Below are 286,683 nucleotides of genomic sequence, written 5' to 3' on the forward strand. Positions count from 1 at the left end.
AAATTAACATCCTTATAAGACCCTCAAGCCATTCAAAAAGCTTTTAATAAACCTGGTTTGGGTTTACAGACCACATCAGGCCACGTCTCGGCATCCCTGGCAGAGTCAGCTCCAGCAAGTCGGCCAGTGCACGTGCACGTGCCCGGACCGGCACATGCGTTGGACGGGGGTTCATTCTGGGGTGGCATCTTTCGGATGAGACACTGTTGTGACTGGAGTGCAGCGAGCAGACGGCAGAGAACACAGAGTCTCTCAGACCTCCACTGGCCTGCGGATCATCACATCAGCAGCTGCATTTTTAACATTTAAGTCATTTTACAAAGCTAATTTTACACTGTAAAGCATTTGATGAAATACATTTCTTGTTTCTGTTTTTTCCTCTATGCACTACACAGTGCGGCCCTCTGTCCAGGTCAGTGATACAGGACACCGTGTGCTGTCTCACTCCCTCTGCCACTCTTTTCCTTTTTAATCTCCCCGAGGCTCCTTTTTCATTAGGATTTACCGAAAGCTGCTTATCTCTGAATTGCTGTTTGTTTTCCTGTTTACTTTTTCCCCACAGGGGTTGTGATATTTTTGCCTTGTGACTGTGGCGTCTGTGATGTCATTGGTTTAAAAATGTCTCTGCAAAGTGGAAGTCTACCGACTGCAGTGTTTCTAAAAAAATAATAATGAACCTTCAATCGAACTGAACGCACATAATGATAATGATAAAGCATAGAACATATAGATACTGACATCAAGAGGATATTATCTTAATATTATAAACAGATAACTTCCCCCCAGTTGTTGTTCAACGTGACCAGTACGGCTGATGTTGGCTAATGTCCAAAATCATTTTGATTTGTCAGGTATCTAAACCAACATCTCATCAGTGCTGCTCTGGCTGCAACACGTTCCCACAATGGACATGTGGGCCGTGATACTGTAAAACCGCAGCCTGAGAATGTTGTTTTAACTCCCTGCATGGTTTTGATAGGCACTTTTCTATTTGCTGAGCTGCAGATTCAGAGCGGCAGAGAGAGTGAGCTGCTGATTTCCTGTCTGTAATAGCTTGGGGAATGCCGCTTTGAATACCAGTGGCTGTGGCACAGATCACTGGTTTCAGACGGCCGACTGTCAGGCAGATGGTGCTTCATACTTTGTATGCTTCGTCTGCTTGCTTATGTTTGTTGCCTACCGGGCGATATTTAGATTTCATAAGGTATTCACACATCCGAACCATTGTTTTTAAAGGGACGGAGCCTTTGGTCCCCTTTTAAAATTCATACTTGTTTCTGTGCAGCATCTATCTATCTATCTATCTATCTATCTATCTATCTATCTATCTATCTATCTATCTATCTGTCTGTCTGTCTGTCTGTCTGTCTGTCTGTCTGTCTCCCACATCTCTGCAGTGCAGGCGACCTCTGTGGCGCTGAGTTTGAAGACATTTGACCCCGAGAGTGTCAGAGGATGGAAGTGGATCACCTTTCGCAGCCGTTTGTCATTGTCAGGCTACGGCACCTGGTTGTTTCCACGTCAGTCCGTCCCCCAAGGTAGAAGTAAACAAGGTCTTATGTCAGTTGGGGCATGTGGCTGTTGAGGAGGGGTTTGAGGTTTCCTCCCCCCTATAAGTCAGTGTTGTTAGTCAAAGTGACCAGTTCATCAATAGTTCCAAAATTCAAAATCCTTTTGATTTGTCTCATGCACGTATCAATCAGGGGAAGGATGCCATTGTGGGTTTGGAAGGTAGCTGGATGAACCCTCTAACACATTCCCATCGACCAAAGAGGTATTTTTTTTTTTAAGCAAAAAGACATCGCTGCCTTTGACGCTGTTCTTTCATTTGTCGTGAAAATGTCAACTGGTTTTCGCTCAACGGTCTCCACGCTGGAGTTCCTGTACTTGTTCCTCAACTTCTCTCCTCTGTGTCAGGTAATACCGGTAAAATGGATGAGTGGAGACCAGAAGTGTTACTGAGAACTTTGCTTTCCCCTTTATTTAATTCGTACATGAGCATCAGACAACGCTGAACTCGACTAGTTTGTCAATTTCGTTTGGTTTCTCCTTCACCAGGTTGAGGAATTTGAACCAATAACGTCACATTCCTGTGCAGGAAAGACAAGTTGCCCCTGGGTTAGGCGCTCACAGAAGACCTTTCGTGGTTGAGGGAGCCGCGGGCTGCTTCAACACACAACACACACACACCTCTGTTTGAGTGCGTTGTCCCTCAAAGTCATGCTTGCATTTCCACAGAATTCCTTTTTAAAGCTGACTCATCCAGAAACATGTTGTACCCTGACAGTAAGGATGACTCAAGTCTTGTTTGCAGCCACACTCACACACACTTCGACCGTGTCACCATGAACCCACCCACTGCTCTATCTGCAGCCCCTGTCCCTATTTTACAACTCCATATAAATCATCCCACGCCTGATAAAGTTACACTTGGACAAGATGCTGCTGCTCCAGATAGCAGCCAATGTTGCTGCTCTGTGGAGAATGTGGCGCTGTCACTGTCTAATCCCCCCCCCCGTGTCATCCCTCCAGCCTCCATCCATCTAATCTTCCTTCTGGCACCAGCAACGCTTTCCATCCTTGGTGCAGCAGGTCTGTAGGGTGGAGGAAGACAGTTGTGGGCAATAATCAGAGATTGTTTTCGGCTTCACAGGTCAAACTATTCAGGTATGCTCACTGCGCATCCATGAATTGGACCCCCAGGGCATTTACTGCCTTGCTAGCAAAGCATGCTAGTAAACCTAGCCTGGGCCGTATCAATATATTGATGTCAGAGCAGGAAAAGAATGTCCGGCAGGACCAGTTGATGCTGTGAAAGGCAGGGATTGGATGCTGCTGTGGTCACTTGACCCTGTTGCATAACAAGAATTATGGCTTTGACATGTAACCCCCCCGACCCTGCCAAGCAGTGCTGTCTCAACACATGACCGTATGAACATGTGAGTGCAAGAGAGTACAAATACATAAATTACAGAGTGACTGAGTGGGTGGTGTGTGGATACCTTTGAAAAAAAAAAACTAAAATGTGCAGACAGGTGGCTGTTTGGTCGGCTTCCTCTGGTTTTCTTTGTCACTGAGGATACTTGGTTAGTTTTTCTTGATAAATAAGTCGAGTGAACAGGAGTCACAAAAGCAACCTGGAGTCGTTTCAGTGAGAACAAAGAGGTTTTTTCCAAAACCTGCGCAGGATCACCTGCAGGCATGAGAGCAGAGCGTCCATACAACCGTCTGTGTCACACTTTGTTTCAAACGGCCGTCAAACGATCTCGATGCACTTTCACGTGGACTCTCTTTAGCTTAACGTCCTTCATTGCTCCGATGGCATGATTGAAGTTCTGACCAGGAATCCAACGTGTCACCGAACCCCTGCATGCCTTCGTGTGTGAGCTCTTCCTGCTTGTTGTGGACCACAGATTCCTGTCGAGCGAAACGGCGAGGCCTGTCGTGGGGGAGAGACAAAAACGCCTGCGGCCGTGCAATAAAAACCTGGTTGGAACCGCCCAGCAGCCGGTTTGAGCAGGTTGGGAAAAGGAGACAAGGGCCAGCAAACACAAACATGCATGGGTTTAAGGAAGGGGGCGTCGAGACTTGGAGGGTTGCCTCCCAAAAAGCGAGCACGCTGGCATCCAGATGTGCGGTCAGTTGCATAACGGGGTACGTCATGCAATAACGTGTAAGGAAAAGACGAAACAAAACAAACTTTTCTGCTGGTTTGACTAAGCTGTCCTCCACTGGTCGGCTGTCGTCCTCCTCCTACAGTTGTCACAGAGCAAATTGGTCACTTCCATCCAGTCCCCTGTAGGAACGCCGGGGACTATTTGCTGAGACAATACTCATTTTGAAAAGACACCCTGTGTGAGAGATGAGCCTCGGTTTGTTTGCGTGTGTGCGTGTCAAAAGACAAGTAGGTAGAAACAAGGAATGTCATCAAAGCACTTGAATAAACTTTGGGATTCTGGAGTTGCATCACAGAGAAAATCAATTAATTACAATTAACATCAAAAAATGTGCTGCGTTGCTCCACATACACACAACGTCTGTCATCTAAAATGGAACCGGAAATCTCTGAAGGTCAAAGTAAAAAGTCTATTAAACTGATCACCTGTTGTGTGAAAACAGAGAATAATGCCAGGAAGGGGAAAAATAGTAAAATATTGTTTGGGTCGTCATGCAAGGGGAGCTGATGTAATTTATTGTGGCTTACACAACGGTTGGCATTTTAGGAAGCGCCAGCCATGAAGCCCACACGAATGCACGGCCTCGTAAAACAGGAGCAGAACTAAGATAAATATGCCTTGTGTGCAACACGTGAGACACCGCGTTGCGCAATGGAGAAAGACACGCAAACATACGTGGTGGCATGCCACATGTCCCTCAAGGGGGTTTGGAGGAATTCCTTGTGCTTTTTATCCCACCAGAGTGTGGAGAAAAACTCCACGATTGAGGCTTTGATTGTATGGGAAGATCACCACAGCAGTTTGCATCAAGTCCTGGGCATCATTCGCCTCAACTAAACACAACGCACGGCTTTAAGAAACAGCAGATAAGACACAAGTCTTGCATTACAAAGTAAGTCAATGGAAAGCAGTGGACGTCCTTTGACAGACAAAAGAAGGTGATAAAAAAAGAGGTGAAGAAGTAAATGTGCCTTTTGCAGGCGGAGTGTTAAACACAGTGATATAGCATGACTCGTTGTCTTTGTGCTGATTATGTGTCATGCCCTACTGAGGTTGAGGTCTTGTGCATTAGATGCAGGTCATCTTTCATGAGCTATTGGCCCAAGTTCCCTCTGTTTCCAACCTACTGCTGCAACGCTGGCTTTCAGCTTCCTGTTTGTTGGACTTTCCACATGTTTGGATGGGGAAAAAAAACAGGTGGTCTCAGAGGACGGAGCCAGCGCCTGGCTGGGGGTGTTTCACTAGCCTGTGGGGGGGGGGGGGGGGGGTATCAGTGCCCTTTGTGACCTCACAAAAGGCTGTTTTACAGAAGCACTTGTTTTAGCACGCGCGCTGTGAAAAGAGGAAGCGAAAGGAGGAGGAGATAGAAAAAGCTGTGCCAACTGGTGAAGGCACAGCTGAGCACAGAGTTCCCAACTTAGGGTTGTAATAGCAAAGATGACGATAAAACAAAAAGCCGCCTGAAATATGTCAGCTGAAAAGTAACTCAGATTACTCTCCGCCTTAGTCCAGTTTATTTTGACACGATCCCACATGTTAAGAAACAAGCTTTGCCCCCCCCACCCTCTCTCTCTCTCACTGACCTGCACAATGACCTTTTCTGTGCAACCAAAAAAATAAATAAATGAAAACAACAGTCTCTACAGTCAGTGGATGTTAAATTTTGAGTGGACTCACCACGGCTTAAAGTGGAGCAAAGTTCACCTGGCTCCACACTAACGCCACTATAGTGTGTTGCCATTCAGCACGCGGTGTACCAGGCTCATCTTTACATGGCTCCAACTTTGCATTCAGCTCTATGTTTGGACGGGGATGCTTTCGCACGTATATCATCTCATAGTTCACAGCTGCACACCGACACACACACCGACACACACACCGACACACACACACACACACACACACACACACACACACACACTGGTGGGATTTCACTGTCCCATCCAAGAAACTGCAGGGGGCGTAACAACAGGCTCCTAAATAGACGCCAGTTAAGCGGACATGAGCAGATGAATGCATGCGTGTGAGTGTATGTGTGTGTGTGTGTGCGTGCACAGGGCTTGGGGAGGGGGAGAAAGGGTCAGGGGGTGGTGGGCACAGGCAGGAAAATGGCATTTGAGGTATTTCGCCCGGCAACACGAAGCCGTTTACGCACCTGCAAATATATCTTGAGAGAAGTGGATTGCAAGCGACCAGTACAGCCATAAAACTCTCCCTGAACCAATATATTGATGATAAAAGTCCCCCACAAATGAGATAAAGACCCAGTTGTAAATTATTGGCCATGATCATGCACATCTTGCTGTGATTTGGGCCAAAACAACAGCAGCATCCTACCAGTTATTAATAGTATGCAGGAGAAATCAAAGGCCGCATGCGTGACTTGGCATTAAATGCGGATTAAGTGCTGATGATTCTCTCTGTTTAACCTCTTCATCACTTTGGTTGCGTAATGTGTCCACAGCATATAGCTGCATCTGGTCAACTGCTCATCCTCTCCATCATCCTCTTCATTCACCTACAGCATGCCGTTGAGTTCTTTGAGTTCTACCTTTAAAAGACCTGAAGAAGATCTCCACTGAACAACACATTTTTTTCGTTTTATACATTTAAATCAAACATTCTGACTGAAATTGAGTCTTGAATCTCTTCTGGCAGTGATCCGGGTCGCCGTCTTGAGAGGGTGATGAGTTTGCGTGTTTGCTTCACGTGACAGCGATCTGTCTTATGACCTTGTGCCAGTCTGCTGTTTTCACACCAAATCACGTGCGCATCGCGCAGACACTGGACTGATGCTTGAGTAGGTCGTGTTCTGTACATTGTGTTCTAAAGCTCACAACGGGGACAGTGTGGCACGGGATTGCATCACAGTCGCCCCCTGATGGCGGAGAGCAACGCGACCCCCAGAATTGAGTTTATTGTCCTGTTGGCTGCTGTTGGAATAGGAAACATCATCTCTGCCGTTTGCAGTTCTTATTTTAATTGATTTCATATAATAAATAAATAAATAAATGACTAAATATAAAGAAAGTCAAAGTTAAATTCTGAGCCACATTGAAATTGAATCCAGCATTTCCTGCGCATTCCAAGATCGTGCAAAGTTAAATAAATAAATAAATAAATAAATACATTTTTACCAATGTGGAAACGATCTGGGTTCTGACCCCATTTCTAGAGTAAAGTACGATGACGTTAACCTTTAAAGAAGAGACAGCTTTATTTTCTGACCGTGTCCATGTAGTTGACTCTTGAGCCCTCTGTTGGTTTCAACCTGAAACTACAGCCTTCGCAACGTTCCTCATTGTTCCAATTACACCTGGAGGCAACTGTCAATCAAAGGTTCCAAGTTATAAATTGGACAAGAAAGATTGTAAAGAAAGTGCTACAAGGTAATTGTTATTTATGGTGATAAAGTATCATTATCCTATTGTTTGTTTTGTTTTTGTTTGTTTAAGATCGTTTTTAAAGTCCAAAGCAAAACCAGCATGGAGTACTGCATGGGTATTGGTCGGTCTTTCTTCCTTACTTCTGGTGCTCATCAGTGTCTGTATCCAAGTCCTAGTTGCTTGTAGGAACTGAGTAGGCCAGAGATTAAAAAGCCTTTATTCAAGCATGGCCAAACAAGTTAAAAACTAGCCGATGCACTGTGGCCTGTGGGCCCTCATCAGGGCTGATGTAAGGTGGCCGTTCATACGCATCTGCCAAACATATAGGAGGAGAGATAACAAGGCTGGTCGGACTTTGAAGACAAACATGACAGAATTCACAAATTTGGACAAAACAAGCGTAGCAATACATAGTGTGCAAGCAAACAACAATGTATGACACTGTGAGTCAACACGTTAGATAGAAGACATCAGGGCAATAAGTCAGGGAGCCAAGGGAGGGCCAAAAAGATGAGATCCCACCTCAGTCAGCCCTGGGTACTGTATGGCTTTCAGAGTGTATCCCCAGAAGGACTCACTTTTTAAACCTGTGTCCTCCCCTTGCTGAACTGGCTACATGCTCTATACCAGAGATCCTCAAGGTACTGCAGCCGCTGCGGTCGTTTTTTAAGTCCTTGGAATTGTTGTTCGACTTTGAACAAGAAAATAGACACGGTGACAACTGACACACGATGTGAATGTAGAGATGCACACGTGATGCACATCGAGCGTATCTGCTGCACATTGTATGACAATAGCAGAAGATTCATCTCATTCATTCAAGTGATTATGGGAATTAATTGGCCGCAGCATGTACTTTTCAATTACACCTACGTATTAAACAATATGCACTGATCACCGGTCACCGGAGAAGCCCCACCCACTGAGCATTCCTCCACCTCGGTGTGAATTCCTGGGCGTGTCCTGAAACACGAGGCGAGCCAGCGAGGCCGCAACTTCTTCAAGTAACCAGCAACCTCGCTGTGTACGTGTGCGCGCGAGCGCACGTCGTGCACGGGGCTGCATTCATAATTCACGCGGCTCGTATTGTTGCGTCCTTCCTGAACGACTTCACGAGTATTCCACTGTGTGGATGGTAATCAGAGGCAGGAAGCAGGAGGAGCCTCAGGATCAAATGTCACCACGTCTACGATCGAGACTGTTATCAATGTCTGCGCCGGATAGAATCCACTCTCTCACGCACACACACACACACACACACACACACACACACACACACACACACACACACACACTCTTCCAATAGGGGGACAGTCACATTAATTATTACGGTATTAAAGGTCATGATCAGAGCCTGCGTCCCAGACGTCCGTGTTGAAGAATGATGAGAAAACCTAGGTGTTTTTTTTTTTTGTTTTTTTTGACTGTTAGCGGATGAAATGTGTATATCATTAGCTGCATAGTGAAACCTGATCCACCATCAAAGCTTTATATGCCATCTCCTCATCTGCACAAACACTCTCTGCTCCTCTCAGGTTTCCCCAGGTTCCCCTCCTCTGCTAGTTTTGCCATTGACATCGACAGGCTAGTGGTGCCAATGAGAGCAACTAGCATGGGTGAGATGGAAAAAACGAATAATAATACTTTAAAAGAAAAGGGTGATTGAATCTATTGAAATGTTTAAATAATAAATGGATTTAATGCACATACGTAATTGCCAAAAAAATTGAATTAAGACTAAAATAGGACTAATAACATCCATTGCAGCAACTTTAATTGGTCAGAACTGTTCAAAACTATGCGTGTGTGTGTGTGTGTGTATCAGGTCTTGCAGGATCCAGTCGACCAACCCCACCTGACAAAAGAGCTCTGGTTCAAGCAGAGAGAACCTTTGAAATATACATGAGGAACCCTACACCTGTTACCAGGTAACCAAGGTAGGGATTCTGAACCGTGACGCTGAATCCATGTGTGTGCGTGTGTGTGTTTGTGTGTTTGCACCTGCGTGGACTCGTGCACAGACAGCAGCAGCCTCCCAGTTTTCTCCCAGTTCTCTGCTGGGACGAAGGCAGCCGTCAACGCCACTGTCCCGACCAGACGCCCGTCAGTCCGACAGTCCGGAGGAAGGAGATGAAACAGTGGGAAAGGTTCCCTGTGCTGCCGCAGAGTCCCTGAGAAGCTCATGCATGGGAGAACGGGTGGAAAGTGTGCCAGCCTAGACTCATCTGACGCCGGAAGTGGAGAATTTGTGCAGGGAAGAAAACGTCTTTCTTCACAGCTCCGGGCCCGAGTGTTGAACATCTGCCCCTGCAAGCATGAACCCGATGTGGAAGATTTACAAGGGCAAAGTGCTGAAGACCTTCAACCCCGAGTATGAGGAGGACATGGCAGAGGAGGTAGAGAACTTTTAAACTTGGTGAGGTTGAGGTCGTTGTTGGGGTTAAAAGTTTATTTGTAGTTCATCAGAAGGTCGGACGACCGTGCGGCCTAAACTGAACCTCCTCCTGTGGGTTTCATCATGCTGCAAATACAAGGCAGCCATCCAGTGCCTTTAATGGTTAAGATGATGTGATTCCTCTGGTTACGGCAACAGAGGTGAAATAAGGTGGCAGATAGAGCTGATAGGCACATATTTCAAATTGAAACATCAAACTTTGACTTAAACTCTATAAAATGGAGTCACCAATACTGTAATGCACATTATCGTAACAAAAAGATTCCATATTTTTTGTCCACTACTGCTCTGGTACAAATTCTATGGATTAGTTAGAGGCCCACAGGTTGATGTGCTTTTAAATTTTATCATGTTTTTCCTTTTTCCTCTTTCCCACCTTTGTAATTCTTCTTTTCTTCTTCTTCTTCTTCTTCTGCAATAAACAACAACAACAACAACACCATTGACAATAATTTAGGTTGTGTAAATGCTTTACATGCAGATTTTCTGACTACTATTACAGAACGAATATGATCTGCTATTGCTTTTATTTTACATGTACATTTAATTCTGTCACTATAACGACTATCTAACGTGATCACAATTCTGCTGGTGGTGGTCATGGCTCCATCACCAGCGATGGAACCTGGTCGTGTGTTAGCGGTTCGGAAACACACGGTGTTGCACTGACCCACATCTGTGCACCGCCAGGAGGAAACCTGATCCCGGACCGGAGCTGAACAAACGGATTAGTTAGCATTCCGCTGAGTGACGGACACACAGGCCAGGACAGATAGTTGGGGATCCTGTGTGTGTGTGTGTGTGTGTGTGTGTGTGTGTGTGTGTGTCAGGATCAGACCGTGGAATCTCTGGCACATCCAGAGAAACAGATGAGGTGATCAAAGGGACATTTTTCCATTGAAAGTGAAGTACGGAGCTTGCTCATTGACGTCCCTTCAGTCAGTCACGGCTGGGACACGCTTCAGTGCATCTGCGACATGGCTAACACTAAATAAATTAATAGTTTAAATAAACAAAAAGAGTTTTTTGTTTCTCCCCCTCACTGTTGCAGTATCCACAGCATCCTCTAGATGGCAGCACAGCTTCCCGCAGATCGTGACTCCACATAAAACGGGGATTAATTTGGCAATTTCTGGCACGTCCACGTTTTCTGCTCTCTGCAGGTCACAGAGGTGGAGAACAATGTGATGAGTCCAGTGCAGGAGGATGAAGGACCCAACGCCGTCTCACAGCTGGCGAGAAAAGTAAACAAACTCTGTCCGCCACCACAGCGTCTCACTCCTTCCAAAAATAAGCATTTCCACACACGGGAGATTTACAAAATGGCTTCCTATATTGACCTTTGACCCCGTGTCCAGATGCAGGGTGCCGGGACCAGAAGCTGGCACAGGCTGTCGGCGCTGTTCAACAAGGACGATGAACACCAGCTTCTGGAGGAGACGGAGGGGCCGCCGGTTGCTGACCAGTGAGTGGACGAATTGATGACTTTCTATTATCATCATTTCCGAAAGTGTTTACGGCTCAAGCGTACTATTCACCAACCGAGCACCTCCTCTTCTCCCCCCTCCTCCTCCTCCTCACAACAACTCTCCCTGCAATGTCAGCCCACTTGCAGCGAAACCAGAGGAGCCTCCACGGCACTCCAAACGCTCGGGGTTCTGGGACGCCTTCGCCACCAACTGGGCCGCCAAGAAGCAGGCGGAGGCTGCGGCGGCAGCGGCAGCAGCAAATGAGGCTGCGGTGGCGGGCGAGGGAGGGGAGCAGGAGGTGGAGGAGGCCGCGGCGGCCGGCGGAGAGGAGGTCCAGGAAGGCCGGATGACGGAGGGCGAGGAGGTCGAGGACGTCGAGGGGGAAGGCGGAGGACAGAGCGGCAACAACAGCTTCTCCAAGTACATCTCGCTGGGGGGCCGCAGCGAGGAGGTGTCGCTCAAGTGGAACTTTGTCACCAGCAAGCTGGCGGAGATGAAGGCCAAGTCAAACTAGCTGGCCGGCCGGCGGTGAGGGAAGTGCAGGGGAGCGCAGACAATGTGTCGGAGGTTTAGGAGGAGGTTTTACACAGGATTTCCTGTAACTATGGAGCTACTGTAAAAGTCCCCTATACTGTACTGTGTTTTTTTGGTGACCAAAGACCTTGCACTGTCTTCTATAAATAGCATTTTAAAGCTTCACCCCCCCAAAAAAAACAAAACAACAATTGCAACTATTATTTATGAGGGTCTTTCCCCCAAGATTTATTTTAGCCATGATGGCCACAACATATTATTTAAACTCAAATATAGAAAGATTGGAAAGTTCATCACATAATTCACCTAACAATTAGCTTAACTTAACACACTTCAATTGATGTAAACACAAAAACTGCAATTTAATGCAGGGAATTAAAATGAAACAAGAGTTTGATATTCAAGGTGCAAAATGAAACAAAATTGACTTGACATGATACCAGTTTTCCAACAAGTGTGCCTCTAGCCACTCAGTGAACTCGAAGACAACTCGAGAAAAGTCCATCCCGGACATCAAAAGACATCCGGCCTTAGTGATGTCAAAAAAGGGCACCAGCGCTGCACCCCTGGCAGTGTGAAGCTCTAACAAAGCTGCAGTGTTAGCAGAACACTAAAATCCAGCATTTCAGCAGCAGGCTGCAAACAGAGGGTTCAATATGCTGTTTCTGTTCTGCTGGGGATCTATGAATTTCCGTGATAAATCATTGAGTGACGGTCCTCCGGCTCCGCTGGACTCCAGGGTGAAAAACAGCTGTGTGAGACTGGAGCACTGGAGGGACTTGTAATATGTAACACACAGCCAGTCGTAGATAAAGAGCTCAGCGTGTTAAAGGTTAAAGCAACAACAGATCTTTCCCCAATATTTCTCCCAAGGGGTTCTTTCAACCTCAGAGGAAAGGTCCTCAGCCCTGTCGACAAGCCTGGTCTAATCTTCAATTCAACATAAACTGGATTAGGAGATTAGAGTCAGCGATAGCCAGATTAGTTGCGGATTATCTCACTTCACCTGTTTGGAGGGCTAGCGATCACACTCGGCTTTGCAAGGCAGTGATTCCAGCAGCGTTTTTAAAAGAGGAGAGAAGGTGAAATGCAGGGTCATATAAAAGTGTAAAATAGAATGTGTGTGTGTGTGTGTGTGTGTGTGTGTGAGTGTGTGTGTGCGTGTGTGGTGAGATGACTTCAGAGGGACTGACATGAATTGGATTGTCGGGGGCAACTGGTGACTTCACACACAGCACCAATGTTGTGATGGTGAAAACAAATTATATATCTTTTTTTTTTTTTCTTGATTTCACCTCTGTATTTGTTTGTTTGTTTGTTTGTTTCAGATTGTGTTTTTTTTTCTGGATTGATATAATAAAAACTACTGCACAAAAAAACCAAAAAACAACCCAAAACCAAAAACACGTATTTGTGCTATTATCACTCTGCAAAACACTGGGAAATAGAAAGTTTCTTGGAAGATGACGTCGAATCTCAGAGGCTTTGGCGGAACCACTTTGTTTCTTCAGCTTCTTTGTATGTAGTTCCTCCGACCAGCAGGGGGCTCCCTTTACCTTGTCACTAGAAAGTGTCGGTCTGCTGTCCGACCTGCCTCAAACCATTATTTTTGGAGCTAAATCAACGTAATCATTTTTTTTTGCTTTTATCGCATTTTAGCGACTAAGTTAAAAAGTAAAATTCAATTTTAGTAATCACTTAAATTTCCCTCTCTGCCCCTTTCGCCCTCCACACCCCACACAATCTCTTTAATTTCCTGTTTTTCTTCACCCACTTCCTCTTCTCCTATGCCATACTTCCTCATATACAACACCATTTCCTGGGCACATTTTCAGATCTTTGTTGAAGTTTCCATATTTTAATTGGCCAACAATACAACCCGAAAGTCCACTTCATGTTGCTTCTGCTTCCCAGTGACGCCCACGTTTCCAGCAGTACATCATGGATCCACACCGGTGAGTGTCAGGAGTGTCAGAACTGAACTATTTCCTGCGCTTTTACACACCCTGGTAAAGTCCAGTTTCAGTAACTGTGGAAAGAAAAAAGATTTCAGCACAACATTTTGACCCTAAAAGTGTCTTTTTCTGGAGGAGCTCTGGGGGTGACAGTAGTAGTAGCTTTTCCATTACTCCTAGAACTGCCTAGATATTGCAATAAAGAAAAACTGGTAATGGAAACACTTAGAAAAACCTCTCAAATATCGCTGAAAAGTTTTCACGCTCTCACAAGGGGTTTTTGTTCAGATGTATTGATATAGAGCTATATTGCAAAAGTGTCACGAAACACTTTTTTTTTTGCATTTTTACGTCACCGTACGGCATCACGTGAGCCGGTCACATAGAGTGAAAATAGCTTGTTATGTTTGGATGGAGGAGGAGAGGAGACAATATATATATATATATGTATATATATATATATATATATATATATATATATATATATATATATATATATATATATATAGCAAACATAATTCTCGTAAAATCTTCAGGGACAAGATTTTATGAGAATTACGCCTTATGCGCTTCACACCATTTGGAATGAACTTTCTTTCGACTGATCAGGTTAAACGACTCAGGTTTTGTCTTTTCCCACTGGGTTGACATCAACGTGGCTGAATTAATCAGCTCTGATGGCATGTTTACTGATGTTCCTGTTGACTTAGGGGATGGAAAGCTATTTGTAAGGCCAAAAAGCTTTTTTTTTTTTTTTTTTTTTTTTTTTCTAATTTCACCCCCACAGGTATTTCCATTTTCTCAGTCTGACCCGATCTAATCCCAGGTCTTTACGAGGGTCTGATTAGCATCACAACCACACCAAAGACTTGCCCATAAAAATCAGATGGTGCCGGGTGGCCACAGGCTGGCCGGACAGAACACAAAACAAAAGAAAGCAAAACAAAAACAGTGTGTATGTCGTGTTGTGAGGCTCAACAAGGCTCCAGAACTGTTCAGTTTTTAATAGGAAACGTCTCAATTTTGTGGATTTTTCTTTTTCGCGCACGCAGAATAAACACATAAAAGTTCCCTCGCAAACATTTAAACAATGCTAACAGTTTCCGCTCTCTGGAATTAAAGAAGTCATTTGGCAGCCAGATGTGGTTCACAGGTTCCACGTAGCAGAAGCCTCGACTCACACAGAGCCTGAAACCCTCACATGTAGTAAGTCTCCATAATATCATAGTGCAGGTTAACAAAACCGTATGCAGGGGTGGAATGTATCCTGGAGAAGAAGGGAGTCAGGTTTGGGTTTTTTGGGTTACCTTTTTGTAAATGTACATTTTTTTTTAGTTTTTTTTTAGACCTTTTTTCCAGACCTTTTTAGACCTTTATTCTTTCGCACTAATTATTTTTGGGGTGCACTGTTCCACTTATTCTACTTGCAAATATAGACCGCCACAGTTACCAATAAAGCTGTGTTGGTTTTAAGTCGGCTTTTTCCCGCTATTCGTCCTCCGTGCGAAGCTGCGAATTTGCCTTTTGAGGAGGGAGAGCAGCGCCCCCACATGGAACTTTATTAACATTGAACATCAAGTCGGAAACTCTGCATGCAATGGACTCATAAAATCACATAAAACCTATTACTGCTTTTGCTTTTTAGTGTTCACACACACACACACACACACACACACACACACTGACCCCAGAATAGTTCACCCTCCATTAATAGTTGTCGTCTCTTTTCCAGCTGGTGTGTGTGTGTCTCCCGGTGGCATTTTGCCATTTGGCTCGCGCTCAGTTGTCGGAGGTGACAACAAAACTCCTCCCCGACCCCCTGTTTGCATTCAAACCACCATGAAGACCTTAAAGAGCTTTCTTTAAAACTGCTCTCTCTCTCTCTCGCCTGCTCCTCCACTCACTGTCATTACGCGGCAACACAGTTCATCTTTGCCGATAAACTGATAAGACTGAGTTTTTAGGTCTTTGGAGATTGGCAAGATGAAGATTTGAGGGTAGAAACCTGAGCGATCCAGCTGCTGCTGTGCAACAGGTCGACGCGATAAGAAAGATGTTGCGGCTCCGACTCGTGTAACGCTGTTTTTGTCCCATGTGTTTTTCTGTTGTTTTTTTTTTTATGTAAAAAGAATTGCATTGCACTTCGGACAGTCTCGATCGAGTGAGCACAAGAAAAGTGTTGTGTTGCCCTTCCAGTAAAATGCTCTGTTTTCAGCCTCCTCGGCCACCGGGAGACATAAATTGTGCGCCCAGAGTAATTGTACTGTAGCAGTGAAATTACAGCATAAGACCTCGAATTTGTTGAGATTTTAGAGAGCCTGCGTTCCGGCCCCCTCCTCCTCGCTGGAGCTCCGGCTTGTTTTGTCTGTGAAAGTCTGACGTCACGAGTCGGTCTGGGAGATTTACAGGTGAAATTACGGCGCAGCAGCGGCTGTCAAAGGCCGACGTTTGACGACTTTCAACCCCACACTTTGTATTTTCTCCCCGCCAGACAGACATGTCTGGCAGCACTCAGGTATGACGACGCTGTGGCCAGCGTGTCATCAGACGCCGTGACTCACACACACACACACACACACGCACGCGCGCGCGCACACACACAAAAGCACACGCGGTGCAGCGGCGCCATCTGGAAACCAACCTGCGGGTGCTAAGATGGACACACAAAAAACGCAGACACAAACACACACACACACACACACACACACAGACACACACACACACACACAGACACTGCTGTCTCTGGCTGGCAGTGCAACAGCCACACCTGCATGAGGCAGCAGGAATGTCGCAAGCAGTCGGAATACAGCACCACCTGGAAAAAGGGAAAGAGAAATAAACTATTTTTGGCTGTACAGCAAGTTTGATTTGAGGACTCTGCAAACAGCGTCTTCGATTTTACTGCTGTCCGTCTTCTGTACTGGTCGACGTCTCCACATCCACTGCGAAAGCAACGAAGAAACCTAAAAAGTCACGTTAGCAAGTTTGTCAGTTGAACTCTTCAGAAATGAGAAAAAACAGAGAGTGTGTTTCATGCTGTCCTGGAAACTGGCCCTTTGTGATGTCACAAAGGTCACCCCTGATCACCACTTCTCTTCTGTTCCGTCTTGCTACACACTGTCACTCTTTCTTAACAAAAGAAAAAAAAAAAAAAAAAAAAAAAACATGGCTAGGATTTGCGGTCGCTTTGCACCAGACGGCACACAGATAGTTTTATCAGCCTCCCCGACGAGCGTGCAGCCCAACACGGCCCACTTTGCTAATCTCTAGTGTTTGCAGCGCGCCTGCAGAGATAGGAGTCGGGGCCAAGGTGCAGCTTGAGTTTCTTGAAGTTTTTTTTGGGGTTAGCGCAACCTCAGTCTCCCAATCCGACGTTGTGCTAATCCGTCCAGCGATTACGAGAAATTTACCAGAAAATAACTGAAGTCTCGCTTCAAACTCGGCGGCGGGATTGTTAATCCCAGAGATGTGAAGAAGACGTCTTGGTCTTGACATGAATACCCTTTTTTTTTTTTAGCATTTTCTTAAATCACAAAACCTTCCCATTGGCGCATAAAGTAACGTTAGCATGCTGCACCCCCTGGCTGTCTACACTAAATTCTTGCTTAGCAAGTTGAGAGTGAAGTGAAATCTCCTCCGCACTGATTTGTAGCTTTTCTTCACCCTCTTCTCGCCGTCCATTTACCATAACAGCGATGATTCATTTCTAAGTGCTAAACTATTTAGCGTTAGCTGGGCTCACGGTCACTTCCTGTGTCTCCTCGTCCTTGTGTGTCTTCGCTTGACGCCCTCGGGACAGCCTGCGACCGGCCTCTGATGATGTTTTATAGAAACTGAAGGCTGACAAATGAGCCAAGTGCGTTTTCACCATCATGAGTTTATCAAGCCACTCAAACTTTCTCAGCCCGCCGAGGGTTTAACTGAGTCGAGCTCTTCAAAGGGCCGCAGCCTCCCTTCTCCCACCTCTTGTTGGTGTTTCTCACGAGACGCTTCATCCTTCTATAATCTAAGGGCTCAATCTAAAGTTTTTGCAGCCCGCTACCCCGCACCCCAGAAAAAGCAAACCTGCCCCTGTTGCCCCCCCCCCACTGCTCCTCGGCAGCGGCGGGATAATCTCCCTGCTGAGCCAGGCCGCCGCCCCCCCGGGCACAGCGCACCCAAAAACCTAAATACACTCACACGCAAACACGCACACACACACACACACACACACACACACACACACACACACACACACACACACACACACACACGTCCCAACACCCGTCATTTATCTCCGTCTCTGAAAAGCCACCACCCGACTCCCAAATGTAGGTCTGCCGGCTGCCTGATGGATTTTTCTGCCTTATTGATGGTCGGGGCTGAAAACGAGAGCGCCAGCGCCATCATCACGGGTCAGTGGCGGCGCCCGCTCCACTCGTGTGTATTTTTACTTGATTCGTGTTAGTTTGTGTCCGTCCATCCAGGCTTATTGTTTCCTGCACAACAGGGCCCACCTACAGAGTGGCCCCTGCGTGGCACGGAGAGCCAAGCTGGCCGAGAACGTGGAGATGTTTCTTAAGTGATAGTTTGTGGTGTTATTTTGGAGTGTGAGGTCGGCCGCCAGTTTACAGCCCCTCGTCAATCACAGCGGCAGGACCGTCGTCTTGTTGATCTGGAACGCCGGCTGCGGACAGTAGAAGCTTGTGTGTGTGTGTGTGTGTGTGTGTGTGTGTGTGTGTGTGTGTGTGTGTGTGTGTGTGTGTGTGTGTGTGTGAGAGATATCTTTAGGTTGCATATCTGTATTGTGTCTTTAGGAATGCTAATCGATTCCTCGGCCCTCTGTTGTTGTCGTGTGTGTGTGTGTGTGTGTGTGTGTGTGTGTGTGTGTGTGTGTGTGTGTGTGTGTGTGTGTGTGTGTGTGTGTGTGTGTGTGCGTGTAAACTGCGGGTCAGGGTCGGGTTACTGTTGCTGCAGCTGTTTGGGGGTTTGTTGCTCTTTGCTTTTCGTGGGCGACCTGCAGCTACAACCTTTAAGCCTAAACACACACGCACGCGCACGCACACACACACACACACACACACACACACACACACACACACACACACACACACACAGTGCTCAGCGTGAGAACTGACTGACTGATTCCAGTGAAAAGGCAGCAGGACGTTCTAACAGAACTGATTAAATAAAAGAAAAGAAAACTAAATTTTCCTTTTTTTTATAAAATTGTTTTAATCTCAGCTATTGTTTAGTCAATTGTTGTGGTGTCTCCCAAACACCAACGATATATATCTGTGACTCCCTGCTCCTAACAGCTCCCAGTGACCTGGGGGTGTTGGAGCCCAGTTCAGGGGGAAACGGTCTCCGCCGTTGCTGTGACATGCACATACGGTGTTTGAGGTGCACAACGGTATTCATTTTTGACATATCCATTTGCTGAAAGTGATGTAAGCAAACAATGAAGAATGCAAGTACCGCTGCCAGGAGCAACCACTCATGTCGTGCTGCGGCATGTAGACCAGAGGACAAATCGACACCAATGCAAATTGTACTGGCTATGATGCAGAACATTTTGGAACAAAAATGTGCAAAAAAAAAAATCCCCAAATTTTTCTGTTAAATTTGAAAACGTTTCAAACTCGAAGTCCACTCCGGGAAAAAGAGGACACCGCTGCTGGGGGTCTTGCACTGCGGATGGACAGACGGACGGACGGTGCACCTGGGTCCGGACTGATCCAGGCTGCGGGACACGGCGGTGCGTGACACAACAGACCCCAGGCGGGGGGGAAAACAGCACGCTGATGCCCGGCAGGAGACTTCACTGCTCTGGTTTCCCATCATGTCCGATGAGCGCAGGTATGGAGGCGTGCTGAGTCGGGAGCGTGACTGGGCGGGGAGGAGGTGAAGGTGCTTGGGTTCTTCTTCTATTCACAGCCGCGCAAACGTGCGCGGCTCCTCTTACAGCTTGCTCTGCCCGGCTGGCCGGCCGGCCGGCCTGTCAGCAGGATGTCATTAGGGAGCCGGCCGACTGAGATTCCTGCCCTCCGTCACACACTGATTCCCTTTGGAGTCTGTCTCTATTTCTGACATTGAGGAATTCAGGGTGCAGACGTGGGAATCGGGGGTGTAGCAGCGCTGCCAGCCAGCCAGCCAGCCAGGTGGTGGCTGATGGCTGGAAGAGATGCTTGGAAGAGGAGGAGGAGGAGGAGGAGGAGGAGGAGGACACGGCGTCACGGGACGAGGGGTCGACGGAGGCTGTCAGGAGGAAGAGCCGTTGTGGGACAAAAAGAAAAAAAAAAAAAAAAAGCTGCCAGAAGGATTTGGAGCATTTGAGTTGACCCGGAGAGGCAGATGGAGATGGTTGGAGGGGCTGAAATCCCACTCATCCGTCTGAGTCATACAGAGTGGCCCCCGAAAAAATCACAAAGGAAGATGAAGATGGAGGAACTAAAAAGAAGAAGTGACGCTGCAAAATGTCACAAACCCGAAAGGAATTCTTGATGTTATTCCATGAAATGAAAAGTTGCAAAGTTAAGTCAAACGACTGAGCTTGATGAGACTGTAACTGCACTGCTGCCAATGTCCCAGCCCCCCTGCAGGTGCTGGTGTGTGGGTGTGAATCATTTCATCAATCGCAGATACAAGGGATCACAACATTGCAAGTCTGTGAAAAGACTTGAGTCGGTGAGGCAGGATAAAGTGAAATGCAAGCCCTTGTTATCCAATCTGACAGGAGAAGAAGAAACACGTTTCCATTGAATATGTACGGTTTGTTCTCTCCTCCACTTCCTCTTCCTCCCGCCACCGAAGAGCAAATCGCCCCAGATTTGCAACCTCGCTCTTTACGTAACTTAACATTTGCGCGTCACAGGGCTGCGAGACTTCCCTGCGCTGTCATCCAGCATCTCGGCCGGCCGGCCGGACGAATGTAATTAGAGGAATCAGACTCGAAGTCTGAGCTGCGGCCAGTGCGCAGCAGCCGTGTCATTTGTTGGCAGATAATTTGTACTCCTCTGTCGGCGGTGATCATCATTCTGGACACTTATTATTTCCTGTGGCTTTTTATTTCTTGCATTTATCGCTTCTCTGTAATTTAAGCAGGGGAAGAAGTGGGAAGTCCTTTTTTTGGGGGGTGGGGGGAAGGGTTGCTCATGTACTTTTTAATGTATTAAAGGTCCGTGCCAAATTCACACCCAATCAGAGTAATTAAAATCCAATGAAACAAATGTCAAAGGAATAACTACAGGAATACCACAAATCAATGTTTTTAGCTTTTTTTTTCACATTTTCAGCAAATTCAGCCTGCAAATTGCCACATCTTCCTCAACAACAACAACAACACGCTTGCTGTGATTGGTTTTGGTTCAAACATTTCACAGCCATCTCGCATTTTCAAGTATTTTAATTCCTTCACATCCGGACGGCTCAGACCAGGTTCGAGAAAAGAATGCTGTGTCCCATGACCGACTGGTTTCCTGGAGGACACGCCGCCCTCGTCAGGTGGGACTGCTCTGTGGCTTACGAGGACTATCATTGGCTAAGTCCTCCTGGGAGCCGCTGGCCCAGCGCGGTGCCCCTAGAGGTGGACCGTCCCTGCTCCCCGGCAGCCAGTCTGGGGTTAAATTAGGAGCTGCGGTGGGAGACGAGGGCGAGGTCAAACGCTCTGGTCTGCTTTGATGATGCTGCTGGAGGTTGTAGGGAGCAGCAGGCGGACACTCCTCCAGCAGGAGCCCGACTGTTCCACAGCGGTCAGTAATCCTGCTGCTGTCGAACACGGAGCTAATTCGTGAGCGTGAAGCCTGTTTCTTCCGAAGAATCTGCTCTTTTTTTTAACCGTGCCTGTGTGTGTATGCGTTTGTGAGTGTGTGTGTGTGTGTGTGTGTGTCCTCAGCCTGCACACCCTGAAGGGAGCCGTCTAAGCCTGGAATCAGTCAGTCTGCGGTGAAGACAAACAATTCATTTGCTGAGCCAACCAGATTTCCGTGCTGTCCCGCTTCGGGCTTGAAGGTTTGGGTCTAAAGAGAAACAACCATGTGTAAAAAAAAAAACCAAAAACCAAAAGATCTTTTCACATCCTGAACATCTGAACAGACAAACAACAAAGGACTCCAGTGACTCCCACTCCATGACATTGTTGTTCTGTTTGTGATTTTTCAATGAACTGTCTTCTATTACTTAAAGGAGTCTGATGTGTGGAAGCATTTGCACCTAAATACCCTCAACGAATCACTTATCATTTATTTATTGATCAATTAAACCGGCATTAGCCCAATTGCTAACGTTAGCGCCCTCTTGCTAGCTAACGTGTAGCTTGAGCACCGTATTTGGGTGAGTCTAACCGGGTGAAAGATCTTCAAAAGTACTTCAGCCATTCTTTTGAATTTCATGATTCCAGGCTACACAAAAGCATTGACAGGAAGTGAGTGCGAGCCTTGCTGAGGCTAAATAGATTAGCATGGCAGTTTCATCAGGACTGGAAGGCCTTTTAACATTAAAATGAGAGCAAATAAGACATACTGCAGCTTTCCTGTCTTGCTTCTTTTTTTGTTTTGTTTTCAGATGGTTTAAGATGGCGTTCAAGAGTATATGTCAAGTGCAGCCTGTCGCCTGTCGAGAGCTTGGCTGGCTGTTAAGAGATCAATTGCTGGCAAAAATGATTTATCTTTTCCACTGCCATTTCTCTGAAATGGTGTAAAAAAAAGAAGAAAAAAGAAAACGACTTCAACCCCTCATCCCATGAAAGTTTCCATCAAGTCTGATAAAATGTGCCTTTAAGTTTGGAGTTTTTGTCACTTTGGGACTTTTGGTACATCGGCAGCGTCTCAGTGTAGACGATGATGTTTTCACGGCCGCAGAGGGCCGACTGTCACTCCGATGTTTCAACGTTCCCACCGGGGCTGTGAATAGATCCGACTGTGTGATTTGGCTTCCCTCTCAGTGGCTGCTGACCTAAAATGTGTTACGAGGAGACTCATATTGCTGCAGAATGTTCCTGCGGGGCACCAAAAAAAAAAAAAGAAAAAAAAAGCAACACCCAGACAGAACACCCTGCCTGAGTGCTGAATCAAACACGTGTCTTACCCTAAAAAGTTGTTCTACAGTTAAAGAAAGTTCCAGGCAAGTTTAAGGGACCACTGCTTCCAGTGGAGCCCAGCTCTTTTCGGGAATATAAATTAGAGGAGGTCACAAGGTCGGTGCGAACAGCTCTGAAAACCTCTGCAGTGTACGTCAGGGCTTCAACACTACAAGCCTGCAAACTATCCGCCTACAAAGTCGGCTCGTGATCAACGCACTCAAACAATGTTTTGTCTCAAACTGCGAGCAAACATGGCGCAATGCCATCGATGGCTGGCGGGATGATGATCATAAAACGATTTTGTAATCTGTTGTGTTGACATCAGTTGTCATGTCAGAACAAAGGAAAATGTTCAGCGCTCTCAGACTCAGGGTTTTCCGTCAAAAGGAATCTCTAAGATTTGCCGAATCCAAACAAACTCCTAAATTCGATCGGTTCCCCTCCTCGTTTCATGTTTCCTGCTTTGAAAGCTTGAAGCCTAAAAAACCCCCAGATCATCTAGATTTGACAGTATTTATGACGGATTAGGGCTGCTGATGTGGCTGCTGAGGGAATTACAGATTATTTCTGGCAGGTTTAGTCCTCCAGTCTGAGAAGAAGCAGATTCTTTTTTTCTTCCTACACTTATTGCAACGTGTTAGCGGGGAGATTAGCAGGATGTGGACAGCTTGACTGACAGTGGGCCGATGCATCACGAGCACGGAGCCTCATTTATGGCTTCACTCTGCCACAGCAGCAAAAAAAAAAAAAAACATAATCAAAGTTTGCAGGTTGTTGAGTTAATTGCAATTTAAAGCTGGTGAGTCACTTTTTGCAACACATCTTGGCAAAGGAAGAAGGGAAATCTTCAATTGACTCAAATTTCAAGGTCAGGGTCTACAGCAGGTGACCGATGGAAGGAATTCTCATCTCAACTGCAGAAAAAAATAGAAAAAGGGAAAAAAATCACAGGGGTCAAACTTTTGTTGGCAACATCCCTGTCAGACGTATGTTTTGATGAGGCGCCCAATGAGGATGTTTTTAATCATTGGGCGGCAACCTGTTGCCGCCCATCCCCCCCCTCGACTGAAACCCATTAACCATCGCAACACCCAAACCAGGAAACCGTCTGGAGGCTCCGACACTCCCCGAACAAAAACACGGCGGCCGACCCATCTGTATCCGCTTTCACTTCAGCCCAGCTGCCCTCCTTTGACAATGAGGGTCACCTGACCTGAACCCTAAAAGAAGAAGAAGAAGAAGAAGAAGAAGAAGAAGAAGAAGAGGGGGAAAAAAAATCACACGAAACTCCTGTTGGATTCAGTGAGTGAGGAGGGTGGTGGGGGCGGAGGTTGCAGGGTCCTGACGCTGCAGAGATATTTAGAGGCTTCCAGGTCAGGTTTCCCACAGGTTCAGCCCATATCTCCCCCATGAGAAGGTGGGGCTGAGTGGAAGGGGGAGGGGGGAAGGGGGGGTCGGTCACGCATGAGAGGATTGAAAAGGGCCATTCCTCTGATTTATGAGCTGACGTGGCTACAGGATACCTCCAGCTCTGGGATGGGTTTTTGTTTCAGGGGCTCCCAGTTTCCCTCAGCGCCTCCTGCTGCCACCGTCGGGGTTTTAGGTTTCAGCCATTAAGGAGGCAGCAGAAACTCCACAACCTAAACACGTAGCAATTTGATTTCGGCTCGCTGATTGGCTTTCAGGTTTCATTCCCAGATTTACCCACAGCTGCCGGGTTCTGGAATCGGTCGGAACCAACGGGGCCGCTGTTGTTTTCGGCAGCTCCAGTTGTTTCCCAGCAATAAACAAACTTGTCGCAGTTTTTTTTTTTATTATTATCATATATTATAATCAGTTAGTTTTCTTGACTAAAGTCATGTCTGGTCAGGTTGCGACACTTTACCATTTATTGGATAACTCATCCTCCCTGTTCTGCTCCACTGCGGCCTGGGATGAAAAATCTGCTCATGTGTACGGTGCGACCTTGTTGAGTACGTCTAATATTCATATATTCAAACATGACAGTGCAAACTGGGGCATCTTCCCACCCTGCGTGCAGCATCCTCCCACTCCTGCCTCTGCTGAAGCGACCTGGCTTGTAATTTTTTGACGTATGTGGCACAGCGCCGGTGAGACTTGAGCTTGGTAACAGCCGCTAATTGGCTAGCTTGTGTTGTGGCGTCCATGAGTGTGTGTGTGTGTGTGTGTGTGTGTGTGTGTGTGTGTGTGTGTGTGTGTGTGTGTTCGCCCTCTTTCTGCCCGTCCGTCCCTGAGTCAGGGACCGAGCGTCTCTCAAGCGTGGACGTCCGCAGTCTGCTGAAGCTGGCGGGCGCGCAAGAACTAGGCCAGATTTGACACACTTCACCAGGCCATGCTAACCCTGACACAAATCATTGTTTCTCCGAGCAGAGAGATGAAAAAAAAAAACATCTCGGTTGGAGTCGGAGAATGTCGGAGAATGTCATCGTGACGTGCGGACAGCAGCTGGACAGCAGGTCGTTACGGCAGAACTAGTTTGTTTTCTGCAGCCGATAGCGAGAGAAACGTGTTGCAGTGGTTGTCAGGGAAGAGTTTGGCACTTCAAGGCCAAGAGGAAATCAGATTTTTTTTTTTTCCCCCCCGCCCCCTTCCACCACTTGATGGCCTAGAAATGAGTCCGTGAAGATGCTTCGGGGCAGAACTCCTCAAAAGTTAACTGCTTATATTAATAATAAAATCCTTCTTTATTAATTCAAGTTTTTGGGGGCCGTTCAGTTTGCTCAGATAAAAAAAACTCAAGTTTTGCTCGAGTCCTAATTGGGTCAGAACTTTGCTGGACAGGTTTCGCCGATGGGCAATAGTGGAAGCGGGTGAGTCTCGCAAACCTCCCACCGTGTGTTTTCTAAAGGGAGCATCAAAGCCGCTTTCACATCCGTGTTTTTATTTTCCCTTCGTCTTTTTCATATTCAAAATATATCGCCGCCGTCGCTTCTTTTCACAACCCCGTGCACCAACGAAGCGCCCTCTGAAGACACAGCTGTTGATTTCCAGGCTGGCTAGGGAGCAAAAAAAAAAAGCCCCATCCCCAAAACATGACCATATGTTTAAACCTTGTCCCGTGAACCCAAAACAGGATGTCGCAGCAGGCCCTCCGGTCAGGCTGACTGACACAGACGCACAGGAGGCCCATTGTTTGCCTCTGATTTAGGACAGGAGGCTCGTCGGGCTCGGGGCAGGAGGAAGTGCGCTACACGTATGAAACTGCAATGTGTGGGTGTGCTGATGTTTGTTGTTGTTGCGTTGCTGCGTGTGTGATGCTGTAACGAAGCGAAAGAGCCGAGGGGCTGAGTTTGAAAACTGTTAGCTTGCAAAAAAAAAAGAAGCTTTTTGAGCAGAGTCTGGGGACTCTGCCAGACTGTCTGGGCATATTTTTTTTTTTAAAGTATCTCTTGCTCACTGTTAGGAAAGAAGGGGGCAAAACTTGTGGAATGTGATCGGATGTGTCATCACGTTGGCTGCTGCTGATTTACCCGGGAAATGTTGAGCTCAAGGATTCGTACGAGTGCAAAAGCAGCCACGATGTGCCGAAGTGTGCAACAAAACCCTGATTAAACCCTGTCACAAGGAAGAATTAGAACGCGTTGTCCAAAACCAATGCAATAAGAAAGTAGGAGGATTCTTCAGACAGGTTGGAGGATGTGCAGACGGTTCAGACAGGGGGGGCCTTGCACACAGAGGCCTCCTTGTCTGCAAACACAACCTGCCGCCGCTGTCCTCACAGCCCGGCGTGTCGGGAATGCTGAAAGGATTAGTGCACTTCAGATAATGTGAAAAATGAGACTTGATGGTCGCGGGGAGTCAAGGATGAGACGTTGTCGCCCCACTGAGCGAGGCCACCGTTTCTCTCTCTGACAGGAAGAGAGGAACATTCATGTCTTTCTCTTTTTTTTTTTTTTTTTTTTAGTTAGAATTTCAATCAAGGCTAAAGACTTTTCTTTTTACAACTGCCTTTTATTAAATCAAATTTATGTTACACTGTGCTTTTTTCTTGTTCTATTACTATTTTGATAACTTTGTTATTATTTCTGTTCTTAATGATTCTGTTATTAAACCCTCCGGTCATATATATATATATGTGTATATATGTATGTGTATATATATATATATATATATATATATATATGTATATATATATATATATATATATATATATATATATATATATATACATGTATATATATATATACATGTATATACATATGCATGTGTATGTATATATATTTTTTTTTAATGTTTTACCTCCTAACATATATCAGAAAATGTAGATTTAAATACAGACAATAACACAAAAAAGACAATCACAAGAGCTGCTTCTTTCTTTTCTTATTTTATTGGTGTGTACATCATACACAAAGTTCTTTGGAATAAAAAGTAATAAATCTCTCTTATAAATCAAATAAAAAGGAAGCTTTTGAAGTGAGCGGAGCCACTTTGTCAACGTGCAGCTGAATGGATTACGAGGTGGGAGGGGGGGGGGGCGGTGAACCACCCTGTCAGTATTCAGTCCTCTGTTTTTCTTGTTTACAGATCAAATGTAACAGGCATGCGATCCCTGCAGGCCCCGCCGGACCTCCGGGTCGTACCCATCCCTGCAGGCTGCGCAGCAGAAGTGACCTTTGGGGCGGAGATAAGGTGCGGATGATTGACCGGAGGATGGATGAAGTGCGGCGGGGAATCGCTGCTTTATCGCAGGGCGGCCTGCAGCCTCCCCCTGCTGCGGTTCCCTGACCTGGCTGAGCCGTCTGGGGAGGCGGAACATCCCTGGAGCTGACAGATGGCCGCAGTGACATCCCACAGCGAACCAGCAACTCCATTGCCCAAACTTTGTGGAGGTGAGGAGTGAAACCTTTCCATTTATCTTCTCAAAGGAATCACTGCTCATTGAATTTGTTTACTTTCTTTCTTTCTTTCTTTGTATCACCTCTGAATGCACTCAGATCCTATGCTGCGCTGGCAGTGATAATCGGTAATCGGTCGACGCTGTTTAACGCAGAAGAATCAACCCCCCCCCCTCCCCCACCCCGATGGGGAAAACAATGAAAAGCGTGGACAAGCTCAGCCCTCCTGCTCTCCTTCCAAATCCGACATCAGTGTTTTTTAACCTTATGTGAGATGAATCCCTGCAAAGAGAGAGAGGGAGAGAACTATGGGGCCTGTCTTTCATTTCCTCTCCCTCCCTGTGTGTCCAGTTCAGTGCACTTTTACAACCCCACAGGGGCGCCTCGCATGTTAGTTAATTCCAACGCCTGCGTTTTAAGGAGTATAAAATAGGAAGAGAAAAAAAGAAAAACAAACACACACAACAACAACAACAACAGCGACAGCGACAAGAACGCACGCACACTAAACTGGGACAGAATCGAATGAGGTATCACGGTTCATTTCACACACGCGTGCCAGTTTTCCAGTTGAATGGGGTGGGGGTGGGGGTGGGGGGGGGGGACAAAACAACAAGACGGTTTAGTGGTTCTTTTTAGTCGAGTCATTGAGGGAGGGGTGTCTGGTGAGGGTGGGGGCTGGCATGTTCACTGTGTCCGTACTGTACGTCTATGTGTTTGGTCTGAGGGTGGAGGGGGTGGGGGTGGGGGTGGGGTTCACAATTTAGTCAACTGAATAAAAACCAAACGAAAACAGGAAGAGTCCAGCAATACAGTAAACACACAACACCGACAACCGGTCATTCTGTCATATTTCTACACCCTGTCAACGCTTCCATAGGATTCATAAATATATAATATCAGCTTGACAAGGAGCGAGCCACTTGTGTTGGTCAAAGTCTCTTTGGAGGCGGTGAGTGTGGGGGAAAGAAAGTGATCTCACCCCGAGTACAGACGGGATGGTGGCTGAAAAAAAGTAACCCGCAGCCGACAATCAATTTCACTGTCCAACCAAGCCCCCTTTCTGCGGTACCCAAACGTAATACTGCTTGTGTTCCAGTGAGATTTCAAGTTCCCTTCCCTCCCATCCCTCAGTTTTGCTCCAGCAGCAAACGTCTGAACTTGGGGGTGAAACCGCGGGAACCCCAATACCATACCAGGCCATTTCAGTGTCTTTTCTTTGGGTGAGCTTGTACAGAAACCTGTTGCTTTTCATCAACCAAAGTCTCAGACTCGTTGCACTCCATGGCAACGTGCGTTTTGTGTTTGCGTGTCCATGTGTGTGTGTTTCTCTTTGTCCCCTTTCATCAAACGGTCGACTCTTTGGGTCCCTCTCGCGCGGCGTTCTTGCACCCGTACAGCCACTTGATGACCCGGGCGTTCCTCTCGATGATCGACACTCCGGTGGGAAGCTGCTCGGCCAGCTCCTCCTCGAACAGGCCGTCCCCCGAGTGCCGAGAGAACTCACTGGGCTCCGAGCCACCGCCGCCACCACCACCACCACCACCACCGCCGTCGGCGTCTCCACCCACGCTGCGCAGCGCCAGTGAAAGTGTGTCTATAGAGCTGGCGCCCGAGAGGAAATTCTCACGCCCCAGCCGCTCTATCATCTCGCCGTCCAGTCCGCAGAAGTCAAAGAAGTGCTCTTGTTCTGATAAGGCCACCGAGCAGCGGAGGCGTAAATCAGACTTGGAGCGCTGCAACTCCCCGAACTGCCGCCGTCTGGGCGCTACCGGCGGTGGTGATGCTCGCTTCCACGGGTCGTTCTCATCGTCGTGGTTGCTCATGTGGTTTCCGTTATTGATGCTGTCGCTTGCGCCACCGGCTGTACCCGCTGATAGACCGTTCTTAGTCCGTTCAAGAGTAGCACTCACCCCCGGGCTCGAGATGGAACCTGGGCTCGGGATAGACTCCGGGCTTTGGTCTTGGTCGGTCTTGCTGGACCTCCGGCTGCCCGGCCCGCCATCTGTAGCATCTTTGTCGTTGGTCCAAGACATACGCGAGTCTCCGTCTCGCGATTGTGCCTTCTCTTCGCTGATGACCATCTTCAGGATCCTGGGCTCGCCGCCGCTGCCCTTCTCCCTCATGGACCCTTGGAAGAGGCGTCGCACAAAACTGTACCCCTTGACCTCCGCGTTGTTGTTGTCCCCCACGGCCGCACAACCGCTGCCGGGACTCTTACACTCCTTCTTCTGCCTGTAGATGACGAGAGAGTCCGGCCTCAGCATCCGCTTGCCGGAGCTTCTCCGCAGCACGGGGGCGCTGTGCGGTGCCACCAGGCACTGCTTCCCGGGAGTCCTGGGATTGGGAGGCAATGTTCTGCTCACATTGCTCCTGTTCTGCGCCTCCACATCCACGGAGGTGCGCCTGTTCTCCTTGCGAGAGTCATCATTTTCGTTCTCATCCCTGGAGGTGAAGGAGAGCGTAGAGAAGGGCGTGTTGGACGAATGCCTCGGCGACGTGTGAGGCGTCAGGCTCCCGGGGGTGGAGAAACCTCGGCGGGGCTGCGGCGGCGGCGTGGCACAGGGCACCAGCACGGGCTCCTGCTTGGTGTTGATCACCTGCTGGCTCTTGACGTACTTGGCTTTATCTGCCTCCAGCCTCTCCACGGCACTGACAGAGCGGCCCTGGCCACCGCCATCTATCTGCCGGCGGAGGTAGTCGGGACCTTTGTTGAGGAGCCTCAAGGGAGACGGGGATCCGATTGGTGTCAAGGGCTTCATCTTGGTTCCCTAAAACAATAACACTGAGCAGCTTCTAAATTTAGGCACAAGGGCTCCTACAGTATGTGGCAGCAGGCATTCCTGATCGCGGAGCTCTTCAACTTTTTTGATGCATAGCTAGCTAGCAATCCAGGGGACCACAGAACCCAAGTATTCTATAGATAGCCCTGAGTTTCTTTCTTGGGAAGCGTTTAAATTGCGGATAAATTGATGTATCTGTCCGGTATTTACACAGGCATTTGAAGGAGCAGGCAGGGCGCAGGGAGGTCCTTTCCTTTCCTTGTCAGCCCGAGGCACTCCCCAAAAAGAGACGCTCCCTGCCCACAGCGCAGCAGAAAATAGCAGGCTGGGTTGTCGACGTAGCTCTTTCCTGCTTCTCCTCCTCTGCTTTCCAGTGACACTAGCCTTCGCGGCTCAGAATGAGACGTAATGGCTTCAAATATTTGCTTTGCGCCGGGTCAAGACTTCTGACTGTTTGCCGCCCGTCGTAGCTAAATTGACTGAGGGGGGGCCCGGCGCCGTTGCACTTTTCTTTTCCTTTGCCGGACGGATGAGTTGTCCTTGTCCTCGGCTCACCTGCACAGACTCCCTGGAGACAGACAGAGAGAGAGAAAGAAAAGGGTGGTTAGGGGATAAGTTGTTTTTCATGGCAAGCAGCAGAGACCAGATGGCCTACAGAAGAGCAGAGCTCAGCTCAGCCTTTTGATTATTTGACGTCTGGCAGTAATTCAAAATTGGCACTCTCCCTTTGCCTTTACCGCATCAAGGCTAAACCGCTTTTTGACACATAGGCACTTTCACCCAAGGAGCAAAACGGTCCATGAACAAACAGATAAGTCTGGCGCGAGTTGTGATAACACAGCCGAGTCGGGGGGGGGGGGTGATATCAGAAGGACGGAACACTGCAGTGAAAAAAACACTTAATCACGATGCGTGGCTGCTAAATCCAAGCAGGTAGAAAAACCAATCTCTCACTCAACGTTCCTGTTTCGCACTGTTCCTTCTCACTCTGGTGTCGGTGGAAGCTCGGGTGACAATTTGTCATTTGCATAATCATTTCTGAAGCATATTTCCTCCCGGTGCATGAAAAGTGAAAGTATGATGACGTGAGCAAAAAGAGAGTATGTCTTCATTTTGCTCATGTCATGTCATGGAAAGTGTTTGGAATGCTTGGGAGTCCAATTTGTCTTAAACCTGTGATGGTGAAACCCTGCTTGGATTAGAAAATGAAATACTGGACTGGACTGAACACACGGATGACGCCGCAGGAGCAGTTTGGAGGAGTATCGTGTTGTTGCCTTCGGTGTTTGGTCCACAATGGGGACTTACCGGCCACAATAGGCCCGTGGAATTCTGTATTTCTGTGAAAGTCAAGAATGGTCACGAGGATTAGAAAATCGTCACCCGAGCCTCGGTCGGAGGCATCGGAGGGGTGGGATTTCAAATCTAGGGGCGAACTAGACCTTTAAGTTGGAGGATGGCTGGGTTCCATACACGTCGAAGACCTTCTTTGTGGCACCGCAGGGCGAATTAAAGCGTGACTAAATCTGTCAAGCTCGAAACTGACAACACATTCTGACATAAGCAGTAGTAAGGATGGTAAAAATGTGCAGCTTTGCCGCGGTCAAACCAGGGCTCTTGTGAAGTCATAACTTTTTTTCACAGCCGCAGTAAAACAACTCGTTGTGTACATTGACAAGCCCCCTCCAACCCACTTAAAAATGGCCAGACAGACACGTAAATGCAACCGCAAGACACCGTTCTGCGAAAAGAGTTCCAGGAGTACCGTGTCCCTGGCAGTGTCGCTCCCTTTTTTACACATGAATTTTTTCCGGAGGCTCGCCGGCTGCACGTGCCTATAATGGGAGAGGCTCCACCCGATGGGTATTTTTGGCACGGAAAAAAACATCCAAGCATAGTTATCATATGTCCGCGTATGAGCGCCTGCATGTTGCGTGCGGTCATGGATTTATTTGTGTGTGTCAGTGCTAGTTTTGTGCCCGAGGGGCCACGAGTGATTTCCCTGTCCACCAAATCAGGTTAGATCCTCCACCGCCAGGGCTGCGGATTGCGGAGCCTCTGTGTCGTTCTGGCAGACCTGAGAGAACAGTGAACACATCTCCAGACTCCGTCTGGAGAAAAGAATGCCCCTTGTTGGCGGGAAGGTGTTTTATATGGCCACGCTTATTGTTCCCAACGGTCTGCCTCAAGTGTTATCGCTCGCTATTTTAGCTTTTCCGTCACCTGAGACCAAACAATGAGCAGGAAAAGCAGGGGGGGCAGGGGGGGGGCGCGAGCCACGGTCACAACGCTGATAGTGGCAGATAGTCGACGAGCGCTAAAGTCAAGGTCTCCTGATGTTTCTGACGCACTTTCAGAGGAAAACCTTCAACTTTATGATCCTTGCCCCCCCCCCATAGAGAGTGTACAAAACTGTTAAACTACAAAAAATGTTTTTTTTCAAAAGAAAAAAGGTTTCTTGTCCCACCACTGCAGACTAAAGTCGACCAACACTGACATACGAGAAGGCTGCATATCAGGTTAGCGTAACCTCCAAAACCTTTCTGCAGACTCACTGCTGTAAATCTACTTGGAAGGGGGAGGGGTTGATGGTTGGGGGGATGGGAGGAGGGGCGCGGGAGGTACACAACTGGATGGATAGGTGTTTTTTTTTTCTTTCTTCCAGATGGTTTGGCTGTCAAGAGTGTGCGGGAAAGAAGAAGTCGGCGGTTGTTTATGTAGCGTTCCAGGAAATAATGTCCCGCGACAGGTGTGCGAGAGTCAGACAGGCATAAAACGCGAGGGGTAGAAAAAATATGGGGGAGACAAAGGAGGCCGGAAGCTGGAACAGGGGAGGTTAGGGGTGTGTGTGTGTGGGGGCGGGGGGGACAATGAGGGTATTTATTGGAATACCTATTTCCAGTCAATCTGTTCCCTTTGCCGTCAGAGCGTTAAAGCAGATTAGCGCCGCAGGAGTCTAAACAAAGTCATTAATCCTGACGCTGGCTTTTCCGTTCGTGGCAGGGGGTGAGGTGGGACGGGGGCTGGGGGAAGGTTAAAGAATGTCAAATTAAAGGCACGGAACACGGGTTAATCACCGCGGTCGACTGCTGCCGGCGTTCATCAGTACAGGGCCGAGCAGTTGTGACCCTGAGATCCACAAGTTGCCGGGCAGAAACCTCAATTCTGCTGCCGTGCTCCTTCCTCCCTGCGTCTTTTGTTTGGCCCTCAGATCTGTCACGACAGTCACGTTCAGAGGTTATCTCCTCCTGCTCCTCCTCCTCCTCCTCCTCCTCCTCCTCCTCCTCCTCCGACCGTCCCGACATGCGACCAAAACTAGAGTCACGATGCTGAGAGAATTCTAACGAATTTGGAACGTTGGCTAAATATACAAGTGATGACGTTATGAGTTAGTTATTATTAAGGAGGGCGTGTTAAAAACAGAGTGTGGTGGCAGAAGAAGCTCACGTGATTTACAAGCAACTCTGACTGACAGGCAAAGAGAGAGAGAGAGAGCGACAGAGACAAAAGATGCCATTAGCTTGATTAGCTGTAATGAGCTAAATGAGTAGCCGGCGCCTCCTGTGATCTGCAGGTTTGTGAGTGTCTCTCGGGTTACACAAGCTCTATTGTCTCTCACCGTAGGTTGTCATTAGCCGCGACCCTGCCGCTCTGTCTCTATCCTTATCTCTCTCCATAGCCTCCCCCCTTTTTTCTCCATTTTTCTCTCCACTTCCTGATTCTAACCGTGTCCATTAATTCCCCGCATGCACACACGCACCTTCTGGATTTGCCACAGGGCTCCACTGCCCTGTCATTTCCCATCCCACTCTCTCTCCCCCTCCCCTATCTGCCTGTCTCTTCCTTTTTCTTACTCCTTGCTGCACTTTCATCCATCAGTGAGTGCGTTTTTCCCCATTGATGTGGTATTTTAATTATTTTTCGAATTATTTCTTCGGCCAGATCAAAGAAATCACAAATCACTGACAAAACAGCACAAATCACAAAGACAAATCTGGGTTTTGTTGTTTCTTGAAAAATAAAATTGAGTTTGTGTTGTCAGAAACATGCAGTTCTCGTGATGGTGATTGATCCCAAGCGAGGCGCAGATGAGAGGGAAGACAACAGGTTGTGGAACGCGCTGACCCGAAAGCCAAACGTTTTAAACAAATCTGTTTGTTTTCACTCAGTCGTAGGAAATCGGAAGATATACAATGCAGAAACCATCCAAATACTAGTTTATAGTGTTTAAAAATATATCTGAAGGTCCCAGTTGGAATGAAAATCACAAACCGCCCGCTCTCGGACATTATTTACATCACTGTAATTAGTCATGCTTTCAGCCGCCTTTAAAAAAAAACAAAAAAAAACAAAAAAAAAACAACGCACGTGTGAAAGCTCCATAAACTTTCCCTTTCCAGATTTGACGTTTCAAACTGTCACCATTTATTTATACCAAACAGCTCCAGAGGTTTCATCTCTGGCAAGACAATCACTTGGTCGAGAGACTAAACAATGAGAGCCAGTGGAAAACTACTGGCAGCAGAGGGAGGACGAAGCCTCCCGACAGACCAGGGAACAACCTGCAGAGGAATCTCAGTCCGAGCGGATCCGAGGGGACGGACAATGGAACAAAAGGAGAGAAAAAAAAAAGAAAAAAAATTCTCAATCCTGGCTCGCAGGAGGGTTTTTTTTCTAAAATTTTCTTTAGGTTAAGTATGTGGCCGCGGCCTTAACGCCTTAATCTCGGGGCCTGTTTGCCCTCTCCCATCCCTCTCCTCCCTCGCAGGAGGCTCCTCTCTGAGAAACGGATGGTCTGTCCTGCAGGGGAGGCTTAAACCGAGTGCCCCATGCAGCTTAAAGAGGAACCAGATGTTTGCTGTCACGCTTCATAAAGATGCTGCGACTGGGGGAGACCTGTCATGGGAAGGAGGCCCGTCTCCGTCCCAATTAACATCGCGTTGAGCCAGAGGGTCCGGCCCCGTTGAGAGCGGGGACATCATCAACCCTCGTCACCCTCCAGAAGCTCCTTAAAACCAATGAAGTTGCTGCAGAAGCTCACAGATGAGTAACTCCTAAAGCGAAGCAGCTGGCCTGGAGGTCAGGGGGTCAAAGGAAATGGCTCTGTGAATTATGTATTCCGCCAGGTAAACACAAGATAAGGACTTCGGTCCATTGGCAAGGACCACCTTTGAAGCCCCTTGGGGTTAGTGGGGGTAAATCTTGGAACAGATGAGCAGCATCTGCAGCCGGCTGCCGACCAACTGGCCTCCTCTGATCTTCCTCCTCTCCATCACTGTCCTGTTTCTCACCTCCTTTTATGCCGACACCTGGCCCCAGCTGAGCTCACTGCCCGATTGGACTTCATTTTTCTGAACGTTAAGCAAAGACGGCGGCATCTGCGCCTGTCGTTGGCTCCCCACGGTGCGGGCATAGAGATGAGGCTAATGGCTAAATGAGCCGAGGCTTGCCGCTTCGCTGCTGAGCGAGGCGGCAGACGCCAGAGGTCAAGAAGTGTGCGACAAAGGAAAAGGAGGCGTCGACTTTTATCCTCCAAACAAAGAGATGGAACCGTGGCCTTGTTTGCATTATTAATGGATCAAAAACAAAAGGTTGCTCCTGTGGGTCTGCAGAGAGCCTCCTGGCCCGCTTGTGCCGCGCGCCTCATTAGTCAGGGAAGGAGGGGAAAGGGGCCGACCATAAAACGTACAGCGGGACGCTGAAAAACAAAGCTAGCCGGCCAATTGTAAATCCCATCAGCGGCGCGGAGCCTTGAGTGCCATTTGCCGCTTGATCTACGATTACAGGCTACGGCAAGGGGCTTTCTCCACATTCATTCAGGCCACCTGGGACGGCTTAAGGGACCCCAGCCCGAATAGACCCCCCTCGCATGTCGTAAAAAAAAGGGAGAAAAAAAAGACAACAAGATGGGCTCTTTGCTAACTGCTGAGGCTCTTTTGTCATTCGAAGTGAACCGTCAGAGAGACGAGGTGCCGAGGCGTGGAGCCACAGAGCAAAGACGGCAGGTCTGCGCACACACTGAGATGACAGAGATAACGTGTGTGTCAATCTATGCTAAAGAGCTATGCTAGCAGGCACAGCCAATCATTCAAATAGACGTCAGCACCTGCTGCTATAAAACTGCTACATAAACAGGGAAGAGGGAAATCAAGGTAAAGATTTAAAGGTTGGTAATTCCCAAACTAAAATCTTTTTTTTTTTTTTTTTTTTTTTTAGCCCCGCCAGGCAGTTTGACTGAGCAGATAAAATGAAAGTAACAAAACCCAAGAGTATCAAAGTTTCACAACACGCAATAAGTTGGCTAGAAGTCTTGAGCTGAGGGCCAGATTATTTTTAAAACGGCAGATGCAGCTAATTTTCTGCATTCGCCTTTTCTGTGCGTTTAGATTTAAGTTGTTCTTCTCGCTGCTTTGGCAAACAGTTTGGCGACCTCACCGACATGAAGTTGCTAAAGTCAACAGACGACAGCAGTCACGCTGTCGAGCCAAGGCCTCCGCTGAGTGTGCAGAGATAACAAACACAGGCGACGTCCACACGTCCGCATTTCATTCCCTCGTTTGTCGACACCCACCGGCCCCAGAACGAGCGCTTGCGGCCACTGTTGATAATTAAACAGCTCGGGCCGATAAAGTCCTGACATCGTGTTTGCTGTTCCACCCGCCTCTCCTGACTTTCGCCTTCTGATGCTGGACACCTTGGGCCAAACTCGACCCCTATTCTCTTCCCTGGTACGTGGCTTTAAACTCTTCTGTTCTCTTGCATTCCTGCACAAGGTGCAAACCTAATGACGTAACACCCGAGGCCACGCTGAAACTATGGGAATGTTAAAGCTTGGTTTCCAATACACCTGATCATACATAAATCAGAAGTCAAACTACAAGTGGATGGAGTGCTGCTGGCTGTGGGAAACAAAAAGATTGTTGCTGGTGCTCTTCGGCATGGGGGTGGGTGGGGGGGGAATCAAAAAGACTGAAAAAACTACTTTTAAGAAAGCGTAGGTCGGCCTTTTTCAAGGCAGATAACAGACGCCTTTCTTTGACCTCTGCCTTGCAGGAGGCCTACATGGCTGAAACATGTTGGCGTTGTTAACTTTTCCAAAGCCATGATCAAATTTAATATTTTCCAATCGTCTTGAGTCCCTCTCTTTTTTAAAAAAAAATGTTTTTCATGTATAAATGAGCTTTTAGAATTTTCCGTGGCTTTTTGAGCAACGCAACCAAGATCATGGCCCAAAACCACTGAGCTCTCGTGTTAGTGTTGGAGCCGACAGTAGCAGAAGGGCGTGCGCTGCCCCCGCTGGAATTTCATATATCAAGCGGCCAGATCTGGGGTGACGTCAGGTAGGACATCCCGACTCTGGCCGCCATTGTTTGGCACCTTCCAAAAAAAGCCGCCGCCTTTTCCCGTCATGTGCCAGCCTGCATCAGCTTAGCACACGCACGCAAAAAGAAATCTGGGCAACATCCCTCAATCTCCCACAGTCTTGAATTCACAAAGGCCCGTTCCCACACTGCGAACCCTCATTAAGCTCTCAGCTGGTGAGAAGGCTGCTGAGAGACGGCGCCGCTTGGCCCGCTGCCAGATGTTTTATTTCAACCAAGTTGGCACATTTTTCCCCCGCTCGGCTCGTGCGGCCGTGCGGCGGCGCTGACAAAGTGCTAAAAGACGCCTCAGCGGCTCATCAGAGTCGGAGAGCCGCGGCCGCTAGCGCACCTGTGACCGAAGACGCACCGCCAGTCCCATGAGCAAAAACACTTCCAGTGAGTCAAAACGCAGACTCAACCTGTGAGACTAAAACAGGAGGAAAATTAACATCTGCGCCGCCGTGTCTCACTTTCACACAAAGACCACGAACAACAGGCGTCGCCAACACGAGCGGGGAGAAAGGTTATCGCTAACTTGTGAGGACTTGTGAAAAAGGAGGCGGGGGGTGGGGTGTGGGGCTGAGAGGCTTAAAGCCTCTCCAGCTGTGCTGTGTCCCCCAACACTGGGTCATCCGCGTTGAAAACAAACCGCCACAACTCCCTTTCACCCGGCCGCCCGCCGACACTGGTAGAGTGCCAACATCGATTTGTTGCCTCCACAGCTGAGCACAGTCGGGTCAGGTCGGGTCCGTCCAGCGACCGCGGCCCTGGCCGGAAGGTGCTTGGCTTCTTCTTTGATCAACGGGACGGGTGGAGGTTGTTCTGACGCGAGATCCGGGGTTTTTTTTCTCCCGGATTTGCCGGAAAAACACGACTGTGATTGTCGAGGAAACAGTCGACCCGTCCCACGTCGGCGTGGCTTTGTTGAGGCCCCATAAGTCAGCAAAACTTGTCCCCCCCCCCCCCCCCCCCACACACACACACACACACACACAAAACCAAAACAAAACTTCCGACTCCCAGTCTGGGAATCTGACAGGAGCATCTCGGACAGAACCGCCTCAGCCGGGCTCCTCTCTTCCTCCCCTCGCTGCCATCCACACTCAGCCGTTAACCTCCGCTGAACCTGCCAGCTGTCGGCTCCCGTTACCGATCAACCGACCTGCTTCCTCGCAAATGTGCCCCCCGCTTCACCCTCCAAACCCGCTGCTCCCGCCTCCCCCCCACCCCCCCCCTCCCCGGCAGCGCCACCGATAAAGAGACCCCCTCCGCTTTTGGTCCAGCTTTCTCCCCCGCCAGCTCTGCTGTCACTATCAGAAAACATCTGGATGAGCCTGGAGAGGGTTTTTCTTTCTCTCCCCCTTTGTTTTTGACGTGTGTGTGTGTGTGTGTGTGTGTGTGTGTGTGTGTGTGTGTGTGTGGAGCTGCGTCAATGGTCCCCCTCCTGCGTCCAGGGGTCTTGTGTCGCCTCCCCTCACGGCTGAGCGGACTCGGCCGCTTGAGCCTGACGGGATGTGGCAGTGGAGGCGTGCGGCCGCGGTGGCGGCGAACAATTAGGAGGATGTGAGAGCGGCGGCGAGACGGGCCCTGGCTCTCACAGCTGTCAGCTCCGCGAGGGGGGTGGGCAGTGTGAGCCCCCGATTAACCCGTGCGACCCCCTGAAAGACTCGAAGCTAAATTTTAAGGTGGTCTCATAATTTTTCAAAAAGCTGAACAAAATATCTATGTACATTATTGTCACTATTGGTCACTAAGATAAATGATAATTAAGATCACCCTGTCTAATTTTTTTAATATATATATTATTCACAGAAGGGAAAGGGGGAGCTGGTTTGCACCTTGCACTGAATCAAAGGTGATGCTACCAGCTCTATTGTACGGTTATTATAGGTCTCCTGCATGTTAAGGAATTTCCCTCGGGATAATAAAAGTATATCTAGCTATCTCTATTGGTCTTGAGTAACAATCAGGAGGATGGGTGGGGGTGGGGGGGACCGTCAGGAGACTGAGACCTGTCAGATCACGTTTGCCGACTTCATTGGCCGCGATGAATTATGGATTGACTGGCAAGTGACGGTAGGAGCACTCAGCGACTTCAGAGAGGAGCGGCGCTCGTTAACGCGCGACGCCGGTCGCATCAGCCGCGGTCAGAGAGAAAAAGAGGCTGAAAGAGCCGCGGGGACGTTTCTGTAGCAGAGCTGCAATCACACAAACTCTCGGGAGGGGAATCCGCAAATTGAAGGTTTTCTATCGCGGCGAGGTAACGAAAACGATTTGTGTTGCCGCCTCCAGAGATGATCGCTGTGCATTTTTCATGTTTACAAAGCAGAACTCGATTGTGGCTGGCGTCGCCTAAATCTCATTAAAATGCAGGGAAAGTCAATTGAGACGGTGCATAAAATAGTCATTTGGAAATGCCAGTCCCCGGAGAGTCTCTGGAGCTCATAATTGGGCCGAGACGTTATATACGATGCATAAATGACATACACAGTCATAATTATGGTGCTGGAGTTAAACTCAACTCCAAAAAATATACAGAAATCTGCTCTGAAGAGCCAGAAGGTGCAATGCGGTGCCATGCAGAAAAAAAAGAAGAAGCTGTATATGAATTAATTAAATGTTTATATTTGAAGCAGGAGAGGCTGTTTATAATTTTATTAAATTCCACAGCCGTGGAGAGTTTTAGGATTGAACAGATTGTGGCAGCGTTTGTTGTGGCCTCGGGCACAGATCTCAGAAAACAAAGATTGCAGCAACTGTTGCAGCTTGCGCGCAACCTGAGAAAAGGCGGCTCACTTCCTCTTTTTCTTTAAACGGCGCTTCCTGTAAAAAAAAACTTTTTTTTTCTCGCAAGTTCCCGACGACCGTTTGGCACAATAGGCCCTGAAACAAAGCAAGAAGCATCAATAAAAGCTAAATTATAAGCTGACAGTTGTGACCGTTTCAAGTCTCACTCTGCTGTAAACGCCGGGCGTCTGAAAAACCAGCTGCTGTGGGCCTGAGGCATCATTGGGGGAGGGAGGGGGGGGGAGCGATGACATCATTAACAGGGTACCTTTCCCCCCTCTAATTAGAAACTCAAGCTACCCCGACAACCCGGGGGTCGTCTTCACATGCAAGAAAAAAGAAAAAGCACAAATCAAACAGCAGAACCAAAGAAACGCTCAGCGTCCTTCTCCAAATGCGACCGAATGCCCCCACCAGCAAATCCAAACCATGCCTCGAGTGCGGCAGCAGAACTTTGTACACTTGGGGGAGAAACCTCAAGAGTGGCCCATTGTGAAGCGAAACCATGAAATGTCCCGCGGCTGCACTCTGGAGCCACTGATGTGGCACCGGCTAATCAGATTACACACTCGCCGAGCCTCAAAGATTGTGTCAAGGGGGGAGACAGCGGTGGCCTGTGTGGTCGGCGGTGCTTGGGGTTTGCCTAGCCTAGCGTAGCATAGCTTAGCGAAAGGTTGCTTGTAGCAGAAGTAGAATCTGGAGGTGTTGGAGGTGAATTTGAGTGCAAGTTTTCCAGCTAGCACGGTGGATGTGGGCCAGGTTCTAAAGTTGCTGTGCAGAAACTCAGAAACAACTTGACTTGACCTGTGTCTTCTGGTTTGTGGCCTTTATCGGGGTCATCGCGGTGTTGACTAACAGTGACCGCTTTAGCAGCTCATTCAAGGTGCAAAATGCTGTCACCGGCCTCGTTAGCAAAACATATGGCACGCGACCGCTCACGTGTCAGACAGTGGGATGACAACGAGCCCACAGGTGAAAGTTGTGTCTCTTCTCACCGCTGTGACACAAAAGTAAAGAGCAGGTAGCCAAGAGCCGTATTGGATTACTAGCTTGTAGCAGCTACGAGCGCCTGAGCTGTGAACACACAAAAACAACTTTTTGTGTGTTTCCCCCCCCCCCTCTGCAACGTTTGACATGCGTTGAACAACCCCCATCGACATCATTAAAGATGCATTTAGCATCCACATGACACGATCAGCCGACGTAAATTGTGTTTCATTTAGTCATCAGCATGATGTCACATCCCCTGTCAGCACCCCAGACGGGGAATGTGGCAATCACGGCCGGCGCTGCGCGGCCTTCGGGGATCTGGCCGTCTGTAATCATCAGGAGCGCTCTGCTCCTCTATCAGCTCCAGCAGAGGAGGCTGGGTGGGGCGGGGCGGGAGAGGGGGTTCAGGCTGGGACGCAGCTGCAGCCGCGTTACAGCTGGAAAAAACTAGCGCAGCAGCGCCTCGCGCAATTCGGGGGGAGGGGGGGGGATGTTTACGATGTTTCCACGCTGTAATTTTCGCAGGTAGGGACCCGGAGATGCTTTGTGTCATGTGTTTTTTTTAACCCCCTCCGTCCCCTGCGAGAAGCCACGAAGCGGCGGCGCGGCGTGCGGTGCGGTGAGGTGTTTATGATGGGTGAGTCACCGCGCTGTTTGAGGCGTGGAGGATGTCCTCCGGTTATGATTTGTCAGCCGTTTGAGGGAAACGAAGCTCGAGCCAAAGAATTCACTCCTCGTCATTCACAGCGCGCATTAAGTCTAACCGGCGCCTGGAGGTTGATTACACCTAAGCGAGGCAATGTTGGATGAGATGCTACACCTCAGGAACAACAACAACAAAAGAAAGGCTCAGAATGCTTTGATTTGTGGGGCTTAAAGCAGGCAACACACTGCTCCTCTGCAGCGTTTCATCTCCGCCAGGTTATAATGAAGGCCCCTCCGGCTCGCAGGGCTGCGAAGCGGCACGCGCTCACCTCCTCGTCTCGGGGTGACTGTGTTTACAGGACACGTGTGGTCTGTTTAGTCTGACTCCAGGCCTGTTTACGCCTCCCGACCCCACGCTGATCGAGCTCGGGACGTCCCAGCCTGAAACTTATCAGCCGGGGAGGGGAGAGGGGAGGAGGTTTTGGGGGGGGGGGGTGACTGAGGTGGGGGGCGGAGCTGACCCCCAGGGCATCTCTGCAGAGGAGAAGTGTCTTTGGGAGCATAGCGACCCTGCAGCCTCCCCCCCTCCCCATCACTTTGATGATTGCTTTTGAAAGTTTGCAGGTTTGCAGTGTTCCGGATTTTTTTTTTTTTTTTTTTAAAGGTCCCACAGTGCAGACCTGTTTAGTTTTCATCCCACCAAAAACACTCTTTAGAATACTGATTTCAGACTCTAAACACATGATGAGGGGGGGGGGGGGGGGGGGGGGGGAAGGAGGTGTTTTCACCAACCTGGGAAAGGTATTGGCGCACTTTGTGGCATCAGCTTCACGCGACTTGCTAGCTAAATAAATTGCATAGATCAGATTGAGATTTATTGTCATTGTCAGAGAAACAACGAGATTACGTTTAGAGCATCGTCACTGCATGGTTAATTAAACGTAAAGTGCCACAGGTGCAACCCCCCCCCCCCCCCCCCCAAAAAAAACAAACAAAACAAACAAAACCCAAACCCCCAAAACAATAAATAAAGTGCAGGGCAGGAACAGACTGTCAGATACATTGACAATAATGGCTAATGTGGAAACAATAAAAAAAAGAAAGAAAAAAAAAGTGTATTTTAGCCCTCTGTTTGTAGCCTCCGGCTAAAGTATAACTACTAATCTGAGACAGGTATCAGAGCCCTTTGTGACATCATAAAGCGCTGCAGCTTCAGGTGAATTGCTGGCTAACTGAATGGCAAAGGCCTGAGCCCTCTATTTACAGCCTCCTGCACCAAAGCAACTATCAATAATCAGAGGGAAGTGCAGGAGACATATGTGACGTCACAGAGGCCCGATTTCTAAATCTGCTCACATTCTCGCTCTGTCATGAAAGTATGCGCGCGTGCGGGTCAGCGTTGACTCGCGCGCGCCCCCGGATGAGGTGATCGGTAACGAAATGCTTAATTTAGTGCGGGATCGCCAAACTTTCCCTCACTGATTAGATGTTTGCGAGCCAGCGGCGCGCGCAGGAGCCCGTCGGCCCTGATTCCCTCCAGATGTGGACGCTCAGCGCTGAGATGGCACAGAGCTGCAGCGGCAGCAGCTCATCGCTCTCTCTCTCTCTCTCTCTCTCTCTCTCTCTCTCTCTCTCTCTCTCCGGACTCACTCGTGCGCAGCCTTTACGACTCAAGGTTCGACCACATGCGGAGTTCACATGACAGAAGACGGATGGCTGCGTTTGACCATTTGCTAAAAACAAAACAAAACAAAACAAAACAAAAAAACACCGTTTCTTAAGGAGGGGTGAGGGGTCTCTTCTTCTTCTCCTTCTGCGGGATACAGGACCGAACACATCCATCACAGAGCGGACCGGACCGGACAGTGTCCGTGAACACAGCGTCACCGCAAAATCCTGCGCTCAACTTTTAGGCTGCGCGAGGGTGCTGTGCGCTGGGAAGGTGGATTCAGGTGGAATGAGTGAATAAGTCATTAACTCATTCCGACACCCACATCCAGAAGTGACAGGGCTACGTGCGCGTGCTGTCGGTCAGGTTGCGGATGCCCGCCCCCCCACCACCCATTGCACGCGTTCCATTTCTCTTGCAACTCTTTACGTTTTACACCGAGCCGCCCGGATCGCTGCCATTCAAAACACAAACAGAATACACAACATAAACAATTCAAAGCAAAGGTTCCCGACTCACTCCCACCGGGACCGGATCCGTAAGAATTCCCTTTGGCAGATTTGAACGAGTCAACCTGTCCTCCAAACTCACCTTGGCCGCGAAACTTTATCCACTCTTGCAGAAATTCCAGTGTCGGTTGGGCTCGTGACTGCGGGACGGTACTCGCTGCTCCAGCGTGGCGCTGCGCTCTGCGCGGACTGACTGAAGCACCGCCGTTCGGCAGCAGCGCGTTAAAGGGGGAGAGCCGCGCCTCCCTGCAGCTGGGAGGAGGGAGAGGAGGGAGGGAGAGGAGAGGAGGGGGTTGGGAGAGGAGGGGAGGGGGCTGGAGAGGAGAGGGGGCAGGTACGAGGTACGTGGAAACCGAGTCCTGTAGTTCTTCACTTCCAAATTAGGGCAACGTCACAATTTCGGTTCGTAAATATTATGATAACAGCAGCAGCAGGAGAAGCCAGGTAGTTTACATGCATGTGCAAACTACGTGTTTGTTCTTCTTAAATGTCAAAGGCTCCGTTGTAGAGCCATTTTTTTTTTTTTTAGATCTTCATTTGTCATTCTGCAGCCCAAGTGCAGAATGAGGAGATTTATTATCCCAAAGCGCAGAAGACAAAACCTTAGAAGAAAAAAAGAATAATATGAGACTGAGCCCTGTGTTTACAGCTTCCTTCTAAAACTGTTGCTTTGTTAGAAAGCGGCTGGGTGTGTCGTCACCAAGTTGGCAGAGAGAGAGAGAGAGAGAGTTCTTTGTGACATCACAGAGGGCTTTGGATTTCGGCAGGCACTTTCTAAGAAGGAAAGCGGTACTTTGGTCCATCTGGGGAGTTGTTTGACAGTTGTTTTTTTTTATTTTTTTTTTTAAGCAAACAACATTTGCATCACATGGGCCCTTTACATTTCAAACAAACATAAAGCAACAGACAGTGGATGAACAGGCTCTGACTGGCGTCACTAATATTCCACCTTCAACGGTAGGGATTCAGGATGGCGTCCAGGTGTGTGTGTGTGTGTGTGTGTGTGTGTGTGTGTGTGTGTGAGAGAGAGAGAGAAAGGGAATACCGTCATTAAGGGGCAGGTGAATGACGTTATTCAGACCTGCTGCTACAGGATCTAAACTAGCACAGGGAAAAGTTGACGTCACGCAAACGTTGCCAAATGATACACGATGCCGTCGTCATCAGCGTGTAGCAAATCAAGAAGTCTGAGTTCCGTGAGTGATTGCATTGTGGCTACTTTATCTTTTCACAAAAGTGAGAGCAGAGACAGTTTATTGGATTTTGGATTGGCCAATTTGCTGAATGTTTGTGTGTGATAAGTGTTTTAAGGCTGAAGCATCTCTTTGCGTTGCAGTTTGAACCTATAATTCCCCTGATTGCAGGATTCTCCATCTATTGGTGTCTATTGATTAGTTGATGAGCCTTTGATCACTGACCTATTGTTGCGCTCAAATTGATTAACGCTTCGCACATTATCTCAAAGTAGACTTTTGGCTCTGATGTCACATGATTTGAGTGTATTCAGAAAGATGCTGACTGTCTCAAAGTACAATGTTGCAGCAAAATGGATTGATTAATCCCTCAATAGTTAATCCAGGACGCAACACATCTAGTCAGATTTGTTTTTTCATTTTATTTTCTTAGAAAAAGGAATATTTTTGTAAAAGAGATAATATACGGGGGATCATTTCACATTAAAATCCCTTCCCTGTGTTTTCTCAGCTCGACCTTCTTGCTTCGTCCCATCTATCGTAAAAAAAAACAAAAACACTGCCCCAAAGAGGTGGTGGTGGTGGTGGTGGTTGAGGAGGAGCGTGAGGTCCATATATCTCTCACACACCTGTTTCTCATTCCCTGGCTCATCACTCCTGACAGGGCACGCAGGGGAAGTGAAGACGTGCAGCCACATATAGAGCTGCAGCAAAAAAAACAGAGCCGGGCTGAGTGTCACAAGATCCACTCAGATTGGGTGGATTTTTTTCTTCTCACATTCGGCAGTGAAACAGCAATCCTAAGTGTTACAGCACTGTTTTTATTTGTTTTGCAAAATTAAAATCTTGTGAAGCTCCAAAATAGCAGCAGGAGAGGCTGGTGTGACTTCATCAGAGGGAAAGAAGGCATCAAGGGGGAGCTCGTGCGGGCGCCCGTCGACGGCATTTCTGCAAAAATAGAAGTTGCAGAGCCGGCCGTCACGCTTCATTTGGGGGCCGCCTCCAGACTGGAGCCACGGCCGTCGTCAGTCACATCTGGGTGCAGTAACACGATCCTCGCCGGCTACCCGATTTCTTGACCTCCGACCTCTACGGCCGCGGCTGAGCGGAAGCCGGGCTTCCTGCTGAGCGACGACGCGGGCGAGTGTGGCTGGCGACCTGGGCGTGTTTGCTCGGCGCTTACCAGCACGCGGGTACCGGAGAATCCCTGTTCTGCTGCTCCGCCGCGGCGCTGCGGCAGGTGGCGAGTGCGGAGTGCAGTTCTTGGGGCCGCTCAGCTGTTTAAAGAGCCTGTTAACTCGAGGCGATAATCCGGTAAAAGCTGCGAAAGATCACGTACAGCGCGGTCGAAAGAGACAACGGGGTTACATCCAAGACCCTGACAGGGTGTGTAAATATTTACCAGGACAGAGGGCGTATAGGGAGTATGGACCGCCAGTTGTTTTATGGACCTAAAGTTTAGGGTTGAACTGTTTTCAGAAAGGTCAGTGATAACTACTTTTCAACTAACTCCAGTACCTGCCAACTTCTAAACCATGGAGACTGGGTTTAGTTTGTCGCTATCAATAAGTAATGATAAAAAAAACATATTGTCGCTGCAGATATAAATGAGGTATTTCAGATTGAATGAACACGTTTCCGTCATGATCTTCACCTGGCAGGCACTTATCATGTCAGACTTGTTTTCCCAGCAAAAGTATGAAGGAATTCCACAGCATTGCATAATATTTGGAAATGCCGGTAAAACACAAGTGGGACAGAACGGCATCACGGCTAATCGAAAGCAACGCAGGTTGCTGGAAAGGCCACGTAGGAGTGATTTCAGGGGGAGTGTGAGTCACAGAGAGACTTCAAGAGTTACACAGAGACTTTGGCACAAGCAACTCACCACCTCTTGAACCTGCCGCATCACTCTGCTGAGAACCAATTGACAAACATCATTTGATCTGCAATGGTAGAAAAAAGTCTATTGCAACTCTTTGAAATGCGCCTTTATTGGATTTCATTTTTTTGCATTTCAATTCGACCAATTACCTCTTGCAAGAATACATTTAACATTAACAGGAGAAATGCACCAGAAACCCACAGATTAACGGAACTTCAAAGGCAGGAAATCCAACTTTTGGTCAGCCTCCTGCACTTTTTTGGCTCCTTGCCAGCGTTTCTACCTCTGAGTGGCGGCCTCACCGACCATGTGGAGGCTATTTGGAGGTGCTGAGGTCATCACTGAAGGTACCTGCCAATGCAATAACTGCAGTCTGTACTCAAAAGGTCATGTTCAAGAAGAAGAAGAAGAAGAAGAAGAAGAAGAAGAAGAAGTGGCCTGAGGGATCACAACCAGTTGTTATGTTTCAAGGACTTGATGAATGCCAATTTGCTCTGGAATGCAAAATGCTTCATGGCTGATTGCAAGAGGGGGGAGATGGAAGTTCATGAAGGTATTCCTCCTTGTATTTTGGAGGTACTGGTGGATTTTGTGCTTGGCCTGTGTTGGTTTCAGAGCATTAGACAAGAGTAGGGCCATCAAAATGCTCATTTTTAACACGATCACATTTGCCTCTGCCTGTCCAGGGTCCGTTTGTAAAGGCAGGAGTATTACAGGCGTTCTGTACCTCTTGGTAGACTTTTGATTTAGTGCCATTACAACCCAGGCTGTAGCTTCTTGGGTTCAGAAAGACGGACAGCAGTTCAGCAGCAACTCTCTGATTTAATGCAGTGGAGGTTTGAAGCCACAGAACTTGAAAAGGTCTTTACTCTGAGCATGGCTGCTCAGAGTAAAGCCTTCTTACTTTTAAAAGGCAAAGATGATGTAAGGTTTCCCTCACTAATGTCATCTCTACATGCTTTTATCTGCTCTATCTATTTTTCTTGCACTTCTTTTCACCTCTCCTCCTCTCAGTTCACCACGCCAGACTCAGGCCTGGTGGCTAATCAAAACACGCTTGCACCACCGCTGCGTGCCCTCCCCTGTTTATCTTATACCCTGAGTTCTGACCTTTCCCCCCTGCTCCCCACGGCCACTCCCGCTGGTTACGACACCTTTTGTTTGCAGTTTCGCATGTGGTGGATGAGTTGCAGGCCCCAGTGTTGTTTTATTTTAGTGGTCATGTAGTGGACATGCTTGCGAGAATTATTGGGAGATTGGGGGATATTTCTTGAATGCTCCAGAGAGGTTGACTGGGAGAATTGTTTTGGTGATACCATAGCTGCGATGGCATGGTCTCATTGCAGTAAGTATAATGGGAATTAAAAATCTACAAAAAGGTAGGTTTTTTTTTGGGGGGGGGGGGGGCTGTCTGAGAATAGTTCACAATAAAAAGCAGCTGATCTCCCCCTCAAAATAGGCAGATGCTCTCTGGGTATTTCAACTTGGCCTGAGGTTTTTATAGCCCTTGGCAGAACATCTTTCCTGCACTGAAACAATACCAGACATTCAGGGTCTGCAGACAGATTCTGTCTGCAGACCCTGAACCATTAGGTCAGAGAACCACTAGGTCTCCTCATAAACAAACCAAACCTGCCATCTCAAGGCTTTCGAGGATTGCAAAGTTTGACACTCTTCTTTATAAGTTTGTCATTGTCCGATGGCCGGAGGAAGTGCAAGTCATAGGACAAACAAAGAAGTTCCTAGATCCACACATAAAATAATCCCATAGTTCTTATTTGATGTTTCATATAGTTTAAAACTGTGGTCTATAATTTATCCAAACTCTCTCTAGAGACCTGCCCAGAACCTCAGACTGAGCTGCGTTGTATTTACATCATCAGGTATAAAAAAAAACAACTGAAGGATGACTCTGTGCAGTCAGCACTTCCTGGAAGCAACATAGACTTCAAAGGTCTACATCGCTGAGGGAGAGTCTTCCCGTGCGCTCCATGGGAATGTGCAAAACAGGTGCCATATAGACGTCGGATCACGACCCGTGCTAATCGCTTCAGCCTTCTTCTGGAGACGCGGTAGCTTAGCTTGGTAAAAATCTGGGGTCTTTGTTCTGCATCTACAGCCCCAATTAGTGTCGTGACTGAGCGGCCCCCGGTCCTGCTTTAACTGTACCCTGACAGCGAAGGAACCAGGTGACATCCAAATGGTTTCCACATGTACCCTTGTTGCTCCGGTGATGTATGGCTCCTGTACGGCAGCTAATGAGCTGCGCCGAGCATTACGATCATCCGTGTGAGATGGTTTGCAGGTTTGAGCTTAAACAACCCCCTCCCACACACCATCAAGCTAAACAAACCGCCCCCACCCCTATGAGAGTCATGCACCACCGGCTTTTCCTGTTGTAATTCACTCCAACAAGAGAACGACTGAAAGGAGCGTCCCCCATCCATCCCGTGGTCCGGTAGCCCCCTCCGATTCATCCTCCGGCAGGGAAAACAGACCTCTCATCATCACCTGTCCTTGGGGCGGAGGCGTTGAGCAGGTTAAGTGGCCCCGGTTGTCGCCCTCAGGGGAATTGGACGCTGGGGCCTCCTTTGTGAGTGTCGCTCAACAGGAAGCGCACTCACACACACACACCTTTTACCTTGTAGTGGTCCAGAGCCTGCGGAGGCTTGCACGGGTTCACATTTGTCTCGCATCCAAGCTTTTTGAACTGTGGGGTGGTCGGATGTGGGTGAACCGGCCACTTGTCAACGCTTACCTTGTCCCAAAACATGGAACTAAGTGGATGTGTCGTGTAGGGCAGCGGATCTCTAATAGTGGTGATGGTGGTGTAGTTAGCAAGATGGAGAGGGTGATCCATGGGTCTTGGCATCGAGTTTGGATACCATGAATGGAGAAAGTCCAGTCTCTCTTCATTAATTGCTTTCTTATTCATCAGAGTTGTATAGTAACCTGGCATGCTGGAGATGTGGCTTACCCAAATCAATTTGACGTATCGCACATATCCATGAGGAAAACAGCCCATGGAGAGCACCCACATAGTGGAGGCTTTTTTTTAAAATACACCAATCAGATTTATTTTGCTATGTTGCAAGAAGGAAAATAGCTGTGCACCATTGCCACAATGCATCGTGGTCTTTGATTAAACTTTTCAGCTTTTTTTTTCTAACAAAAGTGCCACTGCTAGAACATCTGTTTGTCTTTTTTAGTGTTAACTAGGCACACAGTCACTTCCTGTAATTTTACGAATTATTTCTAAGCTGTTTGGATGCAGCTAGCTGCAGTTGCCTTCTGTCTTTTCTCTCAACTAAAACAATGTTGAGTGAGGTGAAAAAAAAAACTCTATTTGAAGCTTGCAAAGCTTCTATGAATGATGTTTGAAACTCTGAATATTAGTTCAAAAGGGGGCGACTGTTTAGGTCGGCCATATGTTCACCAAACAGCGCAGTGTCAGTTCAGTGCGAGGGTTCCACAGCTTGCAGCCAGGCCAAAGGCTTCATTAACACTTGGGTGTCAAAGTGTTTATTTAAGTGCAACCAGCACTCGTGCCAAAATGTGAGTTGTCTTTAACCCCGTGTTCAAACAACCATAAAACACACCAAGTGAGCAGTTATGAAACACCTTCGTGTTGAGCGAGGCTTGAAGATGGATGATTTATTAATTTGCACCCAATGTGAACTCAATGTGAACCCAATCCAAAACTGTGATGGTATTACTGCGACTGAATGATTTGGGGGAACATCAATGAAACAATTAAAGTTATGTCGACACTCAGGAGAAGCATTAGAACAGCCAAAGAAAAGTGGACATTGACCCCAGTTTGATATCACATTGCCAGACAGCTCATGCTGACAATTGAGTTCCAATGTCTTACAGTCACTTTGGTGGTCCGAGCATCAGCCCGGAGAAAACAGGCTTTCCCAGTGCCGTCAGCCTTGATCCCAGTCACATTGTCTCCAGCCACTGGCCCATGGTGAGGCTTGCAGGCTAATCCTGAACTAAACTTTGCTTCGCCCGGCTCCTTGGATTGAGTTGCCCACCGCTCTCGACCTCTTTGATCTTCCAGAGATCCTGTGAGGAAGCCTGGGCGCCACCCACCTAATCGGTTTGTGGCCCTGTCTGAGGTCCCCTTAGGGCTGCATCAGGAAGACTGACCCGCAGTGTAAAATATGAAGGGGGGGGGGAGACAAGGCCAGATTGGCAGACACAGAGTCTGGCTCCAGCCATAGATAACCCCAGGCTTCTCCCAAGCCTAATGTTACACGCCCGTTAAAATTAAGGGGCCTCCAATAAACGAGACACAACTTCTTTGGATGCCAAGGTTTGGCACACTGACACCCTTTCTGGGAAAATTCTTGAGATAAAGTCTGACTGTGTCTATTTCAGCTTGACTGTTAGCTTAATTGGCTTGCTGTTAAGTGTATAATGGAATCATTTCTGGTTTGGAATCATTGGTCTGTCCAGGACAGGTGGGATAAATTGGATTTGGTCTTTTTTGTGTCTCTATCCCAGATGGTATTGCTCTTACAATAACTGAAGGCACACATTATTGTGATTATACGCATTAAAACATATGAACAAAATCAGAAAAAACATCTTATGACTGCATGTATGGGCAGCGAGTCACATCTCCTTCCTACTTATATGCACAAGAATGATGTGATTACATTACAGCAGATGGGATGTGTGTGTGTGTGTGTGTGTGTGTGTGTGTGTGTGTGTGTGTGTGTGTGTGTGAAGTGGCGCGTGGTGCCTCCCACCCAGGTCTTCTTGGTCAGAGACTCTGCCTCAGGACAGTGTCAAATGGAGCTTGACCTGCATCTCAGCCTTTTGCCTCCGACCTCCCACTGACAGATTGTTTGCAAAAGGTCAACGGTCTGCTTTGGTCAGTATCCGCTGTCATTCCGTGTGTGTGTGTGTGTGTGTGTGTGTGTGTGTGTGTGTGAGTGAGAGAGTGTGGGGGTGGGGGAAGGATTTGCCCTAATTGACCATTTATGGATCACAGAGGATGTCCTTTGTGCTTGTTGCACATGCATTTGTTTGTGGTGAAGTTTCACAGCACCACTGGCCTTAATATCGGAGTGGAAGTGCGCATGGTTTTTGTCACAAAACTGCTTTTCATGTTGCCCTTTTGCACCATTAGCCTTAAATGTCTCATAATAATGACCTCATTTCACTTACATTCCATCACAACCTGTGAAGGTCTCACGGAACGGAGCCCGGGGAGTGTGGTCACCAACCTGTAAGGGGCATCAGTGAATGGTGTGTTTTAACCACGCACTTGCTGAAAAATGGAACAAGCCAGAGAGGTAAATGGATGGACTTCTGGCAGGCGGATAGAGTTGCTTTGAGTTTTACGCGATATGGGACCTTCATGCAAATTCAAAGTCCACACTTGGTAAAGAAGTATTCCAGGTGGACCAGAGAGTCGGTAGCCACGTAACAGCTTGTATACAGATAGCGCAACAAGATTACAGCTATTCCTGATAGCTGGAGATTAGCCACTTGGCAAAAAACAAAACCCAAACTTCTCTGTCTTCTCGTTAGCTTCTGCTTGGCTTCAACCAGCGGCACGCCACGATCGGCAAACAGAGAGCATCTCCGGTTTCACGTCGTCGCTCCCAGGAAAAGAGGAACCTGTTCCAGTGAGTGACGCAAACCAGAACACACACACAGACGCACACACATAAACAAACACAGAGTCCACAGCTTCTCCCGGGTGCCAGTCTTTATTTACCTACTTGACACCTCAGGCCTCCCACTTGTCAGTGCAGCGAGTGGAAATGTACCACACGCTCTGACCCCCCGACTTCAATCCGGCCTGGAAATATCCAGGAGTTAATCTCCCTGTTTGCCACATGGCCAGGATGATGGTTGCTAACGTGAGCTAACACTGACTGGAAGTCAGTGGGGATACACAGAAACATGAAAGGGGAGATTTTTTTTTTTTTTTGTTCAATCTTTTTTCCAGTAGTCTTATGATTGGTGAATGTGGGGAACTTTTGTGTTGTCATTAGTTGACTTCCTTTCAGACTGCCCACGGGTTGTTCTCTTTGTGTTCTCTGGACACAAAGTCTCGGTTGGAAGAACAATAACCTGTGTCTGAACACCACCTGTGAGTCAGTGAAAAACATTTCCTTCATTCCTAACCCAGACGATAGATTTGTTTTCATTTTTTATTTAAACCCTGCGATTCTAGGAGGCCCTCTCTCGGACGCCGATAACGGCTGTTTTCTTTGAAAAGTCAAATTTCCCCCTGGTACGATGATAGCGGCCAGCAGCCGGCTGAATCCTCGCTGGCCGTGCAGAGGAATTTCTCTCCCCTCTGGCAGCTGCGGGCCTGGAGAGACACACACCCACATACAGATGAGGATCCTCCGAGTGGGAGTTCGACCTGACGGCGCTCGCAGCTGCGTCAGCAGGAGTTGAAAGTGTCCAAAATAAATAAGTGAAATTTTTTTTTTTTAAAAGGCAGGGGGAGATAAGCAGGACAGGGGATGAAAGACGATAACGCAAGGAAGGGTTGAAAATGAGCTCCTTCTTGCTTCTTCCCTGAAGTTTCACTTTACATACTTTTAGTGAAATGCAGTGTGTTCAGTGTGTGTGTACCCACAGAGTGTGGGTCTGATCCGGCTAATGTGACCGACAGTGCGGGCCGATGAAGTGACAGTTCTCTCCTGGGATGATGAGGGCTCTCAGGCGTCACTGAGGAAGAGTGGAACGATGTGATGAGTCATAACTCTGCTGCCTGGGTGACGTGAAGGCAGAAAGTCCAGCGTTTCTCTATCTGTTCCTTTGCCTTTTTAAATGTGAAAGTTTCATAGATTTCTATGAAAGTTTCATAGATTTCTAAATCGTCCAACTCTCGTTCTATCATATTCACACAGACCAGTTAGATCATTATTAATCATAGTGAGGATTTCCTCCTGTTTTTCTTTTTCTGTCGTGCAGAAAAACCATCCGGTTCAGACGACACTGCGGCTACTGCGGCTGCTGAAGCTTCCTGTGTGCTTCGTCCTCTTCCAGGGCTTTTACAGGCAGCCTGCAGCAGTCACTTCCTGCTTTTGTCACAACAACAAGGAAGCCGATTGGCTCCGGAATCCAAAGTAATAACATGCTTTAAACTGCCCCGGTTTTCTAGAACCTTTTTTGGTCACTGAATTTCCGACGTCACAATTTGTTTTCGGTCTTTGATCTCAATCGATATTCTCATTCCACAACGATTCAACTGCATTTGATTGAATATGTCATTGTTTTGTTCTGGATCAGTAGCGTCTGTGTCTTCATAGAATAGAACGCGTTTGGCCTTTTTCAGTCGGAATCAGTCACAGTTTGCCTTCCGCGTTTTTCATGATACCCAACAAATATAGACGGCTGAATACAAAATCTGTGCTCCTATTTTGGGCCCACTGCAGTGGCCTGTCATGTCACGTGAGGGGGATGAGCAGGCAAAAAGTGCTTTGATGTCAGGTTCCGTTCCGACTGAGCCACTTCTCAGGGCTGATTTTGCACCTAACTGAGGCCTGCGTGACGTCCGCAGAGTCGGGGGGGGGAGGGGGGGGGGTATTCGGCTGTCCTCGAATAAACTCTGCATGCGGGCCTCAGCGGGAGAACTGTGTCGAGGGTCACTGCGACACTGTGTATGTCGAGGCTCAACAATCCCCTCCGCCGAACCGTGTTAATGTTTAAAATTCAAAATTATGTCAACAATCCTGACAGAAGCTGCGTTAAAACATCAAGCGCCACTTTATGAGCTAACGCAGTGTGGTGAACCCCCCAATAAAGTGGTCGGTGAGATTTTATTTTATTATATTTTTTAAACTGTCAGGATATTTTTCCAGTGTGCAAACTCTGTTTAATTTGCATCTCTCTCTCTCTCTCTCTCTCTCTCTCTCTCTCTCTCTCTCTCTCTCTCTCTCTCTCTCTCTGTTCGTGTGTGTTTGGTATGCCTTGAGCGCCTGCCTCTAAAATAAATAATCGTGCAGAGAGCTTCAATTATAGCTGGAGTTCAGCATACACACCACATATGTGGTGGTGCAAAATTAAAAAGCAGCCGAACCCTCCTGAATTGGGGGGGGGGGGGGGGGGGGGTGATATAAAGATGCGCATTCTTGCATTTTTTTTTTTTTTTGTCTCGTTCATTCTCATTTGTCACGTCAGCATTGTTTTACGTGCCGCTTTGATTAAATCTGCTGTAAAAGTGGCTTCGATGGCGTCACTGTCCTTTTGGGAACGCAATTAAAATAAACAGGAGGGCGTTGAAATGAGAAGCTGTTGTCGCTGTTGTTGTGCCACGTTTATTACACACACGCACACACACACACACACACACACACACACACACACGCATAAATAGACGCAGACACATGTGACATCAGATATCAGGCGACAGACCCCGCCACATCACACAGTCGCGCACTGAGACCCTCCCACCAGCGTTTAAGGAGCAAACATCACGACACGACGCTTTGTCTTTCTTTCAGCCTCCTTCTTCCTTGTTTTTTTTTTCCTCCTTATGATCGCTGACGTAGAGAAACTCAACAATCGCTCTGTTTTTTTTCCTCTCCAAAAATGACACCATTGTTTTGTTTTTTTTCCTTCATAACTTTCTTTCTGTCTGCCATCTTTTACTGCTGTATCTCTTGCGATAGGACAATAGTCGATTCAGAGAGGGTTTGACCGAGTCTGTGTTCTCACCCGAGCTGCTCCCGCTGCATACAAAAAAAAACAACAATCTGTTAATGACGTTATAATTTAAAATGGTATTTCTTGTTTCATCAAATCACTTGTCTGTTGCCGCAGTTTTATTTGGGTTTTTTTTGGACTGGTTTGAATTTAAACCAGTCATTCACCAAAAAGAGTTTTGAGTCATTTGAGTTACTAACTACAGTGTCTGTTATTGATGCTTACCGTTAAAATCACTCTAGTTGGAAGCGGAAGGAATATCAGTTTCATCAAGGTACAAGACAAGTAAATGTCGACAGTTTTAAAAGGGGGAGAAATGTATTTTTCTCTCTATCTCAAGTGAGTGATTTATTCATTTTGTAAGTAGGGTTTGACTCATTGGTTCGTTTGTGCACAAGGACGTAAACTGGGAACAAGAAACCAGAGTTTTCCCACAGGGCCACTACGGCTGCTAAGTCTGTTCTTTGCCGCTAGCTTGCTAGCACTAGCAGGGACAAGTCAGAGTTGAGGAACCGGGACTCACGAGTCAGTAAAACGACTCTTTGGTTTTGATCGATTCGTTCAGGGACTGTTCACTCCCTTGTAGCTTATTTGGCTGCTTTGTTCAGGCACCGGCTCACCGCTCGCCCGCTCGCTCTGCCCGGACCGACTCACGTGCAGCCGCTACAGCGGCAATCCCGCCAGTCCCGCCTCTAAACCGGCTTTTCTCTTTTTTTTTCCCGCCATGCTGAGTTCCTGTCAGCGCTCTGTTGTGTCCCTGGCGGGCTCTGAACCGGCGGGATGACGTCTTCATGTGGAATCCGTCAGTGGGCCGGGCTGATCACAGAGCCCCGATTGTCTGTTGCATTGTTCCCCCCGACACGTCTGCCGTGGCAGCGGCCATTGTCAGTGGCTGTGACTCAAAACGAACACGAGCGCACTCCAACACACAGTGTTGTTGTTTTAAAAGACGCAACAAAAAAAAAAAGAGAAAGAGCTGCCCGCGCTGCGTTTTACAGTGCCTGTTGTGCTTGGTGGCGGCTTTCAACTCGTGTTTTGTGGCCCTTTCTTTTCACGTACAGTCAGATTGTGAGCTGAGCTGAACAGATGTTATTCCTGCAGCTCTCTTTTCACTCCCCCCAAAGCTGCTCAACTCATTTCACAGTTTCCTTCTGGGAGAAACATTGTGGACATACATTGGAAGGATTTGTTTTTAATTTTCATTTTGCACAAATTCGATCCATTCCAAATTTGATTCAGGGTCTTATTTTGTATGTTTTTGTGTTGTTTCCCTCAGGAACCTGTTTCCAGTTTTATTTTTGCTGATTGTTATCGCTGCTCTGCAGTCCTGCAGAGTTCAGCTCAGCCCCTGCAACTCTGTGCTGCTCTCACCGTCCCTCACACACACACACACACACACACACAGAGGCACACACGGGGCTTTGTGGTTTTGGGTTTGGTCCAGAACACAACTCTGTGGTCAGCAGCCACTTGGCCCGGCTCAGTTCGCTGCTCCCCTCACATGTCATCACATTCACACAAACACTCACTCAACACACGTCAGCAAATTAGCACCCAACCAAGAAAATCCCCAAAGGTGCCACGTGATGCACGGGCTTCCTTTACCGGTCGTTTCTAACAATACTCTGTTGAAGAGAAAACAAGCCAAGTCCATCCTTTACTGAAAGCTAAGGTAAAACAGCCCTTCGTGACATCACACGGTGGCCACTGTTCCTTTTGTTTGTTGGCGTCATGCTTTTTTTGTCCCCATTAAAACAAGTGGAAGGTGCAACAAAGCAATAGTTTTAGCAGGGAGCCTTTTTTTTTTTTTTTTACAGGAGGGTTTAAACAGAGGGCTAAAAATGTTGCTTGTATGAACATTTATAGATTTTTTTGGATAGATATTTGTGCGAGGCAGCTCCAAAATTAAAATGAAATAACTGAGCCGAATACGAAATCATAAAATAACTTTTTTTTGCATCTGGGGCGAAGCTACTTTTTTGCTGTTTCTACTTGAGAGCTAAATTTCCAAAATGTAGCGAAAGAACAAAGAGCCGCAAGTAGTTTTTTCCTTCCGCCAACCTTAAGGTGACCTAAATATTCACTTTTCTCTAGATCTATAGAGCTTTTTGGCTAACTTATGACTAATTTCACATAAAACTGCTCTGATATTAATAAGGTCTGATTACGGCTTGATACCAGCCTTAATATGACACCAAGGAAGGAGCTCCAGTTCCACGAGCTCCACAGTTCTCAGGTCAGCTGAGGCTGAGGATGTCTGCTGAATTCCCCCACAATAAGGTTCAAGGATTGGGCCGCCGCTCCAACACACCCTGGGGGTCTTTGGTGGTGGTGGTGGTGGTGGGAGGGGCCAGACAGCCCCCGCGCTCTAATGCAATATTCAAATCCAGCCTGATGCTGCGGCGTGCCCCCTCCGCTGTAACGCTGTCCTGTCTCATCACCGTCCACACTGAATCACGCTCTGTGCGGCGCTGCGGCCGCCTCCACAGCCTCCCGACATTATGCCCCCCGCACTGTCTGAGGGCCGCAGGGAGGTTCACACACACACACACACACACACACACACACTGGGCAGGACGTGCTCCCCGCACATGTGCACAAAGCATATCTTGCACAATCTGGCACGTTAGCGTTGACTTTTTTTTTTTTATTATTATATTCAGATTCATGGAAATTTCAAAATGTCTAGTTTTATTGAGGGACAGAGCTGCATCCAGTGGAAGCCTGTTGTCTGCTGGCCTGGAGAAAACAGGAAGGAAAGCATCCCATCTTCACACGGCTCACGTGGTGTCATCCAGTTGTCCAGAATCTTCTGGAAGAAGACGCTTTGCAGCTCATTTTGATTAAGAAAAGGTGGCAAGTTCCTGCAGTGTGTATACTGCACTTGCCATACTGCTGGCCCAGTGTTATTTTGTTGTGCTTTTAAAAGCCTTTTTTTGTTGTTTTTCCGACATTCTTCCAGATGAACATAAGCTGCACGGAGACGAGAGATGATTTTCTTTACTTGCCTCCATGCAGATTAAGTGATTTGTCAACTAAAATTTTGAGTGAACTGTCACTCACACAACAATTAACTTGTGCTGTTTAACTCTTGGACCTTGAATCTGTTCATATCTATGTTAATGTTCTTGATCTGGTAAAATTGTCTATGTTTATGTAATAATTGGCATAATAATAAAAATAATACTAGTAATGATATTTGATTAAATAAGTACAATTAGTGGAGTCGTGGAGTGGTGACACTAAAAACTAAACTGGGGCAAAAGTTGTACAACTGGGGAGGAAATGAGCAGATAATTAATGAACGTTGCTGTTGGTTTCTCTTAAATGTGACTTGACTTGATGTGTTGTAATGAGTTTCCCTTTCCTGTTCCAGTCCCGCAGCTTTCATCTGCGTGTGTGTGTGTGTGTGTGTAGAGTCTGGACTCAAATTCTCTCTAGTGCACACACATATATATATATGTATATATGTGTTTAAAAAAAACAACAACAAGCCATCATGTTGTAAGTATGAATGTATAAACCAGTTTTAGCCGTGCCCCAGTGGGACGCGGCTCCATTTGGCTGCGGCGTCTCCGTCTCCCAGAAATAGCGTCTCTGCATGTTTTATGCCAACCTGTATTTTTGTCGTTCCTCCACTGAAAGTGGAGGGGCCGCGGAGCACGGCGTGGTTGTGGTTTTCTTCCTCTGCGACGACGCGCTGCTCTTTTTTTAGAACTCCGGCGGCCGCCGTGTTTCTCTACTGTGGCTTCTGCCAGGAGGCACGCCGGCGGCGGCGCCACCGAGCTCTGGGCTTGACCCGTCACCCCGAGCTGACACCGCGAGCTGCCAGAGTGATTAAAGATTCTGAGGCGGAACGGCGACACGTTTAGCTAAAAGAAGAGAGGGGGCGGAGTCAGCGGAAGTTCACTTAGCAATGGCGCGTCTTGGGGAGACGAGTCTGGCATCAATTCTGTGACTTGTCTGTGCAAATTGCAGCTTTTGCTGGCCAGCCAGAGAACATCTCACACTGGCAGGGACAGAAATGATTTGGCGCTAGGAACAAATTGACAAGCAAACATTGTTTTAGGATTTAGACCCAAGTTTACAGGGCAAAATCATCAATGTCTATCTCTTTTAAAAAGCAGTTATTTCAGCTTAATTTCTCATTGATTTTAAAGCACCGTCTTTCACCGTTTAGATAAATAAGTGTGATCTGTAGCTATGGTTGTCTGTCATTGGCCTCATTGTTTTCTCTGTGGTTCCAACCCTATGACCCCTCCTCCCATCCCTCGCATTTCAGTCTGTTTTTCCACACTTGTTTTTTTTTGTTTGTTTGTTTTTCATTTTTGCAACAGACAGCAGACAGACAGAGTTAGCAGCCGTTTGGCAAACAAAGTTATTTTGTCGCAGCCAGGATGGAGACACTAAGACAGACAGTGTGTGTGTGTGTGTGTGTGTGTGTGTGTGTGTGTGTGTGTGTGTGTGTGTGTGTGTGTGTGTTGTGAAAGATGAAACAAAATGCTCCTTGCATTTGACCAATGTTCATTGCTAAAGGGTTTGGCGCCTGTGTGATAGATCACACCACAGTCATTTATTTAATAAAGGAGGATTCTTTTTCAAATGGAACGCAACTTTGCTGGTTTTAATGAACAATGTGTAAACCTCTTCAGGCGTATAAACAACAGATGTTCACTTTCATCATGAGGCAGGTGTCCACACACCAAAACTGTTACATGAATGAAAAATTCATGACACTTAACACAAAACAAACAAGTCGTCTGTGTTTCCAAGTTTCCAGTCAGCGCAGATCAGCTCTGATCGTCCTGCACTGTGTGGCTGTTCCATTCCGGCTTGCAGGCCACTCCAATGAAAAAAAAAAAAAAATAAATAAAAAAATCACACAGTGGAATATCTTTTTTTAAAGCAGCACTAAATATTAGATGAAAGGTGTGGAGCGAATGAGCGGCAGAGGCGCCGTGTCCAGGTACTTGTTGGAACATCTCCTCCCCGGGCCGTCTGCGTGATTTGCTGCTCCGAGTCGCGGTTGGTTGAGTCAGAGCACTTTGGTTGAGAGAGTGTGCGTGGGTGTGTGTGTGTGTGTGTGTGGGTGTGTGTGTGTGTGTGTGTGTGTGTGGGTGTGAGGGTGGAGCACGGACCTGCAAAGTGTGACGAGAGTGTGTGCATGTGTTCAGGGAGGAGAGAGAACCGACGCTCCAGTCGTCTTCCTCCCAGGCCGGGCTGATATATGGCTCCGGCGGCGCACGTCCTCGATGAGCGTAGCCTTGGGCGAGCTGCTTAACTCTCTCTCTCATCCTTGGCCTTGAATGAATTGAAGTCATCATTTCAGCAGCTGTTCTCTCAGGCTGTTAACAGGCCCGACCTGATGGTGATGTGCCAATCCAGACTGAGCTGGGGGCGCGGCGTGGTGGCATTTGCAAAGACATCGAGTCTGAGTTCAGGCACATCCGCCTTAAAAAGCTCCAGTATGAACTACTTTTCAAAACAAGAGTTGCACATGTACCCTTACAGGGAAGCAAATTAAAACTGCAGCGTACCACAGCAGGATACAAATTAAAACTCTGAACTCAAGCCAAGTCAGCCTTGGCGCTAGCTCTGTGACACTTGCTATATTGTCGTGTGTATGACTGTGTGTGTGTGTGTCCATGAAAATGCGGGGAAAATCGCAAAAAGTCCACTTTTACCGACTGCTTTGAAGTTCAAAGTGGCTCCAACCGAGCCCCTCCTCGCTCCCGCTTCCCGCCACCCCACCTGCGCGTTGCCAGATGTGACCTGGGCACAATCGCTGAGTGAGCCGCACCTCTCATGTTAATGAGCTGAGAGCGAGGGTTCGACTTCCCTCCTCCCCCGGGGCCTAAAGGTCTCGCTGGAACACGGAGAGGAGAAACACCTCGGAAACCTCGAGCCGACAGCACGGAGTGGAGCTCTGCCAGAGACTTTTATTAAAGCAGTGTGTGTGTGTGTGTGTGTGTGTCTCAGGAGAGCGTGCGATTGTACGTAGAGGCGCATGGATTCCATCTGAGTTTGATTTACACAAACTCGTGTACAAAGTGCACCAGAGATTCTGGCCTGTGTTCACTTTTGGAATTTAAGCTTATTATGTCAAACCACAGCATTAAACAATAACTATTGTCGCTTTTTTATATACTGAACTCACACTGTCTTTCCTCTTTCCCTTTAGTGTTGTTACAGATATGGTGGGGAGCAGGAGGGTTGACAGTATATAAATGCAGGGACGTTTCCCACTAAACTGGCATTGTATGGTTGTGATAACAAGTCCTTCAGTTTTATTTCCAACTCGCTGCCTCATTTCCTCACTTAATAAGATAAGGCCATGGATTTCCAAGAGGCAGTGCCTTGCAGATAATAATAATTAAAAAAAAAAAAAGGCAATGAAATAATGCTCAAAAAAGGTATAGTGTTTGTATTTGAAAGAGTCCTGCAACAGAAACTGTGTTCTGGAAATTTGACCTTTGTGATGTCACAATGGGCCCTGATATCTTCCTCAGTTTACTGACAAAACCCCCCCAGCCAGGTGTTGACTACGCCCTCTGACAACACCGCCTCATGTTTGCCTACTTCCAAACATGTGGAAGGTCCAACAAAGTATCATTTTTTTTTTTTTTTTAGCAAGAGGCTGTAAACAGAGTGCTAAAACACGCTGCTTTCTCAGAGGGGCATGTTGCGCTCTTGGATAATCAATCATGCAAAGCTGCTCCACTGGCACCTGAGATGAAAACATGGGCGAGCCAATAACACACTAGCAGACGATGAACAGGAAGTTGGTGGCGTGATCCACCGCTCTGCTGCGAGTGAGAACACCACCGCCTCCAGCGGCAGCATTCAGCACTTCAACAGTGACGCCCGAGCTGTGCGGCTGGGTACTTTACAAGATTATGGCGCCATCTTCAGGCCGACACCGGTAGGCGCACCTTCATCGTCGCAGCAAATGGTGGCAGGTTAACTTGTCTCGGAGGACAGTGAGAGAAGTGAGAGAAGCCGCCGAGGAGGGGCACGAAGGAGAGCCGTCACCAGTGGAGGCACCTGCCCCGACATCACGTCTATCAACTGCGTGGTAGTGCAACTTCCATGTTTCTTAACCAACTGTCCTGCTTGACATCAATTGCCTTTCTTACTCAACAATTTCGCAGCACATTTCATCACCTTTGAGGAGAATTGTTCCTTTGTGGGTGTGAAATTTACCAGTAAAAAAAAAAAAAAAAAAAACCTGATTGCCTGAAAGATTCTAGAGAAACACTTCCTCTTTCCTGCTGTGACTAAATACTAGTCCATTGATTCAAAGTTAAAAAAAACAAACAAATTTTTTTTTTCTTTTACACACATGGCCTCACGTGTTAACCGCTGTGAAATGTGATATATTGTTAACAGAAAATCGAGGAGAAGGAAAACACTCCAAATTTTCCACGGCACACGAAGCAGCCCTATGTTTATCTTAAAATCGTCTCTATTTTCTATAATAATACGACACACAGCGAGGAGTTAGGTGACGTAACGTGTAAATTATAGCCAATTGTGTAGAATGAGCCCCTTCCTGTTTAGAAATGGTTTAAAAAAAAAAAAAAAAGCGGGTTAAAAAAAAAAACTAATTAGGCAGGCCAGTGGGATATAATGCTAGCTGCGGCTAATCCGGCCTCTGACAGAGCTGCTTAGCTCACTGCCTTTGAAGTCCACGCTGTCATTTTCAAATTTGTCGCCATAAATTGCTGTGTTTGTTACATCATGCCGCGCTTTCTAAAAACTGATAACAAAATCTGGTCTAGTTATGACGTAAAATAAACAACTTCTACTGCTGCAGCTGAGAAATACCTTTCCAGATGGTGTGCGATCGCTAAGTGGAGTCAAGTCTCTCCCATCGTCCTTATCGGGGATTATGATTTGCACCAGCTAGCCGTGTGCACTCATCTACGGTAAAATAACTGGAAAAATTGATGTCACAGAGCGTGCCGTGAAACACATGGCCGTAATTACAAAAAAAAAGAGGGCGTAAATGATACCCCAAGGAGGCTTGGTGGCCGGAAGGAAGACGCTGTGTGGTTAATGAGCAAGATCTGATACGGCATCGGTTAAAGCAGCGATATTTGCAGTGGCTTACAAAATAAATGGGGGTTCGGCAGAGGTCTGCGGCAGTGGTGGGGGGGTAGATGGAGCCGACGACCAGAGACGCCTCGGTGCCGTGCGTCACGGGTGACAGAGTCCTCCTCGCAAATCCCCAAATAGGCACCTCTGCCCCACCACAGCGTGCCATTAAGGCCGTCAAAATATTTTTGCCACCGACCGACAGACGCGCTGTCAGAACTGGTCACCGAACGTTTGTCTCATCCCTGACTCCTGCCGCGCCCTCATCGCCTGTCCGCAGGGGTGACGCAGCGGGAGTCGGGACTCTGTGGCAGGGTCGTTGAAGGGAGTGGAGGAGGCTGCTCTATGTACATAGACGTTAATGTGTTGCATATGTGTTTAAAAGCTGGATTCGAAGGCTCCGTTTGGCCAGATGCTTCCAGTTTGTACTTCTGGTGTAAGTTTGTGCAAAAAGCCAGGCTTTCCCTCGCAACAATTGATTTATTTTGCTCGACGTCGTGTTGGCGAAGGCGCAGAGCGACAGTCTCGGCGCAGATAAAAACATAGAAACAAACTGCAGGGGCCATCTGTGAAGTTTCTACGATCCCCAGTGTTATTGCGCCGCCGTTCCGAGGGGGAAATGGATTCCTGAGAGTGAGGCTCTTCTTTTTGTTTATCCAATGGGCTCTGAAAAGAAGACAAAGAAGAGTAGATCAGCTTTGCACTGCGGGCCCGGTCACTCGGATAGTGAAACTTTGCTATGGGGTCTTTTGAGCGTGAAAAGAAAGTAGCTCCAAGCTTATCTATTCTTTTTTTTTTTCTTCTTCTTTCTTTTGCATTGATGCTTATCTTTGATTATGTTCATCACTGAGGCCACAGGACTTGTGGTTTCCTGTGGCTCCAGAGTACAAATGGCATTTTGTTTTTTGGGTTTGAGTGGCTCTGATATGCATTTTGTTTGGTCCCCAGTGACCACAGTGGTGGGCAAACGACATTTTAAGAGAGACTCGTGAAGCTTTTGAATGCGGGGGGAAGAAAACCACAGACTTCTTTGACCATGTGAGTCGGTGGTATTGACGGCAACTTCATTTGGGAGGTCGTGCACATGTGGAATGTTCCACACAAGAGTCTGAGTAAAATCTGCATGAGACAAAGCACTTTTCAAAGACAGAGGCAATTTCAATTACATTACATATAAAATTAAAATGAAAGAAACTACACTGAGACACAAACAATAAAACTTGAGCGGATTAAAAACTTTGAGACCTCCTAACAAGAAGCAGCTGCAGCACAAACTGTTTCGACTTCTATTTTACAGAGCCAGCTCTTTGACAAAACTCCAGGTTATTGATTCCGAGGTACAGCGCATTAAAAACGTTAATGTTTTAGTCTGACTTTGGGAACTGACAGTAGACTAAGCAAACTGGTCCTAGAGGATCTAAGATATATTTTTGTCCCTGAGCCCTGTAGCTATTTATTGCTTTGTAAACAATAAAGCCGTATTATATAAGTTTCCATGTTAGGTCAGAATGTGGGTTGTTCTCTGCCTTTCTGTGAACTCGACAGAAACCGGAAAAGATTGTTCTTCTTTTGTTTGTAAAGACCGGGTACTGGTTCGTCACCCTCAGCCAGGTGTTGGTTTCACCTTCACTTTGTCCCCTTTTGCATCTGTGGAAGGTGAAGAAAACAAAGTTAAAACCCAGCGCTAGGGCGGAATATGCTGCTGTATGTATTATCTGGGGATCTGTGGTGTGTTTTTGTGTGCATTTGAATAAATATTGATGTGAAGTTGCACCATTGGAGTCTGGTATGAAAGAAAGGCCTAAAAATGGGTTGACGTGGAGCCTTTTAAAAGAAAGCAACCCTGAAATAGTTGTTCTGCCACAGAGACTTTGGACATCCATCCATTATTAATGCCTTATCTCGGACGGACTAAATGCAAACACAAGCACAACAGACGTGCATGCCAAAGCCCACATAACAAATTAGCATTTGAGGGGACATAATCTGATTCACTATTTATTAACAAATAGCTGCCAGTAACCCCCCACACAGGACAAGTGAAAACCAAGGCGGACCGCCTCCTTGCAGTCTAGTCAGGATCCTGGAGATCTAATCGTGTCGGGGAAACGTCAAGACATAACTTTTGTGAACCCTGATTTAATAGGCTCCTCTGGCAAAAGAACAAAAAAAAATACAGAAAAAAAAAACATGCACACCCAAGAGTTCAGTAGGATGGGTGCTGGGTCCAAAGAGGAGAATCAAAAGGCAAAAAACACACCAAAGGAACTTTTATTTGTGTGTGTAACATTTCAAAACTTTTTTTTTTTTTTTTAAGTTGAGTGAACAGCAATAAAGATTTTATCTCCAGGAGACAATTAAAGAGACAAAAAAAACAAACAACTAAATTAATAAAAACAAAACAAAATATCTGAAAGCCAGTTCAACAGGGGGATCCGCCCAACAAGATTCACGAGGTGTTTCCTCTACGCTGTTATTACCTTGATGGCAGATACATTATCTTAACCTCAGCATGAGGTTGTAAAATATAATAACACATTAAAAACCTGAAAGTGCGATAAGGACAGTGAGTGAAACTAATGATCAATGACACAGACACTTTGTCGCCAGGACCCTGCCTGTGGTGTGGCGCACACTGTTATCATCGCCACTGCCCATACCTTATTAACGCTGCACCTGGGGTCATGCTGACAGACTAGGCATGATCTATTTTTGTGCTTTGCCTCAGGACAAACTAATGTCTTTGTTTTGTCATATGTGGCCAAACTCCTGTTTCAAACGTGCAAAAGACAGATATTTAAAGATATTCAAGCTGAAAGCAATAATCAGATCAGTTGTTGGACTGTGTGCATTCTGGCTGTCAGAGGCCTTAACTCTTATGTCGCTGATTCAAACAACCGGCTGGGAGTTGTTTGGAAAGGTTTTTTTTGTTTTGTTTTTTTACAAATCAACATTAAAGCCCCTTTTATTCACTTTGTGCGACTCAAAGGTCAGCCAAGGGTAAAAACATACTTGTTCAGAAAGCCTTTATTGACATTCTAACCCTCGTAAAACAGCAGAGCTGCCTGTAGACACTGCTTCAGTTATTGGACGGATTGTGTGTCACTAACCCTGGAAGGTGCATTTGCATGTTGAGTCATATTTTTGAACTAGCAAAGCCGGTAGTGAACCACTCCCTCAGCTACAGCTGTAGCTGTAAAGATAAGCCATTGACCATGCATTCATTTTTTTTTTATCTGATCATGTTCTATTCCATGCATGATACCAAATGATGATTTTTGAATTTTTTTCATTTAATTTTTTTTTTTAGCAGTATATTTAGTCCTAGACTGAACAGGACACGACTAAAACAAACCGCCAGTCTCTAGGACAAACATGTTGTTTGTCGTTGCCGTTTCATTATATCTCATTAAGACGTCTGCAAGCGTCCTGCTTGTGGTGCTAGGTCACATCAAGCCTCATCGGTATTCAGATCACGGATCAAACTGCCGTCCTCGAGCATTATTTCCTCATGCTCCAATTAAGGGACATTCTCATAATTGTCTTTGCGGAATGTGGGCCGGCTATGGGGCTTGCTGGCTAGCGTAGGTCCCCATAAAGGCAGTCACATGACATTTGTGCCAGAGATTGAAGGGTGGAGCGGTGATTGAGGAAGAGACAATATTGCTGCCGCCGCTGCAAATGTCCTTGAAGACAAAGCACTCAATGACCGGGAGTGTGATCCGGGGGGAAAAGACGGCACACCCACTTTTGCAGCGGCCCACCCAACACAATTTCTGCCTACGCCACTGCTCTAATGCAAGGAGGGCGTTTGTGTCACAAGTTATTGACTTCCCTTTTCCCGTGAGACGTCTTGCACCTCCATTCCTATAGGTGTCACTGTAGTGCCTACATAGTCTACTCCTCCTTTTTCTCCTCCTCCTCCTCCTCCTCAGCCAAAGGGTGTGCGTTTTGAAGGTTGAATGAAGCTAAACACTACGGCGCAGAGGAGCTGTCGCCACTCGGCTTGACAACACCGGGCACCAAAAACCAAAAAGAATCCGGCAACCGGGGAGCGAAGTGCTCTTCGGAGTCTCGAGACCTCGAGCGCACCTTCGCAGCCTCTCCCGTGAGCCCTCCGACCAAGGTCTTCTCCTCCCGGGGCGCACATTCAGTGTCAGATGGGAGAGGGGGGGGAGAAAAAGGAAAAAAAGTTGAGATAATTATACGCGAGGTATAAGGACAACATGCAATGTGGCTGCTGCGTGGCTCATCGTCAAGGTCAGTGTCTGGACGAATCCGCCGCACGGACGACTTTTCCGGGGCAGACGGAGTGAGGGAGAGGAGGCTCGGAGCGGGGATGCAGTTGTGTGTCCAGCAGCATCAGCAGTGACAGCTCGGAAGCGAAGGAGGGGGGGGGACACAGACACTTCCAGACGGCCACACAAGCGGTTAAGTAAAACCGCAAACAAGTCTAACGGGACACACTGGAGCAGTTTCAACATCGTTTTGTTTTTTTTGTTTTTTGTTTTTTTTAAAGTAGCGTAGTCGCCGCCGCTGCCTCGCAGCATCCTGACATTTCCTGCTTCCATCGGCCTGCGTTGCTGCCGCCGAGTACCTGTGACGGGAGGCGCTCACTTCGAGTCAAGCTAGCTGCCTGTTTGGGACAGAATGCGTTCTAATTTCGCCCCAAGTCCGAACTGACCGCGAAAGTCGCGGGAACGGAGAACGTCACCACGAGCGGCTCGCGGAATGGTTCCACGAGCGTAACGTCACCGAGCTGTCTCCAACTTCCTAGAACTTGCCCAGACTTTTTGCTTTCAAACTAATTATTATTAATTTTTTTTTTTAAGGGGAGGACAACTTTATCTCACCGTCACCGTCTTCCTCGCTCCCCCCCTCTTCTTCTCCTTTTTGTTTGATTGGTCAAAATGCCTTTGAAGATCGGCCAGTTTCTACCGGAGCCTGGGCTGCTTCTCCTGCTACTTCTCGCCTTCCTAGGGGGCTCCGTGCTGACCCACGGAGCTGCCAGCTCTCCGGATATCACCCACCAGCCCACGTCCGCCGCCCATTCGGAGAAAGGCGCCGGCCACAACGTGACCAAGAAGCCGTTCCCGGTGCTGAGCCTCGACTACCCCCACATCCAGACCCCCTTCGAGATCTCACTATGGGTGCTGCTCGCCTCGCTGATGAAATTAGGTGAGCGGTCGACGTCACGTACGCGCTGAAACCGGGCATGTTTTAGCTGTCAGTGTTGGCGTTTACCTCCTCTCAGGTAATGCTAAGCTAATTGGAGGCTGCGGCTACAGGTGTAGTCTGCGCAGGTAAGCTAGCACGGTCGGCCCGCTCACTGTGCAAGCCGGCGTTTCCGGAGAAATCGCCAGGCTTGTTTACCACGGCTGAGTTTTACCACTCTTATTCTTATCACACGAAATAGCATGTTTCAGCAAATGCTTCTTCACTCTCAGCTGTGCCTTAGAGGTGACAAGGTAATCTGGAAGACCCCCCCCCCCTTCTTCTTCTTCTTCTTCTTCTTCTTCTTCTTCTTCTTCTTCTTCTTCTTCCATTAAACAATCTCACTGGTTATCAGTCACATGATGATCTCTGACCACCAGGCCCCCCTTGCCGAGCAAGCTAATTTAAAGATGCCACTGGTGCTGACACGGCAGGTTTGACCAGAGTAAATCCATAATGCTGCTGGTCATGCTGGTTACTCATCAGCCCAGTTTCTGGTTTTTTATTTACTTATTTATTTATTTTTACGTTCTATCTCTCCTGTGCTGCACTCATCCCTTGCCCACAGTGATGACTAAGCAGCTTGATGCAGCAATTTTGGTAGTGGATGGCATAGCGCTGGCAAGCTTTCAACACAAAGGAACTCCTTGTTACCCTATAGTGAGGGCAAAGCTTTGTGCCCAGAGGAATGTCAATAATGATAAGGAAATGAATAATGTATTTAGCTTCTATGCAGCTATCTGCATGGGCTGGATTGTTTTGTTTTGTTTCCTTTTATTCCTTCGCCTGCTGTTGTTGTCCCTGGCATTCCCTCTGTCGTCCATCCCCCCTGAAGTTTTGACTTTATGCAGAAGTGTTATCTTTTCTCCAGAGAGCCAGAAGCTTGTCAGGTGCAGCAGTCTGTAGCTCGAGCACAATAATTCCCCACTGTCTGGGCGAGAAGCCCAGTGTCTCCAGGGGGGAGGAGGACAGCCGCAGAGGGACGGTTCGAGCCCCTCACGGCCGTCTGCTCGGACCAAACTCAAGGGCAGGGAGTAAACACGAGGAATGAGGATTAGTGGGATGGTTCGAGGAGTGGAAGGGCAATAAATTAGCCCAGATGTCCGTGTGGGCTTGACGGCAGCAGCCACTGGTGGCCTTTAAGCCTCCGATTATCACACGGTCGGGAGAAAAAAAGGGACAAGGGTTTGTTCTGTGTGGCCGTGACACTACTCGGCCTCTACCCAGCATGTGGGTCCTGTCCATTGAGCTCAAGTCATACCAGTATAAAAGCACGGTGCTGTCCGTTTGTCTCTTAAGCCACATCGACTGCATTGCGAGGTGCCTCATAGTCATGTTTTTCAACTTCAGTGGTTTTCTTGAATTGCTAAAGATTTTGCAGTTAGTGAGTTTCAGTTGTATTTCTTTCATTAAGATTGGAAATCCCGCTGCAGACCTGTAGTGCGTTCTACTGAAAGTTCACTCTGCAGTTGGGAAATCATCTGTTGTGTTTATTTCTTTTTTTGGTCCCTCTCATCCTCTTGTTGAACTGAAGGGATTATTTGTCTGTATCTGCTTGATAACAATCAGTGACAACTATGATAAGGAGCTTCTATCTGCCAGACACAGTGCTGTCATCACCGCGTGAATGTAATGTTCAACGAGACACTCAGCATGTAGACTTTACCTGGCACCATAAAGACTATAGGTGCATTGTAGAAGGGTGTGATGCTTGAAGAGGGGTTTACAGCTTTATCTTATAGGTTTGCCCAGTTGTGGCATTGACCTCTTGAGTCAGATCTGATAATATTATTCAGTATATTCTGAGTTGCAGTGAGGACACACCTTGTGGCCATTACTCTTTATGTCTGACAAGGCCTCTCAGTCTCAAGCTGGAGCTTGACCGTCCGTCATGAGTCAAAGCGCTCTGCTGTGGCTGGATGAGAGCTGCGCTCCATCACATGCAGTTTTGTGGTGTGATCTGGCAGTAGCTGAGTGACACTATGAATCTTTACTAATGATCTACACTGTTTGCACTTTTGTCCATTTGTGTGTTTACTTCTCAGGCCTTATCTCTCTCGTTGCTTACTTCCTTTTGCAAACATCAGTTGCTGCAATAAGTGTTAAGCCGTCAGCAAGTGAGTCTCACGCTGACATTTGTGTGCCTGTCTGAACTGTATTGCATTGAGAGTGCAAAATGTGCTTGTTTCGTTTTAATAGGAATTGCTCCACCCTAAACACCGAACCTTCTTCTAGTTCCTCATGTACGCCGACGGTATTGTGTTGTAGATTTGGTGCCAGGTATCACATGGGAACCTTTGTACCCTTAGCAAAAAGGCAGCTATTAATAATTTAAACAAACACTTAATGACCACGTGAAACATGAGTTGAATGATGATTTGAGTTTATTAAACAATGGCAGCAAAAGGCTCGTCTCAGTGTTGCGTGGCAGGAAAAGCTGCGGCCAACGGTTTCCTCCCGACCTCCTGGTGAACCTCGCCGCCTCGTGTTGTTGCAGAGCAAAGAGAATAAATCAATATGTAATCAATCGTCATATGTCAAAAGCAGCTATAGAAATATTTTTCTCTGTCTTTTGTGCTCGCTCGGTGTGACAGAGCTGGTTGCCAACGGTGCACGGTGAGTCACCTGGCAACAGGACGCGGTTCTCTTTAAGGTGACGGTGTGTGTCACCGACGCTGGATACACACAGACACAGGCAGGGAAGTGTTCCCACTGAAGCGAGTCTAAACATCCCCTCGGCGCATAAAGAACCTCAGAAGGAAGGCAGCCAAATAAAATACCACCCAGCTTGAATGACAGAGCTCGAGGACTAACAAGCGGAACGCTCTTATTGTTTTGTTTCAATATACAACTGGCCCACTAAGGGCTTACCTCCGCCATGCATGTCCTGATAGCACTGTACTTTGCTGCCTCCATTTCCCCATTTGAAGTTCACTGTTGGACGTTCCTCGACGTTATCTCCTTCCCTTCAAGAGCACCGAGGCTCATAATTGGAGTCAGAGAGGACAGATGTAATTGTCATCGCCTCCCTCTGCTGGGTGTGCCCAGAGTATTTGTCTTTTCCGAGGTTCAGTATCGATTCTCAAATGGCTTCTTGTCTTATTGGATTTTTTTATGCCTGTCTGTCCCTGCCATCCATGAATGATAATCATTCCCTCAGGGATCAAGTTGGTCCACTGCAGAGGGAACAACTGCTTGAGGGGCTGCACTAATATGTGCCGGCCAGTCTTCCAGCAGTTTGCCCTCTCTGCAAGAAATACAGTACTTTGAGTGACCTTTGTTGTCGCTGCTTTGTGAGTCACTCTTTTACACATTTTTTGTTGACTCCTTTTACTGCGGTGTTGCAAAGGTGATGTTAAGGGCCCTCGGTGCACATGATTCCACAGTTCCAGCCAAAGAACAGCAACATTGCGTCATATTATCCCCCAAAACATTCATGTTTTACCATATGCAGATGTTGCATTTCAATAAAATCTTCTCTAATCTTCACTCGCGGTACCAAAAGACTGACTGTGAATTATGAAGCATGGCTATAATTTTGATTGATACAGAAGTTGGGATGTAATCAACCTGCATTCAAGATTCAGTGTTTCTGTTTTTTCAGGCCAGTGTTAAAAGGAATTTATCTTGATCTGTCCCTTGACTGACATAAAAGAGGCGGGCAAATTAAAAACAACAACAACAAATTAGAGAAGTTAATTGTGATGAGGTTTGTTCCAAATAATAGTGGCGTAATCTCTCAGTTTTAGGTAGATGGTTGACCTAAAATGTGTTGCTGCAATCCCAACACACTGGCACACCAACGACGCAAGTGTGCCAAGTTTACCCTCGCTGAAGTTCATTACCGAAAGTCACTCACAAGAACACTTGACACAATCTATTATAAGGCCTCTTGTCCTCTAATAATAACCTGGCATGGTTCGTCAGAGCAGCCTCCACACATCAACTCCAATTGGTCTTAAGTTACATTTGCTTACTGTTCACGCGTGCAACATTGGCAGACCCCAAACCTTCCTGAAGTGTTTCCCTTGAGATCCTATCTCTTCAAAGTTTACTCGCGAGTTGTGTGTCCACAAATCTGTTTAAAGTGGAAAAATCTGAATAGGAGTTCCTGCGCGTGCAAAACCCTGAGCCTTCAAACGCCTCCATGAGCCAGCGGCACGATACCATCACCTGTTATCAGTCAACCGCTTTACCTCGGAGGTTTTACAGTGAGGACTTTTTTTTTCTTTTTTCCCGCAGCTTGACACAATGTTACAATTTCCCTGCAGTGCCTCTCCTGCGTAATACCTCTTCAAAACGTTCAAATAATGGGCAAATACATGAAGCTAATTAATGCAACTACTGATATATTGTTCTTTGGCAAATTGTGTCCAAACATTTGGCAAAAAGAATGTTCCAAAAAAAAAATTTGGCCTGATATTTATGAAACCAAGTGTGGGACCTGGTTGTTTCCTCAGTAAGATGAGCCTCAGAAAACCTGAGCTACTAAAGCCGCTAAAGCTGCTAGCAGCGCAGGAGGTTTGTAAAAGTAGGCCTCTCCCAGGCGGCTCCTTGCGGACGCTCTCTAATCATAAGTCTTTCCTCAAGTTGCTTGTTTGAACCGGTCAGGAAGAAGAGCTTTACATTTTCTTCTGTTTGTTTCCTCCCTCCCCGTGCGCATGTGGGCGTTGATTCCTGTGTTTTTTGGCGCTCTCAGCCTCTGGCGCAGAAGTCCTCCAGACAGCCTGATGTATCAACGCAATGTGTTTGCAACGTCGGTTTGCCGGCCCCTGACTTTGTGTAGTAAACACTTGAAAGGCTGTCGTGCTGGTCTTTACTATTGCAATTCGTTTTCAGATACCAGCTAATTAATCGGTGGAGACTTGACGGCCGTCCTGCGTGCGTTGGTGTCTCTGCCCACACTGCAAAATGGAGCTTCTTATTTATCCAACGGTGGCCCTTCGGGGGTTCGTGGTGGGCTGAACGTTTTTTTTGCCTGTTAAATAATATTATGCAGATGTGGACCAACATGTTGATGCTTCATTCTGAAGGAACGATTTTGCACAATTCAGCCTTTGTTCTTTTGGTTTTGTTGCTGCGCTGCTTATTTTTTTTTTTCCAGCTTTACTTTTTTATTATTGTTTTGTTCCACTTTTGGATATCCTGCCTCTGTTCCTTTTGTCATGCTGAATATTCATGCCAGACTATGTCAAGCTATGTGTGTTTCTGCTGGTTTATTAGTGTTAATGGGCATGACCTTTGTTTTTTTTCTTCTTGTTTTCCGTTCATTACAACTCCAACTTGTTGTCCCGGGTCTGTATGCTTTGGGGGGGCAGAGGTGTCGATGTTAATAACTAAAACCAACAGGTTGCTGCCTCTCTCTGAGGAGGGCATGTCACTGCGTGTTGTCTCTTCACTGCAACACAAGCCAGTTGGCGGATCAAACACATGGTTCCTGTTTATTGTGACTCATGGCTGTTACAGTCGGAGCGTGTATGTCCTTCTACCCAGGCTGCATGTCAGTCAGATGAAACAGCCACCCTGGGGAAATCAACATTGTTTTCCGCTCAGAGCTCATTTTTCAAAGAGAAAGTGTCGCTGCTTTAGCTCCGCCTCAGTTCTATTGACCAGGTCGGTGGCATTTCTTTGTGACCTGCAAGCCGAGGTAATTAAATTATGAGCTGACTATTGATTGGCTGCTCCTTTCCCCTCATCGTGCGGCTGTAAGCGGACGGCAGCAGACCTGAGCTTTGCCCCTCTTTGCATAGGGTGGGATGCACCCTGCGGCTAAAGTGTTCGAGGGGCACTCTGTAATGTGTAATATTTGGGGATTATGGGAGGAAAAAACGACATCAAGTGGTTACATTTTAGATTGCAGTGCTATTTCACTCACTTCCCTCTCCCAAGCTTGCTAGCGAACTACAGCGGCCTGTGTGTGTGGACAAACCTGGGTACCTCGTCCACCTTCTTCTTCGTTGCTTTATTTAAGAACGCGAACGCGAGGTTTATTGTACTGTGAGTACACGCCCTCATTAAAAAGTTTTATGGGCAGCATGTTAAGCTTTTACCAAATTAAAATCATAAATCAGACCAAACTCTACACCACACTGGACCTTTACCATCATTGCTTCAGTTTTTTTTCCTTTTAAGTCTTTTCAGCCTCTTTGTGCTGGCAGAAATGAACAGAGGAGTGTTGACCGGGGTGGGGTTGGGGGTTAATGGAAGGGGGGTGGGGGGTTGCTGTGCTGTTGACGTCACACCGCTTACACATCGGCCTCTCTGTTTTTGCCTCCACAGCCACTTCCACTCACATGTATAGTATCATTGTGTGTAATTTTGGCCTTTCCACACACACATGCACACATGCAAACAGCTATTAAGGGAGCAAATGGCAAATGACAACGGTAATTTCACGCCACGGTGTGATGTCACTGTTTTGTTTTGAACGTGACGCATCAGAATTACTTTGTTATTTTTGCAGTTCAACATAGCACTTCTATTTTCTATTTGTTTATTTAGTTTTTTGGCCAATACCAAATAAGTATATTCCGGTTTTTCTTCCCCGTCTTCCTGATCCTGGAGGTGAGCGTGTAGCACCATTTGGTAATTGTTTCACGTATGTTTGTGGGCGTCGCTCCAGGTGCCATCGGCAACTGTCAGCGCTGCTGCGGTGCTGCTTCCAGTGAACGTGCTGCACCTCTCCAACCATCTGCTTTCTCGCCTTCGCTTTGTCGAAATGCACTCGCTAATTTACGCTACGTGGCCCCGGCCAGCGTGGTCAGCGTCGCCGCGGTTGGATTCTTATGTAGGGTCACCCCGTTAGGATTTGAAATGTCAGCCTTTGAAAGTCAAAGCAGCTGCTGCCTTTTTTTTTTTTTTTTTTTTAATTCCCAGGCTTCTGTCTGCTCTTGTGCAAGCAAAGGCCTGAGCGGCAACAGCCGAGGGACTTCCTGGGAAGCTGCCTGCGCTGCCTCGTGATTCGCAGAGCCTGCAGAACTTCCAGATTATTGTCTCCAAAACCGGATTAAAGTTTATATAGGAAAATGCGAAGTTGTGGAAACAACAGATAAACCATCCTGCCCGTGTAGTGACTTGCTTAATGATTGTGTCCATGTTGGATGGAAACTTTCAGCGGCGAAGGAAACTTGTTAAGACACGTGTTGTTTTTTCTGTCATGTTGGCACTGTGACCCGGCCTCTGTGGCAAAGTGTTATAAGTATTTCATCTATAATATATCTATAGATTATCTATACCTTTGATTGGAGAAACACAAGATTGTTACCTTTTTTTTCTTTTTCTTTACCTGTTTATTGTCGGTATTAGTATGTCGCCGGTCTGCAGGGTCTTTTCACGATGACCGACCAGCTACTTTTATATGGCTGACATGATTTTATTTGATGCTTTCTCTCGTCGTTTCCGGATCCTCGTGTTTGCTCTTTAACTGCCAACCAACCTGATGCAATATTTCCTTAACCGGCCGCGTTTATTTCATGCGTCTGTGCGAAGACCTCTTCGCCGCTGCAAGGCCCGCCGTGGCTTTCTGCATTCGCTCTGGACGGAGGCTGCCTGGTTTAATCGATGGTCTGACCTGCTGGAGAGTCGAGACTCTTTAGGCAGGCTGACCGTGCAGACTTGCAGCGATCCGTGTGGCACTTCAAGGTTGGGAAACGAGGCCAGCGGGTTGCGGCGTTCCTTCATGAAGGCTGCGGGATCGTTTCCTGCCGAAGAAACACCTTCAGAGCTTATCAGTGACGTGGCTTTTATTGCCACCGACCTTCCCAACTGGATTGTTTTATTGCAGAGCCACTAATCTCGGTCAAGAGCCCACTGGCCCCCCTTTTTTTTTTGAATGCGTGTACATTTCTGACACAACTGGTTGAACTGTGCGGTGACATCAATGCACAGTAAATATTTTGCCTGCTGTCTTTTTGGATCGGATGCTCGCGCTGCTAGAAATATGCTACTGGCGGCACTCCAGTAAAGTGACATACGCAGTGGATCGGGCCCTCGTCAAAACATCTCGACCATTTTAAAATGGTTTGACGTTGAAGACACAACAACATCTATTGATATACATATTTGAATTATTTATTCTTATATGTCCACATCTATATTGTGCGAGCTTTGCTGTTAACCCTGCAACTCACTCTGGCCTGTCTGCCACTCTGGCTACTCTCTCTCTCTCTCTCTCTCTCTCTCTCTCTCTCTCTCTCTCTCTCTCTCTCTCTCTCTCTCTCTCTCTCTGTACATCTTTTGTATTTCCTTTCCACCCTAACTGGTCATAAGCAGCAGAGCGCCCTCTGGAGTCTGGATCTGCTCTGGGTTTCTTCACACAGAGGAGTTTTTCCTGGCCACTCTTGCACTTTGCTTGCTCTGGGGTCCCAGTTGGTTTCTTCTCTGATTGAGCAAAGAGCTTTGAGATGCCTTTGTATGTGATTTAGCGCTGTGCAAATAAAAGTTGACTGATCGATTGATCTCGGCCTCTCTCCAGGAGAAATACCTGTGGTTCCTTTCCCCACATTAATTCCACCCCTGCTCTCGCACCCTGTCCAGGTTTCCACCTGGTCCCCCGGCTGTCCAACATCGTGCCGGAGAGCTGCCTGCTGATCACGGTGGGCCTGCTGGTGGGCGGCCTCATCGAACTGGCCGGAGAGACGGTCCCGCCCGTGCTGGACTCGCAGCTCTTCTTCCTCTGCCTGCTGCCTCCCATCATCCTGGATGCCGGCTACTTCCTGCCCATCCGGCCCTTCATGGAGAACCTGGGCACCATCCTCATGTTCGCCGTGGTGGGAACCCTGTGGAACTCCTTCTTCGTCGGCGGCCTGCTCTACGCCGTGTGCCAGATCCAGCAGGGCGACGAGGCGGGCCTGTCCCAGCTGGACCTGCTCTCCTGCCTGCTGTTCGGCTCCATCATCTCGGCGGTGGACCCCGTGGCCGTGCTCGCCGTCTTTGAGGAGATCCACATCAACGAGCTGCTGCACATTATCGTGTTCGGCGAGTCGCTGCTCAACGACGCCGTCACTGTGGTGAGACAACTTGAACATTTGGCCTCTCGTCCGTGCACGATTATAGCAGATTAGAGTGAGCGTCAACCCTGAAACATCATTATTTTTCTGGAGAACATCTTGATACACTGACTAGACTCTATTCAGTCATGAGAGCCAATAATGTGTCATTTCCAGGTCCTATTATCAGCTCCCTATTTCAACCTCACAACACACCCAATGCAATGTCTCCATAATTTGCTGTTTATGTGTCCGTCTGGGAAGGAAACGCATAGAAAATGGCTCAAACCCCGTTAGATTTGAAACTGGACCAATCGGATATTTTATGAAGCTCATTAGAGCAACTGCGTAAACACTTTCAGCAGCAGCACAGCTCACATCACTCTATTCAGTCACAAAGCTAGGATGAGCGCTAACAACAGCCGCTGGATTTCCACTCCCTGCCCTCCTCCCCAGGTGTTGTACCACCTCTTCGAGGAGTTTGCGGGCGCCGGCACGGTGACGGTGATGGACGCCTTCCTGGGGATCATCTCCTTCCTGGTGGTGGCGCTGGGCGGCGTATTGGTGGGAGCCATCTACGGGATCCTGGCGGCCTTCACCTCCCGCTTCACCTCCCACACCCGCGTCATCGAGCCCCTCTTCGTCTTTGTGTACAGCTACATGGCCTACCTGTCGTCCGAGATGTTCCACCTCTCTGGCATCATGGCGTAAGTGGTCCACCCATGTTTAGATCCGTGTTTTTATTTTATTTTTTTAATTATTATTCCTGCCGAGCAGTTGTGTGTGATTGTTCATCGAAAACACTTTGGACAGTGGAAGTTTTAGCCCTCTGTTTGCAGTTTCCTGCTAATGATAATCGTTAGTTGATTGAACTTATCGATCGATTAACGATTAATTGATTAGCTGCGATTTTTCCAAAGAACCTAAATTTCACAATGGAAAATGTGTAAGAAACATATTATTTAACCCTATTTATAAATGACGTTGACATTTTTACATTAGAGAACAGTAAAAACACCCTAAATATTTATGCACTGACTTTAAGTTGACTTCTGATGCGTCACATTTCAACTTTAAAAAAAAAAAAAGTTGTAAGGGGGCAACAGGACCCCTAACTCAGTGCGTGAAGTAAGGCTTTGTGCAGAATGCATCGCTGTGTATATTTGTATGAGGTGTCTGCCGTCTGCGGCACTCCGGCTGTTTTCTGGGATGTCCCAGCCGTATCGCATGTGTGTGATCTATGCTTCTCTGTCAGTCATGTCATGTCGCCTTATATTTTTATATACTGCAGTCTATTTCTGTCTGCGACCACCCCTCCCCCTCCCCCTCCCCCGCTCCCATGACAATAACTCAGCTCCACCCCGTCCCTCTCCGTCACCTGTGGTGATTTAGCGGCACCTCGGCCAAGGCTGAATTCATCGGCATCGGCTCTCATCGGCTCGCCCTCTGTGTATCGGCCTGTTTTCCACCGCAAGGCATTATTGATCTCGACTGTATTGAATCCCAGGGCCAAAGGGTTTGCAGCTAGCAGGCGTCCCCCCACAGCCCATATCGGAATGGAATTTTTTCCACCTGTTCTCTCATCAAAAGAAAGGCTGAAGCTAAACAAGTTCTTGTTGTATATTCGCCACAAGGGTCTCTGTGTTTTGAGAAAGCTTTGAAAGCTGGACCGGTGGTGGTGAGCTGCGAGCAGCTGCGGGGATGAATTCGGGGCAGCCGTTTGTTAAGAGCTGGAATTCCTTCACCTCCGGCCTACAAAGTAAACATAGAAACACGGTGTGGCAGCGGGACGGAACAGACAGCAGGTCAGCGGGCAGGTATGGAGATCATGTTTCACCGTCGCCGTGGAACCAAAGCCTGCTTTGGAGGGGAGGCGGGGGGAGGAGGGGCCTCTGATGTCACCGACAGCAACAAGTCAAGTGCAGCCATCGCAGTGCTTTTTAAAGATTCATACGAGCTGTCGTTTGCTGTCTTTGTCTTAGAATCAATCAAACTTCATTTATAGAGCAATTTTTATGCAAGTACTCCCCATTTATAAATCACGCACACACACACACACACACACACACACGGACCGACTCACGTGTGTTCCCCTCTCCTGTCAACCCGCAGGTTGATATCGTGCGGGGCCGTGATGCGGCCCTACGTGGAAGCCAACATATCCCACAAGTCTCACACCACCATCAAGTACTTCCTGAAGATGTGGAGCAGCGTCAGCGAGACCCTCATCTTCATCTTCTTGGGCGTGTCCACGGTCGGGGGCAAACACGACTGGAACTGGACCTTCGTGTCCGTCACCGTCATCCTGTGTCTGGTGGCGCGAGTCATAGGTGAGACTCTCTTGCAGCCGCATCCTCAGACGAGCGCAAGAGTTGAGGTTACCGAGTCACGACGGCAACGAAACAAAGAATTCTATCGTCAGGTTTTAGACATTATTTCAGTATTGATCAACCTGCTTTTTTCATAAATCTTTGCCTGAGACGGACAGATTTTTTCTTTCGGAGGTGTCTGATGCAGCCCAGCTGATGCAGCCGACCTCAGTCCTCAGAGAGTCATTGATTTTTCCGACACTAGAGAGCCCGAGCGGCAAATGAAGAACTGCGACGCTGTCCTTCTGCCAGAGGAAGTTGATTGACGGCCGTCACGAGTCCCGCTGTTGGAGCGCGTTTGTGTTTGCTGACGGCCATGCTCTGCTCAAACTGTCACGAGTTCTGGGTTTGCAAACTTGCAACTCGGCATGTTGACTGACACCGTGCAAATCGCTTCCACTAGATCTTTTTTTTCGAAGTCTGAGCTGAAGCCAGTTTCATCATATTCTAATAGTTCATGCAGCGAGTCCGGTAAAAGTTCTGCCCGTCTCTTTTTCCCCCAGGTGTTGTCGGCCTGACCTTCTTTATCAACAAGTTCCGCATCGTCAAGCTGACCACCAAAGACCAGTTCATCATTGCGTATGGCGGCCTGCGCGGCGCCATCGCCTTCTCGCTGGGCTTCCTGCTGAAGGTGGAGCACTTTCCCAAGAGGGAGATGTTCCTCACCGCCATCATCACCGTCGTCTTCTTCACCGTCTTCGTTCAGGTGGGGCATAGTCTGGTGAAAATGCTTGTGCCCGTTCTCTAAAGCTTCTCTCTTGGCCTTTTTGAGCTCTGGGTTTTTTTGTTTTTTTTGCCCCTGTTGTTACTGTTGCTGTCAAACTCAGGCTCCTTAAAATGTAATTCTAGTGGCTTTGAAGTTCACAGACACAGACAGGTGAGCTCATTTATGGCCATGCCATGTTTCCTGCTAAAACTGATCTGTTGTTGGACGGTCCAACAACAGATCAGCCAACACTTGGCTTAGAGGTGTTGTCACTCTCCTGAGGGAGCTATCAGTGTCTTTTTTTATTTTTATTTTTTACCTCACTCACTCACTCACTCACTCACTGTTTTTCTCTGGGGAGTTCATTTGCTCCAGTGGAAATCATGAGGCCATATGTTGACCCGTGTGCATCAGGTGATCTGTCTGTGGTCCGACTGGTCCATCGTGTGTCAGTTGCAAATGTGCATGAAGCCTAAGCAGCCACTGTCTTTAGGTGAAATTAGTCCAACCCCCCCCCCTCAGAATTCCAATAAATCTAATCCTGCTATAACTTACATCAAGCAACAGATGGATTTCCTGCTAGAACCTGAGCTCAGGATGGAGACAAACAGGCCGTTATTGCTCGGCGCAGTGTGTCCATGTGAAACTCTGCGAGCTCCACTCAGAATGGAAACGGCTAAAATAAAACCCAAGACCTGCAACCCCCCCCAACCCCCTCCCTCACTCACCACCTCCTCGGGGTTACATCATAACATCCTTTATTCATGCGCCTGCCTGGCATGAGGTGGATGGAGGCCTGCAGGGAGGAAAATCTTTCACCTTCAGATGGAACTTAATTAAATCAGGGAGCAACTCGTGTGTGTTTAAAAAGATGCTCCCCTTTTTTTTTTTTTTTTTTTTGAAGTTGCCTTGATGCTGCTGCTGCTTTTTCTACCATCCAAATGACAAAAAACAAAACAAAAGTCAAACCAGAAGTCATTTATATCATATTTATTTTATATGTTGGACTCATTCATTCATCTTCCTGAGCTCAGGGTGGCAGGGGTCTGCTGGAGCCTCTCCCAGCTGTCGTAGGGCGAAGGCAGGGTGAATCTTACTCTCTCACAAATAAATGTAGGCAATGCAAAACAACCACCTCTAACTACCTTCTAATTTAATTTTGTTTTTTCTCTAATGAGACTTTAATTGCAGACAATAAAGTTAGAGTTAGTTTATTTTGTCATTTGTAATGAGTCCAGATTAGCCCAAAATTGCACCAAACTCTCAGTATGAAGCAAAAAAAAGAAAAGAAAAGAAAAAAAGTCATTCAATATTTTTGATTCGCCCTTCTGCACTGAAATGAATGTGTTGATTTGAATGGGAGCCTGACGGTGGAACTATTTTTTATTAACGGCCAATAATCTTCTGTCATCCTGCCGGTTAACCAGATGGCCAACTTTAATCTCTTTACTGATACACTCGGAGCTTTTTGGATGCAGACAGACGCAGACTGCTGATCAAATTCCAGCCATCAGTCTCATGACATTCTCGGGCCATTCTCGTAGCAGATTCTTTTTTATTTTTTTTTCTGAATCTTGTTGGCAGCCAACCAGAAAATGATCAGAATGAGTTCAGCTCCATTTTGAAGGTGCGATATTTCCAAACACTTGAGCTCAGCTCATTCGTTCTCAGCTCAGGATTTCTCTTTAGATGAACTTGTTCTTGCGGCGCTAATCTATCTTTTGCCTGACTTAACCTTTTATCAGTGTTTATGCTTAATTAACAATTTTGCCATCGGAGAGATAAGGAAAACGCAAATTGTTATTGCCTTTATTTTTTTGTTTTTATTTCTATTTCATTCCCAAATACGCTGTTCCCATTTTGCTTCTAAAATTATTTTTCTTAATGAAATATTAAATCTGCAAGGCAGCGGTGCCTTGTCTGCAGTGGTGAGACACCGACTTGCACGACACCCCGCTGGCTCGTCTCAGCGGCTGTTGCAAAAGTGGAAACATTTGGACGGAGAAGTGCGACTCTACAGAGCTGATGCTTTCTTTCTCGCTCCCTCCGCGCACCGGGGATATTTTAATTACAGAGCTTGAGTTTTCAATCACTGAGCGGGCAGCTCGCCGAGTCATCGTCTCGTCGTATTTTGGTACCTCTGAATAAACGTCGCTCTCTATTCTTGTCCTGTCTGCAGGGGATGACCATCAAACCTCTGGTGGAGCTGCTGGCAGTGAAGAAGAAACAGGAGGCCAGGAGAACCATCAATGAGGAGATCCACACGCAGGTTCCTGCTTTTTACACAGACATTCCACAAACAGTTGATTTTTTCATGGCATGCAAAGGGTCCTGAAACCTTCGGTGTGCAGTTATCATGGCCAGTGGTTCTCTGATCAAACCCGGCAGTTTTTACCAGCAGTTGGGCGATGACGGAGCTTCCTCAAGACTTTGCTAACTTCAGTGAGAGACACGTGAGACTGAGCAGAGTCAAAATGATTGATGTTTTTTTATAACATGCATTTATTTGTTTATTTTTTGAACGAAAACATAAAGCAAGGCCTCAGGGGCCACGCAGCAACAATCTTTGACTGCTGCTTCCGCCTAGTGGCTGTATGTTGGTACTTCAACACAAATTTCATACGAGCGAAGCAGCTCCTGAGAGACGTGCAGTGGAGGCAACAGAATGTGTTTCTTAAAGAGCACAAGCGTGGCAGATACTGTTGCAGTCCCTGAGTCTCCACTCACACACACACACACCAAGTCAAAGCTCGACTGTTGGAAGCGTGACTTTCTGCCGCCACTGCGTTTCTGCGTTCTCGCTCCGTTTATTTTACAGAAACTTTTCGCTGCTCTCGCTGCTTTTTCTCCCACCGCTCCCCTGGGACTCTGCTTCCGCCTTCTCAAATCATCATCGGCTACGCTAGGCGGCGATGGTTCTCATGGCAACGGCACAGACTGCCCGACTCTAATAATCGGCAGCATGAGCTCGGGTCAGTGGAGGAAGCGGGGGGACCGTGACCTGCCGGGCCGCTGCAGCCAGAACCGCAGGAGGCGGCGAGACTCGGCCGTTAACGGCCTCAAGAGCCGCCAGTCACCTGGTCTCTGCCGCCGAACACACACACACACACACTCACACGTACACACACATCGTTAGAGCTCGCCACCTGCTGTCAGCAGCCACAGTGTTAACGATGTTGGGGTTTCACTGTGGCCGGCGGCAGCTGGAGAATGCGGCTGCAACACGATGACCGCTGCTTTCTAAACACTTGAGTTTGGTTTTGGCCTTTAATTGGCCTTCAAGTGGGAGGAAAAAAATCTGTCACCTGCTGCGAGCTATTAAAACTGAAACTGAAACTCGGTTTCCGTTACCCCAATAAGACCTCAGTGTTTAAGACTGCGGTGCGTATCGGGTGGAGTTTTGAATGAGCGAACGAGTCATAACCGGATCTCTGATTCTCTTTTTGTACGCAGTTCCTCGACCACCTGCTGACTGGGATTGAAGACATTTGTGGACATTATGGGCATCACCACTGGAAAGACAAGTATGTAGTGAACGTCATGTGTTTGCAGTCAAACACTACCCATGATGCGCCAAACACGGTGTCGTCAACAACTCTGCGCTAAATGAGAGACTCTCAAAATGGAAGCAATTTCAGGCTTTGGAGCCTCGACAAACTGCTATTTGCATGAAAAGCAAAAACATTTCGAGAAGCTGACGAGTCGTTTCGCACCGAATGCAGAAATATCAGCCTGCGTAAACACAACGGCCTTTTTGTTTGTCTGATTGATGGCGATTTTCACATCCAGCTCCCACAGCAGCGTCGGCGACTGACAGACTTGTTACTTTTTTTTTTTTGTCCTCCTGCGCCAAATGTTTGACAAAAGATGCAAAAATGAAAGTTTTAAAAACCTGTTGCCATTCTGCAGGGCCGGCTGTTACCATGATGTTACATTTCATCCTTTTCAACCTTTTGTAAAACTCATTCTGACTCGGGAAGATTTTCCCACTTGCTTTGAGAGGACTCGTCGTCTCACTCGCCCACTCGTCCGTCTCGCCTCGGCTGTCCCTCGGTGTCTTCATTTTCTCCTCTCCTTCCTCCCCGCAGACTGAACCGCTTCAACAAGAAGTACGTGAAGAAGTGCCTGATTGCGGGCGAGCGCTCCAAGGAGCCGCAGCTCATTGCCTTCTACCACAAGATGGAGATGAAACAGGCCATCGAGCTGGTGGAGAGCGGGGGCGGAGTCAAGCTGCCCTCTGCGATGCCTTCTACTGTTTCCATGCAGTGAGTAATACACACAGCAAGGCTTCTCAGTTGTCTTTATGATGTCGGAATGCAACACATGGTTTTGTTTTTTGCCAGCGTCCCAATATTTAAGAACTTCTTGGCCTGTCACTTTTTCTTCAGACCGAATCAGAGTCGTCATGAATCCTCCTCTGCCATCAAGTTATAACACAATATTATTGCGCTGAGTCTCGATGCTGCTGCATTTCTGCACAGGCACTCACAAAATGCAAAACTTTGCATTCATCACTCGTGCAAATGCAAAATACACCTTTAACTATTAAAAACTTTTACTATATAAAATTGCATCCTCTGGCTTGGATGTTTCATTCAGGAAACTGCAGCCTTTTGTTGTTATCATTTAATTGCAGTGGCTGACATCATTTTTTTTATTTTTTTTATCAGATAATTCATTTTCAAGCAGATATTGTTGGATGTCGCTAATATCTGGTCTCACGGCTCAGTGCGAGGGGTTGCAGATGTTCAGAGGTCTGAACCCTGCGTGTGTGTGTGTTGTGCCTGTCAGGAACATTCAGCCCAAGAAGCCTCCTCCCGCCAAGCCTGCGGAGCGAGCCCTGCCCCAGCTGTCCAAAGGCCGCGAGGAGGAGATCAGGAAGATCCTCCGCGGTAACCTGCAGAGGACACGGCAGCGGGTGAGCGCCGCATGAATAATACACACCCGAGCTGTCGCACATTCAGCCCTTACTGATGCTCCAGACTGACGTCTTTCAAGGTCAAACCTTCACGAAGCACCTTAGTCAGAGAGTCGCGATACACACAGACAACCGCCGACGCTAAAGTTCCAGAAAATAATTCACAGTATTTTCTGCATTTTATTTTACAAAGTCAGAAATCGGCCCTTTGTGATGTCACAAAGGGCACCAATGGCCGAATCCTGGCCTTGTTTTTGTCCCTCCCACGTATGTGGAAGGTTTGGGTGAGTATCAGTTTTAGCAGGAAGCTAGAAAACAACTCTCTTATCACAGGAGGCTGTAAACAGAGGGTTAACTACTGTATGCTGTTTCTTTTTTCTTTTTTTTTATGGAAATATATTTTTGTTGAATCTGCACCATTACAACCAAAAATGAAAAATGAATATAAAGACCTGAAAAAGGCAAAAATGTGCAACCTTTGATTTGTGACCTCTCTAATAATAATAGACCACCTCTCTTCTGCTGTTCTGCCTTCTATTGGAGTGTCATTCCTATCTGACTGTAACCGCAATGAAAAACCATCATGTTGACACAGAGGGACAGCTTCTGCCTTATTCACGTCATTGGAGTGGATGGAGTGCGGAGCGCAGGAGACGTGACCCTGTGCTCTCGGTGTCTCTCTCTTCCAGATGCGCTCCTACAACAGACACACCCTGGTGGCCGACCCGTACGAGGACGGCTTTGGCGACTTCCTGCTCAAGAAGCAGAAGATAATCCAGCTGGAGAAGAAGGTGGGGGAAGTCTCGGTGGCGAGTTACAGTTCATGTGATGCTAAATATTGCTGACAGGAAGCAGCGTTGTGGCTTCTGTGAAGTTAATCCAGTGTTTTCCTCCGCTGTCCTCAGAAGTCTCTTTTTTTTTTTATCTATTCATTTATTTTGGTTCCCATAACGACGGGATAAATGATGCTCTTATTTGTTTGTCTATTCATGTCGCACGGTTGGCTGGCCGCCTCGCAGCCGCTCGTCTCGTAACCACACTCTCTTATCTGGGCTCGATGAGACGGCATAATTCATATTAGTGCGCGTTCTTTTAATTAGAAAAATCATTGACCCATTTGTTTTCTTATCGTGCATCGTTTTTTTGTTTGTTTTTTGTTTGTTTTTTTAATTTCCACGGCCTCGTCCATTGAGGATCCATCTGTGTGTGAATGTTTATGTAACGTCTGATGTTTGCTAATGTGCGGCTTGTTAAACCAAGAACAGACAGACGACGATGATGACGCTGCGATGGCTGCTGGGTTGTTGTTTTTTCCCCTCTCTCTGCAGCTGAAAGACATGGACAACTACCTGACTGTGCCGGCTGCTCCTCCAGACTCCCCGACCATGTGCAGATCCAGACTGGCCTCGGGTAAACGCACACACACACACACACACACACACACACACACACACACACACACACACACACACGCTCAGTCATCCCTCACACATTGTCAGACTCACGAGGCAAAAGCACAAACAGCTTCAGGAAGAGCGGCGTCACTCTGGGCAGCAGAAGCTGCGCCACGTGTTTCCTTCACACCAACACAAATGTGTTGCACTTGCAGCAGCAGCAGCAGCAGCAGCAGCAGCATCAGCGTTCAACCAGGCTGTGGTTCTTATTGTAGGCAGGGAGAATGATTACAAGCCTGCTCGGCGGCGCAAAGCGAAGTCGGTCTTTGCAGGTAAGGTGGCGAGCGGAGCAGAACGGGAGAGTCACTGTGCAGCGGCAATGCTAACGTGCTTGCATCACTCACTTGGGGGTGTAACGGCATCGTCGGTTTCGCCACATCGAAGTGTAACCGCACGAATTTCAAACCACACGCGAGGAAGCGTTTTGCACCTGAAAGCAGCGTGCAGGCACTGCGGCGCCTGGAACCGCTGCTGCATTTGCATGGAGTCAGACTGACGCTTGACGCAGAAACTGCAGGGTTTTTATTTTTATTTATTTATTTTATTTATTTATTTTTTAGTATTTTAGACCTATTTTAAAGCTAAATCAAGGTGCTGAGGCTACGACTGGATGCAACAAGAGAAAAGTTGTTGTTGTTCTCATGAATCATCCTGACATGATGAAACATGAACATCCTGTATGAAACGGACAGCTCTATTTTCACACGCGTCTGATTCCATGTGAATGCAGCTCAGTGCACACGTGTGTGCCACTTTGTCGCACCTGTTGCAACCTTCATGGCTTCTCTGCGGTTTTCGGTTTGACCTTTTCACACCACACTAACTGCCGGAGCCGTTCCAGTTGAAGAGATTCTGGTAATTGTTGCATCCCTGAGAAGCAGAGATCACAGTTGATGCATGCTTGTGGGTTTATGATTTGAAATGTATCACAGCCGATGGTGTCGCTTATTAATAACTTAACTTACCCCGCATCCGACAACAACAAAATTCTGTTGTCAGAAAGCCACTGACGCCTGCAGTTTGTTTCGGCACCCCCACCCCCCTGCTTGCACCCCTGCCATTGGACAGCAGGTTACCCATCACCGCTGGTTTTGTCCTTTCAGACCCGCAGGCCTACAGCATGAAGCCCGACTCGGACAGCGTGCCCACCATCCAGGTGGACCTGGCCTCGCCTCAGTCTCCGGACTCCGTCAACATGATGGACGAGTTTGCGCGTGGCGCCCGCGGCGGCGCCAACGCGCAGCAGGATGAGGAGGGGGCGGGTCTGATGATGAAGCCCCCGGCGGCGGCGGCGGGTGAAGCCGATAGATCCCGGGATCAGCAGAAGCTGATGAGGTGCCTGAGCGACCCGGGTCCCAGTGCGGACGAGGACGAGGACGAGCCCTTCCTGCCCTGAGCGGGGGGGGGGGCGGACGGGAGGCGGAGTCAGAAGTCCGGGAAGGAACGCAGCAGCAGCAGCGGCGCCGGCTTCAGAACGCCGCTGAAACAACCGCCGCGGTTCCGAAATCAAACATGCCAAAACTGTTTAAAAAAAAAACAACAACAACAAAAAAACCAAAAGAAAACAGCAACAAGGTAACACTGATTTCGAAGCCGTCAGTTTATCATCATCGCTCTTTATTTTTTTAAGCCGGGAGTCGCTGCTCTTGCAGGGTTTGTGGCCCATTCAGGAGAGAACTATGCATCAACCAAAGGTTTGGACTGTTTTAAAAAAAATTATTATTTTAATCACAGACTGTTGTCGTTATTTCAGGTGAAGTCAGTGGTTCTAGTCCAGAGCAGCTCGAGTGCTGATTGGCGTTCTGGGGTTCTGGGTGGACGACGTCTGCGTTCGGTCCAGTCACGTCCAGCGAATCCGTGTGCGGGAGAGTTCAATGTTCACGGCCGATCAGTTTTATCCACCGTCTGGTTTTTGCGGCCTCCTCGTTTGCACGCGCTCTGCTGCGACGCCAGGCTCGAACTGCAGGGGGCAGCATTTGCTGTAGAATCACCGACTTCACTTCCAACAGTTGGTTTATCGGATTTGTTTTGGTTTTTTTGATCCTGATGTCACGTTCAGCCTTTCTCTCTTTAAATCACCTCTCTTTATAATTTTTTTTAAACAGAACACACACTCGCACTCACACACTCACACACTCACACACTCACACACGCACACACGCACACCCACAATCCAGTTTCCACTCAAACAAGTTTTTATGCCGTTTTTCACACTCCCTCGCTTGAAATTGCTGGATGTTCACAGGTTCGACGTGTAGCTCGTTTCTGATAATTTGCCTTATTTTGTGGAAACCTTTTCACTCAGTGCATTGCTTTTGGTTTGTTTCTTTTTAATTTCAAGGGTACTGTAGTTGCGGGGTTCAGGGGTGGGGGTGGGGGGGGTTGAGCCGAGCTTTTGGGGAAGACGTGGCGACGCAGCACGGATGTCCTGATGTCAGCGATTTGGCTCAAAAGACTTTTCCACACCTCGTCTGTCATGTCTGTGTCTGTGCCGCCGTGTGTTTTGCCCCTTGGACCTTTTTGGCCTCGTCCGCACTGAGCCGTTGTGGGTGTGTTTTTATATACATAAAGACTTTTTCTGGCATTGCTTTATGAATAGGAGTCCCTCCACACTCTAGCTTGACTTGAAAACAGTCTTGTGTGAGGCCTGCGAGGCGCTGTCGTCCCTAACAGGGGGAGATGTCAGTTGAAATGGGACGTGACAGGAAGTGGCTTCAACCGCAGGCTGCATGCAATGCAGAAGCGTCCCAGGTCGGACGAGGCCTCGGAACGCCCCTTTAAAACTCGCTGGAGCCGAGGCCGCGCTGTGGCTTCACCCCTTGGTGTGTCATCCGGTCGTGCCCATCCAAAAGTCGGCTTCACCCAATGAGACAATCCCCCCTCCACCCCACCCCCCCCCTCCCCATTTCATCCGCTGTTTACCTCCATGGAAACAGCGGATGTTTGTCTGCTGGAACCTTGGAGGCTTCAAGCAGCGCTCGTGTTCCACGTCACTGTGATCACAGGACTCGACAATTAGAGGTTTTGCTTTTGCAGCCATACACCCACTTTTCAAAACCGTAAGCATGTGACAGCAAAAACAAAAACTCTCACTCTCTCTCTCTCTACACATACATACATACATATATATATATATATATATATATATATATATGTATATTTAATTCTATGCATTTTTCACATGTATGTAAAATATGTAAAATAATTCTAATCCTATATTTACGAAAAACCCTTTAAAAGTAAATGAAGTCTTATAATCTTTAAACATGCAAAACATTTAAATAAGCAAAAAGATTAAAGAAGAAGATTAAAATCAAACACTTAAGTCAGATAGGCGTAAAAATAAACAGGCCAAAACTAGACTAGAGTTTATTTTGTTGTGATTTCTTTGTTGTTGATTTCGTTTTACACCTTGGACTGAAAGGGTGAACCGGTGACCCTACGATGGTTTGCCGCGCTCCTCACTTTACGACAGAAAGCTGCACTCTTTGCACGATGGCGACGGCGGATAAGGAAGCCTTGCAAAACGCCCTCTAACGCCCTTTAGCAGAACAGCAGCGCAGCCCCCACCCCCTCCTGATTGTCGTCTTCTTCTTTTCAGCAGCGGCAAAAAGAAAAATCTCTTTTTTTTGTTTAGTGCTGCTGTTGAGGTTTCTGATGCCCCTCCCCTTTGGCCTCTGCTGCGTCCGCTGCCTCCAGATCGTCCAGACCGTCCGCTGCGGCCACGGGGATGATCTTTTTTCCCCTTCCTTCTTCTCCTTTCTAAATGTCACCGGGTGTTTGATGGAGTTTCAGAGGCAGGGAGGCATTCTGGAAATGTCAACAAGGAAGGACAGCAGCCGTGGGGTGGGGTGGTGGTGGGGTGGGGGAGCGGGGGGTGGGGGGTGGAGAACAGACCAATCAGAAATATCACTGTTGTGTCCCTGCCATCGTATCGTTGCCTTGAGCCGTCATTTTAAAGGCCCGGGAGTAACATCATGGATCTACTGGCATTGTTTGAGGTTGAAAAATACTTAGCATGGGCGTGGCTACAGTCACCTGATTTCCAGCAGCTGGATTACATTACATTACATTACCAGCCAGCCAATCTGATTACAGTTTATTCTGAAATTGCTAAGCCATAAATTGGGCAGATGGCTGGGCACGTTAAATAAAAAGTATGTTTATGATGCACTTTCCTGCCACTAGAGGCTGCCAGATCTTACTCACCGGGCCCTTAAATAATACATTTTATGCAACAAATACTTCACCTTGCTGGTTTCACTTGCGTTCGTGTTGGCGTCACACTGGAATGAAAGAAAAGGAAAGAAACCTGTAGTGTCTCACGGGCACAGTGTGCATCATGAACCGCACAAATGTATTTTTTTTTATTTTTTTTCGTCAGACGTTCACTCGTGTCACTGTAACTGCATCCGCGATTGTTTCACATTATTCCAAAGAAAAAAAAACATTTTTTTTTCTTACTTCCTTTTTCTCGCTGTGTCGAACGCATCTCACCTTGACAAACATCCGTGGGAGATGTTTGGTGGGGGGGCGGGGGTGCAGAAAACCTTTATCTGAAGCAAGCCATACAGCCTTTAAAAGAACATGTGAGACCGCCTGTATCGTCAAGTCGCTGGGCTTCAAGCTTGATGTTTTATTTCATTTTATTTCCCAGTCAGCACTGAATCGCTCCTCTCATCAGCAGTGAATGTGTTGGACTGAATCACGATGCTGTTGCCTCGCCAAAGTTTTTTTTTTTTTCTTTCTTTACATCCTGCTTTACTTATTTGTTTGTTCCGTCGTTGTTTCATCTCCCCCAAAGACTTTTGAACAGCTTTACATGAAATGCGTTGTCGTTGCTCTTGTTGTTGTGTTTTTTTTTATTTGATATCATCGGCTGCGTGCAGACATCATGTGCTCTTACAGTCGCTTTCAGAAATCCATTTCAGGTTTCTTTCCTGCGTTTACCTTTAGGAAAAAGACTCACCAGAGCCACTTTGTTTTTTTCTTTCTCACCAGAGCTTTAAAAGTGTGGCGTTCAGGTTCAGGAAGGAGCTGATTGTACACATACAAACTATGATCTGAGGTGCTTGTGAGCTTTATATCCCGTGTTCACCTTTTACCTGTGGGCGAAAAGAAGGTGATTGTATCGAAGTGGCTCTCGATAGAGACTTAAAGGTCCGATGTTGTGAAAAAAAAGTCCATTTACGTGTTTCTCTGTTTGTCATCTGCTCACTGAACTCTCCAGAAAGGAGGAATCTGCGGGCTGCCATCACAGGGCAACATATTCTCTTTCCTGGAGAGTTTTCCATAATTGATATTGTGAGGCCTCTTGACTGCTGGAGTCCAGGATGAAAAAAAAAAAAAAACAGATTTGAAAACGTGCGTTATGAAGGACCTTGTGAGCGAAGATTGGAAATGTTGCTTCTTTGTCAGGGAATTTTACTGTATTTTAACAATCAAAACAAATCTGCCATGCAATCCACCTCATAAGAACGGCTTATAAAAAGTCACCGAGCGTAAATTTTTCCTGTTTGCTAACACACCCGCTAATGTTCAGAGTCTGCAGGAATGTAAATACGCAGACGTTTCCTCAAAGTGCAATGAAAGAGGCCTCAGCCCAGCTGGCTCCCATCGGGCGACCGTCGCGTCCCTTCACACGATTCCCAGCACTTTACCCGTCGGAACACCGAGTTTACTCACAGCAATAAGAGATTTGAACGCGGCCGCTCACACACAGAAGGGGAATGTACTTCCCGACGGGCCTTAGGAACCAGAGAGGGGCTGATGTTTCTGCTCTCAGAGCAAAGAGGAGCTCAGACACTACCACTTGATGAAAGATAATGACAATATTTTATTTTTATTCTCTCTTCTTTTTTTTTTTCATGTGTTTGATGAATTTATGTGAGTCAAATCATTGCAAATGTAAATGTTGCAATAATTATGAGGTTTATTTTATTTTATACAAACTAGAATGATAACTTAAAATAATCAATAAAATGTACGGTAACTGTATTATTCTGTATGAGTCAGATTCTGAAACGTAGAAAAGCCTTTGTTTTTGTTTTTTTGTTTTTTTTTAGATATTTCTGTAGCTCCAGCATTCCATTCCTGTAATTAAAGAGTAAAACTAACACACTGAAATAAAACTATGTCAGATGATATATCAAATTAAAGTTCTACTTTCTAGGAATACACTGTCCTCATCTCGTGATTTCATGGGTGGTGTTGTTGTTATTATTATTATTATTATTATTATTATTATTATTATTATTATAACAAGTCTTTCTGCTACGTCAATGATACTCCTGCATTACCGTTTGTTGACCAGCAGGGGGGAGTCGTTCGTAGTTTATATCTGAGGGATTTCAGATATTTATCATCGTTGCGCATCAATTCAGTAGCTCTCGTATTTATTTATTTCTTAATTAATGAATTCATTCATAGAGAAGCTGCAGGATTCTGCTCCACTTCCGTTCCAGTGAAATGGAGAGTGGACTCTGTTAAGCAGCCTGGCCCTGAACAAACACCCCCCCCCTCCCAGGATGGATATGCTCAATTTAAAACTTGAAAAAGAAAAGAAAAAAATGTTCCCCCATATTTATTTGTTGGCTCCTGTTGTGCTGCGGCGTGTTCCAGCGGAGCTGCTCAGTGGCCAAGTTCATTTCACATCTGAGGAGTCTAATTTTCAGACTCTTAATTGCAGCAGTGTCTGGCTGCAGGATCCTCTCCGCCTGCTTCGCCGTACAGAGGAATTAAGTGCTTGCAAAAATACAACAAACAAGTTGCGTTTTGAGAGGTTTGTCCTTTCTCTCTCTCTCTCTCTGTTTTTTGTTTGTTTTTTTGTTTTCTTGGACGGTGCTGGAGGCCCATGCAGCATCACGAGGCTCAGCTGGATCGTCTTTAACAATGAAGGCCTTGTCCTGAAAATACAAATCAGGTTTGTGCCACGGATAAGTTAATGTCTCTGATTTGCAGCATTTTGGCGAAGTTTTCTATCCAGTTTGAACCCCAGACTGAAACAACGGTTACAATAATGACGAATGGCTCTACATTGCTTTACCAATGTTGTCAGCCGTGTCCGTGAGGTCCCTGAGGTCATACATTTATTAGCCTCCCATTCCTCTGTTAAGCCGCACACGCTTGCGTTAAAATGAGCCTGAAAGCTTTTCTAATGGACCTGTCTGAGTGTTTGTTTAATCCCGTTTATCCTTCATCAACTCCTGTCTGCCCCGGGATATTGGAGCGGTCTGACTGTTTGAAATGTTAGGGAAGGGAGTGGGGGTTTGTTGCTGCATTATAATACAAATGACAAGAGTGGTGAAATCGGAGGCCGGGGCTCCCTGGGATCTGATTGGATGGAAATAAATCAGAAAAACTGAAATGTTTTGTTTGGCACAAGTGCAACACTGATAAATGATTGATGTGTTTTCATTCGCTCGTGACACAAGCGATTCTTCGGCAATGAAATTGCAGCGCAAACGACTGCTGCAGTGGACACAAGGAAACAGCAGGGGGCACTGTGCCACAGCAAAACCAACGCATCTGGCACGGTATAGCAGTGTTCGGCGTACTGAGAGGATACTGACATCAGAGAGCCGTGCATGTGCGCGCGGCCCCCCACTCCCATCAACATAATGTTGCCGTTCCCCTTTGCTGTTAACGCTCACATTAATGTCTGGGCTAATTGTTGTGTTTTTACACGCTGAGTTACAGCGGATTGAGTACCTGAGCTGCTTGATATTTATCACTGGTGAACGTGCGTCGACGGACGCCCTCTGAAAGTATTTGGTTTGACAGCCGAGAGCTGTTTTTCACCGGGAGGGTCACCGGGAGGCCCGTGCACGCTCCAACACGCCGTTTGTCTTGTCTATAAAAAGGATCAGACAAATATAACTTTGCCGCTTCGGAGCAATAACAGCGAGCTTGATTGTCCCACTGATGCTGTTTTGATCTGAGCCGTGTTCTATTTCCGTTGACGAGGAGGATGTGGCCGGCCCCGACCCCGGGTCCACTCACGTCGTTATGCAAACGGGTAAAAAGCAAAGCGCCGCACCTGCAGCAGCCGTCGGAAAGCACCGCGATTACCGCTGACTAATTCCTGCCGATGAATCGGCTTCCTCTCTGCGCTCCTCGGGGCCACTGCGTGTGTCCTTGTGTTTGTGCGCCATGAGTGAATCCAAAGCCTAGATTTTGCACAGTGTATGTGATAGTGTGCATTCATCAAAACCCTGCATGACAACCGTTGAGAAACGAGAGCCATGGCAGGAGGCTAGCTGCTAGCTTGTAGACGTTAGCGGCTACTGGGCACAACACATAGGAGAGCGAGGATGGGTCTTCTCTAGCGGCTGACTGGCAAGCTTGTGTTGCGATTGTGTTTTGTGTTGTGATTGTGTGATTGTGGTGATCAGTGATTGATCGCAAAGCATCGCTGTGAAACTTCACCTGCGTCCATCCTGCGTGTGCACCTCAGAAGTTTTCCAAATTCGAAATCTCCTGATTTTGTCTTCTGAGAGCCTCAGTTCCACTCCACCCCATTGCAGGATCTAAACTGTCTGTGGGTTTGCACCAGTGTGACATCGATGATGCTTCATCGTAAATGTGTCCACCGCCCCTGTTGAAAACTCCTCCTCCTGATATTTACGGCTGCCAGTGTCACGGGCGGAGGTTGAGGTGGAGGTTGAGGTGGAGGTGGAGTTTTGCAGCAGTTTCTCAGTCAAACAAATTGCACGGCACGGTGACATTATTAATCTAGACGTGGCAGCGAGGGCCAATGCGTCTCTGCCTACCTCTTGACGTATCGGATCGAGCTGAAATAACAGCCGTGGACTTTTTTTCTTCTCTTTTTTTCCCCTCTTCCTTTCCGTTGGCGTCTCCTTTGATGAATAAAACATCGGCAGCGGGGCCCCGCAGATTGAATGTTTGAAGAAAGGGGGGGGGAGGAGTACGGATCATGGGACACATTAGACTCAGTGACCCCCTACCCCTCCCACCGCCACTACCCGCGCCCCCCCCCAACTGCAGGAAAAAATGCGGACACTGTTTAACAATCGGCGGCGAGAGGAGCTTGTTTTAGTATGGCGGCGACTGCGGACCGCGTGGCGGTAAACATCGCAGCCTTCCGCCCGCTGGTGGGTTTTATATGCCGAGATGCGTCCCAGCCGCTGGCAGGAGGCGTCGCGATGAACCAGATGCAAACATGTGCAAGAGCCCCCACCCCCACTCCCACCCCGCTCCTCTGCATGCAGGATGACTGTACATCAAGATCTGAGCTGATGAGGAATGCGGTGCGTGAGGCGGGTGCATATGGCGGGACGTGTGAACCCGCCCGCCGTCAGCGACGGATCATCGGGAGCAGTTGGCACAAATGGCACTCGTGCCGTGGGGCATCTGGAGTTTCCGGGGGGTGTTTCTGCTTTTCTTTTTCGCGGGAACGAAAGGCAAAAGTTTGCGACGTGAGGAATGGCCTCCGCCGCAGCTATTTACTCATTGCAACGACATTTACTTTAGGGGTGGGGTGGGGGGGTTGAAAAATATCTGCGGCTGGATCGTGCAGCCCTGCCTCTGTGAGACTGAGCTCGTCTGTCGCATGACAGAGTGGGTCTGTCACTGGCAGCCACGGCTTCATGCAAGAGCCCGAGAGCAAGCTTGACCTTTGGAGGGACACACGCTTGATATGGCTATTAGCTTGCTTACACACACACACACACACATATAAATATATAAATATATATATATATATATATATATATGTACTGTATATATATGTATATACATACACAGACATATATACTTAATGTACATAAACACCACTTTAAAGGAGTCCTACTATGAAAAACTGACTTTCGTAAACACCAAGTATGATAAATGGCAACCTACAAGTTTCTTGATGGCTTGGCTTTTTTCCGTCTGACTGTGCTGAAAAAGCTGCTCAAAGTTTTGTGTGGCTTTCTGCATCATAAACCAACCAAATTATCAGTCAGGCATTCACTGCTAAGTGCTAGTCCCGCTAGTCCACTCCCTGGCTAGAGTTTAGACTTAGAGTTAAGAGTTTCTTACTGAACATGTAGGCAGATCAAACGTAACAACATTATCAGCAATACAATACAAACAAATCACAATAAAAAAGTGCTTCTGCCTGAAATCACTTTGTGATTATGATTTTAAGTCCATTGTAGGATTTTTAAGTCCTTGTAATTGACTACAAGGCTGCGGGAATAGCGGGAGTGCCGGGCAGGCGACCAAATGTAATCCAGCTGGGGGCGCTGTACCAATCAGGGAAAGTTGTAGTTCGCCCAGTAACGAGTGAGTGAGAAAAATATTTTGACACTTTTATTTTAATGTGGAAAAACTACAGTGTTGCTTTAAACATCCAGTAAGAGTGCGATGGTCACTTGGCTACTTGTCAAGTGTACTTTCTACCGCCTTCTGTCTGCTACCTTTATGTTTTGCTCAATGCCGAGGCCAGCGAATGCACTCGAGCACAACGCATCGTATGCATAACGATGTTTTTGTGTAGGTGTATCAAATAAAGTGGCCCCTGGGTGAGTGTTGTCTTTGCACGCAAGCTATAAAAGGCGATGCGACTCAAACCTCATTATACACGAGCGTTTGGTCACAAAGCTCCTCTCGCCGACGACCAAAACTCTCTTGTCGTCCCAACACTGGAAACGCCGGCTTTTATATAAAAAAAAAAAAAACGAAAAAAAAAACAAAACACTCTCAGATCACAGAATAAAAGGAGCCAATTCAACAGCGGTACCGTCGTCTTTCCACCAACCTTCTGTTCTGTAAATTACAGAAACAGCCAGTCGGACACAATTAGGGCAGCAGAGGGAGACGGCTCGGCTGTGAAAATTTCGGGTCAAACGCAAAACAAATTACCTCAAAATAAGCTAATTTTCGCACCAGGGGGAATGACTGCAGAGAGAAACGGGAGCTGTTCTTTTATTTATTTATTTTTTTTTAAATGCATCAGATCTTAATGAAAGCCTGGGATATACGGCAAAAATCTGAACATCTTTGTTTTTTTTTTGCAAGGCAGTGGCTGTAAAAAAACCACCTGCCTTTTTTTTTTTTTTTTTTTACCGCAGTGATTAATCATGACAACAGGGGGCGGAGTCAGCGGGACAGGAGAGAGGAAGTGCGACGACGCTACAAGTTTATTAGGAGCTCATCAAACGCCACGGACGCCGTCAGGAATGCCGAGGACTCGGACGCTGGAGCGTTGACTTCTGAGGTCACACACTGAGCAAACTTTTCCGAAGGCCAATAAGCCCCCCCACCCCACACACACACCCCCGTCCCCATGGGAGGTTACCTGCCTAGTAATTAAAGACCAATATTGGAACTGCTCGCACCTTCGTCTTCTCATCTTCTACTTTTAAGTGCTTTTTGTGGAATAGTGCTGCGCAGGCTCGCCGGTAATGGCCCCCCTCTTATGGGCCAATCTATCTTATTTAATCTGGAGAAAACATGGTGTTTACCATCGAGCGCCCAGTCTTTGCTTATATCAACATTATGCAAACGCATCCCTGGGAAAATAGCAGCGCGCCGACACCGGAGGCCGGCAATTACGCGACACAAAACCGTGACGCATGGCGGCAATTTGCAAGGGGGGGGCCTTCAGGAGCGAGCGTGAAAATGGCGGCGCTCATGGGAACTGACCCAGTAACGGGCAAAGCATGGAGAGCATGCGACCACCAGATAAACAAGAGGCTCCGAGCTCGTGGAGAGCCTCTCTGAGTCACCGTTGACCTGTCCACTCTGTGGCTTTTCTGCATTTGTCATCGTGATGCCGCGTGCGGGCGCGCATGAGTCACCGCCGTCAGACCGCCGCGTGGAGACGTTAGAAACCGCATTGGGGTCTCAGTCCGTCCGATGCCTCGGACCAAACCGATGGAGTAAAAATGCAAAAATGCAGAATGCAAAGCTCCCCCTGCCCCCCCCCCCCCCTCCCCACCCCCCCGACAACGGATCAGCCACAGATAACATTAATACTGTGTGCATTGTGGCGTCGGTTGAGCGACACATTCATCATCCTCGGCTGCGCTCTACAGGCACTTTGTGCCACTCATCAATCATCTCTGCATTTTCATAAAATGAACCCCCAACCCCCCCCCCTCCTCCTCCAGAGAAACCAAAAACTTTACCAAGCTGACCATGTGTGTTTCCAACAGGTGTTCTAGATCATTAAAAAAAAAAAAACTAAACAAAACAAAAAAAACCATCAAAAACAGACCAATCGACAGAGGCCACTCTGGTGATATGGATGAAAAGAAAGTGTGGTCATGCATCGCTATAATGTGCCCACGAGACAATGAACACTGGGTCACGAGATGGTGAATGGGTGCCCGCGCGTGTAATTCATTCCTCCACTCAAATAAAATCAAATGAATTCAAATTAAATTATATTTCGATTAAAGTAACAACGAGCGATCTGTGTGGGAATAGCAACAATCCTTACCTCACGGCCACGCGTTTGTCGTCTCGTGTGGTCACGCGATAGTAACGCGTGACCACACCGTTATTATTTTTTTTCTTCGTAACCAATCCGCAATTTCCCCAAGAACCTTAAATGCCATTTTACATTTCAGCAAACCTGGCGCGAGAGTGGAAGAGCGACAGAGAACGACGACGCCTAGTGGGCGGGAGGTATAACTGCCAACACTTTGATATTAACCCCCCCCCCCCCCAACCACCACCTCCCTCCCTGTAGCTGTTTGTTCCCTCGGCATACACAGAGCCATTCACCGCTCTCTGTCCTTTTGTCCGAGCGGCTTAGCAGTGTTTGGATAAGCCGCTGTGAATATCCATCAAGAAACCCGAGCAGCCCCGCTGGATTGTGGGGCAACGGACCGTTTCGTCTCTCTTTCCAACCTCCCCACCTCCTCCTCCTCCTCCTCCTCCTCTCCCTCCCTGCCCGCACTGGGCTATATGTTGCATTTCCATCCCTCCTCCTCCTCCTCCTCCTCCTCCTCCTCCTCCTGCTCCGATTCTCCACGGCGCGGCGACACAAGTGCGCGCTACAGTCGAAGAGGAGGCGGCGGCGGAGGGAAGAGCCGGGAGTGCGCGCGCTCTCTCTCACACACGCACACACATACACACACACAGGGACGGACGGCGGCGACCGGAGCGGCAGAGGCGACGAGCGGCGTGTCCGCCTTTGTTGTTCGGCGGACGGCGACCGGTGGACTGGACTCTCGGATGTTGTGGATATTTCTTCCCCCCCCTCCGCCCCCCCACCCACCCTGCGTGTTGTGGATGTTCCCCCTGTGAGTCTCGGAGGACGGAGGCGGATCAACAGCCAGGATAACTTCTCACGGGACAAAACCCGCCTTCCTTCGCCCACCCCTCCTCGGGGCTTTTCTTCCTCTCCCTTCTCTTCCTTGATGCCAACCAACGGTTCGTGTCGAGCAGCGTGTTGACGCCGCCGGAGAGAGGAGCGACCCGGAGCCTCCTTATTTCTTACACACACATACCCACCAGAGCAGGAAGGAGGATAGAGGGGAAGGAGGTGGCTGACAGACAGACAGACAGACGGGGGCGACATGAACACACACGCCAGCTAGATGCATATGCGCGACGTGCTGAATTCCTCTCGTGCAGCTCCGTGATGCAGCAGCAGCAACGCCGGTCGCCAGACGCGGAGTCGACGGGGAGATGATGCTCTGCTGCTGCCGCCGCCGCTGCTGCCGCCGCCGCTCCTGCACGCCGGAGGTTCGGCACCGTAGGGCAGCGTGTTATTGAGAATTTAATTTTCTATTATTATTATTATTATTATTATCATCATTTTTTATTATTATTATTATTATTTTTTAGCAAGGCGTGCAAACCGGTGCATCGGGGCGCAACTTACGCACTCAGAGACATCTAGGCCATCTCTTCCTGTTTATATTTTTCACGTTGATTCCTGTTGTTAAAAAAAAAAAAAAAAAAAAAAAAAAAGGGGGAGGTGTTTGTAATTTCCGCTACGGCGAACCGCTGCTTTTCTTGAACACAGCCTGCCTGCAACGAAGAGTGCAACGTTTCTCACCCCCGGAGCCGAGCTGCGCGCTGCTTTATGATCCACCTTTCTAAACCCCCTTTCGACCGTTGATGCCACCGTTGCGTTGTTGTGGATTTTTAAGACCCAGAGCCAGCCGGTGGGGGGTGGTGGTGGTGGGGGGGGAAAGAAAGAAAACAACCAGCCCAAGTTGCTTGGCTCGGTCGCTCGGGTGGACGCTGTGTTGTAGGCCGACCTGAACATCTCTGTCATGCTCGGATCCGGTCGGCAGTGAGACACTAGACAGCTCCGGGGAAGTGTCACACACACACACAGACACAGACACGCGCACACACACGGGCGAGGGGTGTGTTTTCAATCTTCCCATATCTGCTTTATACACATGACCCACCGCCACACACTCGCAGCTCAGTAGAGCCGAGGCTCGTCAGAGGGAGTGGAGGGGGCTGCGCAGTTGAACAACAAACACACACACACATACAAAAAAAAAAAAAAAACCCCAGAAACACCACCACTCAGGCTTTCAGCTTCGCCGACAGAGTGAGGGAGAAAAAAAAAAAAAAAAAGTTTCAATGGTGTTCCGAAAGTTGCCCGGCGTGTCCGCCTCGGGCATGGGCCTGCGCCTGTCCCAGAAGTTCGTCTTTCTGCTCTTCCTCTCCGGTCTGGTCACGCTGTGTTTCGGGGCTCTCTTCTTCCTGCCGGACTCGGTGCGGCTCAAGCGCATTTTCCTCTCCAAGACCGAGACCCAGCCGGTGACGGTGGGCTCCGGCTCCGAGAACGATGTCCGGGAGCACCTGAAGAGGCCCCGGGAGCCGGAGCAGCACCCGCGGGGCTTCACCTCCGCCAAGGGGGCGAGCAGCAGCAGCAGCAGCAGCAGCAGCGGAGGCGGCGGCGGCGGCGGCAGCAGCAGCAGCAAGCTGAAGGGCTCCAACCGCAAGCCGCCGCCGCCTGCGTCCCGGGAGGCCGCCCCGCCGGCGGCGGCAGCCGAGGAGGAGCGGCTGTCCGGGGGCAAAGCCCAGGAGGATTTGACCCTGTCCAGGAGCAGGACGGACACCGTCTCGCAGAGGGCGACCGCGTCCGACCAAGGCAGCCACTCGGATACTTTCAGTTACAGCGGATTCACGGCGTGTCTGCTCAAGGCGCCGCTGGGCAGAGACTACGGCAAGCCGGGTGACCAGAACACCGAGCAGCGGCGGGAGAAAGTCAAAGAGGTGAGGCTTGCGTGGTGGTCGGTGGTCCTGGAACTTGGCTGATTGCTTCTTTGCCCTCAACTGCTTGGGTTGACGAAGCCCTTTGAGCTTGTGTGCAACAGTGACGGTCAAGCGTTTACAGACGAAAATGCAACGCAAATGATGGAGTGCTTTATTTTGTATATTTATATGTGTGTGTGTGTGTGTGTGTGTGTGTGTGTGCGCGCGCATATAAAGGGAGAAGTGAGTTGTGGGTGAATCCAGAACAGACAGCTGCGTGCAATATGACTCATGCACTCTTCCACAACTTTGATCAGCCATTAAGCCGGCCTCCTGCCTCCTGCCTCCTGCCTCCTGCTTCTGCTTCGGCCTCAGCGTTGGTGCAGTTCTTCTCTATCAGAGAGCCACGGCGGCGGCTGATTTTGATCTCTCCGCTGGTGTTTTCCACGCTGTCACAGCACAGCGGTCGCACCAGCCCACGCCGTATTCACATCCACATCCACTTTTGTTATATATTTATATCTCCCAATTGATTTGTCTGACAACACAGTACTCCCTTCTCAATGGAGCCGGCGGGATAGTTCATTTCCTCTCTTACGAGCCTAATCCTCCTTTTTGTACTCGTAGATCTGTTGTCTGAGTTGTCTGAGTTTCCCCGGCCGCCTTAGAAAACAAGAAAGGTGCCAGGACTCAGGATGTCTTAATCGTCGTCGTGGTTTTTGGCTCAGGATGCTGTAATATTCTACAAGCGGCAAAATAGGTGCTCAGGTACTTGAGACGGCAGTAAAAATGTTATGTGCTCCCCCCTTAAAAAGAAAAGAGAAGCGCTGTTTGTGTGTACGGTAATCACTTTGGAATGACTTCTGCTTGTTTGCCTTCTCTCTCGCACGCACCCCTGGGTGGGGGGGGGTTCGGGGGGGGGAACTGTAGCTGTGTTTCCATTTCCCCTAGAATTGTGCAAAATGTAAATATCGCAATAAAATAAAACTGATAATGGAAACGCCTACATTTTGAAAAACCTCTCAAATATCGCAAAAATGTTTTTGCGCTCTCATGAGGTGGTTTTTCAGACGTATCCATATCGCTAAAGTGTCATGGAAACACTTTTTTTCGCATTTACGCGTCATCGGACGTGACATACGGGGTCACGTGACCAGTTCACTTCAAGTGAAAATGGCGCGTTAAGTTTGGACGGAGGAGGAAACTGAATATTTCTTACAAGTCATTAAAGAGAAAAAAAATATAACAACCATTCTTGACAGCAAACAAACGCAAATGTGATTCTCGTAAATCTCGAATTGCGTCCCACGAAACAAGATTTTACAAGAATTACGGCTTATGGGCTTCACACCATTCAATGGAAACACCAACCGAAATGTCGCTTTTATTTTGCGAAAAAACTGGAACGGAAACGCCGCTAGTGTCAGTGCCTCCCAGCGATGTAGCGACGTAGCGACGTAGCCCACTGGGGCTCCAACAAAAGCCTCCCAATAGTGTCGAGCTGAGTCGAGCCTGTGGTACGCACATCTGTACCCACTCAAGGCAAGCTGGGCTGGGGGAGGAAGAGGAGGAGGAGGAAGAGGAGGGTGGTGGGGTGGTGATCTGGCTGATCGTTGGCCGGCGTGTGCAGATGGTTTCCAGCCTTGCCATGTGACTGCGATAAGTCCTGTTGTCGCTCTCACTTCCAGCCTGCTGTCAGCCTCTTGTGCCTTTCATACCCAGAGGTGGCGCGCTGCATGACAACTGTGAGGCGCCAGAAACACGGACAGAGAGAGGGAGACGGGGTGTGTGTGTGTGTGTGTGTGTGTGTGTGTGTGTGTGTGTGTGTGTGTGTGTGTGTGTGTGTGTGTGTGTGTGTGTGGGTGGGTGGGGGGTGGGGGGGCGGTGGGGGGCTGAGGAGGGGTTCCTGGTACTCTGATCTTCTGCTGACTCATAGTTTCTCCTTTGACTGTCCTTTTTTTTTTTTTTTTTTAACAAATGCCATCAGCCTGGCTTTTCCATTTGAATACAAAGTGAATCTTTTTTTCTAAAGCTGACCGAAAACAAGAACAAAAAGAGAGGAAGAGTGTGTGTGTGTGTGTGTGTGTGTGTGTGTGTGTGTGTGTGTGTGTGTGTGTGTGTGTGTGTGTGTGTGTGTGTGTGTGTCGAATGGCACCTGCAAACATTGTGTGTCAGTGTTTGATTCAGAGCTCAGAGAGGGTCGAGTTGTTCTGAAATGTTCTCCCGGTGGACTTCTCTCTGGGTTCTCCCGGACTTCCTCCCCACAGTACAAAGATTTGCACGCTGGCGGCTCTGGATTGTTTGTGGCTGTGAAGCGGAGACGGTCGTTTGTCTCCGTGCGTTGACCTCGACACCCAAAGGCGGCGCATCTGATTCCTGTACGCAGGCGGACGTCCACAAAACACAACGCTGTTTTTTTTTTTCTTTTCCTTTTGCGAGACGCCGGCAGTACGTGCATTGGAGCCATAATGTTGCTGCGATAAAACGATGATGGAGGTGAAAGAAAGTAGTCGCTAGTTGGCAAGTTGATGTGAAGTTTTGGATGTAACTTTTGGTATTTGGGACCAAAGACTCTTCTTCTGGTTCCCCAAACATTTGTTGCTGGAGTTGTTCGAATAAAACTGGAAAAGCCGCCGGTCAGTGCGAAGGTCACAATTGACGTGGCAATAAACGTTCCCATGCCCGATTTTGCTTGCTAATGTTTTTTTTTTTTTTTTTTCATGTGCGCGCAGGAAAGAAAAAAAGCAAAAAAAAAAAAAAAAAGGCAGTCGAGCGAGTCCGGTGTTGCGTGGAAACAGGCTGACGGAAACCCAGCTGTTGTGACTTTGCGTGCCCGCCTCCGTTCAGCTGAGCTCGGCACAGTTTGTGCCTGGAGGTCATGTTGTGACCTGATGAAAAGTTGTCTTTTTTTCACCCATGCAAAAAAGTATCTGAGTATCACACTGGCTCTCTCTTGAGACCTCATCATGTGACCGTCCTGATGAACAGATCCGCCTTTTCTCCCATCGCACTCCTCCTCTTCTTCTCCATTTCTCCATGTTCTCCTTCTTGTCCTTCTCCTCGGGCTGTGTTCACGTCCCAGGGTGTGTGTTTGTGTGTGTGTGTTTTTGTGTGCTATTGTTGCTGCTCGAGTTTCCATTGTCTCCAGTTCTCCTGGCAGCCTTCCAGGCGGCCTCTCTTGTTCTCGGAGGCTCACGTTCACGCCGCCCGCCGACGCCGACTCCGGCTGACACTCCGCGCTTTGACCACTTTTGCAGAAGAAAGAAAATAAATCGGAGAGTAGCTGCGAGAGTAAAGCGGTGATATGCGGTAGATGCGGATGGAGCCGTTCCCATTCACGGTGAGGGGCTGCAGAAAAACGAGGGAGTCCCCCTGTCCCCTCCCCCCCCGTTCGGGGAGGTTCAACAAAAGGTTCCCGACCCCCGCCCAGGCCGCCCGGTGCCCAAACGGAGCAACGCTGGTTGTTTTTTCTGAGCTGCCAGCAGCTCCGACGCCGACTCCCCACCTCCACCCTCTGTTTGCGCCGCCGTGCAGCGACTGCCAAGCGAAGCGGGTGAGGCCAGCAGGGACAATGGCGGTTGTGATCACACAATTCACGACTATGAAGTCTCGCCTGCCTGCCAGCCTGCTTGAGCCCCCCCCCCCCCCCCCCACCCCCCAGCCCCCTCCCGGGATGCTGGAAATGGTTGCCAGACTCGCCGAGGTGCTGTTTGCCCGCCGAGGCCGGCGAAGCGTGTTGGCCGTTGGCTCTCCTCTGAAATTCCTCGGCAGGATGACGGAGATTAGGATCATTTTCAGACAGGCCTCCTGTTTGTGGTTCTCTGCTGAGTCGCCTCGGCCACCTCAGGGGGCTGAATAGCCAGGAAAATAATTTTTTGGGGTCGATGCCGTTTTTCACATCGTTTAATTGCACTTTCAGATCCCACATTAGGCAAAAAAAAAAAAAATCTTTGTACAAATGTTTTATAACGATTTAAAAAGGATCTCTTGGCAATGAGCTAATCCCCAGCAAGGTAGAACAGGTGGATTTTCTTTTTTTGCTTGTTCCACTTAAAACACATGATGTCACAAAGGGCGAGGTAGGCCTGGCAACATCTCCAGCCAGCCTTGACTTTGAGTGGTCCAACAAAGGTGTAAAGGAATGTTGAAACCCGGCAATTTCTTTTGCAGCCGGCTGTAAACAGACGGCTAAGCGATGCTGTTTTCTGGAGTTGTTTTGGACAATTAACCAGGAGCCGTGCCCACTGCAGCCTGGCAGCGTGAGCCTGTGAGCCTGTGCTGAGGGGAAAGGAATGTCCAAGTTTCAGACAACTTTACTTCTGCACATTTGCAGACCTGCAGCAGAAGTGTAGCAAAAAGTCACGAGTGAAAAGAGTTGACGGACGTTGGCTTTACACATTTGCAGGTATACGTACACTTACAGATCTTTGCACATATTTGCAATTCGCTTTCACACGCAAGTCTGATTCCACACACAGAGATGTGAACACGCCCGCTCAGATCTCATTGCAGTCACGCTGATATGAACACGCACGCATGGATCTTGATTACACACACACACACACACACACACACACAGATAGAGAGATATGCATTTGCAAATAGTATTGCTAGAGTAATCCACCCCCCCCCACCCCCCCGCACTCCCTCATACTGTGCAAACTGGCAACTGCGTGAGAGGAATTTGTTCGTTTGCCTCGTGGTTGTGCAGCAAGACAACGTGTTGTGAGGTTAGTTACCGCCGGCTGACAGCGATGTTTGTGGGTTTGCGCTGATGACACTGGACCGGTTGATCTCGGGAGGTTGGCTACTAGAAAAGTAGATCTTGGGTCAAAAACAGTTGGATGGAAGTGGGGAAGCGAAGGGGGCGGATCCCTCTGCGTGCCGAGCGGGTCACATGCTTTGCATCATCGTAATGTGGCATGACGACGGGCGCCGCAAAGCCCCGAAGATTTGCTATTTGCTGTCGCCGGCCAGATTTGATACGCCGCCGCCAAGCGAGTGTGTTTTTCCTTGAGGGGACGTGATGATACATGGCGGCCTGCAGCAGGAGGAGGCGGAGCCGACGGCGCGTGGAGAGTCCTTCAGTGGGGTGGCGAAGGTCTTTGGGTTCTCCTTCACCCCGTGTGTGTGTGTGTGTGTGTGTGTGTGTGTGTGTGTGTGTGTGAGTGTGTGAGTGTGCAAGCCTTATGGCTCATATGGACAATTACTGAGGGAATGAGATTGGAATTTGATAGCTGCAGTTGGAGGGCTTATCATTGTGTTTGTCCACCTGCATCCATGTGGAAGCCAACAACAGTTGGATGAGCAACGTCTGTCCCTTTTCCATTTTCAAGTGTGTGTGTGTGTGTGTGTGTGTGTGTGTGTGTGTGTGTGTGTGTGTGTGTGTGTGTGTGTGTGGGCGCAAACCGTCATGCCATGTCGTCCGCTCACTGTCTGTGATAAATAACTATGGATCATTTTCTCGTGGATAATGCAGACCTCCTGGAGAACCTGCAGCTTCTTTGCTTAAGACTCAACTCTGGGCTCTGCCAACAGTTGGATGGAAGTCTACCAACTCCATGGGAAGAAAAATAGCTTTTAAAAAGACGGCACGTTATTTCGGGCGGTTTTGGTTCCGCTTCCACTGGAAAGGAAACTAAGACTGTTGACAGTCAGTTGGCAGCTGTTGAAGGTGAAGGGATCTTGCATTACAATAATATAATATTTCGTTTTAAACATTTACTCATTAGAAACAATGTTCTGGTTCAGTTGCGAATATGAAATACGACCACGATGACGGAGAAGAAGTGTGTCACGGCGGTTCGACCATAGCTGAACCCACACGCACTCGCACCCCCCCCCCCACACACACACACACACACACACACACACACACACGCCGACAAACTCCAGGCAAAGTCATCCAGTCCGACTTGAAATCCCCTTACGGCAGTAATGACCACTGAGCTCGCTGTCTGTCTGAATAAAAAAGCCGCCGCTAAGCCGCCTCCCGCCTCCCCCTCCCCCCTCCCCCCACCCTCCCTCCTGGGCTGCTCTCAGCACCTCAACCCCTCCACCACCACCACCCGCCACCCCTAAACTCGCTCCCGCTACGAACCAGGAGCACTGAACGACCAGCAACCTTTAAGGGTTGAACGTGAAACAGATGGCGGCTGACACAGCCACTTGTTGCCGGAGGAAGGAGAAACTTCAGAGATGTTTTTTCACTGACCTCTTGTTGACACTAACTGCGTTTCCATTACCCAGAGAATTGCGCAAAACCTAAATATCGCAATAAAAAACTGGCAATGGAAACACTTACATTTTGAAAGACCTCAAATATCGCCAAGAGGTTTTTACGGTCTAATGAGGTGGTTTTTCAGATGTATTGATATCGAGGTATATCGCAAAAGTGTCATGGAAACACTTTAGTCGCAATAACGTCACGTCGGCGGACGTGACGTACGGGGTCACGTGACCAGTTCACGTCAAGTGAAAATGGCGCGTTATGTTTTCAGAGAGAAAAATATAACAACCATTCTTGACAGCAAGCAAACGTGAACAAACGAAAGCAAGCGTGATTCTCGTAAATCTCGCGGGATGACATTTTACGAGGGTACAATGGGAAAATTTCCATTCACACCATTCAATTGAAACACCTGCAAATGGCAATTGTACTTGTGTCGAGATTCCTTGAAATATTGCTTTCATTTTGTGAAAAACTGTAATGGAAACGCAGCTAGTAGCAGCAGTTAGCCTGGTGCCCGCGAGGTGAGGCTGACGGTCGTGGGGGAGCTGCTGTCCTGGAATACAGTGAGTCAGGGATGAGTGCAGTGCGTCGTGGTACTTCCACAGCAGAGTTCATGCGTCACGCCGGCTGATGGTGTCGGTAGATCCGATGCCTTCTGCCCCCTTCAATTCATGCTTTTGGGTTTCGCGTCGCGTTTCGACGAGGACTCGTTGATGCCGCACGTTTGATTTGGAGAGCAAAGGTTTGCTGGCTCTGCTTTGCTGGCGCTGCTGTGCTGCTCTTGCCGAAACGTCAAATATTTGTTTTGGTAAAAATCCGGATGTCGCTCGTCTACTTTCAGTTCGCGGTGCGAATGACTGTACCGCCTCCAGGGCTGAAAAGCAGCTGCACAATGATTATTCAGAGCGTTACGCAAGTTTTATTTATTTTACGTTTTTTTTTTTTTTTTTTTAAACCTGCACTTCACGTATTCTGCCATGTCGGAAGGGCATCTCGTTCCCGCCCCTCGTCAGGATAGAGAAATACTTTGGAACGACGGTAAACACGCTGATGGCGAGCGCCCACGCACCGCCGCACATCCACCGCTAATGCTGTTTACGGCCGTTTGTGTAGTTGTGCGTTTTCATTTTCAACCCCCCCCCCCCCCTCACAGGCGTCGCATTTAAAAGCCTATACAGCGCCGGTCATTATCGTAATTGCGGGTAAAAACTGTTTGCCCATGCGCGGCGCCACCATCTGACACAGTTTCCTGAAAACTTTTCCGCCTCTTTGCAAAGTTGAAAGCCCCGCGAGGACTTTGGGGAGGCCGGAAAGTCCTGCGCCCTCGTTGCTGCTGCTCCGCTGCAGGATCTGGAGTTGCTGACCTGGTGTTGACCGATGGGGAGCGGAGCAAAAAAAAAACCAAAAAACCACAAAACCCCTAGAAAATCTTGCTTACGAGTGCACACTTACAATATGGATCGGTCCATCGTAGCCATCCACCGCCTCCCCCCCGTCCTCGCCGACCTCTTTTGGCCCGCGACCAAACCGAGCTCTACGGCACCGCCCTGCAGTCTTTATCAATTACAGACGACACACAAAAGTCGGAGAAGGAAACAAACGAAAAAAAAAAAAACCCTATCAGAACCAGGCAGAGTGTGTGTGTGTTTTTTTCTTGCCCACCATTATCTTGTAAAAGCTGATGAAGCTAAACGATGCCGGGTCGTTTCCTGCGGGTAATCGGCGAAGGAAGCGAGGAGTCGCGTGAGACCAAGCAGGGGGAATAAAGGGGCAGAGGATGTGATAAAACGTGGCCAGAGACGTCAACGAACATCCTTTCTGCACGCATGGCAGTTTTTTTTTTTTTTCCTCTCGACCGGCCACTCTCTCTCTCTCTCTGTCTGTCTGTCTGTCTGTCTGTCTGTCTGTCTGTCTCTCTCTCTATCTCTATCTCTGTCTCTGTCTCTGTCTCTCTCTGTCTCTCTCTCTCTCTGTCTGTCTGTCTCTCTCTGTCTGTCTGTCTGTCTCTCTCTGTCTCTCTCTGTCTCTCTCTCTCTCTCTCTGTCTCTCTCTCTCTGTCTCTCTCTCTGTCTCTCTGTCTCTCTCTCTCTGTCTCTCTCTCTCTCTCTCTCTCTCTCTCCCTGCCTGTGCCAGTTGCACTGTAGCCCGGGGGCGAGTCTTTCTGTTGAGACAGGCTCTTTCGGGGAGGCGTGACCTCCTCTCATGCAGCTCTTGTGCAATTCGCCTCCTTCTTTTTTCCCGGTCATCGCTCCCTGGTAAACAGGGTTGCGCGGCGCACACGCAGGTCCGCCCAGCGGTGGAGCTGCGTCGGGTTGCGCGATGCGTGCGGTGGGCGGTGCCGGGTGGTGACGGCGGCGCCGGGCCGATTTGCGCCTCTCTCTCTCTGTCTCTCTCTCTCCCTCCCTCCCTCTCTCTCTCTCTCTCTCTCTCTCTCTCTCACTCTCTCTCCCTCTCTCTCTCTCATCTCGCGCGTGTTTGGAGTTCAGTGCAGCTGAGGAACGTTTCCAGAGCTCCTTTTAAACGTTCCTCAGCTGTCGTAAACTCTTCGGCCTCTTAAAAGCTTTTTTTTTTTTCCTCTCCCCCCTCACCTCCGCCCCCACCCCTCCCCCTCCCCCCACCTCCTCCTGATTACGTGGCACCGTCAACACATTGCAGATGTTTTTTTTTCTCCCCGTTCCGCCGCCAAGCTTTTCCCTGAAACTGTTCCCCGCTTCTGCGACCCCACTGTTTGCACACTGTGTTTATTTGCTGTGCCTCCCCGAACACCCCCCCCCCCCCCTCCTCTGTATTTGCTATAGGCAGACGGCTCTTGCGTCACTTCACAGGAAAAAAAAAAAAAAAAAGAAGTCTCGGGTCACTTTGGTTTTGATCGTCTGTAAAACAGCGAGCTGCACCGGGGCCTTTGGCTCAAGCTGCTGTGCTCTTGGCGGAGGTTGTGTGTCTTCTTTTTTTTCTCCACTCGAATAAAGTAAATTTCTGCTTGTCTCACATTTCATCAGGGACTCTGTGAGAGGACTTTTTTTTTCTTACGCCGTCAATCCCGCTTTTTTTCCCTCCGTGCAATTCCTTGGAAGCACATTTATCTTAAGTTAACGGCGTTGCTGACATAATGGGGTCAGTGTGTGTGTGTGTACCTCTTAATGTCGGCTTCTAAAGCCCTATAACAGACACACACACACACACATACGCACGCGCTGGTAATTTGTCACCGGTTGCTGTTCCTTTTTGGGAAATTACTTTGGACTCGGGGAGATCTGACAAAAAAATTTCCTGCGTAGTTTGCCGGGCCGATGAGGAAGCCTTGCAGAATTACCTCATGAAAATGAAAGCTGTGTAAAACACGGACCGTGACAGGAACTGAGCCTGATTTGTGTTCTATTTCCAAAGCGGAACATTTTTTCGTCCGGGGTGGACATTCCCGGAAAGGTTTGATCGTCAGTGGCTAAAAAAAACAACCAACGTCAACACGTGGAAGTAGCTGCCGACTCTGCAAAACAGAAAGAGAGCCGAGCAGGAGTTCCCTGCTCAGGTGGTCATCCGGGTTTCGCAAATTCAGAACAGGCGGGAGTGGTTTTCAAAAAGAAAGACACAATTCCGATGAATTAAAACAGAAAGATGGAAAGCAGAATTTGAGGCGAAGGATGGAACAGATTTCCGGGTTTTGTCCACCGCGTGCCGCCAGGTGCGTTTTCATCCAGCACCATCCAGGAAGAGGAAGCGGCCCACTTCTCTCTGGGCTTCACTGCTGAGCTGTTGTCAGCTTGCAGCCATGTTTTAGTTTGTGTGTGTGTGTGGTGTGCATGTGCGCGTGCACGTGCGTATGTTTTCTGCAGATAGACGAGGTGGAGGGGATCAAAGGTCCAGAGATGGCCTTGTTTGCTGCCGGCTTTACTCCACAGAATTACCACACACCTCCCCCACTCACCCCCACCTCTCTAACCACCACCATGCCCACCACCCGGGCCCACCCGCCTCCACCCCCCACCACTCAACCGCCTCGGCTCCTTTGGCCTTGGCTCCCCGGCCAACAGATAAGAGGCGGCGGGGGAGCAAAAACGAGCGGCAGCAGCAGCAGTAGAAGAAGAAGAAGAAGAAGAAGAAGAAGAAGAAGAAGAAGAAGAAGAAGACGATGCACAGCGACAGTGGCCTAGATGTTGGCGGCAGGCGACGCCAGCCCCTCCTCCCTCCCTCCCCCCCGCCGGGTCCCTGCCTTTATGCCTGCTTAATTGGTCAGAAACAACACGCGTGGTTGTGCTGGCTGGGTAATGGCGGGACATTAGCGCGGGCCGGGGGGGAACCTGGCTGACCCGCACCGATCCCAGAGAGCGGCCGACCCCCTCTGTGTCGCTGGGCCCTCCTCCCCTTTTATCTCCTCCTCTGGTCTGCTGCTGCTGCCCCCCCCCCCCCCCATTCCCCTCCCCTCTTCTCCTCCCCCAACCGTCGCCGATGCTTCGCCCCTGCGGCTCGTTTCGCTGCCTCCTCGACGGCGGCGCTCCAGCCCCCCCCCCCCCCCCCGGCCCTTATTGTGTTATGACACGGCTGCAGCCTCCTTCGCAACATGGCAACACAATGAGCTTTTGACCCTCAATTAAAGCGCGGCTTTCACTGACTGACGACTCCGTATCTGTTGTGACGTCGCCCCCCCCACCTTCGACCCGTGGGCCAAGGTCTGCTTCCGCTCGCTTTGCCGCCGTTTTCACTGCCGGGTGCAATGATGCGGATGTGAATTCTAGGGTGTCTCAGTCAGGATTTGATCAGATTCCAATTCTTAAGGTGGTGATTTCATTCAAAGTCGATTCACGCTTGAAAGGATTTTAAATTCAAATCGTTCTCGATTCAAAGGTTCATTGTGTTAATAATCCGGCAAATTATGGCCCCCAAAAGAATACCGTGAGACAAATAGGGAACGTTTGGAAAAAAAATGTTACATAAATAAAATCACACAAAATGAAACCTTGGGATCGCTGCCCCTTTCTCTCTTTTCAGTATACGGAAGCCTGTTAGGGTACGCAGAGGGTTTTCGAACTTTATGAATCAAACCAGAATTGGAGAGAATAGGAATCGTGGAACTTAAATGAACAGATTTTGTTCCCCCTCACCACTATTCCCTAACCAACTTAATCAACAGATACTGCCAAGCAACTCTGTCCAAAGTGTTTGGCGTGAACTCCGGGAGGGTGCTAGGAGCTGTAAACAGCCGCTGTTGCCATGGAAACTAGTGCAGATGCTGTAACAGCTGCAGTCACGGTAAAAAAAAAATCTAAATTCCAGCATCAGACGAATAACATGGAAATGGCTTCTCTCGGTGCATGGTGGTTGTTCGTTCCTCTTTAGAACTGGATGCTAACATAGCCGCGGCATACGGCTAGTTCTTGCTCGCCGGCAAACCTGGACGTGATCGTTTTCCCCGAGTTCCCTCCCTATTCTCCATTTCCAAACGCTTTCTGTGGGCTCTTTCTATGGATAAAATCCGGAGGATTAAGGAAAACGTTCCATCTGGCGTTCCCGGGTTACGCCCCCTCCCCCTTCTCCCGCCACCCAACAGACCTCCTGCCACATAATGAGGACAGGAGCTCATTACGGAAAAAAAAAGAAAAAAAGCCAGGCAGACTAGCTTTCATGGTCAGCGCGGCCGCTGTCTGTCCCGGCCGTGGGCTGAGAGGGAAAATGTTTCTCCCGAGCGATTTCCTCCTTCATCCCGCATCAGTGGGCAAATAGCCATTAATTAGCCCGGTGCTTACGAGAGCGTTCCGTGCAAGAAGCGGGTGTATTTTTTCATTATTATCACAATTAGGTCCCTAATCAAATGGCAGCGGCGGCGCTCAGTGCTCATTAGGGAGCCATATAGATTTCTCCTCTTTCCATCAGCGTCCGGATGATGGGCTGGCCGGATAATTGCAATTTTCATCCGCCCATAGTGGGAAGCAACGGCGGGCAAAGCAAGAAACAAACAAATGTTGATGGTGGGCTAATGAGTGCGCGTCGGGAGCGACCAGCCGGCCCTTCGTTAATTGGCTGAGAAGTGTCACCCTGTCGGCCTCTTGGTCACGTTTCCCTCTGCAGCTGATATTACACGGAGAGGATCCAGCGAGATGTAGGTTTTGTACTTGGGCCCCCCCCACGCCCCCCCTCCACAAACCCTTCAAAAACTCTTGGATAATTAATTTGACCAGAGGGAACCGGTCCAAAATGAACTGTCAGTCCTGTGAAAAATGACTCTCAAATTCTCCGTATTCAGGAAAGCAGCTGTCAGCCTGCCGAAGATTTAAGAGCTTTTTCTTCCACAGCACCGACAGCGAGCAACGTGCCTGAGAACTGCAACCAGGTCCCGCACAGTGTATAGTGATAGAAATCTCATACAGAAAAGATACTTCGCCGCTTTCTTTTTACTTATGAATGTCGAGTCTCTTTTGGTTTTTTTTTCGAGTTCACTTCGACAAGAGTGACGCTCCGAAGGTCTCTGGAACAGGAAATGGGTGGCAGCCCCCGGTTTCAGAAGCGACTTTGCGGGTGAAGGTATTTTTTTTGTTGTAGAAAACCAACTGTGAAGTTTGCCAGTTGGCGGACGCTGCAGGATGCGGAGGCGAAACCTCACCTGCTGGCTGCTTTCATCCAGTTCAAGTTGTGCACATTATTACGTTTATTAGTATTTATTCAGTCTGCAGCCTTTGTGCTGGGTGTAGACTGGTGGGACGTTACGGCAAGCTGCAGCCGCCTGTCCGCCAATCGTTCCTGGTCCTCCGTCCTCATCTCCATTCTCCCTTTTTGTCCGTCTGAGTCATGCAAGCGATGTCATTAGGACTTTTTATTTATTTTTTATTTTACTGCGCTAAACTGCGGCACAAGGCCGATCTATCTCGGAGCTCATTTGGTTCGTCCGCCGCAGCCAAAATGGAATCCCGCCGCTCGGCCATCAGCGTCTCTTTCACATTGACTCCTGGACACAATAGTAGCGATGCGGTGAGCGATATTCCTGCCCGTTGTAATCACAGTCCCAGCGTTGAGGGGCTGCGTGTGGTCTTCATCTGCAGGAAAATAATCACGGCCGCATCGCATCGCTCGCGGTTTGCTGCTATTCAAGATGCGTCATAAAGAAAGTTATAAACTGTGTGTGTGTGTGTGTGTGTGTGATAAAAAAGACGAATGCTCGTCTTCTTCTTCTTCTCGGATGTGACAATGATAGCAGCAGGTTTTTGAATAAGAATCCATTTAACCGCGAGGAAGCAAAAACCACTTATTGATATTTCCTCCCTGTGGCGACACAAAAAGATTCAACGCCTTCTGAGTTCCTTTCAGAGTTTATAAACATCCATCCATCCATTTTCCATACCCGCTTAGTCCCGAGCTCAGGGTCACGGGGGTCTGCTGGAGCCTCTCCCAGCTGTCTTAGGGCGAAGTCAGAGTGACACCCTGGACAAGTCGCCAGTTCATCGCAGGGCCACATAGACACAGACAACCATTCACACTGACATGCACACCTACGGACAATTTAGAGTCTTCAATTGACCTCAGATGCATGTTTTTGGAGTGTGGGAGGAAGCCGGAGAACCTGGAGAGAACCCACGCAGACACAGGGAGAACATGCAAACTCCACACAGAAAGGTCTCAGGTCCGGGCCCCGGAATCGAACCCATGACCTTCTTGCTGTGAGGCGGCAGCGCTGCTAACCACTGCGCCACCGTGTCGCCCAGTTTATAAAAAAAAAGAAAAAAAAAAGTTTATAAACAAAAGTAAAAAAAAAAATCAGTATCAGCCATGATGATCTCGCCAATGTTGGCGTCCTCTCTGCTATGATATTTCCCAGCGTTCTTTTTCCTTCTCCCCCCCCCATCCCAGCATCGCACGCCCACCTGAGCTCGCCGAGCCTAAACACAGGCCGGTAGCTTAGCAACAGCCCAGTTTATCTTCATTTATTTGGCTCATCTTCGCTGTCAGAGCGCTCGACATGCCTCTCACACACCTCCCACTGTATGTAATCTGCCGCGTGCCTTGAACCCTGACACCTGCGGTAATGTGCATCCTCAGAGTAATCTGCCCCCAAACAGCACGAGACAAGAAATACAGCTGGCTTGCCGCTGCCGCTGCCCTTGGTACCGTGAGAGGATGATGGAGCGACCGGCTCTTGGTATTGATTTTTCTCGGGAAGACAGATTAGCAGTGAGTCCAAACCAGAAAAGGGCTTTATGTGTTATGAAGTTTATGTGTTCCTCTTGCAGCAAACTTTGCAGATTACACATTTTTTTTTTTCAATGTGCTGATCAAGGCTGTGCTTCAGTAAAGGGCCTTCATATTTTGGAAAAGGTAAAACTGAGGCTGAATGCCTCAGACGTTGTCCTACGTTTTGCGACGGTTTAACTGGGCAACACCAGTTGACTAAGTTACTTGTTGAGTGAGGACCGGGAAAATCATGTGTTTTGATCAGCAACAGTAAAGTTGCGTCTTCCACTCCAAAGAGCCTTCCTTCAACTAATGAGGAAACGGTTGGGCGCTAAGTAACATCGACTGGGCCGGCGATCCGAGGGGGATCGTTGGAAGTGTTTGCATTGACCACTGTTTCTCTGTCCATTGATGGAGGCGACATCCCAAAATTCTACGACTCCAGTGTTGTTCAAGCAGATTTCTAGAAGGCGTGTCCAAACTTCTGACTACTACTATACTACTAGCTAAGTATAAGCCAAACGATAGAAGGTGATTCTTCCAACTTCTGGAGTCTAAAGCTAATGGACCCCCCCCCCCTCCAATAACAAACAAACAAACAAAAACAAACAAAAAAAAAAACATGCGTAATTTGTTTTTCACAGTTTTTTTTCCTTCCTGTTCTCACTGAGTGCAGAAAGAAATTAATTTTATTTTATGTCCCCACCTGAGGCCACTGCTCTGCTTTTCCTTTTTTTTCAAGCGTCACTGATTCGGGAAGAAGCAGATTTTTTCGAATTCACTTCAGTGTTTTTCAGTGTTGATAGAAAAAAAAAGTCTTGCGTATAAGAGCCGGTTGCAGCAGTGAAGCCTGAACAAAGGGATGTTTATAAGACGCTAGGCTTCCTTTCATGTCCGAATCGAAGTATCCTATTCTGTTCGTCCCGTCGGCTTTGCAGGCTTTGTCTCTGAATCCAGCGGATGAATCCTGTTTCTGTCACTTGGACACGATGGACTGACAGGGGTTCTAGGAACCCTCGTGAATCCCCCCCCTCCCCCCCATCACTGAGCCCCCGCCGCAACCTTGTGCCCTCAGAGGAAAATGTGCTTCCGTGACGGCGCTGTAGAGTTAAAACATTTTTAGGAAAATTGACTTTCGGATCCTCCGAACGTGACCCCCTTGTGCTCGCGGGTTGCATGCTGTGCTCTTTATGTTGACACAATTCATTAGGCTGAAAGGATTAGCCGGCTGGATGTCACTGGCGGGTTTAGCCGGCAATTCATGAAGAGAGGCCAAAAAAAACAAAAGCACTCTGAGCCCCAGAAGAAGAAGAAGAAGGAGAAGAAGAAGAAGAAGGAGAAGCAGCAGTGCTAATTTTCCACAACTCGTGACCTACATCTCGCATCCAACGCTGGTACATCTGTGCACTCTTGTCACTCGCGGCCACGTGGGAACGGTCCATTTTTGGAGCTCATCCTGGGACGGCGGCCGGGAGACTCATCCAGCCCTCGATGCGTCGTGAACTCATTTGTTCATCGCCTGCATGAATAATTTACCTCGAGCGCGAAACCAGAAGCGGCCCGGGCTTCCTGTTTCTGGTCTCCTCCCCCTACTCCTCCTTCTCCTCCTCCTCCTCCTCCTCCTCCTCCACTACCATGGCACGGCTTTCTCTCCACCTCTTCCTCGTTCCTTTTCATCCCGGTCCAGCCTCTGCTGGAGATACTTTCCGACATTCCCCCCCAAAAATTAATTCATTTTTTCTAAAATAAGTCCTGACGACTCTTATCATCCCTGCTCACCGAAACAGACGGAGCCGCTAGCAAGACGCGGAGTTTAGCGTTGGTGGTTGGAGGTCACGGTGATTCAGTTTGTGCACGAGCACGTGCGCGTACGGACCTGTATCGCAGAGTGAGGCGACCCTCTGGAAGGTCTGGCAGGCGGCGATCGAGTGCATCGAGACGTGGTGCCACGAAGAGACTGAAGGCGGAAAGGGTGGAGCCGGCGACGGCGGCGGCGGCTGAATCACTGGCAGCGGTTGAGTCACCGAGGCAGGTGACGCGCTTCAGTTCACCGAGGTTGAGTTAGTGCGTCTCCCGTCTCCTAACGAGCTCGGACAGCGCGGTCCGCGGCTGTCAACGCCGGAGTTAAAAGCAAAAAACATTGCGCTCCGCGGTACGGAGGCGGCCGGTGGGGAAGGCGTGATGTCGTTATTAGGCTTCATGCCATCAGGACTAATTGAGCGTGGAGGCCGCAAACATGAAAGCAATTAGAAGAAAATGAGATTCAGTTCCAGTGAAAATTTATCGCGTTTGTGAGAGAGAGGGAGAGAGAGAGGGGAGAGAGAGAGGGAGAGAGAGAGAGAGGGAGAGAGAGAGAGGGAGAGAGAGAGAGAGAGAGAGAGAGAGAGAGAGAGAGAGAGAGAAGAGAGAGAGAGAGGGAGAGAGAGAGAGAGAGAGAGAGAGGGAGAGAGAGAGAGAGAGAGAGAGAGAGAGAGAGATTTGTGTGTGAGTGAGTGTGTCATTGTGAGTACAGGACAAACATGGTGCACTCAGGGAAATTACCTCCGGCACGACGTCCCTCCGCATTTTGTGTTTTTTTTATTTTTTTATTTTGAATTTATTGTCACGCCGATGTCACTACAGGAGCAGAATTTTTCCTTCCAAATCCTGAAAAATGTTTTACCTGCGGAAGCAGACGGCTGAAATGTGAGCCTGCAAGGGCACTTATCAGTTTCTGGCCATCAGCTTTATTTTTTTTTAGTTGACAGAAAAAACGAGAAAAACACATCAGAACATTTTCTGTTCTTCCACCCGATCCTTTAAAAGCTGCAAACCGTGTTTCTATTCACATGTAAATAATATTGCGACGCCACCCACAGACCCAGTTGTGTTATCAGTCCTAAATGCCTCTAAAGTGTAATTGGAAGTCTGTGAAGCTCGGTATTATTGCTGTCGGAGTTGACTTGCCTCATTGTTTCGCCGCCAGCTCGACTTTTTTGATGTCAAATACGACGAAATGCACCTGGTTGTTGTTTATTATTTCCAAAACCCTCAATTCAATCACTTAAATGAAAATAACCAGCTAAGCCTCGGGCGTCGTCGTTCTTTTTTTATTTACATGTGTGTCCCACTCTCATTTTAACATCAATGCCCGTCTATCCCGCTACCAAATTACTCTTTCGCCGCCGGCGTAGCGAGACACCCCCCCCCCCCCCCCCCCCGATCCAGAATTCATAAATCCAGCCTCTGTGCCTAATCCTGTTCCTGTGCGTAGGAAGGCCGCGTACAACGGCTCCGGAGAGGTTTGCTGGCGGCTGATTAAAACGCTGCTCCCACTCCCACGCTGTTGGACACGACAACACTCTACGGCGCTGGCCGCGGTGGTTGCGTCGCTGTGGGGGCCTTTGCAGGCAAGGCAGCCTCCGTCTTCTAATCCGGCCATCCCAATCCTTCGCCCTGAGGCCGTTTTCTCTCCGTGCAGGAGAGAAACCCCCCACCCCCCCCCGTCCCCCCACCGCGGTGACGCTCCACTTTAGGCCAGCGTCGCCCCGTCACACTACACGCCTGACGCAAAGCGATGCTAAAAGGTTAAGTGTGCCTGGGGGCGGCGGGTTCTCTGTGATGCGGACGCACCTCCGAGCCTCCAGGGGGCCTCGTGCTGAAGCTGAAGTTGAAATGGGGCTGTGTGTGTGTGTGCGTGTGTGTGTGTGTGTGTGTGTGTGTGTGTGTGTTTGTTTGTCTTTTTTGTCGATGTTGATTTATTGCTTCATTTGACTGCGGCCTTGCTGAGTAATAAGCACGACTGCATGTGGGAGTGCTGTTTTTTTTTTTTGTTTTTGTTTTACAGTCCTGAGAGAGTGTTTTAACGGAGCCGCAGGCAGCATGACGCTTGTTATACTTGAGGAAAAACAAACTCTGCTCTGTGTAGAATAATTAGTGTCATCTAGAGAGAGGCGTCACAGCGCCCCCTGTGTTATATACACATGCTCACTGGCAACAGACGGGATTGCGATTCAGAAGAAACACAAACTCGAACCCTTGTTAGCTCAGTTGCGGTCCAGCGTTGCTGCTGCAGCAGAAGCTGCTGAGTTCCTGCAGGGAGCCGGTTTGTTCTGGCGAACATGCACTGCAGAACTATGACACCCAGAGGTTCAATCGGTTTAAATAGAAACTGTCTGTTAAAGTGCAACTAGGCTTGTTCCAAATTCATTGTTAAAAAAAATAAAAAAAATAATAAAAATGTTAGCATGCTAGCATTATGGACTACCGTGCTAACTTCGCCCTCTCTTGGATGACATTTGCAATAACCCTGGTTTGCAAATGAAAAGACAAATGCAAGTTTTTTTTTTTTTTTGTGACATCCAGCATCGCGTCGTTACTTCATGCACCTGCAATCTGGGCCACCGGCGGCGGCTGAGTGGGCAGATAACCAGGTCAGCTGATGTTGGTAGATTCTGCTCGCGGGTCGACGGTGTATCCACAGTGTTATTGTGGATTAGCCTGAACTCCTGGAGGAGGAGGGAGGAGAGTCGCCTCACCCTCACCGCCTCCCCCACAGACCTCAGCTGCCTCCTTCATTCCTCCACTGCTGCTGTGTCCCGTCTTGTCTCGCCAGGTCTCGCCAGGCCTCGCCAGGCCTCGCCAGGCCCCGCACCCTCTGGTAACACAACTGCTGAGTCGGCTACACTTTTCTTTTCTGTTCTTTTGCTTTTTTTTTCTTTGCCATTTAACTTTGGACGTCGGCGTCGATGACTCCGTTGCTCGCAGGAGCTGCAGGATTTCGACATTTGTATGTAGAGCGTTGCTCCAGAAGGCCTGTGTGACTGTGGGATGTGGATGTATTTTTATTTTTTGGCATGCGTGCGAGAGCCATGGCTAATTATTTTTGAATGCTTTGGTTGTCTAATGGGCGGATTATGTTGCTAATAAACAGGCCTCGCTGCTCATGCATGAGTGGAGAGTCTCCTCTGTAGCAAATGCTCTCTTTTCCTGCTGTCCTGAGTCTTTTACACCGCCGGTCATTTATCGTCCAGCTAACTCATGTTTCCACTGGGTTCTGCAGGACAGTCTCGTCATTATTGTCCATATTTTGAAGGCCTTCCTTTCCTCACCTTGCGTTGAGTTCAATGCCCCTGGAGCTTCTTGCCGACGTCACCTGTTCTCGAGGTGTTGGGTTTCCATTAATACCAACTGAGTTCCGAGAGGAAGTCTGGTATGGATTTGTGCCTTTAGGTGGAGAAAGTGTGTGTGGGAGAGGAGTCCACCCGACCGGTGTCTCATTTCAGGTCCGATCTGATTCGTAGAGGAAGTCTCTGTCTCTCTTCAGCAGCTTTGATGGACTGCTGAGTGGCACGTCACAATAGAAACCACTGGATCTTCTGCTGCTGCTCAAACAAACAGGAAGCAGGAAGTTGACTCTGCTGCAGCTATTTTCTTTTCCAGCAGGAATCAGTGTTATCTGAAGTCGGCGGCCTCGGGCCGTTGCTGAGGTGAAAGGTCGCAACGCACTCATCCTCTTCAACTGAGCAAAAAATAGAAAGAAAAAAACAGCACAGAAATTAGCGGGAAGAAACTTCCTGCCGCCCGTTATTGACTGCAGCTCTGAAAAGTTGCCCGCTCAGCACTTTACTGTTGCGCCCCAGCGCCCCCTCCTGCTCGGGAGTAATGCTCCTGTTTACAGGAAAACAATTAAGTTTTACGAGTCACGTGTCTGCAAGCACAAACACGAGCGAGGCCTTCCTGCCCGCGGGTCGCCGCTCCTTCGCCGCATCACCCCCCCCCCCCCCCCTTCCCCCGTCAGCTCGGAATCCTGCAGCTTTTCTCCGACACTCTCGTCTGGAGGATCCTTTCCTTTGAGTCTTGCTCTTCACTGACAACTGATCAGATGTTTGTGTAGACAGGAAACTGGACGCTGATTAAGTGGCCACTAACAATATGAAATAACATTAAAAACAAGGGCGAGTCTGAGGTATTTTTTTTTTTTTTAAAAGTCCCCCTCGTCTGATGCGTGAAGGCATTTTTTTCTTTCAGGCGGCCTGATTCAGTTTCTCTGGAGCTGTGCTGGGGATTCTGATGAGTGCCAACTCAAGAATGCTGCGAGAGAGAGAGAGGAAAAAAAAAGGTGCAGGGACGGTAAGCTCAGCTCAGCCTTGGAGGAGGAGAAGAAGAAGAAGAAGAAGAAGAAGGAGAGGGAATAGAAGCAGATCTGTCTGTCTGTCTGTCTGTCTGTCTGCTGCTCCTGCTGATAAAGTTTATTTCAGAGCTCCTCCGTCGCCGCCACGCTGGTGGTTTATAGGCTGGAACTCGACGCTGCCTGAATCTAGAGGGACACACACAAAAAAAAATGTATGGACCGGCGTTTGTATGCGTTTGCTTTCCTCTAAGCCGTGCTGAACAATGCCTGCAGGCTGAACACACTGAGATACGACTGACAGCTCTGGGTTCCTCTTCTTTTTTTTATTATTTTTTTTTTTTACTCCTCCTCTGAAGTCGGCCTCACCTCAGACTCACAGCGCTCCTGGAGCTTACAGCACTGCACATGCACACAAACACACGCACACACACAACCAGGAAGCAGGGAAGAGGTGTGTGTCTACTATTGTTTTGCCAGTTTTTTTTTTTTTTTTTTTAATGCATCTCCCTGAGAGCGCTGTGGGAGGCTGCAGTGAGACCCTCATGTCCAAAAAGCTCGGACAGAGTCTCAGCGTGTGGGGGGGAGGGGGGGGGGGGGGGGGGAGGGAAAAAATGACTCAGCAGCAGCAGCAGCAGCAGCAGCAGCAGCGGGACCATCTAATCTCACATTCCCAGCGCTACGTTTCACAAGCATGCACAACGATTGGCGGAGGTTTGATCCACGAGGCTCCCCTCCTACCACTCCCCCCCCCCCCCCCAGCAGTGGTTGGGTTGGTCCTGGGGAGAAAAGAGCCGCGATGGAAAATCACTGCGGGGATCAATAAGGCAATTTTCTGTCGGGTCAGCGGCTGACGCTCAGGTTATTTACTCTGAGGGGCCGAGGACGGAGACTCGGTGCCGTGTGTTGCTTGACATATTGCTGTGCTCACCTTTTTTTCTTTTTTTTTTTCTGCTTCGAACACTTTGATCTTTGACGGACTGTTTGGCTAGGACCCAGAGCGGTTTCAGCTACGGTGTGTGTTCACTGGGCAGCAAAAATGTCAAGGCTGATTTTTATCTTGTGGCTCAGTTTTGGACCGAAAATGGCCTTTGGACTTAGTGGCACTTCGGTGTTTCCTCTCAGAATCCATGACAACAACATGCTTATATGCTTATCAAATCTATCTATCTATCTATCTATCTATCTATCTATCTGTATATTTCTATGTATGTTTGACCCCAGGAAGACGAGTTTTTGTCTTGGCAAAAGCTAATGGGCCATCCTCATAATAAAAGCAGTAAAGCAGTAAATACACACACACACACACACACACACACACACACACACCTGTGACTCTCTCCTCCAGAGGTCATCACATGGCGAGGGGCGTGGCCAACTGGAGAGCTCTGATTGGTCAAGATCACATTTCTGAACATGACAGAGGAGTGCAGCCGCAGTCCAAACATATCAGATGTTACGTGACATTTCGAGACTTGCATCAGAAGAATAAAAGGCAGCTTTTTCTATTTTTTTTTAGTGCTTTGAGAATTTAAAAAAAAAAAAAATTAGATGCTTAGAATATTATATATATATTAAAAAAAAATCACTTTACATGCTCATTCTTGCCTTTGTTTGCATCATATCCAAATTAATTTTGACGTTTGCAACACTTTGCGTGGCGGCGGTGGCTCGTCTGGCTTTTGTGCGCGTCTCGATTTGATCAGTGACTAATTCGCTCCCTCGGCATATCGACAAAGAGCGCGCACGTCAAGCAGTGAGACGAGTGAAGAAACGCTGCGAGCGCCGAGCTGGAGCTGGTGTGGGAGGAGGAGAGGGAGGAAGAGGAGGAAGAGGAAGAGGAGGAGGAGGAGGAGGAGGGAGGAGGGAGGATGGAGGCAGTTGGCTGGAGGAAGCTGGAAAGCATTCTGAAAAACAAAATGCAGAAATTCCTGCGCGCTGCATTATTTTTTTTCTCCCGTTGTTGTTTCCCAAGGAGAAGCTGCAGATTCCGAGCGACCCCCCGGCCGCTGTGTGCGGGGGCGCCGCCGCCGCATCGCTGAAAAGAGAGCGAGAGCCGCCGTGGCCTCTTTACCTCCTGGATCTCGCTAATGAGCAAGTGCAGCGTCTCTCACACACGCACCCCCGCACGCCTGCACGCACGGCAACACAAACCCGCATTGTTGCCTGTGGAATCCCCCCACTGGGGAGGTTGAGAGCAGGCTGTTATTTACAGATCCTGATGGTGGGATCCCCGGGGTCCCTGTTCAAGACGAGGCTCGGAGGAGAACCCGGGTTCAGGGGGAACGGGCCCATCATGCAAATCAGAGGCGCCGGTGGCCTTTTGTGTGCCGCCGCCACAGCCGCCGTTAGCTTGGAGATGATTGGCGCCGCATTACAGGTTTCTGTGATGTGTTTGAGGGTAATAATGGAATCGAGAGTCGTTCAAAGCAGTAAATTGTTTTTTTGTTTTTTTTCGCTCCCCGCTGCCACTCAGCGGCACTCAAACACATCAGCGTTGTCGCGCATCTGATAACGGACCGTACACGTGTAGCTTTTTTTTTTTTTTTTTTTCTTCCCCAGTGACGCCCCCCCCCTTTCAATAAAAAACACTATTAAAGCAGGAGGCGGAAAGCACACGCTGACCTTGCCAGATGCAATTTTTCACCACCGTCCAATTTAATTTCCCGTTGTGGCTGTAGCGCTGCAATAATCACAACATGTTAAACCACCCAAGCTAACATCTGCCGTGTCAGGTGACCTTTCAGCCCGGTGCTCCCCACAATGCACCTCAGGGTGGTGTGGCAGTGGCAATCTGAGTTTGCCTGTTTGCCTGTTTGCGTGGACTGAGAAAGATGGACAACATTATTCTATTTTTTTTCTTCTTCTTTTTGGACTCGAATCCCATTTTGCTCGTGTTCACTTTTCTGGCACAGAGAAGCGAGGCAGCGGATGATGTTGCGTTTCAGGGTGTAAATAGTTGCCTGTGATGAATGGATCTCGCTCTGTGTGTGTTTTTGGTGTATTTTTACATCAAGCGGTCAGAGGCGTGCAGGATTTAATCGCTGGATTTTTAATTTGTTGGTGTTTGTCGGACGGAGGGAAAAAGACTGCTTTATTTATTTTTTAAATTGCGCGTCTGCACGCATGTGTGTGTGTGTGTGTGTGTGTGTGTTTTTGTTTGTCGTTAAAAACACCTCCATTGGGCCCCATAATGGCATGAAAACAAGACGAAGAGCTTCAGAATAAATCAGGCTGTACTTTCTTTTCTTGATTTACGTCTTAACTGTGAGTAGCAGACTAATCCTGGGGTGATGATTCAAACTATAGTTCGTTCCTCCTCAGTAAAAGTAACCTGCAGGGAAAGAAAAAAAAAAAAAGAGTCACAAAATCATTAAATTCAAGCAAACTACCAGCCTGGGAATTGCAGCTCTCAGTTGTGTTTCTGTGTCGTCATTATCTTTTTTATTTTTGCTCGGTTTTTCTTTTTTTTCTCCGACTCTGTCGCTCACAGTGTGAACTCGAGAGGAGACGCTGAGGCTCGGGGCCGTTTGTGATGCAACAGGAAGTCATCCGTGTCTCTGCGAGGTGGGGGTGTTTGAGGGGTGTGTTTGTGTAGGGGTGGGCGTCACGCCGGCTGGCATTTGTGGGCGATGTCGCTGCGCAGCGCCGCCGCCGTCGCCGCCGCCACCATGTACACGTCGCCGCCTGGCACAGACGTGAATGAGGAGAGGCTGTTTTCAGCCCCGAACCAAGACACGCCCCCACCCTCCACCCCCACCCCCTGTCCCGACCCCCCACTTCCACGGCTGGAGGGGTGGGAAATACAAGGGCGGCCATTGTTGTTTAACCCTCCGCCCGCCGGGGGGGGGCGGGGGGGGGGGGCGTGCCTGACATAACACGCACCTCGAAAACAAGGAGCGCCGGGAGGGAGGGGGAGGACAGGCAGGGAGGGAGGGGGGGGAGCCTCTGACACCTCGCCAGGGGTGAATGACAGCCCGGTGATTAGAGTGAGGCATTGTGGGAAAGACGGTGGAGAGCTATTCACAGCCCTCTGGAGTGGCGGTGGGGAGAGGGCGGAGGAGGAGGGGGGGGGGGGTCGCTCTTTGTCACCGCTCCACTCTCCCCCCCCCCCCCCCCTCACTCGTTGAGTGGCTGAAGAGAGGATAAAAAAGGCGTCGGTCAATTAGCCTGTGGCCGGTGGGCGGGCTCTTGTGCTCGGCGGACCTCGGCTTTTTGCTTGGCTTGGGCCCTGCGTGTGTCAGCCAACCGGGAAACAGGAAGCTGCTGTTGCAAAAGTGACAACGCCCAGAAGCTGTCACAAACAGACACACACAGACACTGGCCGCCTCAAACTGTTTGATTTGGTGCTTTGTCAGTTGGACGGGCGTCCTCGAGGCCGAGCGGTTTGACAGCGGAAAGTTTCAGCCTCTTCACTTCAACCCGGCCAGTGCTGTTAGGTTCAAGGATGAAGGATGTTTGCTGAAACTTGAATACTTTATCAGATCAGGTCCGAATTCAGATGTTTCAACTTCTTTCCCCTTTGCCATTTTAAAGTCAGACTACAAATCATTACAGGTGTAAGCAGGTGCTGAAGCCGCGTGTCGGTGTCTTGAAGAAGAAGAGCAGCGGTTCTTCTTGCCTTAGTGTCGGTACGGGGTGAGGAACGGGGTGAGGAACGGGGTGAGGAACCTCGTCTGCAATGTCAGTTTCAGCCGCTCTCTGTGTTTTTCATTTGCCCAATTAATAATTTTGCTGAGTGAAGTTCAGGGTTCATTTGTCGTTCTGACTCCCCAGCGCAGCCCCCTCTTCCTTCCAAAACACTGACTTTTTCAAATAAAATATACATAAATACAAAACACAGCATCCGGATCTTTCTGTTTCAGCTGCACATCATCCATCATGATGCATCAGATTTCAATTACATATTTTTTTTAGCACTTTCAGCACTGTCAAGGAACACAAGTGCAGCTGTAAGTTTTACATAGAAATACATATATGTGTGTGTGTGTGTGTGCGTCTGTGTCTATGCGTGTGTAGACGCATATTGCAGTGTCAGATGCAGTGTGGAAGCGTATATTGAAGACAACCTTTTTCCCTCTACTGCACCTACCACAGTTACACACACACACACACACACACACACACACACACACACGTGTGCACGCACGTCGAGATGCAGGACGGCGTGTTTGCTCTGGTAAAAGACTCTGAGTCCTTCATTGAGCTCTCCGACATCTGACTGGGACTAATCTGGGGATTGACGGCGACTCGTCCAAAGTACACAATGGCGATACACTTGGAGGGATTATGGGGCTGAGGGTGTGGGAGCGCACGGATGCTCATCCACGTCGTCCACTCGCACGCTCGCCCCACCCCACTCTTCCGCTCCTCCGCTTCCCGTCACTCGTTCTGTCCCCTCTGGCGACTGTGTTTTACAGGACCCTGACACAGGTTTGTTTTTTTTTGTCCATTAGTCGCTCCTGTAGGTTTGGTTCCTTTGTAGCCTCTGACCTTGCTGGTGCCTCCTGTGGTCCACACACTGTAATGCCCTGTAGCGGCCAGAGGCTCATTGAACAGTGCGGTACAAGGCTGAGTCCCATTCCAGTCCTGCCCTTGACAGCCGAGATGAAAATCCAGGTTCATTGCCCAGTTGTAGGTTCCACTCTTGGACGCAGTGAATTATTTACAGCTGTCAAAGTGAACCTCTTCACTCAGCCTCGGTAGAGGTTAACAGGTCTGTCTGTCTGTCTGTCTGTCTGTCTGTCTAAGACTTCTCGAGTGGCCATGTGGTGGTAAATTTTTCCAGTTTTGCAAAAACACGATGACATAAACAGCAAGCCTGTCTTTTCTATTGGCCATCATCTTTGTCTGCAGTCAGAGATGGATTGAACAACACACAGTCTTTCTATCCAATTATAGCTCTGGGCCAAATTCCTTTGTTTGGGTGGAATGGGTTCTCATAAAAAAAAAAAAAAGAGTCATTGTTTGGTATTTGTTTTATGTCCGGATTCCAAAGGTGATTTTTTTTTTTTGTGTCCAAACTGCTGCTGCTGTTCACCGTCTTCTGGCCGAGTGCCGCGTCTGACCTTAAAAGACTTTTGGGGAGGGGGAATAGCATCGTGTCATGAATTGTACCCGGGTGAAATAACCCTGCTTGGAAGATAAACAAAGGAGCATAAACATAATCAAGTTCTGTAATGAATGCGGACTCACCCCATGTGTTTCTGTTTCAGTGTTTGAATTTTAATTCTCAGTCAGGCACAATAGATTAGGAGTGGCGGCGTAGCACAGCAGACTGTTAAAGGTTTGTCAAATAACACAGAGATTCATAAATATCACATCTCAACATGGATGAAACATTGTGAAGAATTTGGCTGATTTATGGCATAGTATTTTTTATTTATTTTTTTACTTTGCACCTATGTGGCTTACTTTTAAAGCAGCTTTCAGTTACAGTTCATGGCAAACATCTTTTGAGACACTATGACTTAATAAGTAGTGAGTGAGATGAATAAGTGAGCGAGATTATCCATTGGCAGCCCTTCCTGATCACGTACGCAGACGATGCAATGATCTGTGTAACGCTACAGTGTGAAGGTAAAGTTGAGGAAAATGACTCATGAATTCAATTCAACCAAAATGTGACGGTGATAACGACGAGATGGATTTCAAATGCGTCCTGCATAGGACACTGCTTTACCACTTTGTTTCATTATTCCGAGTTGAAAGCCAGAGAAGCAGCCGTCACGTTATTCCCGCTGATTATCGCAGTCTGCTGAGTGACGCAGCGACTCGAAATTTTCACTTCACTTCACATCACGCCTCGAACGATGTGGCGGCGGCACTCACCTCGTGGATGCAAACTTGTCCAAGCTACCCTCGGTGACACACCGGAGGGTCTTGTCACCATCAGCACGTTGCTTTAAGTTGCTTAGCAACCACTTGGAGAAGCAAAGTGGCTGCTGATTGACATCTTATTACTGCGACGCACTCTGGCTTCACAATAGGATGCCTCAGGAATTTGAAACTTAGCATTAGCTCCTGCCCCACGATTGTTTCATTATTTGTCAGACTTTATTGCTCTGATTCCTTTTGTTAGATAGGACAAGATGTAATCGAGATACTGATTACTGAGGATAACGTTCCAAATTCTTCTCTTTTAAACCATGGGCTTGCACTACCCTCGCCGACCTGCTGTTTTGCCTGATGTTTCATCAGAACCAAGTTTACCAAAGTTGTCCAAGAGACGATCGGCTAACTGTTGGTTCAAATTCCCTCCTCGAGCTGCGAGTGCGATCCCAGAGGTGGTTCCCCATGATCCCACCGCCAGTTCTGCTGTGTGTGTGTGTGTGTGTGTATGAGAGAGATAACAGTTTGAGTTTCTGGTTAAACTACTGTCCCCCAGGTCTCCCTTCTTATCCTGCAACCGTGTAATTCGCCTTATTTTTTTCGCCTCCCTTGCACATCTCATTCACTCCAACTCCAGAGCCCTAATTAAGGAGCGGATGTTTCCCTCCCGGCTGTGAGTGTGTATGTTTTTGCCTCTTGCACGAGCACATGCGTGTGTGTGTGCGCAAGCGCGCAAGTGCGTGCGCCCGAGTGTACGCATCGGTGTCGGGGCGAGGAGGCAGCAGAAGAGGATTCCTGCCTGAAAATTCTCTGTGCTACTGGACCAGACACAAAAACACGCCCGCCTCAAAACAGACATTCAGTCCACAAGGTCGTCGCCTTTTTATTGTTCATTTAGAAACGTAATAGGATAATGCGTAAATACTTGCGCTGTTTAAATACATCTCTATTACACTTACATTTAAACCTACTGGTGGCTTAAGGCAAAAAACAACAACAGCCATATTAAATCTGTCTTTGTTACATAATTTCTTTTTATTCTGCAGTTCGATTTAAGAGAATAAACAGCAGAAACTATGCTATTACAATGAAGATCATTGCCAGGCTTTGGCATGAGTACTAAGGAATCCCAAATCACTGCTTTTGAAGTTACATCCAAGGTTTCCGTAAAGTGCTGCTTCATTTTCCTCAACAAAACAAAACAAAGGGAATACATTTTTATATTATATCTTCTTGCCATGCAGTCGTAAACTTTGGAGCTACCTCATGAGGCTCTCATATTGCAGCCCTGCAAGTCATTCCCATTCCGTCACCCCGATCATCCTGCAGCCTGCAGCTGAGACGGCATTGTGTCCGTGAGACGGCTCCATCAGTCTTGCTCGGGCCTCAGCGCCACACACAAAGCATGACAAATTAGGTGGGGGGGGGGCTCCTCTCCTTCATTACCTGAGCTGTAATCAACGTGTCAGCTGATAAGATAGCTGTCACAAAGCATGCTCGGTTATTGACGGCATTAGCGGCACAGATTAATCCTCGCCCGCTGTCCGCGCAGGTGCGGTGGAGTTGAACAAACGCCATTGAGTGATTGCTGCACTTTTGACCTTTCGGGGCTGTTTTTGAGCCTCTCCTCCTCCCTGAGACGCAGGCAGACTGCCTTATTTGGTTTTGTGGTTTACTGGCATGAGCTCAGACCTCACTAAATTGGAGGCAGATGCAGACATGAAAGGCTTGTTTGCTCGCACATGCAAACATCCACAGAATGCTCCTTGTTCGAGTCCTATTTTGCAGCCTCGCAGCTCAGGCCTCTCAGACAGGCTGGCCGGCACGGCGGAACCCTCTTTTTTTTTTTTTTGGTGCTAATGGCACCGGTTCACAGTGAGAGGTCCAGTCCAGTTCCCAAGGCGAGCCCCGGGCAAGAGCGAGATAAGGGCCCCAGCGAGGAAGCTGTTCTGGGCTTGGCTCACTTGGCTCGTTGGCTTGTCCCGAACAAAGCATGACGAGGCAGAAAGAGAGCCTTGTTTGCAGAGAATAGGCCCCGGCTCTGAACGGAGGCTTTCGCCAGGCAATTTTCTGCAGCGGTGACTTGAACCGCCAGGATCTCGATTCACTTAAGGCCGTTAAACGCTGTAATTAGCTGTGCAATGATTCAGCCTTTTAAAAGTTTTTTTTTTTCCTTCCCCCCCATAAGGCTTAGTCAGCACTGCTGTGTTTGGGTATTTATCAAAATTGTCCTCTGACTGGTTGTCATGGTGTTTGTGTCCTTGCGTAACAAAGACTGATCATTTCCCTCCGTTTGTTGTCGCTTATTGTCTCTCTGTTTTGTTTCATGTGCTGCCAAGCCTGAGCGTTGGCTAGTGCTGATTGGCTACTCGCCCAGTTGAAATGAATTAGTCTTTCAGACAGATGTGGTAGGTGGGCCACGTTGCGTAATTTGGCCCTGACGTATGTGGAGGCTTTGCGGCCAAATGCTGAGCTGGTATTCCCATGAACCTCTGGGATCCTTTTTCTTACTTAGAGTTGTTTTTCCTGTGAAAGATGAACCTCAGAGACTCGGTGTGCAGCGTGTTGGATGGTTCCGCAAAGCCTCTCTTAACTGGAGCCGAGTTTGGATTCCGGTCAGATGAGGAAGCAGACTGTCAGACAATTCCTTTTTGTCAAGGCTGTACCCTCCTATGTATTTTGCAGAAGCCTGTCGTGGCTTGTTTATCATTTTTCTTGGCTGCTTTGCTATCTGGTGATGATGCATTGCGCTTGTCAAAAACAGGAGCAACACAGAGTGGAGAACACCGTCTCAGAGATGGCCGCTAGATCAAGCTATGGCTCAATTCTTTTTCTTTCCTTTTTTTGTGTTTCCCAGGAACATCTGTCAGCAAAGGAAGAGCAGTGACAGACTTGACATTTTACTTTTCTGTTTGTTCTTTTTTTTTTTTTTTGTTGCTTTCAAGTTTTTTCCTTTCACCTCCCTTGTTCTGAAGCTACTTGAGCACCGCGGCACAAATAGGCCTGTTGTTGTGACCATTAACAATTAATAAAGATCGGTTTTGTACTTGTTCCCACTGGTTCTAACAAACCCGGAGCTTCAGTTAATCCCACATTATAAACCACTCGGATTCTTCTTTCAACGGCTTGGTGGGTCATCGTCTTTGGAACAATGTCAGTATTTTTAATTTTGACCTCCCAGTCTTGCTCTAGTAGTGTAAAAAAAGACCCCAGGCATAATCTCGGTTAATTCATTGGTGAAGTGCACCCGCTCCTTTGTGAATTCTTAATAGAAAAATACCCAGAGAGGATCCAGATTAGCATATTTGCATTGATATGCAATTCCCTTGAAACCTTTGCCTTTCGGTTTGACCTACTTGTATTATGCTTCCAAGGTGCAGCCTGCTGGTGTGACTCTCCCGATTTCTGTTCCCTTTGATGAAACCCGGGGTTAAACTGACTTGTAGTCATCTGCAGGCGAGTCGTCGGCTAATTCCGTGGCAGGAGAAGACTTCCCATTAACCAGCTGCACAGCGTGGTCTTGGGACACTGTCGGCGCGGCGCAACACAAGTCTGGACTGTGGACTCGAGAAATGGAAACAAAAGGAAACGGACGGAGTTTGCAAGTTATTCCGAGAGCACGAGGGGATAAACAAAAGGAGCAAACGGCATCCTGGCAGATACGAGGTCCATCTAGAAGATAAGGTGCCTTCGCGGAGGAGGATGGACGGGCCGCAAACGGCGTCCCAAGTTTGGCGCTTGAATAAATAACCGCCGTCCTCCACGGAGGCTGAAATGAACCGCCGCGCAACAACAAATTTCCCTCCTGCAGGATGATATTCTGAGGCCACGCGGCGGCTCGGCCGTCTCCTGAGGTAATCATTATCATTTCTGTCAAGCACTTGTTACGCTGACCTTATCGCTTGAGCCGTCTGTGTCCTTGAGGCTCGGAGCTCACTGCCTGTCACCTTTTTAGAGACGGATCATTTAACACTGGCAACGAAACAGCTATTAGGCCGTCGGAGGCTGGCTTAGCGCAGTGGCCTAGGAGGAGAACGCCACTCTGGGGTCATTTCGGGGCTAAACGCAGCCTCTGCAGCGACTTGGCAGCTGTGTCTGCGTGCTGGATGGAACGCTGTGGCGCCGCTTTTAGAAACGTTGCCCTTTGGTTTACCGATTTGCCGAACCTCGCGGACAAAAAAAAACGTCCCGGCCCCAGTCGGGGACAGAACCGAGTTAATTCCTTCTTTTTGCACGGCAGGACGGCCCTTTTGAGGCTCTTGTCTGGATGTGATATTTGAGAGGGGAGTTAAGGTCAGCGGAGACGTCTGCGAAGCATCAGAGCCGCCCCCCCCCCGACAAACAAAGCCTCCCTCCCCACTCCGAGCAGCCATCTTGTTCTAATTTTCCGAACCAGGGCGCCTGTTTGACACCGGCAAGGCCGGAGCGGCGGCCTGGAATCCAGTTCTCTGTCAGAGCCGCGAGCTTCCGTGGCCGCGGCTAACCAAGCATTTACTCCTTTTTATTTTACGCTACGAAGGGAGGGCGAGAGCGACCTCTGACCCCGCGACCTCTTGACCTCGCCGCGATGCCGCTTAATGATGCGGAAACGCATTCGGGAGGCGTTTTGCTGGTGCCGCCGAGTGACGCGGCCAGGGTCCCGATTTACATGGGCGCGTTTGCAGCGTGTGCCCTTGTCTCAGCGGCAGGTTTTCAGTCCATCTGGAGTCTCAGTGTGTGGCGACTCTCTGTTCCACTCACCTCTCCTCCTTCACTCTGATGGCCAGGGGAGATGGATGAGCGCGCGCGCGCGTGTGTGTGTGTGGTCCTCCTTTTTATGACACATTCGTCGCCATAATACTAGATTTTTGTTGTTTCCCTGTGAGGGGAAAATGCCATTGGATGTTGTTTTGTTTTTTTTTTTACAGTTTGTGCAAAGCTTTTGTTGACATCTAATTGCCTTTTTTGCATTGCGACCGCACAAATGTGATGAGTCTCCGAGATGGTCGGTATTGACTGAGGGTCGTCGCTGGAGGTCACATGACCACATGCTGTTGGGGACGTTCCTCTCTGCCACTCAGCCGGGTTGCTTCTGCAGTCACTCGCCCTTCATTCCGACTCAATTTTCACATTCATTGTGGTGTTTGCTGCGCGACTGCATCGACGCGCAGCGGTCGCCGATCCGTATCCTGCCCGCTTTCAAAGGGCGAAAATCGGCAGCGACTCTCACTCTCCTCATTTTTTGAACCTCAGAGAGAATCCCAAAAGAGCACTTGACAGGAAATATAGCAACTTATCAGTCATCTGCTGCTAACTGCTGCCCTTGGAGCCACGAGAGGATGATGGAGCGAGCGGCTGCTTCGGCCTATCGATTCGCTCGGGAAGACGCACTCCCTGAATTGAAATTCTTTTTGGTGAGCAGATGTTTAAAGGGAAGAAAACTTGAATAATCTTTCATGATTTTTTTTTTGTTTGGTTGTTGTGGAATCTAAATCATTGGCATGAAGAATTTCTGCATGCCTGCAGCTGGTTTTGGAGCCCAGAACCGAAGGGAAGGGAAAAAAAGACGGTATGTCCTCCTGGGATCTCTGCTGCACCACTTTCAGTTTTTTGTGTTGTGGCCTTTGTAATTGCGAGTCAACCCACGCAAAGCTTGAAATAACCGGTTATGTTGCATATTTGGACAAATTGGCCTTGTTTTCTGGAGAAGTCAGCAGGTCCGCACCACAGATTCACTAATTACACAGGACCCGGCGTGGTGTGATTACATCTTCTGCAAAGACCTGAATTAGCGAGTGGACTGAAGCTTTAACCTGGCGGCAAAGTCAAACGGACCCTTTTTTTTGGGGGGGGGGAATCTGTCCTGCGCAGGCTGAGGCCGTTCATGACTCCCAGCCATGACTCAGGGACTCCAACCCTGTCTGTCCGACCCTGCGGCAGAGTCTAGCGCTGCTGGTCTGCCCTGTAGCCTGAGCCGTCAGCCGCACCGCAGAGGTCACGCGGGGGGTGTGGCACTTGCTTGTGCGGCAAGTAGATGGTTTGTGTGATGAGTGGCAAAGCAAAGCAAAACAAAATATTGTCCTTTGCTGCTGCTTTTGTGTAATTGTGTGTTTGTGCATCTTGTTTTTGGGGAGGCTGGAACCAATTCTCGCTCTTCTTCTCTATTTTATTATGAAGACACAACAGGCACTTTCATGAGACGTCACTTTCATTCTCCCTGTACTGAGAGTTGTCCAGTTTAGAAATAGTTTTAGAAGCCAGAAGGAAGGTAAATAAACTTTATGAGCTTTCAGCCGCTCTGGCTGCTTCGTGGGAAATGAAACTTTGCATCTTTGCCGATTATTGCTGGAGTACGCGATCACTGCAACCTGCCTTCACCTTCCACACTGGGCTTGTTGAACCCAAGTATTGCTGCCATTTCAATATTGACGACTGCAAATCTGCAAACCCAAACCAAAGACCCTCCCAGACAGATTCCACGCTTGATGAAAAAAAGTGTGCATTTTCTTTTTTTATTAATCTCAGACAAAGACGTCCTTGTTTTTCTCACCTGGCAGGGATAAAGATCCGAGTCGATATCTGGATGACAATCACCGGCTGTTAAGACGTCGGGCTACTTCAAATCCGGGCTCCGCCTCCTCCCCCCCTGGAGTCCGGTGCTGGATCTTAAGCTCCTCCAAGGGCGTTTCACTGTCGCAGGCTCCCGCTGCAGCGCCTCGTGTGGAAACACGGCAGCGGCTGCGGTGACGGCAGGAGAAAAAAAAAAAAAATCTCAGCGAAACTTTTCATTTTAATCCGTCCGTATCTGTCCTCTTGCAAAAGCAGCGCCTCACTGATCCTGGTGTGTGCGTGCGTGTTTGTGTGTGTGTGTGTGTGTGTGTGTGTGTGTGTGTGTGTGTGTGTGTGTGTGTGTGTGTAGTGTGACTCCTCCGAGTGCCCTTCTGGCAGAGGATAGATATAGCTTTCCACTCTGCCACTCACACTGTCACACGGTTGCCATTTTCCACCTCGGGGTCTCCTCTCTTGAGTGCCGTCCTGTCAGCCGGTGCTGATGCTGAGAGGGAGGTGGAGGCTCTGCGTCTGACTGGGACGTCGGGGAGGAGATGGAGGAGGATGAGGAGGAGGAGGAAGGAGAGTTGATGCGCAAGGTGCCAGCAGAGACGGTGATGGCAATAATCCCATCCTGCCATATGAGATTATCTCGTAATTTAAGTGTTTTCTTTTTTTTTTTCTTTTTTCTTTTTCCAATTCACTCATCTGTCATTAAAGATCTCAGGTTAATATTCAAGGAAGGCTGTAACTTTACTGCTAATTCCTCCGCTGTTGTTCTCACTATGGGTCCATTTTATTGATTATTTTAAAGGCTCCTACTATAGCCTCGAATAGATTTCGAATTTTCATTTGAATTTCCTCCTCGTTCTTGCTGGACTTTTGCCTCCGTCGCAGGATAGAAAACGATGCGGTAGCAGAGGGCGGGACTAACGCCAGGTTGCACGGTGTTATGGCTAACTCGTGGATAACGGTATCCGCCCCCTTTGTGACATCCATTACCCCTAGAATTGCTCAAAACCTAAATATCGCAATAAAAAACTGGCAATGGAAACACCTACACTTTGAAAAACCTCTCAAATATGGCTAAAGGGTTTTTATGCTCTGATGAGGTGGTTTTTCAGAGGTATCCATTTGGAGGTATATCGCTAAAGTGTTTTCCTCACATTTACGACGTGCAAGGTCACGTGACCAGTAAAATGGCACGTTACGTTTGGACGGTGGATGAGACGGAATATTTTTTACAAGTAATCAAAGAGAAAAATATAACAAAAGCAAACCTAATTCCTAATAAATCTCGTCCCGCAAGATTTTAGGAGAATTATGGCTTATGCGCTTCGCACCATTCAATGGAAACAGCTGCAAATCGCATTTGTACTAGAATTTAAATTTCAAATTTAAATTTGAGAGGTATCGCTTTTATTTTGTCATGGAAACGCTGCTAATGAGAGTGGATTTTTTTTATTTTTTCCCCCTTACAAACTTTAACACAGGCGTCTTGAAACGAGGAGCTGAGCACAAGCAGGATTTATTTTCTCTCCTTTTGGTGTCATAGAAAAATAATTTGACTGCGAAACATTAATTAAAGTGATTTCCGCATAATCCGAGACCTTTCACTTGAAGCCAGTTGCCCTTTGGTGTCAGTCGAGCGTCCTCCGGCCACGTCCCATTAACCCCCGGCGCGACCCGAGGTCGAGCCCTGACCTTTAACCCCCCACACGGCCGAGACGAAGCATTACGGTGATTGCGGCGTGGAATTTGCCCGCTGCTGCCGCCACCCGAGATGAGGCCAGAACGCATAAATTAAGAGCCAGCGCTGGCGTCGCCGCCCACCGCCATAAACAAGGGCGAGCGCGGCAGTCTATTTAGCTGATGGATATGTTATTGACTTTTATGGTCTCTTTCTCAGTCTGCGTGCGGCTGACACGGTTGGTTTCCTGCGCTCGCAGGGGCGCCGGTTGAGGTGAATGGATTGACTGGCTGCGCTGATAACTCTCCGCTCGGGTCCGTGTGCACATGCTTTACGATGGCAGGATGATGGGATGCACGAGGGGTCCCCGGCACGGCAGAATACGGGCCCTTTATTCGTCGCTGCGAAGTGAGAGCGAAGTGCGACGCGCTGCGTAAAGTCCGCGTGAATCATGCGGTTGACATTATGTATTTTTTTTTTAAATTATATTCAATCTTATGCCAACTAAGACAAGATGAACTTTAATTGTGCAGAAAAAGTGCACAAAAATACATTATTCATGAAAAAATATAAATAAAAGGAACAATACATACAGGATTTACTGGAGGATAAACTTCTTCTTCTTTTTTTTTTTTTTTTTTTAAATCTTTGAGTGTCTCCGCTCTTCTTTTCAGGCTGATTCTGCTGTAAAAAAAAAAAAAAAAAAAAAAAAACCTCCCCCGTCGACCGGTTTGTGGAAACGGGCTGCAGCCGGAGAGTCGGCGCCAATATGTGGGCAACTGACTGCGCATTTGTCTGAATTCCGCTGTGTCTCCTTAGCGGCTGTTATTGATGGAGGCCAGCTAAGTAGCTGCAGCAGTCCTTTGCTTTCTGCTGGCTTTTGTTTTCTCATCTTGCACAAAGTCCTAATGACCTTATTGGATCAATTAGAGGCCTCTCTATAAAGGTGCTCTGTAACTCATGATTTAGCCGGCCTTCATGAGCTTATTGGGGTTTTTAATTGGCTTAGTCCTTGTGTGTCTCTCTCTGTGTGTGGTAATTAAGTATGACCTTTTTTTAAAATATTTGTCGCCTCTTTTCTTATCGTCATTCTGGGGATTTGCTGTCAGCTTTACACTCTGGGGCTGATTTAACTGTGCCCATCGTGATGAAATAAAAATCTATTCGGATTGTGAGGGCGGGCTACAGCGCTTTTGCCCTCTTTTTTAAAGCAATGCAATTAATAACAGATGGAATGCTTCACATGCTTTTTTTTGGAGAGAGAGATTTATTCCACCACACATCCATCTGGGAGAGATAACAGACACACAATGTTTTGAATGGAGGAGTAGGAGGAGCCTGATCGGACCAAAGTTCTATTTGGTCTCCTCACAAGAGTGCGTGTGTAGATTTGATGAAATCCTCACTGGCAAAATAAAGAAATTAAAAGGCGACCGTGATAGATTTTCCTCTCCAAGTGTTAGCCTTCCTGCTGCCGTGGTTGCACCCAGCTGGCTGCTGTCCGTCAACGTGCGCGCAATGACTTGAAATTCTATAAAACGTTCAGGAAGTACACGTATTTGTTTTGTGTTCCGGCTGCACTTGCGGTCTCATGCTTCAGCCACCTGGAGCAGGAAACAGGATTCAGCCTGCAGCTTGTCAGGGTTCAGATGGACACAGCATGCATCATCGTGCATGGAAGACACCACACACACACACACACACACACACACACGGAGAAGAAACAGAGCATGAAGAAATCCCCGCTGCGCGCCGGCCCGCCGAGTGATTCAGTGTTCTCAACCGTTTCCACGCGGTGGCCTCGGACTCTCGGCGCGCCGACCACGTGGCCGTTACCAGCAACGGCGTGACAGTCGCAAGAGGCGTGTTGTGCGTGGAGGCAGCCAGCGTTGGTCTGTTTGACGCTCGCTATGACTTTTCCTCACAGATTTGGTGCGACTTTGTTCCGGCTGCAGCTGGCGCGGTCGCTGCAGGGTCGGAGGATGCTGTTGTTTGTGCACAATAAAGAGTTAGAGCGAACGGTATCATCAGCATATCACTGGCAGATATTTGTGCAAAGAACTGAATCATCAAATATCAGCCAAACTGGTGCTCGATCATATCAATGGCCAACAAAAATGCACTTTTGCTTTCATGTCTATTTTCTGTATTTTGCACATTTCTGCTGTAATTGTAACCTCTGCATATTATCCCTGCGCGTGCTGGTGGACGAATGCAATGGGAGTCCGCTCAATAATGTTGTATTCCACCTCCACCAGAGGAGAAATTTGATTTGGATTTGAATGAAAAAGTCCTGAATGAAACGAGGTTTCCTGCTGCAGCAGATCAGGCACCAAGAGGCTGATTGTGTTTTTCACACTTTGGAATGACGCTGCGTATACTCTGCACCTCGTACGGAAATCTTTAAACCCGCCTTTTATTTCTTTATTTTTTCTTTATTTCTTTATTTATTTTTTGGAAAAGTGTCACCTAAATAAGAGCCTCAAAGCTCCGCCGACACCTCGGCTCCGGCTGCTCCTCAGACGTCGGCGCTCTCGGCTGTCAGCCTCTCGAGCCACGTTTATCTAATATTTCTATTCCAGAAGCCTCAGCTGGAATTTGCCAGATATTTGATGACAGGCCTATTATCAGCCTCAGTCCTCCCTGCTCCCGCTGTGAAGAAAGAGCAGAAGAAGGGAGAAGGAGATAAAAAAAAAAAAAAAATAAACAAACAAACGTGACGACGGGACGACGTGCGTGCGTGTCAGATGTATTTGGACAGCTTTCCAGCATCTTAGTTTATGCATCGCTAAGAAGCCACCCGGGCTGGCCGGCCCCTCCTGTCAATCACCCGCTGCCTTTCATCTGAATCATTTATAGCGGCGCTGACATCAGACACTCTGCAGAGGAAGCGCCGCTGCAGCCGGACGGCGCCGGATGACATCATGGAGCAAGCAGGGTTTTTTTTTGGGGGGGGGGGGTTGTTGTTGTTAAATCAGGACCTTTACCCAGACACGAGGCCGCAGCCGGTGGACTCAGCGTCCGTGTTCGTCTCCTGTCAGCAGGTCTGCGGCGAGTCGAGCCGGAGGGCGCAGGCACATCAGGAGGCTCGCTGTGGTTGAAGCGGGCGCGTCAGTGGGTCATGTGATGTTGTAGGGCGGGGGGGTGAAGTCACACGGTTGGAGCTTCAGGCAATACATTTCGTGTCAGTCGACAGACAGTCGACTGTCTGCGGCCGTGTGTGTGTGTATACACTACGTGCAAAGTCATATTTGCTATTATTATGCCTGCAACGTTGCGTGCGTGCGTGCAAGCGGGTTTGTGATTGGTCGGAATTTTAAGGGATCTTTGGAGTGTCTCTTCGACCCAGTTCCAAAAAAACACTGCTAGTTCATCGGTGTAATGGAAAGATAAAAAGCAGTAATTCATTGCATTGAACGCTCTTCACAATCTTTCCCCCTTTTCAGCTTTTACACAGCAACAACTCAACAGCCCATTTTCAGCTTGTGTTACAATTTGCTATTGTAAGGAAGTGATGGAAACGAGGTCTCACTACGCGCTGTTTGGCACGAGTCCCCCGACTTGCCTCATGTTGTCGCTCCTTGTATTTAACTTGCGGTCTGGATTGTGTAAGCTTTGCCATCTGTTTTGTTATGTCCTCCCTTTGTTTTCCCGCGCTGGGTAAAATCATTGTCCTGCCCTTCAAATGCAGACGTCACCCCAAAGCAGAGCAGATTTGCCGCCGTCGCCTCTGATAGACGCGGAGGAGGCGGAAGTGAAGCAGAAAGCTGCCGCTGACACGGCCATGAATCAGGGTTGTGTTTTGAAAACGAGGCGGACGGCAGATGGATGAAAATCAGCGGATTGAATCGTCTAAGGAAGAATAAAATGAGGGAAGAAAAAAAAAAGTCACATCTGGCTGTGCTTAATCAATAAAGTCCCTCTTAATAATCCGTGTCAATATGATTTTTGCATCATCCTAAGTGTCTTGGCAGCTGGTGACGACGCAACGGAACAACCGGAAGCTGAAAATTCTCTTACATGCCAATTTGTTAGCGATGTTAGCGCTGTGGCTAGTACATGGGCCCGCCTCTGATTGGTCCATTGACCCGCTTTTTATCCATTGTGAAGTGAATCAATGCAGTAAAAAGTAAATGTGCAATTTTAGATTGTGAATGAAAATTCTAACCCGCCTTCTTTCTTTGTCTCCCTCCTTTTTCTGCCGCCGCTGCCGCCACCGCTGTGCTGATTGCTGCCTCTTCGGAACCTTTCCGGAACAGGTAATACAATTTTTATCCTTTTTCAACCTTTATTTATGTCATTGTGCAAATTTTAACCCCGAGACGTCGGTAATAGTTGTTATTTAACAAATCCAAACTGCTCGCTGAGGCTCGGAAGATTGCCGTTGTAATTCTTGTTTTCTCTACACTCGGATTTGCTTTCGAGCCCTTTTGTGCGTCTGCGGCTTAAGCGCCGTCGTTGGAAATAGTTGCTATGAAAAAAAAAAAAGAAAAAAAAAATGACCCAGTGACACCCTGGCAGTATATTTTTGGCGGCGCTCGTTTGAAAGCAAACACGCCATCTGATGCCAGTGGAATCCAGCGGTTTGCCTGCAACTTCTCGGCCTGATCTGTGTGTGCGCCGTTCGCACGGACCAATAACCTCGGCTTTAATCCCCCAGAGGCCCATCTGGAGTGTGTGTGTGTGTGTGTGTGTGTGTGTGTGTGTGTGTGTGTGTGTGTGTGTGTGTGTTGCGAGGATGCTACACTGCCCTCATTCACAACTGTCCATATTTCAAATCCCCTGTTAGCAGCCTTGCGCTTGCCAGCGTGTCTGCCCCCGCTGGCCAACGCTGGCGTTGCTGCCGTCTGATGTTTTTTTTTTTTTTTTTTTCTCTCTCTCTCTCTCTCTCCCGGCATGCTTTTAATCTGCCTGTTTCATTGTGCTGAGCCCCTTGCCTTCTGTTAACACCTGTTTATCTGAACCCGACTTCGCCGTCATTAACTTGAGTTGCTCGCTCATAGATTTGTATTTATTTATTTCCGGACAATAACAGAGGATGCGATGAACTGGCGACTTGTCCAGGGTGTCACCCTGCCTTCGCCCTAAGACAGCTGGGAGAGGCTCCAGCAGACCCCCGTGACCCTGAATAGGAATAAGCGGGTATAGAAGATGAATGAATGAAAAAACCCTTTTCACTTTTTTACTTTCATCCGTCTGTCAGCGCCACCGCGGCGGAGGCATTGTTTTTTTTTTTGAAGGATGGAGTGATCCGGCCGTGTCAAAAGGCCTCGACATGACACGGAGGGTTGGAGGCGGATGATACTCCGCCGCCGAGCAGCTGCTCCTCGGGCTGCGCAGCCGCCGACCCAGCTGTGGTCGTGTTTTTGCAGGTTATTTAGAGGTTACAGACGATTCATCTCTCCTTTTTCTCCCTCTCCCCCTCACTCCACCACCACCACAGAGAGTCTCATGTTTATCTTTCACCCCCCCAAATCTTATCTCACCTCCTTTTTTCAGCCTGGGGTATTTATGGTTTTTTTTTTTTTTCTCTCTGTTACATCATGAACGCCCTCCAGAGGCGGTGAATGCACTCCAAATGTCACACTGAAACAGAGGCTGTTACCCAAAATGACTGTCTTGCTGCAGCATTTGATGCATTATACAGGAGATCTTTGCTTTAGGTTGTTCTAGGTGTGTGTATGTTTCCGCGTGTGTGTGTGTGTGTGTTTGTGTCGGGCTTGTCAGAGGCGACAAACATCAAGGTCCAGGACCAGACGGAGGAGGTGCGCCGGGGTCGGTGGGCGGAGATTATGAACTGATTAATTTGCAGGGGAAGATTTCGGCGGGGCAAAAGGGGAAGCAGTGGCAGTGAGCTAAGCATCTGGGATTATCCCGACTTAATGGAGGGAATAAAGCAGCCCGTCGGCGGCAATCCGCTTTCCGTCCGCGCAGGACCCCCCCCGCCCCCCCTGCCCCCACTAACGCCATCCACCCGCCTCCACCCCCACTGAGGTGAGACGTGGTGCCTGGAGGAGCCCCACAGCTGTGCAGGTGGCAGCCAGGGATCTGATGTAAGGCCGGTCCTCCGCACCACTGGGTGGCAGCATCCTCGGTTTTTAACGCTTGCGAGACAGGCAGACGTTTGAAACGGTTTCGCTTGCCTGCTGACTGCGTCAGTGTTGTTGTTGTTAAAATTTTCGGGATGTCTTACGCTTTCATTTTATCGAGCCTGAGTTTTAAAACACGTAAATGTATGTGTTATGTTCCATTTGTATTGCTGAGGTAGCTTCCCTGTTAAAATTGTGCACAGGTCAAACTTTTCCTTTGATAATATGAAGTAAAGACACAGCACAGAAAAGCTCAACACAATAAAAAAAAAAAAAACATAAAACCTTTCAGCACATTCGTTAGCTTCTGTTGTAGTTATTGATTAGCGTTGGTCAATTAGTGTCGTGCAGTATTTTCTTCTCCTACCACCCTAAAGGAATGGGAGAAAACTAAAGATATTATATTGCTGCTATATTAATCGTTAGAATAATTATATCTACTGGTCTGTTTTGTAATGTATAATACCAGGAAGCGTGAAAGTGTTTCACAACAGTTTGTTGGGCCTCATTTGTCACGCCACCCACCTGAGCCATTTTGTTTTTTCACACACAACTCAAACCGTCTAAACTTGGTTGAAAGCCAACAGCCTGGGGCTCTTTTCTCTGCTCAAAATAAATAAATAAGTTGCTTTTGTTTTGTTTTTTCAGCCTCCCTTTAACACCTTTATAAAACCCCTGCGGCGCCTAAAACCAGAGGGTCGATGGCGACCGTGATCAGCGGGACGACCTCGGGTCGCCGGCGCCGCACGGCAACCATCAGTCAGCCAGGACAGTTGGGCGTGTTCATTGTGCACGTCACACTCGTCGCGCACGTTGGCTCGATTGCGCGATAGAGAGGTGTTCCTGTGCTGGATGAACTGTGCTTGGATCTGCGTCTCTTCGTTTCTACACGCATCTGTGACGAGTGTTTGCAACCTTTTTCAACGGGCTTTCATGCAGCCCCCCCCCGGGTGCGTATCTGTGCAAACCATACGCTGATGCTAATCTCAGCAGCGGCCCTCCTGGTGCAGAGCGACCCGTCGTTTGGGTTGCCAGGTGTCCTTGAAATCCACAGAGCATCCGCTGCTGCGCCGCTGCAAGATTTATGATATTTACCGTCCTCCGAGCCTCCTGCGGCTGGTGATGAACGCCCCGGCGCCTCTTCCCGTTCTGGCTCCACAAAGCCGCCGATCCTCCTTTCATTTTTTTCTTTCTTTATCACCTTGGCTTTCTCCGAAGCGAGAAGCCGTCCAGCTGCGTCGCTGACTCGCTCTGCTTCCCATCCAACACGTAACACCCTTTTTTTTTTTTTGTCGCCTGCCTGGTGAGTAACATGTGAAAGTGTGAGAGTAAAGAGAACTGTGAAGAAACGGCGGTTCGCAGCCTCAGAGCTCTGTGCTTCCTCATGTTCCTCCCCTCACAGGGCTGTGGACAGTTAGCAGCTGGCTGGGGAGGAAATTGCCAACGATATTTCCCAGGTGACCGTCTCTGTCCAAACAGAGCGACCTGTTCTGTCAGCTGCCTCTCCCTGCATTTCCACCGCACACCCACTGTTGTTTCAGCCCCTAATTTTCTTTGTTTGACCTTCTGTTGCTCCTGTTTCCGATCTACCTGCAAAAACCCTGTGCAGCGCAGTTGGATAATATTTTGTTTTCTCATGCCGTGCATCTAAAATGTGCATCGCTCTGTCAGTACTGCAAATTTTCTCCCCTGAAGCTTGAAATATTCAGTCGAGCTGGAGCTGCTGGTTCCCGTAACTTTTGACGGCTGACTTCTACTTCACCTCCTGAAGTTGGGATTTCAGTGTGGAAAGTAAGAGGAACTCCAAAAATCCCCCGTTTGAAATTGATCCAGGCGGAATCGTATCCATGAATTACTGCCAGTGTTGCACAAGCCGTGCTTTGCAACTTGTGCTCAAGTTGTAAATGCTGCTTCAGGTGGAAATGTGCAAATCGCCATCGGCCTGTATTTGCTAACAACACTACTGACAGCAACAAGCCATTTTAATATTCCTTGACGATGACTGGAATCCAATTGGACTACGACTGGACTATGACTAGACTACAATTGGACTACGACTGGACTATGACTGGATATGCTATGACTGGCCACACGAGAAGTCGCTCTTTCCCAACTTCCATATTGTAACCAGGGTTACAGTAGCGCTGCAGTCAAAGCCCACCAGTTATTCTCGGATATTTCCAACTAGCAACACAACTGAGTCCTAAACTAACTGCTCTGAAGGTTCCCTTGTTTACGAGTCTTTTCTCCATTTCAGATTTTTCTTCTCTTCCCTTCCCTTTAATGAGTCTCGGGGCCGTCGGCGGCACTTCAGGGACGGCGTCCCTCCTCTTTCATCCCACCTCCTCCTCGTCTCCACGCGTCAAATCTGATAAGGCTTATCGCAACGGCCGCCCTCTTTCCTCCTTCACAGCTTCGCCTCAGATACTGCCCCAACCCCTCCCTCTCCACCTCCCCCAAAAAAAGAAAAAAAAAACATTTCTCATCTTTCGGGAGTTTAAAAGCTTGAGGTGAGCTGAATGGGAGAAGGAGGGCAGGGCGGTGGGTTTCCCACCACGGCTGATTAGCGGGAGGGAGATTGCGCAGCCGTGTTTAATGAAGTGAGAGTGTTATCTGAGCGGGGGCGTGCACGGCCGCTATCAGTGAGATGTCGTCGGATTCCCCCGGTGCCTCGGCGGCAGGAAGGGAGAAGGAAAAAAAAAAAAGAGAGTTCCGAGTGAAGCTCTGCAGAAGCCGTTTGAATGTTGAAGAATGTTGTGCAGCACTCCGTCGGCTCCTCGATCGCGGCTGATCTCTTTTCTACGGTGCATCGCGGTCGACTCTCCTCTGGTTCGATAACCGGCCGCGTGTGGGGTCGTTGAACCATGCAACAAGAACTTATAGTATTTTCATTTTTTGTTTTTTTTTGTCTGGGTCAGTTTATGAAAAATCCTCCGAACATAGCGACGATGTGTCTGCAACTGTAGATGTAAAGATAGTCAGAATTAGGGATGTTAACAATTATTCGACAATTATCGATTAATTGTTGATTAAGAATTTAATCGATTCAATTAGATTAGTCGCAATTAATTTAACATTGTGTGTTTGTGTGTGTGTGTGTGTGTGTGTCGGGGTGATGGAAGGTGTGGCGTGGATGCTGATGTTCTGCTGCGCAGGCAATCGATGCCTTGATTGACTTGAAGTGTCGTCGTCCCTCTCGGGGCGTAATTACCGTCGCTGTGTGCGACACTTCATAAATCCCGCCCCCTCGCCGCCCCGTGACAGCAATAGTATCCAAGAGGCCAGTGGGCAGTGTCTGCCCGGTTGCCTCTTTACAAGGCGAGGGTCGAGATCTTCCTCTTTGTTTTAAAGGGAATCAAAGAGAAAACCTTCAGAGCTTCTTCTTCTCAACGGTTTGTTGCCAGCGACGGTGGATTTTTCTTGGTAAATGCAGACTCGCGTTTAACGGGAATCCGACTACGCAGCTGCGTCTTCCTCCGTCCTCGCAGCAGTTATTCAGCCGAGACTGTCAGAGGCTGCCTCCGAGCTCTTAAGGTTAAAAAAAAAAATAAGACAAAATGCGAGTCTCAGTTGCTCTTTGACTCTCTGTGCGTCTCTTTCCACGCTGTCAGAAGACTTTGTTCATCTGAAGGGGAAAAGACAAGTGTGGTTTCGCACGAGAGCCGGTGTTAATTCACAGCTGTGAGGCGTCGCTGTCATCTCAAGTTAAAGGGTGTTATTTTTTTGTATATGATGTATACATATTGAAACAAATTGTAAAAAGGTAACAGATAGGATGAAAAAAATAGTGGTTTAGGGTGAATGAACAGTTCGGCTCATCGCTGTGGTGCTTTTTGAGGAAAAAAAAAAGTTTTGTTATTATAAAACGACAGCATTTATTTTGAAATACACATTTTTCATTTTTTTTCATCTTGGATTGTGAAAGGAAAAACGGCAGCTCACCACCATGTGGTGCTTCTAGTTATCTCGGAGGCTTCGAGCTGGAGTTGGCTTGTGTGTGCGCCTGTGCCGCGCTCCCTTTTGTGTGTCTCGCCGAGTGAGATGTATCACTCGTCTTCTGTAAGGGTAGAGAGACAAAAATAGTACATCTTACAGGTGGATAAGTGTCGGTGTCGGGGAGATAAATATGGAAGACGGCTTTTATCTGATGCAGCAGCAGCAGCAGCAGCAGCAGCAGCAGCAGCGTCTCTTATTGACACCCTGGAATAATGTTTCCCCCCAGAGTTCAGGACACACAGAGCACATACGCACATAAAGAAGAGAGCACCAGCATCAAATGTCAACCACGTGGAGATGATGGAGCAGCCTAAATACTGACTGGTTGACACCAGTGTGGGAATGCTTGTGAAACGGGACGGAGGTGGGAGGAGCTGAGAGGACGTGACACCTCGGTCAGGTTGTAGCTCTGCAGCTGCCACATTTTCTCTGTGGTTGTCACGTAGGCCTGGAGCTGAGTGGTGGATGGATGGAGAAGCAGATTCAGCAGACTCAGCAGAACCTTTTATTTCTCCGAGGGGAGAAGCCAAAAAAAAAAAAATCAAAACAGCTTTGCCTTAGAAAAGATTCAGACGGAAAGAAATATCACTGGGAGAAATAATGCAGTTTATTCTTTGCCAGTCGAGACGCCCTGAGGTCGGATCACACCACTGAAGCGCAGCTCTCAGGTTCTCTGGAATCTCTGCTCCCCAGGGACGAGGAACGACCTCCCGGCTGTTATATTGAGATGTGCGAGAACATCTCCTGAAAGTTAGCATGCAGCAGGACAGCGACACCCAGTCTTCTCAGCTCAGTGCACATCCATCCAGAGTGAAATGTTTTAAAGGACAGTTTGCATCTGATTTTTTTCTGGAAAACAACTGTGTTGAATTGTTTCTCTCTTTTTTTTTTTTTAGAACTATTTCAAGAAATAATTAATAATTAATAATAGCTTAATTGTTATCTCGGCTATAATTTGTCCAGAGTGGTGAAAGATTACAGGAGATCAATTGTCCCGCCTGTCTATCAGACGGCGATGGTCCCCAGAAATGGAGAAAAGTCCATCCTTTACTGGAGGCCATAAACAGAGGGCTAAACACGCTGGAGATCTTTGTCTGAGAGGTCGTTAGTTTCACTGGAGAGTTTAATAGAGGCTCTTATGTGTCTGTTTTCATCATTAGAGAGATTCCTGAAGAGTTTTGAGTGTTGACCGTCTGTTTTTAAAAGTGTGTATAAACTGAATGCACATCAGATTGCATCGTCTTCATTAAAACATTTTGTTACTACCGCGCAGACTTTTCCAGCTGTCTCAACAATTGGACGTCTGCATCAGATAAAATCCCGGCTGCTGCCCCCTCCAGTTTATTTTTGTCCACCCCCGTTTGTTGAGATTTTTTTTTGATTTTATTTTTTACACCCTTTTCTGCTGTGGCTCTCCTACCAATGAAAAATGTTCAGGGTGGCATCGATTCCTCAGCGTTGGCTGTGCCAACTCTCACTAGGCCGCTGTCCAGCCCCGACTGATGTGGTGCCTTTTTAACCTTTCGCTCTTCTTCTCCTCCTCCTGTTTCTCTCCCCTACACACACACACACACACACACACGCACACTGCTCGTCACTTGATGTTCCGCCTCCAGGCCATGTAAAGCGGCTGGGCTGACCTCTCTGTAATATAGGTCCTTTAATGCCTCAGGAAACCCGCAGCCTGTGGTCTCCTCCCAGCCATAAAGAACACACATCCACTCAGCTGTGTGTCCGCACACACTCACACACACACACACACACACACACACCAATACACAGTCACCGCCCAGAGAAGTGTAAGTCATGCGTCGGGTGGGACGGGTGCAGGAGGCCACAGGAGCAGCGAGCAGCTAAAGCGGTAAAGATGAATTGTGCAGCGGCTGCAGGCCATCAATTCACCTGTAGGCAGCGCTGTTGACGCTGGCCCGAGGCGTTTGTTTAACGGCTTGCCGGGCAAAGTGGGGGGCTTGTAGGTGCACGTGCACAAGTGCTTGTGTGCGTTCACGGCTCATAAAAAAGTGACCCCTGCCCCACCTCCTTCAAGGAGGACTTCCTGTTGAGGTGCAGCAGCGTTTGAGTTCCTCCTTGGCTGTGTCTCAATTCAGGGTCTGCATCCTTCGTCGGCTGGGCCCAAACCTGCCTCCCTGGGCGCCAAATGGGACGGTCTAGCCGTCGGTGTATTTCCTGGTTGCCTCACCGCCGTTTCCTACTGCTGGCCAACCCTGGAAGTGACGTTTTTATAGCATCAAGCTAACCATTACCGTCACATGTTTTTACTGAGATTTGGGGTTTTGGTTTCACATATATGGCGTTGGATGTTCAAATAAGTAAAAGCCCTCCGGTAAAAACTTCATATTTTATGTGAAATTTCACTACTTAAATGTATATGTTGTGTCTTTGCCAGTAGATGGCGCCATTTCAGCTGATTTCCCAGGATCCCAGGATGCTTTGCAGCAGCACGCAAAGCGTCCTGGGATACGGGAAGCCGCGAAGGACAGTAGCGGTGCATCCTCCGAATCGGCTAAAAGGAGGACGCATTTGAAGGGCGGATTTGGAGCGTCCTTCGAGTTTTAGTGAATTGGGACAGGCCTTCGCGTAGTGCTGTGACGTCACTAGCCTTCGAATGCAGGCTTCGAAAGCCCTTCTGTCTGGTCTGCTTCTAACAGGAAGTAGTATTCTGCCAGTGCCCTGGATTTCTAAGGAGTCGTGCACGGAACGTGATTGAAAAGCAGGAAGTGACTGTTTGGCCCGAGTTGCGCCTGAAAACCACAGAAGAAGACTGAGGGGAAGTGAATCTATTTGTGCGGACGCCAGTCTCATTATTATATCAAATATATCAATATTTTTACCCATCATGTTTTGGTCTCATTCCGTCCATAACGCACAGGAAGTGCGAAGGTCAGCCCTCCCCTCTCCCGCCTGGTCGCCGCCACTGCACAACATCCCGCTGTGTAAATCTCCACGACTTCTTTATCTCTCTTCCATTAGGTTTTTCCCAAGTAAGTAGTGATCTCATCCTACAGAGGCATCAATTTTACAGCTCCACCATTGCCTCTGTGCTTTTTAAGGAAGTGTCCTTTTTAGCTTCAACTTCTCTTTACAACAATGTTTCCAACGCGGCCCAGTTTGCTAGTGTGTCCTGGGTGTTGGCGCTGGCTGCTGTCAGGGGCAATGAGAACATTTGTGCAACGCTGCAAACTTGAGCAACCTCGTCAGTCAGATTCTGACCCACCTGGAGAGAACCAGTGCAGGCATGGGCGGAACTGGTTTGGACTGGTTGGGAATTGAACCCATGAAAACCCACAACTGGTGCAGGTTAGCTCAAGTGGCTAACGGCTTGTTTTTCCGCTAAATGGGAAATTGAAAGTGTTCAGTCGCAGAGAGTTGATTTACTGACTGGAAGGATTCGTCATCTGGTCCAGTTCTGCTTGGTGAGTGTTCTGAAATATCGAAAAATATTTAGCTAGCATCATTGGAGTTTCTTCTCTCCTCCCTTCATTCTGTTTTTTGTTTTTTGTCTCACTGGTAGTTTTGATGGTTGCAAAGATCATTTAACTTCTGGTCCAGCAGGTTTTTATTTATTTATTTTTTTTTTTCCTGAAGGAGTAGCCCTTCAGATCCACACACCATCCCTTTTTACAGACTTTGTTGTGGATTTCAGTTAGACACACATCCAACTTCAGCTGCATAATGAATCCAACAAAGCTTTTATGATGAAACCGGAGTCGTTTTTCATTTTTAAAAGCAACGGCAACGAGGCAATTGCCTCTGTTTGCGCATTTTATTTTATTTTTTTTACCCCCCCCTCCAGCTGCCACTGCCGGAGTTTGCGAAGTCTTCAGCCCTTCGCCTCTGTTGACTGGAGAGGATGCCAGAGTGATGCGGAAAATGAAAGTGGAGGCTCATAAAAATAACAGAGAGAAATGAAAGCGGAGGAGCCGCTATATCACATCACAGCCATCCTCCAAGTCTAAACGCTTGAAGCCAGCTGCGGAAAACCCACCATTACATTCATAGTCGACGGGGCCCCAGAGGCTTTTCTGCTTCTCCTCCCCTCCACCTCTCCTGTCTTCCCTCCACTGTCCTCCTTTTATTATTCTCCGTCTCGGAGACGCTCTTCTCCGGCTTTCCTTGATGATCCATGTTATCTTTTAAGTTCATCTCCTCCCACCACCACCACCACCACCACCACCATCCTTCTCTTCCTCCCAGCATTGTCTCTGTTTCTCACCGGAGGCTCGGTTCCTATAGGAGCAAGAAGGCAGATTAGTCGGTAACTTGAAGAATTGTTCTTTTCAGTTTTCGCTCCACACCGACGCTTTGGGGAGAAAGACGAGCTGGGAGGAGCTCAGTGCTTGTGTGTGTGTGTGTGTGTGTGTGTGTGTGTGTGTGTGTGTGTGTGTGTGTGTGTGTGTGTGTGTGTGTGTGTGTGTGTTTCCACAGGATGAGGATCAATACTGCCTGTTTCTGACCTCGCTGCCCCCCCGACAGCCTGGTGGGAATCGTGCAGCCTCTTCACTCAAGGGCCTAGAAGGGCGGCTGCTTCCAGAGGTTAAAACGCCCTGTGGACAAAGGCCGCAGACGTGACTCATGTGTCTGCCGTCGCAGTTTTTCGTCCCCCTGGTGGCTGATGCCGCCATAAATCTGATGCCGCTCGTAAAATCCAGCCGAGGTTGTGTTACCCCCGGAGCGAGATGTGCGTTTCACGATGAGAACTCCCGCAGGTCGGCGTGGGGACTCCGATCTGTGCGGTTTCATTTGCTGGTCTCCTGCTGCTGCAGTGCCGTGCACCAGGGTCGCCTGCGGTCCCAGGGGCCAGCGGGGGCGGCGGTGGTGGTGGTGGTGGTTGCTGTCGCCTCACATCTCACACGTTGCGGGTTAGATTCTGACCCGAGGCCTCCCTGCGCGGGGGTTTGCACGTGTCTGTGTGGAGTCTCTCCAGGTCCTGTCAGCGAGGCGCCGCCCAGGTGGTGTGAGCGCGTTGACCCCGCGACTCAGCCGGGGTGTGACCTCGCCACAGCACCGGGGAGGCTGTGAGAGAAAAAGGGATGGATGGATGTCCAACCCTGCACTCATCTATCGTTTTTTTTTTTTTTTTTTTTTTTGGAAGCTCCCAGAGTCTCCGTGAAGACGTTTTCCAGCAGCTCATTTTTCTGCGAAACCGCAGTTTGTTCTCTGAGCATTTTCATTTTTTTTCCGGCAGAATGAACAATGGAGATAAAAGGCATTAAAATGTGTGCCAGTTTCCGACTAAATTGTTCTGTTTTCTGCTGTATGTAAAGACTTGTATTGACTGACTGATATTGCTGTGGTGTCGAAGTTTTCATTTTGACTGGTTATTGCTCAACGTCTGCAGTCCCACAAACTCGCAAAGAGAGCGACGGCAAACAGAACACAGAGTGCACAGGCTGGAATTATTGTCAGCGGGAAGGTGATAGTGTCTGATTGGTTCTAGTGCTGATAGTGGCAGCAGGTGGAGAAGAGCTGTTTTCTCAGAGGTTCTTCTGGGTTTGGTTTCTTAAAATTGTTTTTTTTTTTTTTTATAAACTGAACGAGATAAACCTGTCCAATTTTATTTTATACAAACCAAAAAACAACAACAACAACAAACCAAACCAAACTTAGATGATAAAGTAAAAAAAAAACAAGGCCAGCAGAGAAGCCAGAGTTTAATGATAGCAGCGGGCAGAGAGTGTTTTGTGTGTGTGTGTTTGTTCAGAGCCTTCAGGCTAAAGCCACATATTGACCTGATCTACATCGCGTCTGATTTTCAACCCTAATCAATGTTTGGTCAGTCAACACCATCTGTGTTCTGGATCAGTGCGCCCTGGTGCTGGCGCTGGCCCAGCTATTTGTTTATTTATATATTTATATCTTTATTTATAACACAGGAAGTTGATTCGCTCTGCAGGAATTCAACCTAAAAACAGAATTTAATATGTGCTGTGTGTGTCGGCGAGCTGCGTATCATTCTCCGCCTCTGCTCGCTCGCTATCGCCACTTCTGTGCCTATATTGGGCAGTTATGCTTATTCATATCTCCCTGCTGCTCGTATTCAGTGGTTCCCCCCCTGCGGGCTGCAAAGCTTTATTTCCCAGACAAGGAGACGGCGAGAAATCTGTCTCTTCATCATCCAACTCTTGGGCGTAGTTGTGTTTTTTGTGTGTGCATGGCGTGCTGAAGGCCTGGGGGGACGCGATCGCAAGCGAACGAGGTGCGTGAGAGTCTTTTGGAGGACAACCGCAGCAAGGCATGTTGGACTTGGCGAAATATGGCATCCCGCGCTGTATGCCCGACCAAACGTGAAGTATGTCAGCGAGCCCCCCCCCCCCCGGATCTCCAACACTGAACGGCCCGACACAGTTTCCTGGTTGAGCTTTTGTTCTTCCCGAGTCGGATCCCATCTGCGGAGTCACGGAGCCACCAGATGGCGAGTCACAGGCTGCTTTATTCTGACACACACACACACACACACACACACACACACTGCCCGAGGAGAATCCATCTCTCCTCTCTTCTGGATCATCGGACAGAGCAGGAGACTGGAGGTGAGGTGAGCGTGCTGACTGGGAAAAGAGAAAAGAAAACCTGGGATGTGATGGGAAGTCTGAGGTGAAGCAAAGGTGGAAAATAAGTTTACAGCAAAGCAGTAAAAAGTATCAGAGATCTCGGAGGTGAAACAAAAACGCGAGAGGGAAGCACGAGGCAGCCGACGGACGTCTGTTGGTTCAAGCCGCTCGCCGTCTCGGCGGGGGAGCTCAGGAAGGCCAGACGAGGCGACGGAGGCCGCTGAATCATTTCCCCGCCTGCTCCCAGGACGCATTTTAGGGATCGACACGGATTGAAACCGCGAGTGCCCAAAGCTTCTCGGAGCCACGGAGCCACTTTAATTCCGTCTGTCTGGACAGCGGCGGGCAGGATTTCTGCCTCGTTTGCCCGTGACCTCAGAGAGCGGCGGGGCGGCGGCGGCGTGCGCAGAGGAGAGAGATGCCGCTCGGGACGCCTGGTTCGGAAAGTGACGCGACGGTTTGAATCGTGTGGAGTGAGGCCGAAGCCTTTTGCCAGTCCGCCGTCCCTCCTGCAGCGCCACCTTTTAAAGACGGAGACGGAGACGTCGATGCATCTCTTCTGCAGATGCTGTGTGTTGTTTGGCTGCAGTCGGTGTTTGATTGCTAGTTGTTTGCGTAGTTTTTCCGTAGCGTCGCGACACTGCGACGACCTCCACTGCAGTTCTCCACGGAGCCACCAGGTGTTTAATAACGCAGTTTTTTAAGATGTTTTTTGTGCATCTAAAAATTCCGTTTCAATGCACAAAAGCAGCCACTCTGCTGAAGTTTAACCGCCGGGTGAACAGAAATAGAAAATGATGGTTGTTATCCATCGGAAAGGTTTCTCATTGGGTGCTGGCAGGCCATCCCACTGCTTCACACCAACATGAAAAATAAAGATGTGAGGGTGAATATAATATGGGAGCTTTAAATAAAATGAAATACAGTTTAATGCAAATGTAATCAATAATCCCCTCTGAAAAATAATTCTTTTGTTCTCTTGAGAGCTTTGAAAATCTGTGCCGCTCTGGATGTGAAACAGGACCGACGACTTATTTTGTGATTGGGAACGGAACGGCTGAACCCTCGCCAATCATTTTTCTCATCTGGGATTTAAAGCTTCACTGTGAGCTTGTCGGCGTGGTGATTAGATCGACTCTATTTTTATCTTGACGTTTGAAACATTTCGTCAGCGGCTCTTCATTGATTCCTCCTTTGCGAATCAGATTTATTCCCCTAAAATGTAATTACATTTTTATTGTGCGTGCGCGCACACGCGATTATTTAACCAGTTTCCAGTCCTCACACTGTAATCCGTCAATGTTTGTTTGTTGTTGCTTTTTTTTTGTTTGCCATTATGGGGGCAGTGACGAGCCCGCCCGCCATTTATCATCAAATATCAACTTTTGAGCCATTATAATTTTGCATCTTTAATGCAAACTTCATGAATTCTGACTTCCTTTTTAAGTGGCCAATCCCTCCCCTCGTCGACTCTGTTGCTGTCCTGCTCCGCTGACTTTTAAGATGCTGAATAATTGAGCAGATAAGACTGGCGGCTGAGCGGTTGGTCCTGAGCAGTCGTGCACAGGGGAAGGAAACAAAACACAACACAACACAAACCAACAAATGTTGAACCACTGCAAAAGTTTTTGTCCGGGATTTTGCCGCTGTTTTTTTGCGGCTCCTCGCCGGCGTTGACCCTAATCCCCAGCAAGAATAAAATATTCAGCCGTTAACGTTTCTATTTTGGGACGCCGGTCGGGTCAAGATGTCGCTCACGCCACGCTACCCGAGAGGTTCCCAGAAGGAACCATTGATGTGCTAATATGGCCATGATCCGCTGGAAAAGCTCCGGCTCCCATTGTTTCTCATTGAAAATGACACTTTTGAGGATTTGGAAGGGAAGTAAGTGGGTGTCGACCGGCAGCTTCTCCCTCTGCCATGTGTGCAGATGCGGCGGCGGAGGCTAGAGGAGGAGGCGGCGGCTCCTTTGTCTGAGCGCCGGAATTGGCTCCTTTCTGAGTTGGGATTTCGTGAGAGCCGGAGAATGGAGCCTGTCAAACAGCTCTAGCAAGGTGACTGATGTCTCCGCGCTACCTCAGACGCCACTGAGGAAGAAATAAAGAACTTTTCCTCAATCACTCTGCACCGGCGGCTCGGGAAACCTGCGTCTTGCAATTAAAACAAAACAAAAAAACAAAACCCTAACCCAATGTTTGAAAGTGATAATGAATTTGAGTCATCCATCCGGAAATTCTTTTTTTGTTTTTTTTTTTGTGTTATCTGCGTTCCAGACGTTTGCAGGCCTCGTTATTAAATTAGAGCTTCGCGGATCTGTTGGTTTCCACGCTTTGTTAATCGATGGGAGCGCATTTCATTAACTGTTGTCATGATTTTCATTAAGTGGAGTCATGATTCATTTGAGGACAATAGTTGTTATTATTATTACTTTTCTTTTTGGCTCTGTAGCGCTACGTCTTTCTCATTTTTCATTTCTCATTAATGTTCTATCTCAGAGGCCGCTTGTTTTGTTTTTTTTGCGTGTTTTTTTTTCCTAATCAAATTTTGCAATAGGCAGAAAAAAAGTGCCACCATGTTTGCATGAATTTATTTATTTTTTAATCCACCTAAATGCAGTATTTGAAATCTTTTCCACTGTGAAATGTTGTTTTGGGGGACGAGAGAGTGAGGGGGAAAATGAAAGCAACACAGCCAATCAATTCACCGCTGACAACATTTGCTACAAATTATTTCTCCTCTGCGGACGACTCACAAATTCAAGATGAAAGCGCTGGCGAGGCCGCGTATCGGAGGCTCTGCCAATGTGACAAGCCATTAGCGGTTTGCGTGTTATCAGTGTTCCTTACAGTCGGCAGCTGGCACGTCATGCTCGGCTTCTTCACGCTCGGCGCTCAATGCCGACCGACGGTTTCCTGTTTCCATTTCCAAGGCGGTCGGAGATCTCCCATCTCAACTCAGAGGTTCAGAGGAGAAAGTTGATTCAAAGAAAGAAAAAGTCTTGCGTGGTTTTCTCTTCCTCTCAGTGTTTTGCGCGGTCCGTCTGTTCTGATCAGGAAGCTTTGATGGGGAATTTTTGGGTCCAGTAACGGCAAGCAGGATCGGCTGATGCTGAACAGGAAGTCAATATTCAGTACTTCATCGTGCTCATACAGAAAGACATAGTTCATGCAATCCAGTGAACTACTTGACTGTGTGTTTGTGTTTAAAATATTGAGTTTGACAGTCATTTGATTTCAGATTTCAGATTTCAGATTTACTTGTGTCCCTTGCAGCAGGGTACATGCTAATCTTGTTAGCTGTGTTAGCCAGGCTAGCGGTCATTTCCTGTATTTATTATTTTGTCTTCCTGTACTCGCGGCAACTAAATTGAAAGCCATTTCCGTCGTGTTTGTCACATTTTATTGGGGTTCAATTGAGAAAAAACAGTCCTTTGATCTTCATTGGGCTGCAGTGGTTGGCATACTGCATATACCGTATACCATACCACTGCATACGGTCTGAAAATGGAAAAAAAAACAAACATTCAACATGTTTTCGAGGCAGACTAGCACCGGATGTCTCAGGGTTTTCTGATTCCTCTCAAGGTTGTGGAGGAAAAAAAAAGAAGAAAAAAAAAAAAGCCGTGATTGACTGCCTTCCTCTCTCCCGCTGAGCTCCGCCTGATTCCAAATTCAACTTCTTAGCAAGGTCCATCGATCGGCCCTGCCTCGGTGTAACTGAACGGAGAGAAAACAGTTTGAGTGGAGGCTGCTGGAGGAGGACAAACAGCACCTTGTGCAAGTGCGAGGCATCGAGCACCTGGACAAACATACTGGCGATTGATGGAAGCTACATGGAGACCCTGTTTACATAAGGGGGAGGGCGACCGCTTGTCTGATTCGATCGGCCTCCGTCCTTGTCACGCGGCCGTGCCGCCTCGCAGTTCTATCTCCGTGGTCTCGTCTATTAAACGGATTGTTTGCTCCGCTGCTGGCTGTCGCGGCGGGATCCTCTCTGCATGCTCGAGCTCGACAGCGAGGGGCCAGAAGGTTATTTCTGGGTTCACGCAGATGGAATTGTTATGAGCGCCTGGCAAATTTAATCTGACTGTGAAGACAATTTTCTGGGAATATATCCGCGCCATTACCGCTAGCAGTGGCCTGAGCTAATTGTTGTGCAGTTGCAGAGGCGGGGGAGCTGGGGTGGGGGGGGGAGGAATGGGGGCACTTGTGATCACGTTGCGCCAAGCCTGTGACAGATTATGCACAAAGATAAATTTCGACGCTCTCCACTTTACAGCCACGGTTATGGTTTTTCAGGACCACTGTTGCGCCGTTCCTTCTTCACGGCTCCGCCCTCGGGGGGCCCGTTCAGACAGGTTACTACCACTACTAACAGCACAGACAATTCAAAATGAAGAGTCCAGACATTTGTAAGAAGTTCCTGGTGGTGCGATTTCCCCTCCCTCTGGTGTGAATCTTTCATGGCGTCTTCGGAACGGTTAGCGCCCCCACGGGTGAGGGGGGGGGGGGGGGGGGGGGCGATCAGGGAACGACTTGGCACGAGCCACATATCTTTCCCTAATGATGCGCTTCAGAAGGAGGCGGGGCCAGACACGGTTCTTTCTCTGAGAGAGGTTGTCATTGTCGGCCCCAGCGGACAATTAGCAAAGCGTTTGCTGGCTGTTGTGTCACCTGATTGGTTGCTGAATCTGCTTTCTGCTGGAGTTTGGCGAGATGATCCGGATTTCAGCATTGCCGTGCTTCACCCTTCCCCAAAAAACATTTCGATTTTTCTGATTTACTCCCGAACATTGATTGAATGAGACTTGGGTCCACAACACTCTATTTTTCAGCATCAAGGCCAAATGCAAAAGTTTCTTTTTGCATAGAGCATTTAAAAGGGAAAACAGAGTTGTCTTTTATTTTTTCTTTCTTGAGAGAAATTTCCTCTGCAGCTCCAGTAAACACTGATGTTGATGCCGCTGATCTTCTGTCCAAACACAGAAACTGTCCATGTGCCACGAGAAGACGGCACAGGAAGTTATGTTGCCAAAACCCTGAGGTGCTAATATGCAGCGGCTCGCACTGCAGTGGTTTTTCTTGGACCGAGTCCCTGCACCTCTGTCCCGATTTGGCTCTCGGGCTGTGACTTGGCTCGTTATTCGCTAAAGTTGTTGTGCTGACTCAGCCGCTGACCTCGATGGCCTTCACAATCCAACCCGTCTCAGTCGGTGCCCACTGGAAATGTCCTTTTTCTTGGTGGGGGAAGGGCTCTGATCCAGAAGAAGTCTAATCCTCCCGCACCGGAGGAGGGAAGAGGGCAGAGGGAGTGCAGGTAGAGGCGGCAGGTTCGCGAGGAAAAGCTGATTGTGTGTCTTCTGTGCCAAAAGGTCCCTTTGCTTCTGTTTGATGACACAGCAGCTCGTTAGCTGGCTTTGATTCATTACCGCAAAAACCCTCTCAGACTAAAGAAAAATCCCTCGCTCCGGCACCCAGAAACAGCAGCACGAAAAGGTTCTTTATGTAGATCTTGAAGACGAGTCGTCACATGGTGCGACGTCCTGTTTGGATGGTGGTAACAAATTTACAAATATTAAAAAAATATTAAAATGTGACGAATGGGGCCACTTGAGCAATATAAGTTCATAACAGTCAGTTTAGAATTCAGGTGCAAAATCCCTGGCAGCCTGACAGCACACCAAAAACTTTAGCTTTTGCTGAAAGCAGCAGCGTGGAAGTGTAAGGGTTAGCGACCCAAGCATCCCTACAGCTGCAGCTACAGAAGGTTGTCACGTCTCGCGCCTTCAGCTGTTTCAAGATCGGCTCTAGTAGTTTCCCACAACAGGCTACAAACTGATCAACCCACAAGTTCATCTCTGCTAGCGCCGCCGTGCTCACAAAGTGCCCGGCTAGCGATCTTTGTTAGCGCCGCAGCGCACAGTTTGCTAATTAGCACAAATCACAGTGGAAGTGAAATCTGAATGCTGCCTGAAGTCCATTTGGGCGGGGGGTGGTGGTGCTTGTATTTTTTTTATTTTTGAGTCTTCTTTTTTGTGGGGCTCGGGAGGAAAGCAGCCTGTCAGCCCAGAGTTACTCTTGAAATTTCCGATGAAAATCAAAGATGTTCTCAATGCGGGAAAAGCTTTTTATTTGTACCATCACCTTGTACATTATAAACAGAAAATGATGGTGGGAATATTTTGGGTTGTTTTTTTTCCCCTGTTCTCTCCTGGGCATTTTTTTTCTTTTTTTCTTTTTTTTTTTTTTAGCATTTTGGAGTAGCTTTAGCATTCAGAGGACGTACCTCTCCTTCTGAACCACAGACTCAGACCCTCTTCTCCTTCTGGCACAATCTCATTATCTCGTCTCTTCCACTGCAACCGCGCTCGTGTTTTAAAAAGTCGCTTCTCTTTCTTTCTTTGTCTTCCACTTTTTGTTCTTTGGCGAAGCAGCAGTTTATCTCATCTTGGCAGCAGATGGTGTTTTTTTTTTTTTTGTGCCTGTGTGCCTTTGTGAAACGATCTAATGGGGACCTTGTGGGACACATCTTACGTGTCCATCACCACCAGGTGAAATAAAATAAAAAAAAGAATGTGCAGAACCAATCGGCATCCTTTCATTAGAAAGAGGCGGGGTTTACGGCTCCACCAGCTCGATGTGGAGATAACGATCCTCGTCTGTCCGACAGCGGCCCGTTTCCTCCGCCGGCTGTCAGATGGGGTGCGTGTGCGCCTCCCCCGCCCCTGGAAACCAGCCGCTTTCACCACGTCTATTGATCAGCGCCTCGCCCACGGCCCCGAACGCAACACCGGGTCGACGGTCCGGTTTCCTCATCGACCTAATTAATCATTTCTCTTACAAATGCATGTTAGCAGCAGGAACAGTCGGACATCATTCGTCTCTTGTGACAGTTTCCAAATTAGACGGCGCCACATAAATTAAAAGCCTCCCGTCAGCATCTCTGAACAATCCGTCTTTTTTTTTTTACCTTCGCTCGCTGGAAACCGTTTGCGTTCCAACGCCGTTTCTGCTTCCTTTCAGCCGATTTCCTTTTCTTTAGTTTCTGCCCGCCAAATTCCCTTTGCCAGAAACCTTTGGGGCCGCTTTAACCACCAGACAGTGCACATTAGCGTGCACGAGCCTCTGCACTTTTCCGCTTGACTTCTGTCGGCTGCGTTATTAAATGAGGCGTGAACGTTGTTTTGACACTTTGGGTTTATTTTATGGAGCTTTTTTTTCTTCTTTTCCTGTCATTTGCCGGCGTCTTGGTGGTGCGGCCGCCGGGAAAACAGGCGTCGCATGGTTTCCGTCGGCCGATGACGTCGCGTTTTGTCATTTCACGCCGTCCCATCTCAAACGCCACCTTGATTTTTTTTGTCAGAATTCCGAAGGCTGCAAATGACAAAATACACCATTACAGCAGAATCTCAGCGGTTTCCCGCCTCGTTGCTCCACCTGCACCTTCGTTTTTAGCCTCCTGACCTCCAGCTGCTGCTGCTGCTGCTGCTGCTGCTGCTGCTGCTGCTGCTGCTAACATCCTGACGGATGGTTGCCCTTCATTAGAGAGCCCGCCTCGTGTTTTTGTTTTTTTGTTGCTATTTATTTCTTGAAATACTCGGGTGTATTTTTAGCGCGGCGGCTCTCCGCTATTCTTCGAGGTTTCTGTAATGAGCTTTTTTAAGGGGTGAGAGGATTTTCGGCTGCATGCCTTGTCGGAGGTAATCGGATTGGTGTTGTCTATTTCTCGCAGGCCGGCCCACCTCGGGGGGGACGGCGCCGCGCGGCCTCATGCCGTATTGATAATAGACATGACACGGTGTTACCGTCAGATCCAGCCAGGGGCGAGCGGGGAGGTGGGGGTGGAGGAGTGGGAGGGGTACGAGGAGGAGGAGGAGAGGAAAAAAAAAGAAATCTAATCCGCCGCTATCCGTCCATCTCGCCACGCGTCGCCCTGCGCGTTTGTTTTCTTCCGCGGGGGGAGGATGATGGAAAATCCGTGAAGGTTCCACCGCCGGGTTCTCGTCGCTCGGCCTCTTTGATGGCGACACAAGAGGAGCTCTTTCAGTTGCTTTTGAGGAGAGACGAAGAGAGAGAGAGACGAGAAAATCAGGGTTCTTGGCTACAAAAGCAGGGGAATCGTCGGGAAGCGAGAGTCTCGTGGTCCTCCGCGCTTTTGTCTCGCACGAACCAGATCAGAGCGCGTAAATGAAAGGAGACGTGTCTTTTCTTCTAGACTCATTCCACAAATGTTGATGGCAATGGGGGAGAATTTGGCCTTTTTTTTTTTTTTTCTTAAAGAAAATATAAATCCAAATCAAGCGGCTTACCTTCAGGAAGGAACTATCCCCCCCCCCCCCCGTATCATTTGATGTCAACTGTTGTGTTGCGTCGCCGCTTTAGGTTTCCCTGCTCTCTTCCTACTGCGGCCTTTTTCTTCCCTGCCACTTGAGAGTAAATATCTGAGGGATGAGTCATTTTCTTTGTAACTCACAGGGAGTCTCGGCTTCATTGTAATGCAAAGTGAAAGAAAAATCTCCAGACATGCGGAAAAAAAACCAAACTCCATCGTCTCCTTCGTTGACTTGCTTCACTGCTGAGGAAGTCTTGCGCCTGAACAGACCATTGTTCAAATCATCCCTTTGTGATGTCATCGATGCCTTTCCCAGGTTACTGACCACACCCTCAGCCAGGTATCGGCTCTGCCCTCTGATGCTGCCTCGTTATCATTTCCTTCCAAACACATGGAAGCAACTGACAGAGCCCCAGCCTCAGCAGGAGGCTGTAAACAGAGGGCTAATCATGCAGTTTTCTGGGGATCTGCTGGGTTTCTCTTTTGGATAGTCATTAGTCATGTGTTTCTCCATGATACCAGTGGCTGTTCTTATTTGGGGGGTTGGGGGTGGTGGTGGTGGTGGTGGTGGGGGGGGGGTTGTGTTGCACTGCAGACAGTCGTGCAGCTTGCGAGCACGTTTCCCTCTTTTCGCCGTCTGATGACTTTAATTTAATAAGGAGAAACCAGCTGACTGCACTGTGACGAGCTTCCAGGCCACAGTAGGAGCGGCAGGCTGCAGGCGGAGACGCATTACACCACTCCGAGATCAAATTCTTCCTCGTCTTCATCTTCTACAGCCCGTCCCTGCTTTACAGCATTTATCATTTCAATCCTTCGGCGTCGCTCTCGTCCTCCCAGATGTGTCAAACTGAGTTTTTGCGTCATCGCCGCCGTTCAAACTTTAATTTAAGAGCCGCAGCTGCACGGGGAAATGTTAGCCGCCTGGCCTGGTTGGTGTGTGTGTGAGTGTGTGTGCGTGTGTGTGTGTGTGCTTGTATGTCTGTTAATTGCATCCCTGTCGCTAATCCGGAATGATCAATACGCCTCCATTCCCTTTGCCTTTAGCCGTGGCGCTTTAATTAAATCTGGGCGTGGAGCTGCTGCACTGACTGATGACTGGCTGACTGATGACTGGCTGACTGATGACTGGCTGACTGATGACTGGCTGACTGATGCGTCCCGTCTCCCCCTGTTTTCAGATGATGAAGTTCGCCTGGGACAACTACAAACGCTTCGCCTGGGGCAAGAACGAGCTGCGGCCCCTGACGAGGAACGGACACATCGGCAACATGTTCGGTGAGTGTTGGCCGCGACTAAACACGACAAACGTTGCTAGCAAGAAATATTAGATCAGCGTTTTCTTTGCGCCCTCACCGAGTCCATCAAGTCCACCAAGCGTGTGTCTTTCTACAAATAAGCTCTTTGTGATGTCACAATGGGCACAGACACCTCTCACAAGTATCTGAGCACACCACCAGCCAGATGTTGGCTCCGCCCACTGACATGGACTTGTTTTTGTCTCCTTCCAAACATGTGGAGGCTGTAAACAGAGGGCTCCACTAACTGTTTTCCAGTGTCTTGGAGTAATTAAACGTGGGCGGCCGCTGCTTTAAAAAAAAAAAAAAAAGGAGTAAAAAGGCGAAACTCTGTGAAAGAAAAGCAAACTTCCTCTCTGGAATTTTTGGGGCAAAAGCGAAGACACTTTTCTTGAGATGCTTCTGCATAGTGGTTTTCCACAGGAATTACAAGGGCTGCCATAGGTTACATCATTAGAAACCTGCAGCCAAAGCTCTGAGCAGCGAAACAGGAAGTGGAGATGTGAGCTGCAGTTTTGCACCTGCTCCAGTTTAGCCTCTCATTGCTGTGATTCTTCCAATCACGTTTGCATGCCTTATTGTTCTTTCAGGCCGGGCTGAATGAATAAATAAATGATTAATGGTTTTTAAAAAACAAACAAACAAACAAACAAAAAAAGACCTTCACGTTCAATCACTAATTAATAAAATGAAAAAAATCTTCATGAGACGTTTAGTTTAGTTTACTTTCAACAACTTCAACGTCTGTTTAGAGCTGGATCTCTTTCTCATTTCTTTTTTTGTCTATTTAAGCCGTTTATTGAAACCTTAGTTAATGAAAATAATGAACTGAATAATGGATTGCAGAAATAGCTGCGGCGCCGCTTCTGTTTGCACAGGTATCACATTCAGATTGCAGAGAAGCAGCAAGACGCAACGCACTTCTTCTTCTTCTTCTCTCCAACGCCGTGGAATTACTCCCACTGCAGCGGCTCCGTCGCACCTGTTTGAGCCTTTTCGTCACCCAGCGCTCTGCGTGTGAAAAGCTGCCAGCAGCGTCACGCCGCTCCTCTAATTGAACTTCAGACGGGCCGAGGTCCCCGGGTGCTCGGCGCTGGAGCGCGTCGGGCCGTTTGCGCAGCCGAGCCGCAGGGAAATCCCACAAAGAAGCCCCTCAATAAAAGGCAGCTGAGCTCTTAATAAGACTCGGGCGGCCGCTGTCTTCCTCCGTCACATCCGTAGGGATTATGGATTATTGAGGCGGTGATGCAAACCCTCTTCAGAATACACTTCATGATCTCGTTTGGCCTGGTCCGGCCCACCGCCCTCCAGCCCAACCCCGACTCTGCCAAGTTCAAAGTTGAGAGAAAGTTCTTTTATAAAGTCCTCCAGTGTGTGTGTGTGTGTGTGTGTGTGTGTGTGTGTTAGGTGTTCCATTTCAAAGCAATCGGCGCACAGAATCATTTTCTGATGAAATCTATCGAGTGGGTGCCGTCTTGTGTTTGAAGTGAATTCCGATTTAGCTTTTGAATTTTTTTTAAAGCCTGAGGATTTAAATCGGCTGGACTCATCGTTGACCAGGTGTTTGAAGCCAGGGACTAAAACAGAAAATTCAGTTTTGAAATTCTCAGCACGGGCAAAATAATGATATTTTTTCACAATACACATATCCATACATACTGTATCTCTGCAACTTATCACTCAACTTCCTAGACATTGCTTTGAGCAGGAGGCTCTAAACAGAGAGCTACATGTGTGTTTTCTTGGGGTATTTTCTCGATAGTTGATGAGGAGAGGTTTCCTAACAAGTCCCATCCTGTCGTTGAAGTTCATCCTTTACTTCCTGTGATGTCACAAAGTGCACTAACACCCTCATCCAGGCCAACGAAACATCAGCTTTAGCTGGAGGCTGTGAACACAGGGCTAAACATGCTGTTTTCTCCAGAGAAAAAAAAATAAAAATGTGATAATGTATATAATGGCAATTCTTAGAGTAACATACCAGAGACTGATTCCCAAACTGGTGGTTATTTGATTTGGAAGTATAGGTCTAAAGTCTAACGTCAGACAGAATGAGGAAGAGCTTGCCACCGTGTCTCCTGGAGTTTTATCTCACATGGAGCAATTAGAGCATCTTCTCCTTCTGCACTGCTTGAACGTTGCATTAGGAAGTAGAAACCACTTAGCTCAATAAAAGCTAATGGTGCATGCAGCTGTTGAGACTGAAGCTTGTGGGCAGGGATGAAGACGATGGCTAAGGGGAAAGTTGCTGCAGCTGCATCCGATGTTGTGCCATCGCCTCAGGGCAGAGAGGAAACTCCAAACGCACTTTGACACGATGGGAAAAACTTCATGAGCCCTCAAAACACAAGTTGTAGAGTCTCGGATAATAGCAGCAGGCTATGACGGCGCTGCCTCGTTACGTTATCTAAAACTATTTTTCAGTTTTATCTAAATCTATTTCTCCGTTTTAATCTGCAGAGTTTGGCAAAACTAAGAAAGTAAAAAACAATGTAGTCTTTTCCTACTACTACGACTGACTGTCCATAAAGATGGACAGAGCTTCTGGTTTCAACCGCAAAAAAAAAAAGAAAAAAAAAAGGCCATCATTTGGCCAGATGGGGCCGCCAACAATGGTTGCAAAATCACTAAAAATGACTGGCCGGCAATAAGCGCTAAATTCATACCTTTACAGACAGGATCAAAATTTTGGTTCGGTCTTAATGTTGTGGGTGTGGCTACAGTCAGGAATCAAAGTGTGATTGGCTTACCGCTAGGTGAACCTCGAAATGACCCTGACCATTAAAACCAATCTCAAGGCTTCAGAGCGGGTCTTCACAAATCACTGGGTGACGTAACGAGGACTCTGCCCATCGTTCATCGGGTCAGTGCTTCCTCCTGGACCCGGACCCGGTTGCCTGTTTGAATCATTTGTGTTTCTGAGCTTCCGACTTCCAGACCAGCGAGCCAAGCCAAGTGGGTCAACCGCAATTTTACAAAGCGTTCCATCGGTGCCGACGAATCGGCCCTGAACAGAGAATCGGCCCCCCTGCAGTCGCTGCCCAAAAGGTTTCCCTCTAACAGAAAGCGCAGCGCAGCTAAACTGGCTTTAACTTTATCGACAAAGCATCTTCCCAGTGCACATTGGACTGATTGGGCTAACGATAAAGAGATGAGATGGAATAAAGCTTGTGTGTGTGTGTGAGAGAGAGGTAGTGGGAGCAGATGAGGCCACTTAAAGATCCAACCCTATATCCCACCCCCCATTCCATCCTCAGCTCAGCAGGTAATTCTCTGAGTGGCAGGAAATAGCAGGAAGGGAGTCGACAGGAGAGGAAGAGAGAGAAAAGGCCATCGCATTAGATAGTAAATGTCATGTTGCGAGGAAGTGGAGCAGGAAGCCAGGTATGAAATTGGACGCTGTGTTCCTTAATTTGCTCCCCGGAGTAAACAGAGATGCGGCACCACAGTCCGACGCGTATAAACGTGTCCGCAGTGGCGGTGGCCTTCCGCAATCGCCTCCGTCCTGCGTCTTCTCCTCCTGTATCTCGCTCTCCATCTTCAGTGCAATTCTCCTTCTTTTAGACTGTAAACCTCTTTTCTTTTTGTCCCCGCCACGACCCCCGAGGTGCCACGTGGCTGCTTTTTTTTTTTCCTTTATTTTTTGTTATTCGCTTCCACCCGAGTTCGGCTGCGATAGACCTTTTCAGCAAATTAAAATACGTTATGTTTTTTAAAGGCTTATTAAAAGTTTCTTTGCTCCGGGCTGCTAGAAAGAGAAAAGTGGGCCGACTCGTAATCATTTCAGCCTCTTTGTAAAATTGCTTGGAAGCTCTGTACGAGCAGAGAAGGGGGAGATGATGGATAGATTTGCAGACTTCTCATTAAATTAGCACTAAAACATTGGGAAAGGACGCATTAAATACAGCACCTCAAAATCTGAGCTCAGCATGTGGACTTTGAGGTTAATGGTTGAAGTTCATGTAAATCCAAGGCTTGGAATAATACATAAATGCTGTTCTTGGCTGCTTGCGGAAAGTTGTCTTGTCAATTAAGTGTCTTTTAGTGGCCTGCAGTTGTGACCACTGAGAGGTGACTTGGGGTAAATCCAGAATGCCTATTTAGCTCTCCGATAGATTCCCATCATTCGGTAACTGGACTTTGCAGCGCCGCCGCTCGCTTGTCTACTTCGCCGCCTCTGTTTGCCGCCTGATATTGGAGCTTCCGTCCCGCGGCTTTGTTTGATTCCTCCATGGCGTTTTATCTCCTTTTGTTTACGCCTGAAAAAAAGTTTGCCTGACAGCAAGATCAAAGGGAAGTAGGCCTTTTGAGATGTCGGATGATTTCAAATGAAGACAAAGGATCGGCGGCGAAGAAGAGGAGGAATCCTGAGAGGAGGCGGAGAATGAAAGTCAGACAGTTTGGAGTCAAATAAAAGGTAAAGATGTAGGGAAACTTTTTTTTTTTTTTTTTTTTTTGGAGACGCCAGGATTTTTGACCCGGTTCTGGTGTGTCCGAATGAGCAGATCGTGAAGAGTGTGGGAAAATCGTGAGGAGTCATTCGGGGACTCGTGTTGGCCGCATGTGTCTCCAAAAGCCCGGATTGGCTGGAGTTGCTGCGAATTTTTCTCAGTGTTTAGCCGCTCCCAGAGCTCCCAGAGCTCCCAGAGCTCCCAGAGCCCTACTTACTCACGGTGGGTTATCGTCGACTCAAAGCACGAGCTGCGACGCGGTTCCTTGTTCCAGCTCGTCCCTGAGCACAAGCAGACAGAGCCTTCAGCAATTTCACTGATGATAAACAGAACTGGGGCTTTTCCACAGAAGCGGTTTGTACAGTGTGGGAGCGCTGTAGCCTCCACGATACATCAAAGACGATCTCTTTAGGAAAAATAAATCAAGATAGACAAGGATAACCCTGTTTCCAATGGTGTTCATCTCTTCACAGAGTCTCTATAAGTCTTGTTTTTTTTTTTTTTTCTTCAGACCGACCACTTCATATTGGAGGAGGATCTTTACTGACTTTCTGCATCTTGCTGTTTACCAGAGGGCAAATCTGGCTCAACAGATTGTTTGTCCTCAAGTTTTATGCCTGACAGTCTTGAGAGTGAAGGCTTGTTTCTGCTCAGCTGAACTCCCTTTGTGCAGCAGAAGTGTTTGCAGCCTTTGGACAGTTTCCTGAATACATTATTCTGTTTGCTACCTCTTTTGTCACTGGCCCTGTTGGGGAGATAATAAAGAGAAAGGCTGGAACAGTTCCTTCATGTCTGCCCATATAGTGTCCTTGTAACCTTTGTTGTGTTCCCCCCCCCCGCTTCCCTTTTATTGACTACGACAAAGATTTTAGAGGGAGATTAAGTCGCTGTTTGTGAAGGAGGTTGTTTAGTAAAAAAAAAAAAGAAAAAAAAAAAGAGGCTTTCAGAATTTGTTTTAGAGAGAGAGAGAGAGAGGAAACATTAAGTCCCTCCTCCCCTTGATTTGGAACACAAGGACCATTCAGTAAAATAATGCCCAGGGAACATTTCTAGCGGAAAAGATGACGCCATACTTGGACACAACAACGATTTGATTAGAAACTTTGGTGTCTTAGTTGTCTTTGTTGTCATAGTGATTCATCTGTTGGACATAGTTGGCCAAGAAATGTTCCAGTTCAGGGGTTTTCTTTGGCTTTTACTTTGCTTTAAAAGTATTTTTTTGTCTTTTTCCAAAACATTCTCTTTTTTTTTTTAAATTCAGGCCCAAAGACATTTTCATTGTTACCCGCCACCCCCGCAAAAAAAAAAAAAAAAAAAAATATATATATATTTTTATGCTTTAGCGTAATGATACCATTAGAGAATGTGTGCAAGACGGTGCCTTAGAACAGAAATGCTCTTTGCATCTATTTATCACATTATCCAATTAGCACATTGACAGAATTTGCAGTGCAGAACATTAGCCGGCACAGAGGAGCCATTCGGAAACATTGCCTCCTCATATTTGGGGGATAAAAGTGACTGTGGTTTTGCGCACGCCATATTTTAACACCTCTGCCCGTCACGTTTTTTAACACTCTTCTGCTTTGGTTAGCGCTCTCACATGATGCCGTATGTCTCCCCCATCCACTCTCAGTCGAGCAGGAAGACGGCCCGGCCGGGCCCGGCACGGACTCTAAACGGTGGATTAAAGAGACGCTCGAGCCGACGTCACTCCTCCTGGTGGCGCTGTATGTGGGTCACTAGCTGAAACAGGCTGCATAATTAGCGCAGAGCACGACAGCTGCCAGGGCGAGACGGAGAGGGAAATATGATTTGACGCCGTTGGTGTCCCATCCGCAACGCCGTTATTTATTTATTTTATTTTTATTCATTATTTATGTTTTTAATCGTGATATCAGAGCACGTCAAGGGTTCCGACCACATTTGCTGCTCTCTCCCCGGACGTCTGTCCTGCACCACCAGCCAAACATCACACACATCTTTACCAGCAGGGGAAACTGGATGTTTCTATTTTTACAAGTCATAATAATAATAGTAATAATAATGATAATAATAATAATAATAATAATAATATTTATTCTAATTATCAAAGGTAGAACTTATCTTTTATCCCTTATCCAATCATCTTGCCCCTTAAAAAAAAAATAAAAATGTACCCCCCCGCCCCCACCCCCCCCAAAAAAATCCAAAAATCTTAAAGCATACGGTTGTCATCTCATGGCATCACAGGCAGCTTTCATGAAACTGGAAAAGTGCTTCTCCTCCATCTTGAGCCGGTGGCGTTTATCGGGCAGCGCCGAGGGCTCTTCTGATGATGTAAGACACTGTCAGGTGCTCTTCCGTGATTGAGAGAGGGTGGAGGAGAAGGAGAAGTTGATTTAGCTCGGATCGATGCCCCAAATGATGAAGCCTGGGGTATTTATTATTAGCTTGTCTCCGACTATGAGGTGCAGTTCTTCTGCAAAAAAAAAAAAGACAAAAAAAAGAAGAAATGTTTTATGAAGCAGTTGAAGACTCCTCAGGGTCCTTGAAGCTCCCACGAAATGAGGGAGATCCCCCCCCCCCCACACACACAATTTTCAATGTCCTACATCACTGTGATTGTAATGTGGTACAGTAAACAAGGCGGCAGAGGCCGTCAGAGTTCTGCTGAGGCAGTGCTTTTGGCCAAGACAGTTCCGAAGTCGCTCAAAGTAGAAAGGGAAGCGAGCCAACTCTGGCTATACTTCTTTGATTCTTTTCATTATTGCTCGATTTCTACTGCTAGAAGCCCAATATTGGTTTGGTGTGATTTGGCTCTTCATAAATACAAATTGATTTTTGAACAGTAACCTAAGTAAATGTGGGAACTCTTATGTTTAACTTAGCAGATTTTTATTGATTTACTTTTCTTCCCGTTGGCAGTCGTACACCTGTTTTGCAGTTATCTCCCCGTGGCACGTGCACCGGTGCTGAGCGGTGGGGTGCAGCGAAGGCCGGCGAGAACAGACGTAGGAGTGGCGTCCCGCCCCTCCATTACATCTAAACACAACCTCGCCGCCCGTCGCATTAGAACCTCACACGCTCAGCCGGCGGCCCGTGTCTTCCTGCACTCCTTCCATCCCGACTCCATCCATCTCCACATCCCAGTGGGCTTCACGGCTGTGCTGAGGAAACCATCCGTCCCCTAGCAACCGGCGGCAGCAGCAGGTGACCAATCAGGCACTGCACCCACTCTCGTCGCCCACCACCACCCCCCATTGAGAGAGCGCAGCCCTAAAACTGACCCCTCCCTCCTCCCTCCTGGAAATAATAGGCCCCCGGATGGAAATTGCCTGGTCTTATAGTCGGAACTATAAGAAGTGGGAGAGGTTTTCAGCTGCAGGGTGACACACGGCGGCGGTGTGGGGGAGGGGTGCGGGGAGGAGTCTGTGAGGGGGGTTGGGAAGTGATTTCTACGTCCTCTGGCGACATTGAGATACGTTATTATGTGCATAATAAAGCCCGGCTTATACGGCACTCTTAAGGCACTTATCCCCGGCCCAAGATAAAGGCCTGGCACATTTTTAGCCCTGCGAGTTGCACGTCCATGTGACAATGAGGTGGCTGCATGCAACATCTCCTGCACATGATCAAGATCCAGGCTCGGCCACGCAAAACATGGGTGTTTTCTTTTTCTTTTTCTGTTGAAGTGACATTTCGTTTTAGCAGTTTGCCAAAGTAACACACGCCAAAGCAATAGGTGGCGCTGTGACCTGTCAGCATGTGCGAGTGAAGGAGGGAAAACAGAACAACAGGAAAGGAAAGGTTCATTATTGTAAATAGGTCAACGGAAAAAAAAACACAATGTAGCAGTATCATATGAGTGGATTGTCAATAAAGTTAAGCAACATTTAAATATGGATCTATATTTATGTGGTCGCATGAAAAAAAAAAGGCAAACTTGAAAAACCAAAGCCAGTCTTATTCTTTTTGGTTGTGGTGCCGGTCTGTTGTGTATCCGCCGGGACTTTTGGGCGACGCAAACAGTCTCATACACAAAAGATGTCGTCAAGCAAATGTGGCGTGGATTCCTGTATAGATGCAAACAGTAAGAGGAGACGAGGCGACGGCTCGACGCATCAAGACGGTGGTGGAGCGGAGAGGAAGATTTATGGGTCGTTGTGAAAGAGACTCTGTGTTTGTCTGAACAGCAGTGACAGCGTCTCTCTCTCTCTCTCTCTCTCTCCCCTCCCCCCCTCTCTCTCTCTTCACTCAAATGGTGGCGACCTTCTGGAAACGGGGGTGGGGGGGGGGGGCGTAGAGGAGTGTTTACAGGACGGCCGCAAAGTGAAGCAATCTTTCACCGCCGACCCCAATCAAGTTTCTCTCCACAGATTAGACAGCGAGTCCCCCGTCGGCGTGTTTGAGCACATGATCAATCCTCTGAGCCGGGATTAAAACCGAGATGATGCAAAATATATGACGATGACGGGCGTCGGGGGAGGGGGTGGGGGATTATGGGGGGGATTGTGTCCTCGTCCACGATAGACTTTCAATTGCTGGCTGATGGACGCGGCGTCAGGGGAAGTGGGCGGGGCCACGCGTACCCCTCCCTTGTGATCTGCTCCTGTTTTGGAATCCTTAATCTGCCGAGTTTGTGTAATCGCTGACGGCCGACAAACCGCCGCAGTGACGCAGCGTCGGAGTCACGCTGGCGGTGACGTCGCCGCGGCTCGAGACATGTTGTCGCAATCAGCGCTTGGCCGGGTTTTAATCGCTGGGCCGAACAAGGCTCTTAAGCTTGTGGAGAGAGAGAGAGAGAGAGAGAGAGAGAGAGAGAGAGAGAGAGAGAGAGAGAGAGAGAGAGAGAGAGAGAGAGAGAGAGAGAGAGAGAGAGAGAGAGAGAGAGAGAGAGTGTGGGTTTTCACTCATTTATGTGGAAATTGGGATTTTGGTTTCGAGAACAACAGGAAGTGGCTGCAGTGTGGTCAGATTTATCGGAAGCGGACGACATTTTTTCAATAACGGCAGATTTGTTTTCCTCCTTCCCTGACTGCCGTCCAACTTCTCCCTCCAGTCAAGTGGTGCCCCCTAGGCACCGCTCAAAGTCCTTGTGCTGTCACAAGCTGGTTGCAAATGGCACCGGTGAAGCCTGTAAATAAACCGGATTGGCCCACATTGAATGCAACACACGACTGTTGTGAAATTCCCATTTATCCCGTATGTTTCTCATGAGCTTCCTTCCTGTTTGGACATTTGAAATGAATCCTGCAAACGTTCCGTCTTGCGTCGCGGCACTGCACTGATGTCATTTGTCTGCAGGAAATAACTGCGTACCGGCGGGGCGCTCAGGTTCACTGTGGTCATGAAAGAGTGAGGCAACAGAGGAAATAAGCTAAACTGCACAGAGGGTAAGTTAATGCAGTAATTTTAGTTTAGTTCTCCTCCGAGAGAGGTAAAAAAAGAAGAAAGAGTAAAAATGTGGTTGGAGGTCAAACGGGCTCCAGGGTGAGAGAGAGAAGGAGAGAGAGTGAGAGAGAGAGAGGGAGAGAGCGAGAGAGAAAGGGGGAGAGAGAGAGGGAGAGAGGGAGAGAGAGTGAGAGAGAGAGAGGGGGAGAGAGAGGGAGAGAGAGGGAGAGAGCGAGAGAGAAAGGGGGAGAGAGAGAGGGAGAGAGACGAGAATCTATGATGAGAAGAACAGGTGAGGCTTCGGAGAGCAGAGGAGGAGGAGAGTCGTGCCGACGAGTTGTTTCCAGATTTGCATTCCTCTCAGAAACACGCTGATGAAGTTTGCACACTCGCACTAATTGAGGGTGAAATCACAGAGCGGCGGCGGCACCTTGTAGTGCGGTGACGAGTGGCTCCTAACTGGGCTGTGCAAGCATCGATTCATTCGTGTCCTGTGCTTAATTAAAATCCTTTAAAAGAAAAAAAAAAAAAAAAAAAAAAATCTATTTTTAATTAATATTAATTCAACAGCTTCATTTAATCTGATCAGCCTGAAGCCACTTTAAAAAGAAAAAAAAATCTTTAATGGCAAAGAAGAGAAATAGACGAATATCATCTGAGCTCCTGCATATAAACACAGTGTAGACCTATGCACACACACACACATACACGCACACACACTCTAAATCAAGGCTCCTCCTCCACCCCTAAAAGCCTGCAGGGCTGCACAAATGAGGCGAAGCGGTTGCTGCCGTTAGATGGCCGGCTTAATTTCTCCGGCTGACAGTTGCTCTTTGTCAACAGGTTATTACGGCTCTTTTAAATTGGCCGGGCTGCACTTTTTCTTCTTTCTATTTGCCTTTCCTTTTCCTTTTTTTTTTTTTTTTTCAGAGCACGCGTTAAGCGCTCGCAGCGCTGACGGGAAGCAAGGTCAAGCAAAAAAGAAAATGAAAAAAAAAAATCCTTAATTGCTCGGCGAACTCGGCTCCGGCACTGAAGTGAAAAATTGCAAACAAACAACGTTTTCGAGATCGTTCGAAGTTCATGGCAGTGAAATTAGGTTCTTGTGGATGGATTGTGTTGACCTGACGGACAACGCACAAGCTTCTTCAGCTCATGAGTCGGGTGAGCTGGACAACCTCTGTGTAATATTTTATTCATTTATTTATTTATTTATTTATTTTTAAATTGACTGTGACGCTGCGGCTGGGCGTCTCTATCTGAGCGCCTGATCAGAGCCGTCAGCTTCAGCCGTCGGCTCCCGTCAGATTTCACGGGAGTTGACGGGGGCGTCAGATGTGCGATTGCCGCCGCCACCGCCGCCGCCGCCGCCGCTGTGCTTCTGCTGATCAATGTGCACGAATCATTTGGAGAGGGAGGAGGGGAGGGGAAGGTTCGATAACACTGACACGGTGTGTAATCTCATCTCCGAGGCTGTCATATCAGACAGGACGGGCCGCACTGACACGCCACGCTCACCCAGAGTGGCAAATTAGATTGCCGCAATTAGATTGATGCGTGTAGCACTCAAAGTCCCTCTAATCATGTCTGGACAGACCCCCCCCGCCCTCCCACCCTCCCAACTCCCGTCATTTTTTTTTCTCCCTTTTTGATTGGATTAATCTGTTTGAAGCTGTTTTTTGATTGGCTTCTTCTTGTTATTGAAAGCTGTTCCTTTCTCTTGGATTCAGGCGGCTAGCTATTAGCGCGCCGCCGCGGCTGGTCGTACACGCGTTACAGCAGTTCGACAAGCCAACGCGCAGCCAGTCAGATTGAAATTGGCTCTCGATTGTCTCTTTTTTTTCTTTTTTCTACTGTCGCTCAGCGGCAACAGGTCGCGCTAGGCTAGCTAGTTAGCACTATGTTTGAGGAGTCTTTAGCCTTGTTCCACAATACATACCCATGTTAGTGAACTGAAATAAACTCAGGCTTGAGTTATGCTTTAAATAGACCACAGACAAATAAATACGTTTGGCCATGTGCTAATGTGTCCTGTATTTTTCCTCCCATCATATTTTTTTTTTTTCCTCTGGCCCGACGTGTGCTTTTAAGCTGAAAAGCTGGAGAGCCATTAGAACACCAGCCCTTGTGCGGGAGCGCCTATGCCGTTAATGGCGAGAATGTAAAAAAAGAAAGCAGAGGCGGGTGTCTGGTGAGACTGGATGGCGAGCAGACGGGACGCGATGGCCTCTATATCCGTCAGCTTGATGTCGCTAATGGGCTGTGAGAGTGTATTTGGGGGACATTACCGACGAGCGCCGCAGCGAGCGGCACTCACCCAGCCGCTGTGAGGGGAATATTTCAAACGCAGAGTGGTTTCCAAGAGGCATTGTCTCGCAAGCAGACGCTACTCGATCGGCGTCGTCGATGCGGTGCGATAGATTTTCTGCTAAGACGTTAATCGATTGACATTCCCCCGGCTCTTTGCTTCCATAGATCCAGGATTAACGTTTCCCCTTTTTGGACTTTTTTTTTTTTTTTTTTTTTTACATATTCAGTTTTCATGTTAGAGTCAAAAGTTTGTCCATCCACAGAAAGCAGCATGTTTAGCCCTCTGTTTATAGCACCGCATTAAAAACACCGGCTTTTAGCTCCCTGCTAAAACGGATGCTTTGTTGCACCTCTCGTGTTTGGAAGAGATAAAAAAAACAAAGAAACACAAGGCAGTCTCTCAGGGGGTGGAGTCAACGCCTTGGGGAGGGAGCCGTGCCCTTTGTGACCTCACAAAAAGGTCAATTCCTCAAGGCTCTATGACAAGTCAAGGTAGAAAAATAAGTAAATGGTTGTTTTTCTTTTTTCTTGGGTTCACTGTCGGGCCAAGAGACGCATATTATTATTATTCAAACACATTGGTAAATAGAATTATGCATACCATGGGACCTTTAAAAAAAAATGTTTTCCTTCTATTACCTCATGGAAATTATTCAGCATTGCAGCCACGTCAGATTCTGTAGATATAAAAGCGCCGTGACAAGCTCACAAAACAAGTCTAAGGTATTTTTCTCCTCTCTGACTTCTTTGTTTTCTTTCTTCTGCGGGCCGTCTCCTCCGCCGCGTCCGCCGCCGCTCTCCTCCAGACAAGGGTGCTTCATCAACGTCTCGTTCAGCGCGCCGCTCCTCCTTGAAGCGGGGTCAGCTTTCCCAACCCCTGCCCCCCCCCCCCCCCCCCCCCTCCCCCCCCCCCGGTTATGATGTAAACAAAAACAAAAACAGACCTCTCCAGTGAGCTCTTTGTCTCCCCGCCTGTCACTCCGGCCGCACTGCACCCCAGCGGCTCGCTTTCCTCCGGAGCCTGATCAACCACCCGCAGGTCGGCGGCGGCGGAATAGGGGATGGCGCGCACGTTGCCGACACAATTTGTCTCGGGGAAAGAGGACAAATCACCGGCCTTGAAAGAAATCGAGGATTGGATTGCAGACGGCTAATGAGGCCTTGTGAATGCAGCGTAGCCGTGCGATTTTAACCGGCAGGCCGGTCTTTACATTGATAATCGGTGGGATTAGCCACCCCCCCCCACCCCCCACCCCCCCCACACACACACACACACACACACACACACACCACACACCCCTCTAACCACCACCACTTACATCTTGTAGCAAGGAGAGGAAACAATCCGTAAAGTGAGGATCTTGTATTTACAACTGCAGGAGGCGGACTCAGCAGGTTCTGGTTCTGCTCGCAGCACGTTCTCTCGCTCTTTGGGAGCCGCGCAGTCAGAAGAAGAAAAGCTTTGGTGCTTCGCAGTGACGCAACAAAGGTGACGCCTGCATCAGGAGCTACTGTGAGGCTGCACGGGAACAGTGTCAGATCCGTCGAAAAGTTCATGTTTGTTCCTTGACTGTGCCACCAAATGGCTAATTTCTAAATCATATTTGGAAATTTCAAAATTTTAGGTTTTTTTCAACGAGATTTGACAGTTTTTGGCTCAAGTACCCAGAAGGAAAATGTCCCTTCAATCACATCTCTTATTGACATTATGTTTTATAATTTTTGTCGGCCAAAACATAGACCTTTTTTTTTTTTTTTTCATACCTTGTATTATTTCTATTAATTGCAAATGACATACATTTCTAAATGGATTGAAATTTGGTGTCATTTGGCTCAAGAATCAAAATAAAATCCAGGAGGAAACCTGAATTATTCTTGCTATAATTGTTTACTTTATGTTTCTGATCAAACCTCTTCCTGATCTGCGGCTCTTCTTTCGCCCGCCTTATTTCCCAACAGGTTGACATTTAAGTGTGTCTTTCCTACAGTGCCTGCAGCTAATCCTCTCTCCTGCCTCACTGCCGCGCTGTTTATTGACTAATCTGACATCCGCTCCTCACCGTTAGCACTCCAGCCTTTTGAGGAGGCGGAAAGAGAGAAAAAAAAAAAAAAAAAAAAAAGTCCATGCAGGTTGACGGACGTGACATTTCTGCCCGATACGAATCCACCCGACCGTTTTTCATGTTCTGCTCGCTAACCCCTGCCTAATCCCACCCGCGCCACTCCACTCCTGGACGGCTTTCTTCTCCCATCCACCCCCGTGGCTTGGCCCCCCCTTCCCCCCCAACCCCGCACACCCCCCCACCCCCCATCAAAGGTCCTCCCACCGGTGCGTCTCCTCGCCGCGCTCTATCCTGCCTGCCGTGAATGGCAAGCAGCTCCGTGTCGTTAGCAGCGGCGCCGGCGAGCTGACTCGCTAACCCCGTCTCTCCGGTGCCAGGTGGTATTAGAGCTAACACGATGCTCGTTGGCCCCGGCCATTGATAATTGGATGCTGACAACCACTAGTTACATGGCAGTGTAATTAATGTGAATCCCGCGGCAGCATCAATTAGATCCACTTTAACATATCGCAGGGCGGGAGTGTTTTATTTTTTTTATATTTTTCGAGTCCAATATCTTATGTTTCACCCTTTTAGTCGAGCGCGACTCCGAGTGAAAAACCGAAGACATGATATCTTCGCCTTTGTCACCCCCACCCCCCCCCCCCTCTCCCACGGGCGTATTAAAACACTCCATCTCAGAAATCAAATTATTGTTATCTGCTTAAGTATATTGAACTTTAAATGAGCTTATTGGGTGGAATTTGCAATGAACATCAAATGGCATTTCAGGCATATGAGCCTATATTTTTCATGCGCATTGTACAGTGCAGCGGCTAAAATGAGATTATAGCAGAAATGTTGCCATGGAACTGTCCCCCCCGGGGATTGAATAAAGGAGGGGGGAGGTTATCCAGATGCTCATGCATCACCATGGCCGCCTTGTGTGTGTGTGTGTGTGTGTGTGTGTGTGTGTGTGTGCGTGTGTGTGTGTGCGTGCATGCAAGTCTGGAGAAAGGCGGTAGGCAACAGAGAATAAGTCCAATAATGTTCCAACTCTGGAAGCGATTGATCATGCGGGCTGCGGCCCGTCTGAATAAACTCCCCGCCCGACACTGAGTGGCCTGTGACAGTCGTGATGGATGAGCATCCGCCGGCCAACGTCTCGCTAATGGCTCCCGCGCTTCTCGTTGTGCCGGCAAACAAACATGCTCGCTTTGGCTTTAGTCTTGTGTGCGTGCGGCTCTTGGGTGCCTTTGTAATAATTTCCCAAAAAAACAGTAAACAAAACAGAGGTGGAAATAAACGTATGGATTTTGGAGGACGTGCTGCTTATTTTTGTCCAGCAAGCGTTGGGTTCGGGATGATCTCTTGGGTTTGGAGAAACTGAGGTTTTGTGAAAGTAAAGATTGGACCAAAAAAAAAAATCCCAAAAGAAATATGAGTGTATGAATGCAAAATCGGCCAATAAAGCCACATTCCCTCGAATGGCATCAAGCCAGGACTTTAGGACCAACGTGAGATTGAGATCTTCTGGATTGCCGCTACTTAGACTGGAGTTGCGTCTACAGTGAGTGGACCCATTGACCTTGGTGAGAAACTCGGCAAGACGTTCAGTGCCACAGGGGGCATTTTGTATTTCAAGTTTCCACCTACCTACCGTTTGTTTGTTTGTTTGTTTGTTTGTTTGTTTGTTTTTTTCCCCCCATCGTGAGGTATTTTCTCAAATTAACCGGTCAGCCCCGGGAAGTGTCCCACCGCTTCTCCAGAGGGGGCGCACCTCGCCGTGCGCGGACACCCAACCGGAGATAAATATTACAGCAAGCAGCATTGTGGCGCAGCATTAAAATGCATGAGAATTCAATTAGAGCCGGACCCCGAGGCGCGTCAGCGTGTGTGCGTGTCCATGAATTTACAGTAGATGGCACCTCCAGCGCCCCCTGTCTTTAGAAGACCCCCCCCCCCCCAGGGCTTCTTCTATCTGGGGGCAGCTTGCCGGAGGAATTAATGGGTCCCGGGACCGCCGACGCCCGGAGGAACACGCCATGATGGATCGATCCACTCTATCGGCCCCTCAGAGTTAATCAATCACTCTCAGTCCGGTGCCGTTTTTTTGTTTTTTGTTTTTTTTCCCTCCGCGAGAATTTTTTTCCACACTTGCCCGGAGGAGCTGAGAGGAGCCTCGGGGCTTGGATAACGAGATCATTTTAGATATCACACCACACTCCACGCTCTCAGGTTGCACTTTTTTTCCCCCACCATCAAGCAGAGGCCACGCTGATCAAAGGAGAACTCGAAGTTCCTCCCGTCTTCCTGTCAAACTTTGCTTCCCGCTGCAACTTTAACGGAACTCTGCAACTCTCTCTCTCTCTCTCTCCTTCTCTCCTTCTCTCTTTGGCTCTCTCTCTCCCTCCTGCACGACGTGGCTGGAAAACTTCAGCAGACGGTTCGGGCCGAGCCGCACCGCCGGTGTGTGTCTCGCTCAAGGCGAGCGCATGCAGCTCCACCGTCGGCGTTGCGAGCCGAATTTCCCCCGCTGGCCAATCACGGCCTGCAAAATTTGCGCTGGCCGGCCTAATTTGACGGAGTGGAATCCAAAATGAAGGAACCAGAAGAAGGAGGTGATTTAGAACCAAGCCAGAAACTCTCCTGGCCCGTCATTGATCCCTGTTCTGATCCGAGAAGTGCTGATGAGGTGGTGAGGAGGGTTTTTACAGGGTTGCCTTTTTTCTTTCCTCATGGCAGGAATGTGCAGAAGCAAATCCTACCAGCCGATAAAATTTCTCTTTGGTGCTAAAAATGAATGAATGAGTTGGAATTGATCTGAAAAAGCTGCTGACATTTCAGGTCTTTGATGTGAGTTTAAGTCACTGCACTGGGACAGTTGGCCCAAGACATTGAATGAAAAGGCGTCATTTTCTCATCCACATAACCATGATGGAGTTTCACAGTCGGAAATGTACCAACCAATAGCAATACAGCGGACACTTGATGTGGCCACGTGTTCCAATGTGAACAAAAACCAAAGCGATGCAAAACACCGTAAACCCGTAAACTTCATGACCAAAAGATTCTGAAACGGCGACATTAACGTCGTGTTTTCAGATAAAATAGCGTGGAAACATGCTTCCACATTTTTCATGCTTGCAGTCCAGTCTGCGAGTGTCACTCAGTGCCATGGAATCTTGCTTTGGCCAAGAACTTCGAAAGTAGTTTTTCATTTTATTTTATTTTTTCTTGTTTTCACTCGTGTGGTGTCGTCCAAGAGTGGCGGCTGCGGGTTTGATTCCTGGCCCGGTCAGAACCCCAGACCTCGCTGCTTGGCAGTCAGCATCAAGAGTTGGATGTCAACAGTTGTACTGGGCTCTCAGCTCGGGAGTTAACTTGCCTTCCTGAGTCGTATTAAATCAACCGCTAGTACAGAGACCCACATCAAACACTCCCATTTTTTCTTCCGTTTTTCTTGTTTCAAACTACCTGGACTTCCTGGACTTCCTATCCTTGTGACGAGGCCTCCTTTTTTTTTTTTTTCTCCCCCCCAATTTGCATACGTTGGTAAATCAGAGCACCTTGCGATCAAAAAGAAAAGGCTTTGATGTGCCAGGTTGCCGTCTGGTTGCGTCACATTAATTCAGGCGTCTTCCGCTTAAACGCGCTCGTTGTCAGGGATGAACGTACACGTTATTTATTTATTTACTTACCTATCTATTTATCCCCCTCCCTTCCCCCCGCCTCCTGTTGTAACCGGGTCAACCTTCACGCTGCTGCATTATCCCCCGCTAATCTACAACCTGCCACCCGGAGGAGGGAAACACTGAGTCTCTCTCTTTAGTTGCACTTTCCTGTGTGTTTTTTTTTTTTAGAACTTGCAAACCCTAACGTTCCCCCCTCCAGCTGTTTCGTCGTCATTCATTAAGGCCGCCTCTTATTTGTCCCACGTCGCCTCTGCCACCGCGCATCATGCATCACATCTCGGCCGTTTGAGAGTAAAAACAGGTGGCGCTGTGTCTCGCCGGGGCCTCCGGGAGGAAAGCAACCGGCGGCCCGTCAGCGTTTCAGACTCACTGGAGCCGGGAAACGGGGGGGGGGGGGACGAAACAAAAAGAAATGAAGGGGTTGCAGCGGGATTCAGGTGCGATGCGCACGCAACAGAGGGATTTTTACGAGCCAGCGTGAAGAGAAGGCAGAGTGGAGTCAGCCCACACTCGGCTGGAATCAGACGTATCTGTTCCTCTTCAGTGGGCGACTCCTAAAACAATCCGCCTTTCATCGCGCCGCGGCCGCCTCTGATGTTTTTTTTTTGTTTGTTTTTTTTTGTAGTCGCAGCTTTTCATTTCGCCGGGAGAGACGCGGCTTTTCATCTGGACAACGCGGATGCTGTTTTAGCAGCGCCGCCGCCGCCGTCGTCGTCGTCATCATAATCGCGGCGGCTATTACAGCAGCTCGGCGTGTCTTAAGGGGCCTTTCATGTTTTATTCATTTATTGTCTTCCTCCCCCCCCCCCCGGCGTCGACAGAAGTCGGCGTTTCTAATGTGTTCAAAGTTTGAGGTTAAATCTGAGCTCTGTTCTTGAAAAACACGATATATGAATTAATAAAGTGCTTTTTCCCTCGGTTTGATTTTTTTTTTTTAATTTTCTTTTAATAAAAGGAAAGAGCTCCTCCTTTATTCTTATTTCTGTTTTTATTGCTCCAGGAATTCATGAAGGAAATTGCAGTTTTGTCAGCTCGTTGGTTGCAGTCAAACATGCTTTTATCACTTTGATAAACAACTTTAGGTCGTCTCTGGTTTCTGGCAAAAAAAGAAAAAGAAAGAAAAAGTGCTATGAGGTATAAAGAAGGAAAGGTTGATGATGCAGACGTCACCCCGATGCTATTTCAGTATGTTTACCTGCTCATGGACATATCTGATGGTTAGACACCACTTGCAAAGGCTTTTTGTTGTGAAACCAATTGTTAATCAAGATTTAATACGTTATCCCTTCAAAGGAGATACTGTATCTATATATTTACTCTTTAATACACCTTAAACAGGGCCAGTGATGAAATCATTGCGCTGAGATGCAGAGGCCGATTCTTTACTACTATTATTATTTATTTTTAGTGTACGGCTGTACATAATGTGGTTCTAGTGGTTCTCCTGGGTCTTGACAACAGTGTGTGTTTGTGTTTTTGCGCCAGGTGGCCTGAGAGGAGCCTCCATCATCGACTCTCTGGACACGCTGTACATCATGGGATTGATGGACGAGTACAACGACGCCAAGGAGTGGGTGAAAACCAGCCTGGACCTGAACTCGGTGAGATCCCGAGTCCTTTCCCTTCCTTCCCTCAATATGCTTTTCCTGCACTGAACCCTCTCGGGAACTTTCACTCCGAGCTCAAAGGCTGCTGCATTTCCAGCCTGATAAAGATTTCAGCGGCGGCCGTGCGTGCTGGATCGATTACAAGCGTCGCCTTTGTGTTTTAACAGCCACATTGTGTCGGCGGAGCCTGACGGTGCTCCGGAGCTCGGGACATCGCCGCGTGAATCAAAAGCATTCTGTGTGGCCGCCGGACACACTTCGTTAGCAGCTTATAGGATTCTCTGCTTCACTGTGGGGCAGAAAATGCGATCTTTAAAAGAGAAAGAAGGTGGGGAAAAAAAAAAACAGAGGGGTCGGTCTCAGAATATATGGCGAGGGAAAAAAAGAGACTTTTCATCGATTGCTTTGCAATTATGTGGTTGCCCCCCCAAAAAATCTGTCAGCACCAGCTGCATTTCCAAACTTCTGCACTTAACATTTGCATAAGTGCGTGAAGTGCGTTCGCTCTGAAACGTATGCAAAAATATTCAGTTGTATTTGTTTATTTGTTATTATGTTAAGTGTCCTGGGGTTTTGGAGGTATTCTTAAAAAATGTAGTTACTATTACTATTAGTGTTACTTGAAGAAGTATTTACACAATCATAAAAGTCCAGAATTTGTGCAGCAGTGCGCAAAATCAACTAACACGTTGCAGTTGCCCTTAGCATTCTGTTAGCATGTACCGGCTAGCTAACTGCCGTGCTCCTGGCTACAACAGAGCTCTTTACCGCGGCCCTTTTAAAATAATGATACTGCACTGAAGCATGTATTTGGACTGTGTGCTGCTGCCTTTTAGTTTCTCTCTGCAGTTTTCCATTTGAAAAAAGCGTGAATAGAAGAGGACCACTTCTGGGGCGTCTGGAGTCAGAGCCGCTCCTTCAGAGTCCCTGTTTCACACCGGCAAGCGTTGCTCTGCTGCTCCATCTTCACAGTTTGATGTAAATTGCAGCAGACGTCTGGTGGTCCTTTTCCAAAAAAAAAAAATAGATATATAACCCTCTTTTTTTTTTTTATTGCTTCACATGTTCTGGCGTAGGGCTTGTTTTCCGTCTTGGGAGATGTGATTAGATGCCAGAGTCATTTAACACTGAAATGAAAATATCTTTGGGTGCAGGCCATCCTGGAGCTTCTGCCATCCTGGTTGAGTGAGCCAGTTATGCAGCAGCGCTGTGACTTTCGACTGATATATGTGTGTTGTTGTTGTTGTTTTTTTTTTTTTCTTTATTGGGGCGGGGGTTTCAGTTCAAAAGAGGAGTCATTGCAAGGGAGATATTGATGTGTGTGTTTTATTCATTCACTTTACACTTCATTCACATTTTCATTTGCTAAAACACCTTGATTCTGTTTGCAAACAATTTTGGGGCCAAATTAGAGGAAGTGTTTTTGACATTAGTTTCAGTTTTTAGATTTCCTTCAAAACACTTCCAAACTTCCAAAATAGCTGATACATTTAGATACAAACAGCATTGAGCTGCCAATTTCACTGACATCAGCGACTCTTGAATGCAGCTGAGTTTTCATTTCCATTCTCCACTTTTATTTTGTCTAATTGGTTTGGCAGAGTCAAAGCATTTTAATGCTCTGAGCCAAAAAAAAAAAAAAAAATTCAAAGTACATCTCCCTGAGAAACGCATACTGGACTCTGACGTCCCGGAGCTGCTCAGCGCCAGAGCCAATTATCAGACACAAGTTTTCAGAAAGTTTTTTTCTTTCTTTTTATGCTACTAGGACTTATTTTTTTCTTAAAAAAAAAGAAATCTTATGTTTTTCCATATTGCAAAATCCACAGTTGTGAAAAAAAAATTCCCTGATTTTATCCAACAAACTTTTGCTGATTATAACCTTGCACATCTCGCAGCTTGTTAAGACTTGGCAGTGTCTTTGAATTTAGCTAACAAAGACCAGTTCAGTTCAGTGGGACACCCGCCAACGTCTTTTGTGGCCAATCATCACGAGAGGTTACAAGCAGCCACTTTAACTTTGGTTGGTTTTTACTGTTCTTCTCCAAAATTGCCATTTTTGTCGGCTGTGATAATGACATTGCTGCCCTCTATCTAAACGTCTTATTTTGAAATTGACAAGAAATAAATACTTTTGATTTTGCACTATTTGGCAGACAAAACCAACTGATACTGGCCATTTTTATTTTATTTTTTTTTAGCAAAGTTGATATCAGGACTGATTCCACTCCAGGTTTTATTTGGACTTCGATTGCAACCCAAAAGCAATTTGCTGAAGGCTTCTTTTTTCCTTTTGTGCTTTTTCATCAACATTTTCCATCTCCTGTAGTCCCAGTTGGACAAAAGTTCCACATTTGCACACCTGCCAAAATATATTTCCCTGCAGAGACATTAATAGTATAGCAGGTCACCTAATTGCAGCCTTCACGTCTGCTTGAATGTGCACATTTTCTCCTGCATGCTTATCTATTGTATTTTTTTTTCACCCATTATTTTATTTTTTTTAAGTTGCTGCTGTTTATAGATTCAAGGCTGTCCCTGTGAGCTTGCTGATGGCTCCCCGGAAGCCTCTTCAGTCTAACTAGCAATATGCACCAGCAATAACTGGTGACACGCCGACGTGAAAAAAGCTCCCCAGTCGAAAACCGGATGGCAAAGTGACTGCGTAATTAGTACAATCAGGCCCCTAATTCCGCATCTCGAGTGAGGCTTAAGTGGGTGTGAAGTCTCGCGGGTGTCATCGGGAGGGACTTTAAAAAAAAATGGAGCCACCGCACGTTTTAGGATCTCGGCGCTGTTGGAGAGCGCTGATTTTGGGCCGCACCTCACCACACGGACATGGAGAAGGCAACTGATGGAATGCGGAACGTGTTTGCGGAACACAATTATTTTTCGTCCAAGGTTGGACTTGCAAATCCTGACAATGACTTGAGAACATGAGCAGCATTTTAATACCAGCTGATCACCATTTTTATTTGGCAATTGCGTCTTTATAGCTGGAAATATACGATACGCTGGGATACGTTACGTTACGATACAAAACGATGTGATACGTTATGTTACATTATGTTACGTTACGATACGATACGATACGATACGAAACAATACAATACAATACTCATTTGTGTAAGTGCAAGTGAAGATACAATCAGAAATCTTCTTTGGTAACAACATTATGGCTGAATTTGAGAGAACTAACACTCAAAGTGCCAAAAAGTTAGAATTCAGCTCTCGATGTCTGAGTTTAGGTTTTGCTATAAATATGATCACACACTGTCCCTGTAGCAAAGCTGCGGTGGCTAAAGATAAAACTTCAGCAGCGTCTACTTTATCTTCCAGCACAGTCCCGCAATAAAAACAAAACAAAACAAAGCCTTTTTTTTTTTTTTAACCACCCTTGTTTCTCTGCATGAATATCAGAACGTCAGCATTAACCGGGGGGGGGGGTCTTAATTTCACTTCATTAAAACAAACTTTGAGGGAAGATAAAGTGTTTAGCCTGTAAAGTAGCTCGAGTGTATTTAGCTGAGCGCTGATTTTAATCCAGATGTAATTGACTTCCTGCTAGAATGAGCGCCGGGATGCTCCCAGAGGGGGCAAACATGGAGCTCGCGACAGCCTGTATAATGTCGTGTCATCAGCAATAAATCGCCTTCGCCGAGTTCAGGGAATTCTGAGTCCCTCAAGGAGAAAAAGATCCTGTCATATCATCTATCTATCTATCTATCTATCTATCTATCTATCTATCTATCTATCTATCTATCTATTCTCAGTTAATTGATCACTAGATAGTTGTTTGTCTCTCTGTGTGGCCTTCAGCAGCCCCACCGTGAGTGCAGGATAAACAGTATAAACAGTGGTAAAAAAACACATCCACAGATGGATGGTTCTGGTTTATAACCTGGTGCTTTTTAAGCCGTGGCAAAGCGTTCCATTCAGCGTGCGGACATCCCCGTCGATGGCTGGGATCCTCTGGGTTTCTAACGATCCCTTTCTCAAAGCCTCATTTAATGAGGCGTTTGCTGAATAAATCAACACGGCTGCGTTTGTTTATTTGTTTTTGTTTTTTCTTGAAAGATGAGATAAAACAAAAAGTGCTTCATAAACAATGCAGACTCGGGGCAAGGTTGTTGTTTACCTCCACCCGTGCTTCGTCTCCATTCTTTCATGGATAAACAGTAAGAGTGGTGAGCGGGAGGCTCTCGGGCCGTACGCAATAGAAAGTGTCACTGCGGGCCCCCGGGGGGGGTGTGGGGGGGGCAGGCTGAGCTGGGCGAGGGCGCTTTGCGCAGGCGGCTCATCATTACCACTGTTTACCTGCACAATTTGATGTTGCCCATGAACCCCGGCGCCCTTTTTGGTCGACTCTCGCTGACGCCGACGTGACAGTCCCGCCACAATGAGGTCTTAATTAGCTCGCCACCGAGCTCCATGCCAAGCAAACGTCATTAAAATGCGAGTGGCTCCGAATGTTAAGAGTTTATAAAAAAAAAATAAAAAATCCACGATATCCTTCAGTGGCCTTGACACCAAGGGGTTTTGATGAGCGCTGCGGAAGCGTAGCAGAGGAGCCGCCGCTATTGTGGAGCGTGATAATAGTGTTTTAAATTGACAGGTTTTTAGAAGGGAGCTGAAAAGGAGCCATTACCTGATTCAGCGGTTGCCATGGCAACACTTGAGTTGCTTTTTTGTAGAAATATTTCTGCAGTTTGGCCATGTTTTACTCCTTTAAGCACATTTTTTTTGCTCCAATTGTATTTAAAGCTTTAGATTGTCGCTCCTTTTTTTTCAACTAACCTGCCAGATTCCTCGTCCATATTGAGATGGAGACAATTATTGGTCCCATTGGTCCCCGCCCACTCTGAGGAGCGCCGTCTGTCCAGGCAACAGGTCCAGAATTTTTATCTGTGCTTTGTGGCTGATGGGAACTGAGTGGACAATAAGCCGGTGACACATGGCGCTGGCTGTGGGCACTGGAGCACCTGGAGGAGAATCACATGCCATCCATCCCCATCCAGCAAAACCTCAGCACTGCCACCCCACAGAAAGGCAGCAGCAAGAATGGTCCGATTAATACAAAAAGAAAAAAAAGAAAGATAAATAGCGGCATCGTGAATTTCTGAATTAAAACAGCATTTAATGATGACAAAATACAACCAGAAGCAGGCACTAATTCAGGTTAAACTTCTGAATTTGGAAGCAAGTGGGGATAAAATCAAAGTGATACAGATTACTTCATTTGGCAATTGGAAATGCCCAATCAAGAGAAGCTAAACATCTTTTTGTGTTTTAATAGAGTATTAGTAGTATCGTAAAGAGTATCGCCGAGTATTGAAAAGTAGTATCGGTATCGGTAAAAACATTGAAATCTGAACTCACTCAATTTAATTAGTGGGTTTGGATGATTCCGCTTTTCCTTATGCACAAAATGCAAATTGCAGCGTCGCGTATAAAGTTACAGCTGACTAATGGGAACACTGTGGCCATAAATATGTAATGGAAATAATAATTACCCCCAAACGCATTCATTTTACAAAGAGAATAAAGCGGCAACTTCATTTAGTCACCACAGGGTTGAGAAAAGGATGAGGTGTCAGATCATCCAAACAAGTGAAACGCACGACTTCATAATTAAAACATTGATTAGGCGTGTAAGTGTTTGAAAACTATTTACATGTATACATGAAGTCATTAGTTGAGTTCTCCTAAGATTTCCAGCAAAGTTTAAGCGAAAAAAATTGATGTCAAATTAATATAAATTTGCGTGACGTGACGGTGCCGCCTGGCTACCAGAAGAATCAGAGATAAACAGAAGTGGAGGAAGGATCTCAGGAATTGCTGTCACCTGGCCAAGCTGGAAGTGCTGTTCAAGCTCAGCTGCTGGAACGCTGCTCTTGGACCAGGACAGATTAAGTCACGTTAATCTGATTGTTCGCTTGTCGTTAGATGTTTGCAATGTCGCAATGTTTTTTCTGCAAACCTGTTCCCCGTCCAACATTTTGCATGCTAGCATATTGCACATTGCGACGCTTGCATATAAAAGACAAAAACAAACCCTCCGAGCTGACTTTTTTTTTCAGTTCTTTTCTGAATTATCTCTAAACGTTTTATTGCAATCTTCTTGAGGGGACGCTGCATTCGTCTTCCTGTGCCGGCTTCGTTCTTCACCTTGTGTACGGTATGGTGGCGAGCAGCCTCAGAGACAGAGGTGAAGAAAGACTCTCGGGTGTCACGGAGACGCTGGCGATTCTGCACCGTCAGTAAAAGGGAAGACGGATTGTGGCGGCTTGAATAATATTGTCAGTGCCGGCCAAAAAAAAAACAAGGAGAAGAAGTAAAATCTGCCCCCTGGGAGACACAAACATCATCAGTGAGGGACTCGGCAGGGAGCTGCTGAATGCGGATGCGAGCCGAAGCAGACAGAGCTCTGAAATCAGAACTCCGGGCAGAATTTTTCTCGGAATACGAGGGCGTGATTGGAAGAAGATGAAGGGCCGTCGGGCCGACTTGTACCAGCGATCCGACTTCAGTCTTCTTCCACGCCGGCAAAAAATGTGATTAATTATTCAATGGGTCGATTTTTTAAGATTTATTTTATATATTAAAAAAAAGATATTTTGTGGAGACTCGTGGCGAGCCGCTACATCCCACCGTTTGTTTTGATGATGTCTGAGAAAAAAACTGCTGGTAAATTAGTGGATTCTCAAAAGGCGATCTGAGGAGTGGGATTGAAATTGGGCCTGACGAGACTCCGGCCGTTTAGTTGAGGGTTTATCTCATGGACTCTGCGCTTCGGACCAGTTTAGCCTCAACCGTCTGGAGGGAAAGACTCGCACAGCCAGTTCACGGTGGACGAAACGCAGAAAAATGATCTTGAGTTTGATGTCTGTTAAAAACAATCTGAATGCTGTTACCCACAACTTCCTTACAATTTGCACAGTTGCATTTCTGCACAATAGAGTATCGTGTTTGTTGCAACATGGTTTTAAAACTTCCATCAGAGTCACTTCATTATTTGCAAGTTCTCCTTTTCTCACATTCTTCTTTTCACTTTCTTCTCTCTGTTTGCCAGAGGTCCGCCGTCCACTCAGCTTCAGTGTGAAATGGTTAACAAAAGAAAAAGGAGGCCTGTGGATGCTGATTAACAACACAATTGCTGCTCAGTTCTTTATGGAAAAAAAAAAAGAAAAGAGAAAGATTCCAAATTGTTTCTTCGGCTTTATGTGCAGAAAGTAAACGCAAGAGTGTGAAAGTTAGCAGCCTCGGCTTTGTGCGAGCAGTGTGCCGGACTGACTGAGATGAGATTCAGGATGTAATTGCTCTCTTTCATGATTTCAACTGAGTTAATTAGCGACTGAAATCACAGCCAGCAAGTATAAGTAAAAAAATAAAAATAAATAAATAACAGCTTTGGAAGGAAAATGCACTCGTCTGGCTAATTTTAATCCCTGGCTGGTCGCGTAATAACATTTTTTTTCTTTTAAGATTATCATTTTTTTGCTGTCACTTCAGTCCAATTTGGCTTAGAAATCTTGGATCCTGTCGGTTAGAATCAAAAGATTACCGGCGCGCACATCCAAGTGCTGATGAGCCGCCGTGGCTGAACTGTGAGAGTCGGCTCGCTAGCAGAGTCTCCCGAGTCCGGGCGGCGAGGAGGAGGAGGAGGCCTTGATTAGCGCTAGATCGCTAAATTAGCTTCAGAGCAGGCCAATGGTTGCACGTGGAGCAGTGCAGCAGGTCTGCCAATCAGGCTCACGTCCTCGTCAGGCAGGAGCCCAAACAGGGGACACGGCGCCTCCGCTGGCAAAGCAGAACGTTAAAAACGTGGCAACGACAAGACAACACAAAGGCAGCGAGCTGGAGTTTGACACTCGTAAGGTTTTGTTTTGGTTGCTTTGTTTTGTTTCTCCTTTGTTTGCTCCTGCACGCGAGTTAAATAGTAAACATCATGCAGACTGAGTTGAGAAGTGCAAATCCTGACTTTTGCCCCTTGTTTGAAACGCGTGTGGAAATGTTAAAGGACGTATACGCAATATTCTGGTTTTCTACCAGTTTTCTTTCCTCCGGGATGAGTCTCGGATCATTTTAAGATTCATCGCTGCAGTCTAGCGTCACTCTAGAACAAAAAGCCATCCGCAGCTCTAGATGGAGCGTGACAGTGTATCGCTCTGTGAGACGCTACAGACAGGAATCACCAGGAGGAAAATAAAACCGAAGGATCCAAGATGACTTTTCCCCATGATTGCCTTCATTATGCTTCACGTCGGCTCCATTTTCTTCAAGATGACAAAAAAAAGGAAAACAGCCACGTGTGCTTTTTGCCTTAAATGCTATAAAAGGAAAACGTTGACAGCTTTATCCCTAAAGCTGAACCAAATTGAAAAACCTCTGATCTCGTCAGACAAAAAGGCTGTTGTTGTTTCCTTTTTTTTTTTTTTTTTCCCAACCGCCAGCTTTATTGACTCTTCATTTTTCCAAAGTTATGAGGAGAAACTGAATTAGAGCAGCAAAACACAGCAACAGACAGATTTTGTCAGTCCGGCTCCTCTGCGCGGCTACTAAACAAGCTAATCTGCGCTAATGAAGTTGTTTTTATTCATGTGCAGACGTCCTCAGCGTGTGGACGTCTCACTCGTCAGACGTGATGATTGAATCACTTCTTATCAGCTTTCACTTGTGCAGTTATTCTGCGTTTTGTTTTTAGTTTTTGTTTTTTGCTTTGGGGTTCGCTGTTTGAGTCGTTTCAATGGAGGCGGGTGGTTGCTGCAGCCTCACTTTATCAGTGTGTGCGTGCGTGCCTGTGTGTGTGTGTGTTTCTCAAAACAGCATCAGATTCTCGCACAGCGTCCAACAACAAAAAGCCCTGCGGCTCCGTTTCACATTGAAACGGACGTTGCTTTTGAAATTCAAATGGTGACTGATGGGGATCTGATGGAGAAGCTGGTTCAGGGATTTTTACGAGGCCTCTTTCCCAGGATGCTCGCTGGGTCTGAGAGCCAGAAGCTTCATCGGCGTCACCTGTCCGCCCACCTGTGTCTGTCAGCGCCACCGTCGGGGGGGGGGGGGATAACCAGACGCTTCTTTTCCTGCTGGCTCTTCATCGCTGCTCCAGAGTGCTGAGCTGCGCCGTCCTGCCAGAATCACTCGCACTGCGTCCATGGAGAAAATGCCATCGGGTGCACAGATGAAACCTACTGTTTTTTTTGTTTTGTTTTTTTTTTTCTTCTTCTTTGTTGCAGAAGACTTGCAGCACAGAATTACATAACAATGTCCTACTGGGAAGACCTCCAGCACAGCAGGGCAGGGACGACGGCTGTTCTGAGCAATAATGTAACCCGAACCTTCACCTACCCGACCCAAACCCGCAATACTTCACCTTAACCCGAGAAAATGAAAGTGAGAATCAGCGATGTGGAACTATGCACATACAGAGTAGCACTTTTTTGATAGGTCAGCCAAGAAAGCCAAGTTAAGAGTGAGGGCTCGTCTTGATGAGCGGATCTCCGGCTGCCCCTGCCGACCACGGCGCCGATGCTAGAACTGACTCTGGAGCTTTCATGCAGATGATTTGTCCAAAGACGTCAGCGACGTCTGGAGTGTCGCTTCTCATAATCCCTGTCTGTCCTCAATTAAAAGGCTCCCCCGGACGGGAGAAGGCGACTTTGTCGCGTCTTGAAATGCGCCGCTGTCTCGCCCGCGCAGCGTCCGGAGGAAAGGGAAAAACAAAAGAAGCCCAAAACCCGTTGATGCGGATCCAGAACACGAATCCCGCTTTCTGAAAATTGGTCATAATGGAGTTCTGCTGCGTCCTCTTCATCCTGCATCGTGTAATTAGGGCTCTCCTGTTAATCCTGATCGTCAGCATTGGATAAGCCTTTATAAATACAGTTGCTGGAAATTAAAGCGTCGGGAGATTAAAAATCCCGTGCTCCAGTCACATTCCCTGCCTAAAAATACACAAGGGTTCTTTCGGTTCTTTCCTAAATCTGTCTGAGGGGATTTTTGACTGACAGATTTGTGAAATGAATCAAATGAATAAGTGGAATATAACATGAGTAGTCTTTGGAAAGTGTCATAGAATTCATCAAAAAAAATTTAAAAAATTTAAATCAGCCGTTAATAATTATAGACTTTATTTTTGAGTTGTTAGCCTCATTTCTCATCAAACTACACTGCTTGGTCGATTAGAAGAAAAAAACAAAACAAACAAGAATAATACTGCTGCTTTTTTTTTGCCAGGTTTTAAAATTGTTGCAATATTTCCATTATCATCATATATTCTGCATGCATTGATATGTACTTACAGTTTTGTGGCCTCATGTCCACTCTAGTGACTCACTCTGAGCCACTAGGGGGCAGTAGGGAATATTTAGCCTTTAACCCCGGAACAGTGTTGTCAGCAGCGTGTCATGATTAACGCCCTCTGTCTGTCTGTTCTCCTTCAAACACACCTCAGCACCACTTTACCGCCGTCTCCGGCCTCAGTTGACACTCAACCATCTAAACTCTCTCTCTCTCTCACTCTCTCTCACTCTGTGTCTCTTTGTCTCTTGGCAGAACGGCGAGGCGTCGCTCTTTGAGGTGAACATCCGTTACGTCGGCGGGCTGCTGTCGGCCTACTACCTGACAGGAGAGCAGGTAAGATAAATAGACGTCGCTTCTCCTGCCGCTTCCTTTATCCGCAATCAGCCCCGCGGTTCAAGTGATGAGCTGCGAGTGGCGGCTGCTTTTACTTTGAGCGTTCGCGCCTTTTGTGGTTGTGTGTGTGTGTGTGTGTGTGTGTTACAAACCCCATGCTTGCTGCTTCTGCTTTATGTCTTCTTGGGTTGTTTTATTCACAGCAGGACGGCTGAATAATGGATGTCAAATGTACATTTTTCTTTTTTTCACTCTCTCGAGTGGCTGCACAGCGTCACATTTATCACTACATCACCTGAAAAAAGTAAACATCTCCCTCTTTGTGAAGTAATATCTATTTCTAACAAAAAGGAGAGGGAACACATACGTCTGTTTCTTAATTTGTCGAGATAATTTTAATAATTTTCAGTAATTAAAACAACTCAGTCGTAACCTGCAGGCTGAGATCGAGTCGCCATTTGATTCTGTGTTCAGTTTAGTAGAACAGACGCAATCCCGGAGCACGCGAGCAGCACTGGGGGGCGCTGTGAGGGAGATCGACTTGCAGGCAGAGCCGCATGAAAACGTCGACCCCGGCGGCGCGGGACTGAAATATGGCTTTGCCAGAGCAGAATTTATTGTCTAATCCATTATTCCACATTTGCCTCCCATTAATGCTGCGCCAGAAAGAGGGAGAGAAAAAAAAATCCATTTCATCCAGCTGCCCGCTGACTTTAATGCCTCACCATTAGACATCTGAGAACAAAAGACAATTAGAAAGAGAGAGGGGGAAAAAAGACAACTAAAGAAGAAGCAGGTTCACAGCGGCTTGGAGAGATTGTGGTGCAGATGAGTTGATGTCCAGTTGGTTATGAAGTCAAGTGTTCCAGTTCTTGTAATGAGGGATTTCACATGCACATTCATTTGGTATTTTTTATCATGGAGAACATGGCAGAGCAGTGTAGGCCTGAGGACTGTCTGAGCGTCGCTGTGAGACCGGCTGGTTCTGGGTTTGATTCTCATCCCACAGCCTCAACGAGGCAGAAAAACCAAACCAGTGCCCCGCTGTTTGACTCAGGAAGATGTTTTTTTTTTTATGTATAAACCAGTGCTGAATGAATTATTCAAGTCAGTTATATGTGATTTTCTGCAGAAAGGAATCGAAGAAGAATTTTGTTGGGTTTTTTTGTTGGTTTTTTTGCATGTTCTTGCAAACAGGAGATACTTTCTGTATTTTTGTTTGGAAAAAACGGTTGTGCTGCTGCGTTGTGTCTGGATTTGATTCTTGCTGCTTGCTTGAAGTCTCTGTTGTAGTGATTACCACCGGGTAGTGGGGAGGGCGGATGCTCCTGAGCTGTGTTTGGCTGTGAAACATGTTAGTGAGTCGCCACCTGAACTGTCAAGTGAAATTTCAGAGCATTGAAAAAACGTATTTGTTGCTCATAATGAGCTGCCTGTAGACTGACTCGTCTGGTTTTTGTTTTTTTGTTTTTTTTTGTTTTACCTCGTCTTCTCATTTTAATTGCTCCATTTAAAATCAGCCACAGCGTCCTGACAAGCTTTTCACTTGCAACGTTTGCTTGAAAGAGACCCAATCAGTCCTGCGAGATGGAGCGCCGCCGTCCTCCTCGCTGACGGACATATCAATACTCCTCACTCTGTTGCGGTTATCCATCACGCCGCTCAGGTCGCTGTGCGCTTTTTCTGAAGGGTTCCCGAGGAGGAAGATTTATGTCCAACCTGGTGGTCTCCCTCTGCCCTCTGCCGTTTTTTTTTTCCTCCACGCCACCCCATTAGGACCCTTTTCGTTCTCTCCTCTGCTTCCTCATCCGAGGGTGGAAACAGACAAATCCAAGGTCTACCGCCGCCGCACAGACTTAAATCACCTGAGACACGGCGAGCCGAGAGCTATTAGCTCACCGTGAGAGCGCTTTGACCAGAGGAGGCGCCGAGGCAGCTGGCGCTGCTGTAAGCGATTGCTCTGCAGAGCCGGCTAACGGCTAACAGCTCCTCACGGGACGCCGTTTACCAGAGGGCGGTGCCTTAGCAGGACGGCAGTCAACAACTGGACATTAATAACCTGCTGCCGGCATGTGGGCCCCGTGTGAGGCATCTGGTTGTTGTAGGAGGTCTTCATGGACCCAGTCTGAGATGTCTTGTTCCAACTGGGTGTGATGGTTGACATGGCAGCAAACATGGCCATTAAGCCTTTTTTTCTGTAGAAAATCTCATGAAACAGCAAAATGTGTTTTTTTAAAAAAAAAACTTGTGCTGCTCTCAGACTCCACACGAATATAAAAAAAAAACCCTTGAGGTTCTAATTTTGCAAGTTTATCGACAACTTTTATTGAACACAATTAAGTTTATCTTCTCCCAGATTGTAATCGCTCATTAAGGCCAACTCTGCTCTTTGCTGTCCTTCGCCTCCTCCTCCTCCTCCTCCTCCTCCTCCTCCACCACCCCGTTCTCCCCTTGCTGCTGTTTAATCCCAGACAATCAGATAAAAGTAGAAAAAAAACGAAACAAAAACAAAATAACTTGCTGCTCTGAAAGCAATAAATCCTTTCTCAAACTTTCCAGGCAGCAGCACACTTTTAAAATGAATGAAATACAATATTAAGGAGCTGTAGTATGAGCACCACAGGTTCATCATCCAGGTTCCTCTCCTTTTAGATTGAAAGGAACTTTAAAAATGTTTTACCAGCTGAACTGAACTGGGTAGCTCCCTTTGGCGTGTGTTGTTCTAAGCTAGCTTGTCAGCTAACTTGGCCTAGCTTGTGCTAAAATGCTTGCGGGGTGCACAACCAGTGAAAAGGACCTGGCCTCGTGAATTCCTGTTGTCTGTTCCCATTGCGCTGGTAACTCTTTATGAAATCCATCAAGATTTTTCTATCAAAGCAGGCTCAGCTAGCAGTCAACACATAGCGAAGGCGGTGCAAAGGTGCTTCTTAAGTTGCTAGAAATATCTAATAAAAAATGTCTCAAAAAGTTAGATTTCTGCTACGTAATGAAGCAGTCCTTGCTTTTAATTGCATGTATCTCCACTCATATCTGTTTGCTAGCACTTGCGCTGCATTAGCATTTGCATTGACGCGCCAGCCCGTGAGTCTCTGCTGTCCCTGCAGTCTCAGCGTGACCTCCTCCGCGTCAGGAGCCTGTATGTTTTGCGTGTTGATCTCATTTCCCTCCACGGTGTCTTTTCATTATACCGTGTACGAGGAGAGAGGAGGACTTGGGTGAGGTGAGAGGGGTTGAATTCAATCAGCTCTGTGTGAAAATTGCCCACGGACGGACCGTCGGAGCCGCAGATGGAGGCGGAACAGCAGACGAAAGAAGAAAGACATCTGCTCATGTGCTCATCAGCCGGAGGGATGGGAAGGGGGTTGGGGGTGGGGGGGGGGCGGGGGGGGCGGGGTTAGGAGAGGCGAAGGTAGAGGGAAAGAAATTGCTCATACGCTGATGATCAAAGTGCACAAGGAGGGCAGAGCGGCGTCGACCGAGGGAAGTTCAAGGAACAATCATACTTTTTTTTCTTTGCTTGTGTGTTGCTTTATTTACAATCTGTAATCAGAAAATCCATATTTGTTGTTGTTGATGTTTTTTGAGAAGGTTTCACTGAGGAGGATCGAGAGGCTCAAAGAATCACAGAGCAGAAAAACAGTTTGAAACCGGGCAACCAAAACAAAACAGCAACACGATGTTAACCTGGTAGAGGGTGCAGGGTTGTGTTGTTTTCTTTCACTTTTTTTTCAGCGGCTGCTCTGTCTGTACTGTCTGTTTACTTTGACACTGATTGGTTATGAGCCATTTGTGTGGTCAGAAGCACACACACACACACACACACACACTTACATACACAACAAGCAGGTGTTGGCCCCAACCCTCTGAGTGGTTTTGTCGGGCAGGTGGACGGTTTCTCGGCATCAGTCTGAGCAGGTGACTTGTTTTTGGAAGTCATTCTTTTTGCAGAAGGCTGTAAACAGAAGGCTAAATGTGATGTTTTCAAGATTCTCAGTGGTAGTTAAAAATAAGTAAGATAATAACTGATCCTGAATTTGGGTTACAATATGGGACCTTCCAATCAAATTTCACTTGAAATTTCATGTTATTTGTCTTTCTGTCCCGCACCCTGAGACTCTACAGCTGGAGGCCCCTTCCGAAACAACAACAGGATGAATATATCAGCGTTATATTTACACATTTGAGTGGCTTGAGATTTATCCGAGTTCACTGGAAAAACGTGTTTGCGCGAACACAATGTAGGCCGTGACAAGGCTGTGGAAGAAAATCCACACTGTGTGTTGTTTGTTTGCGTGTCAACTTCCTTTGTCTGTGTTGCTGCACGAGCAAAAAAGCTGCTGTTTTTTTTTTTTTATAATTCAGCTACTCTATAGTCTAAAGAACAATGTGGCTGCAGAGGAAATTGTTTTTTTCTAACAAAAAAAAAAAAATTCCAATTATTTTGGACTCTCTGAAGAAAATTGTTCTTCTCCCGGGTGCGACCGAGTGTTTCTGCCCGTGAAAGATGCACGGAGTCGAAGAAAGGCAGCACAGATGGAGGGAGGCAAATGAGTGAGCATGCGGACGAGAATGAAAGAAAAGAAGAAAAAAAACAAGAGAGAAGAGAACCGCCAGTGCGATTGTTGCTCAGTGAACCTTTTGTGCGCTGCCAAATCTAACAAATGAAGGTCAGAGAATTGAAGCGATCAGTTGGTTTTCAAGCCTCACGGGTTGGAACACAACTTGAAGTTTAGCGGCGTCTGGTTTTTTAAGAACTTTAGCTGGAAACCAGAGTTTGTCGACTTTGTTCAGTCTCATTTTAAAGCCGGTTTTCAATCATCTAAACCAGGAAATGATGGCTGCTTTTTGATGATGTCATCATGCTTGGCCTTCTCCTGCTGAGGCAGATGACGCCTTCGCCCCCTGCTGCTAATTTGTGCGAACTTACGCCTCGTCTTTGCACTACAGTAGAGGTTGGAAACAAACATTTCATAGCGAATTGCTAAAGATTTGCTATTCAAAAAAAATTTGTGATGCGTTTTGATGGAAAGCCATTTGGTTTTGTGTGTGGGTGGATGGACTGCAGACTATAAACTCTCCCAGGCAACGGCGTCTTCACTCTCGCCCTGTTTTCCCGCTCGTCGTTAATTCACATCATTGGCGGCCGTGTTGGTTTACAGACGGCGGCGCCGCCTCGCCACGGGAGCCGGCGCTTGTTTCCGAGGCTGATTGACCTTTACTCGCCTGTCAGAAGTGGCCGAACTGGGATTCAGAAGGCGGCTAATGAGCAGAACGTATTCAGGGTCCATCACGGCGAGGAATATCAACACCGTCCGCAGCCTCCCGTCAGACCAGAGAGTTTCTGGCTGCTGACACAGAACTTCACTTTTGATGAGGATCAAACTGTGGGTTTATCTTATAATGCAGGCAAATGGATTTATGATAGATAGATAGATAGATAGATAGATAGATAGATAGATAGATAGATCAGAATACTTACTCTAAAAGCTAACTTATTTTGTGTTGTTGATTAGTGGTGGTGATAAAATATGTTCATATGTATGTGTGCAATGGATTATTAGGTGTATATGAAGACCACTTGATTTTGCATAATATTATATTTTCTCAAATAATGTGTGTGTGTGTGTGTGTGTGTGTGTGTGTGTGTGTGTGTGTGTGTGTGTGTGTGTGTGTGTGTGTGTATTTGCACTGTTTGTGTTGCAGTGAGCAAATGACAACCTCCATTGAAGTGAGTCTGTTTGTGCGCCGACTCCTGTGTTGCCGCGTCTGACAGACGTTGCTGGTGAAGTTGTGTTTTGTTTAAGTGTGTGTGTGTGTGTGTGTGTGTGTGTGTGTTTAACCTCTGCTGAAGTGCCCTTCATATAGCTCGGGATTGTGTTTCCCGGCAGGACGACGAGCGTCCTCAACTCGGGCAGCAGCAGCAGCAGCAGCAGCAGCAGCAGCAGAGTAAGACCAACCCGCTGAGTCACGGCCTGCTGCGGCTCCGATACACTTTCTGGAGAAACGTTCCCCTCCGAACTTGACCTCCTTTCCTCCCTCGCCGCAGTTGCACTCTTCACCCCCGTGGTCACGGCGGCGGGGCTGCCAAATGTCAGCTGCCAGGCCAGATGCACCTGCGCGCGGCGGCTTTGCACAAATTTAATTTGATCCGCAGAAGAGCTCGAAACAATTCCGAGCTTTTCCTTCCTCCCTCCTGCGCTGGCCCAGTTTCCCCTCGACGGAAGGCGTCATCCCTCCGTCGGCGTCATTTTTATTTCTCATACATCAAGAACGCACGTGGCCTGGAAATACGAAGCCCATCTGTTTAATTTCTCTCCCTCTGAATCCCACCGTCCTCCCTGCTGAGTGTCAGTCTGCCGTGGAGATGAAAGTGAGGCAGGTGGCTCCACCGCTCACACTGCAGGCACTGACAGTATAGTGGGGGCCAAATGAATGGGACCTGGCCTCAGTTGTTCAGCGTGCATTGATTCTAATCAGCAGGGCTTCACTCTGCTGCTTCTTCCCTGCGCCACTGACAGCCAAGGTAACCTCAGCTTAGTGGCCAGGAAAATGGGAACATGACGGTGGAGCCGTGGAGCTGCTGCTGGAAGGTCTGGGATAATAGCTGGTGTGGCTTTCACAGTATTTTGATGATATTTTGACGTGTCTGCGCGGTGTTTGGTTCCAGTGGCGCATCAGACAGGCAGTTTGTGTCTGAAATATGTGATTTTCTCCACAAATAGACAAAGAGGGATCGTAGTTTGGTTGAAAACCGAGCCCAAGGGGCGGATTCCTGAAACAGTGGCGTGCCTGTGAATTTGCTTTGTGTGCTGTTACTATCGGCTTTCAATTTCAGATTTAGCTGCAGCTGCAGTTTACTGGCCGTTATAGTCCAAACTGGGTGGCATGTTTTGTCCACTAGAGAGCAGCCTAGAGGGTAGATACATGATGTACGAATCAAATCACATCGGCAAAAAAGCCGGACTACTTTAGCCACTGACAACTGCGTTTTTTTTTTAGTTTTTTTTTTTACAACTAATGGAAATTGTTCCAGCAATTATTCAAGACTAGCGCAACAGCCGCGTTAGCATCTAAACCCCGCTGGTTGCCACAGATGACGAAGCTCGTTTCGTCCTGATTTGATTCGCAACGCCATGAGTTGATACATCTCATTTAATAAAATGCAATGCATTTCAGAGAGCGAACTGAAAATGAGCATTTATCATTTTCATTCAGTGGATGTCAACTCATAATTGTGTGTGCAGAAAGACGACCGCTAATTACGGCGAGCATTGCCTGATTAAGGAATTGTCTGCTGGGGAAACTGGGGGGGAAAAAAACAACCAAACAAAAAAAAACACTGAAATCCCATTGACTGTAAGCCTGGTACTTCAAACTGTAATTCTGCCTTCACAATAGCTTTAGCACTGGAGTGGAGCGATAATAAATGTTTTTCGCTAATTGCAAATAAGGCACCAAATCATGCGCTGTGTGTGTGTGTGTGTGTGTGTGTGTGTGTGTGTGTGTGTGTGTGTTGCTTATCACTCCCCACCTGCTCAGTTTTATCTCCTCTTGCTGAATAGGCAAAAAGTGGCTCGAGAATCAGAAAAAAATGATTTCCTTCCCTTCAGATCAAACCGGATCACTGTAATCAGGCGGCAGCGCTGCTCAGACGCCACAGTCGGCTCACTGCACTAAAGACGGCGCACCGCGTTGGAAGCGCCTAATCCTGTTTGTGCGGAGTTTATAATAACTTTTTCACCGTTGTTCCCGTTCGCGCACCTTTCAGTTTTTTTATTTTTTTATTTTTTATTTTTTTTCCTCTATTGTGGAATTAAGAGGCGGCGGAGTAAGAACAACATTTCATAACTAGGAACTGCAGCGTTATGGCTTGTTCGGATGTTATAAGCATCCAGGCGTGCGGCTTATTTAATATATCTCTGGGCTTGTGCACAGTGTAATATTAGCAACTCATTCGCTAGGAAGGGAAAAAAAGGGTCTTTCACTCTACAAGAAGATAGCGCCTTGTTTTTTTTCCCTCTTCCAGAGCCGCTGCCGAGCTAATCGCCTGCCGTCTTGTAAGCCTGATTGTGTTACCACAAGATTAAAAACACAAAGTGTGTCCCTTTGCATGGTGGGATACACAGAGGCTTGTGTGGTGATTCTTCTTAGTCGTGATGGCCAACGACTTCATCGGTCCATTAGTTGTCATCCTGCAAAAAAAAAAAGAACAAGAACAAGCCTTTCAATATACAGTAAGTCTTTTTATAGCTGTGTGTAGCATCTCGGCAGGAGTAATTGGACTCAGCCAGGAAGAACTTAGAACTGGCAAGGTTCCAAATGAGCCCAAACTGTAATAGAAGTGCTTTAACCACTCCTTAAAGGGCGAGCATGCACCAAATTGAAATTTCAAGTGAGTTTGAGCCTCTCGTTAGTAGAGGCTCCAGCATGCAAACATTCTATTTTGCAAGTCGGGGGGGTGGAGGAGGGCTTGCAGCTCCCATAACTGTTCCAATGCAACATTGCTCGAAAATCTGCATTGAAAGGCTTTATGGAAATTCAACTAATGAGCCAGACTATTGGCGCGGCTGCCTAACTCAAAATATTAACTGTCCGCTTCACATCATTAGAGATAGTTTGGCGCTCTCTGGATCTCAAAGGCTGAGACCAAAAGATTCATCAGAGCCAGACTGAACCGGGTCGTGCCATCAGACGTATTTTATGATGATTGCATGCAAGTCTTTTTTCTTTTTTTTTTAATATGAGTTCTGTCTTTTTTTATGCCGGCTGCAAATAGGCGAGTGTCTTTGAATCCCATTAGGGCCAATAAACTAGCAGCCACACACACACTCGCGCACACCCCTTCCAGGAAGGCATCGATTGCCAACGTCATCAAGATCGATACTGTTATGAGCCTGTTGACCTCGGAGATAAAGCTCTACAGTGGACAGGCAGGGGGCGTCGCCCTGTCAGGGGGCATTGCCCAGAAAACTGGACGCCTAGTCAGATTCTGCAGCCATAACAATCACTAAACAGAATCTTCGCAGCCAAGCGTCTCCTTCTTTGTCCATGTTAAACGCCGGCATTCTGTCCTGTGTTCAACCGCAGAGGTGAGGAAGGGAGAAAAAAAAGCTCTTTCGCTCGTCCGACTGCGGCCGGACGGCAGAGAGAGAGAGGAGAGGAGCTATAAATAAAGAGCTCATGGCTGCGTCATGGCTGCGACACATGGCTAACGACGTTAGGAACGGCCTTAATGATCCATCAGATTAGATTTGCTGGGCTCTCGCTGCCGCCTTAAAGGGACAGTTCGTCCAAAACGCGGCAAGCTTCCTCAAAATTAGCTCGGCGGAAACGCGGTGAGTCGAGTCGGTCGAGGTCGGTGAGCAACGTCAGATTTGACTGAGTGAAGATTTTAAACGTCTTGATTTGCCTCCTTCGTGTTTCGATCGTCAGACCCCGTGGGGCGTCGCCATTCATCTTTTATTCAAACCAGCCACCTTGAGAATCGCCCTGGGTCGCCTCACTGGCAATCAGTTACACAGCTACTACATTTTTTTCCCACTTTGCTGGTTTTACATCGTGGCGTGTCGCCGCCGCTGCGTGTGACGCCTGCCGCTCGCTGACAACACAATAAATCCCGAGCAAATGATATCAAAGCAGGAGCGCTCTGAATACGATACACACCCTGGAACACAAGGTCACAGGCAGCAAAACAAGGTCTGAGCCCGAGCGGCTGCGACTCTGCTGACAGCTGCGTTGATTTAAACTGATTTTTAATTCATTCATTTTTTTTTTTTCTGGTGTGCGAACGTCGACGTGAACTAAACTGAAGCGAACTTGTCGCCTCCCAAAGAATCCCAAAGTCTGTCCGGTCGAATTCCATTTCGGTTTGACGAGTGTCTCCGCCGAATGTAATTGAGTGAGCGTTTTTTTTTGGGGGGTTGCGCGGAGCCGCTGTGCGACGGGCATTAATTAGGCACATAAAAAGCAGCTCATTAATTGGGGAGGGAGGTGGAGGGGGGGGGGGGGGGGTGGAAGGGGGGCCGTTAGAAGACCCACTCGCAGTTAATCAGTTAGATGATAAACAATAACCAGAAAAGTGCAGCTGAGGGAACTCGGCTGGATTTTCCCCTGGAGGAACCTTCAGGCTGCCGCCGAACGCAGCGCGCAGGTGAATTACCGATGAGGAGAAACCAAAAGCAAACCTTCAGACGGCGGTTTCGCACATTTCAAGGCATCCACACATGAGACTAAAGCTTTTTTTTTTGCTTCGCCACCAAATCCCACAAAGGGCCGTCATTGACTTTTTCTGCCGTGTAGCGTGACTTTGCTATAATTATATGCAGCTAAAAGGCCCCTCTGGGCCTGATTGTATTGTCTGTTTTCAGAGAGGGAAACCCAAATCAGATTACTGTTTATTGATTTATGTTAAAACAGAAAATTGAAAAAAAAAATAGAGCTTTTTGTTAGTATGATCTAAAAAAAAAAAGTTTATATTGTGATTCTTGTACCTATTTAATATATGTGAAATGTTTGGTTTTTTTATAAATATTTTTTTTAAATTATTCTTTGCCATTTTCTGAGGTCATCAAGAGTCACTTTGACTTGAACCAAACCAACTGATCCAAAAAGTGAAGTTCCAAATCCAAATGGGTTGAATTGATTATTTTCCACATCTGTCATTTAAATGAAGTCCCACCTCCTACTTAATCATTTTCTTTTTCTTTACCTGCATCATGGAGCCACGAAAACTCAAAAAAAAAAAAAAAAAATTGTGAGCGTTTTGATTTATTGCACTCTGGCTATTGGCAGTGGTCATGATGACGCCCACCGATTCACTTGATTTGATTCCCGGCACAGTCCCGCGCTGCACTCTGCATCTTAAAGAGCGAGCGAGGTGATGGCGGGAATGGCGAGCGGGTGACTGATGGCCGGTCGCCCGTGTTGTCATGCCTCCTGTGTGACACGGCCGGCGATCAGCCGACATTAGCGCGCCGCTCCGTCATCGCCCTGCGTGGTCTGATTGAAGCCCGAGAGCCAGCGAGCCAGCAAGCGAGCGAACGGGTCGGCTCCGTAATGGATGCGAAGGGAAAGCGCAGAACCGCGGAGGCGGCAGGAACAAAAACAAAAACGAAACACAAACCAAACTCACAAATCACAAATCACTGCGAGTGGGTTGTTTTACCACGGGCGGCGCAGGAGGAATTCATTGGCCCCGTCAGTCACAGCCGACAGGCGTCCCACCAAGTCATGCAACGAATACAACATCTGCGTCTGGGTGATTATTTGCTCACAGGAAGGAGTCCTGCACATCCGGCTGATTCCCAGCATCGCGTTCACAGCAACTTCAGCTGCAGATGTTCTGCATCTCAGGCGTCAAGCTGGAGACCTCAATGCGGTGTGTTGTGCTGGTTCTACGTGTGAAGAAATTGGAATATCCATCCATCTTCTGTACCTGCTTCCTCCTGCACTCAGGGTAGCGGGCAACAAGTCGCCAGGAAAATGGAATGTGGTTTTCTAGAATAGAAAAATCATTGCTGCTTTTAGACGCACCGTGACAGTAAACTTCATCAGCTGCACATCAACAAGATTATATGATTCATAAAGTGATGAACACTAAATTCCAAGGGGTTTGTCAACTAATATTGCCGGCATTACAGCTGAAATGAGAAAGAAGTTGAAGCGGAATGAAAGAAAATTCTTGAAAGTTCCGGGAAACTCATATTTTTCGCTCCTACTTCCTTGAAAGCAGGGCAGAACAAGTTGTTTGTCTTGACTGTGAGTCTTGGAGCACGTGAGTGGGACCGTGCACGCTCGCAATAGAGTTGTTGTAGATATTATGAAGCATTTATTTAGCCATTTAATGACTTTGTTTTACTCACTTATGTCACCCTGTCGTAAATAAATAAAAGGGTGAAAGTGATTTCATACCTGAACACAAGTAAATAAATCACTGAGTCTTTTTTTTTTTTTTTTCCCTTTTCATCATCAATTAAAGTGCGACTCCTGGGCAAATCTGTTGCGTCTCTGTTAGTCTTCCGCTGACACCCATGCAAACATTTATCCTCTTCCCTTCTCATCTTCTTCACTTAGTCCTTTTATTTGTTGCCTCCTCTTCCCTTTGTTTATCTCTTGCCATCGCCGTGTTTCCCCTCCTCCCTCTTTATTTTCTTCACGTTGCAGGTGTCTCATTTGTCTCCCGAGAGTCATTAAATTAATCCGACTCCTCCCCGGGGAGCCTGGCAGTGTAACATGATTTCTCCAAGCGGGACTCGCGAGCTCCTTGCGCAGAAGAAGAGAACGTAGCTGGAGCAAAAAGCAGAGCGTATCACAGCAGATTTGAAAGCCTCGGCTGGTGGAGATCCAATGCATATTTAGCGAGAGCGCTGCTTCTGTATGCGTGACGTTCACCATCACGCCGGCGTTCTGCAGGTAGGGATGAATGCTGACTTGACCAAAAAAAAACAACAAAAAAACAGGCCCCCGTCGCTGGTGGAAAGTAAATCCATAACTCTTGGCTGCCGAGAGAGGCTTCGGATTACGGCGCATCCTGACAGGTGGGAGGTGAAATATTGTTTGACACGCTGGTTAATATGCGTGCAGGGCTGAATGCAGTTGCTGCTGAGTAGGACAGGAACGTGGACGGGGTTCCTTACCAGGGGGGTGAGGTTGTTGTTGTTCTTCTTCTACTCCTTCTTCGCTGCCATCAGCTGCAGGGATGTATTTTTTAGCAGCTGTGGGTGACAGCAGCCAGATGGCCGGTGCCACACGTAACAGTTACAAGTATGGTACAAATTAACATTTATCTCAGTGTGTGTGTGTGTGTGTCCGTGAGGGCTCAGGTTTAGATTTTTCTTTCTTCTAGAGCACAGGCGGGTTCCTCATTGACTCGTCATTTGATAATCCTCTCGACATTTTAGCAGGAGCGCACAAACCTGTGCTTTGTACCCGTTTGTGTATCCCCTCCTCTTCCTCCTACTTGTTTACATTGTTCCTCAAGTGTTTAGTGTCAACCTCCGACGCCGGATCCAGCCCACCGCGTCATTTCATCGCAGCCCGCGAGGGCGTTGAAAAGGTGCGCGATAGTCTTAAAATTGAAGTTGACGGCGTTTTACTGCACGTCGGGAGACCCGCTGCTTCTCGTTTTCCGTTCCTAAGTTGGGGAAAAGACGAAAATGTCACCGGCGGCCAGCTTGTCTTGAGCTTTCTTCCTCCAGTCTGAACTGGACCGGTTGATCACCGTCGTATAGCTGCACCTGTCTGAGAGTCGACGGCATGGTTTAAACACCGGCAGAGATGTTTTCTCAGACACAAACAGACTTTTCATGGCCGTGTATCCACCATTTGAGTCAACCTCTGCTTCCTACACACACACACACACACACACACACACACACACACACACACACACACACACACACACACAATGCAGCTGTCTGACAGCAGCCCTGCAGCTCTGTGTTGGCAGGTGTCAGTCACAAGGTCCCATTAAGGCAGGAAGGATGAGGCGGACACGAGGCGGCGGGCAGCAGTGTTTACCATGAGCTGCGGGTCAAGAGCCGCACGCTGACATTTTCAATCAGCGAAGCGCCGCAACCAGCCGACAACAACCGCCTTGTTCATCTCCGCTGCCAATCTCTGGATAATTTGTTTGCGCTGCTCAAAAAAAATAAAGACAATAATTATGAGTTTGGGTGAAAAAAACAACCCTTGTTTGTCTTAGATTGCAATTTTGGTTATTAGCAAAATATAAAAAGGCGTTTTTTTTTTTTTTTCTCCTTTGTCGTGAAAGCGGAGACTTCTGTTCAGCTGGTGTCTATGAAATGAGGCGCCGTGTGTTTTGATGTTGCCATATCACATGAAAGACTGGGATTGCGTCGGCTGAAAGTGTCCTGCTGGGTTGTTCCGGGTCGGACGACAGCCACTTCACGTTCCCGTCTCTCTCTCCCTCCTGCTTTCTAAGGACTTTATTTCAAAGGGCTTCAAAGACTTCAGGGAGGCGGCCACACGCGCTTCATCTCTGTTGCCTTCGAATGGGATCCGGGTTCCGGGTTTTTGATGTGGCTCTGCTGCTGTCGTTGTTGTTGTTGTTTGTGTGCGTTTTCTTTAACTCTCCTGTGTTGGAGTGGATTCATAAGACAACATGCCTTTCGATCTTGTGGCATGACCTGACTATGATATGTTTAGCATGACTGTACACTCTCGCTACGGGCAGAGAGGTTGGTGAATATTCTAGTTTACAAAGCAAAATGCTTTTTGTCGTCAATCAGTATTCAATCAGAAATTAGATCAACCAACAGTAGAGGGATCATTTTTACTTTCACTCACTGTCTTCTACTTTCACTCCACCTGCTGGAGGCCACTACGTGGCTCCGCCGCTTCATCACGTCTGAGCACAAAGCAAATCATTGGATTTGAGACAGTGACGATGAACAAATATTAAACATGGCTTTGCAATTACTTTCCTGCTTCAATCAATATTGGGGCCCCTTTGATTGGGAGGATTTGAAATCTTGTGACAAAAAAAGTGTTTGCAGAAGAAAGTGAACGTTCCTCACTCCTTCCATTCGGAGTTCAGGGGCAGATGATTGGGTTTGGATAGATTTGTATGTTTGTCTTGCGCCGTTGTGTGTTCACAACAGGGATGCAACTGGAGGAGTGTTGTCATAGTATAAAATCTATCCATTGATCCATCATTCATCCATCCATCCTACGTCCAGGGTCTTGAGGATGCTGGAGTCAATCCCAGCCCTCTCAGGCTAAAGGGAAGCCTACACCCTGAAGGCGGGGCTACACCCTGGACAAGTCGCCAGGTGGACAATCAACCATCCACACACACGCTATTTAGAGTTGCCAGCTATTGTGCATGGTGACGGTGGGAGGAAGCTGCAGCTGGAGGGGAACCAGGGTCCGAAGAAGCCAAGAAACAGTCTATCCAGCAGCAAAAACCACCTTAAAGTCACCCGGTTGTGGTGCAGCAGGGATGATTGTGTTGGACTTTTAGTCCTTTCACAACCTCCCGGGATGTGAGCGAAACTCCATCATGACCAGCAACGGTTTAAGCTTCGCATCAGAGACACAGAGATCATTTCACGAGTCCGTAACCGCACCAGAGGAGCAACAGGAAATACGCCGTCCGTTCCGCCCGGCTGCCGCCCACCATCATCCCCCACCTCCCCGCCTCCCCGCTACCCTTCGTTCGCCATGTCAATTCTCCACAACCAACTACTGCCTCCCCTTGTTTCAGCACCTACATCATCCCGAGCTCGTTTACCCCCAATTCCCCCGCCGTCCGTCGTGGGAAACTGTGTTTGGAGGCCCAGATTGGGCCGATTCCTCCAAGCATGACATTTCATTACAGCCAGAGATGGAGCACATGGTGACCCGCACTCAGCTAGCGGCTCCCATTTCGGGGGTCCTTTCACTTCCTGCGGGAACATTTTTTTTTTTGTTTTTTTTCCTCCCTCCAGCTGCAGAATGGCCACAGTCCTGATGACATCAATCTGTGCCACTCAGGGTTTTTTCCTCCCACTAATGTGCCGCCTCTGTCAGTTTAACGTTGACGCCAGCCCTTTGATGACACCGATCATCGTAATCTGCACTGGAACTCAGCTGGGAGTTGCCCGTCCATCAGCGCAGCAATGGAGGAGAAATGCCCTCGCAGATTCAAAGAGGAGAAACTGGGCTGAACTGGCAACAGCCGGGAGGGAAGTGGGCGCCGTTCCAGCGCAGCACGGCTTGCAGGCGCTTTGTTTCAGTGCCAAACAGTGTTTTGGCAACGTCCGTATCCTCACAGTCACATGTGGACTCGGGGACTGGCATTAGCTCAAGGTATTGCACCGAAGAGGGGAGAAAAAGGGAAAAGAACTCTATCTCTTTCATGTAAACTTTTGACCTCCGGCGCTCGGTTCTCCTGCGGTCCTCTGGGTCAGGTGCGCTGGGCTTTATTCACTCAAGTCAGAGTTACAATGCAGCAATGTACACAGTGGGCAACAAATGACCTGCAGTCAGAATTACAGTTCGATGTTTGATCCTGGACTTTAGTGGGGCAAAAAAAAATATGTGTCTCTAAAAAAAATGCTATATTTAGCACTCTGTTTACAAGCTCCTTCTTTTTGTCTTCACTGGAGGTGTTGGTCACTAACGTAAAAGAGGCATTGATGATGTATACAGGCCCCTTATGACATCATAAAGAGACCATTGTCAGAAGTGTGTGCTTTAAAACACTTTCGGGAGTCATAATACATAACAGAGTCACATATTGTAATAAAGTATATTTACCTTTAGAAAATATTCTTGCCAACTTCTGTAGGATTTTTTTTTTTCACTTAATTGTTGTACTTTTGTGTTTTTTTCGTATTTAAGTTTCGCCTCTCAGGTTTTTTCAAGAGTTTTATTTGCTTTTGGGAATTGCGCTGATAGCGGTGATGGATTTTGTTAAAAATCTCTGAACGATTAGCAGTAGAATTAAAACAGAGAGGCTTGGGCGGCGGCCACATGGGCTTTTAAATCTCTGATAAGAAGTTTGTGCTTGTGATTGATGCTGATGGTGCTTTGCACCAGGTTCAAATGAAGATTTTCGCAATTTAGCTGTACTCAAGTTTCGTTTAGAGAAGGAAAGTAAAGAAGGAAAAATACATTCAATATATACATAAAAAAGCTTGCACTGTGAGCGGTTGCTTTCCTTTGCTTGTGCACAATAAAGGATCGTGAATGACCTTCATTCTACAGAGTACGTAAACCCCTGTCTGTACTTTACAACGTACTTTTCTTTTTCACTAATGGCTGGTCATGTTGGCTGGCTATTAATGCAAAAAAAATAAAAAGGCCAGACTGCATTTACTCTCCAGAGGTTGTCAGCGGAATAATAAACTCAGTCCCAAACCTGCTGTGGGAAAGGAGAAATTTAATCTCAGCGCGCGGTGAAGTGTTTCCAGTCAGCTGAGCTCGCAGTGTGAAGGGACAAACGGACGTCTTCCTTTGGTCTCCGTGTCGCGTCTTAGAAAGACTGCGGGGACAGGAAGCAATCAGAAATCCTCGGCATAATGAAGCTTTCTCTGACTTCTTCTGCCTTAATTGCCTCTGCAGGTGAAGTGCTTTTTCTTTTTTCTGGGGAGGGAGAGGGGATGTGGCGGGGGACTGTCCTCTCGCTTCACTGGGCCCAAATGCTTAATGGTCTTCCACATTTTCCTATCATTTTGACTTTTTTTTTTTTTTTTTAAAGTGCAAATGTGCAGTTCTGTGCCTGGCGGCTAATTGGAGCATTTTGGCCGTTTGGCAGATTGTTAAATCCGCCTTGTGCCTCTGAGCGACTAGAGAAGAGCAAGGTTGGCTCTGGTAGGTAGCTGCCCTGAGTCTGTGTCACCTCGGCCGGCCACCGCCGCTGTGAGGTGCTCGCATCTCTTAGCAAAGCCGGGCGAACTCTCGAGTCCCTTCCGTCTTGTCACCCACCGCTGCTTGAAAGCAGCTGCGGCACTGAGCCGGTGAGAAGAAAGAACAAGAGACAGGCAAGGGGGAGAAATGTCACGCCTCCCGAGTGGACGGCGCCGCGGCGGGAGTGAAGGCGTGCCTTTCCCCATCAGATGCCTGGGCTCTGCTCCTGTCAGCGGGTCGGACGGGGGAGCTTCCCACAGCACGCTGAAGTTAACGCGAACCGACCAGCAGCAGGACTTCCTGCGACCCCCGATGGGGACGGCAGAATCGTTCAGGGGGTGCGATGTCTTGTCCCAATGATGCACCGACGTTGCCGCTGTGCTGGCGACGTTAGCAAATGCCACTCTGCACAAAGAGCGGGATTCATTGGCCGGAATGTGGGAGACGAGCACAGCAAGGTGACTTTTACAAAGCCAGGGAGTTTTGCAGGAACGATACTCGGTGCCTTTCTTCAGAGTGCATGAGGTGTGGAGGGGTGTTCTTCAAATGACACATTTTTTGATCTTGCGTTGTTAAAAATACCCTTACACATGGACATTTTATTCTATAGAATCTTGTCACATGACATCCAACATGAAACGCATGCCTGAGGGAGAGATGGCGTGATAACCTCCAGACCTAAGGACAATCGAATGCCTGAAGTAAAGCGCAGAAGGACCAAAAGCACCAATATTGCACCAGGTGGTTGCCAGCTTAGGGTTGTCATCCATAATGAAGTGGGAGAGAAGGATGACATTCATCTCCATGTATAAACAGTCCTGTTAGTCTTGAGGGCTTGCATATTTTCTGCCTGCAATTGCTTTAGTGGTTGAAGTTGCTCCAACAAACGTGGCTGGAAAGTAAAACAGAGTGGACAACCGAATGAAAAAAACACAATTGAACACAGGCAGCGGTGCATTTTGCACGCATTACCTGAGCTGCTCAGGGGCCCCTGTGGCCGGCACTTGGGCCAGCGTTCTACCTTTCCCCGCTGGCTTTGCTCTGCTGGAACGGAAAAACTCAAATAGCTGTAAAAAAAAAAAAAAAAAAAAAAAAATGGTGCCACTTTAAGCTGATTGTTTCCTATGCATCAATAAGCAACATTTAAAACATCAGACCCTCAAACCCGAGGTCAGCCGCTCACTCAAATAACAGCACAAATCGAGGCAACGCATGCACCAGCAAACACATACAAACACAGTGGAGGAATCTTTTTTTTTTTTTTTTTTTTTTTGTCATTAAGGAATCTTGCATCAAGTGTTTTATTGAACTGTTTACAGAGGAACGCGTTGAAGTCCACAGATGCTCAAAGCTGCTGGTTGCCTGATTTCCTGGTGCTTCGGTTTTGGAATTCACAGTTCCAGGGTGCAATGGGAATATAAATAAGACTTGTTGTATGGCATTAGAGTCAGTCTTATGGTTCATGTGTTTCTTCTACTCTTTGTGCGTCAATCCTCACAGTGTATTAATACAATCCACGTAATTTCCAAAGTATCCGGTGACCTTCCACCCTTTATTTCAACGGTTTCTGCCGTCTCAAAGGCAGTTTTTGACCTGAGGTTCCAGACTTGCTGAGCATTAGTATAAATGAAAAGGTGCTGTGAATATAATCCCACATTGAAATGCATATGTATTGTGTGCCGAGGTTTTATAGGTGCCGTGTACTGCAAACTTTACTTTGCAGATTTTCTGAGCCTAGTGTGAACATTTCTCATTGACTTTAAAACCAACATGCCTCCGTAGAGATGAATCTATCAGGAAGCACTGGCACATTTGAATTTTGCTGCATCAGATTTTATGGACCTGTGACTCGAATCCTCCAGGTTTCTGTCCCCTCTCCGGTGCTGCTCATCCGTCACTTCCTCTTTTATCAAGGCTTTGGGTATGCGGTAAGTTTTAATTAACATCAAAAGGCCAAGTCCCATGTAACGTCTATGAGTGATGACATTTGTGACAGGACAGGGATCTCTCAGACGACCCCCGCAGCCCAACACGTCCAGGCATTTGGAGAATATTAGACACCATTAGTCACCCTCTCGTAAGAGTATTCGGCTCGGCATCTTCAGCCCCAAAGATATTTCACTCAGTGTTATAGGTCAAAAACTCCCAAGTACTTCTGTTACAAGGAGCAGTGACAGAGTGACTCATGCTTATTTATGTTCTTTGTCATGCCCATAGCTAACTCTCTCATTCAGCTGGTGCAATTCCCCCCCGCCCCCCGAGAGTCGAATTGCCCTTTTTCTCGCTGTGTCCAGAATGAGAATTCCGACGCACCGCCGGTTGCACTCATGAAGAAAATCAACAAAGCCCCGGAGGAAAAACTGGAATGAACCTTATTAGCATGTTCCATGGGAGATGGCTAAGGGCCAGTAACCACAGTCTTGCTGGAGCTAATCTCAGGTGGAAAAGCAACACGGCACATTCCCTCAAGCATGGCTGCGCTCCGGCGTTGCCTCGGCAGGCATGAGCTCTTTACTGAACCATGGTTTCCAAGGTCCTAAATTCCTAATGCCTAAATTGTTCAGGAACCAAATGTCCAGACAAATAAAATATTCTAGAAAGATGGCAGTAAAAGGCTAAACGTGTGATCGTTTCTCCAAGTATTTTGTGGGTACAGAAGGTCACTAAAAAAATTCACATTTAAAAATAAAACTGATTGAGTCATTCAATTTATTTTCATGGCTCGCACTGTGTGTAACTAGATGTGCGCAATTGATTTTTGTCTGATGCAAGACAGCTTAACCTTTTTACTAAGGTGCTGAAAATATGAATGCATCCAAGCTAGAGACTCTTAGATCAATGCAGTGGAGTCATACTGTGACTGGGCGCCACACAAAACATGAATGGTTCAGTTGAAGTTGATTTAGGTTTAATTTAAGTTGAAGTTGGTTTAATTTCCCATAAATGCTCAACACGGTTTAAACTGCTTTATGTTGGCGGGTTGACAAATTAAATTGAAGGGAAAATCTCCAGGGATCACTTTGTTCCTCCTCCACCTGCGAGCACTTTAGCCTCCAACAAAAGGGTCTGTGGCCCCCCCCAAATACAAATTCTCTTTCCTGCTTGTTGTGTGCTAGAGTCACCGTAGAGATACATTGTATATGTGAAGGAGGACAGAGGAGTGTCAGTAGGATGGATATAGAAAATAAGTGGATTCACAGCATTTCCCCGACCACCCAAACACCCACCAACCCGCATGACAACCAAGACAGATGGAGCGAGGATGAAACCGCTGTGCTGTGTCAGCCCAAAAACTATGGCAACATGGGCGCACGCCGCAGCAGGAGGCCTGTCAGGCCAATCAGAGACCAGAGCCCGTCACCGTCCAAGTGCGTCCCCGAGGTGTGGAAGTGCAAGAGGCTGATGGAGGGTTTTCTTGAAGGAATTACAAGGATCCATCACGCCGCAGGTGAAAAATGGAGGCGGGAAAATAAAAACCGCATCCTGCTCCGTATGCTGAGGGGAGAGTGTCTGAAATGGGCTGCGACGACTATCGTTTTAGGTAACGGCGGTGCGTTGGCAGAACGTCAGCAATCCCTCTGTAGCGACGCTAAACAGAAGCTGGCCAAGGCCTGCGGGCACGCGGCCGCGCTTGATGTTTTTGGCAGCTGTTTTTGCTGAAACCGCTGCGTGGCGGTGGTGGTGGTGGTGGGGCTGCATCTGCGGGATCTAAATAGACTTCAATGTGATGAGAGTTTTTGCTCAAGTGTCACGTGTACCAAAAGCAACCTGGACGATGCAGCCGACCTCTTGACCGCAGAGTTGCCTGCAGATCAAACAGCTGGTCAGCGTCATCCGAATTCACTTGAATGTCGTCAGCGTAGTAAGGAATTCTGACATCCATTCATCCAGAGATTCGTGTACAGCCTGCAAGAATCTTTGTTCTGATGCCGCCATGATACATGTAACTAGACATGTATCCTGCAGGATGTGCTTCGTTGGGGTTGGAAGATGGCACGATGTCTTAAAATATGCCAGACTGGACTGGCAATGGTTTTCTTGGGTATGGACCTCACAGAGTTTTGACACAAAGGGCAGCCGTGTTTGTTGGCGTCCCTGCCACTGGTCGGTGATCCTCACCACCGGCCTTCTACAAACTCCACTGGAAGGAGAGAATGTTGTCTCGTTCTGAGCATTCCCGTAAGGTTTGCCTGCAGTCATCGTCGTTGTCCTTATCAGCTCGACTTGGTTTTTGTACCACAGTCTTTATTGTAGTCTGACTTTTACGGGATTTGCAGGCCCCCTTTCATAAGTTTTACACTATAATCCTTTGATCGTCACAAGCCCTCTGGCAGGGAACAGAAAGCATATGCGTGAAAACCCGAATCCGTCACCCACGCGCTCTGGCGGTATCTCTCGGACCGTTCCCGCGGGACTTCTTCCCATCAGCGCCCACGCAGGAAGGTACCTGTTAAGTCTCCTGTCGGCCCGAGTCGGTCAGAATGTAACGCATTGTCCTCCCACAACGCCCCTCAGAGAAGCCTGTCACAGCGATAACGAGGAAGTGGACCTGTCAGCCGCCGTCCAACAAGCGCTGGCTCGACGCATCGCACTGGCAGCCACCCCCCCCCCCCGCTAAAGGGGATGATTTTTAATTATTGATGCATCAGCGGATGCGCCTGATGAGTTGATTTTACGCGACATGCATCAATGCATAAACAGGTTTAGGAGCATCATTCTGAGATAAAAAGGACAATCCCTATTGTTAGTTTTTTGAGGGGATGAGAATGTGGCACTTGCGGGTAAAACTGACGAGGACCCATGCTGCCAAAATCATTATCTCCTGGACCGTGGCTGGCGCTGATTTGCTGTGGCAGGTAGCAGCGAGATAAATCTTAACAGGATCCTCCAGGAGTCTCCAAGTATTTTCCCAAAGCTGTGAAATGTGGGCAGGATTAACTCCTTCCTCCCTCGCTTCCCGCATTCGGCAGTAGCGTTCAACACAGATAAAAATGCCTGTCCGATTACTTTTTTCTTCTCGAAGAATAACTGGAGCATGCACAGCATCTTACATGAAAGAAGAAAAAATTGTACCAGCTGAAACATCCAGGCAATGACCAAGATTGCAAAAGCCAATCCAACGTTTGCATGGATTATAATCCTGTTAGTATGGAATGAGTTGAGTTTGTTCCTGGCATCCCCGCGCACACACACACACACACACACACACACACACACACACACACACACACACACACACACACACGGGCCAGATATAATGGCTTGCTTTCATGCTTGCCGTAATTAGGCTTGGAGGAACATCATAAGGAAGACAGCCATGCATGTTGCATGTTTGCATTGCTGCTTTTAGTGTGAACTGGGGGAGATACAGTAGCTGCAGTCAGCACAGTGTGACACGATTGCTTTATGCCCAGTTTAGTGCGTCACACGGTGCACTCGTGCACCTCACAGTGATGGACTTCACTTTTTGTAGCCGCAGCTGTGACGACATTTCTCTCCCTCTCTCCCTCTCTCTCTCTCTCTCTCTCTCTCTCTCCCTCACTCTCCCTCTCTCTCTCTCTCCCTCTCTCTCTCTCTCTCTCTCCCCAGCTGCGGTCCGACACTTGTTTGATTTTTTTTTTTCCATTTCGGGCTTTGGTGGCGGCCGCCTCCGTTTCAGCGCGACGTTTGTTTTTTGCGAGAGGGCCTCATGTCTAATTCAGCGGATCTGCTCCGGCGTGTTCGCGCGCTCGCTCTCGGGAGACGCATAACTTATGCAGGCCGCTTTATCCCACTGCCCGGCGTGCTGGGGAGCGAGGGAGCGGCGGCCACGAGGCAGCTCCGACCCGCTGCGAAGTTTTAACAGAACAGCGTTCGAGACACTCATGCCAATGTTTTTTTGTTTTGTTTTGTTTTCTGCTCAATTTAGACGGCGAAACATATTGCAGCCGCAAAATTACGTCTCGGTGGATTAAAGGTCCCACGTTACAGCCGTTTTCAGATGTTTATTTTTCCACCAGCGGAGCAGTTTAGCATGATTAATTAGCAGGGAAAAAGATAAAACCCGATGTAGATCTCCAGAAAATGGTATATTTAGCATTCTGATTATACTGTCTTGGAGTTTAACCTGGGCGAGGGCAGGGTGTTTGTGCCCTCTGCGACATCACAAAGGGTCTGGTTGGCAGAATGTGTTGTTTCAGCACCAGCGATCAGACTTTCTTCTGATTCTTTGCTTGTCTCTGGTGCAGAAAGAAAATGAAGAAACAATACATAAATAAGCAGTTAAACACTTTGTTTTGAACGAGAAAGAAAGAAATATGAAATTACTGGGTTTCTTTGGTGAAGTGAATTATGCAGATTGAAAGGAAATGACGAGCTTAAAATTAAATTCCTGGTATACGTACAATAAAATGTTGCTTCTTGGATTTAGAGTTCGAATCAGTTTCTTTTTTCAAGGATTTTCCATTTCGAGGACTCGTTGACCCGTGGTTGAGCGGAAGGAGCTGCAACCTGTGGACTCTTCTGCTTCACGCTCAGCTAGCAGCTTGCTAGCGGCGAGCATCACCAGGAGTTTGTGAAGTCAGGGACAAAATCAATGTGTAGGGAAACGTCTCCCCCTGTCAGTCGTCAGATCCAGCTGAGAGAGTCGACACTTTCTGGAGGACAGTCGGAGCGGAAACTTGTAATCTTTCTTTCAATCAGTGCATCTACACCCAGCGACTGAGGTGCCTTCAGCTGTCTTCCTGGTACAATTCCCCACGTTGCCCCCCTCTCGGCCCTGGAAGAGCAGCGGAGCAGGGTCCTCCACATTGACGAGAGCCACCGGGAGAGAACCAGCACGGCTGCTTATACAAAATCAATATTGGTTGTGTTCCAGCAACTTCCCACTGAGTGACTGAATGTCTTCAGGCCTGAGCGGAACTTTAGTTGTGGCGAGAGAAAGTGTTGGCCGTTAAACAGCGAGGTTTCACGTTGTGCTCTAACTTAGATCACTATAGATGTGCAGGGTTGATGATGCAGGGTGAAATTCAAGAGATAAATGTGACATATTTTACTTCATATCTTTATTTTCCAACCCGGTGGAGTCGTCTGTCGTCCATCAGCTATCAGATAAAAGCAGAAAACGCTGCATTCATTGCAATATTGACTGGAATCTTTCATTATATCCACATTCAGGTCTTGCGACTCCAGCGCGGCTGCACTGGCACCCTTGATTATAAAAGAGTGCCGAACAGTTCCCGAAAAAGCCGCTTTAAGCAGTAAATGAGACGTTTCTCCTTTTATTGTGGCCTCGCCGCACTTTCTCTTCTCTTACTAGGTTGCCCTCGACAGTTTTAGACACTCACTATATTGTCGTCTGCCTTGTAATTAACAGGGTGAAACGTTAAAGGCACCAGATAGGAGTAAAAGAAAAAATGTCCCCCTCCTTTGGGGGTTTGTCTTAGGCTGATGTAGCGTCAGAAGCTCAAAGGTCCAGCAGTTAAACCCATTCTCAGACATTTAGCCCTCTGTTTACAGCCTGCAGAGCTGATGCTTTGTTGGACTTTCCGCATGTTTTTGGAAGGAAGAAAAACAAGACAGTCTGAGAGGGCGGAGTCAAAGTCTGGCTGCTGGCTTTCTCCGTAACCCGGAGGTGGTGTCAGTGCCCTGTGTGATGTCACAAAGGGGGCTGATGATCAGGCCTGTGTTTCAGAACACACACACAAACACACACACATTCACTTTCTGAACAGCAGCGTAAACATAGGAGGCAGCAAAACAGTAGTTTCTCATTTCCGCAGGTTCGCTCACAGGCTGGAGATATTATATTACAGTTGGAAAACAATAAACCTTTGACATTTAGGGGATTTTGGAATAAATGAGGAAACTCATGCGCAACCATGTGTCGGAGCGAGACGGAGCGGCTGAAGGTTGAAACAGAGCCGCTCTCAGCCGAGGCAACTTCATAGGAGTCTCAAAATGTCATCGGTGGGATTTTAAGATGCAGGGAGTCAATCTGGGAGCTGAAGGAACCTCTGCCGCGTCGGTCCGGCTTTGGTCCCGCCCCAACTCCACCCGACCACTGAAGTAAACTCTTTTGAAACTGGTATGAAAATTCAGCTCCAAACTGCAGATTCAGGTTCCTCGTGGCGCCGCCGCCGCTCAGCTGCTCTCTCTTTTTTTTTTTTTAAATGTACATTTCTTTTTTTTTAATCTCCAGCGATCGGCTGTCGCTGCGTCTGCGGCACCTTTGCCGAGGTGAATAAAGGGAGTCGGAGCCGGCAGGTGTAACGGAGACGCCACTTTGTTCCCGCTGATCTGCCCCAGAAGCTGCCACCCTGAGTGAGCGGCCGATGAAGCTCTGCGTCGACGCTGCTAACTCGGCGCCGTCGTATCCACCGTCGCTTTTAATCATTCTTGAGAAAATGTCACCGAGTGAAGAGGTGAGACTCGGCCCAGGTCGGTTTCCTGAGACAAGAACCCAGTAAAAAAAAAAGTTCACTTTTCTCAGCTCCTCTCAGCCTCCAGCAGTGAGCCCACATGGCATTTTATTTTTATTTTATTTTTTTTAAAGTGCTGCCATTATTAATACTTCTCCCAACAAAGGTAATTAGGTTGGAAGCGGGCAGCTCAACAGCACTTTGGTTACAAAAACAACTTTGAGCCTTAATTTAATCCCTTTCTAAGCTTTAAAATAATAAATGAAATAACTTTGTAAAACGGTATTTATTTTTATTTATATGTAGTTTTTGAAATGTGTCTGTGTCAAAGGCCAAGACGCTCATCAGAATCCTACCAAAGAAAGACAGAAAATAAGAGCTCCTTCTAGCCGTTGCTCTTATGACTACCAGATAAGTCTGGCGAACCGGAAGAAAAAAATATGCAGGACATTTTCCCGATGCTGTAGCAGGACGCAACGATTCAGCACAAAACTGGTGATGCAACACTGGACAAATGGTACAGAAACAAAATTATCTGGATTATTTTAAAGAAACAGTTTATAGGTATAGCCAGTTATCCCAATGTGTCCAGTCGTTGAACCAGCAGAGAACCAACACGGCTGCAAGGATAACATGCAAATTGTGTTCAGGATGACCCCGGACCCAGGAATGGAACCCACAACCTTCCTGGTAGAAGTACAATAAATCTCAGTCTAATGTCTCCTTAACTTTGTAAATCTGTATTGTGTAAAGGCGCTTTAATTACTCCAGGACCTTGTCGGTTCGGCGCTGCTTTGCTCTCGCTCTGCTCTGAGGCCGTTTGAGAGCTCGTCTCTCTGAGGCGGCGTCTCCTAAATAAAGCCGCCAGACGAGCCCATAAGTCGGTTCTCCTGTCGGCCCGACGCGAAGGCTGGGAGGTAAACCGATGTGGCAGACCCAAAAACGTCGCCCCGAAGCTTCGCGCTCTCTCTCTCTCTCTTCTCCCCACTGCGTGAGAGAGACGACTCTGCCGCTCGACGCGTGTCCTCGCCACTCAGCGGCTGATAGAAAAGCCATTTTGTGCCCAGACCTCTTCTTCCTCATCTTCTTCCTCTTCTCCAGCAGCCCCGCTGGGAATTCATCCGTCTGAGAGGGAAGGAGGCGGCGGCGGCTGCCGTCGGCCGTCACATCCGATCAGCCCGGCTCATCTGGAGCCTCTCCTCTGCTTTTATCAGACGAGACAGAGAGTCGGGGGGGTGGGGTGGGGGGACGCGCCCAATATTGCGAGCGCCTGCCGCCGTCTGATTGGTCTGCGTTTGCCCTCGGCTGACGGGGCGAAGGCAACGGAAAAATGCGCCAAAGAGTAATTGCGGGGGGGGGGGCCTTTCGGTGCGACTCTGAAGACAAGGAGCAGATGGATTTATGGACGCGGCCTTTAATTTTAAATCTGCACGCCGCCGACGGTAAATCAGCGGCGGCCCGAGGAGCCTCGCTGTAATTAATCCTCTCATTTAGAAACACGCAAACAGGAATAAATGAGTGCAACACCATGTAGCGGCCTGACTTCAGAGAGACTGATGGTGTGTGTGTGTGTGTGTGTGTGTGTGTGTGTGTGTGTGTGTGTGTGTGTGTGTGTGTGTGTGTGTGTGTGTGTGCAGGCGTTCATGTCTTGCACACTCAACATGCAGAGCTCTGTTGTGCGTTTCTGCTGTGTTGTGCCTCTGTGCTGCATATTTACACCAACAGAAGCATGTTTTGTGTTACCCTCAGGATGAGGCAAGACAAAGACACGGCTGTTTCTTCACTTGTGTGTGTACATGCATGTGTGTGTGTGTGTGTGTGTGTGTGTGTGTGTGTACATGCATGTGTGTGTGTGTGTGCATGCCTGCTTCTATCAATGGAAGAAGAAGCAGCAAGAGACGAACCAGGCGCAAGTCATTAGCAAAAAAAAAAGAAAAAGAAAAAAAAACAGACTCAGTTGACGTGACGTTGCTGCAGCGCCACCACCAGGCCTGTTTTGAAGCTCGCTTTGATAACGCTGCAATAAATCATTGGTGTTTACAGTGGTTGGATGTATAGGAGGCGGTGCAGCAGGAGTCGCACTGGTAGCAGCTGCAGCAGGACAGTGAAGGTGTGCTGGTGTCTGTCTCTCCTGTTTCATCCAGCAGAGTCTCTGCCGAGTGTCTCTGCTGAGTCACTCTCACCTCCCACACGCTCACAAAGACACCGTCTCACACTTTCTGTCCCATCTGGGCTCTCCTTGCATCGCTGCGAGTCCCTCTGTCTCCTGGAAGCTTCTCCTGCCCTCCCTCGATGCCTCTTCGCTCATCCACTCTGTCTTTTTAGCATTTTTATAGCATCCGCCCATGTATTGATCCCCTCGCTAATAGAGGTTTGATAAATGGCTTTGCATCCTTTGGAGCTTGATGCCTGACGAGTTGGTAGTCTTAATATTTGAAGGACTGACAACAGTGATATTTTAGTGTCTCAAAAATACCTTTTTGCACCTGCAGGGTTTTTGGAGCCGCCCTTGTTTTGCTCTCTTTTCGAAAACGCTCGGAAACAAGACATTGTTTCAAGGAAACTAGGCAGTCATTTTTTAGCTGTGATAATTTATTGCACACATCCCATACACTGCACTCTCAGATGAAAACGGCTTTAATGTTATATATATCTATATATATATATATATAGATATATATATATAGATCTTCTAGCTGATGAACTTTTCACAAGCTGACTGAACGATCGATCTGAGGGGCTAATAGGTTTGTTGATTTGTCTTTGCCAGGTGTTCAAGGACAAGGTGCTGGAGCTCGGAGAGAAGCTGCTGCCGGCCTTCAACACGCCAACGGGAATCCCCCGGGGAGTCATCAACCTGGGGAGGTGAGTCTCTGCACTGGCCTTCACCTCCAGCTCTGCTCCCCGACAGAGGGGAGTCAACGCTAATCAGCAGTCCATCACTGTGGGGAAAACATTTTTAACGACAGTCCTGTTTCCCAATTTCCCAGTTTTGTTTTTCTCCCGAGATGTTGTTGATTTGTGATGTGAACAAATTTGTCTAGGGCGGAAATTTGTCTCATAAAACCGAGGTTTACTGCCAAGGCAGCCAATCTTTATATCTATGTTTGTGTCCAGACTGAAATGAATCCATGTTCACAAATACACTGGTTTTTAAAAAAAAAATATTTGCGCGGTTAATAATTGAGTTGTGACTTCTGAATTTCTCTGCAAACATCAGTTGGCATCAGCGTCGAGCTGTTCAGCTCTAACCGTTCCCATAGAATGTCAAGCAATAAAAATAAAAATGCAAGTGGCACATTTCCATTAGGCAAGTTGACCCAAATTAAGAAGGCTACGTAAAACGTAGTGACATCATTGGGCAACGGCACAAGGCAAACACTGTCAAGAACGGCTGGCACAGTTTCCTTTCACGAGTGAGGCGGAGGAGCCCCCCACCGTTCACGTGGCTAACACAGTGATGCTAACAACCAAGTTTTCCTGCTGGTTTTAAATCTTCGCTACGTCAGACGTTTAATTTGACAAAACTTCTTTCCATAAAACATTTTGTGCATTAGTGGTGAAACCAGTTAACGACTAGAGGAAAGTCAAGGACAACCTGATTGATGTTACAAGACTGAAATCGCTGAATTTGCCCCCATTTTACCCCAAAACACAAATTACAAATTAGGTGCCACGTTATGAGTCATATCGCGCGAGAAGCCTCAGATGCTTATCTTAATTTAATTAGCCGCAACCGCAAGCTTTTATGGATTGTTTTAAAGGCTTTGATAAATCCCACCGTATAGCACCGCCCCCTCCCGGTCCTCTTATTTTCTAATCTGATGAAGGAGTTCCTGGCAGTGCCGTTGCCGCCGTCCACCTGCTACCAATTAACCCGGTAGTCGGGCTGGACAGCTGCTGGCAGCTTTAATTACCTTATTCTGCTGCTAATTCCTGCTACATCGCTAGCGTTTGGCCCGTGGCGCAGATTGGAGGCGGGAGTGCGGCCGCTCAGAGCGCTAGCCATGTTGTGTGTCAAGGGGAAAACAGGCAAGCTGACCCGAATTTGCACGCACTGGTCTGATAAAAGAACACATGCGTGGATAAATAATTATACTCTTGCTGTGGACCAGTACATCCTTGATACAGTATGTGTGAAATTGTGATATGTAATATTTAAAGAAAAACAACCACAAGATATATTAAGTTAATGATAGTAATTCATTTTTTACACTACAGATATTTTATTTAATATTTTTGCTTTTGTGTCTATCCATTATTCAATAAATTCGAGAATTCCCTAAAATATAGATTAATGTTTTGTTTGTTAAATTTTAAAAAATGACTCTGAGCACATCATCCTTCATGAAGTGTTAGCAAAGTGTTCCATAATAATAAATCATGTCCTTCTTGTCTTTAGGAAAGTAATCTGAGCGCTGAGATCTTGGGATGTTTTTTTTCTATAGTTAATCGAATAAAAAGAAGTAGTTGCAAAACAAAGGTTTCATGAAAACAAAAAATAATGGCAAAAAAAATAGTTGTAAAACCCCACTACGACTGGTACATAAAAGCCCAACATTCCCATAGACTGGTCGGATGTGACTGGAGCCAAAACACTCAATGACACCAAACTTTCATGGGCACGGCCGCCTCTTTGATTCCCGCCACCTGCCTTCATCTCCTCCCACTCACATCGTCCTCCTCTTCTCTCAAGTCGAGATTTCAATTCATTGCCGTCGATCTTTGATCTCCTAAGACTTGAAAGTGTCTGCTAAATGCAAATAAGCCCCTTTCCTGTAATCAAAGGCGCCTGTTTGCATTAGCGCGGCGTCTCCGAGATGACAGGTGGACAGAATCTGAGTTCTTTACGGCGTTGATAGCCAAGCTATGTTAGCGAAGCCCAGCAGGGACGGCCGCGTTAATTCAGCCGAGTGTTCAGAGCTTCCGTCAAACTGCTGGTATATACGTCCCTTTGCTGCCACGTCGAGTCGAGTCAAGTTGAGGTTAATGAAGATTTCCTTCTGCATCAATCACGGCTGGCAGGAGGCTTCGCGGTAGATGACGGCAAAAGGTTAATCTGCGGACACCTAATGTGTTTATTTAAGCCGAAACAAATCATATGCGTCTGACAGCCTCTTATAAATGTTTATGGCGATGCCCGCTAACATAAAACGCCAAATTAACTTTCAGGGAAATTAAAAAAGATGGCAGATGGAACGTTTCCAGAATCCGTTGGTTTCATCGTGTTCGTCCATCCAGTAGATGAGCCAACAGAAGTCTTTGGAGAGAGGATGCGATGCTTGGAAGGCGATTGGGCGAATGATCCGTCTGTCGCGTTTAACCCAACCAATCGTGATGCATAAAATAAACACCCTGTGGCTAGCTGGCATCTGTGCACCACAGGGAACTGAAGGAACTTCTGCCAAAGCCAAGAAAGTCCGTCAAGAAAAAGCTTCAGTTTCTTTTCTTTTTTCTTTTTAAATGTTATTTTAGCGTGGCATTCCAGACTGGCAATATTGGATTTCAGAGATGAATTCTGATTGGTTCCTGTTGCATTTTAAAGGTTACACGCGTGGCAGCGACCTGCCATACTTATCTTTGTGGGCGTGGTCTTTATTGCAGTGGCACCAGTTGGAGTTGGGGCTGGGCCTCAGCCGGGAGCTCCATCCTGGCCGAGTTTGGGACCCTCCACCTGGAGTTCATGCACCTGACGGAGCTCTCCAGGAGCCCCATCTACAAAGAGAAGGTGGGACTCACATTTACCTTTTTAACAGCTTCACAGCTCGCCAGCGGATGAACGGAGTGGCACAATCAAAACCATAACTCGCTGTTGCTGATGATCCCCTCAGGTGATGAACATCAGGAAACTCTTGAATAAGATTGAGAAACCCCACGGCCTCTATCCCAACTTCTTGAGTCCAGTCAGCGGCAACTGGGTCCAACGTAAGTGTTATTATATATCACACTGGGTTGCAAATGTGTGTGTTTGAAGGGTTTACTTTGTATCAAAGGTCTGGACTCTCATTGGAGCAGCACACGTGTCGTTTTTGTCTCAACATTGTCCTTCAAAGCCTGTTAATTCCATCCGGACCATTTCTTGCTGTCTGCTCAATTTCATAGCGCCTGTGTTTCCCAACTCTACCTCACGATCTTGCTGTTTTGTATGCAAAGTCTCATCTTTCCAATCGTTTGCCGTCGTTCAAACTCCCTCCTTAAGCTCCGACGCCTCTCACACTCTCAGCTCTCCGTCTGTGTATATTCTTTCATTTTTTTTAATATCGCCCTTGTAGCCACGGCAATATGACTCCCAACGCTCTGGGTTATTAAAATGATAATGGATTCAATTACTTTAGGAAATTGAATCTTTACCGGATTTACCTGAGATGAGGCGGAGGCAAGAGGAAAAATTAAAAAAAAGTAAAGTGTACAATTGAAGCAGGGAATGAAAGGCCGGGTAATGTGCATGATGACTGAGGCCAATTGTGGTGGGTGAGGATGAAGAGAAGCGAAAAATGACGCATGTTTACTCCCGGAATAGGCAGAAGAAATCTTGGCTGTGCAGCCGCGCCTCATCAGTCATTGTCAAGGACAAACGCATGCTGCGGCGGCAGTAACCTTTGCGTGGGAGTTTTGGCGAAGCCGCGTGTTCGTGCGACGAGAATCAGCGAATAGATTTGGCCTCCTGCACGCCGCCTCCTCCTCCGCAGCAGGAAAAAAGAAAAAAACATATTCATCTCCATGAATTTGAATGTCGTTCCCTGGAGGGCGACGCAGAGAAAAATCAACAGCCACTTGTTTCAATTACCTCTCACACGTATGAAGTGTGTTACACAATACATAGGTCTCCAAAGACTTGGCTCGGGCCACGGCTAGCGGTGAGTGCATCACACGCAGTTTAGGGCCCGGAACATCCGAGAAAAGGAGGACAGGAGTGGGAAAAAATGGTACATTCGACACGATCGGTCACTGGAAAGAAAGTAAGACACTGGCAACTTGATCATTGTGGCGCAAACGCGGATCATGTGACATGATGTCGATGTTCTACTGGTACATTTCAAAGGTCCTGCTTTTTTTACCATGACTCCCTGACAATCTGTCTCCTAAATAATATTTAGTAGTCCGTTGAAGTCCACCCTTTACTTTATCAAGTGGCTCAAGTTCTCCAAGAAGAAAGTGCGCTAAAACATGCACTTCTGTCTCTGCCGCCGCCATTTTGTGACATCACAAAGGGTGCTGACTACTACCCCACGTTTAGCGACATGCACGCCCAGCCGGGTGTTGGCTCCGCCCCCCCGAGACCACCTTTTTTTTCTTTGTCCAGCGGTTTCAGCAGAAAACCATGAAAACCTAGTATTTTAGCATGGAGGATGCACACAAAGGGTTAAACCTGCGGTTGAAGTCCAGGATGAAAAGTTAAAATCTGAAAATGGGTTCAATGTGGAACCTTCCACCTTGATTTTTTTTTTCAGTACCCTTTCTTGTAAAAACGAGCTTCTTGTTTCACGCTGCTCCTCAGATCACGTGTCCATCGGAGGCCTGGGGGACAGCTTCTACGAGTATCTGATTAAATCCTTCCTGATGTCAGACAAGACTGACGATGACGCAAAGAGGATGTACTACGACGCAATGGAGGTACGAACAGGTCACGATCTGATAGTGCAGTAGGTCACGGTCGCCGTTAGGTAATAACACTGGCGCTAATGAAGCCTCATTTGCATATATAGTGAGTGTGAGGTCGTTTAGGTTTTAGTTCAGCATTATAAGCCAATGACAGTGAGCACCACTAAGTAAAGAGGAGTCCTTCTCTTTTTTTAATGGAAAACGGTGACGTGAGTATTTGATCCTGAACCATTTCTTCCGATAAAAGGTGTTTTTGTCTTTTTTCTGGAGTTTTCTTCTGAAGGTAAGATCCAGGCGACCCCTGCGACCCCTGCAGGCGCAGGAGGAAGCGTGTGTAGAAAATGGATGGATCGAGGGAATGGTTTCTCCCGTGCGGACGTTTAACAGCCGATCACAGGAAGTTGGACAGAATCAGCCATCGAGTGATTGTGTCGTTGATAGTTTGTGAATTGCGACTAGCGACCGCCGATGAATCTGTTTACGGCTCCTCCGGCCGTCAAGCCTCCGCATGAAAGAGAATGAAAAAAAAAAATGTTTTACGTCACGTCGGGCTGAATGCCGCAGAGAGAGAGAGAGAGAGAGAGAGAGAGAGAAAAATGTGAGGCATGTATAATGTATAGATGTTCCTCTTCTTCCTGTACATCTCCCTCTGTAGCTGAGCAGGGCGTGCGTGTGTGTGTGCAGCTGAACCAGAAGCCTCTGATGTAAAGCGTCGCGCTGACTGTGATTATATGCATCAGCGTTGTTGTCCTTGTTCTTCAGTCAAAGCGTGTTATTCAACACCGAGAAGCGTAACGGGGTCGCCGTGACACCATCACGACCAACGCGACCTGAGCAGCAGTGCCGCGACCCTCGCCGCCGCCCCCGCCCCCGCCCCAACGCCACAGATGCGCGTTTCCGACGGTTCCCCGAGCGGGACGGCGGCGCTCTGCTCGCGGCAGGCAGGGCCAGAGTGAGGCCCGTTCCCTCCGGCTGCAATTATCGTATCACAGACAATAAGTTAAACTCGCCGTGGAGAGTTCCTCACTTTTCATCAGAGGGTCAAAGCCAGAGGCACGACTGCTAATTACAGACTCGCGCTCGTCCCCTGGGACCCGGCATTTAAATGGCCGAGAGCTCCGCCCCCTCCCCCCTCCCCGGCTCCGCACCACCACCACCACCACCACCACCACATTATCTCGCGGGCTGAAGGCTCACTCAGGGATGCGAGGTGAGGCCATGGCACAGCTCATTACGGCCGGCATTTAAATAAAAGAGTAGATTACTAATTAAAACAGGTTTTAATAAGAAAACATTTTTTGAAATCATCCAATCCGGCCGGCCGCCACTGCAGCTGCTGCCAGTAACAGAAAACAAATTCAACCTTTTAAGAAGTGTTATTTGTTGTTATTTTTCTGACAGCTTTTTATTTTGGTTAAATGATGGAGGTTTGGCCTTCACGCAGCATTTTTGAGTCGGGATGAAATTTTTGCAGAAAGGTTTGTTTTCCAATTTGTGTTTTTAATGTGAAATACGGTAATTGGAACTAGAAATTGGAATAAATCTGCAAATGTTTCACTTTCATTTCACCTGTTGTTCATACGCCCGACTGTGAAAGTAAGACAGAAGAGTAAGACTGCGGTGCAGCGGCGCCTTGCAGGGTTTTCTCTCAGAGAGAGGAGGCTGCGGGTCTTTCTGCGTGGGAGTTGCATGTTGCATCCCTGTGTCAGATCTGGCAAAGTAACAGATAGGTGGCGCTGTGGTGGGAGGCGGTGAGTCGAACAGAAGAAAAGCCACTGAGAAACAATCTGCGTCTTGCCTTCGGTCCGGTTACATTGTCATGATTACTGTCATTATTCTTAAATATTACTCACTCTGCAGGCCATTGAAACCAACCTGGTGCAGAAGTCGCCCGGCGGTCTCACCTACCTGGCCGAGTGGAGGGGCGGCATCCTGGACCACAAGATGGGCCACCTGGCCTGCTTCTCCGGCGGGATGATCGGCATTGGGGCCGACGACGGGGCGCCGGAGAAGAGGCAGCACTACCTGGACCTGGCCGCCGAGATCACGCACACCTGCCACGAGAGCTACAGCCGCTCAGGTGGGTGGCGGGGGGGGGGGGGGGGGGGGGGGGGGGGGGGGCGGATACTCACACGGACACTTCAGCTGGAACTCCTCTGAATGTCATCACACTCAGAATTCTCAGTTGGAATATTTTAAGCTTATTCAAAACTCTTATTTAGCTCAACATGACGAGTCTGATGTGGGTTAATCACCCAGTGCTACACTGAGACTTTTCCCAGATGAGTTCACACTGACTGTTTAAACTTTGCCGTCAATCGCAACAACTCTGGTACTCAAAACCTGGTTTCTTTTGCGTCACGTCCCTGGAAAACAATGCAAGGTTTCGGCTTTCGTACAACTTCAAGAAGAAGAAGAAGAGGAGGAAAAAGAAGTAGAAGAGGTCCCGGTGGCAGCAGGTTAAATATGTAGAAATGCATGTTTAAAATTCAAAAGGCTTGTTAGCCTTTTATTTTCTCTCTCGCCGCCCGATTTATTCTCATTGGCGCCACTCGGGCGGAGAAACAACGGAGCCGATAAGCAGCAGCGGTGGAAACAAATTGAATCTCAATTGTTCTCACTGTTGGCGATAGCCAACATTGATCCGTCCTAAACACCGGGCAAAACACACACCGCTGCGATTCAGGAAGTGAAAAAAAAAAAAAAACATCACAAAAACAAAAGTGAGCGATGTTGGCGAATCACAGATAAATGATGAAAGTTGAAATTTACTGTGCTTTCAGCAGAAGTGGTTTTACTCAGAGAGACTGACTGACCTCGGGGGAGAAAGTCACGCGTGCAATAAAAAAAAAAAAAAAAAGAAAAAAAAAAAAGAGGCAACAGTTGCCAGAAAAATTGTTTCCCACATTTTTAATCCCTCCTCTTTTTTGTCAGGTTCTCTGTTTGATCTCCTCCCTGCCATCTGTCTTGGCCCTGACAATAATCTCCTCTGCTAATTTTCAAGCTCCTTCCATCCACCAACTCCGCCTACTTTTTAAAATTATTATTATTTTTTTTAATTTCTTTTCCTCCTCACTTCCTCTTTAGGTGGGTTGTTCGCTCTCATCTACCAAGTTTTTTTTTTTTTCTTCCCACATCTCCTAGTGAGCTAATGTGATCATGTAACAGGTTCCTTGACGTGCTTGGAATACTTTTGATCAGCACGGCCCCAGAAGGCTTCCCCGGCTCCTCTTCCTACTCATCCACCAGGTTTTCTTTTTTTCTCCGTCATTAAAGCCGCTGGATGGTGCTTAGCGGCTCTTAGATTAGCTGTCGGGAGAGAGTTCTCGTGCGTGTGTGTTGGCTCCCGCTTAAAGCTGCGTCTTTAATACTGATAGCATAAAAAAAAAAAAAACTCGACTTCTGGAGCCCTTCTGGATCGCTGCCATCATCACACACACGCACAGATTGGTGCTGGGAAATCTCAAAGCGAGTGGCGAGAGGAGAGTTGAGACAGAGAGAGAGAGAGAGAAAAGGTTGCCGACTTTGGAGAATGAGTGGTGATGCACTCCTAATGCAGAGTGCAACGTGCCTATCTGCCAGATGAAGAAGCTAATATGGATAGAGCAACTTGAAAGAGACGAGGCGCCACTCAGGGCTGCCGCTTCGCATCCCGGTGCCAAAATATGAAACTGGCTGGCTGCTCCCGTCGCCACCTGCTGGGAGGTTGGTGGGATTTAAGACAACGCGCCAGATTTGCACGCATCCGTGGGATTGACGTCCCCAAGCCGAGCACGTTCACGAAAGATGGAAAGCGATTGGTGTCGATTTTGAAAAACCGGTCCAATCGGATTATTTTGCTGATATTCTAGCCAGTAGGTTGCAACGCGGCACTTCCTGGTGGTGACCCTCCATCGCTGCTACCAACCCCAGAATTACGTGTGAAGTCCTGAACAGCCTGGATCAACCAATCAAACAGGACTCAAGCCATGTCATGTCATGTCAGCAAGGCCACGTTCAGACTGCCAGCCAAAATCAGATGATTAGCCAATCCAGATTGAAACCGGATGGCCCGTTTGTAGTCTGAACAGTCACAAATCACATGAAATCCAATTTTTGCGAAACGGATTGAAACCATCTGCGGGAGGTAGTTTCAAATGGCATTTGGACAGATGCGTCTCAGTGTGAACAGCTCCAAACACACCGATGGGTTCTGACTGTCTGTGACGTCACTCTACACGACGCAAGAGCCAATGCGCCAGACCAGAGGGGGCGCCATTCCAGGTGCAGAGCTGTAACGTAATGCAGCAGATAGAAGCAGTAGAAAGCAGCAGCAGTCCCTGGACAGAGGAGGAACCTCATTGGCTCATCAGTGTGTGGGGAGATACTGCAGCTCCATTCAAGCCAAGCTCCAGGCCATGTATGGCAACATTGCCGTCGCAGTTATATGACGTCACACACTACACGCTATGCTGGACGCCTCGGCTCCGACGTCGTTGCTACAGAAACCTGTCAGATGGGTCAATAATGTGGCCCAGTCTGAACAGAGCCACATCCCATTTGGACACTTGCTAAAAACAGTATGGACAGTCAGACAACCCTAAAAATTTGGATTTGAGAAGAAATCTGATTTAAATCAGATTTGCCTGCAGTCTGAACGCAGCCAAAGTCCACTGAACACTGGCAAAGCCCCAACCAGTTTCTTTCCATTCTGACCTCTGGCCCCTGACATCAACGAGGTATTTTCCTCGACACGACTGCCACTGATGACGACTGACGATTCAAGTGTTTTCTGTTGTTTGTGACTGTTCTCTATAGACCTTTGTGATGAGGGGAAATCCCAGTAGATGAGCAGCAGTTTGTGAAACATTCTGACCAGCAACAGCCATGTTCACCACATTCAAAGTCACTTCAATTTCCCCTTCTTCTTTTTTTTTTTTTTTTTTTTTTTTATCAATTCTGATGTTTGTTTTTTGAGCCCCAGCAAGTCACCTTCACGTCTGAGTGCACCGAGTAACTGCCATGTGATTGGCCAATTAGCTGTGTTGTGTTAACAAGTGATTGAACACCACGCCTAATAAAGTGGCCAGTGAGCGTGCGTGCAAGTTTGCAGCTCTGGGATTCAGTTTGCAACCCACACTCCAAATCCTCGACCCGCATCCTGACCTTCTGTGCATCGTACCAAGCCTCAGCAGTTGTTGCTAGGCAGACTTACTGGGATAGGTTATAATGAGGTTATACAGGTCACTTACCCTGTGTACTGGTGTGTAACACGCTGTCCATCCGGAGAAAGCTCCTACTGCATCACCTCCTGTTTTTGTCACGTTGTTCTATGCTGTATTTTTCCCTGGATGCAAAATCTCAGCAGAGAGTATTTTTCTGTTTGTTTATTTGTTTGTTTTTTTCCCCTTTGTGTTGTGCAGATCGCAGGGCTCCACCCCTGACAAATGTACAATTTTAGGCCACGGTAAATAGAATTCACTTGAATCGGACTTGAAAGCTCTGACCCACTTTACACTTTTGTTTTGCAGCCAGCCCGCAGTAAATAATTCAAGTCCGTGGGATTGTGTTGGACAGTGAATAATGTAATGTGTGTTTTTCTTTTTTGCTTTCCTGGCTTGCTCAAGTGCAAACCAGCCGACCCTGCTGTCAGTGACACTGATTCTTTTATTTAAAGCACTCATGCCTGTACAGAAAGTGGGAATGGGTCGGGTCCTAAAATGAATTGACAATCAGTTTCCACTGGTTCGCCAACTGGTAGAATAGAAGCCAGACCAATGTTGAGTTATTGTAATGACTAAACTAAAAATGGAAAAGCTGTTGTTTTTTTTCCTTGATTAAATGGCTCGTCCCCATTTAGTTAGCATAGTATTGTGCCTTCTAAATGTAAATTCTTTCCTTGTTTTTTTATTTATAGTTCATGGCTAAGTGGATTAAATAACGATAATCACAATAAGGTGATTTAAGAAGAGAGAGCTTAAAAAAAAGGGATTTCCTAATATTTCCTCTGGTGTGAGACACATCTCTCCTGCAGACAGCTGGAACGCTACAATAATCACTGCTGTCCACTTTAGCTCAGTAACACAGAGATGAATAAGTAAAGAGGAGAAGAAAAAAAAAAAGCCCTCAGACCATCTGGACATCTCTTTCTGATTCAACCTCGCCTTCTCAAGACTGTGATCTTTAGTTTTTGAGGAAAAAAAATGAGAATGAAGGAGGAAAAAAAAATATCAAAACATCAAAGCGTACAGTCGCGCACACACAAAAAAAAACTGTTTTATTCTGTATCATTTTTTTTGCTTACTCGTCTTTTTTTCTGCCTCCGTCAGAGACCAAACTGGGGCCCGAGGCCTTCAGGTTTGACAGCGGAGGTGAAGCCACGGCCACCAGGCTGAGCGACAGATATTACATCCTGAGGCCAGAGGTCATCGAGAGCTACATGTACATGTGGAGACTGACCCACGACCCCAAGTACCGGGAGTGGGGCTGGGAGGCAGTGGAGGTGAGACACGTTTGCCAGCAGTGGGACAAAAATGCAACTCACACACAATCTGTGCTGTTAATCTCGTTCTCATCTGCAAATACAATGCCAGCGCACACATTCAGTGTCGCACGTCATACCGCATTGAGAGAAATTCATTTTTCAATACACTGATCATGCTGGACGTAATGACGAATGGTCCGAAGGGGGCGGAGCCAGTAGATGGCCAGGGGTGTGGTCACTAACCTTGGAGACGTCTCTCCGTTTTGTATCCTGCTGGGCCTGATACTCAAAATATGCTTCAATAGTCCAATAGAGTTGTAAAAAAAAAAAAAACTGCATATTTAGCAGTTTACTGACACTTTGTTTGCAGCAAAAACAAATGGGTCTCGAACGGGTGGAGCCAGCGCCTGGCTTGGTCGAGTGGGCACAGACGCATGTTGTTGCGAGAATTTGTTCCCGGAATGTATTTTGCGTAATCTTAAAGAGGCATCAGTGCCGGCGTGGCCCCTCAAAGAGAGAGTAGAGAGAGTAGAGAGAGAAGAGAGGTCCCTCTGTGGGAGGCTGTTGTTAAAATGGGGCTTCAAACACTTCACAAGATGCTTCATTTCTAAAGGATTTTGCCTCTTTAAAAGAAGTAAGTGGAGGCGGGTGCAGAGCGTCTCATCTCGCTTTTGTTGCGAGGCGAGGAAAAAAAGGTTTGGGGTAAAGTGAAAATAATAGCTGGGACCCCCCCCAAAAAAAATAGAAATAAAATAAAGCTCCTATGAAACAGTTCCGAAATGTGACAGGGAAGCTGATGACAGAGCGGGCTGAGCCTCAGAGACGGGGACGAGGCTAGAAATGTGGAATATCTGCAAAGAAGACTCCCCCTCTCCTCCACTCCCCCCGCCCCCCCTCCCATAACACACCTGGCTGAATGTGATGCAGTGAATAATTTAAGAGAGAGATTGGGTGCATTTTGTTCCTTTTCACTCTCCAGGTGGTGGCCGAGGCTCTGATTTACTACAAAAAAAAAAAAAAAAAAAGAAGGCGGCGCTCACGCTCCTACTATGTCAGGCCCCTTTAACAGCCCCAATTACCCTCAGCCAGGTTCCCTGATATTATGTGGCAGTATACATTAGCGTGTGGATGGAGCAGCCCCACCGGCAGCAGCAGGGTGAGGGTTGGGCGGCGGAGCACCGTTATTAGCGAGCGCCAGCCGACGGGACATTAGCGGCGGTAAAGTACTGGCACGATAGATTCCGCGCCAATTTAGCGAGCGGCGACGCGGCGAGATCGGCCGGACGACTTTTGACGGGGCCGTTAATTATCAGCCACAAAGGTTGAAAGCGGCGCGCCGCGTCTTCCGCCCGCCAACGCCGACACATTAACACGGCGAGGTCTCGGTTAATTAGGGGGCGCCGCAGCCGGGCCTTTGTCAACGGGGTAATAGCATGCTAATCCTCGGCGGCTAGCTCAGACACTCTCCATTAGCCCCTGTCAGATTTAGCCTGGCTCGGGCCTCAACTTGGAAGGGGTCGGCAGAGTTCATACTCCTTTTTTTTTTTTTTTAAATAATAAATGGCTGTGAACTTACGATGAGCATCATCGCGAGAGTCATTATCCCAAAGGCCTCCAGGAACCTGCAGGAAACAGCATGTCTGTAGCTTCTGCATGTTTGAAAAGGGCGGAGTCTGTAGTCGCCAACCTGGGAGAGGTAACAGCGACGCTTCGTCCTTTTGTGACATCACACAGGGCCGATCTCCATTATCAAGATCGCTCTCTCTGCTTGTGGCAGATGTCGTGGGGTGAGGAGCAAGAAATATGGGTAATAGTTGATGAATGTGTTGCTTGAATCAAATTAAATGCATCTGAAATAGTGGTAGTGGTAGTAGGAGGGGACAAATCTAAATGTAACAGTAAAGGATTTGAAAATGAAGAAGGCCATGGGTGATTAAAACGTGTTCATGGGGAAGCCCTGGGCCCAGAATGTCTGAGAACTGCTGGTTTCTGTCACAGTGCAGAGGTGAACAAGGCCACGCCCACCAGAGAAATAGAAAAAAACAAGAGTTTTTTTTTATGTGTACAGACTTGAAGACATGTACTTTCTCCAGGGTAGCATGCATATATGTATGTGTATGTGTATGTGTGTGTGTGTGTGTGTGTGTGTGTGTGTGTGTGTGTGTGTGTGTGTGTGGTGCTATACTGTGCAATCATGCTTTACAAGTGCACTGGAACACACACGACTCTCTCATTTGCTCCAGGATGATTCCATAAATGTTGCATTAACTGTGACATTAAATAACAAATTATTACCAATTCTATTCAATTTCTTATTTTTATTTATTTATTTGTTTATTTATTTATTTTTGCTAGTGTGCACCGCAGTCTCATACGTACTTGTGTGCTTGCGGTCTGGCCTGGTTGGTGATCAGGGCTTGTGTAAGAGGCGTGTGCAGTGCACCAGTTGTCCTTGCATTATAGATGTGAGCGACCTTTTTCCTCTGTTGCTGACATTTATTGATGTCTGCTGTCAGGCCCTGGAGCAGCACTGCAGGGTGGAGTCGGGCTTCTCAGGCATCCGCGACGTCTACACCACGGCGGTCAGCCACGACAACATGCAGCAGAGCTTCTTCCTCTCCGAGACGCTCAAGTAAGTCCCGCCTCCTCCTCCTTCTTCTCCTCCTCCTCCTGGGAGTCCTCCTGTTTTTCTCCCTCCCTTCCTCTGCCTCCTCACGCTCTTCCTCCCCCTCCTCCCCCTCCAAATCCTCATCCTCCTCATTCTTCTTCCTCCTCCACCCCTTCTCCTCTTCCTCCCCCTCCCTTCTCCTCCTCTCACACTCCTCCTCTTCCTCCACCCCCTCACTCTCTTCATCCTCCTTCTCACACTCCTCGTCCATATCTACCTCCTCCTCCTCATCTTCCTCACACTCTTCCTCCTCCTCCTCTTCCCCTTCCATCTCCTCCTCCACCCCCTCACTCTCCTCATCCTCCACCTCTTCCACCACCTCCTCCTCACTCTCCTCATCCCCCTCCATCTCATCCTCCTCATCCGCACACTCTTCCTCCTCCTCCACCTCCTCCTCCTCCTCCTCCTACCTCTCCTCTTCCCCCCTCCCCCACCACCACCACCCTGCAGGGCCACAGAAATCTCATCTGGCGATCTGAATGTGTAAACTATCACAGGCACAGGAAGCGGCGCTGTGTCCATTAGCCAACGCTGCCGATTGGTCCCCACCTATTATCTGCTCTCTCGCTGAGAGCCAAGCGGAGACGCCGCACTCGGCTGATTCCAATCACACCTGGACAGTGATATTCTCCATTATGCCTGCAGAAGAGATACAGAGAGGGGCGGGGCCAGGGCAGATAGCGGGCCGCAGGATATCTAAACTCCGGGCTCTTGGATCAGAAAGCATCACAAACCATTTGGATTGTGTTTTTTTTTTTTCTTCTTCTTCTTCTTCTTCTTCTCTCACGTTTTTATCACATTCGGACGTGCGTGACATCGTTTAACACCCGGCTGCAGCGAGCGGGCTAGCCGTCCGTCCGCCAGCTTTAATTTGCGTCCGAACGAGCGTCAAGATCGCTGTTGCTGAATAATTCAGCGGCGCCAGGTTGGCTTTGCGTAACGTTAACGGCTTCAATTTGTTAATGGCCCGCAGCGTGGCGAAAATAAAAGTATGTTGTCAGTTTTACATTAGGTTTTTCCTGTCATAAAAATCAAGTGGGGAAAAAAAAACCATAAAATCGAAGTGTCAGTCAGTTGCATCACTCGCATCCCAGTTGACTTTTACAACGCAATTTTCTCACTGTAGAACAGAGTTCGACGCCTCTGTTTTTATTGGATTAAATGCCGTTTAATCAGAAAGTTAGCAAGATGATTTACACAGCGCAAACTATTTTTTGCCGAAGAAGATGATTTTTTCTTTCTTTTTTTCTTTTTTTTTTTTTCTTAGCTTTGACAGATAATTCTGAAGCCCATGCGGCAATCTGCGTCAATTGATAATGAGGACGCAATTAAAAGCAGAAGTGCCACTGTGCTCAAGTTTAGCGCGGGCAGCGGCATTTCTGGACACTGCGCGCACGCGGTGGAATGACGTGTGAAATAATACAATAACAATTAAAATGTTTGCCATGTCACGCATAAAATCATATTATTTGGACCACATTGAAAACGAGATCTCAAAGGGCTTCCATGACGATGCATTATTTAAGCCTTCCTGGATGTTAAGTACAAAGTCATGTTGAGTCATTAGCTAGCCTCACTAAGTTTTCCTCGCCATGTCTCAGGAAAAAACAGACCTGTTTGACCTTGTGAGGCATGTGGGGGGAAATGCTCAACATAACAGTGAAAGATGAGGCGAGTGAAAATGAAGAGTGTCATGTAGGGGTTACACGGTTGAAAAAGAACATGAGTCAGTCCAAAAGCAATTGAGATCCGTTGCTAGCACTGTAGCCGCTAGCTAGCGGATGGATCCCTCTGGAATTAACGGATTCTCTCCGCCTGTCTCCAGGTATCTGTACCTGCTCTTCTCCGACGACGACCTCCTCCCGCTGGAGGACTGGGTGTTCAACACCGAGGCCCACCCGCTGCCCGTCATCCGCAGGAACTGCCAGCAGGGCGGAGCCACACAGGAGCAGACGCTGCCGGAATAGGACTGATCCCCGCGTCTCACACACACACACACACACACACACACACACACACACACACACACACACACACACATACACACACGCTGAGAGTCACACAAAACAACAACGACAACATCCCGGAAAATAAACAAATAAATAAATAAATAAATAAATAAACAAGCAGCGGTTTGACGCAGGCTCAGGGCCGGACGTCTGGAACTCTCTGTTCCTTTCTAGCAGAGGATGCTGTGATTGTAAATCCTTTGGCTGGGCTTTTTATCCTCCTGCTGGCACTTCTCTTCTGCGGACAATCAAGACAAGAACATGACTTTTCGTGAAAAGAGCACCTTTTTTTCCTTCTTTCTTTCTTTGTTCCTGTCTTTCTTTCTTTCTTTCTTTCCTTCTTTCCTCTGTGAGGAAACCAGTATAACATGCAGACCCAAGTGTGAGGGAGAAGGAGGTTAGAGCTGAGCTGTGGGGCGGCAGAAACGCTGGAACCGGAAGAGAAATTGTATCGGACAAAAAAAAAAGAAATCCACCACTTTGGTTTTTTTTTTTGGTTTTTTTTGCTCTTGGATTTTTGCTGTTTGGTTCATCGTCAGTGAACGCTGATGATTTCCTTTGTCTCCACACTGCTTCATTCCCATGGTGATCCCACTCTTTGACCAAAGGTTTCTTTTGCATTTCTACCCCCTCCCACCTTTTTTTCTAATTCTAGTCATGTGTTTTTGGGTGACTTTTTTCTTTTCTTTTTTTTCTTTTTTTTTAAAGCGTAAAGGTTAATATTCCTACAAGGGTGATTTTTCTCTTGTTCGTTTTATTTTATTTTATTTTTTTTTTGAAAAGTGTCGTGAATATTGATTATTGTACAGACGAAAAATTGATTCTCCAAACTCTTAACGCTGATGTCACGTTTCTACCTGAAACAAGCTGGAGTGAAATGTGTCTGTTTTGGTTTCCTGTTAGCGGGGAGGTGGACGCCGAGGCGGCAGCGTGTCTTTATGCACCCAGGGACCATTTGTGGAAAAAGACAGACGCTTTGGCCCGTCGGCTTGTTGTTTTTGTGAACTGGACAGTGTTTTCTCTGCCTTTCTCCCCCCCCCCCCCCCACCCGCATCAGAGTGACAAACGGAGCAGCGTGCGTTTAAAGACGTCCTACAGGGGGCGATAGGAGACGGCGGTTTTCCGAGACCCATCGAGGTTTTTTCACCTGGTTCCCGTTTTTGTCGCACGTGATTGCGCACGGCGGCCGACGCCGAGGCATAATTCCGTAGCTGAGCGTTGACCTCCGACACTGTTCTGTTCTTTTCTTCACTGCTGTCCTGCGAAGTCGTGGAGCGAATGTGCTGTATATAGAGATCAGTCGGGTGCTCGACGTGTGAGCTTGTCTTCAAATTGTTTTGTTGGTTTTTTTTTTTGTTGTTTTTTTTTTTTCGCAATTAGATTTTTTTTTTTCCAGAAATTTTCTGTGCTTTTTTTGATGGGTCTTTGCTTCCCTCAGGTGTTCCAGGTTAAAAAAAAAAAAAAGAGAGAGAGAGAGAAATAAGACTAAACATCTGATTTTAAGTCTAGTTATTGCTGATATTAATTATTATTGTTATTATTACTTATTCTGACTGTTTGATTTAAATTTCACTGTTGAATATTTTTCAAATATTGATTAAAAAAAAAAAAGACCTGTGCGACTTTATACACTTAAACCAACGACAGTTGTCCGGTGTTTTCTTCACTTTCCAGAGTTACGCTCGCTTTCACAGAGATTCTTTGCTGCTGTTTGACTTTAATTTCTCTCAAGTTTGCAAAGACCCAAGATGTCGACACCTGCTTTCATACTTCTCCCAGGTTAATGACAAATTTAATTGAAGGAGGAAAAGAAAACTTCCCACAGAAAATGACTAATGTGACGGTGCCGTCGCACCCCACACAGTGTCAAAGCAACCCAGGCGAGTTTTAATAACTTCCTGCCCCCCCCAAAAAAAATAATTAGTTTCTACCTGATGCCTTCCAAATCCCAATTTCGGTGAGATGGCTTGAAGGGGATTTTCTGCCGTTTTTTTAATGGAATCTGCAGACAATATTGACATTGTTGACATTTAGCGGCGACACAAAAGACGGTGATTAAATGTCAAGGGCATTAATATCAACGTCCTGTTGTTCAAAAGAAAGAAAGAACTGATGTTCATGTGTCTGGCTGTAAATATTACATGTACATGTTATTACAGCTAAAGGACCTTTAGGCACTTGTTGACATTATTTCAGCTGAAGTTGGATTTATGAAGGGAGGGCAAGAGGATGTGGGCGACACGGTGGCGCAGTGGTTAGCAGCGCTGCCGCCTCACAGCGAGAAGGTCGTGGGTTCGATTCCGGGGGACTGGGCCTGAGACCTTTCTGTGTGGAGTTTGCATGTTCTCCCTGTGTCTGCGTGGGTTCTCTCCGGGTTCTCCGGCTTCCTCCCACAGTCCAACAACATGCATGTGAGGTCAATTGAACATTCTAAATTGTCCGTAGGTGTGCATGTGAGTGTTTGTCTGTTTCTATGTGGATGAACTGGCGACTTGTCCAGGGTGTCACCCTGCCTTCGCCCTAAGACAGCTGGGAGAGGCTCCAGCAGACCCCCGTGACCCTGAATAGGAATAAGCAGGTATAGAAGATGTGTACCTGAGTACCAGGAAGGTGGAGACCGCTGAGCATCCCGAAGCACCTGAAGCTAAGCTAACGCAGCACCTAGCGCTAGCGAACCTCTTTAGCGACGGCGAGGATCACCGGCACTTTTTTTTTTTTTTTTTTTCTCTCGAGGGCACGAGATGAATTTGCCTCCTGGTTCAGTCACGACTTCATGGCCAACCAATGGTGAAGGACTTAGTTGCCAACTCAGACATGTTTGACAGAAACTCACAGAATTGTTGTTGTTGTTGTTGTTGTTGTTGTTTTATTGGAGCTTTGCAAGATTTTATTTATTTATTCTTTGAGAGGGTTACAACAGTTCTTAAGCACCAGAAACTGATGGTGAAGGCCAAACATCCTCTGTCTCTGAAAGACCTCGCTGAGCTGCTGCTTGACTCACTATAAGACCCGTCATTAATGTTTCATGTAAGGAAAGAGAGCCATCACTACCCCGTCAGTCTGGGGTAAACTTTACTGAACAGCAGTTTCATGGCTAACTGGTTACAAGTTTGTCTTCGGAGAACATTTAAAGTCCCTTTTTTTCCCATCTGCAGCTGCACACGGCGCCGAGGTCAAAGGCGGGACAACGCTGTGTCTGAGTTTGCAAAGACCCAAAACAGAAGGAAACTTCATAAAGTCCCATCAGAATCATCCTAATAAGTATGACAGTGATAATAATGAATGTATCTTCAGCTAACCCCCCCACCCCCCAACCCCCCCACCCCCTTGTCTTGTGTCACTGAGGGTCCAGGTGTCGTGGTGCTGTTGTGTAGTTACAAGATCGTAAAAACTGAACTGACAACACTTTAGCAAGTGCGACTCGGAGGCCAAGCCCACTCTCCCTGAACAGCAGCTGGTTGCAGGATTCTGTGCTGCCTTGGCCAAGTGCATCGCCATATTAATTAAAGGAGGATGAATCGATGCTCCGCTAATATAACACGACACTCTGTCTGGCAACACTCGCATGCCGCCAGATGTGTTTCAGCATCCGAGGTTGCTCAGATATATCCAGTGACATTTCATTTCAGCTGCTACCTGCGCGCATGCACACACATGAACGTGCACGCCCGCACACGCACACGCACGGACTGAACTGTCCCCACCGTAGTTGAAATGTCAACTCTTTCTCCCGCCACCACATCACATGATATTTAAGCTACAATCATCTCTGACTCTCCCTCATCAGCTGACATTTTAGCCACTTTTCATCTCATATTCTGTCGCACTGCCGTCTCCACTCCCCTCCCAGCAGCTCGCGCCTCGGCCACAGTAGCAACCGGTTTGGCGCTCGGACCGATTCCTTTATCCGCTTCCCGCCGGCTTTCAAATCAAATGTCACTTCGACACTCAGAGTTTGGCTGCCTGGATTTTTTTAGAATCCCTCGCCGCAGCTGCATCCTAAAAAGTAAAAGTTTTCTTGGGATTTTCTATTTCTTGGTACTCAAGCACAGCAGGGCAAAACGGTGGTGAAGTTTCAATGAAAGGTCAAGCAAGGGAGAAAAAAAAAATCTCAAAATGAAAATGCAACAACACAGGTGCACCCGGGAAGAAGCCGTAGGTAAACAAAAGCAGCAGAAGTATGGAGAGGATTTGAGGGGGGGCGGGGGGGGGGATTACTGCCCACTGACCACATTGCAATTATTCCTGTAGGTCTCAGACCAGGAAAATGGGCTTTTATTTCAACAAAAAAAAACAAAAAACAAGATTTGAACAATTTGCCTAGAAGTCTGTTTGACATTTGCTTTGTGACTGTAACAGTAAATTCAAGCTATTTTGGATTCTCATTTTTGAGAACTTTCCGGAGCAATCAAAATAGGCGTTATTGCGCACGAAGGAAGAGAAGGTCACAAGGAAAAGCGGATGGTAAACAAAACCAAGCTTTTTCTGTCCTCCTCCACTGCAGTTGACAGGTTCCGTCTGCTCACACCCTTCCTCTCTGAGCTCCCAGACTGCCACCTTGAGATCATATCAAAGTGCTTCTAAAGATGTATTCTGGGACGACAACGTCACCCGGCGACGTTGTATGATAAAGAGAGAAAACAAAAACCAACAGAGTCACGGAAACGTCACTATAACTGCCAGAAAATGTAATTTTAAGACGGCGACACATAAGAAGTTATTCCTCGAGCTGGACTTCAATCAATCATCAAGCAATCAAATGTAATTATTATAATCCAAGTCCAGAAAGACAATTTGCCTCAAAGAGCTTCACATGCACACAGCAGTGTCTTTTTTTTTTTTTCATTCTGCAGTACAGAAACTGTTAATTTATTTAACTAGTACCTACTTTTTTTTGTTTTGAGTTACCCGCCTCTCTTGTTCAGATTACAGTTACGTTACATTCTTGGAGTAGAAATAGTGAGCCTCTGTGGAAGGACTTCCGCTCCTTCACTCTTTTCTTCAGAGAAGCACACGGCTGCGCGCAGGAAAGAAAAAAGGAAGTGAGCAGAATGAGTGCAAATGCATTTAATGAGGAGAGATGGGAAATGGAGTTTCATTTAAAAGTGAAGGATGTGAGAGCCGAGCTTTTGCTTTCAATTTGGTGCAGCAAACATTCATGCTCCAGCCAATTAGATGAGCTTAAATTACCGGGGCAAATGATTTTACGATGAAATATGTCATTGGCGCATTACTTTTTGAAGGCCATTTCATTTATTTTTTCAGTTTGCAGCCTTCGAATGTCTTTGCAAAAGTCTACCGTCCAGGTTTACTCATGGAAAACTCAGGCCATCTGTCACAATTAAAACTTTTCCAACACTCGGATGAAACTCTGATGATGGAAATTTACAAAGCCGGAAGCCAAGGACGGCAGGCATGAATGGAATGGAATCTATACGACGCAAGAAAAAAAATCTCAAACAAAACAAACTTCAAGTGGGATTCTTTTCATTCATTCTCGATTCAGGGAGCCGCGAGTGGTGAACACCGTTGCTTAATGCTGCCGGCTGATCTTGAATCAGCAAAAACAGTCACATTAGATGCAGACAAACTGTTTGGAGGAGGAGGAGGAGGAGAGCGGATGACGCACCGTGTTTTCGGGGCCTGACAGGCGCTCGGTCATTGTTTGGTTTCTGCCCACAGGAGTGACTTTGAAAAGTTTAGATGCCACGGAGAGCAAAGTGACAGCAGCTTGATTGGCCAGGGAGAAAACAACTAGGAAATACACTTGTTGGACTGATATAGCTAGCTAGCTAGCTAGCTTCCTTTCAAATACGAATTGAATTAAATAAAAATTTGCGAGGTTACTTGCCTATATATGTACTTAGATACCCTCTACAGCCTGGAAAACACGGAGCAGTTTATAGTAACAAAAAAAAAGGATCTTGCATGCAAGTTAAATCCAAGCTTCTGACCGAGCAGATGTGAAAATTTGTGGGTCGACAACCATTTTTCATGTAAATTAGCGCCGAGATGAAGACATAAAAGCTACGTGACAAAACAGGAGTGAGGGAGTTCTTAGAACGGAGGAAGGAAAAACAACAATTTGTTGTGATAAAAAAAAAAATTCTGTCACGCAGCATTATGTTTAATTAGCTGCACTTGAATTTCCTCGATCATCCTGCAGCAATGAGTTGTTACCGCAAAGCAACTTTTGTGGCGGCGGCAGAGGGCTTGGACAGATAAAAGCTAATAGTGCGTGACAACACGTAATCAAATAAATCTGTCGGTTTTTGGGGGGTTTTTTTCACAGCTCCAGCTGTGGTAGAAATACATGTAGAGGGCGCTGTCACTCATCCCGGAGTCAATGGAAGCCTTCTGGTGGTGGAGAAACGCTGCAGATGGGATCAGCTTACAAAAGCCAAGAATAGTTTTGTTATCCTGTTTTTAAATAAGAATGTTGGTTATTCATTTTGCCTGGTCTTCATTTTGGCAACGTGTCCCGACTTCTGCCACGCGCTACTGTGGCGCGTACTTTCTGTAGCGCGTACTTTCTGTAGCGACTGACGGAGGTAGGATTTCTCCAGAACTCAAATTTAATGAATCGGGTAAACACTGGCTCCCCTATCTGGTGAGTTTGTCTCGGCCGATCCTATTTTCAGCATTGATTGCTGTTTGTGTTGCGGCCACCGTGGCCGCTGCGGCCCAAGCAGCCGCAGATCAGCAGATTATTCCTGCTTAATAAAGTGGCTAATGGGCCTTGTTGAGTTTGGAGATCAGACCTCGCTGATTCTCCGTCTGTTTTAATTGTGCACGTGACGGCAGACACACATCGCCAAGGTGGATCATTTGCCCCGCAGATGCGCTCCCACGACTTTCCTCCGCGGCCGGCGACGACCTGCTAAGCAGCACAGGTGTGCGTCTATTGTCTTGATCCGGCGCGTTGTGCGTTGCATATTCACGCGCTCACAATCTGCTGTTGGCAAAAGCCGCTTTCGTGATTTTGACGGCGTCTCAATTATTTGTTAGTTTGATGCCACCCAGGAAACACAAAAAGCTGTTTACACACTCGGCTCACTCGTGAGCAGCACTTAGCTTGACTGGAAATTGCAGTCTTCGGCGGCGCCGGCTGTGTTTAGTTGAGAATAGTGAGGCGGCGCCTCTGTCACACTCGGCGAGAAGGTGAATGAACTGCCTGAAATGTTGATTTCCACTTCAGTCGCGCTTCATGCATACACACCAACACGCTGGGAGCAATTACACCCGCTGCATAAACAGGCACGCAAACAGATGCTAATGTGGAAAAGTATCTCGACTCTGATGCAGGGGGGGGGGGGTGCAAAGACTGGCATTACATTGTGAAGGTGACACAATACTGTGTGGCTGGGTTGTGTGTTTATGATTAGATCTAAAAACTTGAAAGTTTTAAATACAATATGGATTCTAACTAGTCCAGAATTCAATTCCATTGTACAAGTCAATCAGTCTCACCGTGCCAAATCTAGATGTAGCTCATGAGGCGGCAATTGTTGGGGCATTTTGTACTGGGGAAAAAAAACAAAACCCCAGCATAGTTTACAATAGCTAAAATAAAGCTCTATCTTACAGAAACCTCCGGATGCACAACTGAGAACTTTTAACAAATGTTTAAACTGCCGTCTGGTCAACTGCAGCAGGGCAGCGCTGGCATCCTGTATGACCCCCCAAAAAAATCAATCACTCAATCAATCAATCAATCAATCAGACTTTATTTCTATAGCACCTTTCATACAAGCAGAATAACACAAAGTGCTTCACACAATAAAAGCAACAGACCCGTATCCCCCCACCCACAAAAATACACATGAACATACATGCACACACATCCGCACAAAAACACCCACACATATATATGTATATATATGTGTGTAAAAAAGGTGTCTAAAATATATAAAAGCAGTATAAAATGATATAAGTGAGATATTAAAAAAATAGTAAAAGAAAATTTCAATGAGAGATTAAATAGTAAATAAAAAAGATAATAAAATGGATGAGAATGAAATATGTTCATTTAAATATGAAAAGTAAAAAGTAAATTTAAGCGAGCTACCGAAAGCAGGATAAAATATAGATTAAAGACCAAAAATCATTTCAATTAAAAGCCAAATTAAAAAGATGTCATACTTAAAATATGACGCTCTTTGCCACCCTTAGGTCTTCAGGAAGGCTGTTATAGGGCCGACCCTTTTTTCCTGTCAGCCCGGCCTCCTGCCTTCACCTGCAGCAGCAGCAGCACCTGCTCCACCGGAAACTGAAACACAAAAACTCATGATTAGAAAACATAACTAAACCAATGTGTGACCCTCCGAAATGTGTGCACTCCAAATAGAAAACTTGCGTATTGTCAAAAAATAAAACGTGTGCCTAATAACTCAAACTGTGTGTGAACTCATTTGTGCTTAAAGCAACTGAAATAATTAACTAAATAGACTATAAATGAAGTAAGTGAACCATAAATAAACTTACTGGTTACTGTCCTTGCTGTGTGGCCACAGGCCAAAGATGTTAGATAAGTAGAGAGGGTAGATAAGTTTAGAATAGGTAAGTCAGTTAAGGTTTTATCTTCTTTCAGTTAGTTTCCAGGCATGCGCATGAGCGCAACTGGAATTTAGATAAATAGGTGGTTTTGCTTTGTGTGTCAATAGCTGTGTCACCCTCCTGATCAGTTCTGTTTTTGTTTCTTTGGTTTAGTGGTCCAGAGTGTGGCTCTGTCTATCTGTGTTATCAATCTGTGTCTCTGGTTTTATTTCAGGTTTCTTTTAAAGGTCCAGTGTGTTTATGATTTCAAAATCGATTTTTACATACAGCCAGTGAATACATAAATAAAAGTGTCGACCCGCAGTACTATCAAAGTAATTTGGTTTTCCTACACTCAGAATGGTTCTCTTACACGTTTTTTTTTTCCCTCCAGAAAAAGAAAAGTAACCGCTATGTGCAAGCATGCCGAAGAAGGTCTATAACAAACTGAAAGTGTCTGTTATGACACAACAATTAAAAAAAAAAAAAGAAAAAAATACAGGAAGTGACGTCTCCCTCCTTCCCAGACCGAAATTTCCTGCATAAGCAAGTGCGACTCATACTGTTGAATCATCGTGAAACATGGACCTCGAAATGAACGATATGAAGAGTCCACACCAAGAAAGTAAGTAACAGGCACCAACGTTTGACTGTTTGCCTACAGTAGTGCTTGCAAGGTTTGTAAACTTCTGCAGCAGGGTCCTTCAAATCGGCTCACTGAGGCCCGATGGCACAAACCGTTAGCATAGCATAGCATCTCTGACTGCTCGCTTCCTATTTATGTAAACGGTGTTTATGTTTATTGTGACTGTTTATGTAAAAGATTTTAATGTCTTATCTCCAACTTTAACTGCTTTAAGTGATATCAGTGTTGTTATTACAGGTTTGTATCAGTACACTTGTATTTTCCGTGCCATTTACAGTAACAGGAAGTCAGAGATGGGAAAGAGCTGCTAGCGGCACGTTGTGTTGATGTTATTATAAAGTACATCCTAGCCTCCCTCGCCATTATCTACAACTATAATGATAAATAAACTTGTTGTTTTTGCAGTTGAATCTTAACAGTGGTAGAAAACCAGTCTGAAATAATCTGGATGTTGATTTAATAACCACTTAGTTTATCAAATAAAACAGTATTTATTTTTCTTTCTTCTTCTTTTTTTTTGAAGCTGGCATCAGCCGACATGCCCAAGAGACCGGGTAGGTTCTCTACTATATGTGTTCATATTTGTGTCTCTCTCTTGGATTACTAGTGTCCTCCTGCTCAAGTACAAATATTCTTATGTATCTATTTATTTATTTCTTTTGACAAATGAAACTCTCTTTGTCACAATACAGCTGTGTTGGCGTACGCTCATTCAGTGATGAAAAACAACCTTCGTCACCCGTTGGGCGACAGAAGGTGTGGCAATCATCAAAGGATGACCCTGACACTGGTCTGAGTCAGGAGAAAGGTTGTCTGTCAGTTGAGGATGACCCTGCAGAGGATGACCTTGACACTGGTCTGAGTCAGGAGAAAGGTTGTCTGTCAGTTGAGGATGACCCTGCAGAGGATGACCTTGACACTGGTCTGAGTCAGGAGAAAGGTTGTCTGTCAGTTGAGGATGACCCTGCAGAGGATGACCCTGACACTGGTCTGAGTCAGGAGGAAGGTTGTCTGTCAGTTGAGGATGACCCTGCAGAGGATGACCTTGACACTAGAACCAGTCAGGAGGAAGTTCCTCTGTCACTTGAGGAGGTTTCATCTTCCTCCAGTGTGGTCCAAATAGAACCAACACACTGTCCAAAAGTGGATCCACCGTCCGAAAGCGAAGATCAGGAAGAGGTCCCTAACAGGGCAGCCGGCCAGCCTTTTATTAGACAGCCAAGTGTACAACCTCCAGCTGATGGTGACGGAAATGCAGGCCAGGCTCCTGTACAGCAATGGAAACGAGATGTGCTGAAGTACAAAAAACAGATAATAACAGGTAAGTTCTTAAAAAGGCTTTATTGTGATTATATAAACAGGCCATACTTTCCAAATGTATTCCAAATGTATTGTGTCTTCAAACACACACACACACACACACACACACACACACACACACACTAGTAGATGTTGCTACTAGTAGCACTAGTAGCAACATCTCTTTTCTGTTGCCAGATGAATTAAATACCTGGCAATCTGTAAAGCACCTTTCAATGACCCCTGAATAATGTCATTTTTATTAATTTTAAATAATACTATTTAATAATATTGTTGTTGTAATATTGTATATGTTGCAGTTGCTTCCATCACTGTTGTCCTGGGAATCCTTCGTAAGTGTCAAACGATAACAATTTAATATTATTTTCATTGTTTATTTTATTTATTTTTGTACCTCAGCTTTGTCATCTGTAAGTGCACTAATCCATTGTGCCATTTTCATCAAAAACATCCATAGTGTTGTTTTTGATTTTGTTTTTTTCAGTGAATGGATCTTCGGGGGCAACGGACTGTAAGTATAAACCTGACATGACGATTACTTACAACATGGATGGATTACTTGGATTTATTGACACGTGTCATTCATTTTGGCTGCACCAAAGTTCAATTGAGAGACGCAAATGTCAGATCGTCATCTACAGCTGACTGTCTAACTCAAGAGTTCTAAATGACTGAGTTGGACAAAAGGTAGAAGTGACACAGTGAAGAGCCTTTGGGGAATGAGTTGACTCACTTCAATAAGTTGAAGTGAGTCAACTTTTGTTGAGATGAGTTGGCTGTGGAAGCAAGATGGCGCCGGTGTTCATGGCTGTCCTGCTGCTGCTGTCACTGTATTTTGTGTTTTTGTTGCTTCTGTCCCTCGCCATTACACAAATCAAGTCTCTCTGCTGGTGAATGATCGCCAATCGCTCCTGGATCTTCAACCAAATATCAATGAGTTAGGTGCGTCCGCTCATGGTCGACAGAAAACGTTGCCCCCCCCCCGTTTCTGTCAGAAATCCCGACTCAGCTGTACCGGGCCACGGGACCACACCTCTGGTGGTCGGCTGGTGAAACTGAAGATCTGCCTGGCGCTATCTTCGTCCTTTTCCCGGACAGGACGTGGATTATTATTTCTAATTTAGGTTTTAAGATGGACAGTAATTTTAAACTAGACCGACAAGTCAGCACAGTGGTTAAGTCCAGCTTTTTCCACCTTAGGCAGTTAGTAAAGAGGAAGCCATTTCTTGCACGACAGCACTTTGAGACAATAATCCATGCCTTCATCACGTCTTGGCTGGATTACTGCAACGCACTTTATTATGGAATCAGCCAGTCTTCCATTGCACGTCTCCACTTGGTCCAGAATGCGGCAGCTCGTCTTTTGATTGTAACAAGACCCCTCACTGTCAATTTTTAAAACCCGCCTTAAAACCCACTTTCATTCCTTGGCTTTAGACCCAGCGTGAGACCATATTTGTTTTATTGCTTTTATTTATTTTTTTTTTTCTGTTTGTTTTGGGTTTTTATGCTCAGCGCTTTGTGTCGGCTATGGTTATTTTTAAAGTGCTTTATAAGTACAGTTGAGTTGAGTTGAGCCAAATGATCTGATTCACCGCTGCAACAAAGCAAAACAATATAGATCAAGATCAGGCGAGATTTTCCCTTTGATTAATGGTGTGAGGCCAGCAACATTTATCCTGTTGCTTCATCTTCTGCTCTGGGTTGTATCCTTCATGTGGGGTCGCGGCCAATCATCTGCCTCTGTCTAAGCCTCTAATACTCTGCAACCTGTCCTCTCACACCAACCAACTTCACCAACCGCTTTCACTACATCAATAAATCTCCTCTTTGCTCTTCCTGCCTCCTGCCTGCAAGTTCCAACCTCAGCATCCATCCAACTGGATGTTCTGCCTCCTACCTCCCTGGATGTTGATGCTATCCTTTTTTTTCTCTCTCTTTTTTTTTTTAATTAGCTCTGGACCAGCCTTCTCCTGGAAACCCTGACCCCCCAACAGTTAATGGTATGTAGCGACTACCAGTACTTCCTGAATACTAAATCTGATACTGTGTCAGAATATTTTAATGCTTCCACCCAGTTTGAAAGGATCAACCATAACTGTACATTGATTTTTGCCCCAATGAGAGGCCAGCGCGAACACGCCCACAAATTACAACAGGTTGCCAAACTAGGCTACAATATGCGCCTCAGATTGCAAGGAATAAAGAATGTTTGTTTGGCTGTGTGCCAAGAATGACCCAGCAACATATAACTTCATATAAATTCAATTTCTCTTTAATTTCTGTATTTTATTTGTTTTACATCAGCTTTGTGTTGTTCAAGTGTACTACAGTGCACCAGTCCATTGTTCCTTTAGCCATTTTGACCAAATACGTCCACTTTGTTGTTTTCTTTAGTGAGTCAATCTTCAGGAGCGAAGGACTGTAAGTATAAAACTGGGCAGATGATTACTTAGAATTGTGCACATGGATTTATTGACACGTGTCATTCATCACAGTGAAACATTACACCTGCATCGATCCGGAGCGATGTGGCAACATCATGACCATTTATGGCAAAAACGACACTGAACAGATACTGTACCAGAGAGCCAATAACGTCCCAATTCCCAAGTGCTTTGAAAGGTCTTCACCTCCTCCCGGGAAGTGCACTGTGTGCAATGCAAAGAATATCACCGTCATCACCTGCAATGCAATTGTGCCCAAGGAGGGGGAGGACAATCGTGGCTCGCTACGACTGAAGGAAATCCCAGCAGTCGGTATGTATCACACAGCTGCAAGCAACCTGCAAAGCTCAATTCAGAGACGTGAACACCTGATCCTCAAATTCAGCTGACTGTCTAAGTCAAAGGAGTTCCAAATGACTGAGTTTAAAAATAATAAACAGTGGTAGTTGCAAAGTGAATAGCCAAAAAATGAAAACAGTACAGATCAAGATCAGGCGAGATTTGCCCTTTGAGTTACTGTGTGAGGCCTCATACACTGCAACATTTAGCCTGTTGCTTCATCTTCTGCTCTGGGCTGTTCCCTTCAAGTGGTGCTGCGGCCAATCATCTGCCTCTGTCACTGCAACCTCTCCTCTCACACCTCCTGCCTGCCAGTTCCAACCTCAGTGTCCGACCACCCAGAGGTTCCGCCTCCCACCTTACTGGATGCTAATACTGTTTTCTTTTTCTTTTTTAGCGTTGAACTAGTCCTGCCATGACGTGCCCCCACAGTTGTAGGTATGTAGCCACTACGAGCACTTCCTGAATGCTACATCTGATGACGTATCAGAAGGTTTGGCAATCTGGCAACAATGTGCGCCTCAGATTGCAGGGAATAGAGACACGTTTGTTTGACTGTGTGCCAAGAATGATCCCAACAACAATTTTTATTATCTCTATTTTTACTTTTCTCTGTTTTCATTTTGTCGCATCTGGCAATACAATGCCTCCATCTTACTTTTACTTTGACTGACAGTTAATTTATTTTTCCTAATTATTTTTGGAAACAGGTGACCCTGACAAGATCCAACCCTAATGTGGACGAATCACCAGTTGATCATCCTCCACTAAGATTCCCTGTGCATTTCCTGTTTTATTTTGAAATCTTTTTATTCTGTTGTCAGGGTCCTTAGTTTTACTTCCTGTCTTTATTTCTTGATGTCTTTCACCTGTGTGAAAGACACAGATGAGTTATCTGTATAATACATAATAAAAATGTTGATCCACATAAATAAAAGTGTATACACACAGTACAATGAAAGTAATTTGTTTTTCCTACCCTTAGAACGGTTCTTATATGTATATAAGACTATAAATATGGCTAGATCAGGCTTCTAAAGAAGCAGAAGAAGAACATGGATGAGGTACCCATTTCTTTGCTCGCAGGCCACCTTAGTTCACTGGTAAGCTCGAGGGAGGGAAGGTACCGAGTCTCTAAGGAGACATAAGTGAAAGAGCGCTGCAATCAAAATGTAACTACATGATGGCTCTGTTTCCTCTTAAAAAACCTCCAATCACTGCAAACTTAACCTTTAAAATGAATGGCTAGTTAGCCGACTTTTTGTTGTTGTTGTTCTCACCAAATCTCACCATTAGGGTTGCAACATAAAATCTTAATTAAAAAAAGAAAAGAAAAGAAAAACAGTATAAAGCGGAAACAAACTGTTGAGCTGTATTATTTACACAATACAAACAAACCCGGGTCAAACTCTCATGGCAGCGGCCTCTGGTATATTTATAGCTTGCGGTTTTGTATCCAACCCGGCATTTATTCATTATTCATCGTTATATCTAAGCGACAGAGACGCAGTGGCCCTATAACGAGCAGCCACTTGGCAGCCTCGCTCAGACATAAAGTGCATTCTAGAAGAGCTGGGCGGCGGCGGCGAGCTCAGCGGACCTGTTTACACGCGCAGAGCAGGAAAACGATTGGGCACAGGAGCGTAGGAGTTTCTCATCTTTTGTTTCCCCCTCGCAGTTTGCACTTTGTTCTGACTGCTGGAGAAGTTCTGAGCGCAGGAAAGTCTGGATTTCTGGTACTGTGCAGATTTTTCTGCATTATTATAGTTTTTTTCCTTGAGTTACTTTCATTATATAATGCTGTTGTTCCGGCTAATCGTGCATTTGATGCAATTCATGGGAGTTTTTTTGGACAGCGACATTTATTTCTGGGGCGATGCCTTAATGACTTCCCAATGAACAAAAATCAAACTCTTTTTCTCCCTCTGTTTCTCTGTCCTGTCCGTGTTGCTCTTGCTCCAAGTCTTTAAACCTCGTTAGCTTTGATGGCGGTCACAACCTCAACCTCAAGTCATCGGTCACCAGTGATGCTGGAGGGCGCACGAGAGGAGGGGAAAGTGCCGCTGAGACGAGCAACGCGGTGGATGAGTGATTGAGTTCACGCTCGCCACTACACTGTAATCACCTCGAGGTGGTTTGGATCGATACCTCAATCATTTCTGTGAGGACGGAATGATGATTGATGCCATGGGGGAAACAGGTAGAAGGGTTTCCTCTCCCGCCTCCTTCCGACTCACCTGCTTCCAATCTTTACTCACTTTTATCGCTTTTAATTTTTTTTACTTAATTTGTCTTGATAGCTGGTTTGTAAGAGGATAGAATGGCAGATAAAAGCTCATGGGAAGGCTTGATTATTCATCCCGACAGCAGAGCGCAGAGCCAACACTCGTCTGGGAAAGGAAGTGAGGTCTTTGGTGACGTCACAAAGGGCTGATTCCCAAGCATAGACCTTTGTCTCATTTTATTAAGAACTTTCTTTTTTTTTCAACCTCCTCTTAGCTGGTGAAACTACCGTCATTAAGTGTGTATTTATAGCGTTTGAATATTAAAGTCGGTGAGATCAAAACCAAAAGGGCAAAGGCACAATCAAACAGCTCCAGCTGGCTTCCTGCAGGAGAGCTCGCTGAGCGTCAGTCTATCTATAGGCACGCGCACCAGCCGGGACTAATGAACAGCGGACAACTAATTTGCAATCAGACCTCTTTAATTACAACGCAGTGGTCTCCTGTGGACACGTGTCTTCGAGGAAAACACAGCTTGAAAGAACAAAGAGAGCAGAGACCAAAACCATCGGTGGCGGGGCGGTGGGGACGACATGAAAGTAAACCTGGGGGCATCAGCTGTGCCATCACTCCGCCTCCGCCTCCGTCACTCTCTCTCTCTCTCCCTCTCTCTTTTATTTTCATGCTTTCATGTCCAATTATATGTTTACCCGACCGTCCCCATCTTCCCCCACTGCGTACGCAGCGTTTCCTCTGTTACCAATCGATGCCCTACCACTCTGCATTTAAAAAAGGTTAAGTTATTGTGGAAATAGCATTAGTATATGTATATAATATTATTTCCGCAACTCATCAGCTCACCTCTGACAGGTGTATGTATGTTTATATATATACATATATATATATATATATACATGTGCAGTAGAACTTGAGCATTCAGTGATCCGAGCGCTCCAGCTGCCTTTGATGTTTCTGATGATATGGGCACATGATGCCAGACAGCACTGCAGGCATCACTGGCAACACGTGACTTCTTTTCATTCACAGAGGTGTATGCTTGGGAAAAATAAATAAATAAATAATAAAAACACCCTCTTCTCTTCTCCCTCCCTTTTACTTGTCGGTACCCTCTGCACTCCTCATGTGCACTCTCCCGTGTGTGAGCAAACTCACGCAGGAGACTGTCAGTGTGAGACTGAGAGCAGTCATGTGACAACGGAGCAGCGACGAGTCACCAGCTCCTCTGCAAGCACTGAATGAATAACCAGCTCACCTCTGACAGGTGTGTGTGTGTGTGTGTGTGTGTGTGTGTGTGTGTGTGTGTGTTGGTGAGTCCACAGATCTACAGCTGCACAGGCAGAGAGCGGTTAAGAGATAACGACTTACGTCAATTCAGCCACTACACAATTTTACGTAAAAGTTGAGTAGCAGTCGATTTTAGAGCATTTCATGCTGTTGGAGTTTTTACATTGTGGAGATAAGATTGGCTGCTGTGAGTGTTGACATTTTTTATTTGATTATCTTTGACCTTGATGATCTGAATTTTTCCAATATATATCTATTGTAATGTACCGTTATCGTGAATACACTTAAAATAGATTAATAATAAACCTGTCATAACGACAGACAGAGAGCCAGATAGATAATATATTGTGCATTCCATTAATATCCTTCTTAAAAACAACTCCTGCTCTAACTTCTCCCTCTGGGTCTGACACGCAGCAGAGCGGCGAGTTCAGTTAAGTCTGTGGATTAATAGGTTTTCAGCTGTGCTCATCCGTATCCCAACTTCTCCCCGACTCCAAATCTCTTTCTCTCCTCTCCCTCAAGTGGCTCTCGCAGAACTAAAATTACCTCCAAGATGGAGGACCCCGATCGATTTCCAGGTCACATGGGAGCCGAGGGCTTGCGGGAGTTATGAAATGAGAAGAATGAGACGTGCCGGCGAGGCATTCCTCTCATTGGATTGTTGAAAGCACTTGTGGGAAACGCTGTTAATCACCGACTCAGGCTGGCAGAGCGAGAGGAAAAAAATGGGCCTCACCTCCAAGGTAAATTAGAACACTTCATTACTAACGAACTCCTGGAGTTCTTCAAATATCCCACATCGATCATATCTCATTAGCCGCAGCATTGCTGTGAGTTGTGCTTCTTTCTTTTCTTTTTTTTTATCCCTCCACTGGGTGCCCTCAGGTGTGTTTGAGATCTATTAGTCTATTAGTTTATCTCTTGTTTATGTGATCGATCACATTAATTTCTGCTCTGCTGTGCTGTTATACCTCCAAGGCAGCCGGATCGCTCTGAAATCTGCCTCATCCATCTTGCCAACTTCCAATTGACAATGTTTTTAGTCGGCTTCGATTTTCCCCTCAATTCCAGAGAGCGTCAGCATCCTTTTGTCTCTCCGCCCTCCCTCCGAAACCCCCCTCTCCAGGGTGTTTCAGTTCCAAAGGATTTTGGAAATGCATGGGGTGTGTCAGGTGAAAGATATTAAGTGCAAACTGTCCAGTAGAAACTGCAATAACTGATAGAAATGAATCAAAAGTAGAAGTAATTAAAAAGAAACATTAAGCTTTCAGATTTTTTTAATGGAATAAAATTTGTTTTAATCAGCTGTTTTTTTTATCGGCTTAGGTCAACACAGTCAAATATAACGTACAATTATTGATATTTTGCACCACTGTGAAGCAAGTGGCTTCGGTGAGCACTCAAAGAGACACGCAAGCGGAGTGTTAGGCTTTTAAATCGATGTCAGAGCATTATTCATGAGCACGACAACGCTCCATCACCATTTCTTAATTCACTTCTTTCATTGGACGGAAAAAAAAAAAAAATAAGGGAAAAAAATGCAGTTTTTAATCCGACAAGCTGTCTTCTGTTGAGACGTCACCGCCGCTTCACCCGCTCCCACTCCTGCCCAGGCGCTAAGAATACCTTTCAGCGGGCCGTGTGATGGAAGCCGCCAGCTCATCCGCTCCTTCACCTTCTTCCCGTGCAATCACAGCCGCTTCTCTTTTTTTTTTTTTTTTTCTTTCTGGAGTGGCAGTCTCGCTAAGACGCTGTCAAGTTGTTGTGATTGCCGCAGGCAGGTGAGCACAAACCAGTCGGTCTCTTTTACGGAGCGTGTTGTCTAAATATTGTCACCTAATATTCAAGGTTGTCAGCATCCTCCAGCGACGGTTGTGAGAGCAGGTGAACCCTTTGTGGAAGGATTTTCAATGTTACCATAACTACCATGGATATAAAGCAGATTCAACAGCCAACATAAAGATCTGCTTACTGAACAGCCTTGCTGACCCTGTGAAGCGGCCGTAGAGTGTAAAAAGGTGCAATGCGTTGTTGAATTTTTACCACAAAATTGTGTATTGACACAATGTCCGGACCGGTATCACTGATATCCGCACCAATATTTTCTCAATTATGAAAATCGCCACCTTTTGCTTTATTTTCGGCAGAAGCAAGAGTCCCCCTTTCTTTCTGGGTTAAACTAAATCCAGGCTGTGCTTTCTTTTCTCTCTGCCATGATCAGATTGCACCGGCTGAACGCGTCACTCTTTGACTGTCATTGAGTCACATGACCGCGGGGCGACGCAGCCGAGCAGGGGGGGGGGACCGAAGTGCGCTGCGTGATGTGAAAGGACCTGTGTTTGAAGAGATGAGTCCCTCCATCGATGAAACAATAAGACGCTGTCGACGCCTGAACAGTGAGGAGGAAGCATCAGGTCGATACTCCACATGAGTATCGACCTGATGCCGAGGCCGCTATCGACGTTGCTGATATTCCTATCGATCCCACCCGCTACCGTTAAAATGGATTCGGCAAACAGATGGCAGTCAATATGGCTGCAACCAAAGTGACATGAGCCAGAAAGGTTTCAGCTGAAAAAGTTGTTAAATTCAATCAGTTCTAAAGCACTATGAAAAAAAAAGGCTTGCATCAAGTAGAAAGTGTTTTGTAATGAAGCTGTTTATCGCAGGGGTGCCGCTGGGCCAGGCCAGGGGTGCTGTGACATAATTACAGTGAGAAAATATCATTCAGACGAGCCAGAAAAATCTAAACGAAAAACAGACAAGCAGATGTTTTCAGTGGTGAACGTGAGAGAGATAAGTAGGACGCGAGATTAGCTTCCAGGTGGCTGTTAATGTGATTATTTTATTTCACGACTGCGACAGTTTGCACTTAAAATATTAGAGTGATGACATATGTTTATGTTTGATGAATATACTTGGGTAATATACGATTCATTAATAATATATTTTCAGTGATATATGTAGATAGATATAGATCGGGTGACACACACACACATAATTGTGTGCACAAGTTTCTCCACTGAAACAAAGACGGCAAAGTATCCTCCAACAAGGCTTGGGGAGGATCAATCAAGGACGCCAAGTCGAGCTGCTAAACTCAATCAAGTGCACAGCCGCAATTTACGCCACTCTGAATCAAAATATGATGATATTTAAATACAGCCCCTGTTGCAGCCAGTCACTGTAATTCTTAATAGCATCAACGTGGTGCCAAAATTAAAGCTGCTTCTTTAATGTCGATTAATTAACAACCAGGGAGCCACCGAGGAGCATTATGTCGTCGCTTGTTTTCCAACAGCACAATGAATGAACATTATGATTCTACAGTCCAAAGCTCCAATGTGAGGCTCTTTATTTTCAGGGTTTTTATTTCTTCTTTCTGCTGCCTCCTGCTGAAAGTGATGCTTTGTAGGACGTTTTGCATGTTTGGAAGGAGACAGTGCTGTACCAAAAGAAAGACTCTGGGCCAGTGCAACACTTTCTGGCTCCCCCTGGTCAACTGAGATTCAATAGCTTTTGTAGTTGTTGATAAATCCGTTCAAAGGTTGAAATAAAGCAAAGTAGGCAAGGATCAGAGGCATTTCTGGCAGGTTTACTGGCAGATGAAAAATCGTCCAGCAAGCTGGGTGGGTACAAAAACAAGACAACAGCATCCTATGGTGCACCGCTGATGAACCAACGATGTGCCCGAATCCACTCAGTTTTAAAGTGTCCCAGCATGGCAAAAATAGTGTCTCCTGTCCTATGGATCTCCCAAGAAGGTGTTATATACTGGAACCAAAGCTACAGCTGCGCTCTTATAAGGAGTGGCTATACCAAGAGATCCCTAGCTGGTCTTGCAACCTCTGACCTGCTCTGGCGTATTCTTATCTTGTGGTCACTTGCCAGCTGCAGATGTCCATCAACGCTCAGTTTTTCTGGTGTTGGTCAGCTACTCTCTTCTCACACCATGCATATCCTATTTTAAAACTAGCACAACAGTAACAAGACAGCCTCGGTGGGACCACTCCCCCAACCAAGCTAACTTCAAACCCAGACTAGTTTCGACAGGCGCCGATCACACTCACCAAACTAAAAGAAAAACGTGTGTGTGTGTGTGTGTGTCAGCTACAACAATTCTTAAGGAGCCAGTCAGGAGAAAGGAATTATTTTAAGTGGGACACAAACACTGTCAAGGCCATAATCAGTCACAGCAGGAGCGACTGACTCACGATTCTACGCCACTCTTACCGAATAAAAGAGTGTTTGATCTGAGAAGATCCCGGTGAAACCGCAAAAATGCAGAAATGTATCCAGGATTTATTTCGAGTGCGACGGAGCGGCGGTGTGCTTTTCTATAATTAATGCGTAACAGCCATTTGGAGTGCGCTGCCTCGCGTAAATTATTCATTTCTGGAGGAATAAATACTATTTATAGGTGTTTGTATATGCTTGATCTGATGATTACATGCTTATTTATGTCTCCCATGCAATGCGATTTACTAAGTGAGCATTAGCCTATTTGTGATAAGCGGGAACGATTTGCTGCGTGCGTTGCGTCTGCAGTTTTTTTCTTGGCTTTGCCCAGTGGTACCAAACCCCAGAGAAGGTTCTGAATATTCTTGCGCTGCTGCCAGAAATGTACCCGTTGCCGTTTGCCACGTGATCTTGCAAAAATCTCCAAAGTGTCTTGGCACCAAATCACATGGAGTAAATTTTACAACTTCAACAAGATGAAAATAACTCAGTTTCTATGAGTCAACTCCCTCCCTGTGTGACGGTCGTCGGTGTTCAGCCTCCGGCGTCTTTCCAAAACCGTTCAATGACGGCTACCCTAGTGGGAGAGAAGTAAGCTTATCTTTATTATTATTTTTTTGGGGTAATGCACACGGGATAAATCAGTGCATTTGCGTGTGATTTATGAAACGTGTCTGTATAAAATAATTTCCTCGGGGTCTGACAGCCTCACTACAATCTGAGTGCATTAAAAATAAAAACAAAAACATGCGAGGGGAAAAAAACTGGACGTGTCGAGGGAGGTGCAAATATAAAATAATGGCGGAGGAGGGGCCCACAGCTCGCTTCTACATCTCATTACTCACACACCTCTCAGCCTCCCTCAGCTGTCTGCAGTCCACAGATAATAATCCATATGCTTTATGTTGCCGCAGCTTCCAGGAGACTCCCCTCCCCTCTCCACAATTAGACGTCTTGCAGTCCTCTGACCGACCTCCTGGACACTCCTCCAATCCTTTGGTTTTAGCGAAGGGCCTCTGTTTTGCGTTTGCTCCATGTGAGGGCGTTGTTGTTAAGTGGGAGGTGAGGAACAGCAGGGTCTCTGGGACGACGCCGCGTCCTTGCCAGGGCCATCTGCAACCGTCAGAGCAGCTCATCTTGCTCAAGCACTCCGAGTTGCGCTCGCTGCATCTTGTGGACAAATCTTCTCACGCTGATGTGGTTAAACACGTTCAGTTCATTAATTTTTTTTTTATGTATTTATTTTTAACACCGTCAAGGTCCCATCTTCTGCACCACATGCAAGGTAAATACCTCCTCCTGCACAAGGGAATGCGTGGCTCTGTGGCTCGTGACTAAGATGTATAATCTCGCGAACGACCGAGCCAATTTGCAAAGACTCATTTATTGCTTAATTAATCAAGCAGCTGCATAGGCTCACATTGCCAGGAGTCATATTTCCTGAGTACTTGTTCAAGAGCCTTGAGAGAGCCTGAAGACCTTTAGAGGCCTGACTGCAACCTTTTCCAAAGGTTACTTCAAAATTGCTTTCCAAAGTTTTTTTTTTTTTTTTTTTTTTTTAATCGTTCCTTCACACGTGCATGGAGCAATTTACAGGGAAAAAAAAAAAAAAAGAATAATAAACTGTTCTAGCTGGATGTATCAGTGATGACTGAGAGTGGGTGGAGCTAGTGTGCACATATGGATTCCCACAAACCTATAATGCATGCCTCTGAATAATACTCAACAGGCCAAAAGACAGCTGAGGTTTACTTTATAACCTGTTTGACGTCGTCTTCAAACATGGAAACAGTAATGATATATTTCTGGCATCACAGTGAGACAAAGAATTTTGCAGATGAACTCACAGCTTGAGGTGCGCTGCCATGATCAGGCGGTCCTGAACCGGGCCGAGACAACATTTGGTGGGTGGCTCACCCTGCTGGGTAATAATACTATTCACTCCGCTTCTCCTGCGGCCTCGCCATCTGGGGATTTAATGAGGCCAGACTGGGCCGAGTGATGCCAACCAATTGCGGAGCGAGCTCGCAGCCAGTAGCCCGGTTAGTCAAACGCCGGAATGAGTCAGTGGATTCACACAGGCAGGCAAAAGTGTCTCATTCAGAGACAACCTTGCTACATGGCAACCAGAATATATGCACCCTCTGAATACCAGTGCAACAAAGAGGTCAGATTTGAGTATGAGGCTGGTACACATGTGCATAAAAACTACAGGGAGGTCAAAATATAATCATGGCACTTACAGGCGTCTGCTGCATCAATCTCATTTCTGACATTAATTCTAAAGCTATTAAAACTTTAATGTTTAATTATCAATGTAGCTCTGTGTCATTTAAGTTACCCTTTATAAACAGTTAAAGACAGTTAAAAAAAAATAAAACTGAATAAAATGTAGAAATAGTTATTTAGAGTGACTTAGAAGTGTTTTGATGTTAAACACACACACACACGAACATGAGGTGAAAACAGCCTCTGTTTAATTTTCATTTATTTATTGGTTGACAGTGACTCGTGTTAAGTTTTCTGTTTGCTGATTGGCTGTGGGGTGGGAGTTAACGCAGGTGTGCGGAGGAAAGTGAAAAGAGGAGAGTGTGTGAAAGAAGCAGCGACGAAAGGGAGAAAATATTTTACCTTTTCTGTCCAGTTTGGTGAAAATGGACTTTTTTTAAGCGGAGTTTGTACTGTGGACAGTCAGAGTTGTACAGCTCAGACAATGTGGGAAAAATAATATTTTTTCCTCAGTGTCGGCCGCCAGCGTCGTCTTCCGGTGAGTCGCCGTCCTTTCAGCTCGAAGAGGAGTTTTTGTTTGTCTGTTTTTGTTTTTATCGTGGTTGTTGCTGTTGGGCTCTCTGGGAAGCATCGTTTGGGAAGAAGATTCCGTCACCGAGGGTCCGTGGTTGTCCTGCTAGCAGTCGTCAGCCCTTCGCCTTAAGCCCGCCTTAAGGCCGTCATCTTAAGCCCGCCTGCACCATCGAGGTGCACTCTTCAGGTTCTTCTCGCCTGAACTTGGAAACTGTGAGTACCTGCCGGCGTTCCTAAAAACTGAGGTGAATCGGATTCAGCTCCATTCGGCCGCAACGCTCGCCATCGTCATCAGGCCTGCAACGTTTCATTTTTTTATTCTTTTATTTTCTCATTGCCGGCCTGTGTGTGAGTGTGTGTGGGCCAGCAAAGTTAAGTTGCATTGTTTAAAGAAGTTTAACTTTATTCAGAGGTGAATACGAATTATAACAATGTTTTGTGTTGATGTATTTTATTATTGAATTGTTTTTGTTTTACATATTTCATGTTTATAAATTGTCAATTTATTTTATAAAGTCATAGTTCTGTAGTGATTCCTTTTAAGTGTAAATGTCTTCATTAAGATTTTATCACAGAAGCTCTAACACCAGCTTTGATGCTCAGCTGTAAAAGAGAGAGAGAGAGAGAGAATGGTAAGTGTACTTAAATCAAGTTAAAGGCTTAACTAACCTCATAAAGTGAAGTGAAGTTTACGAAGTTAGGGCGCTACCTAGTGGGTAAGGTATAGAAAGCGCTACATCAAACTTCATCAAAACCAAACGTTGCTCTCAGGAGTCCCAACTTCTAGAAAGTGGTGTCATCATAACAGCCTGCGGGCCCGGTCACACGCTCGATGTGACATGCCTTTGGAACGTTTATCTGTCCCCACTCCCAACATGTTACGATGCTAACAAAAGCATAGCCCGCTAAAATGGCAGCACGAGTTGTAAATTGGCGTCAAAATAAAACTAAATGGCAGCAATAGCAACAGCGGCCTCCTCTACCAAATATATTTTGTACTTACAGTCACGGATCCATTGCTTTGAACACATCCCCATTTGCTCAGTAGAGGTTCTCGCCCTGCTACACCAGATATTGCTGTTACTAGCTGGTGGTTTCCTTAGTTGGGCACTGCACAATCAAAATGCAGGTATAACCCAGCTCGTAACATCTGGTTTGTCTGTCAGAACCGTTCTGCAATCAATGAATGGCTGAATAAAAAAAAAAAGCACAAAATCCCGTTTGAAGCAGACACATTGCACGAAGCTAGCAATTACAACAAAGTCTGTATTGTTTTATGATGAAGTGTTTTAGCCATTGGATGTCAAACGCCATCAGAGAGGGATGATAATCTATCTCTAATGACTAATCACAACTGTCGCCTAATTGGTTGGAAAGTGTGAAGAAAATCAAATGTGACAGAAAAAAACCCAAGTGACACTCGACAGCCAGCTGAAAACAGACTTATCGTCTTTGATGGATGTTCTCGTCGAGTAACTACCCAAGATGTTACAGAAAGACGGCCTCTTTCCACCACTGCAGAAATGAACTTTTTTTTTTTTTTTTTTTTTTAAGTGTGTTCACCACAAAGACCTCTATTGTGCTTGTGATTGTGGGCTCGGGAGAGTTGATGGAGGCAGCCCACGATCTGAGCGCAGCCGAACTACTTTGTTGAGCAGTGTGAGGCCAGAGGAAGATCGATGCTGCGTGTGGCTCGCGTTGGGCCCTGCAGTGATGTGAGTGGTGTCATCTTGCCATAGCGGCAGCTGCTCAGTTCCAGTGTGCGCAATGCTGATGGCGCCCTGCACATGACCAAGGGTCTTAAAGCGGCAGAGCCCTGGCAAAAGGCCTGCTGCGATGCTCTCTGATTGTCTTCTTCAGGGCCGACTGCTGGTTTGGCAAAGAATTCTGACATTTTAGGGGAAGAAATAACAATGTAAAGCAATTACTCCGATTTCATATTAGTTTTAGACCTCATTTGTTTAGGTGACACTCAAATGGACCGCGACTTTACTGTTAACCATCTTGTGGTTTTTTTTTTTTTTCTTTCAAAATTAAGGACATATAAGACTGTGAGATTAATTGCACAAAATTCTAAAATTGTGCTTTGAAAAAAGAAAATAATGATGAATTTGGTCAATAATGAGGAAATATATATGAAAATGAAGCAATATCAACATCAACAAACCACAAAAATGACTAGGTTTAATTTTTGATTAAAAGAAAAAGAGAAAAAAAAAACATCTCTCAGCTGCCATAAGCTCTCAAAATGGTGGCAGCTGGGATTTTAAATGCATTGCTGGCGCTAATCCCACGTGAACATTTCAAACCTTTCATTTGTTATTGCGCGAAAAAGGTGCTGCTCTTTTGATCCTCAGAAAGAGAAAAAAGGACAGAAAAATTAAGCCAAAATATGGGGGGCGGGGGGGATCAAAGACAATTTCAGACGTGTGGAGAGAAGCTAATTATTCAATCCCGCGGCCGCGCTTCTCCTCCAAGACGCCGCGCAAATAACGATGACAATACCGGCCTCCAGCTCATCTCTGTGACCAGGAGGACAACCTAATTACTTCCTCGCTAGCTGCGCGGAGACCTTGTTTATTGATGTCCACTGCTTTATGTGTCTTTGATTCTGCTCCTCTCTCTGCGATGGCCGCGCCTCGCGGTGGCAAGCGACTAATGAGCGGCCTTGCTTGTTGTTGCCTCTTACGGGCTGGTCCTCAGCTCTGTGGTCGTGCCCTTCAGGAGACCCTCAAACTGCGCCACGCAATCTGCGCCGAGGCCGTCCTCCCAGCTTGAACCTCGTCCCTGCTGAGGCACTAATTAGCTTGCGCTGATTGAGCCATCAAGCCCGCGCTACGTGCTATGCTGATACTCGTTTGGGTCCCGCAGACAGAAGCGGCCTACACACACAGCACGACGCTGCTTTTGGCTGATGATGTCTATCTCTATCTCTCTACGTTCCAACGTAGTTAATATCTGATTCTATTTTAGCGCTACGTAGGCCTTGCGTCAGTGCACACCATAGTGTGAATTCCAACGAGAATGCGAAGAAGGAGCAGAGCAGGGACTTGGCCTACTCACTCACTCACTCGCACACACACAAGTTAGAGAGTTTTGTTCGCAGTAGTTCAGAAATGTCCCAGTGGAGGCTGGCAAGGTCCCCGCTCAGTGTGAGGCGCACCGCTCCATCCACACACAGGCGCCTCCGTTGGGCCAACAAATTAGAGCGCTTTCTTTCTTTTGTTTTCTTTTTTAAAAAAGTGCCTTTGAAACTTGTTCCTGCTGAGAAGCTGAGAGCTAATCCCTGCTCGTTTCCAGCCAGCTGGCTTTATCAGGGCTCAGATGGGGATTATGGATTGTTTCTTGGTCAGTTTTCGCGGCGAAAATAAGAAGCGCCCTATTGGCCGACAAGTAATTAATGAAGGATGAGTGATGTTATCGTCACCCTGTTGCACTCGATCGGGTTTCGTCTCACGCGGCATGAGATCTTCATTACAGCAATCACATAACCTTTGATTTACGGGGCGAAACCTTGAGGACTCTCCTTCTGGAGGAAGGTCCCAACTTTGCTGAGTTCTCAAGTGTCCACCAGGAATTTGATTTTCTACAATATAATTGTTGCTGTTATAAGTGTTACTTTCTTTGAACATCAAGATATTGAAAGTGACACTTTGACTTAGCGCTCTGCATTCTCTAAACAATATATTGTAAATGTATTGTCATTGTGATATCAACGCGTGCAATGGGAATATCGTAAAAAGCGATAGTGTGTTCATCTTGCGCTCCATGTAAAGAACTGTTTTTCCAATCAGATTGAGCGTTAACTGCGTTAGATGCAGTGTTGGCGTGTAATCAATTACTAAGTAATCCACTACTGTAATTAAACAACTTTTTTTTTTTTAGTAACAGAGTAATGTAACGGGATTACTGTGGCAAAACTGGTAATTATATCACAATTACTTTATCAAGTAACGATTCCATGACTTTTCTGAAACAGTTTGCAAGCTAAAAATGTCTTATTGTCCACAAAATGTCTGAAATTTAGAAAAACGACCGAACACAATGATGTATACGCAAATGTGCATCGAGCTGGACTTCATTTCACCCAAATAAAGAAACTCAGTACAATATCCATCAGCTGTCCGCCGAGGCTCCCAGCAAGCACGGCTCTCTTCGGGTATCAGTAAATGAAGTCAGCATCCAGGTAACCTTTGGATTTGGGCTGCCTGAGACCACTGGTTCCCCTCGGCTATCGGGTTTTCTTTACTTCCATTAAAATCGCCAGTAACCAGTTGTGTATGTGTGTGAACTTTTGACGATCCACTGAAGGCGGCGCAACGGCTGGTTGGGTAAGGAAACCGATGGTGATTTGGAGAGACAGACAACAACACTTTATGCTGGAGGGGAAACAGAACCATGTCTTTGATTCTACACTTCGTGCCGTCCCGATGGCGAGTGATCCGGAGCCTTCATTCTTGAAGCATTCGGGTTCGTTCGGAGAACAGACTGGTGCGAGAGGATTTGTAATTGTATTGCATGGAGCTTCAGTAATGGCAATGAAACCTATCTGCCAACTCCTTTTATTGTGTTAATAAACGGAAGTAGAAAACAACGGCGACGAAAGCATTTTGAATACATACTGTAGAGACAATTTCCGAATGACGCGCTTGAGAAACTTTGTGATGGTGTTTAGAGCCTCCAGGAAGTAATTACGAGTGCCAATTCCGCTCCAGGTGAGAAGCACCATTGTTCTGTATGAACTCGTGAGTTGTGCAGACTACAATACAGGTAGTGGGGAATGTTTCTGCTATCCATGTTTCTGAGTAGCATAAATGTTTTACATTTAAATGCTCTGCGTTTCAGTGAGTGGAAAATTGTGTTGCTGTGCACCTAAGCTGGTTCAGTGTCAATATAGCAGCTGCTGCCAGGTGCAGTTCTTTCAATAAAAACATCTTGTTGGAAAGGAGACCTTGGATTTTTTTTTTTTTTTTTTCAACGTCTGCATAGGCTTCTCATTGTCTGCAGTCTATGTTACCAGCAATTCCAAAGCAGGAAGACATGAACGCCGTATACTTAAATATCTGTTTATTTATTGCAAGTCGTATTGTTATCGCAGCACACAACAGCACTATCGCATATTGCATGTTTTCCTAATATCGTGCAGCCCTACTTCAGATGTTGTAACGATTGTAAATGAAAATGAAGCGAATGTCGAACTGATGTCTACATTCCAAGCTGCCAGGCTGAATTTCTTTCCCGGCTTTTTTGATTTGGACGCCACTGAAAGCTCAAAATCTCTGCTGGATACATGCAGGCAGTCGTTCCCCACCACCTTAAAATGCAAATCCTTTCCGCTCTGCTCCACTCAAGGCTGACGGAATGCACGATGAACACATGCTGTTTCATATGAAGATGACGACTTTGTATGGTAACGGCCTGAGAACGTTGCCGTCTTAATTTAGCTCACACACAATCCTCCATTTGTGTTCAGCACAAACGCATCCCTGGAACACAAATCCGCACGAATAATACTGAGCATAAGCAATGTTCTGCACAACTCCAAAATGCTTTGGAGTGCTGCAGCACATCAACACTGGGAATCCACATCTAGACCGGCAGCATCATCCAGTGCCAAATTATTTGACATGTCCAAGTTGGCAGATGATAGATCAAGATACATGCAAACATAGGCAACACATTAGAATTCTTTAATCAAAACTAGAGTAAACTGAGACTTATTTCTGACATAGCTGCATCTATCTATCTATCTATCTATCTATCTATCTATCCAATATCTAGACAATTGCAGTGACCATGGAAATGCAAAAAAAAGCCAGAGACATCAATCCACTAATTCCAAAATTGTGCAAAACCTTTAAGCATAATAACAATGTTGTGAACATGGAGTGAAACTCATTCTTGTGGTACATTTTTTGACGACGCTGTCCATGAAAATTTCAAGACAAAACAAACACAATTAAATTTTTATACCGGACCAGCACTGGTTTTTACAAAGTCTGTGGCCTGACAGAGAACTCACACGAGGTGAACGTGCAGATTTCTGGTGGTGATTGTGAGATGTGTGTGTGCGCGCGTGTGTGTGTGTGCGTGTGTGTGTGTGTGTGAGAAGCTTAAGATTCTGTGCGTCGTTTGGGAAGTAGCCTGGAATGAAATGAGGAGAGACAGCAGTGAAATGAATCCTGGTTGGTCTCTCGCTCCGGCTAATCAGATAACAACAAAAGGCAGCGAAGCGTCAGAGCGGGAGGCAGGGTGGGCGGGAGCCAGCAAGAAAAAAGTTCCGGGCTGGAAATTCCTCGAGTGGAGCGGCGGCGAGACGGCGGAGAGGAGTGAGTGCAACATGTTTGATTGGGGATGAAAGAGCGGCTGGGCTTCCTGTGAGGGCCGCCGCTCTAATTGCTTTAGTTGTGGTGGATGCACCAGCAGGTGTCAGCAGAGCAAATGCTAACTAGGGCACGCATCAAAACCACCTCTGGGATGAATTATTCAACCTAGACGTGATGAATGGTTGGGTGAAACTCCACGTATTGCACCTGAAAATCTGTGCCTGATGGCATGAAGGTACGTGGGATTAGTTTTTGTCTTGTTGGATAAATAAAAACAAAACAATAATAAAGATAATTGCTCATATTCAACTGCCGGGAGCCACGCATCTTCCTGGAGCGGTTCATGACTTTGAACGGGACTCCGGAGCCGCTTCCATCCATTAGACACAAGGTCACATTCAACTGGGATCCAATGGGAACGCTTCAGCTCCAACCCATTTCCCTCCTTTGTCCTCCCCGCTGAGTCTTTCTTTGCCGTTGGCACTGTTTTGGTGAAGAGAGTTCAGATTCCTGTACAGATTGAAAAAGTGTTTCATCAAGATTTCCCAGGGCCACACTTCATTTTTTTTTTTTATTTTTTTTTTGGCCTTGGTTAGACACGTTTTCACAGCCATTGCTGGTTTCTAAAAGCTTCGGTGTTCACGGAAAAAAAAAAGCAGCAGTGTATTTTTTGTTTGGTTTAATGACAGCGTTTATCAGTGAACTGCTGAATTGCTTTGGTGACCTGTTGCATCACAGTGAGTCTTTCCTGCTTCCTTGCCGCCTCCCTGCGCCGGTCATTTTTCATGGTCTGCAAATTGCAAAATGTGTTTCAAATCATTGTCAGCCCTGACCTTTACTTAGAAAATTGGGCATGTCTCACCACACACACACACACACACACACACACACACACACACACACACACTTAGAACGCCAGAGTCATTGTCCCTCTATTTGTCTGAGAGAAAGGGGGGGGGGTTGAGTTTAGCAAAAATCTATTTGCAAAAGGTCACGGCCAACACTTTTGCCGTTTCATTTCTCTTTTGCGCGGCCCTCTCTCCCCTCAGCCTCGCATGCGTCCGTCTTCCTGTGAATCATCTCCGTCACACAAACAGAGCAGCTATCGCGCTGTCGCATCTCATCCCACTCCTCGCCTGCTTTCCAGCGAGAGCAGAGAGCGAGAATTCTGCCGCACCACGGAGTAATAACACTGGAAAACAAGTCTGACAAGTTGCTCCGCCATCCTGCTCCCCAAATATATATATATTTTTGTATTTGGTCATGCCAGTTTGCCTCAGGGTGGCGGGTTTATTCTTTCCACGAGCTGAGAGGAAAACAGAGCCGACCCCGCCTCTAAACAAAAACTATTTTATATTTATACATATTATTTATTCAACATGAAATGCATATTTAAATGACAGATAATGCCACGCAGATCAAATTTTGTGTACTCGTAACTTTGCCAGCGCTAGAATGGGATTTATCACATATCCTGAACACAATCATGTGATTTTAAAAGGGGAACAATGCAAGTGGGTCACTTCTTCGTTGTGTTGATTACCATTTTTGTATATCGGTGTTCCATATCAAAAATGAAACCTTAGAGCCATTCTCTGCGAGGCCCACATTGGTTTTGCACGCCTCTTTTTCTTTGAGCGCACAAACTCAACCGAGGTTGACGCTGGTGTGATTAGGGTTAGGGTTAGGGTTAGGCAGTTACCTGCCCTGTTTGGTTCAGACTAAACCTCTGGTGCGGAGCTTTTGGGCTGGTGTGAACACAAACCACTGGTGGTCTGGGTTCGCTTCCAAGCGAACCGTGGTGCGGTTCGGTTGATGTGTGACCGCGCAGTGGTTCGAGCCACCTCTGAAATCACACACCTTTTTACACGTCACATGCTTCCGTAGCCACAGGCATTATGGGAAATATTGTTTTGAAAGAAAGTTTAGCAGTACGTCGTCGGACCGTCAGGCCAACGTGAGTCGTGGTTCAACGTGGAGCAATGAGGAGACGGTTCTTGCAAAACGTCTCTGACGTCGCGAAATGGCAAACATCTCCTCATAAAATCGACGTTGCGTCAAAAGCCTCTGATGCTCCAAATTTCCTGCAAACGCTCGTAACTGTCTGAAAAAAAAAATCATTATGGGCACAACGAGTGCAGCACGCTGGAGCTCCGTGATTGTTTACGTTCCATATTTTACCGCGTTACCCCGCCGCAGACCATTTTGTCCAATGACTGAACGATCTTTGCGCACGTGTGGGTTTGTTGTCAAATCCTGGGGCTCTTACGAAAATTGCAATGTGAAAAGGAACCGCACCAAGCCGAAAAGATACATTGTATTTTGGTCCGGACCAAAGAAAGCGAACTAAAGGACTTTCCTGGTGTGAATACGCCCTTCGGCAGACACTCGTTCCTCTTCTTCAGCCACCTCTTCTTTCTCGTCGGCTCTGTTCACTTCGTACGATGTAACAGGGAGTGAACATGTGATTAACTAATCCCCTGTGCGGCGCACTGCGCTGACTAGCATGCTAATGTTGTAGATGAGTAGTGTTTCGGTAGACACGAGGTCATTTGGCAGGTTAATTAGCGCATAGTCAGTCTGTCACCGTGAGATGCCCTCACTCTGTGATTGTTACTTAGCTAGCCTGGTCAGTGTAATACAGGGGTTCTGTAAGTGGCTGTAAGTGTTGCAGGTAATTTTCACAATTACCTGAATTTTCCTATGTCACTTATGAAATTATATTACTTATACATTCAATGTTTTAGGAGACTGAAAAATCTAATTGAACAAAGTGACAAACAGGTGTTTTCATGAATGTGAGACAAAGGATGAATCCTGGTCCCCCCCCCCCCGAAACAAACCCTCACTCTCAGAACCCTCCCTCTTCTCAAAGTGTCAAGTTGAGGGACAAAAGATTTTTCACAACCAACCTCGGCAGTAAGTGCTCTCCCAGAATGTCTATTTTCTATGTTAATACAGATCTAAAAAAGACGAAGCAGAACCTGGCTGGCTCCTGCCTGGAGTCTCAGACCTGCCAAAGTGTCTTGAAAACGTCATGTACCCGATGCGTTTCCCTTCAGCTGTTTGTGTCTCATCTTGTAAGTCGAACAAAATACCACAATGCTCAGATTGCTGTTGTCGCCACGCGCGCTGTAAGATTACTTTCCCAGTGCGAGGCTTTAAAAGGGCAACAAATGTGACAACTATTAAAATGTGATTTCGTGTCGCAGAAAAGCTCCTCTGACGTTCCGTCACAGACAGGGACGCCCTTGCCGAGGCCAGATAGATATTTACAAACAGATAAATGGGAAAGAGGCAGATAACCTTGAGCATCTCATTTCATGTTTTGAAAGGTTTGGAACCCTTTTGCCAAAGATAAGAAAATGTGCGTGGAAGTGTTTCCGCATTTAGCGGTAGCACTTCCCGGAAAAAAAGAAAAACAAACTGTAAAGCTCTTAAACTAACATTTTGTTTCCTCGAAGGTGAGCAAACTCAGTCAATATTCATGTGCATGTTGGTCTGTTTTGTTTTCATTTCAAGGCCCACGACTCTCTCCATCAGGATGCTGTTACCAGGTAGATTAAACACTACTGACTGCAGTCCAGTTACTCATTATTCCATTCGGCTACTTCAGCATCGGCTAGCTAGCTATACATTACAGCGAAGATGAGCGGGGGCGGGGGGAGGGAAAGTGGGGCTCCACATTCCACAGCAGTGACATTTACTGCGCATTTATGTGCGCGCGGCGCATTAACATGAGTGAGTCCACAGAGATGCGAATCAATTAAATAAAATGATTCCTTTTCAAAAACGAATAAATTAAAGAGAAGACAACGCGTGTAGCGTGTGAGCGATGAGGCTTAATGGCTCAGAACCGAACTATCGTCATGCGGTGATGGATGAGGAGCTCACGCTCACTTACTCTTCACTTTTTCCCCCTCATGGTTTGCAGCAATAAATGTTGTATTACTGGCTTATGAAGTGAACATAGTTATTGAGTCTCTGCTGGTACTCAGCAGGAGCTCACAGCAGTTTTTTTTTTCTTTGTTTTTTTTTCTTTCTAGTTGCAGCTTGAAGTGTGGCATCAGCAACCATGTTCACCATGTTTAAAGTTAATTAAACACCTCATCGGAATTAATGTATGAGTGTATGAGTCCTGAATGAATTATAGAAAAACTCAAAAGTCATTTTAATTAAACCTGAATCTGATTTCTCACCTCTATTGTGTGACCGATAATATAACTGCATTGGTATGAATATATAAAGTATTCGTATGAGTCCCGTGGGGGAAAGCGACAGCTCAGGTTTCTCTTGTTTCAACTCGTCTCTCCCTGCTATGAGGTTCAGCTGTGAATGCATGCCATGAAGCCCCCCCCACCCCCCCACAGGAACCCCAACCAGTCACAAAATGAACAAACCGCTTTCTGGGCGGAGCTTTTGTGCACATGTGGATTGATTTCACATTTCACACAGAGCAACTGACTCTGTGACTTCAATGCCTACAAGACGCCATGCCCTTCCATTAGTGACTCATAACTTGAGTCAGTCAAAGAATCTATTTCAGATCTATTTCCCTTTGTTTTGAAACAGTGGCTGCCTCCATTAACTCTAGAGAGAGAGAGAGAGAAGAAGAAGCGAGGGGAAAGATTGGAACCTTTCGCTACATTCTGCTTCTTTTGTTTAATTTCATTTCACCGTCGACTGATCGTGAAGGGCGACATTATATGTTCTGGCTTCGAGACGCCCGCCGCTGTCAGAACGGATAAGCAGCTTTCTTGTCTTTTTTTCCGAAATGTAGGGAGAGAGCAGAAAAAGAAGTATGGCAACACGAGAGTGCCACAGCCGCCGCGGAAAGTAATGCCACTGTCGCCGAACGGCTTAGTGGGCGGCGGTTTAATTGAGGATACAAAGCTCGGCAAAGCGAGGACATGGAGGGGCTCTCCAGCGAACAAGGCGGCGGGATAAGGGAGCGAGAGGGAGAACGCTGGATTTATAAGTCCTTGATTACACTCCAGCAAACCGCCGACAATCACGGCGCCGCTGACAAAAGGCAGGAAAACGGGTCAGCTGCAATTTTTGTGGCCGCTGCAAAATTGATTATTTTTTCTTTCTTTCTTTCTTTTTTTCTAAAAAAAAAAACCCTAAAACGTCTAACAGTTGGAAGGAAATCATTTTCCACAACCCCCCCCCCCCCCCCCAATTCAATGTGTAATTTATTTTTGTGTGTAACACATAATTGTTTAGCGCCAACTTCTAAGTCTTTGCCAACTTTTTCACGTCTCTAACCCTTTCTTTCTGCGGTGCACCCTGTTCCATCGAGTGTGTTTTTGAGACTCAACCCATTCACGCTAGGATTGCAAAAATTCGCTACAGCACTTAAGAACACTTAAAGAGAACTATTTTGCCCGTCCGAGCTGTGTCCCACGTTTTGCTGTTAAAAAAATAAAAAAGAAATATAATAAACCAAACTGCTGGCATCATACGAAATGCAGGTATTTAAAGTGCACTTGCATTTTGTTCATTCTAGCTTCAGATTCAAAGTGAAATCTGCTTTATTGTTTGACAGCCAAATTGCACCAATTGACACGGTTGCCACCGGTGTATTTTTCCAAAGTGGCTTCTGAAACCCAACCCTGGTGGAAACACGCACACTGACTTCAACGGTCTGTTGCGGAGCCACACCCACGCCTTCGGTGAGTTTTGGGCTTTACAATGTCTCAGCAGATGTCGCCGGCCGTCGGCAGAGGTCGGGGGTCATCGGGGGTCGCGTCGGCCACGGCGGCTCAGTCCTGCAAACGCTGCTTGCAGCTTTAATTACTTTTGGTATGTATTCCTTTCTCACACTGTTTGTACCTTGATTGATTGCGGTTTGATTGTAATTTTGTTTTTCTTTAAAAAGAAAATTTGAAAAAAACTGAATCCAATATTCAACTGTATTTTTGAGCGTTTACCTCATTTTGCCAACGTGTGACCAAGGTCCGTGTCAGTACTTCCAGCCTGCTTGTTTGGTTTTCTATAGAATCTAGGTTTGTTTAAAAAAAAGAAAAAAGAAGGAAAGAAAGAAATAGGTTTTATCATTATTTATACATACACAGCTGTCCAGCAACAGACAAACAGGGACTTCAGATAAAGGAGCCGGGCCCCGGAGTCCAGAGTCCACGCCGAGAATCCCTTGACAGGGACAAATGTGCTGGTGACTCAGAGGACGCCTTGTTCTCTCCTGCAGACGCCCACGTTTACGACTCTTTTATAATTCCGCTGCCAAGGTGACGTCCACATCTGCAAAGTCTGACCGCATTCTGGACTCTGCTTTCGCAACTTTCAGTCGCCACTTTTTGCTTCGCGACCCCTGACATGAGGTCAGGCCCTGCCCTGGCCCCCCCCCCCCACAACCTCCGGCGGGATTCATCACGTCCGTGTGCATTTTGCCATTTATCTATTTTGCTGCCGCTGCTTCACTCCGTGAAACGTCCAATATGGCTGCTTCCCAGGGAAATGTGACGGATGGTTCTTGTCGAGGCTGGATGATGCATGGCGCCCGCCCGCCTTAAACTCTGTCACGAGGTTGCATTGTAGCCCAGCTCTCCGAGGTGGCCGCCACCGCCGCCGAGCCGCATCGCTCAGCAGCGTCGAGTTAAAACTGACAGGAGCGACATTAAAACCCTGGCGGCAAAGTGGGTATAACAATAATAGCTGTCGCAGCGCTAATAATCAGTTTTAACTCCGGGCCGCCACATGTCAGTCTCGGCTCTGATGTTTTAACTCCGGGCCGCCACATGTCAGTCTCGGCTCTAATGTTGACTCGGGCAGCGTCGTTATTTGCAAGGAAACAAACAAAACTACTGACGCCACAAAGAATGATGCCAATGTCTCTCAACTCTTCCGAAAGACAAAAAAAAATTACATTTGAGCTGCACTTTGCATTTCTTTTAAGATCGTAAATTATTGTTATTGTCAAGTTCTCCAAAATTAGAATAGTGCAGAATCAGCACTATTGGGCCGCAGCTGCAACTGAGACTCTCGTCTCGCCGGCTGATTCTGACCGGATGGAAGTGACTCAGGTGGGAGCTTCTCGAGGACGGATGTGCTAGAATTCAGTTTTGAAAGGCACACACCTTTCAAAACTGAGGGCGTGGCCTAAACCAATCACAGTTGCCGACACCTGCTGTTCCACATTCTCCCACTAGTTGTCACAAACACACAAACTGTTCCTGGTGACTCAGTGTTTTTACCTGGAGTAAAGGGTGAGGAGGGTTTTGTTTACCGTCTTCACTATTTTCTCTGTTTTTGTCTTTGTTTTATTTTTCAGCCTCTCTGCTTCGCAGCTCCTCTGAGAACCATTACAATTCCGCTCCGTGGCCCGCTCGTACGGAGAAGGTCGCGCCTTCTCTTGTGGGAAGGTTAAAAGGTTTTTGCCGCATTGGCGCGAAAACAAACGGGGGACTGGAGGACGCCTGCCTTTTGAGAATTGGGCCACTGATGCAATAACGTGACCTGGTGATTGAACAGACAGCAGAAATTAGCCACTCCCCCAGAGGCCGACTCGGAGTCACCACACACTCTGCAGTCACACCGCCAAGCACTCACACTTTCCATCGCACCTCGAGGACAAAAAAAAAAAAAAAAAAATCAGGTTAAGGTTGCGACAGGTTAATGTTGCATCTCAGCCTCTCCTCCTAAAGACAGCATTGAGCAGTACTGTCCACTCCACTGGTTCGTCATTGTGTAGCCTCGATGAAAATGCTCATAAATAGATAAATATAGAAATAAATAGGGGGTTAAAAATATTAAAAAGCACGTTTTCCATTGTGTGGTGAACTTCTTGGGTTAAAAAAAAACAAACAGTAAATATAAGAAATGTTAAATGTTGCCTATGTCTTATTTAATTTCATTTGGTGAAAGTATGTTTATGTTACAATGGTATCTTTCAAAAGAAATGGTCGGTGCATAGGTTATGCAATTTGTGTGCGTGTGTACGCATAAAAGGGGAAGAAGACGAAGGAAAAGAAGAAGAAGACGGTGTGCACAGGTGAACTGGTAAAGAGGAAGCGTTTTACATCCACAGCTGTGGAGGTAAAGTTCATCTACAACGACATTTCAGGGGAGTTGCACACTAAAACGTCTGCCCAACGTTTACTGAAATGTAACCCGGGAAGTCACTCATTAGCGGTTAGTGGCTAAGTAGCAGTGGACCGGAGGTGCGTGGCTGTTAGCTAGCTCAGCTAACCCCACAAGCTTTGCTCGGGTGTACTCCGACCCAAAGAGAAGGACCATCAGAAAACGATTCTGAACACTTTGAGCCATTTAGGCAGCTCAGGTTTCCTCCGACTGCATGGGATATTTGCCTAATCTCCACCGTGAGCGTGCTCTTCTGCAACCCGCCACCTTCTGGACAGACCGCCGCAGACTGTTAGCATCTCTGAACAAAAACAAAATCCCCCTTTTCTGGCTCAACAGCAACTCTTGTCTGGGCCTGCTGGTGCAATAAAACTCCCGTTCAATAGAAGCTTTCTGCGCCACATCAGTACACCAGGACACGTCCCATTGACACCACCCTCCCTCATCTAAGTGCCGCTTCATCACTTCCCCTTTCTGGCGTCCTTCCCTCACAAACACACCACGTGCCTCGCCCCCTCACCCGTCCTCACCCCGCCCCCTCTAAGCCCGTAATGATCGGCCGTTAATTGACACCTCTGGATAATGTCACAGGCAGAAGGCCAAGTGTGCGTCACAACAGATTGCAGTTAAGTGATCAAAAGTCACGGCCCTGAGACACTTTGTTGATGGGAAAAGGGGAGAAAAACATATAAATGCCCATTAATTCATGGAAAGGCCACGTCTCACCGCACCATTATCCCGCCGTGATGGCGCTAATGAGCAGGTCGGCTCGGAGTGATCAATCTGTTTTCCACTCTGACTTCTTTCCACCACGTCTGTGTCTCCACGTCCTCGTCCGTTAATCAAACACGGTGGGCGGGTCCGTAATGTTTATCAGTGCCGAGGCATGAGATGAGCGCACTTTTATTTTCCCGCATCAAAGTCTGGCATGCGCTTTAAATAGGAACCTGTCAATATCAGTGTGCGCATCTCATCAGCGAGCCTTTAAATCCTGCGGCTCGTCTTTCAGGCCGCGGACGTGTTTACCTGCCTGCTTGCCGCCTATCTTTAGCACCGTATTTTTATCTTCTGGTTCTCATTCTGCCTTCCCGTCTGTAGATTAAGCGGCTAACGTTGTTTCCCCTGTTTGCCCGCTGGCAACCCCTCCTGCAGCGACGACTCGCACATAAACAATGCAACGAACACCGCAAGTGGCCAAAGATTGCACTCTTAATCTCAGTCTGGCTGCTTTCCACCCAACGGCCTGTCTTCTGACAAGAGGGAACGTGGCTACTTCCCTCGGTATATCGTTCCAAATCAAGATTTCATGTTTACACTGGACATGATCTCTTCTGATTTGCAGTTTGTCACTGCATTTAATCAGAAAATGGGTTTTTACAGCCGTGTGATATGTGCAGATTCATTTGGGGTTTTGCGACCATCGTACAGCGTTAAAGCCAAAGAATGCAATCGCACAGCATTCCATTTTACCGGTCGCATGATAGAATTTTACTTTTGATCTGCTTGGGAACAGGAAAATGCAACCTTGTGAAACTGGACCTCGTTCTTCAGAATGACGTGTTTGTATGCAGCATTTTTCATTCTGTTTGGATTATTAGGCTCCACGTGCACGCTCCATCTGAGCTAACACAATTTCCGCTATGTTATCACCCATATGGTGTATATATGCGGTTCAGTTTTGCTGTCCAACGATGCAAACTCTGCCTGTGAATGTTGCACCACACTTCACAGCGTAAAGCACTTTTTCCCACTTGTGGACTCTATACATTATGTTTTGAGTGCACGAGGTGGACCTCAACAAAGGGCTCAAATGCGACTCGTACTCTCCGAGTGCAGGCCCTTATAATAGAGGCATATTAACATAACGGCTTGAAAATGATGCTGCAGGAACATTTGAAGTCTCTGTTTGACTTCTGGAACATTCTGAATAAAGTGTCCAGTTCCGTGGGCTCGCTGTATCTTCTTACAATTCAGACAAACTCAGACTTGCTGACAGATAAAAGATACGACCGCGTCAGCTTCACTACCACGTCTTCCCTTCTTCTTCACAAGCTGTTTTCTCTGGGTTTGGGAGAAAAGGAAAAAGCAGCATCAAATATGTGTCGGACAGGAATTTCAATCCCCCCTTGCAGAAACACTGAGTTTAACTTCTGGACTTGTGGTTTCTGATCCAGAGCGAGAATCTGCAGCCAGGCCCATGTTTACCCAGCGTGATCAAAGGTTCAGGCCCTCTTGACTCAAACATGCTGGCAAGGTGCGAGATCCGTTTGATTTGCTGTGACGGGGCAAGAGGATGACTTGCTGATGATGTTCTTGAAGTGCAAACGGGCCCAGTGAGGCGCATCGCACTTCCCTCGGCTGGCGCCCCGATGACATCAAAGCCTTTCCCGCCCGCTTCCACTCGGGGACATCGCCGACCAAAAATTCAGAGAGTCATGGCATGAAAGTGGAAGAGCCACACTGGGGGAAAATCCACCAACTGGGCCACAACAAATATTGATGATTATTGTGTTGGCTCGATTGTTGGACAAACTAAAAGTTTTGGAAAGTTCTCGAGAAGTTTGTCCAAGAAACCCATGCAGCACCTTTGTCTGTTCCTCTTCACTCGCTGGTTTGCCAGGTCGTGAGGACTCGGTGAAGATCAGCGACACCTTCAGTTTCTTGCAAAACTACCGCTGGTCACCAAATGGAACCATGATGAGAAAGAAACGGCAACGCTGTGCATCAATGTCAACATGGGGTATGTGATGAACAACCTGGAGTCACTTCCTGCTTCTTAATGAAGGCTAATGTCTGTTCTGAGGAAGGAGGCCAGAAGTAGCTTTTTGTTAATGGTTAATAAAACGTTTACTAAATAATGCTACTGCCATTAATGTCTACTGATGTTAATGTATTAGTGTAGGGGAGGAAATTGAAAGCCCAGCCTCCCCCCCCCATTCTGATTCTACAACCAGAGGGCGACTTCATTCCTACCTTGAAATCATCCATCTCTATCCGTCCATCACCTGGCCAACCATGACCCTCTCACATTCTCTCCCACGGTATAACGCTTCATATACGTAACGTGACAATGACGTCGCTCTCTAAAAGCACACCGAAACTTGCTGCAGAAGTGCACGGCGAGACGAAGCGCTTTGCGAGCCTGTGACCGCGTCGACCGTCTTTTCCGAAAGGTCACTTTAATAATGAGAAAATTATTGCTCTTCATCAAAGCACTCACACAGCCACCCTTTTGTATTGTTTTTTTTTTTAACTTAATAACACAGCTCCTTCTTATTTTCCCTTGTGCGGACCAGTCGATTAATAATTATAGAGCGCAAAAACAAAACAAAACAAAAAAACAGATGTTTTGCCAGCAAATGGGTTCCACATCAAGGCAAACAAAGCACGCCGCCGCCTCGGCACTCAGTCTGAATCACTGCATTCTTACTAATTAATGCATTAGGAACATAAATTACATAGCCGCTCGTTTGCTCATTACCTAAACTGTGGAACGACGGGCACGCCTCAATGGACACACACACACACACACACACACACACACACACACAGACACACATTTCTGCACCGTGAAGTAAATTGTCAAATCACTTTTCTCTGTTCTATGTTTCACTTTCTGTCTTGAGCCGCCACTTCCAGTAAACCACTGAAACCAGACTGGTGACTTAAAGGTGTGTGTGTGTGAGTGTGCGATGAAGAGTGAGATAAGTGGAATGGAGCGAGGGGGAGGAGGAAAAAGGAAGTGAGGATACTGGACAGAAGGAGGTGGGCAGGGCGTACAGTAAGCAGGAGGATATAACCAAAGTACACCTGTGCACCTGAGCAAAGCCACTCCTTTCCCCAGCCGGAGCGTGTGAGCGAGGGCCCCACAAAGCCTGATTTAAATAACATTGTGCCTTTAATGTAGGAGGTTTTGGGCCATTAGCTAAGTGTTCTTTGACCTGTTTTATTCTTATTATTATTTTAGCAGCGCTTCACTCTCTGGTGTTTTTATGCTTCTTTCACTGGGAGCCTCAACAAACCAGTCGGACTTTGGCATTCCATACACCTGACCCGGCCGATGAAGATGTGGTCCCTGAGAGTCATCATCCTCCTGCTGTTTTGCTACGGTGAGTACACCGGCGGTGCCGAAGGCCCCGATTGTTCACGGTACTGCCTGGATTTTTCTTTGACTCGACGCGACAAAAGGTGGCGTGTAAAGCGGAGTGGGAATGACTTTGTCTCAGTGTGAATGACGTGGAGGGGGTGGGGGGGGGGGAATCCCCAGCGTGCATTGTGGCAATCAATGGAAAGCCCGCAGTTTCATCTTGGCGTCTCGCTAATTTGTTATTGATCGCGCAGCTTGTAAAGTTTGCAAAACACTAAATGGACTTAACGGTGTAAAACAGTCGGGACTCTGTATATTTTTAAAGAAAATCTGGGACACATGTGAACGAACGGGTCTGGGTGTTGCTCACTCACACCTGGCGGTGCCCACTGGACTCGATGGCAGGGGCTCGTGTATCACCGCTGACGGCTCAAATAAGAAGAAACTGCTGCTGCTGCTCCTGGCACCAGAGGATGTTTTTCTAAACCCATTCACCAGGCTGACACATGACGACTCTCTTCAGCGTTTCATTCCAGAGAGTCACCAAGGCCATCGTCTCCCTTCCCATAGTTGCAAACAATTAAAATGTGCGCTCACTGGCCACTTTATGAGGGCGGTCCAATGGTTGCATTCAGTCATGCAACAACGAGGTGGTGAAGACGGCTCGCTAGTTCAAACTGCGCACCAGAACGGGGAAGGAAAGAGGATTGAAGTGACTTTGAAGGTGGTTGGACTTTCTGAACTGCTGCAGATCTGACGTCACAACCATCTCTAATCAAGAGAGGGGGGTGTGGGCTGCCTTGTCGATGTTAGAGCTGACCCCTAAGGTCAGAATGTGGGGACTGGTCATAGATCACAGAAGGGCAAGAGGAACTCAAACAGCCACTGGGTCTGCAGGATAGCGTCTCTGAACGCACAACACTTTATTAGGTACCCGTTGCGAGCAAGGTGCACCTGACATAGTGGCCCAGGATAAAAGAAATAGATCAAATAAATCACTTTGGGGGGGGACACATGAGGTTTACCAGGGAAAATGTGCAGCTTTTTTTCCTGACCCAACTCTCCCATTGTCTGCTCTCTCCCACAGCTTGCCTTTCGAGTTGCAACGGCAGGGTGAGGTTCGTCTCCACCAACTTCCACAACACGCTGCAGTGGGACGCCGCAGAGCCTGCCACCGCCGGCCGACCTCCCCTTTACACCGTCAAGTACAAGACGTGAGCAGTCAACGCCCCGACCTTTGTCCCCGTCGCCCTTTGCCCTACCAGGAGGATTTTATGAGGAGATTAGGAGAAGATTTACAGTTGAAAAACATTTTAGATCAGTATGTTTCTGTTTGACCAGAGGCCCTATCTCAGTTCAGTGACGTGCTTTACATGTGTTTTTCCTCACTGCTGGCAAGTCAAACAGTTTCGTAACGGCGCTGCAAGTCTGTGACTCAGCCACAGCTGAGAACACACAATGAGTTTGAACTCAGAAAAGTTGTCGTTGTCTTGGACAAGGAGGGTTGTTTTCCTGCCGTGCCGTTGCCCCACCGACTGTCTTCTGCCCTGTTTGCTGGTCCACAATCTGATTGATTTTACTCGCTATTTTAAAGCTCTAGGTTATGCTTCAAAAAGCCTTAAGGAAGTTCTCACCTTTTCAAGCGTTGTTCTTTAAATAGTCACGCTGCGGCTCTTCAAGAGCTTTGTTTTGTTGGCACAGTCGCGCTGAGCCGCCTGCAGCTGAGAGACCGGAGCCGTAACAGCGATAACACCGGCGCCACCTGTTGAGTGCTTTTACGACTCTTAAAGTGGAATTTTGTGTCCTACTGCCTTTCATTAATTTCTGCAAAGTCGCCTCATCTAAGAGAAGACTGTTTTGATACTGTGTGATCCCTCATGGCCCAGAAAAAAAGAAAACATTCTCAATATTGACTTTTCTCTTGACGACGGTCACCTGGATAAAGGTGAAGTGACTCTTAGCAACGCTTTGGTCTCCAAGGAGGGACTGGCCTAGGGTGAAGTCCAGTTTAAAGGTCCAGTGCGTGACGTTTAGCGGCGTCCAATGTTCCGAAAGCAAACGCTGTTCTTCTCGACCCCGCATCTTGCACTGCACACAGATGTCACATGACACATTCTGAGCAACCTCTGTAATAGCACAATGTTAATCGTAACTAAAAGTGTTTTCCGGTTGGTTGTCAGATTCCTCCCTGATGGCTGTTTGTCTGTCTGATCCATCACTTGAAGCAGAACTGCACAGTCGGGTCAAAAGGTCAACGTCAGTTAAAAGTTTGTTTGTTCTTTACCACTACAATCCTTTGACCCAACGGAGAACATTTGTGCAGTTTTTAGGCGTGAAGAACACGGTCAGAGGTTCGCTTTCCGTAAATCAGCACTTATTGGGCATTTTAAAGATCATAGCATCAGTGAAAAACAGAAAAGAAAAACATGCATTCTGGCTTGAGGTGGTTTCGCACCAAACCACTCAGCGGAAACACAGAACTCACATTTTTGGCTTTATTTTATTTCTATTTTTTTTATAGCAAACCATCCTGCCAAAAAAAATAAATGCTGCGTTCTGTTCCCTTTCACAGCTACGAAGACAACTCAACGTATCAGACGATAGCAGAGTGTCAGAATATTCTGACTCTGACCTGCGACCTGACGGACCAAACCACGTCGAAGTACAACGTGCACTACCTGGCTCAGGTGCTGGTGGACGGTGTGCATTATGGCTACACGACGAGATTCAAGCCTATCGCTGACAGTAAGAGTCTTCACACCCAGTTGCTGTAAAGCCAACTGTCACAATTGCAAGTTTTGGGAATGCGTCTCAACCTTGTCTCCGCAGCCCATCTTGGTCCGCCCGTCCTGGCCACGTACGCTACAGCCTCGTCCCTGCACGTCAACGTCACCCTGCCGCCGGGTCCCAACAACATCTCAGTTGGTGACATCATCAGAGGCACCAGAAACCCGCACTTCAATACTGAGATTATTTACACCCTGCAAATCACAGAGCCAGCGTGGGCTGAGCACGTGAGTCTGCACTTCAAATGCAGTCCAGTTGTCCTGCTGCTCAAATTTAGCCTGGAAGGTTTCTGGATTTACCCCCTCGGTTTTTCTGTCGCTCGCCAGAGTCTCGTAAACACAACCGGCTCCTTCGCCATCAGCTTCGGCAAGAAGGCGGCCGAGTTCTGCGGCTTCGTGGTCTACAGCCCGTCTTCTGGAATGGGTCGACATCAGAGCGACAAGGCCTCCTTCTGTGTCCCTGTGCAGCACGAGGAAGGTAAAAAATACACCCTCTTCTTCGTCACAAAGTCTAACACTGTGTTTGCCTGATAGTTTTTAAAATGCTCTTAACTACTCTTGACAACACAACACTTTTCACTGGCGTCTAGAACAGCGAATTGATGTTTCTAATTACTGAGTACACCTTCATAAGTACTTGCAGCGACTGAAAAGCAACAGAATTAGCAGGCTGAGATTTCACTTCTGGAATGTCACTCATCCATCCAACTTGCCAACCTGCAACGAACAGGACATTTCAGTCATATTGATTTCACAATCAAACAGCTGCATTTTAGACGAGACAAGGAAGCAACTGCTGCCTGTTGCTCAAACAACAACAAAAAAAAAATCCCCAAAATAACAACTTGAGTGTATGATTGCGAGGCCAGGCTGCGGCTAAAGGGACTAGCTTAGATGCTGGCGTAGTGTCACATGTGTCAGATGGCTTCCTCACATATAAAGAACAATAAAGAGCAGCACACTGGTTTTACGTTCGACTGGCTTGGCCAGCATTTAAACGGCCTGGCATCAATAGGAGGCCGGAGACTGTAGCTATGTGGCTAAACTAGCACCGACAAATCTGATTGGTCAGCTTTGGAAAGATTGGTCCCATCCACCTTCCTGAGATTCACCACGGTTTCTATGGGCTCTTTACCAGATGATTGCTCGAGCTGATTCCAAGGACTGGGTTACAAAACAGAGAGTGAGTGGAGTCAGGTGTGAATCAATGTCTGTTTTTTTCAGTTCCTGCCTTATTATTCCAAGCGTCTCCGTCTCAACAGACAAAGAACAACAACTAAAAAGCTCTGGTAACGGCTTCAAACTGCTGATCAATATCTGTTAAAATACTCTTGCTGACTTCTGATTGAGTGTAGAGTGAAATCATAAAGAAGCCTCCGCCAAGGAAAAGTCTTCAGCTTTGACCTTCGTCTCCATCTTTTGTTGTTGTTGTTGTTGTTTGCCAATAAAAAAAAAAAAAAGGAAGGGAGATTAGATTGCACTGGGAGAAAAGGAACATATCTTTGACCTCAGCACAACGCTTTGTTCTGCAAACACAGAACAGCAGGCAGAAAACGTCAGCTTACAAATAACACCTCTATATCACTAAAGCTGTTTTTCCGACTTTTTAGATAAACCTGCCGTTTGAATCCAGGCGGAAAAGTAGAGCAAACGCACTTCCGGTCGGGGCGCCACTTCCAGTAGATGCTGGAGAAAAGTTTCCCGTTTTCAGTTTGAATGATCAGCGCTCGCGGCAGGATTCTGGGAAAGAAAAAGAAATCACTCTCCAACTTTCTGCTACCATGTCTAAACTTGTAGGGAATCTCCACACTTTTCCAAAGTGCCCGAGGGAATCTGTTTCTGTTACAGCGCTGCCTCTCTTTCTCCCCCCTCAACAGGCAACCCCCTGAGGCCCCTGCCGTGGCTCCTCGTCCCCGCCGCCTCGCTGGCGGCCCTGCTGATACTGGCCGTCCTGTACGTGCAGCACTACGTGAAGGGCGGCAAGGGAGTCAAAACACCGGAGATGTTGGTAAGGAATGTCAGTGCCAAGTAGCGCTTGGGCCTGAGCCACCGCAGGGCAATGACGCCCGACGGGAAAATCAAGTCCTTGCACTGACATGATGATAAATATGCACTTAGACAAACGACCAAAGACCAGAGTTTGGCAGTGAGTCACGGCACATCCAGCCGTGACAAATTAGGTGGAAGTCCCGTATTGTTGTTGCACCTGTCAGCGCTGAGCAAGACTCGCTTACTTTTGTTCCTTCACGCGTCACTCGC

General features: G+C 47.2%; 5 protein-coding genes and 1 long non-coding RNA gene across 9 annotated transcripts in view; 5 read left to right on the top strand and 1 right to left on the bottom strand.

Annotated features, from left to right (window-relative positions):
• Window positions 1-9,061: 9,061 nt before the first annotated feature.
• LOC142898457 (uncharacterized protein C1orf232) lies at window positions 9,062-11,838 on the top strand. Its single transcript, XM_076041398.1, has 4 exons — window positions 9,062-9,459; window positions 10,682-10,762; window positions 10,877-10,983; window positions 11,123-11,838. Exons 1-4 carry the CDS (start codon window positions 9,379-9,381, stop codon window positions 11,499-11,501), a joined length of 648 nt encoding a protein of 215 aa, XP_075897513.1. The 5' UTR covers window positions 9,062-9,378; the 3' UTR covers window positions 11,502-11,838.
• Window positions 11,839-26,866: 15,028 nt separating this feature from the next.
• Window positions 26,867-44,366, bottom strand: fam110d (family with sequence similarity 110 member D). Of its 2 annotated transcripts, none has more exons than XM_076041402.1 (3): window positions 44,223-44,366; window positions 27,607-30,744; window positions 26,867-27,566 (listed from the first exon to the last, which is right to left on the bottom strand). In XM_076041402.1, the coding sequence occupies exon 2, from the start codon at window positions 30,153-30,155 to the stop codon at window positions 28,740-28,742; it is 1,416 nt and encodes a 471-aa protein (XP_075897517.1). In that variant the 5' UTR covers window positions 30,156-30,744; window positions 44,223-44,366; the 3' UTR covers window positions 26,867-27,566; window positions 27,607-28,739. The 2 variants fall into 2 exon arrangements, with proteins under 2 accessions (XP_075897517.1, XP_075897518.1); XM_076041403.1 differs by lacking the exon at window positions 44,223-44,366 and adding an exon at window positions 31,485-33,427.
• A 23,105-nt stretch (window positions 44,367-67,471) lies between these two features.
• On the top strand, window positions 67,472-93,823 carry slc9a1a (solute carrier family 9 member A1a). 2 transcript variants are annotated; one of them, XM_076041374.1, is made up of 14 exons: window positions 67,472-69,178; window positions 77,750-78,222; window positions 78,658-78,908; window positions 80,314-80,531; window positions 81,074-81,276; window positions 83,456-83,545; window positions 84,730-84,800; window positions 85,365-85,541; window positions 86,068-86,194; window positions 86,884-86,985; window positions 87,523-87,604; window positions 87,864-87,920; window positions 88,752-91,505; window positions 91,539-93,823. In XM_076041374.1, exons 1-13 carry the CDS (start codon window positions 68,911-68,913, stop codon window positions 89,042-89,044), a joined length of 2,412 nt encoding a protein of 803 aa, XP_075897489.1. In that variant the 5' UTR covers window positions 67,472-68,910; the 3' UTR covers window positions 89,045-91,505; window positions 91,539-93,823. The 2 variants fall into 2 exon arrangements, with proteins under 2 accessions (XP_075897489.1, XP_075897490.1); XM_076041375.1 differs by lacking the exon at window positions 87,864-87,920 and having other exon boundaries at window positions 67,473-69,178.
• A 7,620-nt stretch (window positions 93,824-101,443) lies between these two features.
• LOC142898466 (mannosyl-oligosaccharide 1,2-alpha-mannosidase IA) lies at window positions 101,444-240,908 on the top strand. Of its 2 annotated transcripts, none has more exons than XM_076041407.1 (12): window positions 101,444-102,846; window positions 164,542-164,638; window positions 184,015-184,130; window positions 194,694-194,774; window positions 223,296-223,390; window positions 226,130-226,253; window positions 226,357-226,450; window positions 228,024-228,139; window positions 229,988-230,207; window positions 234,436-234,608; window positions 237,107-237,222; window positions 239,084-240,908. In XM_076041407.1, exons 1-12 carry the CDS (start codon window positions 102,208-102,210, stop codon window positions 239,223-239,225), a joined length of 2,013 nt encoding a protein of 670 aa, XP_075897522.1. In that variant the 5' UTR covers window positions 101,444-102,207; the 3' UTR covers window positions 239,226-240,908. The 2 variants fall into 2 exon arrangements, with proteins under 2 accessions (XP_075897522.1, XP_075897521.1); XM_076041406.1 differs by having other exon boundaries at window positions 223,296-223,389; window positions 226,126-226,253.
• A 7,423-nt stretch (window positions 240,909-248,331) lies between these two features.
• Window positions 248,332-253,822, top strand: LOC142898460 (uncharacterized). The gene is made up of 9 exons (XR_012928596.1): window positions 248,332-248,427; window positions 248,972-249,002; window positions 249,141-250,100; window positions 250,226-250,279; window positions 251,724-251,771; window positions 252,166-252,192; window positions 252,267-252,527; window positions 252,952-252,992; window positions 253,265-253,822. It is a non-coding gene; the product is annotated as an uncharacterized LOC142898460 (long non-coding RNA).
• A 27,531-nt stretch (window positions 253,823-281,353) lies between these two features.
• Window positions 281,354-286,683, top strand: part of ifnlr1 (interferon lambda receptor 1) — a 7,039-nt gene continuing 1,709 nt past the window's right edge. The window contains exons 1-6 of the mRNA XM_076041401.1: window positions 281,354-281,660; window positions 282,726-282,852; window positions 284,211-284,383; window positions 284,468-284,652; window positions 284,752-284,902; window positions 286,302-286,432. Coding sequence (XP_075897516.1) covers window positions 281,612-281,660; window positions 282,726-282,852; window positions 284,211-284,383; window positions 284,468-284,652; window positions 284,752-284,902; window positions 286,302-286,432 — 816 coding nt within the window. The 5' untranslated portion in view covers window positions 281,354-281,611. The remainder of the gene's footprint in view (window positions 281,661-282,725; window positions 282,853-284,210; window positions 284,384-284,467; window positions 284,653-284,751; window positions 284,903-286,301; window positions 286,433-286,683) is intronic.

Source organism: Nelusetta ayraudi, unplaced genomic scaffold, assembly GCF_046127955.1.
Source record: "Nelusetta ayraudi isolate G7.1 ecotype Tasmania unplaced genomic scaffold, CSIRO-AGI_Nayr_v1 ptg000066l, whole genome shotgun sequence".
NCBI lineage: Eukaryota > Metazoa > Chordata > Actinopteri > Tetraodontiformes > Monacanthidae > Nelusetta > Nelusetta ayraudi.

Excerpts from the sequence above, each read along its gene's own strand:
- LOC142898466 (XM_076041406.1), top strand. The coding sequence starts at position 102,208 with ATGGTGTTCCGAAAGTTGCCCGGCGTGTCCGCCTCGGGCATGGGCCTG. Across the intron at positions 164,639-184,014 it reads ACACATCGGCAACATGTTCG|GTGGCCTGAGAGGAGCCTCC; the intron begins GTGAGTGTTGGC and ends TTTTTGCGCCAG. Across the intron at positions 184,131-194,693 it reads CCAGCCTGGACCTGAACTCG|AACGGCGAGGCGTCGCTCTT; the intron begins GTGAGATCCCGA and ends GTCTCTTGGCAG.
- LOC142898457 (XM_076041398.1), top strand. The coding sequence starts at position 9,379 with ATGAACCCGATGTGGAAGATTTACAAGGGCAAAGTGCTGAAGACCTTC. Across the intron at positions 10,763-10,876 it reads TCTCACAGCTGGCGAGAAAA|ATGCAGGGTGCCGGGACCAG; the intron begins GTAAACAAACTC and ends CCCCGTGTCCAG. Across the intron at positions 10,984-11,122 it reads GGGCCGCCGGTTGCTGACCA|CCCACTTGCAGCGAAACCAG; the intron begins GTGAGTGGACGA and ends CTGCAATGTCAG.
- fam110d (XM_076041402.1), bottom strand. The coding sequence starts at position 30,155 with ATGAAGCCCTTGACACCAATCGGATCCCCGTCTCCCTTGAGGCTCCTC.
- slc9a1a (XM_076041374.1), top strand. The coding sequence starts at position 68,911 with ATGCCTTTGAAGATCGGCCAGTTTCTACCGGAGCCTGGGCTGCTTCTC. Across the intron at positions 85,542-86,067 it reads CCTTCTACTGTTTCCATGCA|GAACATTCAGCCCAAGAAGC; the intron begins GTGAGTAATACA and ends TGTGCCTGTCAG. Across the intron at positions 86,195-86,883 it reads TGCAGAGGACACGGCAGCGG|ATGCGCTCCTACAACAGACA; the intron begins GTGAGCGCCGCA and ends TCTCTCTTCCAG.